Source organism: Ambystoma mexicanum, chromosome 11 (genome assembly GCF_040938575.1).
Source record: "Ambystoma mexicanum isolate Mex_15411 chromosome 11, UKY_AmexF1_1, whole genome shotgun sequence".
Taxonomy (NCBI): Eukaryota; Metazoa; Chordata; class Amphibia; order Caudata; family Ambystomatidae; genus Ambystoma; species Ambystoma mexicanum.
The window spans coordinates 260930878-261219235 of NC_090934.1; the positions used below are offsets into that span (position 1 = coordinate 260930878).

Below are 288358 nucleotides of genomic sequence, written 5' to 3' on the forward strand. Positions count from 1 at the left end.
GTATTTCCCGAAGGGCAATGGGTACGGAGGCAGATCACCTCTGGTCCCTTCTCCTCTAGTAGCTACTTCGGCTACTTGTTGTTTTAATGCAGCATTTTCAGAGCAGAGAGTCTGCATTTCAGTCGTTAAACCTTGAATGGCGGTAACCAACTCATGGTATTGTTCAAAGGAAGCCATGGTACCTGTATGGCGTTGCACTCTGTCAAGACCTGCTGTTTCCTCCCTCCCTTCCTCCTCCCCTGAGACCTCCAGTGACTCCTCTTCCGGAGTCTTCTTCTTCTTCTTGGAGCTCTTCTGAAGAGGGTTTCCTTTCTTTTCCTTCCTTTGAAGAAGATAGGGTCTCTCTCTCCAGGATGCCACCCTGTCGGTCAGGTGCTCCCCAACAGGCTGGTCTCCCCGGGAGCTAGCCCAAAATTACAGGGAAAAGCCTCCAGGCATAAAAACCCTGTGAGTCTTAGCCGGAAGATCCTTAGGGCCTCATTACACGGTAGGCGGTAAGGGTTTACTGGTACCCGTAAGGGCACCTGTACTGGTAAACCCTTACCGCCTTCCTATGAGGTCCCTTTGCGGAACCCGACCTTAACGGCTGGTTCTTAACGGTGAAGGCCCCAGCCCCGGCGTGGGAGCTCAACGTGGTGCTAACTAGGCTCATGGGGGCCCCATTCGAGCCTATGCATTCAGTGTCGTGGAAGTTTCTGTCGTGGAAAACAGCATTCCTCGTGGCCATCACCTCTGCACGATGAGTGGGAGAGATCCAGGCCCTGTCTTGCAAGCCTCCATACTTGACTTTTCATGACACGAGGGTGGTGCTGAGGACGCACCCCTCCTTCATGCCCAAGGTGCCATCGGACTTCCACCTCAACGAGCCCTTGGTGTTGCCAGTTTTCTTCCCGTCGCCTTTGTCGCCGGCTGAGAGGACTTTGCACTCGCTGGATGTAGCTAGAGCGCTGAAGTTCTACGTGGACCACACAAAGAGTTTTCGGAAGACATCACAGCTGTTTGTGAACTTTGGACCTGTGAATCAAGGGAAGGCTCTCTCGAAGACTTCCATTTCCAGATGGCTCTCCGGCTGCATCATGCACTGTCACCGGTTGGCAAACCGAGCGTTGCCAGGCCGTTCGAGGGCCCATTCGACCAGAGCGATCGCTGCTACTACGGCGTACCTGTCTGGTGTGCCCCTGCTCGACATCTGCAGGGCTGCTACACGGAGGTCGACGCACACCTTCACGAGATTCTACTGCGTCGACCGGGATTCCAGGGAGGAGTCCAGAGTCGGCCAGGCAGTGCTGCGCAACCTGTTTGCCTAAGGTGAGCCTGGTGAGGAGGTAAGAGTTGCTTAATGTTGAGTTGTTGTATTGCTTGATATTGAGCCTTTTGCCACCTCCCGTGGTTGTGCATGTGTATACTGCTATGTATTCTTATATTCATGAGCATGTGAATCCATGCCAGACCCCATGCTGGAGAAGGAACAAGTTACTTACCTGTAACTGTTGTTCTCCAGCATGGGTCTGGCATGGATTCACATGCAAACCCTCCCGCCTACCCCTCTGCGGCTCTTCACTTGGTCATACTGCCACTTCACGTGCTACCAAATCTGAGGATGGCTGCCGGGGGCGGGGCTTAGGGAGAGGGCAGTCATTGGCTGGGGGCAGTATGATCCAGATACCAGTGATTGGTTGCTACTGGGAAAGACAGATCAGAAACGAAACTGATACTGATTTTTTTCTATAACGAGGATTCCCGGCCTGACGAAGGGGAATATTCATGAGCATGTGAATCCATGCCAGACCCATGCTGGAGAACAACAGTTACAGGTAAGTAACTTGTTCCTTGCCGCCGGTATTTTACCATGTCCGCCTTGGTGGATGGCGGAATTATCGCCCTACTCCAAGGTGAGTGGGGGAGGTAATTCCCCATTCACCAAGGCACTTCCCCATTCCCATTTCTGCCCCCATAGGGCTCAATGGGAATGGGGAAGGCGCTAATTACGGTACCGCAAATTGCGGTACCGTAATTTGCACCAAGGTCCCTTTGCGGGCCCGTTCCTTAACGGCTGGTAAAACCAGCCGTTAAGGTCGGGTTCCGCAAAGGGACCTCATAGGAAGGCGGTAAGGGTTTACCAGTACAGGTGCCCTTACGGGTACCAGTAAACCCTTACCGCCTACCGTGTAATGAGGCCCTAAGGATCTTCCGGCTAAGACTCACAGGGTTTTTATGCCTGGAGGCTTTTCCCTGTAATTTTGGGCTAGCTCCCGGGGAGACCAGCCTGTTGGGGAGCACCTGACCGACAGGGTGGCATCCTGGAGAGAGAGACCCTATCTTCTTCAAAGGAAGGAAAAGAAAGGAAACCCTCTTCAGAAGAGCTCCAAGAAGAAGAAGAAGACTCCGGAAGAGGAGTCACTGGAGGTCTCAGGGGAGGAGGAAGGGAGGGAGGAAACAGCAGGTCTTGACAGAGTGCAACGCCATACAGGTACCATGGCTTCCTTTGAACAATACCATGAGTTGGTTACCGCCATTCAAGGTTTAACGACTGAAATGCAGACTCTCTGCTCTGAAAATGCTGCATTAAAACAACAAGTAGCCGAAGTAGCTACTAGAGGAGAAGGGACCAGAGGTGATCTGCCTCCGTACCCATTGCCCTTCGGGAAATACGACGGCAACCCAAAATCTTTGAAAGAATTCCTGGATGCCTGCCTTATGTACTTCACTTTCCGGCCCCGAACCTTCGAGACTGATAAGGCGAAGGTGGGGTTCCTGGTATCTAACTTAGTGGGCAATGCCCTGGCTTGGGCAACCCCTTTGGTCACCCGATCAGACCCGGTGTCACGACCCTCGCCCAAAACCCCCTCTGGCAAACCCATTGGCCAGGTGGAGTCAGGACTCGGCCTCTAGAGCCTGGCATCCTCTTCAAAAGCCCTCATGGGGCCAGTCCTGGTGCCTATGGCACCTGGCTCATACACCATGAAAAACAATGTGCTTGGGAACTACTTTATTGTATTGTCAGCCGACATGGAGGCATCCACATAGCTTTGTTCCTAAGAACCAAGCTATGCGGTCTAGTGTTTTGGGTGTGGTAGCCTAGGGACTACTTTACCTGGACTATTTTGTTGGGACTATTTAAACCACACCCGAGCAAGACAACACGCTTCGCGTTACTTTGCAGCTCGCAACGTGACGCTCAATGTGTCCAGCTTTCCCCCCTAAACCTCGGAGAAGCAGAACCTGCAAGGAGACAAAAGGAACATCATTAGCAGCAGCACCTTACCTGCAGTCTTCATCTTTTAATACTTGCAGCTACTGAGAACAGCTTCCTCGAATCGCACGCCTCCCGGACAGAACGACCTGAAAGAGGAAGATAGAGGCAACATTAAAGAAAGCAGTAGAGACATTTACAAATTACGAACTGCTCAAAAGGCTTACCAGGCTGGTCGCCTCTCGGCTGGCACCACTCCGGACATTCCACTCGCGCTGAAGAACACCGCGACCTACAAGGAAGGAAAACACAGGTTAGCAAAGGAAAGAATTTGCAGCGCTGCGCATAGCGCTTACTTACTGCATCATAGCGCTCTTAATACGCCATCATTTACCAGCGGGGCTCAACCAAGCCAGTTCGCCGCATTTTAAACAAAGAAAGGCATGCAGGATAGTAACATAACTAAAGAACAGCAATAAGACCTACCTGAACAATATCAAATGGGCCGGCGTCAGTGAAGTAACTGGACCGCACTCGCCCATGAAAGACAACGCGCCCCTGCAAAGAAGGCAGGACGGAGAGCACGCCTAATTCTACCACAAGGTGAGGAGAGGGCTCCAGAGGGACTGAAATCATATGGGGGTGGAGGGAGGATACTTACCCCAGTCAGTCAGTCCTGAACACAGTCCTCCTGTATTTTCAGGCAGAACCTTCCTCGCAAACCACATCAGGGCAAAGCTGAGAAGCATGCCAGCGAATAACCCGGCTGGGTGGCGTCCCTGTGGATACCAGGTGAGCGTAACACCCGGTCACTAATGACTATGCGATGTTTACCCAATAGTTCAAGACTCGTTTTGAAAGACCAGAAGTCCGATACTCCACTTATGAAGCCTTGGTCAACTTACGGCAGGGGTCTCAAGATGTACAGACCTACGCCGCAGGATTTCAGCGCCTGGCAGCAGAGGCTGGCTGGCCCGGACTCTGCACAACAAACTCTGTTCTGCAGAGGACTCCAAGAGGATTTGAAAGATGAGCTTGAAAGAACTACTCGCCCCCAGACCTTTCAAGAGTTGGTCACCGTCGCCTTGCAGATGGAGTACCGTCTACCTGAGCGCAAGAATGAAAAAAGACGAAGTTGTACTTCTCCAGCATGGGGTCTGGCATGGATTCACATGCTCATGAATATTCCCCGTCGTCAGGCTGGGAATCCTCGGTAAAGAAAAAACCAGTATCAGTTTCGTTTCTGATCTGTCTTTCGTAGTAATAACCAATCACTGGTCTCTGCGTCATACTGACCACAGCCAATGACTGCCCTCTACCTAAGCACCGCCTCTGGCAGCCATCTTCAGATTTTTACCGCACGTTCATGTGTTGGGATCCTCGTGCTATTGCTCTCGAGCGTTAGTGCTATTTTTCGCGCTTTTTTCACAAAAACTTCGATTCTTTCGGTCAAAAGAGCCTCAAGCTCCACCGATCCTACATCCGATCAACGGGGACCCGTGTCGGATTCGTCTGCGCCCCTCAAGGGTGAAGATTTCGTCGAGCTACACTTCGGAGGACTCCAGAAGCTTCTCAGGCCCGGTCTCGGAGATGGCCCAGGAGAAGGGAAGCTCGACGCCCGGAAAGCTGTTCAGGGTCTGCCCTGGATGCCAGCTGCAGAACGTCTTTAAGGAGGACGAACACTCTTTCTGCCTTTACTGCCTTCATGAGGACAAGACGCACGTGGAGAAGGACTGTGCGTTTTGCGGCAACATGTCGGAACGGACCATGAAGGACTGCCATCAACGTCTCGCCAACTGGCTGGAGGGTAAGAGCCCGTCTGGCGAGAAGAAGAAGAAATCCGAGCGGTCTTCTAAGACCTTTGAGGGCGCCCCGGCGACGGGGGCCCAACATAAGGCTAAGCACCGCGAGTCCGCTGGCACCGGGAGCGCCGAACGGTCGGGCTCTACGGGCGCCAGGCAGGGCGCACCCTCCCCGGCACCATCAACCACGAGCCAACGCTCTGGGTCGGGTAAGAGGAAGGCCGAGCACCCGGCGAAACTCCTGGAGAGGCCCCGGTCGAGCTCTAAGACAGAGGAGGAGCGTGGCAGTGCCCCCTCCCTCAAGGATAAGGCGGTGAGCGCACCTAAGGTGGTGAAGGCCTTGATCCATCCGACCAAGCCCTCTATCGAAACGGTCGCGGCGGCCCTGGCTCAGCCTGTGGAGGCTGCGCCAGTGGTGGCGACCTCGGGGCCCAGAATCTCCCTGCCTCCTCGGAGGGAGTCTTCTTTTGTGCCCATCGATAGGACCCCCGTGAAACCCTCCGTGGGGAAGAAGAAGGGGGGGCAGGGCGTCGTCGTAGATTCGGCCTCAACCTCAGAAGAGGAGCTGATCGAGGTCTTAAGCCACGGCCTAGGCGTGGAAGAAGGCCAGCCCGTCGGAATGGACCCCGACGCAGGTGACGACGACGACGACATCGTCGAGGATACCGACGGGGCCCCTGCTCGCCCGTCGGATTCCCCTCTGCCAGCGCCGCAAGACAACTCGGCGGCCATTTTGTTGGCCATACAGTCCTTATGCTCCGAGATAAGGACGAGACTACCGTTACCGACGGAGGAACCTCTCCCGTCGGGGGATCCAGAACCGGGACCTTCTGGTGTTCCCCCTACCAAGAAAAGAAGGATCCATCCACCACCTCCTTTTCAACCGTCGCGCCCCGTCCAGCCCTCCTCCCCGTCCACCCGAGGGGATGATACGGGGACTGACACGGCAGCGACGGGTACGGACGACGAGGCATACGACGAGGATATTCCGTCGTCGCCTCCCGCCAGGGCTTCTCCGCCCGACGAGATCGGATCTTTCCACTCCATGATCTCCAGGGCTTCCGAGCTTTTCCAACTCTGCCCTGAGGAGAAGAAAAAGGAAGGCTTCCTTTATCAGCGGCGCGAGGCCAAGAGGAAGACGGTCCTCGCAGTGCCTCTGTTGGACGACATTTGGGATGAGGGCCTTTCCCTCCTCAAGAACCCTTCCACGACGCCAGCTAGAAGAGACCGGTACGAGAAAAAGTACCGGGTCCCGGACACGGCCCCCCTGTGCCTCCGGGCGCAGCCTACCCCGGATTCCGTCGTCTCCGCGGCAGCCAGGAAGAAAGCGGGGGGGTGCGGCCTCCACAGCGACTTCCCCGCCGGACGGCGAGGGAAAGAAATTGGATGCTATGGGACGTAGAGTCATCTCGTTGGCAGCGACGACGATTAAAGCGGCCAACGCCTTGGCTATCGTGGCTCGCTACGACAGGGAGCTCTGGTACAAGATAGCTCCCCTGCTGGATTTTCTGCCGGACGACAAGAGGGCGGAGGCCCTGGAGATCCTGCAGGAAGGTGAGGTGGCCTCGGACCACGCCATCACCGTGGCGACGGACATCGCCGACACTGGGTTCCGCCAGCTGGGCAACGGCGTTTGCCTTCGACGTCGTGGATGGCTCAAAGCTACGGACTTCCGGCAGGACGTCCAGACCAGAGTCCTGGACATGCCCTTCGACGGGAACAACCTGTTTGGGAAGACAGTGGACGATTCCCTTCAGGCCATCAAGGCGGATACTGAGACGGCCCGGGCCCTCGGAGTTCTGCAGCAACGTCGGACGCCCTTTCGGAGCAGCGGAGGCAAGGGCGCCTCCAGAGGTTCCGGCGGCGGTTCCGCTTCCTACCGTCAAGCGGCCCGCTCGTCGTCGCAAGAGGCCTACAGAGGACGAGGCAAGTCTAGCGGACCCCGCCGTCGTCGCCCAGGAGGTCAAGGCGGCAAGGCCGCGTCCAAGCAGGATTGAACCGGCTGTGGGGTCGGGCCCCCACCGGAGCACCCCGGTGGGAGGCCGGCTGGCGGGCTTCGTCAGCGTGTGGGAGTCCATCTCCACCGACCGTTGGGTGCTGGACGCCCTGGCCCGGGGCCACGCGCTCGAGTTTCAAAGAAGGTGCCCGCGCGTCCCCCCCGTGGCCAGGAAAGAACTTCACGTCCCTCAACTTCTCCTGGAGGTAAAGGCGATGCTCAGGAAGGGCGCCATCGAAATCGTCCCAAAGAGGCTTCGGGGCTCCGGAGTTTACTCGAGATACTCCAAGTCCAACGACGACAGGAAATCGCCCTCCTCCAGCTGTCCCAGCACGTGCTGGAGGGTGACCATCCAGAACTTCTGTGCCTTGATGTATTTGTTTAGTCGTCGCAGGTCCAGGATGGGACGCCATCCTCCTATCTTCTTCTTCACGAGGAAGTATCTTGAGTAAACTCCGGAGCCCTGAAGCCTCTTCGGGACGAGCTCGATGGCACCTTTCCTGAGCATCGCCCTTACTTCCAACAGCAGTTGAGGGACGTGATTTTCCTTCCTTGCCACGGGAGGAATGCGGGGGCACCTCTTCTGGAACTCGAGGGCGTGCCCCAGGGCCAGGGTGTCCAGCACCCAACGGTCGGTGGAGATGGACTCCCACCTTGGTCTGAACGTCCTAGCGGAAATCCGTCGCCTTGAGCCATCCTCGTCGTCTCAGGCAAACGCTGTTGCCCAACTGACGGAAACCGGTGTCGGCGATGTCCGTAGCCACCGTAATGGCGTGGTTCGAGGCAATCTCACCTTCCTGCAAGATTTCCAGGGCCCCAACAGAGGGGCGATCTTGAACCACAACTCCCTGTCGTAGCGGGCTACGATGGCCAGGGCGTTGGCCGCCTTGATGGTCGTCACTGCAGATGAGATGACCCGTTGTCCCATCGCATCCAGCTTCCTACCCTCGCCGTCCGGAGGGGAGGTTGAAGTGGAGGCCGATGCCCCCCCCGCTTTCTTCTTGGCCGCCGCCGAAACGACCGAGTCCGGGGTAGGTTGCGCCCTAAGGCAGAAGGGGGCAGCTTCGGGGACCCGGTACTTCTTCTCGTACCGGTCCCTCTCCGCAGGAGCCGTGGCAGGGTTCTTGAGGAGGGCGAGCCCCTCATCCCAGATGTCATCAAGAAGCGGTACGGCGAGGACCGTCTTCCTTTTAGCCTCGCGCCGTTGGTAAAGGAACCCCTCCTTCTTTTCCTCGGGGTAGAGCTGGAAGAGCTCGAATGCCCTGGAAATCATTGCATGGAAGGATCCAATCTCGTCGGGCGGGGACGCCCGGGCAGGGGGCGACGGGGGACACGTCCCGTCGTCGCCTCCGTCGTCATCCATACCCGTCGTAGTCGTGTCCATGCCTGTATCATCCCCGTGGGTAGTGGACCGGGGGGAAGGCAGAGAAAGCCGCAGAGGCGGGAGAGGAGGCCTAGGATGCGTCCTCCTCCTCTTAAGTGGTGGGCTCTTCCGAAGGTCCTGGCTCCGGTTCCTCCGTCGGGTCTGGCTCAGGCACCTCCGTCGGGGGAAGGGGCAACCTAGTCCTTATCTCCGAGCATAAGGACTGGATGGCTGACAAAATGGCGCCGAGGTGTCCTGCGGCACCGGAAACGACGGGAGCGAGGGCTCTTGAGGAGCCTCGTCTGCGTCACCGTCGCCCTCATTGTCGCCCTCGTCGAGATCCCTCCCGATGGGCTGGGCCTCCTCCTCGACTTGGATGAGCTCCTCTTCAGAGGTCGTGTCCGTATCCACGACGGCCACCAACCCTTCCCCCTCCTTTCCAAAGAGGACTTCGTGGGGGTCTTCTCGATGGGCCTGAAAGATGACTCCCTCCGCGGTGAGAGGGAGACTCTGGTACCTGAGGGCGCCTCCACTGGTGTAGCCTCCACAGGCTGAGCCAGGGCCACGGCGACCTCCTCAATCGAGGTCTTAGCAGGGTGAATTAAGACCAATGTCACCTTCTGTACACCTGGGGCCTTCACCTTGGGGGAAGGGTCCGAGCCTCGCTCCCCCTCTGCCAGAATCTTCGGAATCGACCGGGGCCTCTCCAGAAGCTTCGCCAGGTTCTCGGACTTCCTCTTACCCGAGCCAGAGCGTTGGCTCGTGGTCGATGGCGCCGGGGAGGATGCGCCCTGCCTGGCAGTTAAGGAGGCCGACCGTTCGGCGCTCCCGGTGCCCGCAGACTCGCGGTGCTTAGCCTTTTGTTGGGCCCCCGTCGCCGGAGCACCCTCACAGGACTTAGAAGACCGCTCAGACTTCTTTTTCTTCTTCTCGCCTGGCGGGCTCTTACCTTCCAGCCAGTTGGCGAGACGGAGGTGGCGATCCTTCATGGTCCGCTCTGACATGTTCCCACAAAACGCGCAGTCCTTTTCCTTGTGCGTCTTGTCCTCATGGAGACAGCAGAGGCATAACGAAAGCTCGTCCTCCTTGAAAACGTTCTGAAGCTGGCATCCAGGGCAGGTCCTGAATAGCTTCCCGGGCGTCGAGCTCCCTTTCTCCTGGGCCATGTCCGGGGTAGGCCTCGGAACTTCTGGAATCCTCCAAAAGCGTAACTCGACGAAATCTTCACCCTTGAGTGGCGTAGAAACTCCGAAACGGATCCCCGTTGATCGTAAGTAGAAACGGTGGAGCTTGAGGCTCTATTTAACCGAAAAAATGAGAAAATCTCCTGAAAAAAGCGCAAAATCGCAGCAAAAGCTTGAGAGCTAAGCACGAGGACTCCCAACACTTGAACGTGCGGTAAAAATCTGAGGATGGCTGCCGGGGGTGGGGCTTAGGGAGAGGGCAGTCATTGGCTGGGGGCAGTATGACCCAGAGACCAGTGATTGGTTGCTACTGGGAAAGACAGATCAGAAACGAAACTGATACTGATTTTTTTCTATACCGAGGATTCCCAGCCTGACGACGGGGAATATTCATGAGCATGTGAATCCATGCCAGACCCCATGCTGGAGATCCATGGCGCTAACAGCGCCATGGTTACCGCCTGCCATGTAATGAGGCCCTTAGTTTTAAGGAGACTGCTGATTTTGTCAATGAAGACGAGAGTCCGTTCCTTAATGAAACCTTCAACAAGTAGGTCCCAAGGCACTTGGAAATCTGACTGCTGGCTTCCACCCTGGCAGGGCGGAAGGAATCCAGAACGAAAGTTGGAAGGCACACAGTACCGAATGCAGGGGACAAAAGGAGCAGCCGATGGCAAACAAGCAGAGAAGCGAAGAAAGAAAGAAAGCAACAGCGGAAGCTAGGAAAAAGGCAGGGGATCAAAGGTAAGCAAAGAAGCAACAGAGAGCTCGAAACGAAAGAGGAAAGAGGTAAAAAATGGAAGGAGCCGGATGGCCAACGGGAAGGAAAACAGAGAGAGCGGAAACAAAGGCAATGAGAGATTCAGAAGCGTATCCCGACCACAAAGAGGAGCGAAAAAGAGAAAGAGCAGAGGGGGAACAGGACAAGATCAACGGGCAGAAGCAGGAGCGGAGAAAACAGCTACAGCAAGGCAAAAGGAGAGAGAGCGTGTAGCACAGAGAATCCGAGGTGCAACGCGCATAGGCGAAGCTGTGTTGTGTGTTTCTTCGCAGGCGGTGGCCATCTTGGAAATAACTTGACCGCTGCCAAAGAACGTGCTAAGAACGTGATGGAACTAATAATGGCACCGCCAACTTCCCCGTAGTTTCCAGGACGGCATGACAATTATCATTCACACTAAATGATGGCAAGAACATATGTCCATTTGTATATGGTGATTCAGGCTCTGAAGAAAATTGGACTCACTGCCAATCCAAAGAAATGACATATGCAGTGAAATATCTAGGCTTCTTTGTAGGGAATGGATTGGTGCAGCCTCAAACTGAACAAGTTAGAGCCGTTGAAGAAATTCAGGCTCCTAAAACCAAGAATGAACTAAGGGCCTTTTTAGGTTCAATTGGTTATTACAGGCATTTAATGCCTAACTTTGCATCTAGTACTTCCCCTTTAACGGATAACCTTAGAAATGCAGAACCCCAAAAACTCAAATGGCGCCCGGAAACCAAGTATGTTTTGATAAATTAAAACATATTCTGTGTAGTTAACCTGTTTTGAAGGTGGCAGACTTCAACAGAGAGAGTTTGTTCTACAGACTGAAGCATCCCATTCTGGTTTAGGTGTGGTACTCTCACAATAGGACATCCCATCCTATATATTAGTTGGAAACTATTTCCTCGAGAAAAAAACTATCCAACTCTTGAACTTGAAGCACTAGTTTTTGGATTTACAGCCCTATTGTTTTTCTGTCGAACATAGGAAAGGAAAAGAACAAGGCAATGTAGATTTTCTTTCTTGATTTCCAATAGAGGCTGTGAAAACCAGCACCATTAGGGGAAGGGTATGTGATGAATCTAGGGAGATCATGATATGATATGATATGATATGGGATTTGTAACGCGCCTATACACAAGTGTTTCAAGGCGCGACGAGGCAGGGGGGGGAACAAGGGGAGACAGACACAGATCCAACTAGGCCAGGTGTCATTCAGATCGCGCAAGTGCAAGGGTAGAGGAGAAGGGAAAAGTGCAAGGGGAAAGGGAGAGGGGAAAGTGCAGGGTTAGTAGAATACAAGATAAATAATAAGGGCCAGCTGGTGGCAAGTGCAGGCTAAGTGCAGGGAGGAGGTGCTGTCGGGATACAGAGACAGTCCCGCAGTGCAGGGGTTGCCAGGGAGGCAGTGCAGGTAAGAGTGACTAGGCCAAGGACCGACATCGGTGAGTGGCCCAGTTGCAGATTCAGTGCAGGTTCAGTGATTTTAGCAGGGGAGAGGGGGAGAGAAAGCGGAGGCAAAGAGGAAGGTTTTGAGGTTTTTCCGGAACCGGAGATGGTTCTCCTCAAGTTTCAGGGAGGCAGGAAGGCGGTTCCAGAGGGAGGCCCCTGCTGCGGAGAGAGATCTACCCCCAACTTGTTGCTTGGAGAAGTGGCTGATCTTGAGGGTGTTGGAGGCGGATGAGCGAAGAGCTCGAGAAGGAAGATATTTAGGAGGAGAGAGTTGAAGGTATTTTGGCCCAAGGCCCCAGAAGTCCTTGTGGTCAATGCAGAGAGTTTTGAACTTAATCCTCGCAGCCACTGGGAGCCAGTGTAGTGATTTCAGTCCTGGAGAGATACAGTCCCTGGGCTTGAGGCCAAGGACAAGTCTCGCAGTCCTGTTCTGGATGAGTTGCAAAGGGCAAAGAGTAGAGGCAGGCAGATTTGGATAGAGGCTGTTACAGTAGTCCAGCTTCGAGAGAACCAGGGCTCTAGAGACAGTGAGCTTCTGGGGGAAGGAGAGGACAGGAAGGATACCTCTGAGGAGGTGTAGCTGGTAGTGTGACTTCTTAGAGACGTCAGAGATGTGAGGATAGAAGGAGAGTGTGGAGTCGAAGATGACCCTGAGATTTTTTGCCTTGCAGGTAGGAGCAGGAAGAGGGCCAAGAGAGGCCGGCCAGAGAGCTGCATGACAAGGAACCCGGTATGGGCCTCCTCCCATGTGGCCAGGGAAAGGCATAACGCACCATTAAATCTCTGGGAGCATGTCTCCTCTTCCGCTGGGCTTCTTCTTAGTACACCATTTCCCACCGATGCATACTCTGCAATTCTGCTCACTTTCACCCCTTGTGGTGACGTCTGCTGGCGGGCTTCTTTCCGTGGTTGCTCCTGCACCTCGGATGGCTTCGGCTTCCTCACCTGCGCCTCCCGCACAGCTTTCAAATTCTCCTTGGCCTTCTTCCTCTGCTTCACCTTCATTCCACAGCTGTGCCTCATCTTGGGATTTAAAAATCCCGCTCAGGTGCCTTAAGTGGCAGCACCTAGACTGCACCTTCAATACACAGAGTCCTCACTACCTCTGAGCTCTTCTATCTCGTTCCAATACTTTTAGCATTATGGGAATTGACGTCCATAGAAGAATGGGTGACATTAAGTTAGTCCATTTTAATGTAAGCCATCAGCAGTTCAGGAATTATAGGATCATTATGAGATAAGGAGGTCCCCACTGTCCCCCGGCATGAATCATCTTCCATGTGATCCTCCCACATGATACCAATTCCAGGGTTAGGAATAGGTAGTGGCTGCCTTTCCCTGGTCACACGAGAGGAGGCCCATACCGGGTTCCCAGTGATGATCTCACTAGATTCATCACACATCCTCTTGGAGTTTTCCTCGTGAGTTCTTGTTGCTCCTCCTGTCATCGCTTTTGCGCTCTCTGTATTGTTATGCTTACATCGACTTTACTTGTGCTATTGTCTCACTGTCTTTGCTTTGGCTTTGGGTTTCTCTCATCCTTGAGATCCAACCTTTCTTAGGTTTTGTATGACTTGATCGGTATTAGGAATCCGCCTCTCCTGGTTTCTCTCTACTGGGTTTCTTGTCTTATTATTCATTTCACTTGGCAGTCTCAATTTACATCCCTCATTACACTTTTGGATGGGATGTTTTCCCCACCCGTCAACCCTGAGTTCATGTTGCTGTTTCCCTCCTTCCTAGTGTATTTGTTTCCAACTTTCGTCAGTTGCCTACTCTGCTTTGTTTGTTACGTTCTTTACTCGTTCCTCGTACAACCGGTCACTCTGGTTTACTGCTCTAATGTTGCCCTCATGGCTTCCACATCTTAGTGCTGTCACAATAAGGTCCCCTAGAGACCTCCCGCTTCTCATGATCACCCCCATACCTGCATCTGTCCATGGTGACGTTGCAGGGCACAGCGCTTGCACAAGTAACCTGCTTTGCTTGGCTGCTTCTTGATCTCAACCTTCTTCCACTTCCCGTTCCTGGTCTCTCCGTGGGCTGCTCTGTTTGAAGGACACGCTCAGGTGGAAGCTGTCAGAGCTTCCTGCTCCAATGGTCATGGCATTGTTCGATGGGCACCACAGTATGGTCGTGGTCACGCCACCATGTCGGACAGGTTTTCAATCCCCATCCTCAACATGATTCTCTTTCCTCTGCATCGCCCCTCCTCCGGTTTTCTGAGCTGGTGTTTTCAGTTTTTGATTCACTGCGAGTTCCACAGCATCCCTTGGTTCTGCCTCTCCAAGGCATGATTACGTCAGGGAGCTTCCCCTGCACACCGTATTCTATCTCCTCCTGTGATCCACTTGCCCCAGTTATAAACACATCTCTTTTTAAAGAGATATTCTCCTTCCCTTGAAATGACTTGTTTAACTCAACGTTGTCTGAAGCCAAATATAAGAGGACATAGTATTCTTCATCGAAGGCAGTCCCAAATATGAAGATGTGATGGTTGGTCTAGACTCTAGGGAGTTCCTTGTAGGAATGAGAGTCCTTGTCCGCACTGGGGAAGTCACTCGCAATGAGGTTACCCTTGCCCAACTCCTAGGCAGCTGAGCAGGCTCACCTCCCCAGGCTCAAAGGGGGTGGCTCTCAACTGGGGAGAAAGGACAAATACCTTTGATTCGTCACAGAACTCGGTTATGGTTTTGTCAGGTTGCTGTGATTTTGAGGAGATTTTGATTTGCTTTTGGTCTCCTAAATGCTCATATCTTTCACTGACTTTAACTTGGTGGCCCTCTCGATTGGAAATATGTTTCTTTAATAAATGTGACCTTTCCTGCCTGCCGATTTCCATTCCACAGTTCTTGCTTGGGGTGCATTGGTGCTTCTCTATATTTCAGAACTGGCAGCATCTGCTACTCCTCCCATTCCCTGTACAGTCTGCCCACCTCCATCCATTCCGCTCTGTTTCTATCATTGCCTGCGGACTCCCTTGCCTGTGCTTATTGCCTGTTTAAAAGTCTAACATCAGTGTTAGGAGTAGTCTAGTCTCCTAAAGGTCTTTCCAATTTACACTTCCCAGTCCTTGAAGCTCCCGAGAAAATACTGGGGCATTCCTGTATTCCAGTTACCTTTCATAAGTGTCATATATCTGAATTGAGGATCCTGATAATTATCAAGGTATTCTATATTTCTGAATCCTCTTCAGTGGAAAAATATTAGTTACTTTGAATTGTTGTTTCAGCTCCCCCAGGTTTGATTTGTTTACCAACACGATCCCAGACGGCTACAGGTTCAAGCCCGGCCACAGGTAGATGAGGTGATTTTTTATGAATTTTCAACACTAGAATAGGATAAAATAAAAACATTGAGGCACTGAATTTCCCTCATATGGGTTACAGAGAGTAGGAAGGACATGTTCTTCTCCTCTGCGTGACCCGAGTGTGCCTTCACCCCTTGTTGAGAGCAGGGCCTCTAACAGTCCCTGGGCCTCATTACACGGTAGGCACTAAGGGATTACCGGCACCGGTAAGGTCACTGGTGCCGGTAATCCCTTAGCGCCCTAGGTCTGACCAGGCGTTGAGGACGGGACCCGCTGAGGGACTTCAGAGCTAATAACGGTACCGCAAATTGCGGTACTGTTATTAGCTCCTTCCCCATTCCCATTAATGGGAATGGGGAATGGTATTTGGAATGGGGAATTACCGGGTCCTCCAGGGTTGGAATGACCCGGTAAATCCCCATACCGCCTACCTGGACCCGGAATGCGGTAAGGGAGTAGCCATGCCGCTAATAGCGGCATAGTTACGTCCAACATGTAATGAGGCCCCGTCTCTGGTTATTGGAGTAAGGGTAATGGTGCCAGTTCCTTGAAGTCCAATTTCTTCGGAGTGATTGTCCATCTGAGATGAATGTGGAGAAACACAGTATTGGAAGGAATGTCTGTGAACAGGGTGGTTTTGGGTGTCTAAAGAATTACAGCGTTGTTGGGGATGGTGTAGAACTTGATGGTGATGTGGACTTGGAATTCAAACCACTATCATATGTGTGCTCTCTTCCTTGTTTGGACGATGAATCTGACTTGCTTTTCTGCAGGTCGGTGATAAAACCCTTTGCTTGACTGGTCAGCTGAATTTCGCACTAGTTGCATTTTCTTCCCAATAGACCCTAGTCCTGGTTGACCAATTGAATTTAAACAGTGTGGATGTATCTTAGGAGTTTGGGATAGTAGTGGATGAAATTAATTTGTTGTTGACAGTGGGTTGCATTGCGATTGTGGGGTAGATTACTTTGAAGGTTGTTGCTTTGTTAGTTATGGGTGTACTGAAGTGCCTTTAACAGCACTGAGATCATTGCAGAGTTGGGATTCATTCTGTCCTGGCCATGAGCATGTGATGATCTTGCGATCTCAAGGGCTAGAATAATGACTTCTGAGAGTGAAGAGAAGTGGATGTTACACAGTTGATGGTCGTGCAGAGTATGGGCTATCCCTCTGTCCCCAAATATCAAACTGACATCCACAGTAATACCTGTCAGAATGAATGTTAGGGCCAAAGATGGTAGTCCGTGGAGTCAGGACGCAGGAACAACCGGAAGAACCCCTGGAGCGCTGTAAGGGAAGGTATAGGGTTATGTAACGTTACAGAATGCAGTATCTGAGTATAAACACCCGAACCACTGAAATACCTGTGAGTGTTGGAGCGTGGACCCAGGGAGGTTCTAAGGACAACAGGTCCGGGTGAAGCTTGATAAAGTCCTGGCAGGCAACCACCTAAGGCAGGACCGAGGTCCAAAACAAATAAGGGTTAGACACAAGGCAGTCCGTAGAGCAGCGTGGAGGTCGGCAACAGATGATCAAAGTTCCAAGGCAAGTTAGGGCAAGACACGAGGCAGTCCGTTATGGAAAAACAGTTCGGCAGCCAAATATATCCAAAGTTCCAAAGTTGACAGGGTTTAGACGAAGAATAATCCGTAGTACAAAAGCCGTGGTCCAAAGTGAAAAAAGTCCTGAACGAAGCGCGAGCGACACGTGATCCCAAAAGAACAGCTGTGAAGCAAGGCTGTCAGTAACTGGACTCCTTTTATCCGACGTAGGGAAACACGTGACAACGGTCACGTGACGCAAGTTACCAAAGCGTTGCAGTATTGCTAGGCAACTAGTCATGTGATCCGCGCCGTGTTGTGTCGGACAGTCCTCCGTGAACAGTGTGTTTGTTTGTGATGAAGGGGCCTCCAATTAACTTGCCACAAACGTGAAGGGCGATAAACTCCTGTTTTGTCAAGCGTGCCATGTCGTGCCCTACAGTGTGGAACCTGTTGAGGCAGTAAGGTACCTCTGTTGGGATGTGTGGATTTGAGTGCTGCTTGAGAGGAGGACATAGAGGGGCGTGTCTTTTGTGCGGGGGGCGGTGTGACAGAATCCCCCCTCAAAGGCCCACGACCACGTGGGCCAGCCGGGTTATCCCTATGAAACTGCGACACCAAAAGCGGCGCCTGGACATCACGGGAATGAACCCAAGAGCGGTCCTCGGGGCCATACCCCAGCCAGTCCACTAGGTACTGGAGGCGACCCCTATGGAAACGTGATCCAAGGATGGCATTGACCTCAAACACGTCCTGGGAGGACACAGAGACAGGGGCGGGAGGAACAAGGACACGAGTGGAAGCAAGGTAAGGCTTGAGGAGGGACACATGGAAGACCGGATGGATCCGCCAAGCGGCTGGAACAGACAATCGCAGGGCCACGGGATTCAGGATTTTAATGATCCGATAGGGACCCACAAAGCGAGGCAACAATTTGCGACAACCAGGGATTCGCAGGTGCCTGGTCGACAACCACACCCGATCGCCCACCTGATACACCGGTGCCTCAGCCCACCTACGGTCCGCCTTAACCTTCATCACGGACTGCGCTTCACGGAGATGGACCAGGGTTTGTGCATGAACACCAGCTAGATCACGTACGCAGGCGTTGGCGGCAGGAGTGGCAGAAGAGAAATCAGGGAGAGGAAGGACGCGTGGATGTTGCCCATACATAGAATAAAAGGGGGAAAACCCAGTGGCTGAATGACGAGAGTTGTTGTATGCAAACTCAGCAAGGTAGAGCAATTTGGGCCAGGAGTCCTGGAACTGAAGGGACAGACAACGCAGGTATTGCTCTAGGGCTTGGTTAACCCTCTCGGTTTGCCCGTCACTCTCGGGATGGTACGCCGAAGAGAAGCGAGCATCAATACCCAAGAGTTTGGTAAGAGCACGCCAAAAGCAGGACGTAAACTGGGATCCCCGGTCCGATACAACGACTTGTGGCAAACCAAACAGACAAAAAACCGTCTTAAAAAACAGGCGAGCCAGTGCTGGGGCCGACGGTATGCCCGTGCAGGGAACGAAACGGGCCATTTTCGTATATGAATCGACAATAACCCATATGGTATTGTAACCTTGCCTACGGGGTAAATCAGTGATAAGATCCATAGAGATGGTGTGCCATGGCCTGGGAGGTATGGGTAATGGCAGAAGTAACCCTAATGGTCGTCCTCTGCGTGTTTTGCATTGTGCACATATAGAACATGTGTTTACGTAGTTTTCTACGTCTCTTCTCATGGATGGCCACCAGCACCAGCGATGTAATAATTCAAGGGTGCGTTGTTGCCCGGGATGGCCGTTTATGGCAGCATCATGCGACCAGGCAAGCGCCTGATTGCGTACCTCGCAGGTAGGAAGAAACAGCTTGTCCTGGACAAACGGCAGCCCGTCCCGGAGTATAATGTCCCATTCAGTGAGTGCATGAGGATGTTGAGCAACCCATTGTCTGATAGCAGTGAGCATGGTTGGCGAGGGTGTACACATACAAACAACGTGGCTTTTCCCTAATAACGTGTCTGGAAATGAAACTAGTGAATCCCCACCGGGAGACCGGGACAAAGCGTCAGCCTTGCCGTGGATGGAGCCTGGTCGGTGTTTTACAACAAAGTCGAAGGCAGCAAAGAACAAGTGCCAACGTACTTGCCGGCTGTTGCTGCATTTCAAGGAAGCCAGGTCTTGTAGATTCTTGTGGTCAGTATAGACCACTGTTTGATGTTTGGCCCCCAAAAGATGGTGTCGCCAGGTCTGGAGGGCGTCCTTGATGGCCAGCAGCTCTTTCTCGGTTACCGTGTAATGAGTTTCGGCTGCCGAGAATTTCCGAGAATGATAGGCCACTGGATGCAAACTACCCGTGGTTGGACACGGCTGGGACAATACAGCGCCTAGAGCAAATGATGAGGCATCTGCCTCCAGAACGTAGGGTAGTTCGGAGTCGGGGTGTTGCAGGACAGGGGCAGAAGCAAACCTGGACTTAAGAGCCTCGAATGCCTTTTGATGTGTAGGGTTCCATATGTAAGGAACCTGAGGACTGGTCAAAGCGGTCAGAGGAGAAACAATGGAAGAAAAGCCTGCGATGAACCGTCGGTAAAAATTAGCGAAACCTAGAAAAGACTGGAGTTGTTTGATGTTAACCGGTGTCGGCCATTCCATAACAGCACGAACCTTAGACTGATTCATGGACAAACCCCCGGGGGAGATGAAAAAACCTAGGAACTCCACTTCTTTTGAATGGAAAGTACATTTCTCAGGCTTGGCGAAAAGAGCGTTCGCCTTGAGGCGAGAAAGAACCTCTCTGACATGACAGACGTGTTCCTCCAACGAGGATGAAAAAACCAAGATATCGTCCAGATATACCACCACGAACGTATCCAGAATGTCAGACAATACGTCGTTGATAAATCGTTGGAAAGTAGCGGGAGCGTTACAAAGCCCAAAGGGCATTACGGTATACTCATAAAGTCCCTGCTTGGAGCAGAAGGCCGTCTTCCACTCGTCCCCAGGCCTCATACGGATCAGGTTGTATGCCCCTCTTAGGTCCAGTTTGGTAAAAACCGTAGCCCTTGTCAGCCTGTCCAGTAGGGTGGAGATGAGCGGTAGAGGGTACCTGTTTTTAATAGTAATGGCATTCAACCTCCTATAGTCTACACATGGCCGCAAGTCGCCTTCCTTTTTTGGCACGAAGAATATCGGGCTGGCAGCCGGGGAACATGATGGACGGATGTGCCCTAATTGTAAAGCCTGACGGATGTATACTTTGAGGGCCTGTTCCTCTGGGTGTGACAACGAGTAGATCTTACCCCTGGATATAGGAGCGTCTGGGACCAGATCAATCGGACAATCGTATGGTCTGTGTGGGGGTAGACCTTCCGCAGTGGCTTTATCAAAAACCATGTGGAAATCATGATATTCGGCGGGAATGTTCGCCAGGATGGCCCCCACGGTATGCGAATGCCTAGTGTCTGGTGTAATGTCATCAATGTGAGTAGTTGCCAGGGCACCAAGGATTGTGGCAGGAGAGGAGAGCGACTCATTTTCCACAAGACAGAATTGCTGACACACTTCAGATTCGAACATGACTTGTCCCGTTCCCCAATTAATCAACGGGTTGTGTTGCCGTAACCAAGGTATACCCACTATAATGCCGAATTGGGGTGTAGTGATAAGGTCAAATGACATGACTTCCCTATGGGTACTCTGGATCAATACTTCCAAGGGAGCGGTCTGGAACTGGATGGGACCGGAGGACAAAGATGTGCCATCAACCGCATGTACGGGTTCTGGATGTTCTTTTCTGACCAGGGGTAGGTTGAGACGATGGGCCAAGTCTATATCGATATAACATCCGGTAGCCCCAGAATCAATTACAATATGAACCACATGTGTGACCTCCCTAGTGGGTTTCATAAGGGCATGGACTACTACAGGTCTGACGGGGCCAAAGGCGGGTTCAGAGGGATTTGTGGATAGGCTCGCCGGTGCCCCCTGAATCATGGGCGAGCCCTCTGAAAACCCGGGGTTTTGTTCTTAGGACGTCGGGGGCATTCCCTTACATAGTGTCCGTTCAACCCACAATAGAAACAGGCATTATCCGTTCTCCGGCGTTCTCGTTCGGTTTATGTTATCGGGCTTCGGATACCACCTATCTGCATGGGTTCGGAAGAGGTAGAGGAGGCAGGACCGGACTGGCTAGTGAACGTTGTTTCTGTCCTTCTCTCGGATCTCCTTGCGTCGATCTGTAAAGCAAGATCCACTAGATCCGAGAACCCCGAGGGAAGAGCAGGAACCACTGAAAGCGCATCCTTCATGGTGTTGCACAAGCCACGGTAGAACACAATTGCCTTTTTCTGCTCAGGCCAAGAAGTCTCAGCGGCAAGTTGGTTATACCGAGCGATGTATTCTATCAGTGATAGTTTACCCTGTGTTAGGTCTAGGAGTTCCAGATCCCTTGATTGAGCCTTATGGCGTGTATCGAAGACTTTGGCCATTTCCGCTGTGAGAAGATCAAAATCATACAAGGCAGGATGATTGTTTTCCAACATCGGATTTGCCCATGTAGCCGCCACCCCAGATAAATGTGAGAGAAGAAATGCGGCCTTTGTGACTGAATCGGGAAAAGCCAAGGGTCTGCACAAAAAATGAAGCTTACATTGGTTAATGAAAGTACGGTATTTCCGAGGATCCCCGTGGAAACGTTCTGGAGCGGCAAGAGGAACAGGGTTTGGGAGTAACACAGGAGTGGGTGTAGGGGCTGGAACAGGGGCTGGCTGATTCGGGGGGACAGTATCCCCGAATTCGGCATCTGGGGGCAATGGGTAACGTGTGCTTTGTAGGGCATCAAGCCGGTTATGTATGGCGGTCGTGGCGGCGGCCATGTCCGTCCTGAGGGACGCCACTGCCTGTATCAAAGCGGTCACTGGGTCCCCGATGGAGGGATTCATGCTCTGGACGACCAAAAATGGGCTTCACAGTCTGTTACACAGTTGATGGTCATGCAGAGTATGGGCTATCCCTCTGTCCCCAAATATCAAACTGACATCCACAGTAATACCTGTCAGAATGAATGTTAGGGCCAAAGATGGTAGTCCGTGGAGTCAGGACGCAGGAACAACCGGAAGAACCCCTGGAGCGCTGTAAGGGAAGGTATAGGGTTATGTAACGTTACAGAATGCAGTATCTGAGTATAAACACCCGAACCACTGAAATACCTGTGAGTGTTGGAGCGTGGACCCAGGGAGGTTCTAAGGACAACAGGTCCGGGTGAAGCTTGATAAAGTCCTGGCAGGCAACCACCTAAGGCAGGACCGAGGTCCAAAACAAATAAGGGTTAGAAACAAGGCAGTCCGTAGAGCAGCGTGGAGGTCGGCAACAGATGATCAAAGTTCCAAGGCAAGTTAGGGCAAGACACGAGGCAGTCCGTTATGGAAAAACAGTTCGGCAGCCAAATATATCCAAAGTTCCAAAGTTGACAGGGTTTAGACGAAGAATAATCCGTAGTACAAAAGCCGTGGTCCAAAGTGAAAAAAGTCCTGAACGAAGCGCGAGCGACACGTGATCCCAAAAGAACAGCTGTGAAGCAAGGCTGTCAGTAACTGGACTCCTTTTATCCGACGTAGGGAAACACGTGACAACGGTCACGTGACGCAAGTTACCAAAGCGTTGCAGTATTGCTAGGCAACTAGTCATGTGATCCGCGCTGTGTTGTGTCGGACAGTCCTCCGTGAACAGTGTGTTTGTTTGTGATGAAGGAGCCTCCAATTAACTTGCCACAAACGTGAAGGGCGATAAACTCCTGTTTTGTCAAGCGTGCCATGTCGTGCCCTACAGTGTGGAACCTGTTGAGGCAGTAAGGTACCTCTGTTGGGATGTGTGGATTTGAGTGCTGCTTGAGAGGAGGACATAGAGGGGCGTGTCTTTTGTGCGGGGGGCGGTGTGACAGTGGATGATGGGAAGAAAGTCGGAGAAGTTCGAGAGGCATGACGAGATTAAGAAAAAGCTGTCCTGCCACCTGTCATGACCGCAGCCTCCAAGGAGTCAGGTTTAGCCCAACTGCCTCGGAAGCTGGGTCACAACTTCATTTCCAGGCACCCATCGGCTCCCATAGGGGCCTTATGGACCTTGTCCTGGCGCCAGTGGCGCCAGGCTCATAAGGGGACCCAGTCCCGGCACAGGACGTGCCGGGCTCATGATGTAAGGAATGGTGCTTGGGTGGACCTACCTGCTGCAGACCATGCTGCTCACTCACCTGCAGGATGAAATCCTCATCCATCCATGGCTGGAACTACTTTACCTTCTGGGTGTGGCCAGCACCACTCCCTGGGACTGGATACTGGAACTATTCTGGAAGCTGGGACTTCTTACCTGGGCGAGGCTGCTGTGGAAGGAGACACCTAAGTACTCCAGTAAGCTATTTAAACCACGCCCGATCAGAGCAACGTGCTTCGCGTTATTCTGCAATAGCAGCAGGACGCTCACCGTGTCAGCTCCAGAGAATCTTCAACTTCTGCATCTGGGGAAGAGAAATCCGCAATCTTACCTTCCGAAATACCATCTTCGTCTTCAGCAGCATCTGAAAAGGGAAAAGAACACCAGGTTAGCACGAGATAAAAACCAGCGCAGCACTTACCCAATCCATCGGTGCATCTCAAGCCACGGGCTACAGCTTTCCATTTTTTCGGCACCCTATGGAAGTAAAGACATTGGTTAGTAAACCTCCGTGAAACTTTCCTTACCTGCGCTGCATTCATCTCGCCTCCGCCGACGCTGCTACTCGTATCTGCAAAACAAAAGGACATCATTAAGAAATACAAAACTCCATCTATACGCACGTGTTTTGGGCAGCGCTCATCTTTCTCACTCCTCGGTGCATTCCTCGACATCCATTTTTCTACCCAGCTGCTTCTGCGACCTGAAAAAGGAAAAGGGACATTAAGAAGTGCTTTTAACTTCGAATTGACATTTTCTACTTACTTGCCTGCAATACCTTCGCCATTCCATCGCTCTCCGGACCTCCATATTCAAGCAACCGCCGTTCGTGCTGCTAACAACGGCCTAGCTCCAAATCTTCATCCTCTGCAACCAAGAGGCTGGACAATTAACCAGTGAAGTAACTGGCTTCGGCGCCCCTGCACAGACGCAGGATGGAGAGCTCCGCTTTCACCTACATAAGGTGAGCACATTTAGCCTACAAACTACTTGGGAATACCAGGAAGGGGAGGCAGCTTACCCAGTCAGGCTTATATATCCATATTAACCCCTTGCTCTCATAATTGCAGACACCTCACCCTTCAGATCAAGATCTCAGTGAGGAAAGGCCCTTTCCAGGGTGGCATTCGAGGCCTGCGCGTGACCCTAGAAGACTCCGAGAACCCCCAGCCCAGACCTGCGCCTCCGAGGGATTCAGGTGAGCGTTACACCACCCTTGGGAAGTAATCAGTGTAAAGACAAACCAAGTAGCCTGACAGAAGGAAAAGCTCTGCATATCTAAAACTGAACCCATTCAGTAGTGTGGATGATACACAAGGCTACCATGCCAAAGAGGAGATTGCACTGCTGCAGAAGAAAAGTTGAATGCATGATGGTACCACTAAGATAAACAACTTAGATTCATCCAAGAGAAGATCCTTATTCTCTTGGGTTGTTGATTTCTTCTATAGTCTATGGATGAAATGTTTCTGTTTCACCTGTTTACTCTCTTTATAATCTTATAATCTTCAATAAACCTTGGATGTCTCCTCCAGGAGCTCTTTTAATTTTGAACAACTCTCCTGGGTTGTTTGCTTTCTTTAAAGATATGCTGTATGCAAGTCTTCACATTCTGTGATGAATCTGATGGTATCATCACTTCTTTCCCTGAGATAGCCTCTCCCTATGTGGCCAGGGGAGGGCAGCCGCTACCTGATCCTGACCCTGGGGGCGGCTATATGAGGGTGGACCACATGGGGAGAAGCGAACCTCGGGGGAGAGATGTGATATCTTCGAGAAAAGACACATATCCCCCATTCCCCTTTAGGGATGTTTCCTCCATTCATCAGTTCTTAGTGGCATATTGCACCACTCATCTTCATCCATATACTGAGTCCAGTTTTAATATTCCACTATATGATAACCAGAGTAATGCATTTATTACTCAGACAAGGAAGAAGCAGGGAGCAGTACTGATTACTCCTGAAAGAATCCCATACCAGCTTCCTCAACAACACATAAAGAATCATCCATAAATTACTGAGACAAGGAAGAGACAGAGAGCAGTAATGATTACTCCTGAAAACATACCATACCAGCTTCCTCAACAACACATAAAGAATCATCCATCAACTTCTGAGATGAGGAACAGAAAAAGAACCGTAAAGATCACTAAGACTGGCAAGCATACGCTGCGGTCTAGTCTTTTGAAACTCTTTAATCAGACCAGGAGATTTCAAACCCACACAGCCAGCAGCAATGAGAGAGAGCTTCAGACGCTGAGCTACCTGGTTACCTGCACAAGCACCGGCTGGAGCGCTGGAGAAGAAGATGCCGCGGGAAGGGCTGCCGAATGTTAATTCACCCAAAAGAAGAAGGTACCAGAGTGCAGAGGATGTGCTGTCCGAGAGGGGAAGGCAGCAGAAACCGAAGACTGGCACGACATAGGAGCAGCAGATGACAGGTCGCATGCCAAGCCCACTGTGAGAAACTTGAAGGTGTCTCACCCGCTAGTTCCTGGAGATCTGCCATCCAGGTGGCCAGGACAAAGCTATCACTATTGGTTCCAGTTCCTGGGGGTGGACCAGTGGGGGAGGATCATCTGCATGGGGGGGGTCTTCGGGGAGTGGAAGTGGGACACCGATGGGCGAGACGCAGTAACCCCTTCCCTGTAACACCTTTTCCCCATCCTACCTCATAGGATATTTAGCAGCTGTAACCCCCTCCCCTTTCCTAACATGAAAACTTTCATACAAAGAGAAAGACAACTGACTAACACCATAGCCGTTTACCTGACATGTCCCAATACAAGGAACAGGCAGAGGCTGGCAATTGCCAGTAACCACGCACACCTGACGGCAGTTTACGTTCTCCACAGGGATAAAAGGCGGAGCATGAGAGCACAATACGAGCAAGGCCGAACACACAAGGAAACAGCTACACCGGACCGGCAGTTCAAACGGAGGAGAAAGGTGGCGAGAACTGGAGGGACGATGAAGGGGGAACTGCCCTTACCCTTTTCAACTTGGACCCATGAAGCCTCTGAAAGGGAAATCATAAGACCGGGATTTACAGCTGGTGTGTGGAGTAACAGATTTCAGCGGTGCATGGGGGCCTCCCTCTTGATAGCGCAGGCAGGGAGGCATGCTGGGTACCGTGGTACCGTCTTTGACTCCGGAAGCAAGACAAGCCAATGGGTTCAGCAGTCTGAGTCTGAGGAAGCTGATAGCAAACTAAACTGTGTTGAGCCCAAGGTTACAAGTGGCAACATTATATGAACGCAAGGAACTTGGAAACAAAGAACTTGTGTGTGTTTGAACTTTTGAACTGCAGGGTGGTCAGGCCCCGCAGGAGTGCTCATTGGAAGGACTCTCGATGGCCCCTTTTGTATTGTGTTGAAACTGCAAGTACCAGAAGGCCCTAGAAAAGGGTGGCATGAGGTGTCAGAGTGGTCCTACATGGGTCACGACAAATCCCTTGTACAATCAACACTCTCTGACCCATTACCAAGAGAAAGCTAGGAGAAAGGAAACCATGCTTTCTGATGAGATGAAGCAAATCATGAACTGTGTTAGAAATTCATGAACTGTGTTAAAGATGGCTATGTGAACCCAACGGACGGTTGCCAAGGGAAAAGCTAAGAGGTGTAAATCCAGCATCGTGATAGTATTGATATTCAGAGTGAAAGGCCGCAGTGAACCCAGCAGAGGGAGGCCCACATTGTAAGGAGGAGCCGAGCCCGGCGGAGGGAGATCCTAGGGGCGAAGAGCAATCGCCCAAGGTGCAAGACCACCAACGGCCCTTTTGTTGGTTTGTTGTTTTTGTTCCAGCAGGCCTTCTAAGGAAAGAGACTTTATAGAAAAGAGACTTGGCCCGTGAAGGTTCTAGTATCGTTGAATGGAATTGTGAACCTCGTGCTTGAGAGGCCCAGTAGTGTGCTGTGCTCAGAGATCCCGCCGTGTCCCATGCTTAAAACAAGGGGAAGGGAGACCCAGCCCTACCATTTGTGAACACTTCTTTCTTTTCTGGTGAACATTATTCCACACTCTTTTGTAACTTAGTGGTAAGGATTGGCAATAGGTCTTTTTAGTATAGCGCTTTTTATTTGACAAGACGCTACCAGGACTGCCTTATTATTATTTGAAAGTTGTAGCTTGCTCCCATTTTAGCTTTAGGTTTAGATTAGGTGTTTTTCTCACTCATGCATACATTTTAATGAACACCCTTGAACTGTGATCACTAGTGTCTGTCTTTACTGTTGCCACCATGAGTTTCTTACATATGGTGTTAGAGTGGGATGTGACTAAATTGAAGCAAATTGGGGAACCCTACAATTTCAAAAACATAGTCATGGAGCTTCTAACCCTTCTGTTGCCACAAAAGCATTGATAGATTTCGATATTTGTAGCAGTAGGGAAGCATCATTCCCCCTGGGAAAAGAAGAATGATTCCTACCAATTTAGTTTTGATACCGCCTCCGGGGTGTTACATCAGGTTAGTCCCAAAATCTGGCCTAGCATGGAAGTTCAGTATAGACGTTTTAGAAGGCGTCATCAACCCCGACTTCCAAGGGGACATAAAAGGTTCTCTTACAGAATCATGTGGAAGTCCCATTTGAAGTACATCCTGGGGATCAAATTGCTCAAGGGATTTTGGAAAGGGCACTATTCCCTCAGTTTAAAGAAAGCAAACCAGACCAAACAGAAAGAGGAGCATTGGACTTTGGGGAAGCTGATAAACCTTCGAACATTGAAGAGACAAAGGGAGCGGAGCCCACCAACTATCCCGATCTAGCCTTCGCGCAGCGAAACAACCCCGCTCTCGCTGAAGCCTTGCTACAGGCTATTTCTGCAAGGAGAAGATATAGGAAAAGGGAGCCCCTTATTCTTCTTAAAGCAGGGATTGCTGTATAGGAGAGACACATCGACCAAAGGGTTAATGAAAACACAGTTGGTGATCCTCAGGACCCACCAAAAGGTTGTACTGCAGATTGCACATTCCAACCTTAGCAAGTGCCACCTAGGACAATCCAAAACCCAAGCACACATCAGTTGGATGTTTTACTGGCCAGGTATCCACGCCAATATAAAGACCTTTATCCAGATGTGTGAAATATGCAAAAGAAAACTAGCACACACATTGCTTGCCCCTTTGAATCCTTTACCAATCATAGAAGTCCCTTTTTCAAGAATCGGAATGGCAATTATTGGAGCTCTACAAACATCCAGATTAGGCAACAAATACGTCCTTGTGATTGTTGATTATGCCACTTGATATCCCCAAGCATTCCCAATGTGAAATAATACCACAAAGCAAATCCTTAAACACCTCCTACCGTATTTGTCCAGGGTTTGCTTTCCCAAGGAAATATTGACGGAACAGGGTTCATATTTTATGAGCAAGCTCATGGCAGAGGTCAAACAGCTACTCCATATTACCACCTTACCTAAGTGTACCATCTCCAAACCAATGGCTTGGTAGAAAGATTCAATAAGACCCTAAAATGAATCCTGCGAAAACTGATAGTGTGAGAAACCTGAAGGTGTCTCACTTGCTAGTTCTCAGGGATCTGTCATCCAGGTGGCCAGGACACGGCCATCGCTATTGGATCCAGTTCCTGGGTGTGGACCAGTGAGGGCGGATCACCTGGAGGGGGGTCCTCTGGGAGTGGAAGTGGGGAACTGACAGGTGAGACATGGTATCCCCCTTCTTATAACACCCTTTTCCCATCCTACCCCGTAGGATACTCAAACACTCTATCCCCCCCCCTTTTCTGATACGAACACTTTTGCACACCACGAAAGATGACAGAAAACACCAGAGCCGTTTACCTGACATGGGCTAACATAAGGGTTAGGCAAAGTCAGGCAATTGACCAGAATCACACACACCTGACAGCCATTTCCCTTCCCCACAAGGATAAAAGGTGGAGCACGTGAGCACAATATGAGCAAGGCATACTGCATGACGAGAGAGCTAACCCAGCACGGCAGTTCAAGAGGAGGAGAAAGGCAGCCACAACCGAAAGGGTGACAAGGAGAGACGCGATCTTGCCCTTTCCAACACAGGCCCGCGCAACCTCTGTGGAAGGAATCGTAAGACCACGAACAATAGCCGACGTGTTTTGCAGCAGATGTCAATGGTACACAGGGCCCTTCTCCACTAATAATCAAGTCGGGAAGAGACGCTTGCCTCTGTGGTACCGTCTATGACTCCAGAGACAAGAAAAGCCAAGGGATTCATCACAGCCGATGAGTCGAGGGGAGAGCCGATAAGAAACCGAACTGTGTTGAACAAAAGTAGCAACACGCTAATTGAAGAAAGTACAAAGAACTGTTGATACCAGAAGGGGGAAAACCTTGAACAGAGGAGTCAGGCACCACATGGGTGCTCATTCCGGAAACTCTGGGGGATTACCCTATTGTTGAAACTACTGTTACCAGAAGGCCTTGCAAAAGGCGCGAGAAAGGGGTCAAAGTGATCATACAGGGGTCTAGTAAAATCCTCTGTACAGTCTAAAGTCTTTGGCCGGCAGATGATTGCAAAGCTAAAGGAAGTGAATCCTGCATAATAAGAAAGTAGAAGGAATTGTGTGATTGGCAAAAGTTGGCAAGAGTGAACCCGACGGAGGGATGCCGATGAAAAGGGGGCAAAGTCTGAAGTCCCAATGAACAGTGTGTTGACAAGAGTGAACCCGGCAGAGGGATGTCCACAGTGAACTGTTTAAAAAGACATTAAGATTTGTGAATGTCACCGATGACATTGTATTGAGAAGCTGTAGTGAACCCGACGGAGGGAGGCAAACAGTCGAGAAGGATTTGAGCCCGGAAGAGGGGGATTCAGAGGTGAAAAGCCATCATCCAACAACACGTGAACCACAGCCAATTAAATCTTTTTGAATAAGCCAGAGTGAAGTCGACGGAGGGAAGCTGAGATTCGAGAGGGGTCTGAGCCCAGAAGAGGGGGGCCCAGGGGTGAAGAATTATCACCCCAAGTGCAATCCGAATGTTTATTATTTTGAGTCTATCAGGCCCTCGGAAGCAAGACACGTAACTAGCGAAGGTCCTGATATTGCGAAGAACTTTTTGTGGATCTGAGCCCGGAAAAGGGGGACCCAGGGGTGAAAGTCATTCCCCAACGTGCATGTGGAAAATAACTTTTTGTTTATTAGTTTGAATACATCAGGTCCTCGAAGGCTAGAGACTTTTTGTAGAAAAGATACTTAACCACAGAAGTCCCTGATAACTGAAATGGGACTGTCGTCTCAAGTTGGGAAAGCTAGAGCGTGTGCTGTGCTCCGGAGGCCCGCCTTGTCGGGTGCTCAAAACGTGGGGAAGGGAGACCCCCTGCTGCCACTTCCAGACTTTATATTTGTGAACACTTCTTTCTTTCTTGTGAACATTATCTCACATTCTTTTTGTATTTAGCGTTAGGATTGGCAATAGGTTTTTCTTAGTATAGGCCCTTTTATTTAAACAGATGCCACTAGGTCTGACATTATTATTTGATGGTCGTAGCTTGCTCCCATCTTAGATTTAGGTTTAGATTAGGCATTTTTCCAACCTTCCTATACAGTTTAATAAACACCCTTGAACTGTGATCACTTGTGTCTGTCTTTACTGTTGCCACCATGAGTTCCTTACATATGGTGTCAGAGTGGGATATTATTCAACTGATAAAAATTGAAACCCATGCTAATAATTCTGGTACCACTGGAAGGGGAAAATAAAATAGTTGATCTAGATTCTGACCACATATCCTCAATGAAAGAGGTGTTGTTCTCTCAGTTGCTTATTCCACCTAGTCAACAGGATCTATTCTTTAAAACACAAGTGTTGCTAGACACCCTTTCTCTCTCACATTATGACATACAGCCTAGGGATTGAATAATCCTCAATGTTCGACCTGTGTTTTCTTTTATCAGACCTAGTGTGCTTAATCCCCCTCCCTCCAAACCTTTTTTTTTCTCCATGGTGCCCAGTTGTCATGCGTTGCTGGACCCTCAGGGTTAAAAACAGATTTTTCCCAGCCTACTCTTTCGACAGACTCAGAATCAGAAGATTCCGAGGATTTTGAAATCTCTATCCGAAGGAATCAAGAGCTGTTTTCTTTCTGATTCAAATACCACAGAAAGAACCCTTACGCCTCCTTAAGAAATGGTCATTTTAGCCAACGTCATCGCCAAATTAGCAGCCCATCAGATACCGGTAGAAAATAGGCTCAAGAAAATTTAACAAAGTTAATTGAATTACAAACAAGGCCATTACTACCACACGGGGTACTTCAACCATATCTTGAAGGCAAAGATTTAGGAAATTTCTTTCTAAATTTTGAATGGCTGGATGACCAAATGGGATGGGAAGAGAACCTGCAAAGATGCTACTTGGATCCATTATTGAAACTCGAACTCCAAACGTCATATCAGCTACTTAACCTTGCACAGGGAGCCACCTTTCTATCCATCAAAGAAGGGTTACTAAAAAGAGTGTGACAGACCTGTAATTTTTAAAGACAGAAATTACGGGCCATTAAGTTAAACCCTGTAGAAACCCCTTTAGAACTGGGTCAACGCATAAAAACACGGTGGACCTATGGATTAATAACAATTCCTTAGAAGAACTAACGGAAATGATTACTTTAGAACAGTTTACAAATTCTCTACCCCCTTTTCTGAAAAAAATCTGTCCTTCACTTGAATCGCCTACTCTAGCCACAGCCATTGAGACTGCACAAAACCATTCGGATGCAGCTTAACATTTCCATTTAACCCATTGATGGGAAGAATGGAAGGACAGTGAGTGGGGTGTTTTTTTTTTTTTACTTACCTGCAATGCTACTACCAAAGGTTCGAACCTTTGGTGTTCGAACCTTTGGTGGTAGCATTTTTCGGTCGTTTTGTACGGTCGGACCTTTTTTTTCAGTCCGATCGTACAAAACCCCATAAGTGCATCCATCAAACTCAACTTCAAGGAGTAGATAAACAAGTGGAGGGTACACAAGATCAAAGAAGGAACACCCTGAGAGAGTAGAAATCCGGAAGAGACCACCATGGGTGCGGAAGAAGATGGCCACGTGAGACAGGAGCTCCGCGCTTGGCCTTGAAACTTAGTATTATTGAGGATCCAACGTGACTAGGGGGGACACCAAGAAGGTTCCCGGAGTGTTGAGGTGTCGAGCCCCCACCCCTGGATCACCGACTGCGGTACTAACGCTGAGGGACAGATCGGGTCCAGGACCGCTGCAAGGACGCAGTCTTGTGAGTGCAGACCGATAAGAAGAGGGACCCGCAGGCCTGCCCATGACAAATGGAAAAGCCAACTGCAGTGACGCAGGGAGGACTGGAGCTGGGGGGATAGCTGTATACCCCTCACCCCCGTAGGCCGAGCAGATAAAAAGCACAGGCACCGTTGAGTATGCAGAGAGGGCGATGGGGAGAGGACCGGTGGAGAAGGTGCCCCTCCCCCAAATACAACACTGCAGAAGGTGGGTGGTGGTCCCGATACGCCCCAGGCCCGGAGGTGGCCCACAGTGGCCTCTGGAGTAGGAGCTGGGAGTGCAGCCCGGACGAACTGGAGGGGGGTCTTGGCATCTGGCAATGCTGCACCAAGATGTGCGACCCCGGGGTGAACCGGGAGGAGCACACAGGCCCGGCAGAGGTCTGTGAGAGGTGAGACGGCAGGAGAGTGCAGCAGTGGCACGGACAGAACCCGAGCCCCGTGGGGCCCCAGACCCACTCCGCTCTGTGGCGGAGGGGAGGGAGGAGTGGCCTGGTCCCACCGGAATAGTCCCCTGGCCCAGAGCAAAGTTACAGCGAAGGCGGCCATATATTGGTAAAGCCTTGGGAGAGCACACCGATCTGCAGAGGACGTATAAGAGGTGAGGAGTGGACCACACAGTGGGGACACCAGAAAAGACTTGAAGTGGCCTTGCCACCCAGAGAAGTGAGGATGTGAAAACAAAATCAAAATATCGAGGCTAAGTACCCCAAAAGGAAATACACCGAACACGGGTTACAAAGGAACCTACAATGTACTTTATTTTAAACTGAATCCAGTTACAAAAACAGAGCAAAATCAGACAGCTATCGGCCCTCAGTACAACACAACGAACTCCAGCGTGGTTCAATGTGTTCAGTGAGAGACGCTGTACATTAGAATGCATTGGGTTTTTATACATTTTGTGAGTACGATGTCCAGCCCCACTTCGGGTTAGTATTCCATTAATACATCACCGATCTAGGGTTCATGCCGAGTCTCGAACATCTGCATATAACTGGTTTGCTTTTAATACATATATCAACAAGCCTATACGGCAACTGTGTATTCTGGGATTTTCCATGTAAGTCTTCTTAAACATTAATACAATGTGGTTTATACAAGTGTTCTATGTTCAGTATTTGAATACATTGTCTTTATAGTATACTCGTGGATTAGTTTCATTGCACGAGTAATCCCTTACACACAGGTCAACGAAGGACAAGGCCTCAGTTCACGACCTCAACAGGTGGCCTGCAGGCAAGTTACATATTAGCTATATACAGAGGTCAAGACGGCCATGTTGTATCTTTGGAATGACATCGTCCACCATTTTAACTCCTAGGGAGACTTTACAAAGCAAACCTAAAATGGCGGCTTGACCTAAAATGGCAGCTTACATTGATCTAAAGGTCAGGACTTTGCGACACGGATTCTTTCGCAAGCGACTTTCAAGCAGCTTGGCGTAGGCCAATATACATATATTTATTGCAATAGGAGGAACAATGTAATTTCTCTTTTGACAAGGAGGCCACGCATAACTGACAAAGCAGAGTAAGAGGGAGGCAAGGGCCTAAAGACAAACCCCAACGGAGAGGTCACCATGGCAGGGGCTGCTGGGGCACATGAGATTTGGGCCCTGGGTTGCACACACCAGGATATCCATGCTGTCCTCACGGAGTTACAAGCATTTTGGGCAGAGGTCCAGGGTTCACTGGGGGCTCTCACGGAAAGAGTGGTAAAAGTGGAGGACTGGGTGGAGGCGCTGGAACACACACAGTGCGCAGCAGAAACGGTGGCAGGTGGTTGATGTTCAAAATAGGGAAAGGAGTAACAACCTGCGCATTTGGGGGCTCCCCGGCAGCGACACGGAAACACCACAAGATCTGGAAAAAGTCCTTGCAGTGAATTCTGCACAAGCTACAGGGGGGCCGTAGCACAGAGAGACATCAAATTCTATAGGGTCCATCGAAGAGAAGGGTCTGGCGAAGGACTGCGCTCAGTGGTAGCAAATTGCCACTATTACAGCGATAAGGAAGAAATATTGCAAACGGCACTTGAGATGGGCGCAATAGAATGGGAAGGAGCCCAGGTAAACATGTATCAAGACCTATCGGTTTATACCCTGGACCAACGTCAAAAATGTAGAGCCTTGACAAGATGGCTCCAGGAAAAGGGGGTGAGATATCACTGGCACTTCCCCTTTGCTCCGGCCTTTGAGCTTAAGGGGGATAATTACATCCTACACCAGGGAGAAGAAGCAGATAACCTCCTTAAGGAATTGCAGAGTGAAGAAGCGCAGCCAGAAAGAGAAAGTCAACGCCAGCAGAGGTAAAGTTTCAGGAGTGCATTCGCCCAGCTTAAGCAACACAGGAAGGAGGGGAGCTCAAGACGAACAAGAAAGTTCAGGGTGCGGCAGTCACTGCCTCCGAGATGAACTGGGACGATGAAAACATCACCCAATGGAGGGGTCATAAACAAGTCTGTAGTCCCCTGCCCCGACTAGAAGGAGTAGACGAGGAGAGGCCCACTGCTAGCCTCCACATACCCTGGTGATCTGGAGATATCCAGGTGTCTCTTCCTAATGGGGCTATATGCCCTGAGGTTTTATGGTTTGATTGTGGGAGTTCTGTCATGGGATAGGGAGGGTTGGGTGGGGTCCAGCACACAAAGGGGGGGGGGCAGCGGGTGCCCCAAGTGGGGCAGAGGCATCTGGTATAGAATGATTACAGAGAAAAGGAAATGGTTGAGCTAAAAGTGGCAACCCTTAATCTTAAGGGTCTTAACTCCCCAAACTAACGGTCACTGACATATAATATGTTTCTGAGCCTACAACTGTCTGTCTTGTTTCTACAGGAAACCCACTTTAAACAAGGGATGGAGCAGCCATTGAGGAGAGGGGTTGTGGGTCAAATGTTTTGGGCTTCTAGTAAAGACCATAAAATGGAAGGGGTGGGAATTGTGTTGGCAAGATCATTCCAGAAGAAAGGGTTCCAGGTTAAGAGGGGATTTGGGGGAAGATTCCTCGCCCTCAAGGGGCAGGTAGATGAAGTAATGTTCACCCTGGCCACGGTATGTGCACCGAATGTAGGCCGGCTCGCCGTTTTAAGAAGTATCCTGGTAGCATTAGAAGAATGGGAGAGAGGCACATGCTAGTAGGGGGGATTTTAACCTGGTGCCCGACTCGAACTTGGATTGGTGGTCATTGAGAGAAGGTGTGACCAAGCAAGTGGGAAAAGAGAATAGGGGCTTTGCTAGCCTCCTCGAAGACCACTTCTCGGTTGATGTATGGAGGGCTTCTCACCCTCAGGCACATGGCTACACTTTCTTTTCGCCCCCCACATGACCTATGCTAGGATTGACCTCCTGCTCATCCCGAAAGAGCAGATGTGGGACACTGCCTCCCCTAAGGTCGAAACAGTCACAGGGTCAGACCACAAGTTGGTCATTGCTTCATGGCAGATCGACACTAAAAGAAGGACCACCCCAGGATGGCGCAGTAACAACGTCCTGCTTAGAGACCCAGTTTTCAGGGAGTTTCTGGGGAAGGACATCCGCTTATTCTTCGAGACCAATAATACAGTGGAAGTCCACCCCAATCTGGTGTGGCACACTGCCAAGGAAACAATAAGGGGTCTGCCAATAGCAGAGGGGGCAAGGAAAAAGCGGGAAAGGGGGCTCATTGAAAACAGACTACGAGAGGCAATCCGGGGGCTTAGGGCAAGACTGAATGGGAGGTCCGGTGACAGGACAGCACTATTGCAAGATATTTGAGACAAGAGACAGTCATTGCACTCCACATTAATGGGGGAGGTAGTCAAGAAAATGAGATATGCCTAACAACTGTACTATGAAAAAGGGGACATGGGGCAGTCATTGCTGGCCAACAGGGTCGGGGTAGTAGAGGGGACAGGCAGGTGGAAAAGATCAGGGACAAAGATGCAGGGGCTGGTGGGACCACAGGAAGGAATCCCCGGATGCTTTGCGGATTACTATGAGGCACTATACAGAAAAGCCCTAGATCCAGGGAAGATGCGATTAGGTCGTACCTGGAAAGCCTGCTAATCCCGAAGCTCTCCACGGAAGCTATTGCATTTTTGGAAGCCAAGATTACAGCAACGTAGGGACAGCAATAGGGAAATTGAAGGCCGGAAAAGCCTCAGGAGAGGATGGGTATAGTGCAGATTTTTATAAGCAATTTCAAGAATTACTGGCATGACAGCTGGCAAAGGTCTTCAATGCTATTAATGATAGCGGGGCAGTTACCCCCTCCTTTCTAGAAGCAAGAATAGTAGTAATACCAAAACTGGGGAAAGGCCTGACGTATTGTCAGGCATATAGGCCCATCTCACTCCTCAATGTCGATGTCAAACTCTTTGTGCGGGTATTGGCAACAAGGTTGAAAAGATACCTCCCGAAGCTGATCCACCCCAATCAGACAGGTTTTATCGGGAACAGGCAGGGAGCACATAACCTCAGAAAAACCCTCCACATGCTGCACTCGCCTGGGGTCAAGGAACAAGGAGCACTGATACTATCGCTCGACGCCGAAAAGGCCTTTGACTGCGTTAGCTGGTCTTTCCTGCGGGAGGTTTTGATGTCGGTAAGAATTGGAGAGAAATGGCCCAGGGCCAAAATGGTAGTAAATGGGACAGAATCATGTCTGTTAGGGCTGGGAAGAGGCACTCGACAGGGCTGCCCCATGTCTCCTCTCCAATATGCGCTGGTAATGGAACCAGGGGCGATAGATGTTAGGGCGGATAGCCACTTCCATGGGGCCCGGGTGGGTGAGAAGGAATATAAACTTAATCTCTTCGTGGATGACGCCCACCTGTACATAAAACATCCCAGGTGTCCCATCCGAGACTATTAGACAGGCTGGAGTCTATGTGCAACTATCCGGGTTCAAAGTGAATCTCAATAAATCAGTGGCATAACCGGAGGGACCAGAGAGGGACCAGACTGGAGAGTATATGGAGGGACTGGGGTTTAATGTTAGATACGATGGGTTTCGGTACCTAGGAGTGGAAATCCAGAGGGACTTGGGCAATCTGTTCAGTAAAAAGTCCCCCTACCCCTTTGGGATAAAGTTAAGCTTGACCTCGACCGATGGTCCAAGCGTAACCTATCCTGGATGGCTAGACTTAATTGTATGAAGATGGTATTCCTCCCCAAATTTCTCTTCCTGTTCCAAATGCTCCCGGTAATAGTTCCCCTGGCCTTCTTAGAGATAGTCAAATGTCAACTTTTGCAGTTCTTGTGGGCAGGGAAAAGGCCAAGGATAGCGTATAAGACACTTACACTCACGAAGGAGGGGTCGGGCTTCCGGACTTGGAAACCTACTACAAGGCAGCCCAGCTACAGATACTTGTCGACCATTTAGAGCCGCAATATGAGAAGCAATGGGTGGCCATGGACTATTCGATTTTCCGCCTGGGTTCCGTGGGTGAATGACTGTGGGTGTCCCAGAAAGAGATTCTGAATAGCGTGTTGCAGGATCCCCTGCTAGAGGTGATGTGGTCGATTTGGAAGGAGGGAAGTAGTATGAGGTGGATCACAACGTGGCCTTCCACGCTGAGATGCATTTGGCCCCCCACTAAGGAATCTGATAGCAGAACCCCTGCAATTTCAGAAATGGTACGAGGCAGGCCTCAGTGAAGTGGGTCAGATGTGGGAGAAGGGGGAGGTCCTATCTATGGGGGCACTGGAGAACTGTCTCCAGATAGGTCGTCTCTCCCCATTTCGCTATTTACAGCTGAAGGGTGTTCTTCACGACATGAGATGGGGGTACAATTTGCTGAGGGACCTCACAACCTTTGAATTATTACTTTTGCAGGGCAGAGACACGTAGGGTCATATAGCTAGCCTCTATAAGGCATTGCTAATGGCTGACCCCACACAGGGCCCAACGGCCAGGGGACGATGGGACAGGGATTTCCAGCAGGAGATACTTGATGAGTTATGGTACACTATGTGCAAAAGTGTCACACACTCCACGGCCTCCCTCCAATATAGAATGCAGGTGATCAAAAATCTTCATTGGTGGCACCACCCACCCGCCCTCCTGGCTAAAATGTACCCAGGTGCAGACTCATGGTGCTGGAGATGCCAACACCCTAGCACAGTATACTATCCCATGTGGTGGGGTTGTTCCCATATACAGATCTTTTGGGGGTAAGTCCTCTCATGGATTAAGGGGAATGATAGGATTTCCCGATAGCTGTCCCCATGGGGGCTCTTGTTTGGGGTATGGGATGAAAATTAAGGGGAAGACCAAGGAAATCACAAGACCTGCACAATGATGGTGGCCTCTAGGTGCTGTGTGACACAATTTTGGAAACGGAATAGAACCCCCACGGAAAAGGAATGGTTGCGGAAAGTAAGGGGGATCTATGAAATTGAATATTTGACGCATACCGCCAATGAGTCCAGGGTAAAGATTGGAGAGTTGTGGTTACCATTCTTTGCTAAATACGGCAGCTAACTGGATGGACAGACCGAACTGGGGAGGGAAAGCAAGGGAAATGAAGCTGCCTCTAACCGCTGATAGTTTCATGTTGTTCTAGGGACTTGTTGCTGTAGGGGAGGTGGGATGAGGGACTGGAGGGAGAAGGCATACAGGGGGCGCGATTAGCGATCTGTTGTTAATGTTACAAAATGCTAATAAAACTTGATTTAAAAAAAATGAAATCTGGAAAATTGACCCAAAGGCTAAGGATGAAAGTAGAAAGTAGGAATTAAAAGGAAGCAGACCACCTTCTCTGATCTGTTTCTCATGTAGAGAAACAGGACATCTAGCTAGAATTTGTCCAAAGAATATAAAGGATGAACCCATGGAAATAGGCTGTTTGAAGGGTGAAGAATGGGAAGAACCTGAGAAAGAGCTAGAGACCTTTAGCATTTGCTTGTGTCAAACTCCTGTCGAGTTAACATATGAAAATGCATCAGTAAATGGGAGGCAAGTGAGGGTCCTGATCGACTCAGGTAATAAGCAAACCGCTATACGGGCCGATTTAGTTACAACAAAAGATCTGGACAATGTGGCCCTAGTTAGAGTGACATGTGTACATGGGGACAATGAAGTATACCCTAAAATACCAGTACACATTGAGATCCGAGGCGAGTCCTGCGAAATATCATCAGCTATAATTCCGGGACTCCCCAAAGAGGTTATTCTGGGGCAGGACTTCCCCATCTTCTCTTACAGGAATCTCCACCCACCTTCTGAGATTGTATACCCTAAAGATCATGGCAAACGAACTGCTACTCCCAAAACTCCCCAATATGGGACTGTGAAAACACTGAACTCGAAACAGTCCTTAAAACCCAATTCATGTGTTATTGCAAAAGACAGATGAACCCACTCCACCTACTCCTACAACTAATCAGTTGAATATGCGAGAGTTCCTAAATATCTCTCGTCCCTGTTCCCTTCCAGTTCTTAACAACAAGAAACCTGGACAAAGTACAGGCATAGCCACCTCGCCTAGGGAAGGGGTATGTGAGAAACCTGAAGGTGTCTCACTTGTTAGTCCCCGGGGATCTGTCATCCAGGTGGCCAGCACACTGTCATCGCTATTGGATCCAGATCCTGAGGGTGGACCAGTGAGGGAGGATAACCTGGAGGGGGGGCTCCTCGGGGAGTGGAAGCGGGGCACCGACGGGTGAGACGCTGAGACGCTGTATCCCCCTTCTTATAACACCTTTTTCCCATCCTACCCCTTAGGATACTCAAATACTCTATCCTCCCCTTTTCCGATACAAACACTTCCGCACACCATGAACGACGACGTACAAACACCAGAGCCATTTACCTGACCTGTCCCAAAACAAGGGTCAGGGAAGTCAGGCAATTTACCAGAATCACACACACCTGATGGCCCTTTCCCTTGCCTACAAGGATAAAAGGTGGAGCACGAGAGCACAATATGAGCAAGGCAGACTGCACGACGAGAGAGTTAACCCAGCAAGGCAGTTCAAGAGGAGGAGAAAGGCAGCCACAACCGAAAGGGTGACAAGGAGAGGCAACCTTGCCCTTTCCAACACAGGCCCGTGCAACCTCAGTGGAAGTAATCGTAAGATCGTGAACCATAGCTGAGGTGTGTTGCAGCAGATGTCAACGGTACATAGGCCCTCCTCCGCTGATAACCAAGCCGGGGAGAGACGCTTGCCACTGTGGTACCGTCCTTGACTCCAGAGACAAGAAAAGCCAAGCGATATATCGCAGCCGGTGAGTCGAGGAGTGAGCCGATAAGAAACTGAACTGTGTTGAACAAAAGTAGCAGATGGCTAATTGAAGAAAGTACAAAGAACTGTTAATACGAGAGGTAAACAAAGGCTACAGAGGAGTCAGCCACCAGTTGGGTGCTCACCCGGGAAACTCTGGGCGATTACCCTATTGTTGAAACTACCATTACCAGAAGGCCTTGGGAAAGGCACGAGAAAGGGGTCAAAGTGGTCATACAGGGGTCTATTAAAATCCTCTGTACAGATGATTGTAAAGTTAGGGGAAGTGAATCCTACATCGTAAGAAAGTAGAAGGAATTGTGTGATTGGCAAAAGTTGGCAAGAGTGAACCCGACGGAGGTATGCCGATGAAAACAGGGCGAAGTCTGAAGTCCCAATTAACAGTGTGTTGACAAGAGTGAATGGGATATCCACAGTGAACTGTTTAAAAAGACATTAAGGTCCATGAATGTCACTGATGAGATTGTGTTGAGAAGCCGTAGTGAACCCGACGGAGGGAGGCAAACAGTCGAGAAGGTTATGAGCCGGGAAGAGGGAGACCCAGAGGTGAAAAGCCATCATCCAACAACATGTGAGCCACAGCCAATGAAATGGAACAAGTTACTTACCTGTAACTGTTGTTCTCCAGCATGGGTCTGGCATGGATTCACATGCTCATGAATATTCCCCGTCGTCAGGCCGGGAATCCTCGGTATAGAAAAAAATCAGTATCAGTTTTGTTTCTGATCTGTCTTTCCCAGTAGTAACCAATCACTGGTCTCTGGGTCATACTGCCCCCAGCCAATGACTGCCCTCTCCCTAAGCCCCGCCCCTGGCAGCCATCCTCAGATTTGGTAGCACGTGAAATGGCAGTATGACCAAGTGAAGAGCCGCAGAGGGGTAGGTGGGAGGGTTCGCATGTGAATCCATGCCAGACCCATGCTGGCAAACAACAGTTACAGGTAAGTAACTTGTTCCTTCTCCAGCATGGGGTCTGGCATGGATTCACATGCTCATGAATATAAGAATACATAGCAGTATACACGTGCACAACCACAGGAGGTGGCAAAAGGCTCAATATCAAGCAATACAACAACTCAACATTAAGCAACTCTTACCTCCTCACCAGGCTCCCCTTAGGCGAACAGGTTGCGCAGCACTGCCTGGCCGACTCTGGACTCCTCCCTGGAATCCCGGTCGACGCAGTAGAATCTCGTGAAGGTGTGCGTTGACCTCCACGTAGCAGCCCTGCAGATGTCGAGCAGGGGCACACCAGACAGGAACGCCGTAGTAGCAGCGAGTAGTAGTAGCGATCGCTCTGGTCGAATGGGCCCTCGGACGGCCTGGCAACGGTCGGTTTGCCAACCGGTGACAGTGCATGATGCAGCCGGAGAGCCATCTGGAAATGGAAGTCTTCGAGAGAGCCTTCCCTTGATTCACAGGTCCAAAGTTCACAAACAGCTGTGATGTATTCCGAAAACTCTTCGTGCGGTCCACGTAGAACTTCAGCGCTCTAGCTACATCCACCGAGTGCAAAGTCCTCTCAGCCGGCGATGAAGGCGACGGGAAGAAAACTGGCAACACCAAGGGCTCGTTGAGGTGGAAGTCTGACGGCACCTTGGGCATGAAGGAGGGGGGCGTTCTCAGCACCACCCTCGTGTCGTGAAAAGTCAAGTATGGAGGCTTGCAAGACAGGGCCTGGATCTCTCCCACTCGTCGTGCAGAGGTGATGGCCATGAGGAATGCTGTCTTCCACGACAGAAACTTCAACGGCACTGAATGAGTAGGCTGGAATGGGGCCCCCATGAGCCTAGTTAGCACCACGTGGAGCTCCCACGCCGGGGCAGGGGCCTTCACCGGCGGGAATGATCGGAACAGTCCTTTACATAAATTCCTTCACCAGACGATGAGACCACAAGGACGCCCGTCCTGTAGTTCTGGTGTAACGTGAGACGGCAGCCTGATGTACCTTGATGGAAGCGTGAGATAGGCCAGCCTTGGCCAAAGACAGTAGGTACGGCAATACTTGAGGGGCCGTAATCCGCATAGGGTTAATCTTCTGTGCACGGCACCAGACAGAGAACCTCTTCCATTTATGTCCGTAACACTTGAGAGTTGAGGATGCCCTGGCCTTTGCAAGAACCTCTCTGCAGTCGGCCGGGATGTTGTATCCTCCAAACTCTAGTGCTGCAGAAGCCAGGCCTGCAAGTTCAGCGACTCTGGTTCGTGATGAAGAATGGCGCCTCCTTCTCTGGAGAGAAGATCCGCGTCCGTCGGCAGCTTGACTGGTGTGGACGCTGACAAGTCCAGAAGGTCCGGGAACCAGATCTGCCTCGGCCACACCGGTGCGACGAGGATCATCCTGCACGGGACCTCTTGAGCTGGTTGACGAGCCGGAGTAGCAAGGGCAACAGCGGGAATGCATAAAGGAACAGGCCGTCCCAGGGGAATGAGAAAGCATCGCCCATGCTCCTCGGTTGGGGAAACCTGCTGGCGAACCTCCGGCACTTGGAGTTCGCCGCCGTCGCGAAGAGATCGATCTGGGGTTTGCCCCATCGTCGGAAGAGTTGGTCCACTTGATCCTGGCGCAGTTCCCACTCGTGGCACGAGCGCAGCTCTCTGCTGAGTGAGTCGGCGATGGTGTTTTTTTATCCCTGCCAGATGAAAGGGTACCAGAAACATCACTTGGGCGACGGCCCAATGCCACAGATCCTGGGCTTCCTTGGACAGGGCAGGGGATCTGGTTCTGCCCTGCTTCCGAATGTAAAACATTGTGGTGGTGTTGTCGGTGAAGATCCTCACCACCTTGCCCTTGAGGGACGGAAGGAAGGACCTGAGGTCCCAGGACACTGCGCGGAGCTCCAAGATGTTGATGTGGAGAGTCTTCTCCTCCGAGCACCAAAGGCTTCTTGCGTGGAGACCCCCGGTGTGCGCTCCCCAACCTTCCAGGGAGGCATCCGTCGTCACCGTCACCTGGTGGGCCGGGGCTAGGAAACCTGTTCCCGCTGTCAGATGAGCGTGGACACCCCACCATCGTATCGCCTGACGGAACGCTTCGTCGAGCGGGATCCTGTCCTCGAAGCTGCCCGTCGTCTGGATCCAGTGGGCGTCGAGGAATTCTTGCAAGGGCCGCATCCGAAGTCTGCAGTGGGGCACCAGATAAATGCAGGAGGACATCATTCCGAGGAGGGACTTGATAGACCTCACTCTGGCCACGTCCGTGACCAGCAGACGCTGCACCTTTCCTAGGATGGTCCTTATCCTTTCCTCCGACGGTGAGGCCCGCCGCACTACTGTGTTGAGCTGTGCTCCCAGAAACAGGGCGACCTGCGACGGGACCAGGTGGGATTATGGAAAGTTGATGGAGAACCCCAGGTTCGTGAGCAGCTGGACCGTCTTCGCAGTGTGTTCCATGGCGAGCTCCATTGTCCTTGCCCGTATGAGCCAGTCGTCCAGGTAGGGGTAGACGTGGATCCCCTGCAGGCGCAGCCGCGCCGCCACCGGTGCTAGGCACTTGGTGAACACCCTGGGCGCCGATTTTAATCCGAACGGGAGGGCCTTGAACTGGTAGTGCCGCCATTTGACCACGAACCTGAGGAACTTTCGGTATCTCTTTAGAATAGGGATGTGGAAGTAAGCATCCTCCAAGTCCAACGACGACAGGAAATCGCCCTCCTCCAGATGTCCCAGCACGTGCTGGAGGGTGACCATCCGGAACTTCTGTGCCTTGATGTATTTGTTTAGTCATCGCAGGTCCAGGATGGGACGCCATCCTCCTGTCTTCTTCTTCACGAGGAAGTATCTTGAGTAAACTCCAGAGCCCCGAAGCCTCTTCGGGACGAGCTCGATGGCACCTTTCCTGAGCATCGCCCTTACTTCCAACAGCAGTTGAGGGACGTGATTTTCCTTCCTGGCCATGGGAGGAATGCGGGGGCACCTCTTCTGGAACTCGAGGGTGTGCCCCAGGGCCGGGGCGTCCAGCCCCCAACGGTCGGTGGAGATGGACTCCCACACGCCGACAAACTTCGTCACCCGGCCTCCCACCGGGGTGCTTCGGCGGGGGCCCGACGCGACGGTCGGTTCAATCTTGCTTGGAGGCCGCTTTGCCTCCTTGACCACCTTGGGGACGACGGCGGGATCCACCTGACTTGCCGCGTCCCCTGTAGGCCTCCTGCGCTGAAGACCTTGCCGCTTGACGGTACGTAGAGGAGCTGCTGCCGGCTCCCTTGGAGGCACCCTGTCTGCCTCCAGAGCTCCGAAAGGACGGCCGTCGCTGTTGGAGCACACCCAGTGCACGGGCCGTCTCCGTGTCCGTCTTGATCGCCTGAAGGGATTCATCAACCGCCTTTCCAAAAAGGTTGTTCCCATCGAAAGGCATGTCCAAAACCTTAGTCTGAACGTCCTGGCGGAAATCCGTCGCCTTGAGCCATCCACGTCGTCTCAGGCAAACGCTGTTGCCCAACTGACGGAAACCGGTGTCGGCGATGTCCGTAGCCAACGTAATGGCATGTTCCAAGGCAATCTCACCTTCCTGCAAGATTTCCAGGGCCTCAGCCCTCTTGGCATCCGGAAGGAAGTCCAGCAGAGGGGCGATCTTGAACCACAACTCCCTGTCGTAGCGGGCTACGATGGCCAGGGCATTGGCCGCCTTGATGGTCGTCGCTGCAGATGAGATAACCCGTCGTCCCATCGCATCCAGCTTCCTACCCTCGCCGTCCGGAGGGGAGGTTGAAGTCGAAGCCGATGCCCCCCCGCTTTCTTCTTGGCTGCCGCCGAAACGACCGAATGCGGGGTAGGTTGCGCCCTAAGGCACAAGGGGGCAGCGTCGGGGACCCGGTACTTCTTCTCGTACCGGTCCCTCTTCGCAGGAGCCGTGGCAGGGTTCTTCAGGAGGGCGAGCCCCTCATCCCAGATGTCATCAAGAAGCGGTACGGCGAGGACCGTCTTCCTTTTAGCCTTGCGCCGTTGGTACAGGAACCCCTCCTTCTTCTTTTCCTCGGGGCAGAGCTGGAAGAGCTCGGATGCCCTGGAAATCATTGCATGGAAGGATCCAATCTCGTCGGGCGGGGACGCCCGGGCAGGGGGCGACGGGGGACACGTCCCGTCGTCATCAGTACCCGTCGTAGTCGTGTCCATGCCTGTATCATCTCCGTGGATAGTGGACCGGGGGGAAGGCAGAGAAGGCCGCAGAGGCGGGAGAGGAGGCCTAGGATGCGTCCTCCTCCTCTTAAGTGGTGGGCTCTCCGAAGGTCCTGACTCCGGTTCCTCCATCGGGTCTGGCTCAGGCACCTCCATCGGGGGAAGGGGCAACCTAGTCCTTATCTCCGAGCATAAGGACTGTATGGCTGACAAAATGGCCGCCGAAGTGTCCTGCGTCGCCGGAAACGACGGGAGCGAGGGCTCTTGAGCAGCCTTGTCTGCGTCACCGTCGCCCTCGTCGTTGCCCTCGTCGGGATCCCTCCCGATGGGCTGGGCCTCCTCCACGACTTGGATGAGCTCCTCTTCCGAGGTCGTGTCCGTATCCACGATGGCCTCCAACCCCTCCCCCCCTTTCCAACGAGGACTTGGGGTGGGGGTCTTCTCAATGGGCCTGAAAGACGACTCCCTCCGCGGTGGCAGGGAGACTCTGGTACCTGAGGGCGCCTCCACTGGTGTAGCCTCCACAGGCTGAGCCAGGGCCACGGCAACATCCTCAATCGAGGTCTTAGCAGGGTGAATTAAGGCCAACGTCACCTTCTGTACGCCTGGGGCCTTCACCTTGGGAGGAGGGTCCGAGCCTCGCTCCCCCTCTGCTGGAATCTTTGAGATCGACCGGGGCCTCTCCAGAGGTTTTGCTGGGTTCTCGGACTTCCTCTTACCCGAGCCAGAGTGTTGGCTCGTAGTCGATGGCCCCGGGGAGGATGCGCCCTGCCTGGCAGCCAAGGAGCCCGACCGTTCGGCGCTCCCGGTACCCGCGGACTCGCGGTGCTTAGCCTTTTGTTGGGCCCCGTCGCCGGAGCACCCTCACAGGACTTAGAAGACCGCTCGGACTTCTTTTTCTTCTTCTCGCCTGGCAGGCTCTTACCTTCCAGCCAGTTGGCGAGACGGAGGTGGCGATCCTTCATGGTCTGCTCCGACATGTTCCCACAAAACGCGCAGTCCTTTTCCTTGTGCGTCTTGTCCTCATGGAGACAGTAGAGGCATAACGAATGCTCGTCCTCCTTGAAAACGTTCTGAAGCTGGCATCCACATCCAGGGCAGGTCCTGAATCGCTTCCCGGGCGTCGAGCTCCCTTTCTCCTGGGCCATGTCCGGGGTAGGCCTCGGAACTTCTGGAATCCTCCAAAAGCGTAACTCGACGAAATCTTCACCCTTGAGGGGCGTAGAAACTCCGAAACGGATCCCCGTTGATCGGAAGTAGAAACGGTGGAGCTTGAGGCTCTATTTAACTGAAAAAATGAGAAAATCTCCTGAAAAAAGCGCGAAAAAATGCAGCAAAAGCTCGAGAGCTAAGCACGAGGACTCCCAACACTTGAACGTGCGGTAAACATCTGAGGATGGCTGCCAGGGGCGGGGCTTAGGGAGAGGGCAGTCATTGGCTGGGGGCAGTATGACCCAGAGACCACTGATTGGTTACTACTGGGAAAGACAGATCAGAAACGAAACTGATACTGATTTTTTTCTATACCGAGGATTCCCGGCCTGACGAAGGGGAATATTCATGAGCATGTGAATCCATGCCAGACCCCATGCTGGAGCACTTTTTGAATAAGCCAGAGTGAACCTGACGGAGGGAGGCTGAGATTCGAGAGGGGTCTGAGCCCGTAAAGAGGGGGGCCCAGGAGTGAAGAATTATAACCCCAAGTGCAATCAGAAAGGAACTTTCGTTTATTATTTTGAGTCCATCAGGCCCTCGGAAGCAAGAAACTTACTACCGAAGGTTCTGATATTGCTAATACCTTTTTTGGGATCTGAGCCCAGAAGAGGGGGATTCAGGGGTGAAAGTCATTCCCCAATGTACATGTGGAAAGTAACTTTTTGTTTATTAGTTTGGATACATCAGGTCCTCGGAGGCAAGAGACTTTTTTGTAGACAAGAGACTTAAACAGTGAAGGCCCTGATAGCTGAAAGGGGACTGTTGTCTCGTGCTGGGAAAGCTTGAGCGTGTGCTGTGTTCCGGAGTCCCGCCTTGTCTTGTGCGCAAACGTGGGAAAGGGAGACCCCCGCCTACCACATCCTGAATTATTTTTATTATTTAATATGCATACAGCCAACAGGTTTTACATATAAGCACAATTTACATATAAATGTTATACAATTGATCCTAATAAAAAAATGAAATGCCACAATCTTAACAAAGAAGATTCAAATCTACAATCTTGTAAAATTTAAAACAGCGTGCAATCTGACAATTCCGTTAATATTGATAAAAAAACATTCATAAAATGTCATCATGTGATACATCACTATAAAATCATTCCATAACAATAACATGTTCCATATGATATGCATATTAGCAACGTCATAGCTATTATGTTATGCCTTCAAATACTTCGCTCTTACAAGATACAAACTTTCACAGTGGCATATTAAGTGCTGAGCAGTCTCTATTAATAGAGTTCCACATAGTCTGCAAAATCTCTCAGGCTTTGGGATGCACAATTTCACACTTCCAATGTATCTTGCATATTGAATTTAAATACTAAATATTTTCTTACAGTTATACAATTTGGATCTGCTAATTGGTGCACTGGTTTGGTCACGTTAGATGACCAAAACTCCAAAAATAGAACACCATTAGATTTCGTTGCCAAATTTATTGCGTCACGTTCTTGGGCAAAGTTAAGTATAGTTAATTTAAGTAATCGTTTGGTTTTTGCATGAGTGTTTTGAAGCCATGAGTATTCATTTTCTTTAGCCCATCTAAACACACCTTACGTAACAATACCAATGTACCAGTATCCATAGTAATAGCTTTCAATGCACTACCATTCATTATTTCCACTATGAAAGTATAATTAGTTAGGGTAGATAGTTTCCTATACAACATTGCTTTTTTATATTCTAAAATGTCTGAGGCACTCGTAAAATTACATTCTAATAACAAATATTCTCTAGCTAAGGATTTAGGCATTCTAAATAAAATCTTTGAAAGTTTTGCTTCGAAACAATTTATTTCATTACTATATCTCATTCCCCATATTTCCGCGGCATACAGAAGTCACAATACTACCTTAGATGAGTATAACAGCATAATAGTGTTCACTGAAAAACGACCTCGCTTACCAACAAAGTGACTTAGTGTGAATACTATTTTTAGACATTTCATTTTTATGTCCTCCCAGTGTGGCTTACAGCTCAGTTTATGATCTATTGTTACACCTAGGTATTTATAACATTCCACCGTCTCTATTGTTTGGCCCATAATTGTCCATCTAAAATTCTTGTAACTGGAACTGGAATATGTAGTCCTATTAAGAAAAGGTAAGATCTTAGTTTTACTGATGTTAATGCTAAGACCATTTAGTTTTGCAAAACTTTCTAGGGCTAACAGTTTATTTTGTAGGCCTTTAGATGAGTAGTCTAAAAGAAGTAGGTTGTCTGCGTAACCTAGCCAGCCAACCTCAGGGTGCCTAATTTAATATCATCCGTTAAAGTGAGCTGTACATTTCTCATACAGTCTGCTAAATACAGATTAAATAATGTAACCGCAAGATTGCAGCCTTGCTTGACTCCACGTGTAGTTTTTATGGACATAGATAGCTTTCCTTCATTGTCGAGACGCATTCTTACAGTAGTGTCTCTGTATAACAATTGTATTATACCTAATAGACCAGCTGGTATACCCCATGCCTTCAATTTCATCCGTAGTCGCTCCTGTATTATAGTATCAAAAGCCGCAGTAAAATCTATGAATGCGGCGTATACAGGGAGAGTTCGAATTTTCCATGAGAATTCTATCGCTGTAACTAAATTGACTATGTTATGAGTGGTAGATGAGTGCTTTCTGAAACCAGATTGGTTCGGGGGTAGTATCTTGCATTCATCTATCCACTGATTTAATTCAATCAACTGTACTTTGGCAAAAGATTTTGCAGGAATATCTAGCAGGATCTTTCCATGAGCCTTTTTTATGAACTGGGAGAATTATACTCTCACGCCAGGACGGTGGAATTAGCCCATGTACACTGATCCATTAAAACAGAATATTCAAAGCCATAGCCCATTTCTCTGTGGACAACTTTTCAGAGCATTGCACGTACTATCAGGTCCTACTGCTCTAGAACTACGCAGATTCTTAATCAATGCAATCAAATCATTTAAGGTATATTTACCTTTCCAGGGGACAAAGTCACATAATGTAATGGTTTAAGCAGTCACAGAGGCTCCTAATGTGCTTTCTATGTGTGTAATCCAGTCATTCTCAGGCACACTATTTAAGGGGCGTATCCTTTGCTTCGTCCCATTGATCACTGACCAAATCCCTTCATTATTGTTGTTACTAGAACACAACACAGCACAGCACAGCACAGCGTTAGCACATAGCTAACATTTGCTTGAGAGGAGCGATGAGAGCGAAGCCATAACCGATAGCTTTTTTAACTAAACGGATTTGCATAGACGCTTCCTTAATAGTGGCCCTAAGTGGTTTTTTTGCCTTATGGATCGCTATGTCAAATTGATTATTCGTATCATGTCTTAGATTCCATCTCTCATGAATACTTTTATATAGGCGTTTTTTTACCATTACAGTTTTTATAGCTAGAACTATTTCTTCAAATACGTGTAACATTTGCATGGGTCTCATATTGCATGTTATTTTCATCAAGTCAACAAATTTCCCCAACTCCCGGTCTGCAATCACTTTTCCTTTTTCCAGTTTAACTGGATTCCATACAATCCGATTACCTTTATTATTTACAGTTATGTGCCCATTCAGTTGATGCTCACTGCAGGTACCATGTGGGGGTAACAGAATGAATAGCGGTAGGTGATCGCTTTCTTCCCGGCATCCTACCGCCATGTCTAGTGCTACAGTACGTGCTCTTTCATTAATAAAAACATAATCAATGGTAGACATAGACTGACCACTGAGCCACATTATATTGCGATAAGGGTAACTTTTTGTAGTTCCATTTAGTATCTTAAACTCATACTTCAAAAATAACTTGGTCCAAGGTTTTCCCTGGCTGTTAGATGTGGGTTCCATAGGTCCAGATCTCTGTGTATCTATGTGCCCTTCATTCAGCATGTGGATTTGAGCATTAAAGTCACCTAATATAATAATGGGTAAAGAAGAATTACATTAATCTAAAATACTGGTTATTGTGGCTATATTTTCTTTATTACATATGCCATTAGGCGGATTATAGACATTTACTATCATGACACTAGAGGTAACAATGGGATCACACTTCACTGATACTACAAGAACCATAGATGTTGACCACCTAGTTTTTGAGACTCCCCAAGGGTGTTGGATCGAGGTTAATATACCACCCTTGGGTCGACCTCTAGGCCCCTTCTGTGCTAAGCTTTGAATGGTAGTTCTACCATCAATATCAAATTCTGTATAAAACCAAGTTTCTTGTAAAGCCACTATGCTGAACTATGGAATGAATTCTAATAGGCCATTCTCTACAGTGGAATGTGAATTACTGCATGTATTCCAGGACATGATAAAATCAATGTCATTGGGACTGAGTCTCCAAATAACTTTTGAATTCTATCGGTAACCACTGCCAGTAGCCATTTGTGTGTGGTATGCATACATCAGTTGGCTTAGGTGTATTATGCTGACTATTATTACCTTCTAGTAGTGCCATTTTCGCCATAGGCGTCGGTGTACTATCAGATAGTTTTTCCACTAAGGCCTGTTTTGATGGTGTAATTCTTGGATTTTTAGTTCTCAATAAGTTGTTTTGATATTTGCTTTGAGGTATCAGTGTTTCTTTGCATGTGTACCCTGACTTTTCAAATAATCTACTATGATTTAGGATATATTCATGTGTCGAGCTATCAGCACACCATACATTAGTTATAACCCTCAAGGGGATGACAGACTGATCAACAATTTCTAAATCTTTAGATGTTATCATCCGTAAAGGTACTATAGATCTGCATAGCTGTGAAATTGCTTGACGATGAAGTATTGTCAAGTTTTTAGTAGAGTGAATGGCTTCAAATTGCAAAGCGTTAATCATTCGAGCACTATCACTTATGAGCTCAATTGGACAGTTAGGCACCTGTCGAATCACAACATCTGAAAATCTTACACTTTTGATCACACTCTTGGAACTATCAGATGGTAGCTGTATAGATTCAATAGTCTGATCTTCATCTTGATTTGAATGCAGCATAGGTATCTGCACATTAAATATCGTCTTCAGATTGTGCAATACAGCATCGGCTATACCATTATCTTTCTTAGCTTTCTTTTTTCTCTTAGTGCAGATCTTCTTGGTACCAGACCACAATTCTGCTGACTGTGTTATCCCTCCTAAATCAGGAGGTATTAGGAAGGAACGAATATCAGGAGTGGTACCAAGTGTCTTATTGGATTTAATATTCTCGATCACCAACTTAGGTTTCTCTTTGCTATCACTTATGGCACATTTTTTTGTCAAATTCTCTAGATTTGGGTGGAGCATAACAGTATGCGGACCAACGAAATGTGGCTTCTTACATAGAGGCAAAGGCCTCAATACAACTATCTTAGAGGTTGTTTTGTGTTCTGCATTATCTGAAACTGCCCTTTCAATTTTTTGGAGTTATCTTTTATTAACAATGCATCCATTTGTATTACTATACATAGTCCTATTACCATACATTATAGCTTGAAATCACTTTTTCTGATTTTTTTTCAATTTGAGTTTTTAGCTATATTCTTCCTATGTTGTCTAACTGACGTACTTGTACCGTCATGAAATACATTTTTTGTAAGATCTATGGTAGTAGATCTACTAGTACTAACATTATTCAAATCAGCCTGTGCTTTGTGCTCCAGAGTAGTTTCCAAGGAAAAGAACTGAGAGGGCACTGTGTTGGTCATTCATAACCTTCCTACATCTGTTGATGCTTTTAGGTAGGAGCAATGAGTGGATATTTAATTTCCGCTCGATATTCTCACACTTATCAACCAGTGTGGTCAGCACATTTTCCAAGGCATCAAAAAGTTCTGAAGTACTCTTGCTAACGAAACTTTCATTCACAGAAATCTCATTTAACTGCGCTGAGGGTATTCCACTTAGAGCAGGAGTAGATGACAACCCTGCAGATGGCGGTATATGTTGCAGCATCAAATGCCCTGATGTGGCATTGACGACCACTCTGTCCCCTCCTCTGTGAGTCCATTCTTCCCTGGGTACAAAAGGAGGAGTCAGAACGCCAGATAACACTGAGTCATCACAGGTGGTTACAGAGGGTTCGAGCTGCCTATTACAATCTTTATATGTATTACCCTTCATGGCTAAATCACAAAGCACAGATAATTCATGCTCTCTGTTCAACAGAGTATTAAGGCCTGGGTAGTTAGTGTCAGATCAGAGTAACGTCATTTTTAAATAAACATTTACCATTTCACTCAATGTAGGGACCCTCCTTTTTAAGGTCTCGCTACTTAAATCAGCACTCGTTCCGTCATGTGATATGCTATGGTTCTGCTTAAACTTGTTAGGCATCATACTTGCATTCGATTTCCATTCATACATCAGGGGAGCATTTTCTGTGTTAGTCATATCAACTTCTAATAGATTATCATCTGCAGTGCAACTGGCAGCTTCCTGTGCAGATTGAAAAACTTCCGAAATCAGTTTAGTTCATATGCAAGGTAAGCCCAAGCACATGTCTGCTACAATTTCATTACGTGCTGCCTCTACAACGTTCATCATTTTATTAATTGGTTTCTCTTCATACTTCTGTTCTATTGTAGAAAAGAAGTTGGTCATTTTTACTAGTTTTACATCCGGCAATAGTCCTGGATGGCTAAGGATTTTGCGGGCACAGGTTTTAGTGGAGAGTATTGTACACACTGATGACTTACTCTACAGAGGTTGCACCGAGGTGCCTACAGCCTTCTCTGTAACTCTTAATGCAGAGTCAACAGAATCGGATCTAAGTTCCATACTCCTCAATAGGCTAATATATGCAGAAAAGACAACAGAGCGGCAGAAAGCAATATTGAACTAACTCCCAGCATTGGAGCATGGCTCACAGTGGTACGAACTACGTAGTATCACTATTAGCGCAAGTCCCAATATTTGTACTCGCACTTGGTTAAAAAAACAAGAGCGGCAGTTCTGTAAGTACTTTGTTCCTTTTTGAAGTTGCCGAACATCAATATACCACACTTTCTACTCACAGGCACAGGATTTAAAGGGCTATCAATCTGTACCTCCAACTCAGTAACCTTTGTGCACATTAGTGCCTATCTTCCAAGCCGCCGAATACCAACAACATGAGGCAGCGATAAAAGCGAGCAGTTCAGACCTATAACAGCGGGCATCTGTAACTAAAGTACTGGCCACAACACAAGTATATATAAATGGCTAGCAATCACCTTACAGTTAACTGAGCAACTTAACAGGAGCTCATGCATAGAGACAGACTTCATACATTTCAGCTCTGCTCAATTGTTACAATACAGCTTACGTTTGCTCATGGCTAGAGGAACCCTCCCACCGTCCTGTGAACTGCTAACAGACAACAAACTTAGCCGGGACTTTGCTGTGTGAGCGCGGCTGTCTGTTTTGGAATGCTGGGAAAAGGGGGAGGAGTCAAACCTAAAAAAGTAAATTAAAACGCTATTTAGGCACTGTATTAGTGTTCTTAGACACTAAAAATACGTATTCAATAGTCTTGAGTAGCACAGATTTGCTACATACACGCTGCGCATGTAAATTAAGTCCAAACGCAGTCTGCTGTATCTTCTCCTCAGGGACCAGGGTCTGGAGCAAACACAGACAACAGACTTTGCTGTGCGCGATCCTGATTTATTATTTGTGAACACTTCTTTCTTTCTTGTGAACATTTTCCCACACTCTTTTTGTATTTAGTGTAAGGATTCGCATTTGATTTTCTTAGTATAGGCCCTTTTATATGATCAGATGCCACTAGGACTGCCTTATTATTATTTGATGGTCGTAGGTTGCTCCCATCTTAGATTTAGGTTTAGATTAGACCTTTTTCCAACCTTCCTATTCAGTTTAATAAACACCCTTGGACTGTGATCACTTGTGTCTTTCTTTACTGTTGCCACCATGAGTTCCTTACAGTAGACAAGAACGTCAAATACTGGGACCGAATGATCCCGTGGGCACTATTTGCAGTGAAGAAAACCCCACAGGCCTCTACAGCATTCTCACCTTTTGAACTACTTTACGGCAGAGAACACAGAGATGTCCTGGACATGCTCTGGGAAACCTGGGAAGAATGAGAAGAGGCACCCATTCCCATCTCGCAAACTGCTACCCGAATGCAAGAACATATGAGACTTGTTCGAGATCTAGTCGGCACTCATAGGGAAAAGGCCCAGAGCCAACAAAAATCTAACTATGACAAGAAAGTAAGCTTCCAATCATTTTCTATAGGACAAAATGTTTTGGTCCTATTATCCACCTTAGAAAACAAGCTTGTGTTCTAAGTGGCATGGGCCCTATGAAATATTAGAACGAACAGGAACCTGCCCTTATAAACTAGCCCAACTGGACAGAAAACAGAAGGTCCATTTATATCACGTAAATCTCTGTAAGGATTGGAAAGAGAACCCGTCAGCCACCCATGCCAAATACTATCTTGTTTGGTTGCAGAACATATAGACAACTTTGAACTAATTCCTCCCGAGTTGTCTACTCAACAACAAGAATATCTAAAAGATGTAATTACATAATTCCCGATGTATTTTCAAACAAACCAGGAAGAATCAAAGGCACTTACCACTATATTAGAACACCCAAGAGAAAAGTGGTCAACTTAAAACTGCATAGAGTCCCAGAGGCCCATAAACAGATAGTGGTCGAGGAAGTAAACAAAATCATACAAGCAAATATTATCGAGCCTTCTTCGAGCCCATGATCCTCCCCTATCGTGTTGGACAGTAAACCTGACCATTCTTGGAAGTTCTGTAGAGACGTCCGTCAAGTTAATGCGATTATCGACTTCGATGCCTATCCCATGCCACTCATCGATGACCTGATTGATAAACTCGGAGCAGCCACCTTTCTATCCACCGTAGACTTAACAAAAGGGTGCTGGCAGGTACCGGTATATGGGCCAGATAAAGAAAAGACACCGTTTTCAACACCCTTAGGACTGTTTCAATTCAAAGTCCTCCCTTTTGGCTTACACGGCGCACCAGCCACTTCCCAACGCCTAATGGATAAAATCTTACTTCCCTATTCCGATTTCTGTGGAGCTTATATTGATGATATCATCATTTATAGTAAAACCCAGGAAGACCACGTTTTCCATCTTCATACTATTATGGGAGTCCTCAGACAGGCCGGCCTAATTGCTAATCAATCTAAATGCAGACTGGCACATTCAGCCGTAAAATATCTCTGTTTTTTGTAGGAAACGGGACCGTACTGCTCCAACATGAGAAAGTGAAAGCCGTCCTATATGCAGCAACACCTAAAACTAAAAGGGATCTTAGAGCCTTTCTAGGGTTAATGGGATATTACAGTCGGTTTATCCCAAATTATTTGTACAAAACAGCTATGCTGACAGATAAACTCAAGTACGCCGAACCCCAGAAACTCCATTGGTCTGAAGAGAATGATATATGTTATAACACCTTAAAGGAAACTCTGTGCCAGAACCCAGTCCTGAAGGTAGTAGACTTCTCCAAAGACTTTATATTGCAGAAAGACGCCTCCCTTATCGGGTTAGGAGCAGTCCTATCTCAAGTTTGCGATGGATTAGAACATCCCATCTTGTTTACAAGTCGCAAGCTCTTCCCATGTTAAAACAATTACTCTGTGCTGGAATTAGAGGCCTTGGCCATGAAGTGCGCCATTATACACCTTAGATACTACCTCTTAAGCAGAAAGTTTACATCAGTCACTGACCATTCTCCCCTAGTTTGGATTAGCTAACGCAAAGGCTCAAACCCACATGGCATGCAATGGTTTCTAGGCCTGCAGCCCTACTGCTTCACAGTGGAAAACCGGAAAGGTAAAGACTTGGGGAATGTAGATTTCCTGTCCCAGTTCCCCTGTGAAACAGATGCGCCTACTTCGCACGGAGGAAGGGTATGTGAGAAACCTGAAGGTGTCTCACCCGCTAGTCCCCGGAGATCTGTCATCCAGGTGGCCAGGACACAGCCATCACTATTGGATCCAGTTCCTGGGGGTGGACCAGTGGGGGAGGATCACCTGGATGAGGGATCTTCGGGGAGTGGAAGTGGGACACTGACGGGCGAGACGCTGTACCCCCTTCCCTGTAACACCTTTTACCCATCCTACCCCATAGAATTTTAGTATCTGTAACCCCATTTTCCCGACACAAACACTTTCTTACACAGAGAAAGACGACAGACTAACACCAGAGCCGTTTACCTGACATGTCCCAAGACAAGGATCAGGCAGAGTCAGGCAATTGACAGTAACCACGCTCACCTGACAGCCCTTTACCTTCCCCACAGGGATAAAAGGCAGAGCACAAGAGCACACTGCGAGCAAGGCCGAACACACAAGGAAACACCTACACCAGACCGGCAGTTCTAACAGAGGAGAAAGGCCGCGAGACAAGGACGGATGACGAAGGGGGAACTGCAAACTCAGAACCGCAAAGCCGCCAAAAAGGAAACCATAAGACTGGGATTTACAGCTGGCGTGCGGAGTAACAGATGTCAACGGTGCACTGGGGGCTCCCGCATAGGTAGCGCAGGCGGGGAGGCACGCTGGCTACTGTGGTACCATCCTTGACTCCAGAAGCAAGACACGCTAATGGGTTCAGCACAGCCGGTGTGTCGGGGGAAGCTGATAGCAAACCAAACTGTGTTGAGCCCAAAGTTACAAGTGGCAACATTATATGAACTGAAGGAACTTGGGAACAAAGAACTTGTGTGTGTTTGAACTTTTGGGAACACCCAGAGAAGGACCAGCTGCGGAGAGGTCAGGCGCTGCAGAAGTGCTCACTCGAAAAAAGGGCGGCGTGAGGTGTCAGAGTGGTCCTACAAGGGTCACGTCAAATCCCTTGTACAATCGAAAGTCTCTGACCCATTGTCAAGAGAAAGCTAGGAGAAGGGAAACCACGCTTTCAGATGAGATAAAGCAAATCATGGACTGTGTCTATGTGAACAGGACAGAGGGATGCCAAGGGAAAAGCTAAAAGGAGTAAAACCCGCATTGTGATAGTATTGATATTCAGAGTGAAAGGCCGAAGTGAACCCGGCAGAGGGAGGCCCACCTTGCAAGAAGGATCCGAGCCCGGCAGAGGGAGATCCTAGGGGCGAAGAGCCATCGCCCAAGGTGCAAGACCACCGAAGGAACTATTGTTTGTTTGTTGTTTTTGATCCAGCAGGCCTTCTAAGGCAAGAGACTTTGTAGAAAAGAGACTTGGCCCCTTAAGGTTCTGGTATCATTGAATGGAATTGTGAGCCTTGTGCTGGAGAGGCCCAGGAGTGTGCTGTGTTCATAAATCCCGCCTTGTCTCGTGCTTAAAACGTGGGAAAGGGAGACCCGCTCTACCATCCTGACTTATCATTTTTTAACACTTCTTTCTTTTCTGGTGAACATTATCCCACACTCTTTTATAATGTAGTGGTAAGGATTGGCAATATGTTTTTTAAGTATAGTCCCTTTTTATTTGACAACACGCTACTAGGACTGTCTTATTATTATTTGATGGTTGTAGCTTGCTTCCATCTTAGTTTTAGGTTTAGATTATTATTATTGTTATTTGACATTTATTTAGCACCCTACATCTCATTGGTATGATTTCGAAGCGCTTGTGGGTTGAACACCCTTGGGAACCGTAGTCCAGGTCAGTCGAGACAGTAGGGTAGGATAGGGTGCTTGGGTGCACTCAATATGTGTGCAGCTAGTGTGACTTGCCTGATGGTAGGTGCATCTTCACATTGGGTGCAGTGGTATTGACAGATCAGTCGAGATCAGTCGAATGTGTGCAGTCAGGTGGTTGGTCTCCGAGACTGCATTCTGGCAGCATTGAGGTGTTCATGGAGTATTGTTTGTATGTGTGCAGCTAGACTGAAATTGATCAAGGCGTATAGCTGTGCTCTATTGTGTGTTGGTGAGCATAGCGATAGGAGAGGTGATTGTCTGGAGTGGATGATTTACTCTTAGGAGCCCACTGTTCCTGGATAACATTCTGGATCTGAATGAGCTGGTAGTGGTTGTCCTCATGTTTCGCAGTAGCCGCACTCTGAGGTATATTCACAGGTGGGACCGGAGTAAGTTATGTTTTGCTCGGTCAGTGGGACTCTATTCTTAGGCTCAGCACTATGTGTCTCAGGAGCCCATTTTCGGGGTCACACAGAGGGAGTGATGCTAAAGGACAGGCCGGGCATTTGTCAGCTGGCTGTAACATTTGTCGGCAGGTTGTAATTACTTTCCAAAGTAATGTCATTGAAGGTATGGTTCCTGATGTTGGTGGGTTTCAGTGGGCTTAGATGGTCCTAATCATGGATTACGGAAAGAGCCAGGTTTTTAGAGCTTTGCGGAAGGCCATGTAGTCTTGGCTGTGTCGAATATGTGGAGGGAGTGAGTTCCACAGAGTTGGAGCCAAGACTGAGAAGGCAGACCCTCCAATCCTGGCTGAATTGGAGGCTGGAATCACTAATAAGAGGGCATTGCTTGACCTTAGGGTGCGTGATGGGCGGTAGGGTGTAATCTTCTCTTGTAGGTATGCTGGGCCGGTCATGTGCACTGCTCGGTGGGTAATGCATAGGATTGTGCATTGGCCCTTTGTCCAACAGGGAGCAAGTGAAGGGTGCGGAGAGCGGGGGAGATGTAATCCCTGTGTCCCAGAGCAAGAATGAGTCTGGTGGCAGCATTTTGGGCTCTTTGGAGTTTGTTAAGTTGGTATGCCGGTGCACCCAAGTATAAGGAGTTGGCATAGTCCAGTCTTGACATAACAATGGACATAATGGCGGCAAGTCTGCTGGGGTAGGTGAGGTAAGGGAAAATGCGTCTTAGGAGTTTCAGGTGGTAGAGACAGGATTTTGATACATTATTGATCTGATGGTGGAGGGTTAAGCCCGAGTCCATAGAGCAGCCAAGGCTTTTGACTATATTGGAGGTAGGAGGATGGGGGTGGCATGGGAGGGGGGCCATGGGAGTGGTTGCGGCAGAAGGGCAGTGGTGCCGCACACCATGACATGATCTCAGTTTTATCTGGGTTCAGGAGTAGGTGGTTTCTTGTCATCCATCAGTAATTATCTCTGGGGCATGCTTCAAGGTCGGGACGTGGGTTGGAGCATGTTTTGGGAATTCTCAGGATAATGTGGGTATCGTCAGCGTAGTTGTAGTAGATGAGGTTGTGCGCACAGATGATCCCTGGTAGAGTGGTCAGATAGAGGTTGAAAAGGAAAGCAGAGAGGCAAGCGCCTTGGGGTACTCCATTGTCCATGGTGCGAGCAGTTGAGACAAAAGGGGAGAGGAAAGAAGGAAATAGTTTCTAACCTCTAACTCCATTTCTCCAGCATTGGTATCTTTCATGGATTCACATGCTTAGAATATTCCCCGTCGCCAGGCTGGGAACCCTCGGTACATTTATAAAGCCGTTTTCCATAGGAAAAATCTCGACACTTCTGTGTCCTATCTACGTCATTTTGGGCTGCGTACGCGTGCCCCAATAGGACGTATCAGTATAAAGTCCCCGCCCCCGCGGCTCCCTTCAGATTTTAACCCCTCCAAAGTAGAATGGGTGATATATATATATATATTTTGCATACAGGGGAGGCCGGCGGGCGCATGTGAATCCATGGAAGATACCGATGCTGGAGAAATGGAGTTACACGTTACACGTAAGAAACTATTCCCTTCTCCAGCATTGGATCTTTCATGGATTCACATGCTTAGAATAGATTGTATAGCAGTATTCCTGATTTGGTGGTGTGAATGCAAACCAATACCATCCTAAGCACACATTTTCTCTTTTTTTTTCAGTGGTTACACGTTGGTTTAAAAAACAACAACAACAACAACAACAACCACAATATACATTAAGATATATATATATTGATTAAAGGACATTCCCCTGAATAGGGCTTACCTCACTGAAACAGATAACGTAGGACTGCTCGTCCCATCTGTACATCGTCTGCATGCTGCCGTTCGAGGCTATAATGGCAGGTAAATGTATGTGGCACCAACCAGGATGCCGCCTGACAAATGTCTCCCAGCGGAATTCCGGCCCACAACGCCGCCGAAGACGAAGTTGATCTCATGGAATGAGCTCTCGGACGTCTTTCCAGCGGTTTCCCCGCTTTTGAGTGACAAAAGGCAATCGTCGACGAGACCCATCGAGCTAGTCCTTGTTTTGAGATTGCCTTTCCTTTTGTCGATGGACCATAAGCCACAAACAGTTGTTTCAAATTGCTGAGTCTGATGAAGATAAAACTTTAGAGCTCTTTTCACTTCTAAAGTATGGAGAGCTTTTTCCGCAACCGATGAAGGAGTCGTGAAAAAAGTAGGTAGTACAATTGACGAATGTTTATGAAAGAGAGTAGGAACTTTTGGAATAAAATGAGGGTTGGTTGCTAGCACCAAATTGCTGAGTCTGATGAAGATAAAACTTTAGAGCTCTTTTCACGTCTAAAGTATGGAGAGCTTTTTCCGCAACCGATGAAGGAGTCGTGAAAAAAGTAGGTAGTACAATTGACGAATGTTTATGAAAGAGAGTAGGAACTTTTGGAATAAAATGAGGGTTGGTTGCTAGCACCATCTTGTCCTTAAAGAATCTCAAGTAGGGAGGATCTATGACCAATGCTTGTATCTCCGAGAGTCGTCGTGCTGAAGTGATAGCTACCAAAAAAGCCAACTTCCACGATAAGAACTTCATGGACGAGGAAGCCATAGGTTCAAAGGGAGCTTTCATTAGTTCCGCCAACACTAGGTTAAGACTCCAGATCGGAGGAAAGCGTTTAATCGGTGGAAATGTACGAAATAAACCTTTCATGAAGTGCTTTATCAGCCTATCACTAAACAATGGTGACGACTGCCTTCTCCGCGTGAACCTTGAAATGGCTGCCAGGTGTACTTTAATCGATGAAAAAGATAACCCACTCTCCGCTAAATGTAGCAAATATGGCAGACGCTGTTCCGGAGTTATGTTCAGGGGCTGCAAACCCGGCTGATTTTGACACCACACGCAGAATCTCCTCCACTTGCATGCATACGAAGTGTTCGTGGACGGAGCTCGCGTGGCCTGCAGAATTCGACGACAATCCGATGAAATAGTCAGGGTACCAAACTCTGAGAAGTCAGGGGCCATGCTGTCAGGTTGAGACTGTCCGGATCGTGGTGCCACACTGTTCCCTTGTCCCGGGTCAGGAGGTTCGGGACTTTCTAAAACATTACCGGCCGCGCTATTGACAGCTGTAGCAGGTCGGAGAACCACGCATGTCTCGGCCAATAAGGAGCCACCAAGATCACTCAACATCAGTATCTGTGAATCCACTGCAGGGTCCGTCGTATGAGTGGAAACGGGGGAAAGGCGTACAGAAACTTGTCCGTCCACGGGAAGGAGAACGCTTCCCCCAGCGAATCGATCTGAGGCCATCTGCTGGCGTACTGTTCGCACTTATTGTTCTCCCTTGTCGCAAAGAGATCCAGAGAAGGCTGTCCCCTCTTTCTGAAAATCTTCGACAACTGAAGCTCGTCCAGTTCCCATTCGTGTATCTGGTCCATTTCCCTGCTGAGGGAATCCGCTTGCACGTTCTTTACTCCTGGAAGATGGTGGGCTGAGATGGTTATATTTTGTTGTAGAGCCCACTGCCATACCTCCTGACGCTCAGTGGAAAGAGTTCTGGAGCGAGTACCTCCTTGTTTTCTCAAGTAAAACATTGTTGTCGTATTGTCTGTCAATATTCTCACCACTGACTCTTTTATGTGCGGTAGAAAAGCTTTCAGGGCCCAACGCACTGCCCTCAACTCCAGCACATTGATATGAAGGAGCGACTCCTCCAACGGCCACTGGCCTTGCGTTTGGAGAGCGCCTAGATTTGCTCCCCATCCGGTCAGTGACACGTCCGTCACTATGGTCATGTGAAACTCCGGGTCTTGCAGGGGAACCCCTCTGGATAGGTTTTAGAAGACTTGCCAGCATCGAAGTGCTCACAGGAGCTCATCGTCAACGGTCAGTTTGTCCGACCAAAGTCCCTGGCTCTGGGTCCATCGGTCTGCCAGGAATTCTTGAATTGGCCTCATGAAAAGGCGGCAGTTGTTCACCAAAGAGATGCACGAAGCTATGGCGCCCAGTATCGACATATATTTTCTTACCAACACTTTGGTGTTGACTCTCCACTGCCTTGCCAGCTGATTGAGTCTGTGGATCCTCTCCACGGATGGTCTCACCAATCCTGACTGAGTTTCGAACTGTGCACCCAAGAACACCAAGCTTCTTGATGGAGTCAATGAGGACTTTTCGAAGTTTACCGCAAATCCTAGTCGTCGCAGAAGCTGCATGGTGGCCTCTAGACTTGCTTGAGTTGCCCTAGTGGAAGATCCCCTCACTAACCAGTCGTCCAGATACGGGTAAACATGATGCCCCTGTTTTCTCAACCATGCTGCAACTGGGTCTAGGCATTTCGTGAACGTCCTGGGAGACGATTTTTGTCCAAAAGGGAGCACTGTGAACTGGTAGTGGGTCCGCCCCCCTACAAACCTTAGGAACATCCTGTGTCGTCGACGCATTGGTATGTGAAAGTACGCGTCCTGGAGATCCAATGACGCCAGAAAATCCTCTTGTTGAATCGACCGGATAACTTCCTGGAGTGTGAGCATTTTGAATCTTAGATTTTTAAACGTTTTGTTGAGGTCTCGAAGGTCGAGAATGGGACGCCATTTTCCGTTGGGCTTTTTCATCACAAAGTATCGGGAATAGACTCCTTGACCCCTCTGCGACACAGGTACCAATTCTATAGCCCCTTTTTGTAGCATACGTACAACCTCTTGTTTTAAAACATTCAGGTGGGGTTGAGCCGAAAACACTGGTGGAATGTGCGACGGCTTGCTTTTGAATTGTAAGGAATGACTGAACTTTACAGTGTCCAATACCCACCAGTCCGAGGTTATCTTTTCCCATTCGTCGACACAGTGAGACACCCTGCCTCCCAGGACGTTCTGAAACCCGTCATTGCTGGTGTTTAGATTGTTTGTCTTTCCACGACGAGGAGTAACCTCACCTCTTCCTAGAGGCCTGATAGTCCCGACGTCTTTTTGCGGTCTGAGAAGCCCACCTGTAGCCCTGCGAGGAGTACGACGGTCTATTGAAAGTACAGTCCCTTGATGACGAGAACCTTGAGTTTCCTGACGCTCCTCTAAAGGGGCGAAATGAACGAAAACTTCTACTCTCCCAGAGAACGTGTCGTGTCAGAGTCCTCCTTTATGCCTTTCAAGGCTTCATCCACCTTTTCACCAAAAAGAAGGTCTCCCTCAAAAGGCATATCCAACACCTTATATTGCACTTCAGGTCGAAAGTTGGTGCATTTGAGCCATGCTTGTCTCCTCAGAACTACCCCGTTGTTAACCTGCTTAAAGCCTGATTCTGCCAGGTCAACAGTGATATTTATAAACTGATTAGAGGCCTCTTTCCCCTCTCGGACGAGTAACATCGCCGCCTTTCTGTGTTCGTCTGGGAGATGTTCTAGTATGGGTGCTAACCGATGCCACATCTCTCTGTCATACCTGGCCATAATAGCCAGAGAATTGGCCGCCTTCACTGTTGTTGCACCCACCGACAACACCTTCTTGCCAAAGGCATCTTGTCTCCTGGCCTCTTTCTCCGGAGGAGTCATGCATTTGTGCTGAGACCTTGCCTTTCTCGCTGCAGCTGCTGATACCACCGACTCTGGGGTTGGTTGAGAGGACAAACATTTGGGAGTGGACTCGGGAGCCTTACATTTCTTTTCCAGTCTACCTTTTATTGCCGGCTCCGAGAAAGGATGACGCATCGTTTGTAGTCCTTCTTGCCATACATGATCTAAGATGGGGACTGAGAACACCGACTTCCTTCTCTTCCCCATATGGTCGAACAAAAAACAGTCTTTTTTCTCCTCATCTTGGGCCAATCCAAATTCGGTAAAAGCCTTACTCATCATTGCATGGAAAGAACCAATGTCATCCGAAGGTGACGGCTGGGCTGGGCTTCTTGGAGCTTCTATCTCTGCTTCCGACTCCCAGGTTGGGTCCCTAGAGGGAGATAACGATACATCCGATATGGACCCTCTCTCTGATTCGAATTCCGGCAGCTCTCCTTCCTCCGGGCGTGCACATGGAAGGCCTTCACGGGCCGGCACCGCCGTCGACACCATCGGAGTTGGTCGATGGGAAGGACCTGGCTCATCGACGCCGGTCTCGCCGGAGCTGCCACCTGAGGTAACTTCTCATCCAATTTCTTTAACAAGTTCTGCAATGTAGATAGAACTTCCATAGACAAAACAGTTTGAGGGTTAAGCAACGGGGTTGTAACCGGCATACTTGTCCCACTCGAAAGAGTCAGCCAGGTAACCCCTTGCAACCCAAGTTTTGCAGGTCCAGCCACCTGCTCACGCTCGTCGTCCACAGAGGATATGGACAAGGCCGCTTCCTGCTGCAACAAAGTTTCCAGCAAAACCGGGTCATATACCTCCGGTCGCCAGGCCTCCTGTGGAGTCTCCGTCGATGAGGTTAAATTCTGCAGTGCTGTCGTCGTTGTCGCCGTCACCTGCGGCGGAACACCTGAAGAGACGATCTGCGTCACTGGCAGTGAGGGCGTCGACGATCGTCCTCCCGTCGACAACGCTGGTAGCTGCGCAGACCCTTGAGGCGTTCCCGCCTTTTTTGAACTTGATCTGTGTTTTGCAGAGTCTCGACTCGAGGATGATCTATGATGATCACCTGAGGATGATCTTGACTGTTCTTTCCTCTCCTTCTTAGACGATGAGGACGACAACGAGGTTTTCGCTTTCAGCGAAGATTCTCTCGTGGAATGTTTTTCCGAAGAGTCTTTCTCCATCGGACGCGCTTTCCTCACTGGAGGTTCATCCGATGCTGAACAGCGGGGAGCCCCTAAAGATTTAGTTGTCGAGGCCAAGCTATGCGTGGAGCCTACCTCTGAAGGGGGATAAGCACCCACTCCGTCGTTCAACCAAGCCACCAACCGCCAACTCCGGTCTTTGAGAGTCTTCTGGGAGAATCCCTTACAGATGTCACAATTGTCTGCCGAATGGTGAGGGTGGAGACAATATATACAGTCCATATGGCCATCTCCTTCATACACTTTCTTTAACCCGCAAGTAGCACACGGGCGAAAAAGAGCTTTTCCCGACATTAGTAAAAACGACGAAACAACCTAGCAAAAATAGTAGATGAGGCGAGGTGATACCACTACTCTGGCAGACGGTTGAAATCTAAAGGGAGCCGCGGGGGCGGGGCATTTATACCGCTACGTCCTATTGGGGCACGCATACGCAGCCCAAAACAACGTAGATAGGACACACAAGTGTCAACATTTTTCCTATGGAAAACGGCTTTATAAATGTACCGAGGGTTCCCAGCCTGGCGACAGGGAATATTCTAAGCATGTGAATCCATGAAAGATCCAATGCTGGAGAAATGTGTTTTCTGTTGTTGAGGATGGAGGCAATACATTTTATTGCCGAGCCTCGGATCCTAGGGAGTGGTATCGGTCGAGGAGGATAGAATGGTTAACGGTATCATAGGCTGCTGAAAAGGTAAAGGAGAACCAGCGTTGCACAGCCCTCCGAGTCTACAGCGACCTTGAGGTAATCCCAGATTGAGATCAGAGTGGTTTCTGTTCTGCGGCCTGAAGCCTGATTGAGCAGGGTCGAGTAGTTTGTTGGATTCTACGAAGCAGTTGAGCTGGGAGTATGCAGCGCACTCAATGCTTTTCGCCTGGAATTGGGTGTTGGAGATCGGTCTGTAATTCTTAGGATCAAGGGGGTTGAGAGATGTCTTTTTAGAAGCGGTTGGACATGCGCTATTTTAAAGGCCTCAGGAAAGATGCCACAGGTGAGGGAGTCATTTAGTATGGACCTTTCTTTTTCTCCTGCACAAGTGGAGGAGAATATTTCTTTCAGAAGAGAGACAGGACAGGGGTCAAGTTTGGATCCGGAGGCTCTGCTGCCAGATAGTAGATCAAGGAACTCTTCTCTCGAGATGGGGATGAAAGAGTCAAAAGATGGCAATGCGGTAGTCGGAGCAATGTGATCGGGAGGCGCAGGTGTGGGGCAAGGGGTGAGGGTGGAAAGTTTGGTATTAAGGGTGGCCATCCTATCTAGTGATGTCTTGTAGAAATGTAGCGAGAGGAAGTCACAGAGCATTTTGCGTGGTCTGGGCAGTGGTGCAGGTGGGTTTCACGAATTCGGAGATGATCCTATGGAGCTCTTTGCTACTGCTCCAACAGTTCAGAATTTGTTTAGTGTAATAGTCCTTTTTGGCCTTTCTGATCTCGTATTTGTAATTACGGCGGTGGCGGGCGAACAAAGATCTGCTGAGAGTGGTTTTGGATGTTCGCCATTTGTGCTCAAGAGAGTTATTTTGGCTTTTGAAAGTCTTCAGGTGGGGCATGAACCATTTGGGAGACGGCCCTTTGCGAGATGCTGCAGGGTTTGAGGGGGTGAGAGGAAGTAGTGATTCTTTAAGCCAGGAGTCAAAAGTTTTGATGTTTAAGTGTATATCTGAGTTCCACAGTGCTCGGATACTGTGTAGCAGGGCTTCAGCTAGGTCAGGGTGTACCTTGACTTTGTTCCAGCATTTGTGATCATGTGTGAGGGCAGGAAGAGCCATGGGTGGAGGGAGGGTGTGTGTGCAGAGAAAGGGATGGCAAAGTTATCTGTCCAGATGAGCGGTTAGGGACTAAATACAGAGACAAGGTTATAGGAGCTGAAGATTGCATCCAGAGTGTGGCTACCGGAGTGCGTTGGGCCTGTGGTATGTCGGCAGAGGTTGACTGTCGACCAAGGGTTGGGTCATGGGATTGTTGGGCACATCGAACAAGATATTGAAGTCCCACAGTAATGTGAGTGTTGGGTGGTTTACCTGAATGGTAGCTAGGAAGTCACAGAGATTGTTGGCAACATGTCTGTCATATTCAGGGGGTCTGTATATGAGTAGGAAGCTGTAAGTGAGTGTTGATGGTAGAGAGAGTTTTACTAGAAGGGATTCACAGTTAGCATTGCATGGCTGGGTTTCGGTGAGTGAGATGGAGAAATGAGGTTTGTACAGGATCGCTACGCCGCCACCACTGGAAAGTCTGTTGTGGGGGATAAGCGAGTGGCCAGGGGGGAAGGCTTTGTGCGCGACTTGTGCAAAATCGTCTGAGAATCAAGTTTCAGTGATGAAAATGAGCTCAGGATTGTCAGAGGATAGGAGGTCAAAGATGCTGTGTCTGTTTCTCACCACGGAGAAGGCATTGAAAAGGAGGCAGGTGATTTCATGAGGCATGGTGGTTTTTTTGACGCTCGTGGCTGAGAGGCATCGATTGGATTGAGAGGTAGGGGTTAAGGAGTCCGTCGGTGTGATAGAAAGTGTGGTTGGATCAGTCTGGGTGGCTGAGAGTGACCGAGGGGTGGTGGTTGAGGTTCGGGACGCAAGTGCTCTTAGAGAGGGAGGTGAGTGGGTGTGGTTGATGGGGAGCGGGAAGAGTAGGGGGGCGGTGGTAGGTATGCGAGAGATGTGGTGGGGAGGATCAGGGGAGGGAGGGCGGTGAGTGGTGCATGTGTGGGGTCAGGCAAGTTGTTGATTGTGGTTCAAGTCTGGAGGGTGGTAGGAATTTAGGTGCACTGGGTGAGAGGTTGAGTTGAAAGAGGTCGATACAGTGAGAGATAGGAGGGGAGAGCCTGATGGCAGGGCTATAAAAGGATGCAAAGTTGGACCGATGAAGAAGTGGTGAGGTATGGAGAGTCGACATAGAAGGCCGGTCACACTTTCTGCGTTTTGTGCGTTTGGCTGCAAGAGGGGTATGAGTGAGGGTGAGAGGCTCAGAGGGGAAATGGGATGAAGCGACGGTTTCAGAAAGGGCAAGACGTGCTAAAATGAGAGAAGGGAAAGGGTTTGAAGGTGGAGGCCTGGGGATGGGGGTTGAGCAGGAGCTGAGGGTGGGGGGAAAGAGGTGTGAGTGGTAGGGTGAGAGGGTTTCACAGCTGCAGGGGTCGGGGATGGCGAGACGAAGTGCATGGGGGGTTTGTGAATGAAGGCGCTAGTCCGGAGGACATGAGCCGGGTGGGGTGCATTATGGTTTAGCGGGGGGTGGGTGTGGTGCAGAAGAGGCCGGGTTGTGGGGGCGGGGAGGCGGTCTTTGTTGTCTTGGTATCCCCATCAGGAAGGGGAAGTCAGTCATGGTTGTGGGATGAAGTAGTGCAGCAGGTGGGCGGTGAGGGGGTTAGAGAGTAGCTGCACGTACAGAGGGCAAGTTTCCGGGTTGACACACCTAAGACTATGATAGCAGGAATCCAGGGGCCGATAATGCAATAGCAGCACCTAGATTTGGGACACCTGGATAGAGGGCCTACCACGGGGGCCACAACAGTATATGCAATAACACTAAATGCAATAGTAGTACCTAGAATTGGGGCACATGGATAGAGGGCCTACCACGGGGGCCACAACAGTATATGCAATAACACTAAATGCAATAGTAGTACCTAGAATTGGGGCACATTGATAGAGGGGAAAAGGGTCTAACACGGGGGCACAACAGTAAATGCAAGGATAGTAAATGCAATGACAGTAAGTGCAATAGCAGCACCTAGATTTGGGACACCTGGGTAGAGGAGGATGGGCCTACCACGGGGGCACAAGAGTAAATGGAATAACCCTAAATCCATTAGTGCCACCTAGATTTGGGACACCTGGATAGAGTGAGAAAGGGGCTACCATGGGGCACAGCATTAAATTCAATAACAGTAAATTCAATAGCAGAACCTAGATTTGGGACACCTGGATAGAGGGAGAAAGGGCCTACAACAGGGGTACAACAGTAAATGTAATGACAGTAAATGCTATAACAGTAAATGCAATAGCAGCACCTATATTTGGGACACCTGGATAGACAGAGAAAGGGCCTAACACGGGGGCACAACAGTAAATTCAATAACAGTAATTGCAATAGTAGCACCTAGATTTGGAACACCTGGATAGAGGGAGAAAGGTTCTACCACGGGGGCACACAGTAAAAGCAATGACAGTAAATGCTATAATAGTAAATGCAATAGCAGAACCTAGATTTGGGACACCTGGATAGAGGGAGAAAGGGCATTCCACAGGGGCACAAGAAGTAAATTCAATAACAGTAAATGCAGTAGTAGCACCTAGATTTGGGACACCTGGATAGAGGGAGAAAGGACCTACCACGGGGGCACAGCAGTAGATGCAATAACATTAGCGTCTAAGTTTAAAATTCTTGAGTAGTGCTAACTGGCACAATCAGGCCAATTCTGATAAGCGGCTGCAGGCCCAATCAAGTTATCTGGAACAGTCAAGCTAGATGTGAAAGGCTGATATCTGGCACTATTAGGTTATCTGGCACAGTCAATCTAAATGAGAGAAGCTGCTATGTGGCCCATGTGGCTGGGGGCACAATCTACTGAAGGCAATGTTTGTCTTAGGGCAATCAGAGTGCAAATTATCGCTGGTTTAGACAGGCTATCTTAGAGCAATATATGGCTATTGGGCACAAACTACATAGCGGCAGTATATGGCTGCGGGCCGTATGTGATTGTGACAAGACTCAACACATGGGGTTAGAATGATTTTGGATGGGATTGGACAATTTACAGAAGAGCAGTAATTGCTGGTCTCCTATTGCTCGGATCCCCCTACCTTGTTAATCGATTCTGGTTGACGGCTGCAGGCACCACTGGCTAACTTGGGCAAACACGGTCTGGAACTGCTTCTTCGGGAGCTGTGGTCCTTTACCTTGGGTCCTTCACCACAGGGGCTGCCCGGGCAGGGGCTGCCCTGGGTGGGTGCTCTAAGTGGGTTTCTGACATCCAATCAGGGGAGGGGGTGGGTGGAGGGAGGGAAACAAGGAATTGATATGAGGGAGTGGGTCGGGGGTAGGATAGCATGATTGTGGGGGGAAATTAAAAATGTTTAAGAACAAATGCCAATAGAGCCCAGGGGAGGACTACGGTCTCTGGAGGGCTAGCACTCGCCTGCAGCCCCGTGGAAAAAGTGGCATGCAAGCAGTGAGCCTTCGAGTTAGGCCACACAGTGGATGTCCAATCAGGGGAGGGGTGCGGGATGGAAGGTGGGTGATAGGAGGTAAATCAAGGAAGTGATTCAAGGGAGTGGGTCGGGGGAACGAGAGCGCGATCAGTGGGGGGGGATTAAAAAAATGTTAAGAACAAATGCCAGCAGGGCCCAGGGGAGGACTGCCATCTCTGGAGGCCTAGCACTCACCTGCTGCGCCGTAGACAAAGTGGCGTGCAGGCAGTGAGCCTTGGATTTAGGCCAGGCAGTGGATGTCAAATCAGGGTATGGGGGCAGGATGGGGAACAAGAGCGTGATCGGTGGGGGGAAATAAAACATTTTTAAGAACAAATGCCAGCAGGGCCCAGGGGAGGACTACGGTCTCTGGAAGCCTAGCACTCACCTGCAGCGCTGTGGAAAAAGTGCCATGCAGGCAGTGAGACTTGGAGTTAGGCCAGGCGGTGGATGTGCAATCAGGGGAGGGGGGCAGGATGGGAGGTGGGCGGAAGGAGGTAACAAGGAAGTGATTCTAGGGAGTGGATCGGGGGAAGGAGAGCGCAATCGGTGGGGTGAGAGGGGGGATTAAAAAATGTTAAGAACAAATGCCAGCAGGGTCGAGGGGAGGACTACGGTCTCTGGAGGCATAGCACTCACCTGCAGCGCTGTGGAAAAAGTGGCGTGCAGGCAGTGAGCCTTGGAGTTAGGTCAGGCGGTGGATGTCCAATCAGGGGAGGGGGCGGGATGGGAGGCGGTGGAGGCAGGGAAACAAGGCAGTGATTCGAGGGAGTTGGTCAGGGGAACTAGAGCGCGATCGGTGGGGGGAAATTTAAAAATGTTAAGAACAAATGCCAGCCCAGCCCAGGAGAGGACTATGGTCTCTGGAGGGCTAGCACTCACCTGCAGCACCGTGGAAAAAGTGGCATGCAGGCAGTGAGCCTTGGAATTAGGCCAGGCGGTGGATGTCCAATCAGTGGAAGGGGCAGGATGGGAGCCAGGTGGAGCCAGGTGGAGGGAGGGAAACAAGGAAATTATTAGAGGGAGTGGGTCGGGGGAAGGAGAGTGCGATCAGTAGGTGGAATTAAAAAATGTTAAGAACAAATGCCATCTGGGCCCAGGGGAGGACTACGGTCTCTGGAGGGCTAGCACTCACCTGCAGCGCCATGGGACGGGGCCCCCAACAGGGTCCTTAAGGACCATAAGAGGGGTTTAGCATGCCACGTTCAGCGCAGAATCCTGAGGTGTGGCGGAGAAACGGAACATCTGTAAGATAACTCCTGACTTTATGTAAGTTTTTTTAACACTTTATTTATTGATGGTCATGACAGCCACATACAGCACGTTCCATTAAAACACAATACAAAATGCATTTTCAATAACTTTACATATTCGGACTTCGCATACTTATGATGTAGGAGAGGTTTCATTATCTGATATCATATCACATAGGTACATCCTGAGTGGGGCCCAAATGTCCTTGCGGCGACTTGTTTTGGTCAATGTCATTACATACTGTTCCTCACATTCTTTAACGAATGTCAGTTCCAGGAGGAAATGTTCCACCTGTGGTGCAGAGGGACTTTTCCAGCTTTGCAATATACATTTATTTGCTATTAATCAAGACACATTAAAAAGTCTTCTAGTGGTTTCCGCCAGTTATGACTTTATGTATGTTTAATAAAGTTTGATGTGGCAATTTCAACTTCCACTCAGCCAACTGGTCAAGCCTCTTATTTGTGTATCAGGGGTTGGGGGGAATCGCAAGGTGAAGAGGCGAGGCAGAGAATGGAATGTTGACAAGATGGGGTGAATGACTGTGGAGTATGTGGGGACGGGCCCCTGATAAGGGGTGTTGGCGCTATACCAGGCTCCTGTGCCCAGGAGAAGGGGCCTTGGGGGGAGTGGTAGCGTCATCAGGGGAGTGACGCTGGTCCGAGCCACGGCCAAGGAATCCCCATATAAGGGCAGCCAGCTCTTAGTGGCAGCCTCTTTGGGTCCTGCTCCTTGATTGAGACGTCTGCCCATCCTCCCCCTTTGCTTGGCTGGAACAGTGTAATATATATTTTTTCGTTCAGATTTGCCCAGCAGGTGTTACATGGTGCATCCCTACAGAAAGCACTGGCAGATACTGCAAGGAGACTGGCAGCCATCAGCTTAGAAAGAACGGCACCCAGGAGTATTAGACACAGGGGAGAGCCTGTGTAAAGGGGAGGGCAAGAGGGCTTCGAAGACCTTCCAAACCCAACACTCAGGTGTCGGGGGGCCTTTGGGAGTGTATCAGAAGGAGATTGAGAGAAAACAGGGAATCTGAAACAAGGGGATATGAACTAAGGGAGTTAGGGGAAAACGGGGCTCTGGCAAGTAATGGGGAATCTACGATTGGGGGTAGGGAGGGATTAGGGAATGGAACCTGGGAAAGAGGGACGGAAAGCGCTGGGGATAGGAAGGAATTGGGGAACGGAAGGGATCAGCGTAAGAAAAGAATTGGGAATGTAGAGGATGGGGACATTGGAACGCAGTGGGAATTGGCACTAAGAGGAGCAGGGATTGGGAAGAATAGGGGAGAACCGTTAGGAGCTGGGAAGGGGATGAAGATGGGGAAGGTGCTGGCTAACGGGAGCCTGGGGGATGGTAACAAACGGGGGTTGGCCACGGTAGGGGAAAGAATTGAAAAAAAGGGAAGGAGCTGAGCAATGCAAGGTTTGGGGGGGGAGAGTAGGCGGCAGGGGGCGTTTGGACAGCACTGGGTTTTGAGGAAGGGGAGGGAAAGGGGGTGGGATTCATGAAAAGAAAAAGGGAAGAACGCGATGGGGTTAGGAGAACCGTTGTTGGAAAGAAAGATTAACATATGGGACAGGGAAAGGGGGGAAAGGAGGAAATGAACGCCGTCTCACCCTTGCATACAGTTTAATAAACACCCTTGAACTGTGATCACTTGTGTCTGTCTTTATTGTTGCCACCATGAATTCCTTACACCACATCCTGAAAAAAACAGAGGCGGAGAGGCGTGAGAGTCACTTGCGGCACCTGGTAAACCCAGGGAAGTGGAGAGGGTTACCGGGTTGCCTGAAAGTGTGCGCTGCATCCGTAAGCAAGGCAAAGCCTGTGAATAAGTTCATAAATCTAAAAGCTATACCACAAGTGTGGAAAATTAATTATGTAAAGAAGATAAAAAATCCAGAAGCTATTTCAAGAATGGGTCGTTGAACCCGCATCTTAAAGGGACAGAGAGAGAAAACAGAGCAAAGGTGAATGAACGTGAGTGTGACAAATCAACTTCTGGGGCACCAGTGGCCCAGGTATGAATATCGGTTTCTAAACCATCAATCAGCCCCACACGTCTAGAACACCAGAAGGGATCCTAACAGATTGGAAACACAAGCAAATTATAAACCTCCTTTTTTGGTAATGTGGACGGAACAGCAAGCTTATATCCCATGGTCGTGATATCTTCTTTATTATTATCACAACAGACAGTTCTAGCACACTACAAAATACAACCCACCCTGCAAAGGAATGCAGAGGACAGACAGTTTCAAGAAAAGAAAAGGGATGCACTCCGGATACTGACAGGAGGGTAGTTGGTAAAGTAATTAATCACAATAATTGAAGGATACTTGGTTTCAACACAAAGGGAGCAATGGGTCGTAAAATGTACTTGGGTGCTTCGGAGAAGGACCACAGGGACAGAACCACAATGTACCTTGTGCTTGTAGAAGTTCTTCGTGCTTGACAGGGTCTAGTCTGTTTCAGGGCGCTTTGCAGCTCCTGCAACCGAGTTCAAGATGGGAGACAGCTGTGGGTAACAGGGGGCAGGCAGTTCGGCGGGCGAGGCTGGATGGACGGCTGCAGGCTGGCTTACACGGCAGCTCGGGGTCAGGATTCGTCTCAGTGCTGGTTGGCGGGTCTGAAGCACTAGTTGAGGCGCCTCGGACGATGTTAGTGACTGCGGTGTGACAACAGTCAGCGGTGCAGTCGGTTGCAGCTCGAGGGGCTTGAAAATGTCCTTTAAGGCAGGCACTGGTTGATGCTTTTCGATGCACTCCTCCTAGCGTCTTCACTGGGCTTATCTCATCCTTTAAGGCGGACGGCCCAAAGCTGAGGGGATTGTTGCATGGAACAGCCTTGTCCTTCGTTTGGTTCAGAGACTCTCTGGCACTTCCCACTTAGAAAGTTTGCTTAAGGAACCTAGTAGGGCACGCTGTGTGCTGGCTGGGTACTGGTTCTGGAGCTTCTGGGAGATGTTTAGGGCAGGGAACTTGCTTCCCTCTCTGGATATCAAGGTCTTCCTTCACTGGCGGAAGCTGTAAGGCAGACTATACCTTCAGCCTGGATCCAAATGAGTTCTTCTTGTTACTCCCTGCAAAGTCTTCAGATGATCTGCCCAAAAGAGGGGCTGAGCCCCCTTTAAAAGCCAAATAGGCCACAGTGATTGGTGTAGGCTAAGCCTACCTTAATGTACCAATTCTGGTTCCCGACCAACAATCACCTATATGCCTGAGGTCATAACCAGACTGTTTTGCAAAAGAAAAGGTAAAGGGGTGAAAACATTTAATCCTAAATCCCACCCATCTTCCTATCTGTTGTGAATCAAAGGGTCTCTCTGGTTAATTGAGCTCTCTGTGGTTCCTGATTAAAGCGGCATACTCGTACCTTCTGAATGGGATCCCATCCCCCTGTGGGAGTGATTACTGTAAATACATAGTCCCAAACATGACAGGTCACTGCGCTTGATACTGAGAGGTAGGAGATGGCTTCAGGTTGACACAGTGCATATCAAAGGTTATTGGGGTTTTCCTGTCCTTTGTTAGTCCTGCAACCAGGCTTCCCATGGGCCTGTTTAAATAAACTCTGATTAGTATGCGAGGCTGCCACCAGCAACTAAGAAAGGAAAGGATGGATCCATGGAGCCATTCTTTGTTAATTCGGCTGGCCATGGCAAGAGGAAGGTTTTGCCTTCCCCCTCCCGAGATGCCTTGATGTACTCTTGGCAGTCATATTCCAACTAAATATGACAGGGGTGGCGTCTGTAGGCTGTGTCCACCCAGAGTAACAGGTCTATGTGTATTTCATACGGCGAGCCTAGGAAAATGTGTGTGGATTAGCCCCACACATTTTCCGGCGGTTGAACCATCCTCATTCAATTTCATTTAAAATTTCAAAAAAGCCCAGGCAAGCACATACCCACCATGCAGATGGTTGAATTCCTCAGATTCCCCCCAGCCTCAAAATGTGAACCACCACCCTACTGAGAGTCTGGTTCATCATCAAGCCGAAAGTACCGGCTGAGGTCATCTGCATTTCCATGCTGGGAGCCTGGTTTGTGCTGGATGTCCATATCTAATCCCTGTAGGGATATGGCCCATTTTCATTTTAAAATGTTTTTATTGGCATTTATATGTGCGTTTGTACATTACATCTCACATCGCCATTTTTTGACTGCATAGGTATACAGTAACTGAATGTCAACAACTAATAACACATTAACAACAACAAACCGTCTTCACATTTAGAGCTACATAGTGTGACCAGCGTCACTTTGCTTGCATGGTTGTGGGGGCATAGCGTACACCAAGGGCTGTTTTGGTCCGGGGATTGCCTTCCAGGGCAACCTTGTCTTCAGAGCATAAATCATGGCTATTCAATAATGTCTTACGTGCACATTCAAGGGGGTTTATCATCGGATGGGTGAAACATGTCCCAAGTCAGCATTTTCCAGGCCTCATATGTGTTACCCACATCCTCTCCCACCGTGGACACTGTTTCGCCCCATATTTTGGTTTCTGCTTCTGCCCAGTATTCAAATTCCTTGTGCCATCTTACATATTGTGGGCCCTCCTTTGTTTTCCATGCCATTGCAATGGCGCTTTTGGCCAGTATGCACACCACGTCCATAAATGTAACCACATGTCTAAATTTGCTTATTCTGGGCTACGCACCACGCAGGCATTCTTTTTATGTCCAGTCGTATCGCACTATCCCAGTCTTTCTACATGCCTGTTCTATTCTATCCCAGAATTGCTGCTCTCGCGGGAATCCCCACAACATGTGTACCATCCTTGCTTCTTCCGCGCCACAGCAAGGGCATAGTAGACGTGTATTACTGCTAAATTTGGCTATTCTGCTTGGCGTCATGTAGGTGCGGTATAAGACGTTTAACAGGATCAGCCTGAATCAGGTGTTTCTGGACACTTCCCTGGGTACATCAGTACCCTCTCCCACTCCTTTTCAGTTATATCTATTCCTAGATCTGTTTCCCACTTCTTCTTTAGTATTTCACTTTTGGGGTTAGGTCTATCCATCAGTTGGCTGTAGATTCTGGACACTAGATTCCCACCCTCACCGAGATTGTGCATTAGGGTCAATAGAGGATCTGCCGTCGTTTCCTCTGCCCATATCTCCCAGTTCTCCTTAGCCACCCATCTAGCTCTCTGGTACCATAGGAACTGTCCATTGGGTAACTCCTCTTTCTCCCGCAGGGATCCAAGCTCCCTGAAAGTACCCTCCTCCTATACATCGCCCTAGGTATAAATACCCCACCTTTCCCAATACTTTACCACTGTTAAGTCTGCCTTAACTTTGCAGAAGTCTGCTGCAATTGGGGTCTCAGGTGAGTAAGGATGTCTGAGTAGCAGTAGTTTCTGGGCCCTGTTCCATACCCATCTCCCCAGTGATACAATCATAGGAACATTGCCCAATCATCCTAATGGTATCCACAGTATTTCTTTTAGGCGTGCCAGTGCTACTAGTTGTTTTATGAGCTCTGTTTCTGACGTGACCTCGACCAAGAGCCATCGAGTCACAAAACTAAGTTGCACTGCCAGGTAATATTTCTCCAGATCTGGTAGTTGTACCCCTCCCTCTTTGTATGGCAGAGTCAGTGTGGCAGGGGACAGTTTGTGCCCAGTGTGACCCCTCCCGCAACAGTTTTTCTAATAGGCGAAAGAATGAGGCCTTGATGTAGCAATGTACGTTGTGGAAGTAGTATATAAATCCTGGTAGGACAATCCTTTTAACAATAGCATTTCTACCCATCATTGATAACGGTAATTTAGACCAAAACTTCATGGATTTCCTTAGGCCTTTCACCACTATTGCAGTATTATTCTCGTGCATCAGCTCAGGTGTGTGCCATGCATTCACTCCTAAATATTTGAACAATACCAGCTGCTAACCGAGCCCAACATTCGGGAGGTCCAGCTCCTTTTTCCCCTTCAGGTCGGCCAGTGGAAATATGCAAGACTTTTGCCTGCTAAAACTGATCCCTGATATCCTTGCATAGTTGTCCAGCACCTCCAGTATTACTGGTACATTAAGATGTGGGTCTTTCAGGTACAATAGTACGTCGTCTGCATATAGGGAAATCCCATGGTTCACTCCTCCCACTTTGATTTCCACATCAAAGAATTGCTTTATGAGGTGTATTGCTATTGGTTCAAGTCCCAGTACATATAACATCAGTGACAGTGGCCAACCTTGCCTGGTGCCCCTTTGAATGTCCCAGATTGATGACACTACCCTCCCAGATTTCACCCTTGCTACTGGAGCCACGTATAGTATTCTTATCCATCTAATGAAGTGTTCACCAAACCCAAACTCTTTCAACACTGCAACTAACCACTCCAAGTATATTGAGTCAAACGCCTTTATAGCATCTAGTGAGACTATAGCACATTGTTCCTGGGAGTCTGCTGTGTGCACCATAACATGCTGCAGTCGTCGCAGGTTTACGGCTGTGTTCAGGCCTGGTATGAACCCATTTTGATCACTGTGCACTATGGACCTCATTAAAAGTGAGCCGGAACGGGTAAACGGGACCCGCTAAAGGAGGCGGACCCGTTAAACCCGTTCCGCCTCATTACAAGCTCCCCTTGTGGGACCCAGTAAGTAATCGGCTCGTTGTTTGCTCCCTCCCCCATTCCCATTTCAGCCCTATGGGGGCTGGGAATGGGGAAGGTCCAGGCCCGGGTTCCTGGAGGGAGGAATTACCTGGCCCTCCGTACTCGGAATGGCCCGGTAATTCCCATTCTGGGAACCCGGACCAGATTTTGGTGGCAGCCATGCGGCCAATAGCGGCATGGCTACCGCCAAAATCGTAATGAGGCCCTATATCTCCAATGACCTTGGACAGTTGCTTAGCCAATATGGTTGCCAATATTTTGACGTCATAGTTTAGCATTGTTAATGGTCGATACAAGTCACACTCATCTGTGGATTTTCCCGGCTTGGGTATCGGGATCACAAGTGTTTCCCTCATGCTCTCTGGTAGCACCCCTTTTTCATACGCCTCATTAAATCCGAGCCGTATGTCTTATCGAACTCTGGGGGGAGCCCGTCGCTCCCTGGGGTCTTACTGGTAGCTAACAATTTGATTGCCTCGATTATATCCTCTGCCGAAATGTCCCTCTCTAGTGTCTCGCATTGCGTTTTATCTAGTGTGGGCAAACCTATTTCTTCCAGTGTACCTCTGTATGTCATCTTGGGGCGCTAGAGTGTCGTGACCATATAATCAGGAATAACATTTTTTGAAAGTGTCATTGATGGACAGCTGTGATCTGTGCACCAGGCCGGTGTCATCTTTAATTTCCGTGGTCAGGTGCCTCGGGTTTTCCCTTTTACATATCCACGACAGCAGCCTGCTTGGCTTATCTCCTTCCCAGTGTGCCCTGGTAACTTTCGCAATGTAATCAAATTTCAATAGTCTTCCACAGGCTTCTTGGCAACTGTCTCTAGCTGCAGTTAGTTCTAATTCCTCCTCTCTGGTCCTCTGGTTGCTAGCCTCCATTTGCCTAAACTTTTCCTCCCATATCTCCAGATCTCTCCTCGGTGTCTTTCTGATACCCCCTGCACTGGCGATAACTTCCCCTCTCACCACCACTTTTAGTGCCTCCCACACTTTGCTCTAATCTTTCACACTCTCCACATTGTTTCTTATATATTTTGCTATTTTGTTTTGCAGCCCCTATCTAAAAGTGTGGTCCGTTAGTGCATCCACTGGCATGCGCCACCATGGTATTGGGGGCCTGGGACCTTGCGCCTTCCATTCCATGAGTAATGGTGACTGGTCCGAAATTGACCTGCCCAAGTATTGTGCTGATTCTACTTGCGATAGATGAGTTCTATCTATTAACAGGTAGTCGATTCTAGTGTACAAGGCATGTGGTGAAGAGAAATAGGAAAATTCTTTGCTCGTTGGGTGTAGCTCCCTCCATACCTCTGCCAAATCTAGGGTCCCCAACGCTTCGTTTAGTGCCATCGGTGCCGCCACTACCCTATGCATCGGTGGGCTAGATCTGTCTAGGTCCAGATCCTGCACGCAATTGAAATCCCCCCCCCCAGAGGAAGAAACAATCTCGGTATGGGGCTATTGTAGTGCATAACTTGTTCATGTAAACGGGGATACCATGGTTAGGGAAGTAGGAGTTGACTATACAAACTTCTATCTGCTCAATGCTGCCCCTGAGTATTAGGTACCTTCTGTCTGCGTCTCCCTCCATCTTCAGCAGACGGAAGGGCACGGTGTCACTTATCCACGTTGAGACGCCACATGCAAATTTAGAGTATGCAGCTCCACATCCCTATCCCCCCCCAGTGTTCCTTCACTTTGGTCATCGTGTCCACCGTGAGATGGGTTTCCTGCAGCAGTGCAATTGACACTCTCTTCCTCTTTAGGAAAGATTTAATTTGGTTTCTGCGCATATAGGTACCCATCCCCCTTACGTTCCATGTTAACACCTTTATGTTAGCTGCCATTCCTGCACAGTTTTAACCCCCTCTTCGCCTCTCCCCCTGCATGCAGACAGCCAATCCCTCATTCCAACTTCTTCTGCTTCATTCCTCTTTGTTTTCCATCCCCTATTGAACCCGTAATCCCACTTTGTCGAGTCATTTGATGAACATTTAACTTTCCAAACACCAAACCAAACTAAACGACTGCGCCCAGCTGTTACTCCTTTCCAGCAGCGCTCAGACACCCCCGCACCATCTTGACCCGTCCGGGTCGTCATGCACGTGTTGCGTTGTGTCAGCAACAGGCCAACATCAATCCTTTCGCGTGATGTACCTGTTAGCTCAGGCCAAGTGGCCCAGCAGGACTGCCGCCCAGCGTAAATTCCATAACTTAGCCGTGATGGACGTTCAAAATTCCCAAATCAATCCACACAAACCGTTCCATCAACTTGTTGCAATTCCCAGTCTCACTGATCTTCCTTTCAAGAGCGTAGTTCATGTTATGGCTTCCTCCCCTTCTGCCAGGTTGTTGTGTTCTAGCCACATGTTAGCCGCTGCCGACGTCTCCAGGAAAATAGGCCGGCCATTGTATATCACTTTGAGCCTAGATGGGTACATCAACATATATTTAAGGTTCAATTGGCGTAGCCTGGCTTTGAACGGGACAAAGGAGTTTCTTGCTCTTTGTACTGTGGGCGTATAGTATAGGATATATAGCAATTTTGGCATTGCCTCTTTTTATCTCTCCTCCTTCTCTCGAGTAACGTAGTATAATTTCTCTATCTTGGAAATTCAGAATTTTTGCTATAATCGGGCGAGGATTTGATGCTGCCGGTGGTCTTTTTGTAAGGTTCTGCGGGCCCTTTCCACCACGAATCCCTGTGAGAGCCGACCAGCGCCTATCTCTTGTTGTAATAGGGTTTGTACGAAACTCATGGGGTTGGAGCCTTCCATTCCTTCAGGTATTCCTAGCAAGTGCACGTTGTTGCATCTGGCCTGCCCTTTAGCGTCTTCCGACCTCGCCTCTAGTACTGCGTTTCTCTTCTCCAGCTCTTGTACTCTGGTTTGCAGATCTTTCAGTATTTCCGCTGTTTCTTGTTGCCCAGTCTCTGTGGCCGTTACTCGCTCTGCTAGGTTACTTACGTCCTGCCCCATTAGCTGCATATCTGTTTTGGCCTCCCCAAGTTTGGTGTCTATGATGGAGCACAACGCGGCTATGGCTTCCAACACCTGTTTATCTTTGCTGCTTTCTTCTGGAGCCTTCTGCTCAGCATGTGTTAGATTGTTGCTCTGTGTAGGTTCACGTGATTCGGCTGCAATGAAGGAGTCCATGATTGTGGTCTTGTTTTTCCCTTTAGATGGGGACATGCCCCTCCTTGTTTCCTCAGGGTGAGTTGCTGAGTGTAGCCTAGTGCTTTGTCCGCTTTGGCGCTGCGTGGGAACTCTTCTGTGTGTGTCTTAGCCATGCCTGGGCCTCTGCCTGCCCGAGGCCACCTTCATGACCTCTGTGCAGGGCTCGGGGGTGCTCAATTACGATGGGCCTCTCAAACTCCTTCTATTAGTGTGGGCGATAGGTACGCAGTCCTTAGTGCTTGCCTTCCTTTATGCCAGGATGACAATCCTTCCTTCTATGATGACTCGGCACCAGGTCCAGCTGTACTGGGAGGGCCTGCTCACTCCTACTCATCAGCGCTTCGCTCTGTCCCAACCTCAAGCAGGTAGAGTGCCTGCCTTAATTCAGTAATGCTCCCCAGTTACTACTTATTATGTGTCAACTCTGCCTGCAGGGCCTACAAGACCGGCGTGTAGCTATGAGTGGGCATAGAGCGCTTTAAACTACTTCACTGGTGCAGTATCAGGTGGAAAGCAGCCTCTTGCGCCTTGTACAATGGTTACTGTCCTCCAGGCTGATTATATTACGTGATACTTCCCGCTCTGGGTTGGAGTTTCCTCCTCTTTGTGCCCTCTGGTGTTCTATTGCATTTATAGGGCCTTCTGTAACCCATTCACTTCCACCTGTTCCATATCCCAGTGCCTCTTCACCCCGGGGCCTGCTGCACGTCCACGCCGCCATCTAGTTACCTTAGGGGGCAGCAGGTGTTGTCGGGTGTATAGGCTTACCTCTGCTCTGCCGTCACACAATGTCTCCAGCTCTATTCTGCGCCTCCTGTGTAAATTGCCCGGGTGCCTTGCACACCGCGTTGCTGGTGCCCTGCAGGATGTTTCTGCTGGGTCTGGCGCGCAGCTCAGTTGCTTGTCAGGGCCGTGGGGTTTCTGGGGGGTTGTCTTTACATCCAGCAGTGTCTCTCACCCCAGTATGTAATACAGCTCAATGCCCTTGGTTGGGACAGCAAGTGTGTTCACTCCCCAGTCCCCTTGTTTCTCTTGCAGTCCCGTGGTGCAGCTCCTTCTGACCCTCAGTCTAATGCAGCAGGAAATTCACCTCTTGTTCCAACGTTTCGGCGGCCGCGCACTGTGTTCGCCTCTCTCGCTCTCTGTTTCTCAGCCGCTCAGGTCAGTGTGTCCCTGCTTCCCAGTCTCTCACAGTGCCTGCTCCTGCTTCTCAACTTCGCGCTGCGTCATTAGGGCTTCAATTACACTGGAGGTACCCCCGTTCCCTGCCGCAGCTTCCTGCTCCGTACCTTTCTCGTGTCTGTATCTTCTTGCAGGCACGTCTCAGCCACTTGTTTCAATTATTTGTTGTCAGGCCGCAGTTAGTGCTACAGGATCTCGCCTCCAAGGTTTCTCGCCATCCTCGTCAGACTCATTGCAGGGTCCTTCTTTGCCTTGGCACTTCCTGAGGTTCCCAGGTAGTTGAGCAGTGTCCGTCTCCTCAGCCAGGCAGCAGGACCTCGTTCCGTGTTGTCCGCTCCCAGACGTGTGTTTGTTTGTTTGTTTATTTATTTGGTATTGCGCGCCAAACCCATTAGGTAGCCGGGCGCAGTAGAGGTCAAGACAACTTAAACTTGGTTAGATAATGTGTACAAAGAAGCATAAAATATACAAGACAGTTTGAAAATAGGCTGCCAGGATGGTTACAATGGCATACAGAAGGAAGCAAGTTAAGAGACATGCAGCAGAGACAGGAGTGCAAGGTACAGAGAAGGTAAACTAACAGTCATACGTTCGTAGCCATTTAATTACATTGAGTCTAAATTTAGGATATGGTTGTTCCTTTCTGAGGTCATACGGTAGTGCATTCCAGGTTTGTACTGCAATAACTGGGAAGCTAGATCCTCCAGCAGTAACACGTTTAAATCTAGGCGTTTCCAAGGTATGGGCATTGGCTGTTCTCGTTGGGCGTGTGGACGATCTTCTATTTATCCTTTCAGCAAGGTAGGGTGGGGCAAAGTGGTTTAAGCATTTGGAGGTAATGGAGGCTGTTTTTAGAAGTATCCTGTCAGATATGTTTAGCCAATGAACCTCTCTTCTGGCATCAGAGATGTGTTCTCTCCTAGGGATATTCAGGGCTGCTCTTAGGGAGTTGTTTTGCATTCTTTGTATTTTATCGATGATATTTTTGTTGGCACCTGAGTAGAGAGCATTTCAGTAGTCTAATCTCGACATTACAAGGGCATTGGCCAAGGTGATGCAACTCAAGGTAGAGAGGAATGGTCTGCAAGCTCAGATAAGCTTACAGGAATAAGCTGTGGAGGATGCGAGTGAGTTGACTTGTTTCTTAAGCGAGAGAGTGGCATCAAGATAGAAGCCTACTGTTTTGACCACTGGCATCACCTTGATGAGATTGTTGTCGATATTGAAGGCGGTATAGTTAGTGTGTGCAGTCCGCCTGATTCTGTACACGGGCAGCCAGCCACACTTCCCAGCGCAGCCGGCTCGGCTTGCCTTCTCGCTGGCCTCTGCTCCTCCCCCTCAGAGTGGAGTTGCGGCAGTGTCCACCATCTTGCCACGCATCGGGCACTCTGTTTGCCAGCTGATTACTTGGGCGGACTGCTCCGATTTCCACCGTCTTTGCGTGGCGGAGCTGGGGAATCGGTCCTAGCAACTGTAGGTATGTTTAGTGTCGCTGGATTTGCCGTCCATCACAGGGTTAAAGGATTAAATGCAGGATCACGGCTGGAGCTCCTGCTAGACACATCCTTACTCCATGAGCTCAGGTCACGCCCCCCTGTAGGGATATGGCCCAATGCAAAAGTGTAGGGTTCTCCCCTTGCATGGCCATTAACCATCGAAGAGGCTGGTGGTCTGTCTGGATCGTAAAGTGCGACACAAAGATGTAGGGTTTCAGCTTCTTTATGGCCCACATGACCGCATAAGCCTCTTTTTCAGTGACAGCCCAGTTCCTTCCCCTTTTTGTCAATCGCCTGCTAATCTAGGTGACATGTTGCTCTACCCCTTGAGAGTTCAGCTGCACTAACACTGCTCCAATCCCAAAATCACAGGCATCTGTCTGGATAATGAACTACTGACCATAGTCTGGCACTTTCAGAACTGGGGTCCTGCACAATCCATCCTTTAAATCCTGAAAGGAGGTTTGACAGGCAGGGTTCCAAGTTACCTTCTTCAGCATCTTATTGGAAAATACATCATTCAGGGGCATGGCAAAGGTCCCGTACTCCTTGATGAATGACCGATAGTACCCGTTGAGACCTAGAAAGGCTCTCACCTGCGTCTGTGTGGTGGGGATGTCCCAATCCTTTACAGCCTGTACCTTCGCTTTGAGCGGTTGTTTCTTACCTCCACTGACCAGATGGCCTAGGTAAGTCATGGTGCGCTGTGCTATCCGGCATTTCGGGGCCTTGATAGTCAGACCTGCATTCTGCAGCACCTGAAGCACTTGTTTTTGGTGGGATAAGTGATCCTCCCAGGTGTGGCTGAACACTGCAATGTCGTCTAAATAGGCGACACTGAAATTTTCCAGACCAGACAAATCCTGATTAACCATCCGCTGAAAAGTGGCAGGGGCATTCTTCAATCCAAAGGGCATCACAGTGAATTGATAATGTTCTTCCGGGGTTCAGAATGCTGACCTCTCTCTCGCTCCATCTGTCAAGCTGGCCTGCCAATACCCTGCTGTGAGGTCAAAGGTATTCATGCTCTTAGCAGCGCCAAGCTTGTCAATGAGCTCATATGCCCAAGGAATGGGGCGAGCATCTGTCTTCGTGACAGAATTGAGCACCCTGTAGTCCACACAAAAGTGAACTTCTGTCTTCCCACCACTGGTCTTTTTAGGGGCCAGTACCACTGGGCTAGCCCAGAGGCTTTGGGATATCTCTATCACTCCTAGGGACAGCATCTCGGAAACGTCCTCCTTGATGGTGTCCCTGACCTTATCAGACATCCAGTGAATCCTACTCTTCACCGTCTTGTCTCCGGTGTCCACATCATGGGTGCACCAATCTGCGCGACTTAGAGTCAGCAAAAACAGCCCGGCAAAGTGTCCCAGTAATTGGTGACAGTCTGTCAGTTGCTGTTGTGACAGTTCCGTTGAAAGGTTGACACCTTCAACTGATCCATCTGTGACTTCAGTGTGTAGCAGGTCTGGGAGGGGATTGGTCTCCTCCTCAGTCTCCCCATCAGTCACTAATGCCATGACCAAGTCATCCTGGCTATAATGGGGTTTTAGCCGGTTGACGTGAAAGACCCTGCACATCTGTTAAGGTTCTTTCATGTCAACGAGATTATTCACTTCGCTGACTTTTTCCAGCACACAATCAGGCCCAGTCCATTTGTACTGAAGGGCACTGGGTTTGACAGGCACCATAATGCACACCCACTGTGTAATTCGCCAACAATAGGCTGGTATTGGTTCATGGGTAAAAGAGAACTATAATAAAGTGATGTTATGAAAGTCCTGGTAGGAGAGTACACCAGGTGAAGAGAATTGTTTTAAAAAATTGTGACGTGAACGTCCTGCAGGAGAGTATACCAGGCGAAGAGAAGCATTGTAAATTACAAGAGAATCCATAGGAAGTCACATGTCCTGGGATCTTGAACTATTCTTTTGAACTTAACTGCAAAAAGGGAATCTGGGGAAGGGAACAATTCCCCCAAGAACTGTGTATATGCCAAGGGGGAGAAGCCATCCTCTTGGGCTATATGAAACTTGCAAATAGATAACAGGAATCTGGGTAAGGGAGCCAGTCCCTGGACCTGTGAACATTTACCACTTGGAACTTTTTTGGTTGAAGTTATGCCTTTTTGTTGAATAGGAACATTTGTGCACCTTGAGAACCAGGGAGAATTTCTTTTGCACCTTAGAGTTAATTTTTACAGTGCGAGGGCCAGAATAGGATTTCAGACACAGGATGTATTTTACTTTGGACATCTTAACAACCGACAGACCCCTTTGTTTTTGGTTGAGGTAGGGAAATACCTCCTAGGATAGGGATATTAAGGCATTTCTCCAACCCTTTTGATTTGAATAAAAGTTTATAGTCAAAACTATGAGTCCTCTGTTTCCACGTCTCATTCCTGGCTCCTTACAAATCATTCTCACACTCTTGTCTCTCGTTTTACTCTTGTCTCTCGTTTTATAGTCTCTCAATTCACCCTTGGTTATTTTACGTGCAACTCAATCTGCTCGGATAATGTCTCTCTCTTGAGATCTTTCTTTAGTGCTTTCTTTTCTATTCTCATACTCTGTTGGAACTAATATACCATATTTCTTAAGACATGGCTTTGTGTCATGCTTTCTCCAGTCTTCCTCTCTTGGTATTTGAGACTGTGTCCCTTCCTCCCAGGGTAGTTGCCTCCAGCCCCTCTCTATTACCTTTTTGGGGTTATTTTATAGATGATCTACTAGCTCTTCACATTGCCAGTTTAATAACTTTAATTGGTTCCATGAGGTGGCTGGATATAAGATTAACTGGTCTAAATCGGAGGTGCTGCCAGTGACTGCGCGTTGTGATAAGTCTTTGGTGGTGGGGTTTGGATTTCAATGGTGTGAGAAAAAACTGAGGTACTTGGGAGTTTGGTTGACACCAGATGTAAGTGATATGGTTGAAGAAACATGGGTATGGTTTGTAGGGAGCTTAAGTTGAGTGTCCAAAGATGGTCGGTTTTGCATCTATCTCTGTGGGGTAAGGTAAATGCGCTTAAGATAAATGCTACGCCAAAAATTAATTATATTCTGAGTATGCTTCCCCTGAAAATTGGTCAATATTATTGGAAGCTGATTGATACTACTCTACAGTCCTTTCTTTGGGATGAGAAACCACCAAGACTGAAGCTTTGGAAACTCCAGCTTCCAGTTGAGAAGGGAGGGTTAGGTGTACCGAATTTTAAGGCATATCATTTGGCCTTCTCTTGCCAATTTTTTCTTCCCTTTTTGGAGGAATCTCCTAGTGAGTGGGCGGTGGCTGAGGCAAGTGTGATGGGCCCACTCGCCCCTAGAGCAATATTCACAACTGTTGGCAAACACGGTAGGGCATGTCCCTTGACTGAGTTTCTTAGAGATGTCTGGAAGAATATCTATGAGATGTGTGGCTCGGTTGCTTTGAAGTCACCTGAGGCATCTATCTGGTTGAATAAAGCTATTACAGACAATGGCAAGGTGTTGTTTTGGCCGGAGTGTTTTCTCGTGGGATTCATTGGATTGGTGATGTTTTTAAAAATGGGAAATGGATTGACTTTGCTGAGTTAAATACTACTTTTACTGTTGAACATTTTTCTATCTCAGACTTCAGGAAATTGAAGAGATGTATTGGTGATGTGCAGTGTGATGGGGATGCGAATGTTGAACTTTTCACTACTGGTGTTGAGTCACTGGCGAGTAGGGTTTATCATCGAATTGTATCGAATTATAGAGAAAATAGTGAATTGCTTAATGAATGGGGCAGAAGAGTGGGCTATGAAATCACTTCTGACCTGTGGCTTGTGATGTGTGCGAACGTGAAGCTTTGCTCGATAAGTTTGACTGATCGTTCGAGGCAAATTAAAATTCTCAATCGAGTTTTGTCGAGGTGGCCTCCGAGGGAGCCAGGCCTTACTTGCATGACAGGAAGTCAAAGGAAAAACCATCTAAGGAACGTCCCAAGGTACTACGGAAGAAGTCATCCAGTGTCCCAGGATCTTCAGGTGAGGAGCAGGGGGCGGAAGGTGATCAGCGTGACAGAATACAACGCCTGAACGTAACCATGGCTTCTCTGGAACAGTACCAGGAGTTGGTTGCCGCCTTACAGAGTTTAACCCTAGAAGTTCAAGCCCTGAAGACTGAGAACGCCGCTTTACGCCAACAAGTGGTCTTCCGTAGAGATGACCAAGGGGATTTGCCGCCTATGCCTCTTACATTTGGAAAGTATGATGGTTATCCCGGCGGTCTAAAGGAATTCTTAGACGCCTGCCAAATTCACTTCGCCTTTCGACCTTATGCCTTTGAAACTGCGAGAGCTAGGGTCGGTTTCCTTATCACCAACCTAACAGGGAATGCCTTGGCCTGGGCCACCCCTTTGGTGACCAGAAACGATCCCGCTCTGTCCAACTATGACCAGTTTGTGGATCTCTTCAAGGGGAGATTCGATCGTCCTGAGGTCCTATACACCACTCTAGAGGCAATACTCGATGTGAAACAGGGGAACACAGACGTGCAGACCTACATATCCCGATTTCTGAGACTAGCGGCGAAGACAGACTGGCCTGATTCGGCTAAGCAAACGATATTTAGGAGAGGTCTCCAGGACGAACTAAAGGACGAGTTGGCTAGGGTAGCTCGCCCACCGTCGTTCCAAGATCTCATGACTCTGACCCTACAATTGGAATACCGGCTATCTGAACGCCGACAGGAAAGGAGGAGACCGCGGCTCAATCTACCATCACCTAGCCCTGCTCCACATCCCCCCAGAGACATGCCAACATCAGAAGAACCAATGCAGATAGGAACAGCCCGAGGTCCTTTGACGGCTGCCGAACGCAAGAGAAGGAGAGACTCCGGCCTCTGTTTATACTGCGGCTCCTCGAAGCATTTACTCAGGGACTGCCCGGAAGTACCTCCACGAAGAAAGGAAAACTCCAACCCTCGGTCCTTTGCAAGGGAGGTCTCGGGGGAACAAGAAGCAGCCCTTGCAACCTTACCCGACCCTCGGAACTAAGAGAAGACAACAGTCTAATGATCTTTCGAGTTCAACTATGGACTACAGAATCCACCCCCATAGAAGTTCTAGCCATGTTGGACTGCGGAGCCGCAGGAAACTTTATGGATATCGAATGGGCTAAGGCACAACGAATCGCCATTAAACGCAAGGAGAAACCTATCCCTGTAGAAGGGGTAGACGGTGAGCCCTTGTCCTCAGGCCCCATAGATTCCGAAACTTTACCCTTGCATTTGGTCTTAGGAGAACACCATGAATCTATGATATTTGACCTGATTCGAGCAGCACATTTTCCTTTGGTGATAGGTATTCCATGGCTCAGACGGCACAACCCTCAGATTAATTGGACCACCAATGTTGTGCGTTTTGACTCTACTTATTGTAAGGATCACTGTACCATCAATCCCCCTACCCAGGGAGAGAACAAGGAGCACCAAGCACCCCAGCATAAGGTAGTAGCTGCCATTCCCCTACGATACCAGGAATATGCTGAGGTGTTTCAGGACTCTGTACCCAAGCTCTTACCTCCCAATCGACCAGAAGACTGTGCCTTAGATCTCCTTCCAGGGTCTGTGGTTCCCTTTGGTAGAATGTATACTTTGTCTCCTTCCGAAAAACTAGCCTTACGGATCTACTTGGACGATAATCTTCAGAACGGACTCATTCAGGAATCCCGATCGTCCGGGGGAGCATCGTTATTCTTCATCCCCAAAAAAGATACCACCGAATTACGACCTTGTATTGATTACAGGGGTCTCAACCAAATCACTGTGCGTGACCGCTATCCTATGCCTTTAATCAGAGACATTCTGGAAGCGGTCAGAGGGGCCTCTTATTTCACGAAACTAGACCTCAGGGGAGCCTACCATCTTCTCAGGATAAGGACAGGCGACGAATGGAAGACCGCATTTCGAACCCCATTCGGGTTATACGAATACCGTGTCATGCCCTTTGGTCTCGTGAATGCCCCTGCTGTTTTCCAAAGATTTATAGATAAGATCTTTTCTGACATGTTGTTTGTGTCAGTTGTCATTTATTTGGATGACATCCTTATCTACTCAGAAAGCCTTCAAGAACACCAAGACCATGTGAGACAGGTGTTACACCGACTCCTGTCTAACTGTCTTCTGGTTAAACCCGAGAAATGCCAGTTCGAAGTAACATCTGTTTCTTATCTAGGTTATATCCTATCCAAGGAAGGAATCCAGATGGAACCCGAGAAGATTAGAGCCATCATCGAATGGAAAGAACCTAGAGGTGTAAAGGAGGTTCAAATATTCTTGGGTTTAGCCAATTTCTATCGCCAGTTCATCCCTAATTTTTCCGACCTGATGTTACCTATTACCAGTCTTCTCAAGAAAGGAGTTAAGTACGTTTTTGGTCCAGAACAGAAGAGGTCGTTTTTTCGTCTTAAGGAGTTATTTACTTCGGCTCCCATACTTGTACAACCTGATCAAACAAGACCCTTTATCTTGGAAACAGACGCGTCTGGAGGAGCACTGGGAGCCGTACTTCTACAAAGAACGGATGATGGCCTCAAACACCCAGTCGCGTACTACTCAAGGACTCTGACGAAAAGCGAACGTAATTACTCAGTTCTGGAAAGAGAATTACTTGCCATAAAATCAGCCTGTCAAGAGTGGAGGCACCTACTCTTGGGAGCAGCTTACCCGTTCCAAATACTTACAGATCATCGCAACCTCCGGGTATTGCAGCAGATGGAGTGCACCAATGCTCGACATGCCAGATGGGCCTATTACTTTTCCCAATTTGAGTTCACCATTTCATATGTACCGGGTACTGAAAACAAGATGGCAGACGCACTCTCCAGATGCCAAGGAGAGGAAGACAACCTACCACAAGAGCATGACCTCTTGTTCCCAAATCTGAAGATTATGGCTAGGGTCGTGCCATTTCTACAAGATCTGGTAACCCAATACAGTCGTCTACCGGCCAGACCCGCATCCATCACTCAGGCCAATGACGGTCTATTCTACCATGGTACTAAACTGTTTCTCCCTTCCAAAGAGCTTCAAGAACAGATACTTTCGTGGTGCCACGATACCCCCCTAGCGGGACACCCAGGGATCAAGAAAACACAGGAACTCATAAGCCGCAGATTCTGGTGGGCAGAACTACCCAAGGATGTAAAAAGATATGTAACCGCCTGTCCCGTATGCGCCGCCAACAAGTACCAAACAGGGAAACCTTTGGGCCAGTTGCAACAGCCTATCCTACCCACTAGACCCTGGGAACTGATTTCAATGGATTTTATTGTTGACCTGCCGGAATCCGAAAACAAGACAGCAATTATGGTCACTGTAGACACCTGCAGCAAGATGGCTCATTTTTCTGCTCTTTCAGGTCTTCCGTCAGCTCCAGAGACGGCTTCGATCTTTCTCAGAGATGTTATTCATCTCCATGGATTGCCTCGGACCATTATTTCGGACCGCGGAACCCAATTCACCTCCAAATTCTGGACATTACTATGTCACCAATTGGGTATCAGCCGAGCACTTTCCTCTGGTTTTCACCCCCAAACTAACGGACAAACCGAGAGACTCAATGCTGGCTTGGAACAATATTTAAGGTGTTTCTGTAGTCACAAACAAGAAAGATGGTCAGCCTTTCTCTCTCAGGCCGAATTCGCCTACAATAATAATTACCACACGTCCATTCTCATGAGTCCATTCTACTGCACTTACGGGTATCATCCACAACAATTACCCTGGACCGGAATGCAACCTACCCAATCTCCTGCCATAGACGACAGGTTGTCGGAACTCAAGGAGGTTCATAAAATGGCTAGAGAAGCACTGGAAGGCAGTCAGCTCACACAGAAAAGATGGGCGGATAGAAGGCGCCGATCCAACCCAGAATGGAAGCCAGGACAGAGAGTCTGGTTATCTACCAAACATCTTCCTAGATGGATACACACAGGCAAATTCGCACCTCGATACCTGGGTCCTTATCCCATCATCAGACAGATCAACCCCGTAGCTTATGAACTACGCTTACCTAAGGGTCTTCAAAGAGTACATCCAGTCTTCCACACCTCATTACTCAAGGAATACAAGGAGGATCCTTTTCACCGCAAGACTCAGAAGACTAAAACTCCGAAGGTAAAGGAATCCCAAGAATACGAGGTGGATTACTTAGTGGATTCACGTTACCACCGAGGGAGACTCCAATATCTGGTCCATTGGAAGGGATATTCCGAAGACGAAAGGACGTGGGAACCCAGATACCATCTTCACGCACCCAGACTCATAAAAAGGTTTCATCGGAGGTATCCAGGAAAACCAGGGGGTTTCCGGGGAGAGAGAGGCCATACTGTCATGATCCGCCCCTGGAAGCTATGGCACGATTGGAAAGCACTGCCATGAAGAACCTGACAGTAACGGCCTAGCCCTCAACCAATATGGCCGCCTTCGCTATTTAAACCAGCCCCGCCCACTTACCTGCGCGTTGTATCTGTGATTTCCATCGATACGCTCGCTCGGCTACTCCTCCGAGTAGCCTCCCCCCCAGCCTCCTTCCGTTTTCTACCTGCGCTTCACACCACTTGCCCAGCCTACGATTTGCCTTGCCTCCTTCTTTCTCCGGCGCCTGCCGCTCTTCATTCTACTCTGTTTACTTACCTTCGGCGCCTCGCCATTCCGACTCGCGGTCTCCTCCGCCACTCTCGCGCCTCCTTGCGTTCACCTCTATTAGCTTCGGGGTTCTGTCTATCCTTCGGGTTTGGGACTATCCATAGCTTCTAGTCTCTCCCTCTCTTTCTTTTCGTTCTGCTTACATCGCTCTCTTCTGAATCATTTACGGATCCTTCTGTGACATCTCGCATATGGTATATTATTCCTGCCAGTTTGCTTCCTATGGGATCCTGAGAAGTTAAAGTCACCCCAGACTTTACCGGTCAGCCTCTTGCAACTATACTCGACTCGAGTATCCTTCCTGGAACTGCCTGCAGGGTTTTTTGTGCCATCCATCGGCTTTTTCCCTGTCTTTTTGGGGCTTGGCTCCTCGGGGCCCCCCTCAAGACAGGTCCCATTCCCTGTCGAGGTGGCCTCCGAGGGAGCCAGGCCTTACTTGCATGACAGGAAGTCAAAGGAAAAACCATCTAAGGAACGTCCCAAGGTACTACGGAAGAAGTCATCCAGTGTCCCAGGATCTTCAGGTGAGGAGCAGGGGGCGGAAGGTGATCAGCGTGACAGCATGACTCTTAAAGTTCTATGTTAGTTTTGCTTCAGCATTGTCTGCAGCCACATATATGGATATTTCATTCTTCTTCCCAATAGGCAGTACCATATAGTCCCATATAGTCTGATAGTGTTGCTGATCCAGGGAGTTCCTCACAGGAATGGCAGTCCTTGTCCCCTACTTCCAGTCCCAGTGAGGACCCACTTACCCAGACCTCTGGGGAGGGTCTTGCGGAGCAAGCTCACCTCCCTAGTCTCAAAGGGGGTGGCTCTCTCTTGTGGAGAAGGGACAAATACAGTTGATTTGTAACATAACCTCCCCTTTATGGTCGTGGTTTCTCCATTTCCGTTGAGAGGGAACCGGCTCAGAAAGTCCACATTTCCTTATTCTTTTCCTTTTCAGTGTTCCACTGTGAAACAAAAAGGTTGTAAATCTAGGAAACATCTCATTACTCTGGGATTAGTGTATTTTCTTAGGCTCATCAATGCCAATGGTGAATGGTCGGTAACCAACCTGAATGTTCTTCCTTTTAAATAATACCTCAGATATACAGTGGCCCACTTGATGGCTAATGCTTCAAGCTCTGCTGTAGCACATGATTGCCATCGGGAAAAGAGTTTCCACCTAGTGTAAAACATTAGCTGTTGTGACGATTCACGGGATCTTGTCCTTTCTCCCCAGAGGGGAGCCCTTCCCTCTGAGGCTAGGGAGGTGAGCCCGCTATGCAACATTCCGCCTAGGGGTGACGGTAAGCGGGACCTTCCAGACAGAAACTCCCCTTTTGGGGACAAGGACTGATCCACTCTATCAAGAACTATTGAAACCATCAAGGCTTCAGGAGAAATATCCTCCACAAGTTAATGTTTGTTATTGTAATGTCACACCAACTTACCATCAGACAAACATACTGAGAAGGAGTGGATACCAGAAATAAAGATTACCCAGTGGTTGGCAGCAACCATACTGTCATTAAGAAGATTGAGCGAATGAGGAAGAGCGCTCGAGAGACAAGGGACTATGGTTGTTCACTGGGGAGGGACCAGTACTACCCCTTAGAAATAGAGGATGGACCAACGTATATGTTGTTGGTGGAACCCGGGATGTTCAAAGCTGGCGAGAGACCATAGAGCCACAGAAGGTCATACTTGTGCCAGTGGTTGTGAATACCTTAAAGAAAGTGAAGAATATAAAGGGACTCATCATACTCGTCCCAGTAGTTGGAAATACCTTCAAGAAAGTAAAGAGTACAAAGGGACTCATCATACTCATAACAGTGGTTGTAAATACCTTAAAAAAAGTGAAGAATATAAAAGGACTCATCATACTCGTACCAGTGGTTGTGAATACCGTAAAGAAAATGAAGAGTACAACGCTGAGGGTGTCCTTACTTCTTCCCCCTATATTCTCCCCCCAGGTGGCCTGGGAAAGGCCGTCACTATCGCATCCTGACCATGGGGAGGATATGCGAGGGAGGCTCACCTGGGTGTAGGAGATGGGGGAGCGGGGATGAGGCACCCTTAGGTGAGACATGGTACCTCCCCCATTCCCTTTTCACCAGGAGTCCAATGTCCCCCAAGACTTTATTGGCTATTATCAATCCCTTCCCTATTTTTCCCTTAAAACATTCCCCACAAAACACCAGTTTGGTACTGTACTGGGAGGAGGAAGAGACCAACTGGAGAAAAACATCCTCTCTTCATAACACACACATATACAAACATCAGTTAGGTACCGGGCTGAGGAGGAGGCCAGCAAGAACAGTGCAGACCTGCTGAGTGAGCAAGGAACAAGTTACTTACCTGTAACTGTTGTTCTCCAGCATGGGTCTGGCATGGATTCACATGCTCATGAATATTCCCCGTTGTCAGGCCAGGAATCCTTGGTAAAGAAAAAAATCAGTATCAGTTTCGTTTGTGATCTGTCTTTCTTAGTAGTAACCAATCACTGATCTCTGGGTCATACTGCCCCCAGCCAATGACTGCCCTCTACCTAAGCCCCTCCCCTGGCAGCCATCCTCAGATTTGGTAGTAAAGTGGCAGTATGACCAAGTGAAGAGCCGCAGAGGGGAAAGAGGGAGGGTTCGCATGTGAATCCATGCCAGACCCATGCTGGAGAACAACAGTTACAGGTAAGTAACTTGTTCCTTCTCCAGCATGGGGTCTGGCATGGATTCACATGCTCATGAATATAAGAATACATAGCACTATACACATGCACAACCACAGGAGGTGGCAACAGGCTCAACATTAAGCAATACAACTCAACATTAAGCATCTCTTACCTCCTCACCAGGCTCACCTTAAGCGAACAGGTTGCGTAGCACTGCTTGGCCGACCCTGGACTCCTCCCTGGAGTCCCGGTCGACGCGGTAGAATCTCATGAAGGTGTGCTTTGACCTCCATGTAGCAGCCCTGCAGATGTCCAGCAGGGGCACACCAGACAGGAACGCTGTGGTAGCAGCGATCGCTCTGGTCGAATGGGCTCTCGGACGGCCGGGCAGCTGTCAGTTTGCCAACCGGTGACAGTGCATGATGCAGCCGGAGAGCCATCTGGAAATTGAAGCCTTCGAGAGAGCCTTCCCTTGATTCACAGGTCCAAAGTTCACAAATAGCTGTGACGTCTTCCGAAAACTCTTCGTGCGGTCCACGTAGAACTTCAGCGCTCTAGCCACATCCAGCGAGTGCAAAGTCCTCTCGGCCGAAGACAAAGGCGACGGGAAGAATACTGGCAACACCAATGGCTCGTTGAGGTGGAAGTACAACGGCACCTTGGGCATAAAGGAGGGGTGCGCCCTCAGTACCACCCTCGTGTCGTGAAAGGTCAAGTATGGAGGCTTGCAAGATAGGGCCTGGATCTCTCCCACTCGTCGTGCGGAGGTGATGGCCACAAGAAATGCTGTCTTCCACGACAGGAACTTCAACTGCGCCGAATGCATAGGCTCGAATGGGGCCACCATGAGCCTAGTCAGCACCACGTTGAGCTCCCACGCCAGGGCTGGGGCCTTCAGTGGCGGGAACGATCGGAATAGTCCCTTCATAAATTCCATCACCAGGCGATGAGACCACAAGGACGCCCGTCCTGTAGTTCTGGTGTATCGGGAAATGGCAGCCAGATGTATTTTGATGGAGGTGTGAGCCAGTCCAGCTTTGGCCAGCGACATTAGGTACGGAAATACTTGAGGGGTCGTAATCCGCAGAGGGTTCATCTTCTGTGCACGGCACCAGACAGAGAACCTCTTCCACTTATGTCCATAGCATTTGAGAGTTGAGGACGCCCTGGCTTTTGCAAGAACCTCTCTGCAGCCAGCCGGGATATCGTATCCTCCAAACTCTAGTGCTGCAGGAGCCAAGCCTGCAAGTTCAGCGACTCCGGGTCGTGATGGAGAATGGTGCCTCCTTCTCTGGAGAGAAGATCGCGTCCGTCGCCAGCTTGATAGGTGGGGACTCTGACAAGCCAGAAGGTCCGGGAACCAGATCTGTCTCGGCCACGCCAGTGCGACGAGGATCATCCTGCACCTGGACCTCTTGAGCTGGTTGATGAGACAGAGCAGCAACGGCAACAGAGGGAACGTGTACAGGTGTTAGGAAAGATTTCATAATTGTAGGTAATTTTCCTTCCATGTGGCAACCCCTAAACTTTTTGCTGTTGTTTCTCACCTTGTTCTTGACTTTGCCAGAGAAGTGCAGCCTTCTGCCGCACTCCTCTGGGCTTTCGCTCCTTTCTTACAGGGAAACTGACATGCCCTTAAGACAGTCAGTACCGGGGAACGCTGTTTCCCGTAGTTTCTTTTATCATGTTGCGGCTTTCGTGCAACATGACACAAGAGGGCACTGTAAGCTAAGTTACAGCTCTCTTGGGTCTCTAGCCTTCTACAGGCCCTAGATACTCGTTTAGGATTGTATCTGATCGGTGCAAGTGATTCAGGGACGGGAATGGTGGCAGCGATCGTTTCTTGTGTTTTGAGCTCCTTTTGGTGTTCTAAGCGCGTTTTCCGCGCTTAACCCAAAATGGTGGCCTGGCTCCCAAAATGGCCAGACCACGAGGCTTCTTTGTCCTGTCCGCTGACCGTCTTGCTCCCTTCACCTTCCCCAGGTCGAGCCGACCCGGGGCCTTCCTTATTTGGGCATGTACTTTCCCACGAAACACGGATGCTTTCGCGGGCTTCTACATGTCTTTTGTGTGCCTCCAGGATGTGGGCTGGGATGTCTGGTCCCAATACACATCCTGGGTGCCAGAGAGTCTAGGGTGGTGTGAATGCCTGGGACCTCCGTGGTCCGTGATTGGTCCACGAATGGTGTGAGTGTTGATGAGCGGATCTCCCATTGGGTCCCCTCCGTTTTGGCGCGAAGGGAACCGTGGATAAGAGGGGGCTGGAAACACCACTACCATGTCGATCTACTGAGTTCTCACGAACGAAGGAATACAGGAGCCAAGTATCCTGCAACCAAGAGGCTGGACCGAGGAATCGCTGGTGACCCGCTGAAGGACTTCTCCTCTGCACTGCTGTCGCCTTGTGAAACCCTTTTCGCCTTTGATCGAACCAGAAGGCCTGTACTGGTTCTTCGACCTTTGGAATAGCGGGAACAGCTATTCTCGGCATCTTCACCATCTCCTGCCAGTAAGCCTTCGGAAGCGTCTCTGGGCCATCCAGCTGACTGACCAGCTTACACAGGAGTCTTGCTCTGTAACCGCCGCCAGGTTGTGTAGTATTTCGAGTCCTTGTCACTCTCACACGCTTCGTACACTTGGCGTTCCCAAGTCTGAAGTGAGTAGTGTACATTTGGCTCAGATACACAAGGCCACTCCGTTGCCCTGCTGTGGTAACAAACTGTGCAGGTTTCTTCGATTGGGACGTCTTTTTACTCAACACGACGACGAGGCGTTCCCTGCTCTTCTGAACCTGCCAGCTACTGAAAAGGACGCGGAGAAGCCTGGGTCTGCTTGCATCGGGGACCGGTGAGTAGCATAGCTAGGATCTGGTCGCCCTCCTGCAGGAGCCCATCGCTTTTCCCCGCTGTGTCAAACAGCACCCTTTTCCGTACTCGCGCTCTGCTTCTGCCCGCTGTGGAGGCTGCGCTTGAGTCACGGAACGTGTTCTTCTTCTTTTGTGCACTAAACTGAACTGCCTGATTTCCCTCGAAGAGCTTCTCCTTTTGCCCGTTGGCACCAGCGCGTGCAGGTACTTTTGAGCACAAGGCTCCACTCTTCGCAGGGCTCGGACTTCCATCTAGTTAGGTGCCTCTGAAGGCGAACTGGGTCTAAGCATTATTTCCCACTGCCTGTCTTCCTTCCCTTTTAGGTGGACTACCCATTTCGTGCATATAACGCTTGAGACTGTCGTATTTGTATATATATTGTGTTGATGTGGTATGTGTTGGTTTAATATAGTTCTATTGTGATTTTCTCGCTACGGTCATTGTTTTAAAGGCCTTGAAATAAATGTGTATATATTTTTAATATAACAACTGTTTGGAGTAGTTTGTAAGTGATCTTGCTTTGTGTGCTCATTGCGGGCTTTCAGTCACCCTCACCCCTTTTGAGACCTAGTCTTGACCGCCGCGATCGCTACCTTGATTGGTCTGGCTCGTCCAGAGGTTACCCTGTTCCAAGTAATTAGGTAGGCCTTCTGAACTTCTGCGCCACCAGGACAGAGTTCAGAAATCCGTCTTAACAACAGGAACAGGCCGTCCCAAGGGAACGAGAAAGCATCGCCCATGCTCCTCGGCTGGGCGAACCTGCTGGCGAACCTCTGGCACCTGGAGTTCGTCGCCGTCGCGAACAGGTCGATCTGTGGTTTTCCCCACCGTTGAAAGAGCCGATCCACCTGGTCCTGGCATAGTTCCCACTCGTGGCACGAGCGCAGCTCCCTGCTGAGTGAGTCGGCAATGGTGTTTTTCATTCCTGCCAGGTGGAAGGGAACCAGAAACATCCCCTGGGCGACGGCCCAGTGCCACAGATCCTGGGCCTCCTTGGATAGGGCTGGGGATCTGGTGCCTCCCTGCTTCCGGATGTAGAACATTGTGGTGGTGTTGTCGGTGAAGATCCTCACCACTTTGTGCTTGAGGGACAGAAGGAACGATTTGAGCACCCAGAACACGGCTCGTAGCTCCAGGATGTTGATCTGAAGAGACTTCTCCTCCGGGAGCCAGAGTCCTCTTGCGTGGAGATCTCCGGTGTGGGCCCCCCATCCCTCCAGGGAGGCGTCCGTCGTTACCGTCTCCTGATACGCTGGGGCCTGAAAGTCCATGCCTGCCGAGAGGTGCGCACGGGCACCCCACCATAGAATCGCCCGACGGAACTCCTCTTCGAGCGGGATCCTGTCTTCGAAGCAGCCCGCCGCTTGAATCCAGCGGGCGTCAATGAACTCATGTAGCGGACGCATCCGAAGTCTGCAAAGGGGCACGAGGTAGATGCACGAGGACATCATCCCGAGGAGGGACTTGATGGACCTCACTCTGGCCACATCCGTTGCTAACAGGCGCTGCACCTTGCCCAAAATGGCCTTCGTCCTTTCTTCCGACGGAGATGCCAATCCCTTCACTGTATCGAGCTTCGCTCCAAGAAACAGTGCCACCTGCGACGGGACCAGATGGGATTTGGGGTAGTTGATGGCGAATCCCAGCTCCGTGAGCAGGCGGACGGTCCTCGCTGTGTGTTCGACGGCGAGTTCTCTTGACCTTGCACGGATTAGCCAGTCGCCCAGGTAGGGATAGACGTGGATCCCTTGCAGGCGCAGCCGCTCTACCACAGGTGCGAGGCACTTGGTGAACAACCTGGGTGCCGACTTTAATCCGAACGGCAGGGCTCTGAATTGGTAGTGAGGCCCCTGGACTACGAATCTGAGGAACTTTCTGTGACCTTTTAAAATGGGGATGTGGAAGTAAGCATCCTCCAGGTCCAGTGCCAATAGGAAGTCACCCTCCTCCAGCTGTCCCAGCACGTGCTGGAGGGTGACCATACTGAATTTCTGTGCCTTGATGTACTTGTTCAACCGATGCAGGTCCAGGATGGGGTGCCAACCGCCTGTCTTCTTTCGGACGAGGAAGTATCTTGAGTATACTCCGGAGCCCCAGAGCCTCTTGGGGACGAGCTCAATGGCACCCTTCCTGAGCATCGCCCTTACCTCCAACAGCAGTTGAGGGACGTGATTCTCCTTCCTGGCCACGGGAGGAATGCAAGGACACTTCTTTTGAAATTCCAGCGAGTGTCCGCGGGCCAGGGTGTCCAGCACCCAACGGTCAGTGGAGATGGACTCCCACACGCTGATGAACTTCGTCAGCCGACCTCCCATCGGGGTGCTTCGTTGGGGGCCCGACGCTACGGCCGGTTCAGTCCTGCTTGGAAGAGGTCTTGCCGCCTTGGCCTCCTTGCCGACGGCAGCAAAACCCTCCTTGCTTGCCGCGGCCTCTGTAGGCCTCCTGGGACGAGGAGCGGGCCGCCTGGCGGTAAGTAGAAGAGCCGCTGCTGGATCCCTTGGAGGCTCCCTGTCCGCCTCCAGAGCTCCGAAAGGGCCGCCGTTGCTGAATGACTCCTAGGGCTCGGGCTGTTTCCGTGTCTGTCCTGATGGCCTGGAGGGACTCATCCACCGTCTGTCCAAACAGGTTGTTGCCGTCGAACGGCATTTCCAAAACTCTGGTCTGGACGTCCTGGCGAAAGTCCGTCGCCTTGAGCCATCCTCGTTGTCGGAGGCAAACCCCGTTGCCCAGTTGGCAAAATCCGGTATCGGCAATGTCCGTTGCCACCGTTATGGCGTGATCCGACGCCACCTCTCCTTCCTGCAGAATCTGTAGGGCCTCCGCCCTCTTGTCGTCCGGTAGGAAGTCTAGCAGAGGAGCTATCTTGAACCAAAGCTCCCTGTCGTAACGGGCCACAATCGCTAAGGCATTGGCCGCCTTAATCGTCGTTGCCACCGACGAGATGACTCGTCGTCCCATGGAGTCCAACTTCTTGCCCTCGCTGTACGGCCGGAAAGTGGAAGTTGAAGCCGCCGCACCCGCTGCTTTCTTCTTGGCCGCTGCCGAGACGACAGAGTCCGGCGTGGGCTGGGCCCAGAGGCACAAGGGGGCGGCATCGGGGACCCGGTACTTCTTCTCGTACCTGTCCCTCTTGGCGGGTGTCTTGGAAGGGTTCTTGAGGATAGCCAGCCCCTCGTCCCAGATGTCGTCGAGCAACGGCACCGAGAGGAACGTCTTTCTCTTGGCCTCTCGTCGTTGGTAAAGAAAACCTTCCTTTTTTCTGTTCCTCAGGGCAGAGCTGGAAGAGCTCGGATGCCCTAGCTATCATGGAGTGAAAAGAGCCAATTTCGTCGGACGGAGAAGTCCGAGGAGGGGTGATGACGGGATGTCCGTTGTGTCATCGCCACCGTCGTCGTCCGTCCCCGTCGCTGTATCCATCGCCGTATCCTCCCTAGGGTCCGGCGAGGGGGATGAGGGGTCCACAGGCCTCGCGGGTACGAAGGGCGGAGCGGGGTGGACTCTCCTCCGCTTGTTCGGAGGGCATCCCGACGGGCCTGGTTCTGGATCCTCCGTTGGGGTCCGTGGTAACCTCTTCCTTATCACAGTACATAAGGATTGGATCGCCAACAAAATGGCTGGCGAGCTATCCTGGGGCTCGGGTAATGGCTGCGACGGACGGGATGGCTGCTCCACTGGGCCCTCGTCGTCACCATTGTCGCTATCTTCGATCACATCAGGGGGAACCGTCCCCCTGGGATCGAACCTTCTCGAATCTCTCGTTGAGGCCTATGAACCTCTCGTTGAGGCCTTTCACGGTTTCCACCGGATCCTCCTCGGAGGCTGAATCCGAGTCCGTAATGGCCACCGCCCCCCCCCCCCTCTTTTTCTGCCGGGGTCTTCATGGGGGTCTTAACGATGGTCTGGAAAGAGGATTCCCACCGCGGCGGCAGGGAAACTCTGGGCCCCGAGGCCGCCTCCACTGGCGTAGCCTCTGCCGGCTTCGCCAGAGCTGCTGCGACAACCTCGATAGAGGCCTTTGCCGGGTGGATCAAGGTCCTCACCACCTTAGGTGCGTCCTGGGCCTTTGCCGCTTTGGGGGGAGGGTCATCGCCTTGCTCCCCCTCGGCTCCCTTTGAGATCGACCGGGGCCTCTCCAGAAGTTTACCCGGGTTCTCGGACTTCCTCTTCCCCGAACCAGAGCGCTGGCTCGTGGTTGATCGTGCCGGGGAAGTCGAGCCCTGCCTGGCAGCCGAGGAGCCCGACCTTTCGGCGATCCCGGTGCCTGCGGACTTGCAGTGCTTGGCCTTCTGTTGGGCCCCCGTCCTCGGGGCGCCCTCACAGGACTTAGAAGACCGCTCAGACTTTTTCTTCGCTTTCTCACCTGCTGTGCCCTTCTCCAGCCAGGCGGCGAGGCGGGAACGACGATCTTGCTTGGTCCGTTCCAACAGGTTCTTGCAGAACGCACAGTCCTTCTCCACGTGCGTCTTGTCCTCATGAAGGCAGAAGAAACATCTCGAATGCTCGTCCTCCTTGAACACATTTTGCAATCCGCATCGCCGGCAGCTCCTGAACAGCTTGGATCCGGGCGTCGAGCTTCCCTTTTCCTGGGCCATGTCCGTTGAGGTAGGCCACAGATGTTTTGGAATCCTCCAAGAAGCGTAACTCGATGAAAACTTCACCCTTGAGTGGCATAGAATCAGGGTGCCCTTTATCGGAAGTAGAAACGGTGGAGCTTGAGGCTCGATCAACCGAAAAAATGAGAAAAATATCCTGAAAAACGCAAAAACACAGTAAAAGCTCGAGAGCTAAACACGAGGACTCCCAACACTTGACTGTGCTGTAAAAATCTGAGGAAGGCTGCCAGGGGAGGGGCTTAGGTAGAGGGCAGTCATTGGCTGGGGGCAGTATGACCCAGAGATCAGTGATTGGTTACTACTAAGAGAGACAGATCAGAAACGAAACTGATACTGATTTTTTCTTTACCGAGGATTCCCGGCCTGACGACGGGGAATATTCATGAGCATGTGAATCCATGCCAGACCCCATGCTGGAGAATAAGTGGTCTAGTCCCTTTTGGACCAATCAGTCTGGCGGCAGATTTAAAAACAGGAAGTACAGCGAAAATTGAGTCAGCTGTGGGAGCCAAGACAGCTGTGGTAGCCGAGTCAGCAGTGGCAGCTGTGTCTGCTGTGGAAGCAGGTCTGCGGACAGTGGTGCGAGAGCAGACCTCCCCTGGAAGGTAGCATGGCCGACGGGGTGCTTGAGACCTCTTGGAAGATACAGAGTCCATGCAGCAGGAAGCAAGGCTAAAGGAAGCAGGATGCCGGAAGCAGATCATGGAAAGGAAACCAGCGTGACCAGAAGAAGGAGCAGTGTGAGGCCCAAGCTGCGAGAGAAGCAATGGAGGTGTGAGCAAAGCCACCTGGAGCTGTTGGAGAGATAGAGCGGGGAACCGAACGAGTAAGAGAGACCTTGTGGCAGATGGAAGCCTTGCTGGAAGGCTGTAAACTCCGACCGGTGAGTCAACCGATTTGAATGAAAGTAACTGCTTTTTGAATACCGAACCGAATGAAAATGAATGGAAGCACTTTTTTAACACTGATATGATTGAAAGCAAGTTTGCGGAACTTCCTGAAATAAGGAACTGTGTAATTTGAGAAAAAAAGCATTGGCAAACAATGTATTGGCAAATGCCATGCGAACATAAGGAACTGTGAATTTTGAGAAAATACGCATTGGCAAACAAACATTGGCAAGAGCCACAAGAATATAAGGAACTGTGTAATTTGAATGAACACGCATTGGCAAGAGCCAGGAGAGTATGTAAAAGTACAAGAGAATGGTGGCCAAACAAGTAAATATAACGTATCATGAGGATGTGAGATGAGAAAGAACCAACACTACTGTAAAGCTGAAGCAGTGTCAACGTGTATATGAAGAAGAAGGAAGCAAGGTGTGTCATTGTGTTTCCTGTTAGAGGTGGAGAATTTGATCCGATAACTCATCTACGGAAAAGCCACTGAAAGCACCCACAATGAAGCTTCTGTTTGAATAGAAAGGGAATCTTGCCTGATCTTAATTTAAAGAAGTGAACTATATGAAATTGGTGAAAGGTAACTCTACCAGAAGAGCTGGGAAGTGTCCTAAGGAATTGTGTTGTTTTGGAAAGGTGAAAGACTTGAAAGCTTGGGGAAGGAAAGCCCTATGCATTGAGAACTATTTTGAACTTGGGGAAGGGAAACACCTAACAAACCAAGAGCTGGAAGAAACTCTGAACTTTTATTTGAACACTACTTATTTTGAAGCTGACATCCCTACACATTGTATACAACTAGATACGAGGGCAAGTATAGGTTAAGGACACAGACAGACATTTGTTTCGGATTTCCTGACACAGACTATCCTTAGTTTTATTTAGGTTGGGAAATCCCACCTTAGCACAGGGCAAGTTAGGCCTTTTTCCAACCTTTCTTTTGATTTAATAAACATTTATAGCCCAGACTATATTTCTACTTCATGATGCCTTGGCAGTGGTTGTTGTGAATACCTTAAAGAGGGTGAAGGACGGTTTATTAACTCCACTGAGTGGTTGATGTGTGATCCAAAGATAGAGAGACACTGCAAGAATCCGAAAGGGATAAGGGTTAAACCCCTATTGTGGGAAACCAAGGAACTGTATTGAAAGCATTCAAGGGAAGAAGAAAAGGTGCAAAAATCCCCAAGAAGAATCAAATGATTTGATTCACATGGACCATTCAAGGACCATTTGAAAATAGAATATTAAGGCTGGAAGAAGCCTGTCCAGGGGAAGGGAGTCATTCTCCTGGACACTTTCATTTCCTTTGATATTTACCAAGTGGCAGGGTTAGAATGTCATAGATTTTGGACGGATCATACTGACGAGAAAGCCCATAGCTAGTTTTATGTAAGGTAGGGCAAAACTTTGTGATAGGAACAGATAGGCCCTTTTCTTATTATTTTAATAAAAGGAATGGTAAGAATGCCCCCATTTGGTGAACCTCCTTCTTCGGACCTACCACAATGTTCAATGCTGTATAGTTTGCAGGCCGTCGAAGTTAGTCTGGTTGGTCTTGTCTCAAGTTAGCTTCTGATGGTGTGAGTTCTTTAGTTTGCCAGTGAGGTTAGCCCCCAAGGTTGAGTACTTTGGAATAAACCTGTGATAATGTCCCATTAGTCCCAGGAAGGCTTGAAGAACGTGTTTCATTTTAGGGGTTGGTGTCTGTTGTACTGCCTTCACTTTCTCTGCCTGAGGTTGAATCAGGCCATTCCCCACAAGGTATCCCAGATATTTTACAGCCGACTGGACTAGGTGGCACTTTCACGGATTTGCTCTCAAGCCTGCTCTCCTTAGAGCACGGGCAAGTGAATATAAAGGATTTAGATGCTCTGGCCAGCTGCTGCTATAGATGACTATGTCATTGAGGTATGCTCCGCAAGAAAGCATTGTAGGGTTTAAATATTCTGTCCATTAGCCTTTGAAAGGTGGCAGGAGCTCAATGTAGACCAAAGGGTAAGACTTGAAATTTAAACAGGTCTTGAGGTGTTGAGAAGGTGGTCTTGAGTATAAATGTTCTTAGCTGGGGGCGCTGTTGTGCACATCAAGAATGGCTGCCTGAGAGGAGAGCTCCGGCCTGAGAAAAATCCTGAGCCAAACTGATCCTATCAGAGCCGATCCGGACGCACCAGAAATCAAAAATCCGGCGGAGGAAGGCTCGTAGAACAAGTCCTGGGAAAACCGGGCACGTACGTTGAGGGGCCGCAGAGAAATCCTGCCCGAAACTTGCAGCGACCAGGAGGCTGAGACGCGGCTGCCCGACGGCTCCACGAGACATCGTGGTGAGCTGAGGAGGCGGAGACCAGCAGCAGGCCGAGTTGGGGGAGGGACGCCATAGCTGCAATGAGGCGGTGCAGGACGGAGGAAGGACACTGAGTGGCTGCCCCCCTCCCCCGGTACGATATACCAGCAACTGGCGACTAACAATAGGAGCGGAGGCCGCCGGGAGCTGCTACAGCATAGGCCGCGCAACAATCCGGAAAAACAGCGTTGGAGAGGGGAGCCCCATGGAGCGGACGGGTGACTGCACACTGCTCCTGTTGGGTGCGTGACCGGAGGCGCTGCAGACGGCTCGCGGGACTGGCTCCCCCCCTCTACATGGCGGCACACGACACTGATCCATGAGGCCCTGAGCACCCAAACACAGCACGGCTATTACGCCACCGGAGCGGACCAGGTGCAGAGGCACGCGGGAGGAGCAGACATCACCCCCCCGCCAAGTAAGTGGAACACGACAAGGGGGGGGCTCCTGCTAGCATACGCATACCTGGAAATAATACTCTGCGTACGATCCTTAGAAGGGGTCGTTTGGGGGGCCCACGTGGTTGAGGTTAAAGACAAGGACTGGGCACGGTGATCTGAGGCCACATAGATGCTGGCAAGATAAGCAACAAGAAACTTTGTGATTGCCTCTGCATTAGCCTTAAAGATTGGGGCAACTGTCTGCAACTACAGTTTATCCAAATACAGTGAATATAATCAGACAGTCCACCCAGGCGACATTTCCACCGGTATTTCCGCGGGCCCAACCACACAACCTATAAGCATGCAGAAGTGTACTCTATTAAAGCCTCAACAAGGTAACAACACACACGGACCTGGGGGTGCGCCGGGGGAGATTCAGGTGGCAAAAAGAAGCAAGGCTAACCTCAAATAAACGTGCAATACATCATGAGCCAGGTGGGGATACAGGTAAAACACTACCCCCCACCCCTTTTGTTTTTTCTGGACAATATCACGTTTGACACGGATACGTGGGAGAACACAGTCCACCCTCAAACCGAAAGCTGCGACACATGGGCCGCAACGAGAAGAAGGGCACAGGAGGGAAAAAAATTGGCCCAATAGACTCCTTTGCCAGCTACCAGCCGCATGAAGCGGCCAGGGTGGCGCCACAAACGCCCAACAGACAGGAGAAAGATCCTTTAGACCCCAGAGAAGACCGCCTGGCAACACTAGCGCAAAACGGATTCTTGCCGGTTAATGTCAAGTTGGATGACATAGTAGCGACAATCGGATCTCTGAAGGCACGGGTAGAGAAGGAGAGCACGCACATCACTTAGGCAGAGAACAGGATAAGTACAAAGGAGGACACAATCTCACAACATGGCCGCGACATAGCCCAACTCAAAACAGAACTACATAAAACTCAGAACAAGTGCGAAGATCTCGAATCGAGATCACGGAGGAATAACATCCGGATTGTCGGGGTCTCAGAAACTTTCGGCAAAGGCACCATGGAGAGACAAGTGGAAAACCTTTTGAAAACTAGCCTGGGAGCGGATTCCTTTTCGGACCACTTCCTTGTTGAGAGGGCCCACCGCCCCCTCGCACCCTGTCCGAGGCCAGGTGCACCGCCCGCACCATAATAGCACACCTCCTTAACTATAGAGACAGAGATACAATACTCCGACTATCCACAGAAAAAGGAACTCTACATTATGAGGAAAACAGAATACACATATACCCAGATTTTTCAGCCAATATACAAACACAGAGAAGGTCCTATGAGTTGGTCAAGAAACAGCTACGGATGCGCAACGTACCCTATGCCCTCATCTTCCCGGCAAAAATGAGACTCCAACATGGGGGAAGAGCTCACTTCTTCGAGAATCCTGCGGAAGTCATGGCGTAGGTGGAAGCCTCCATTCCACTGCCTCCCAGAGATCGGGTGATCGATCAAAATGCTAGACCAAGACCGGGGGAGGAGAGACGAGACTCCGCAGACTGACAAAGGCACGCCATGTGCCCTCGATAACAATGGTAAAGAAATGCTAACAAAGATGGCCTGGACAAAAGATCATTGATAATCGAGCCGTGAGCCTCTGACAGGGTCAGCCAGATGGCTACAACGGACGACCCTCAGGAAAGTTCCACTAGTTCAAGGGAATGCCCAAGGGGAAGGTTTCGAGAGTTACTGGGCAGCATCGTCAAGTTGGGGGAGATGATGCGGGTTGGGGGTCAGAATACCAAAGAATGTTTAGCTATGTTGAGCTATGTGGGAATGGGGATGGGGGGAGTTCCGGGACCCAGTTCGAAGGGTCCTGCAGGCTAAAACCTGTGGTCGCGCTACTGCACATGACACATTCCTAAGAACTATGGAGATGAAAGACAGAATAATGGTACGCAGACATGGCACACGCCAGGGTGATGGTTAAGGGGCCGAGGCTAAAACTCCTTACATGGAATGTCCGAGGCCTCAACAATTGAACTAAGTCAAGTAAGGTGGGAGCCTATGTCACCAGACACCACCCCCAGGTGATTATGTTACAAGAATCGCATGCACTCTGGAAGGTGAACACTGAGCTCTTGAGGGGCTGGGGGCAACAAAGGTACTATAATGAGTACTCCTCACAGGCAAGGGGAGTCCTCACCCTGATTCATCCCCCCATTGGTTTCCGATTTGAAAAAAGCAAAATAGACCCTTAGGGTCGATATGTCATAGTGTGGGGTAGTATTGCTGGAAAAGAGATGGTGTTTGTAAAAACGTATGGACCAAATGTTGATGACCCTGACTTCTATATGAATGTGGTACACGAAATAGGCCCCATAGAGAACGAGCAGATAATGTGGGGGGTTGATTTTAACATAATTTTGGATATCACCTTAGACCGCTCCACCACCAAACATCGAACTCCGCCAAAAACATCCGCCATGATACAGCAAATCTTATCACAACTGACAATGGTGGACACCTGGAGAATGCTGCACCCACAAAAAAGGCAATACTCTTTCTACTCCTCAGTGCATGATACCGAGTCTTGCATAGATTACTGGCTGGTATCTGCGTCCCTCATGAACCAGATTAATAATTGTGAGATACTCCCCCGCACCCTCTCAGATCACTCCCCTATCATTATGGACATAACACTAGAGAATGTAAAACCCCCGGCCAGGAGATGGAGGATGCTACCTGAGATCCTTAAAGACCCAGCAGTAGCAGACGCATTACATATAGATGTGGAGCACTTCCTTGAAACCAATAGGGGGTTGGTTGATAAGAACGCAACCCTACGGGAAACCTTTAAGGTCTGGGTGAAGAGGGGGATCCTAATCTCCAAGTCCACAGGACTGTTGAAGTCAGTCAGGGCAGAACTGGCAGAGGTGCAGAAATGCCTGGGAGAACTAGAAACACGGTACACAGCCACACATGAGGATGAAACCCTGGCGGATATTAATAGTAATTTACAAGATTTCAATAAACTAGCAACCAGGGAACTACTATACATGGCAACCCCACTCAGAGCACGCCGCTATGGCAAAGGGAACAGAGCAGGCCGCTCCTTGGCTAACCTGATAAAGGTCGAGAGAACACATACGCCAATTTCCAGCATGTAAGCGGGAGACGGCACAGTGACCACCAGCGAGGAGGGCATCAACAGAGAATTTCCAAATTTTTATTTGGAACTATATTCTAACCATGACCTGAAATCAGCCACCGAAATAAGAGATTAGCTAAATAATACTACACTCCCGAAATTGTCCATAGAGAATAAACTAGCGCTCGACCAAGCCCTAACGATAGAAGAGATTACTGAAGCAATTAAATCACTGGCTAATGGAAAAGCACCAGGATCAGACGGACTGGGAGCAGAGCAGTACAAAGAGCTCAGCGCTGAGCTGGCCCCAGTAATAGAACTGGGAACCCTGCCAATATCGATGAGAGAGGCCATAATAACAGTGCTTCTGAAGTCCAGGCGACCGTCCAATGAGATGTCCTCATACCGGCCCCTGTCTTTAATAAATTGCGATGCAAAAATATTCGCTAAAATCTTAGCCACAAGACTCTTACCCAATATGCCCATGCTGGTACACCCGGACCAGTGCGGCTTTATTCCAACCAGGTCAACAGCATTGAATCTCCGCAGACTATTTGGAGTCATGGCCCAGATAAAACTGAAGCCCAAGCAGTGGCCGTATCCCTGGACGCTGAAAAGGCGTTTGATTCGGTGTCATGGGTGTACCTGTTTACAGTACTCGAGAAATTTGGAATAGGCCCATACTTTCTGAAATGCGTCAGGCTACTATATTCTAACCCAGGAGCTAGGGTACTAACTAACCGCAGCATGTCTGACTGGTTTGGGTTGGGCAGGGGTACGAGACAGGGATGCCCGTTCTCCCCCATACTGTTTGTCCTTACGATAGAACCAGTCGCAGCAGCCATAAGGGAACATCAAGGACAGAGGGGTATTCGGATGGCCAGCCTAACCCAGTCAATATGACTATACACGGAAGACACATTGCTGTATATCCGAGAACCCGACGTACACCTGGGGCCAGCAATGGAAACCATACAAGAATTTGCAGAATACTCAGGCTACAAAACCAACAGCTCTAAATCTGAAATTTTACTCCTAACCCCTGCCACTAGGTGTCCGAACAACACATATGGACTGCAGTGGTCACCTGCTAAAATAAGATACCTGGGAATTATTGTGTCTGGAGACACGACCTCCCTATATTCAGACAACCATGAACTATTACTAAACACAATCTTGACCAAACTCTGCTTATGAACTAAACTCCTTATCTCACTTATGGGCCAGGTTGCAATACTGAAAATGGCTATCCTGCCAAAGCTACTATATATATTCACTAACATCCCGATATGGCCAGGTAGGCAGTTCTTCGATACCCTCAGATCAATAGCCGTAGTGTTTGTCTGGTGTGGGGGGGCGGCCAGAATGAAATGGGAAAAAATTGTAGAGCCCTATGACAAAGGGGGTATAGCAGCACCTGACTTCGAACTATATTACCTGGTAGCACAGGCTCAGTTTGTCAGATACTGGTACGATACTCTAGACAACTCACCATATATCTGTATAGAGAAACACGCAGCACATCAAACCGGCATACGGTCCATCATCTTCAAAACAAAACATAATAATGTCTGTTCGACCCAGTTAGTACAACGATACCTGTGTGGTCCAAGATCTACCAGAGGCTTAAATTGGAGTCGCCATACTATTCAGAAGCCCCTCTCTGGAACTTTCCCAGCATAGCACCCTCATATGATTCCGATGTCCGGAAGACATGGGACCCAGATGGGGAATTTAAAATAAGGGACATATTTCCCAACAGCCAATTTATTACCCTGGAAGAATTCAAGTCTGGTCCTTTCCACACTTCAAACTTTGCTTGGCCACATGAACGCCAGACTTACTCTACCTCAGGCCCCAGCAATACAGCAGGTTGAAGTACCGCAAACCATGCCTCTACAAAAACAGGCATCTTACCCTGTTCAAGATCAGGGCTCTCGCCCTAGAAGGCATTCGCCTCCCAGACCTCCTCCACCTCCTCAGGCATTTAGTCCATGATGAAGAGAGCCAGAAGAGGGGGAGCTGATACACTGACCAGGACACTGGGCCTCATTACGACCCTGGCGGTAAGTAGCCGACATTACCGCCATGGCGTAATGAACGTTTACGCCGTGGACCGATGGCGGAAAGAGCGCCACATTCCGACCCATCGCGCACGAGCATTACGCCATGGCGGTAATGTAAATAACGCCATGGCGGAAAGGGCCCCTACCGGCATCGTAGGCCGCGCAAGGTGCACTACCGCCACCCATCTCAGCGGCCACCGTAATTAGCGGCCACCGTAATCAGCGGTGGCCCCAATTAGCGGTCACCGTAAAAAGCGGAACGGGAAACAGCACGGCGGCCATCTTTAAAAACACAATCCATTGCCATCCTTCCCAACAACACCAGATCCAACCCTGACACCTTTCCCAACCCATCACCCACCCACTTAACCACCCAAAAATGCCCAAAGTTGTCAAGAAGGCATGCGACCGCCAGCGCCAGGACAGATTCTCCCGGGAGGAACTGAGCATGCTCGCGGAGACCCTACAAGACAATGCAGCCATTGTTTTTTCGCCGCAAATGACCAGGCCGGCGATAGCCAAAAAGAAGGCCATATGGGCCCTGGTGGCAGAGCGCGTCAGCGCGGTAGGGACCGTACCCCGCACCCCACAGCAGTGCAGGAAGCGGTGGGATGACCTTAGGCTACGTGTAAGAAGCATCATCTCTGCCAACCGCAACCTTGCCCTGGCTACCGGTGGAGGTTCTGAATCCCCACTGAAACTCCAACCGTGGGAGGAAATATGTGCCAGCACGATTGGCATGGAAGGCATTGAAGGCGTCGGAGGGATGGAAAGAGGAGTACCGACATCAGGCGATGAAGGTAGGTGCCTCAAATCAAGACATGCCATAGTCACTGAAGTCCATTCATGTGTAGCACAATGTTGCCCTAGAGTGTAAATGCAACACATTAGCTGGACACTGCCCACAGCCACATGCGAGCTCCACCCTGTATACATGTAGCATGCACACCCTAACTGCCGGCACCCACATACCTCCATCCTCATTCCACACAAAAAGGAGACAACCTGCATGCCCCTGCCTCAAATGTGCCTCATCTACTGACCAAAATCATGTCAATCATTGTCATTCCAATGTCCGCAGACCCATCAATAACGCTCTCCCTCCTTTGCTCCACCACAGGCTCAGAATCACACCCCGAGGACGAGGACACCCCTGCGACAAAAAGAGCCAAGAAGGCCAAGACAACCATTCACGCACCCTCAACCTCAGCTGCAGTGAGCCAGACCCCACAGCAAGCACAATCCACTGCCAGCAAACAGGACGGCCCACCGGCAAGCACCCCAGTAGGCAGCAGGCCAGCAGCAGCAGCACCACCTGTTCCAACATTGCCTGCCACAGAAGGCACCGGTTCTGCGGCCAGCAGCACCATTGGAGAATCAGCTGCCATTGCAGCATGCTCAGACTCCGACATTGAGGAGCACGACGTCAGACACCCCACTGACCTTCCACATTCCCCCTGTTCGTCCCATGCCAGCCCCCTTGAGGATCCCACACAGGGGCACACAGAGGAAGAGGAGTGGCCATCTACCCCATGCCCAGTTCTAAGTCCACAGGAGGGGAGCAGCCCCTCCATCACACCACCAGCAATGAGCATGGCCCAGCAGGGGCAACAGTCCCTTGAGGACATCATTCAACGGCAGCAACAGCTGTCCACGCTACTCATCGAGCATGCTGCGGAATGTGTGGGGGCTACGGCAGCCATCAAACAGGCTACGGAGACCCTAAGGGCCGAAATTGCGCAGAACACTGACACCCTGAAGGATGCAATGCAGTCCATGTCAAGGGACATTTGTGGCGAACTTGCCGGGGTGCGCTGTGTGCTCTCTGAGCTCTCCCACACCCTACAGGACATGCATGCACGGGAGCAGGCAGGGACATCCTCCGCTGCCAGTTCTGCCCAGAGCAGCCCCGTCCGATGTTCAGGACGGAACCTGCGCTCCACAGGCAGGGGTGCCCCGGGGGCCGGGAGAGGGGGCTTGTAATAGCCTGTGCCCACTGTTACAGGCATCTGTAGACACTCACAGGGGGTGTGTTGGGGTGTGCAGGGGGGATGGGGAGGGGGGAGGGGGTGTGTTGGGGTGTGCAGGGGGGAGGGGGCAGGGGGAAGGAGGTCTGTTGGGGTGTGCAGGGGGGAGGGGGTGTGTTGGGGTGTGCAGGGGGGAGGGGGTGTGTTGGGGTATGCAGGGGAGAGGGGGGAGGGGGGAGGGGGTGTGTCACGACAATTTATGATTAAAATACACTTTTTCCTTTTTCCGAAATGAAATGTGTGGACATTTTCATTGCAAATATGTGCTTTATTGGTGTACAGTCCACAGTGTGCATGTCCCAGAGACACACAGTGCCCCAAGTGCCGTCTCCATGTGATACACACCAGCCGTGTGTGCTAGAAGCATTGGTCGATGATATTTTGACGCATTTCACGCCCCTCCTGTGCATCGCCTCCTCCATGAGATGCGGCCCCATCTGCACCCTCCTCATCCTCATCGTCAGGTGGTTGCAGTTCTGCGTCAGGGGTCAGGGGCACATTTCGTCTGACGCACATATTGTGTAGCATGACACATGCCATGACCATTTTTGCCACCTTCTCATGGCGGTACAGGAGTGCCCCACCAGACCTGCTGAGGCATCGGAACCGTGCCTTCAATAGGCCGAATGTCTGCTCAATGACCACACGGGTATGTGTATGTGTACGGTTGAAGTCCTCCTCGTGCTGGTTCTGCGGGTTCCGGACTGGTGTAAGGAGCCACCTCTTCAGGGGATAGCCTGCATCACCTGTATGTAGGCGAGAATGTATGTGTCAGTCATGAGGTCTGATCAAGAACATGATGTGCCACCATGGCTTGCATCCAACTGTTACTTTGGACCACTTCTAAATGCACTAATTGATTCACACAATGCAACCAGTATATGCTCATGGCTCTCATGGCCTGTTTTGCATGCCATCACCCAATGTATGCAGAGGGGTGGAGTGCATTGTGAGTGCCCATCCACTGTGTCCGTTCATGCCGTTTGTTTTGTTGGCCTGGCACGTGTCCTGTGATGTCAATGCGCACATCATTGCATCATTGCTGTGGGCCTCATCATGACCCCAGTGAGCAATGCTGATGTTGATAGGGACATTTTGGGGGCCCTGCTGTCTGTGTAATGGTGTGTTGATGTTTCTGTCCGTCATGTGCCTCCTTCGTGGGCAGTTATGGGGGACAGGCCTTTCGGTTGATGGTGTTTGGTGACGTGCATGTAGGTGCATTTCATTGTTGACAATGTGGTCTGAATTGGTAGAATGCACTTGCAGATGGTTGTGTCATGGTTGGGACACAACCTCATCACATGGTAGGGCTGCATACATTGGGTATTGGCTTTACTGGTGTTGGGTGGAGTTTGGGTTGCTTTAGGGTATCATCTGTCTCCGTTCTCTTTGCTACTCACAGCCAGGTGGAGTATGCATCATTTCCCACCCCCCTTTCAGCCAGGTGGAGTATGCATTGGTACGTCGTTCACCTACCCACTTCACATTTCCATGGTCATGACATTAGACTCACCGAGTAGCCAGGATCTTGGGCCTGCATGTCGCTCCATGTAGCGTGGTATTGTGGAGTTCCTCAGGACCATTGAATCATGGGTTGATCTGGGGAATCGGGCACAACAATGTGTGATGATCTTGTTGGAGTCACAGACCCTTTGCATGTTGATTGAGTGGAATTGTTTCTGGTTGCGGTACGGTACCTCCATGGCACGTGGAACCACCAATTCCACATGGGTGCAGTCGATGGCACCAATGCAACCAGGTATGCCGGCTAGTGCATGGAAACCACTTTGGTGTTTGCAATCTCCTGGGCAGTCCGTGGTAATGAGATGTGGTCGTCTGTGTGCTTGAGGAGGGCATCGAGCACTTGGATGAGTGTACGTGAGAATAATGGTTGTGAAATGCCATGAAAGTGCCCCACTGTGTGCTGGTAGGTGCCTGTGGCCAGGAAGTGTAGTACAGACACTACCTTCAGTAGGGGTGGGATGGCGGTTGGACTTTCTATCATGCTGACGATGTCGTTGTGTGTCATGTCTACGATGGCGTTGATGGTGTCCCCGTCCAAACGGTACAGGGTGTGGATCTGCTCAGCAGTGAGGTTGAATGGACTGGCTCTGATGCGTGGGATTGGGGGCTGCATGCGTGGTGGCACTGGCTGTGCTGGTGGGGCTTGCTGGCCCTGCCTTGCCCTCCTTCTCCTCCTGCGTCTCCTCTGTGCTGCCTGTTGTTGTTGTTGTTGTTGTAGTAGCACTTGCATTGCTATCAGGTCCTCCAGCCCCAACATTGCAAGTCGTATTGGTATCATTGTGGAGTGTGACTGGGTGTGGGAAGGGGTGGGGTGTGCTCTTTTTGTACTTCCTGAATCTGTATTGCCTCCACCTGTGCTGTTTCTGTGCACCTGTGGCAGCTGGATTCACTTTACATGGCCATTTACGGTTGGTTCGCGATGGCGTACTTAGCGCCATGGCGGTAAGGTACTTAACGGGCTGGGTGATGGCGTTAGGTGCATGTCCGCTTGGGTCGGCATTCGCGTACCTTTCCGCCATGGCGCTAAGTACGGTGTGGAAGGTCGCGTGCGTGCGTCCTTGGCGCAGATAGCGGCAGCGTTGACTACGATGCCGCTAATGGCATCGTAGTTAACGGTCAAGGGTCATAATCGGACCTAGCGGAAAACGATGGCGGTAATCATTTACCGCCATCGTTTTTCGCTTACCGCCAGGGTCGTAATGAGGCCCACTGACCCACAAGATACGCTTTCCAATATCTCCTCCTCACCGAAGATGACGGACACATGGGATACAGACCCGGATAAGGATGCACCAAGTAACCCGCCTCCGCTTACCCCCATTGCCAACATCTCGAGGTAAGCACTGTATTCGTAATTGCGCGCTGCTGAGGGTCTTTTCCCAGTGATCCTTGTGTTTAAAATGTGGGCTCCGTGCCCTTGTGAGACCCGCTGTCCCAGTCGCTGCAATCCCGCTCGCACTTCGTTATTGAGCCTGCCTCCCGCCTCCCGGCCCACCCACGCTCTCTGATTGGTCAATCTCACTCTGTGCCATAGCCTAGGGCGGAGCTTCTCCCAGCGCTCGTCACTTTTGCCAACATCTCGAGGTGAGCACTGTATTCGTAATTGCACGCTGCTGAGGGTCTTTTCCCAGTGACCCTTGTGTTTTAAATTTGGGCTCTGTGCCCTTGTGAGACCCGCTATCCCCATCGCTGCAATCCCGCTCGCACTTCCTTATTGAGCCTGCCTCCCGCCTCCCGGCCCGCCCACTGTGCCCAGATTGGTCCACTAACCGTGTTACCCAGGTCATTACCACCCTTCCCAGGGCAGCCCTCTGCCCGTGCAGCCCCGTCGGCTAAGGACCCCAAGGCAAAGGACAGCTCAAAAGAGACGGCTCCAGATCGTATCTGCAGGTATTTGCAGGAGAAGCAAGAAGCCAACAATAAGTAAGTGTGGCAAGGGCGGGGACAGAAGCAATTACTTCACGCCATACTACCCTACCACCCAACCCTATAAACTAAACTGGTGTAAAGTCTTCCATCTGTGGTGTAGTTGCATACTGAAGTCTACCCAACAGCATATCTGTGGTGTAGTTGGATTTAGAATCTTTGGTCTAGTTTGCATCTAGAAAGTCTGCCTAATAGCATAACTGTGGTCTAGTTTGCATTTAGAAAGTCTGCCTAATAGCATAACTGTGGTCTAGTTTGCATTTAGAAAGTCCTCCTAATAGCATATCTGTGGTATAATTGCATCTAGAAAGTCCGCCTTATAGCATATCTGTCGTGTAGTTGCACTTAGAAAGTGTTGCGAACAGCATATCTGTGGTATAATTGCATTTAGAAAGTCTGTATAACAGCATATCTCTGGTATAATACATTTAGAAATTCTTACTGTGGTGGCATTGCATCTAGAAAACCCGCCTAACAGTATTGCTGTGAAATTATTGCTTTGAGAAAGTGTGCCGAATAGCATATCTGTGTTATAGTTGTGCATAGAAGGGGGGAATTCACTGTGGAATTTAAAATTGTGCCTAATATCCTCTCTGTGCAAAATTGAATTTAGAAGTGTGCCCAATAGCGTGCCCTGGTTGAATTTAGAAGTGTGCCTAATACCCTCTCTGTGCAAAATTGAATTTAGAAGTGTGTCCAATAGCGTGCCCTGGTTGAACTTAGAAGTGTGCCTAATATCCTCTCTGTGCAAAGCTGAATTTAGACGTGTCCCCATAGCGTGCCCTGGTTGAATTTAGAAGTGTGCCCAATAGCGTGCCCTGGTTGAATTTAGAAGTGTGCCTAATATCCTCTCTGTGCAAAGTTGAATTTAGAAGTGTGTCCAATAGCGTGCCTTGCTTGCATTTAGAAGTGTGCCCAATAGCGGGCCTTCCTTGCATTTAGAAGTGTGCCCAATAGCGTGCCTTGCTTGCATTTAGAAGTGTGCCCAATAGCGTGCCCTGGTTTGAACTTACAAGTGTGCCTAATAGCGTGCCCTGGTTGAATTTAGAAGTGTGCCTAATATCCTCTCTGTACAAAATTGAATTTAGAAGTGTCCCCATAGCGTGTCCCGGTTGAATTTAGAAGTATGCCCAATATCCTCTCTGTGCAAAATTGAATTTAGAAGTGTGCCCAATAGCATGCCTTGCTTGCATTTAGAAGTGTGCCCAATAGCATGCCCTGGTTTGAACTTAGAAGTGTGCCCAATAGCGTGCCCTGGTCGAACTTAGAATTGTGCCTAATTCCATCTCTGTGCAAAGTTGAATTTAGAAGTGTGCCCAATAACGTGCCCTGGTTGAATTTAGAATTGTGCCTAATACCATCTCTGCGCAAAGTTGCATTTTAGAAGTGTGCCCAATAGCGTGCCTTGTTTGCATTCAGAAGTGTGCCCGATAGCGTGCCCTGGTTGAACTTGAATTGTGCCTAATTTTTCTGTCTTGATGGTCGTGTAGATTATTAGAACCTCTGTCCCCAAGTACCACACGGGTAGATAGTAAGACAACTGCCCGTGCAGTCTTTGAGGCCACAGGTGTTGAGTGCCGTCAGACTGGAACCAGGAACGCCGCAAGGACCCCTGACCACTACAAGGCAAACAATGAGTAAATATAAAACAATGGCAATGCAGTATGTAATCAGAGCACCAGAGAGGCACCACAATAAGGCTTACCTAAATGGAGGGGAAAGGATGCCTACCATACCCCGGGTGGGAGAAATGGGGGCAGGAGCCTGCGGATAACCGGCGGCAGCAGAAGGCAGGTAAGTCTCAGTAGCACTCTGTATGGAGAAATAACACCTGAGTCGGCAGCGAGGACTAATGATCAGTGTGACAAGTGGGTAGATCCGTAAGCACTCCTACAAACAATCCAAAGTCAGAAGCCAGCAGTTTGCGACAAGTCCAGGGGAATCCAGATCAAAAACCAGGTAACGAAGCCAAGAGTCGCAAGCTCCAGGAAAGACAAACAGTATGACAGTTCGAGGGAGAAACAAAGGAATCTGTGAAGCTGTCCATAGTCAAAGTAGCCGTAGGTATCAAAGGAACAAAGCGCCAAACAGTACTCGTAGGAAAGCAGCTGTGAAGCGTTGTTTGAGTGCTTACTTGGTCCTTTTAACTGCACTGATGAGTCATGTGACCCGAGTCACATGACGCATGCTCCGTGTCACGTGTTCAGTGTTGATATCAGGTACTCGCTTCGTCCTGATCACGTGACGCGGAGACCGACGCAAAACCAGGTAGTGCCGATGTCCACGGCACACCGTCCACGGCACACCGTTGAATAACGCCATGGTATTTGCCAGTGGAGGAACGGTCGCAAGGATCTCGGGTGACCGTTCAAGCCTCTCCTCTTTCGGGTGTGCCAGATCTGATCACCAACCTGCTGCCGTCGGGTATGTGGAGGTAAACGGGGTCTCGGGACAGGAGACATGACAGAGCCCCCCCAAAGGCCCACAACCCCGTGGGCTGGACGGATGATCCCTATGGAAACAGGCAACCAACTGAGGGGCATGTACATCCGGAGCTGGAACCCGAGAGAGACAATACGGGTAGGGTCAGGGCATGGCTTGAGTAGAGAGGTATGAAATACCGGGTGAATGCGGCAGTCAGAAGGGACCGCAATGCGATAGGCAACCGGGTTCAGGACCTTGGATACCCAGTAAGGACCAACAAATCGGGGAATAAGCTTACGGCACCCACCCAGGAATGTGTAAGTGGCGAGAGGATAACCAAACACGGTCACCCATGCGGTAGCTAGGAGCCTCCAACCGCTTCCTATCGGCAGCTGCCTTCATAGACAACTGGGCCTCCCGTAGGAGGGCGAGGGTCTGGGCATGGACCGTGACAAGATCGCAGGCACAGGCAATTGCAGCAGGAGTACTGGATGTTGTGAAATCAGGAAACGGAAGGGTGCAGGATGTTGGCCATTAAAGGGAGTAGAAAGGGGAAAACCCGGTGGAGGAGTGCAAGGTGTTGTTGTATGCGAACTCTGCGAGATGGAGCAGACCGAGCCAGGATTTCTGATACTGAAGGGACAGACAACGTAAGTACTGCTCCAAAGCCTGATTCACCCTCTCTGTCTGCCCATCGGTCTCTGGGTGGTAAGCGGAGGAGAACCGTGCATCGATACCAAGAAGTTTGGGAAGGGCCTGCCAAAAACGGGACGTGAACTGTGTTCCACGATCTGACACTAGACCCGTAGGTAGTCCGAATAGACAAAAGACTGACTTGAAGAACATCCTGGCCAAGGTGGGGGCGGAAGGGATACCTGTACAAGGAATAAAGCGAGCCATCTTAGTATACGAATCCACCACCACCCAAATTGTGTCATAACCTTGTGTTCTAGGCAAGTCAGTAATCAGATCCATCGTGACTGTATGCCAGGGCCTTGGGGGCACCGGTAGTGGTTGGAGCAGTCCTAATGAGCGACCCTTGCATGATTTACACTGAGCGCACATCGAACAACGGCCACCTGCACCAACGTTTCAGTAGATCTAGGGTACGTTGTTGCCCCAGGTGTCCATTGATAGCGGCGTCGTGAGACCATTCTAACGCCTGGTTAAGGGTGTCACTAGTGGGCAAGAAGAGTTTCCCATGTACGAAAGGCAGCCCGTCCTAGTAAACAGGATCCTACTCTGTTAGTGTGTGAGGGTGTTGCGAGACCCATTGACGTATAGCGGACAACATGGGTTGTGAGGGAGTACAGGCACAGACTACGTGACCTTGCTCTAACAACGTATCTGGAAAAGACAGGAGTGACACACCCCCTGGGGAACGGGATAAAGCATCCGCCTTCCCGTGGACCACCCCCACCCTATTGTTAATCAAGAAGTCGTAAGCCGCAAAAACAGATGCCAACGTACTTGCCGGCTGTTCACACATTTAAGTGAAGCAAGATCTTGTAGATTCCTGTGATCAGTATACACGATTGTTTGGTGTTTAGCCCCCAGAAGGTGGTATCTCCAAACTTGAAATGCGTCCTTGATGGCAAGGAGCTCTTTCTCAGTGACCGTGTAGTGAGATTCAGTGGACGTGAATTTACGTGAATGGTATGCCACCGGGTGTAGGTGGCCAGTCGTCGGGCATGGTTGGGAAAGGACAGCCCCAACACAAAGGATGATGCATCAGCCTCTACTACAAAAGGGAATTCTGGATCTTGGTGTTGGAGAACTGGGGCTGTAGTAAAGGATGTTTTAAGAGCCTGATGTACAGTACACCAATGGAAAGGGACAAGAGGGCTGGTCAAGGCTGTTAAAGGGGCAACAATGGAAGAAAAACCTGCAATAAAGCCGATAAAAATTAGCAAAACCTAGGAATGACTGTAGAGTCTTAAGTTTCACCGGAACAGGCCAATCCATGATTGCGCGGATCTTAGAGTGATTCATAGTCAGTCCTCCTGGTGATATATGGAACCCCAAGAACTCTACTTCTTTTGTATGAAATTGGCACTTTTCAGGTTTAGCAAACAGTGCGTTCTTGCTTAGTAGGGATAGCACTTCTCTCCTCTTCCGGGTGTGCCAGATCTGATCACCATCCTGCTGCCGTCGGGTATGTGGAGGTAAACGGGGTCTCGGGACAGGAGACATGACACTAATTCCATTTCTGTGCAAAGCTGAATATCTCTGTGCAAAGCTGAATTTAGAAGTGTGCCTAATAGAGTGCCCTGGGTGAATTTAGATGTGTACCTAAATATCCCTTCTGCGCAAATTTGAATTTAGAAGTGTGCCCAACAGCATGCCCTGGTTGAATTTAGAATTGTGCCTAATAACACCTCTGCGCAAAATTTAATTTAGAAGTGTGCATAATGGAGTGCACTGGTTGCATTTAGAAGTGTGCATAAATATCCCCTCTGTGCAAAGTTGAATTTAGAAGTGTGCCTAATAGAGTGCCCCAGTTGAACTGACAAGTGTGCCTAATATCCTCTCTGTGCAAAATTTTATTTAGAAGTGTGCCTTGCTTGCTATTAGAAGTATGCCCAATAGCGTGCCTTGCTTGCATTTATAAGTGTGCCCAATAACGTGCCCTGGTTGAACTTAGAATTGTGCCTAATTCCATCTCTGTGCAAAGTTGCATTTAGAAGTGTGCCTTATAGAGTGCCCTGATGGAATTTAGAAGTGTGCCTAATAGCCTCTCTGTGCAAAACTTGAATTTAGAAGTGTTCCTAAACATCTCCCCTGTGCAAAGTTGAATTTATAAGTGTGCCTAATATCATCTCTCTGCAAAGTCGAATTTAGAGGTGTGCCTAATAGCGTACCTTGCTTGCATTTAAAAGTGTGCCTAATAGAATACCTTGCTCGAAGTCTGCCTAATAGAGTGCCCTGGTTGAATTTAGAAGTGTACCTAAATATCCCCTCTCTGCAAAGTTGAATTTAGAAGTGTGCCTGATATCATCTCTGTGCAGAGTTGAATTTAGAGGTGTACCTAAATATCCCCTCTGTGCAGAGTTGAATTTAGAAGTGTGCCTAATATCTCTGTGCAAAGTCGAATTTAGAGATGTGCCTAAAAGTGTACCTTGCTTGCATTTAGAAGTGTGCCTAATAGCGTACCTTTCCCGAATTTAGAAGTCTGCCTAATAGAGTGCCCTGGTTGAATTTAGAAGTGTACCTAAATATCCCCTGTGTGCATCTGAAACTATACCTAATAGCAGGTACTGCCGTGGTACTGTTAATCACAGAAAGAGTCAACAATTAACATCCCCTGTTATAGCTAAAGTGAGATAGTGCGAACGATATCTTCGGACCTATCTATATCACAGTTACTAACCATGAGCGCACCCAATCCACCGAGTTCTGCAGGAAATGACCCCCGTGCGCCGCCTCTGCCCTCCGGCCAACCCTCCCTCCCGTCCCCCCTCCCAAATCATCCCACCCTCCACCACATTCCCTATGCATCCTCTTTCTAAACACCAAGCCAGAGGGGCACAATGGCGAGCCAATCACCCTAAAACCACTTCCCCCCTAAACCCCCCCACCGATCAGCCTACTTTGATCATACCCGCTTCCCTCACTAGCACACCGGGCACACCTTGCCCAGCAATTGCGCACCCCCGCTTTTCCCACTAACCCCCACCATCATCCCCCCCGACCACACCCCTTCCCCTCCCTAAATACTGCACGCCTAGCCCTAGCAAGAACAGAAGCCTCATCCCTCGCTCCCTCTGACCCCCCTACCCTCTCGCACACACCAATCGCAACAAAGACACTAAAGAAGAAACATACCTGGTCCCCCTGAATCTCACAGCACGCATCGCCTCCCCTGACTCGACACACCATCTCATCCCCCCAATCACCACCCTCCTCCCTAGCTTCTCCCTGGCTGAAACCCCTCTCCCTCGATTTCTCACCGACTGCAACTGAAACTCCTAACCCCCACACCCCACCTTCAAATTCCCTGTGCCAAACCCAATCACCCTAACACACGCACCCATCCACTCCCACCCAAAACCTGCCAACCTTTCTGCTCGTCCCCTTTTCCCATCGATCATCAACCACCCCTCTCGCTCTCCAATTTCCTCCCTAAACCCCCTAACCCCCATCGCTGCAGCTCCGACACCAACCTCACCTAACAAAGTGAATTGCATCCTATTTAATGCCTGACCCGTAGCAAAAAACAGACACAGCATCTTTGACCTCCTCGCCTCTGAAAAACCAAACCTGGTTTTCATCACCGAAACATGGTTCTCTGATGACTTCGCCCCTATCGCCAATGAAGCCTTCCCCCCAGGCTACTCCCTCATCCCACTGAACCGCCCCTCTAGAGGATGAGGAATAGCATTTGTCTTCAAGTCTCACTTCCACGCCTCAATCATCGACAACCAACCTTCCATTCCTTCCTGCGAATCACTCCTCGTTAAACTATCCCTTTCCCCTTCGTTCTCACACAGATTCCTAATAATCTACAGACCCCCTATCTACGATAGACAATTCTCAAACAACCTCTGCTACTCTATTACCACCCTTCAACTAAACCATCCCAACCCCACCCTGCTAGGAGATTTCAACATATGGCTCGACATCCCCATCAACCCTTTGACACACTCTCTGGTTGACGGCCTAGACGCAATTAACCTCCAACCCCACACAAACGGCCCGACTCACTATAAAGGACACACTCTCGATGCCATCTTCAGCTCCCACAACCGGATACATCTAAACCCCCCCCCACCACTATCATCTGGTCCGAGCACTTCATTGTTTCTTTCGCCATTCGCTCACCCGACCCGCTTTCCGTACTCGAACCTGAACCTCAGAATCTATGTACATGCTACAAAAAACTAATAATCCTTCCTGACCTAGCCAAAGCACTGCTCCAGTCCCCTCCACCTACCTGCCAACTCAACAATCAACTAACCCCGACGCCTTTGACTCATGGCTCAACACCTCACTAATGCGGCTTACACCCTCTTGCAAACCATCAGCTTGCCGTAGCCTGTTCGGTAGATAGTTCACACCTGAATTGAAGACCACCAAACAGCTATATGAATACCTAGAGCGCAAATGGCGGAAAGACAAAACCCAAGAGAGCAGATCCACCTTGGCCCGGCACCTTCATCAGTACAAGGCCGAAATCTGGAAAGCAAAAAAAAGCCCATTACAACTCCCAAATCCTAAACTGTAAAAACCCAAGCAAAGAACTTCACAAAATCATCACAGAATTCACCAAACCATCATGCTCCACCACCGTCCCGACCCCCTCACAATCGCTGTGCGACTCACTCTCTCTCCACTTTTACACCACAGCTCTCGAAAGAACAAACGCTCTAACCAACAAACTAGCTCTCATACACCCACCAGGAAACCATCCCCCCGTACCGGCCAAACCCACCACCTGCGACCATGGCGCAACCAACGTTTGACTCCTTTGGTTCAATATCACCCGACCAATTTCTCAAACTTCTCTCTGCTCGCAAACCATCCGGCTCTCCGCTAGACCCTTGCCCGGCCACAACCCTCAAAGAAATGTTCGCTTCTACCTGCGCAGGAGAACACACAAGATCAATCATAAATGACTCCCTTTCCTCTGGAATTTTTCCCAACGCATTCAAAACGGTTCATGTCAAACCTCTAATAAAAAAACCTTCCCTCGACCCCCTCGAGCCCAAAAAATACCGCCGCATCTCAAACACCAGGTTCCTTGCCAAATTCATTGACCGAACCGTCTACTCCCAACTAAATGCCTTTGTCGAAGCCAACAATCTCCAAACCCTGCGCAATCAGGTTTCAGAGCCCGACACGGAACTGAAACCACCCTAACCTCAATCTGGGATGACCTTAAAATCACAGCAGACTCTGCGGGATGCGCCGCGCTAATCCTTCTTGACCTATCTGCTGCCTTCGACACAATCAATCACTCAATCCTCCTTGACCGCCTCCACTCCCTAGGAATTCGTGGAACTGCTCTCAAATGGATAGCTTTGTTACTCAAAGATGGACATCAAATAATGCTACTCTCCACCTATTCCTCCCAAACCCGACCAGTCGACACAGGAGTTCCACAAGGAGCATGCCTATCAGCCCTCCTGTTCCCATGAATAATTCGTTCACACAACATCCTGTGTTACAACTACGCTGATGACACTCAACTAATTCTAAAACTCCTGAACTCAAAACCCAACGGCAGACCTAACCTCGCTGCCTGCCTCCTCGACATTGAGCTCTGGATGACCAGAAACCACCTCTTGCTAAACCCCTCGAAAACCAAAATCATGGTATGTGACAACTCCGAACTTCTTCCACACCCACTACCGTGGCCATCTGCCATGGGCAACTCACCAACCCCCTCTAATTCAGTAAAAAACCTTGGATGCACCCTTGACTCTGACCTAACACTCTCGCGCCAAGTCAACAACGTCTCAAAGTCCTGCCACTACCACCTTAAGACTCTTAGGCGCATCTTTCCATACCTCTTCTTTCCCAACAGACTCTCCGCGGTCCAATCAATTGTTATATCAAGACTGGACTACGCTAAACCCCTCTAACTCGGAGTGCACGCTTACCAACTAAATAAACTACAAAGAGCACAAAACGCTGCAGTCAAACTGCTACTAGAGCTCGGCCCGAGATACCACATCTCCCCAGCCCTCAAAACTCTGCACTGGCTTCTGGTTGCCCGAAGGGTAACCTTCAAAACCCTATGCATTTCTCACCGAGCACTGCATAAAACCGGATCTTAATATCTTCAAGACAAACTAAAACCCTATCACCCTACACGTACTCTAAGATCAAGCTCGGCTGGCTTCCTAGTCATACCTAAAACAAACTCAGTCAGGTTAGGCGGATCATCATTCTCAGCCTTGGCCCCCCGCTGTGGAACGCTCTCTCACCCCACATCCGCCTAACTGAAGACCTCTTGTCTTTCCGCAAATTACTGAAAACTTGGCTCTTCCCATAAAACCAACCCGTACTCAAACTAACTCAAACTGAATAACAGCATCTCAACGACAGCAACTCAACAAACTACTAGATCCTAAATAACAATATGACAAGTAACAATACAACTTCAAGATCCAAGCAAGAAATCGACAACTAATAACCGCTAATGTAAACAAAAAGGACAAACAGAATAGAATGAGTAAAGTAGATCAAAGCAGTGAAGTCGATAAAAAGAATAAATCGTAAGAAAGAAGTAATGCAGTTGAAACTAATGAAATAGATGTAAAGATTGCAATAGATGAAATGAACAAAATGGACGAAATGAATAAAGAGAAGAGGATGAAAAAATGAATACAGGAGACTGATGAGTACACAGACAGATGGCATGGAATGTATGAGTGCATGGTATAAATGGAAAGTACAGAATTGACGATTCAAGTACATGAGACGGGTGTAGTGCATGAGACAGATGGAGAGCAAGGAACGGATCAAGTGCGTATGACAAGTGACATGGGCTGAACCGATAACGCAGGATGAATGAACGAAGTGAGTGGAGCGGATGAAAGCGGCAGAGTGGATGAAGCGCGTGGAGCAGATGAGTGCGTTGAGCGGATAAATGCATTGAGCAGATGGGTGTGTAGTGCGGATGACTGCACTGAGCGGATGAGTGCGCAGAGCAGATGAGTGCGCAGAGTGGATGAGTGCGCAGAGCGGATGAGTGCGTAGAGCGGATGAGTGTGTAGAGCGGATGAGTGTATAGAGAGGATGAGTGTGTAGAGCGGATGAGTATGTAGAGCAGACGAGTGTGTAGAGTGGTTGGGACATGTGAAATGGGTGGAACCAGTGATGTGGATCGAACATGTGAAATTGATGTATGTGGATGGATGATGCGTGGAGAAATGATAACCTGGGTAGAACGAATGAAAGAAGCATTGCATAAAATGGTTGGAGCGCATAAAATGGTTGGAGCGCATAAAATTGCTTAGAATACACAGAACGGATTCGAGTGCATGGAACGGATTCGAGTGCATGGAACGGATTTGAGTGCATGGAACAGATTGGAGCGCATAGAATTGCGCAACTTACATGGAATGGCTTGGAGTGCATGTAACGTTTGAAAGAGCATGTAAACCATCATATCACATCTCCACGCTTACTCTCTTCTCTACACCACCACTCAACTAGAACACAGCAATACTATGACACCATTCGGTATAGCTGTTCTGATACCATCATCTGCCTCATACTCCCCATCACCCTAACTAATCACCGCTGGTCACACACCCTCCAGCCAGGCGTTCTCCTCAGGCCTAACGCAGCAAGAATCGGTCTGGATAAAACCTGCCAGAACAAACACATACTCCTGATCTCTCAACCACCACACGTACCGCTAAGAAGCAGCTATCACACGAATGCCACACCAGCTGCACACATATCCGGTGCTCACACGCACCTTTGACTCTCTCTATTCTCTCTACTGACTTGAACTTCGGTTCCCGAGGGCGTTCAACCTACCAGCGCCTTGAGACTATACTAATGGTACATAAGGCGCTATATAAATGCAAAGTAACATAACATAAAATAACTGGGATGGGGAGGGACCAGTTGAAGATACTACAGTATCATAGGATGCGAATGGCCTTCAAGGCTAGATGGCCACTGTTTCCGGACGAACCCCCACCACACGCATGCCTCATATCTCTATCCACCCGATCATGTACCAGTGTTTCTGGTCTCTATACGAATGTACAGGCGAACACGCCGACAATAAACATGATTAAAGCCTCCTGGGAGACCGACCTGGGAACAACTATAACAGATAAGTCCTGGGCGAGGTACTGTGAACTGACCAAGAAGGTAACCATCAACGCAGGCCTCCGGCTGATTCAATTTAAAGTATTGAACAAACTCCACTATAGACCAGAAAAAGTTGCTAAATTTACACAAAACTGCCCCATTAGTTGTCAGAAATGCGGGAGTGATCACGTCAATGACACATAACGTGACCAACACCTAGCCTACTCCTACCTTGGCCCATACCAGACCTTTTGCTTCCTGTATTTCTCCATACTAAAAATAGCCGAGCATGCATCCCTACCTACCTGCCTAGCCTATATATGATACCTAGATTTATAGCCTGCCCTATAAACCTGATCATATAGCTGCCTATCTAGATAGTCTTGCTAGAGTGCCTCGGACATCCTAAGATATGCCCTGTACTTGTACATATGTTTGTATATATTCCTGCATATATTTTCTTTTTGCCTATCTGTTTTTTATACTCATGCCAAATACTGTAATAAGCTTAAGATTTCTTGTACACTGTTGCGCCCGGCTACCCAAGGGTTTGGTGCACATTACCAAATGAATAAACAAACAAACAAACAAACATTCATTCCACATGTACCGGAGCTGCCCACACATCTATGGGTTCTGGGGGGAAGTGGCGAGAATTCTGTTAGAGATTACACAAGCCCCAATAGACCTTACACCCCAAAAATACCTGTTCAGGAAATAGGAAAGATGGCTGAAGTGACAAGAAGGCTCTTTAACGTTAAATGTGCAGTGGCCAAGAAGTGTATGCTACAGAACTGGAAAAGCATACATGCGCCATGCATAAATCACTTCCTTAAAGAACTGACGTATGTCAATGAGTGTGAGGAACATTATGTAATAATACTCCCTAAGACAAGCAAACCAAAGGACATCTGGGCCCCGTTAGAATGTATTTGTACGAATTGGGATCGGCCGGTAACAGCCCGACAGGGCCCAGAAGTGTGCCAGCTCTCTAATATTATAAGTTATGTTATAAGATTGAACTAGATATCTCAGACAAGGAAATATATGGAATGTTATGTTGTTGCAGTGACAATCAATCAATCAATAAATAAAGTTTTTTTAAAAAAAGAAATATTCTTAGCTGTACCTAGCTTTTCGAAAAATTATTTTGAACAAAGAGAGAAGGCTGGGAGATTGTTTGCTGTAAGGGAGGCATGGTATCACAGGTATGACCCTGACACAAAAACTACTAGTTTCAAAACCTTTATTAAATTATCGGTATTTGCAAGAACTCCTACTTTACCTTATAGCTATGATGGGAGTAGTCTCTACCATCAAATAATAAACAAAACACAGTCCTAGTCATTCTATGTCAAATCAAAATGGCCTACACTAACAAAACCTAATGTCTGCCCTATCTCTTATACAAAAATTGTGTAAAGGGGAAAGTGTGAACAAAGGAAAGGCAGTGTTATAACATAAAGGGTCAAGGTGGCTGAGTCAGCTCTCCTGCCCATGTTGGACAGCACTGAGTAAGGCGGCCCCCGTAGACAGGATGACACACACTGGCTCAGGTTATCAAAAAAAGGCAGTTCAAAAAGTGGGTCAAGGCCCACTTGGGCTTCCATGTTAAAGTCACTTATTTCCAGTTCTCCATGGTTCTTTCACAGTTAAGCATAAGTTCACGTTGGTCTCCGTCTGTGGGCTCGGACCTCTCAAGACCTCAAGACATCAACAGTTTACGTAGATCTCCCTAAGTCGGGCTCAGACCTCTCAACATAAAGTACCTGATTCAACATAGATCTCCCTCAGCTGGGCTCGGACCTCACAATCACAGCACTTGCGTGGGTTCCCTTCCCCAAGCTTCATTCACATTTGTTAGGGGTTCCCTTCCCCTAACTTATTTCCTGTACTCGGTCTCCCTCAGTCGGGCTCGGACCTTTCACTGATGTCAAAGACTTTCGAAGGTGCAAGGCCTTTTCCATAGACCTCTGCAGGACCACTTCGACTTTCACTTCAGCTCTCCCTTATGTTATTTGCTTCAGTGTTTCTTGGTCTTGGTAGTTTCATAACACAACCAGAAAAGTTCAAAGAAATCTTTCTCCTAAAGCAATCAACTTTTAACTTCCCCTTTCGTCGGGATTAATCTTGACCATTTTCCATTTCAGAGTTTGTTCACTTTGTCGCCTTATCCCAATACATCAAACATTTCGCGGATACTTTTGCGTGGGCTATTTCTTTTCGCCGGACTACCCCGCTAATCTGTATCACTGGCTTCACAGCTATCGGTAACAATAAAGTTCACTGCTCGTTTACTTCAGCACGTGCGCAACCTTCAATCGTGAGATACACTGTTGCAGCTTCAATCTTTTCTAGACTAGTCGTCCTGCTCCAGTGGGTTTGCCTTTGCCCCGGAAGATCTGCTCCTTCTCGTGTCTCACCTTGCTCAGAGTGTGTTTCCATGTTCTGCCTTTTATCCGTGTGGGGGGAGCAAGGGGTATCAGACGTGTGTGATTAAGGTCAAGTGCCTGACTTTACCTGACCTTATTAACTGGACTTGTCCAATGAGATATGCAAGTGTTCGCCTCTTTACTCTCAGTCCTCCTCTTCCTCAGCCCATTGTTTGTGAGTAAAGGGGTGGGGGAGTTGGAATGTTGGAGAATCCTATAAAATAGGAGGCAGTATGGGCACGGGAAAGGGGAGAATACCGCGTCTCACCATCAGCTGCCGCACTCCCCGAAGATCCCCCACCCACCCGCACTGGTCCACCCCCAAGGTCTGGATTCAAAGGCGGTGTCAATGCACTGGCCACCTGAGAGAGCGATCCCCGGGGACTAGCAAGTGAGACACCCTTTAGTTTCTCACATTGCCCACAGACTGAGGGTGGCGGAGAGTGAACAGACTATTACAGAGGTCAAGAACAACTCTGATAATGTGATGATGACTTCCAAAAGTATCAATAATGTGCTCCTGAACTTTTGGGAGAAGTTACATTGTTCGGAAATCTCATGTGAACAAAGCTGTATTACATCGACTTTAAATCGGATGAAGATCCCACGGTTATGATATGATATTATATGATATGGCATTTATAACACGCCTATACACAAGTGTTTCAAGGCGCGACAAGGCAAGGGAGGGGGAACAGAGGGAGGACAGACAACGATCCTACTAGGCCAGGTGTCATTCAGTGCATGGGAAGGGGAAAGAGGAGAAGTGCGAGGGAGAAAGGGGAGAGGACAGTGCAGTACATGGGGTAAGAAAAAAACACAATTAAACAGTAAGTAAAGGTACGGCCAGCATGGGGCAAGTGCAAGGATAAGTGCCGACACCAGGTGTCAAGTGCTGGTAGTGGGACTGTAGGGATACAGAAACAGTCCCCAAGTGCGGGGGTTGCCAGGAGGGCAGTGCAGGAGTGCGACTGGCAGGGAAGGGGACCTGGGCCCGAGATCAGAGGGTGACCAGGTAACCAGTGCAAATTCAGTGTCATTCAGGAAGTCAGCAAGGGAGAGGGGGAAAAAGCAGAAGCAAAGAGAAAGGTTTTGAGGTGCTTCCGGAACCGAAGATGATTCTCCTCAAGTTTCAGGGAGGCACAGAGGCTGTTCCTGAGGGAGGCCCCAGCCAAAGAAACTTGTGACTCACCTGGAAGCTCCAATCTCAATGGAAGAGATCGCTCTGCAATATTTGCTGTAAATGGGATCAAAACACCAGGTGCAAATGGGCTCTCGCAGAATTCTTCAGAATCTGATAGCGCAGTTTAGCTGCTTCGAGGTGTGTTCCTCGACTCGTTTGACAAAGGAACTTTAGCTGTCACCATTCGGTATGCCTTAATTACTGTGATATTGAAGAAGGACAAATCGCTGACTTGTTGTGCGAATTACAGACCAATTAGCCTGATTAACAGAGACTGCAAACTAATGGCTAAAGTATTGGCATAGAGATTAGAGAAAGTGATAACTATTTTGATCCATGAAAATCAGGTCGGCTTTGTCCAAGGAAGATCTGTGGCAGACAATATGAGAAGGCTGTTACTAACCATAGAATGTCGATGTAAACTTGAGGGCCCAGTGGAGGTGATCTCCTTTGATTATGAGAATGTTTTTGATGCGATTGAATGGGCTAATCTCTTTGAAACCCTGACGGTGATGGGGTTTGGACCGAGCTTCTTGTGTTGCATGGAGCTGTTCTATATGGGCCCTACTGCCAGCATACTCACCAATGGACTAGTCTCGGAGAACTTTCCACTGAAACGAGGAGCCAGGCAGGATTGTCCACTTTCGCCTTTGTTGTTCATTATTGCCATGGAGCCACTGGCCATTCTTCTACCATCAAATTTTTATTTATTTATTTAATTGTTTTTTTATAATGCGCCTAATACTGTACCTGAGTTTGGTTTCTAAGTGTGAATCCGGGATTCAAACCTCTGTTGCTCTGCATGGTCTTGGTTCCAAGACCAGCGCGTTGCCCCTGTGCTATCCTCCGTTTACAAATGTCGGTGTTCATGGTCTTGCATATGATGGATATTAGGGCAAGATCTAGCTGTATACAGACATTCTCCTGGTGGTCGTCCAAGAACCTGAACCAGTGGTTGAAGTGTGCGAAAAGAATTAGTGGAACTATGTTCCCTACTGGCCTGCACCGCTCCCCACAGACCCCATCGCCGCACCCCTTCCCATGCATAATAAAAAACCCAAAATACATGTGTCTGCTCCTTAAGAAAACGTCCTGTGCAGTGCACTAAAAGTGCAAGTTCCAACCTCCTTCTACACTTTTATTTTAAAACTAAACCGTTCCAGAACGGTTTCTTTGTAAAATAAAAGTATAGGAACGGTAAAACTTAATTAAAAGAAGTAGAGGAGCACCGCTCCCGACCACTCCCGCCCACTTCGCCCACTGACCTGACCTAAGTATTGCCTCTCTGATGCTCGAAATTGAGGCGTTCTCTGATAACTATGGATATTAGGAGCAAATCTGAGATTCTTCCACTTTCTGGACCCTGTATGAAGCATATGTTTGATCGTTTGAACTTTACATGGTGCTCTACAAAGATGAGATACTTAGGAATATGAGATACAGCAAAGAATGGGGGCTTTCCTGGGCCAGAGCTCTCATCTTTAGTTCAGGTTATCAAAAGAAATGCTCAAGGCTGCAAGGAGAGCGATTTACAGGAACTCGGGCCAATGTTCCAAAAAATTCAAGCAAGTGACATGTATTTCTCACTCCCCTTTTTCCTAATCCAGATCGATCCTACCTCCCCTCTACTGTCATATGATATGTTCACACATGTTATACCCTACCGCAAGAGCGTCTGTCGAACACTCACACTCGGAGGAAAGCAAGGGAATGTAAAAATCCTTTTTCTAACTATAACACAGACTTATCCTCCCGTATTTTAATATAATAAACTACTGTGAGCCCCAATATTTTTACTCCCTGTTAACCTCATTTACTGAGGGTACCAGAGTAAAAGAACTAAAACCACCTTCTTATCATAAGACACACAATCTTCTTTTCCCCAAGTATCACTCAAGTACTGTGACGAAGAAGAGGAAATCAAGAGGAGTACAGATGTCCTATGAGAAACACCACTATGGTACTGGAACGAAGAAGATACAGATAAAAGCACATCAACATCTTCATAGGCCATGTCCCACTAACAAGGCCTGGAAGGGTCAGGCAATTGAAATCAACCATGCCCACCTTCAGCCTATCAAGTCTTCAGGAGAGTATAGGCCTCATCACGACTTTGGCGGTAACCCTTAAATCCGGCGGTAGCGCTATTGCCGCTGGATTTAAGGGTCCGCCAAAGCAGGACTTCAGCGGATTTCTCCCCAGCTCTGAGCTGGGGGGAAATCCGCCGAAAATTTGCGCTATTACCGCCGGCAGGAAATCCGCCGGCGGTATTAGCGCGAAATTTCCCCATTGAGCCCAATGGGGCATTCCCGAATGGGCTCAATGGGGAATGAGGATTGACATTACCGCCAAACTCGTGATCCGGCACTATTACCACCCATATACTACGGGTAATGGGTGGTAGGGTAATACCGCCGGCGTTACCGCCCAAGTCGTGATGAGGCCCTATAAAAGGAACACTAGCAATCAGCAAAGAGAGTGAGTTGGGAGGAGAGCTGGGGAGCTGTGGCTGCCCAGGACCAGCTGGAAGAAACAGGGACACCAAGACGCTGAGGGTCTATGTGAGGAAGCATCTGGGAGAAGCGTGGCTAACAACCCCTGTTTCCAGCAAAGAAGAGAAATCCAAGGGGAGACCCTGACCTCAGATAACAAAGACGTTAACTCAAGAAGGAAGAAAACACCACCAGTGAGAGCCCTGTGTCAGGTGAAATTGACAAATGAAACTATAAGGATACATAGTGGCAGAGTGTTCACATGTATAATTTTTTCGAATTCTTTTTTAATTTATTGCCATTTTTGCATATCAACAATCAACAAAAACACATAACTTTCGTCCCCCTACTCCCTCCCACCCTGGGTCAAACGTTCGGAAGCAATATGTATCATAGTGAAGAGTTTGGCTGGTGTACTTAAATAGCGTAGCGTAGATCAGCGAGTCTCTGTGCTCAATACAGTGTGACGCATTTGTAGAGCTTGCAGATTATAGTACGAGGTCGTCCTGGGGCTCAGAAGAGTTAAAATTGCACTCCATGGGATCCATTCTGTGTGGGCGCTCAGTGTTTATGTTCATACCTTTCTCTGAGTAAGATGGTAGTGCATCAGTGACCACCCTCCCATTTCTAGGATTGCTGGGATGCGCCAGGTGGCGTGAGAAGTTCGGTGTCCTCGGTTCCAGGTTGCTTAAGCAAATAATGTGTATATGCATCCCACATTTGTCTGCTCCCCCATCGGTTACCCTGCATATAACCCCATCTAGTCTCCATGTCTTTGCAGTACAAGATGTCTGCGGACCATTGGGTGATCGTTGGGCATCGTTTCCCGCAACACCCCATTGTCATCCTCCGCTTAGCTAGAATTAGGAGGAGCCCTATACGTTTCCTAGTGCCTCTGGATATCGATTTAGTGTATCCCAACAGGGCCAGTACAGGGTCTGGTGTAATCTCCCGCACCGCGACATCCGTGATTACTTTGAAAACCTGTTCCCAGAATTGTTTAAAGCCGTCGGAATCCCATGCCACACGCAGAAACCCCGCTGCAGCCTGCCCACACCTAATTCAGTTCCCCGTGTACTGGGGGAAAAATCCTTCAGCTGGGCCGGAGTGTAATAGTATTGATGTAGGAACTTGAAGTGGAACAGTTTGAATCTTGTGCAGGTTGCCCCTTTCCTGATCATCTCACAGCAGTACCCCCACGTCGCTTCTGATATATCCCTCCCTAGCGTCTTACCCCAGACTTCCCATGGTGATGTTGTGGCTGCTGGTCTGTTTCTCAGGGCCATCGCATACAGGTTGGACATTATTCTGCGCCCTGGATACCCCTGTATCATTTTATCCAGCAGTGCTGTGACCTGTGGTTGTTCGGGGAAAGGACCGGAAGCAACCGCTGTTGTGTTACCTGCTGTCTGTAGTACTGAAACACGTCTAATGGTGACAGGGACCACTTCTCTCTCAATTGTTCAATCGAGATGAACTTTCCATTCTGGAATAGGTTTCCAAATGTTGTCACTTCCAGCCTCTTCATCAAAGTTACGAATCTCGTTTCACAGGATAAGGGGATGTCTGGGACGTGTATGACTGGGAGTTCTGGCGAGTAGAGTACATCCACCCTTTCTCCATGCCCTACACATCAGATATACCATGTTATTGGCTAAATATGACCAGTTCGGGGCGTTAAGGATAATCGACCATAGCAGAGCTGGGGCCGCGATCGATCTCTCCACCTCAACATGCCTTTGTTCGGTGTTCGCCCCGTACGAATATAGGAGGAAACCATCTTGTGCCACTGTGTAGTATAGTTCGAAATCCGGCAGGGCTAAACCCCTTCTCAAACAGGTGCAGTGAGTTTGTCCCAAGCGACCCTAGGTTGTTTGCCGGCCCAAATGAATTGCGTCATATTTGATCGTAGTTCTCGGAAATAATTCTTGGGTACCTTTATATGTACGTTTAGGAACACATAGAGGAGTCTGGGGAGAATAGTCATCCTAATTACCGAGATCCTGCCGTAGAGGTTTAGTGGGAGAGAGTTCCATATGGACATCACGGACTTGGCTATTTGTAGTGCTTTCACATAATTGTTTCGATATACTACCCCTTCATCTCTGGCTATAGTAATCCCCAAATAGCGGGTTTGGTGTAGGTCCCACTGGAATCCCCAATTATCTTGGTACTAGCCTGGCGCTTCTGTCAACGGGAATATGACCAATTTGCTCGCGTTCACTTTGAGCCCGATAGCTCACTGTACTATAAGACTTCTAGCAGGATCGGGTCCAGTTTGACTTCAGGGTGTCGCACGAATAGCACCATGTCATCCGCGTATAGCGATATCACCACACAGTGGGTATGTAACTGGATCCCACAATGTATGTGCGCATCCCTGACTCGTTCGGCCCACGGCTCTATCGCTAATGCAAACAACAGGGGGCACAGTGGGCACCCCTGGCGGGTTCCACGTTCAAGTGCTATCAGTTCAGTTGACTGCCCATTCACTCTCACTTTGGCCACTGGGTCATTGTATAACAGTGATATCAGGGAGATAAACAGTTCTCCCAGGCCCAGCCTTCTCAGGACCAAGAATAAGAACGGCCATTCAACAGAGTCAAACGCTTTGGTAGCGTCGAGCAGGGCGGCCACCGCAGGTTCATCCTTAGATACTGCAGCTAGGAGGCCGAACATTCTTCTCAACCTGTATGATGTTGATCGGCCGGGAATAAATCCCACCTGGTCAGCCCTGACTATAGTCAGCATCAGCAGGGCCAACCTGGTAGCTAGGATTTTGGCCAGTATTTTATTGTCACAGTTGATAAGCGATATCGGGCGGTAAAATGAGCAGTCATTGTTTCTCAGGTTTTAATAAAACCACTACCACCGCCTCTCTAAGGGAGTCAGGGAGTCAGCCCCCACATCTACTGCCTGCTGATATACTCGTAGCAAGTAGGGTGCCAGCTTGTCAGCATAACATTTATAACATTCGGCCGTGAACCCGTCTGGGCTAGGGGATTTCCCACATGATAATGATTTAATTGCCCCAGCAACCTCTTCCAACAATAGTGGTTGATTCAACCATTCCCCCTGTTCATCCATGCACCATTACAGCCCCACCTGGTCTAAGTACGCATCTAGGGGGGTCATTCTGAGTCGGGCGGTAGGGGATACCGGGCACCGGTAAGGAGACCGGTGCCGGTAATCCCCTACTGCCCGATTCTGAGGTCCCCTAACGGGAACCGCAAGGGACGTGTGGTCGGACCACACGTCCCTTACGGATCCCATTAGGGGACCAGGCTGCTAATTATGGGCCTGCCATTAGCAGGCCCGTAAATAGCGCCTTCCGCATTCCCATTGAGCCCTATGGGGGCTCAAATCGGAATGGGGAATGGTTGGTGCAATGGGGATTTACCGGTCCCGCCAGGGTCGGACTAGACCAGTAAGTCCCCATTGCACCAAGCCCGACACAGTCACGGTATGGGAGGCAGCAATGGAGCTAATTGCTCCATGGCTACCACTATACTCGTAATGTCCCCCTTTATCTGCCTGGGCTGCCCGTGTCTGGGTGGAATATAATTGTTTTTAGAAGTTATGAAATTCTTGGACTATTTTCATATCTTCAAATTGGTCTACCCCATTTGCAGCGGTTATCACCATTATTCTGCCCTCCTGCCTAATCATCCTGGTAGCTCTGGCGAGCGATCGTCCAGCGCCTGGCCCTCACCGTATTGTCGGGGAGCTACCTTGTCCCACAAATATTTTATCTCCCTTTGTGCCAGGGCATGAAACTCCTTGAGCTTCTGCAGTATTTCTGCTTGTTGGGCCTTGGTGGGAGTGGGGTTGGCCTCCTGTAGGGTTCGAATAGCAGCCTCCTTTTCTGCTAATTCTGTTCTTATCTGTTTTATGATCCCCGCTTCTTTAGCTATGCACTCCCCATGTATTACATATTTAAATCCCTCCCACAGAGTGCCCACCGAGTTCACCGATTCCCTCGTTGATCTCAAAAAATGTGTCTATGGTGGTAGTTAGCTCCTCTCTAAAGACCACGTCAGTGAGCCCCTCACTTTTGAATCTCCAAGGGGGTCACGCCCTCGCTCGACCCGTCAAGGTGATGGTTAATAGGACAGGGGCATGATCCAAAATCGTATGAGCCAATATGCCCACGCCAGCGGTTTGACCCAGGAGTGTTTGAGACGCCAGAAAGAAATCCAATCTCGCTGCAGAGCTATGTGGGGCAGAATGGTGTGTGTATTGACACGTCTCCAGATTCCTTACCCTCCATATATCTTCAATCCCCCACACCAGGAGCATGTCTCAGAGTTTATTGGATCCCTTACTACTCGGGCGTGGGATCCCCCCCCACTCGGTCACGGCCCAGGTCTAGCACCGCGTTGAAGTCTCCCGGCCAAAGCATTTCCCCCTCTGGGACATTCCCCAATTGCTTTTCGATCCACTCCAGGGATTCAGTTGTGTCTTGATTGGGGCCATAATAACTAACCTGTGTGTATAACTTCTCTTGGATAATCCCCTGTACCACCAGCGCTCTTCTCTCTAGGTCTTTCAGGTCCTTGGTTTGTCAGAATCCCACTCATCTATGTATCAGGATACCTACTCCTCTGGCATAGGAGAGTAGGAGGAAAAATACCTATGGCACCCCCAGCTCTTTCCGAATATGGACTCCGTATTTATCATCAGGTGAGTTTCCTGAATGAAGGCCACGCCCACCTGAGGACGACTCATGTATTGCAGAACTTTCTGGCTTTTGGAAGAGAAATTAAGCCCCCTCACATTCCAAGTTATAAACTTGAGCGTCGCCATGAGGGAGTGGGTTGACTGGGACCCAGCCATGAAGCAGGGATTCCCACATCCCTGCCACCGTTGCGTTCCGCTGTGTGTACCCGGGCCACCTCCCTTCGTACCAAATGTCTGCTCCGTCTGTACCAGTGTGTTTCTCCCCCCCCCTAGCAACAACAGCCCCAACTTGTCGGTGAACTGCCCTCCCCTTCTGTCCCCCGCCCCTCGTGTTACCCCTCAATGACCTCTCCACCTCACCACCAGGCTGAATACCCCAACTCTCTAGCTCACAGTTTACCCACAACATATGTGTGCTATGCTTTCGCTCGAGGGTCAGCTGCAAGCCCGACCCTCCATCGCACCATGGCTGGTGTGCTGGTCTCTGACTTGTGAGATTGAACTGAAATCTTACTTGATATTATGCCGCACACAGTTTAGGCATTCACTGGTGTCATATAAGGCATTATTCCCTCCTGGTCTGGGGGATGTGGGCAGTGTGTTGATAAAGGAGGTGGCTTCCTCCGGGGTCTGGAAGAAGAGAGACCGCCTGTCATGTTCGACCCATAGTTTGACCGGGAACATCATGGCATATTTTATATTCCTGTCTCGTAGCCTTTTCTTGACGTCAATGAATGTCCTCCTGGTCGCTTGCACCTTATCCGAGAAATCCGGAAAGAGCTTGATTGTATCTCCTTTATATGAAACTGTACCTTTCTCCCGAGCTTTCCGAAGTGCTGTGTCTCTGTCCCGGTAATTCAACAGGCGGGCTATTAGTGGTCTGGGTGGTGCCACGGGGACAGGTCTCTTTATGCTCGGTAATCTTTGTGCTCGTTCGACGATGCACAGCGGGGAGAACCCCTCGGATCCTAATGCCTCCAACAGTATTCCCTCCACCAAGATCTCCATATTCCTCTGATATGCTGTCTCCGATAGGCCCACAATCCTGATGTTGTTCCTTCTCGACCTAGATTCTAGGTCTTCCTGCTTCTCTTTGAGCTCTTTCAGGGCTTTCTTTACCCCGGTCATGTCTCTGGAGACCGAAGCCGAATCGTCCTCCACTCTTGACAGTCTCCCCTTCGCCTCGTCCAATCTGTCCCCATGCTTGTCCAAACGGACCTGCATATGGTCCACCTTGCAGGTTAATGTATCTAACTTGCCGTCCAGGGACTGTATACCGGTCTGCAACTGCGTGAACATAGCCTTTAAATCCTGGAATGCGGCTGCAGGGTCTGGGGCGAGCATAGCAGAGTGTGGTTCCAAGGACTCACTGATTGTATCAGTGTTTTTGGCCTGTGGGGCTGCGTCAAATTGCAGTTAACCTCCCTTGCCGTATTTGGACACAGTGATCGGGTTAGGTCAGCAACTGCTTAAATTCTCCTTATGATGTGGAATCAGGTCTCCGTTATTCCCGCTATTCCTGCTGCATCTTTTCCGTCTCTGCTCAGGAGCTTAGGGATTTTGGCCCCATCCACTGCGCTGCTCACTATACTCTGTCTCAGGTTTGTAGTTGCGGCTGGAAGGGTATCTCCAAGGTCCTGATATGACCCCCGTTATCCGCCGGTTGGTGAGCAGATCACTTGTCTCTGTAGGTCTTGCATCCTGAGCTGCACAATTCACCAGCCCCAGCACGCTGCGCCCAGGAGATCAGTGTGTATGAGTGTTCTTATTTGCCTGGGGTCTGTGTGTTTGCTCGTCAATCAAGTGTGTCCAGCAGGTTACTGTGAGAGGCGCTGCTTGGGGTGCTGCACCCCCACCAGGCGACTTCCCCTCTACGACTGATCTAGTACTCCTCAGTTAGTCCCAAATGTTGGTGCTGCTCGGGCGGCCCGTTCCCTATGGTGCTTTGTCTGCGGATCAGTGTTTGTGCACCTTCTGGGCGCTGCCACCTTCTGGTGCAGGCCCCCCAGGATATCTCCAGAGGGTCCCCTCTGTGTCCGGGTATATGGGTCGAGCTCCACACCTCACCTCAGGTCAGGGGTGGCTGTTCCCAGTATGGTGTTCCTAGGTTTACCTGGCCCACGCCATGGTCGTCGCTGGGAGCCCACTGCCCCCTTGGCACAGCCCGCGGTGGGGATCCAAACTTCCCTATGCATGTGCAGCCGCTATGTGTGTCACTCAGGGCTGCCCAGTGGTGTCAGTTCTATGGGCTAGATGGAACCGTTCTGTGGGGCCCCTAAATGCTCCTCCTCACCGTAACTCTGGACCAGGGATGTCCACCTTGTTGTCCACTTTCACTGCGCCAAGCAGCCTGGAAGTATGGCTGTTGCCGCGTAGCAGTCCCCTGGAGGATACTCGCAACGAGACATGGGGAGCCCGCAGACAGCAACACTAGTCCTTGTTTATGGGCTCTCTGGTGACTGCAGAGCGCCCTCTAGCTTTGGATGCCGCACCACGGGCACGTTTTCGTGAGTCGAGTCTGGTGGCGAGCCTTCAGGATATACCGGGTCGGTTTGGATGATAGGAAAGTTGTAATCCGCCGGCTCCGTGTTGATAGGGGCGGCTGAGGGTAATGTACCTGCGCCCCGCTGCTGAATGTGATGCCTGCTCCACACGGCATCCGGAAGATAGCCCACCACCCATGCTCGGGCGGTTCTCCTTCTAGGTGCAGGGTGCCCGCCCCATCGTGACCAGCTCTGATCGCCTGCAGTACAGGCCCGGCCCACGGCAGGAGAGGTGTCTGTCCTACAGATTTATTTCGCCAGAGCCAGGGACTCTCGATGGGGCTGCGCGGCGTCTCTGCCGTCAGTGCAACAGCCCCTCCCCCCTCACATTGTTCACCAGGCCTCGGGCGGATGCCTCAGCATTGCTGGAGATCAGAGTTCCCAGGCATCGATTTCTCCTGGGTTTGCTGCCACGGGGTTACGCCACTATAAGGTGTGAGTTCCTGCAGCGTGATAGTGACCTCCGAATTATGAGCTGGATATATGTGGGTGCTGGGGAGCTCTACGGGCCTGTGGACATCTTGGTCAGGCTCTCTAGAGCCACCCTCCCCCCCTCTTTCACGCTCTCAAATTACTCTGTATAACGAAAGTGTCTGCAAAGAGGGGAACTGCGCGCAGACACGAAAAGTGCAAAATAGAGATCCTAGAAAGGGGAAGCTGTGCGAGAAATGAAGCGGAAGCAAAATTCACAAAACTGATAAAAAAGCGTTGACAACAAAGTGTGTTGGAAAAGCATTGGAGTAGCCACCAGATGGGAGATTGATCCAGGTTGGCCGTAGAGACCCAGTATAAGGGAAAAAAGCATTGGGGTGGCCACCAGGCGGGAGATTGATCGAGGCTGGCCGCAGATACCCCAAAATAAGGAAATAAAAGCATTGGGGTGGCCACCAGATGAGAGATTGATCCAGGTTGGCCACAAAGACCCCACTATAAAGAAAAGAGAACTCTATTAGGGATAAGGCACCTGGTTGCACGAACTATACTGGGTGGACAGTACGGTCTGACAACTGTGCCAAGTCCAGGGGAGCCCAATTGAAAGCAAGGAGCTGCTTGATCTAATAAAGGATAAGGTAAAAGGACTTGGTTCAGAATGGGGAACTTACAAGCAAAGGTACAGTCCACTTAATTTGCCAAGTGAACTTTTTGCCAAGTGAACTTTGTGCCAAGCGAACATCTCTTTGCCGAGTCAAACCTGACAGACTTATGGAGCTTTATAATCCTCAGTGCCTTAAAATTGGGGACGGGAGCTGCAGAAATGCTCCATTGTCACATTAACTCTACTTTCAACACTATTGAGTTGGCCAAATCCAATTCACACTATTATTCTATAGAAGTGAGGTCAAGCATAGGTTTTGACACAGACAGTATTTTGTTTTGGACTGACAGACTTAAAGAGGCTGGTCGGGAAACAATGGTGCCAGTAAGCTTACCACGTTTGGGGTGTTTATGAAACCGTGTAATCCAAAGTAATAAGGATTGGAAAAGTTGATATTTTGTCGCCACTCATAGCAGTGGTTGAAAGATTGATCACCCTCAGTTTGGGACACTGAATCTAAGAAAAGGATTCCCCTGATGAATGTCAGACGCAAGTTGGTCTGTTTGACAGAAACATGTTGGGTCTAAATTGGAGAACACAACAGATTTTGTTTATAAATTATTGAATAAGTGGAATGTTGATGAGGTGGTGTCTATTTGTACATTTAGGGTAGTATATGTGTCCTTAATTCTGTTTCTATGACAAGAGTGCAACAAAAATAAACTTTTTTGTATACAATGCAACCATATTTTATGAAAAATATTTTTATGTGGACAACATGAAATGTTGTGTATTAAAAGTTTAATGATCAATTAAATAAAAAAAATATTTTTGATACTTAACACCATGGTGTGTACGTTTATAATAACCAGAGGTCACCAATAATGATTAGATAATGTATATGGTTGATTCCTTTTTTTGATGAATATGTAATAAGTCAGTCCCTAGACAGTGGAATCAACAGGTTTACAAAATTGAACATGTGTTGTTAGGGATTTTTCTGCTTTACCTATATTGAAATGCTGGTAAACGTAACGGCACTGTTGTTTCCGGACCGGAAAACTACGAGTATGCCTGTCGTAGCCGTTGTGCCCGACAGGTCTGTCCCTGCCGGGCACAGCGGCCACAGTAGGCAGACTGTCACGGAAGCACCGGCACCGCTATTGCTTCCGTGTTCCCCATTCCCATAGAGTCTGATTGGACTCTATAGGAATGGGGAATTACAATTTACTGGCGCCTGACTTTCCCGGGCCGCCGGTGGTTGTAATCCCGGTGTTACCAGTAAAACAGTAGCCGGTAAAATGTACAAGTCCGGCAGCAACCCACTGGTAGCATCGGCAGGGTTACCACCGGACTTGTAATGAGGCCCTTAGAATACTGTGAGAGAGGCATGGTATCAAGAGAGACAGAGGGCCTCATTACAAGTTTGCTGGTCCGGAAACAACCGTGCCGGTAAGCTTACCGGCACCGTTGTTTCCAGACCGGCAAACTACGAGTCTGTCGGTCAGAGCCGCTGTGCCGGACAGGTCTGACCCTGCCAGACACAACGCCCCCTGTAGGCAAACTGTCGCGGAAGAAACAGCACCGTTATTAATGGTGCTTGTGCTTCCGTGTTCCCCATTCCCATAGAGTCCTCTGGACCTATGGGAATGCGGAATTACAATTTACTGGCATGCCAGGCGCCAGTAAAATGTACAAGTCCGGCGGCAACCTTGTAATGAGGCCCACTGACTCAAAGGTAACAGTTTCAACATCTTTATGTATTTAATAAAGCTCCAGGGTTGGTGTAATACCTAACTGGCCCTTACTCTAAAGGGAATGTTTCCTCAACTGATGTTTCTAAGGGCCGTCAATAACTGAAAGTCCAAAACCAAAATCTGTCTGTGTCTAAACCTATGCTTGCCTCACTCTTTGACGAAATGTGATGGAATTTTTCTTAAAGAAAAATAGTGGTTCAAACGAAAGAAATGTAAACCACAGCAGGTTTCAGGTAGGCTTACCAATAAGTGTAGTTCTGCCAGTTCAAACTAATTAAACTCAAAAGGGTTGCCCTTGGAACCTTCCACGAAGGGGTCTTTCAGTAAGTCAATAGAGTTCAAAATACTTCTGGGACTCTTGGGTTTTCCTTCCCCAAGGTTCAATCTTTAAAGTTCCAAACAAAAAGACACAGTTCCTGTTAGGCCTCTCAGGGTTCCCTTCCACAAGTCTAGGCCTCTCTTCACAAAGTTCAACAATGTCTTAAGTGGGCCTCTTAGGGTTCCCTTCCCCAAGCCTAAGCCCCTCTGGTCTCAAACAAACAAAAAGTTCCTCTGGTCAGGATGTACCTTTTTCTGTACAATTCTTTCATGGGGGTAGTATCAGAGACTTCTGAGAACGCGGGTTCTTTGCCCCTCCCAGGAACGACCACTCTGACCTCTATCCCCTCTGCTTATTCTCTGGTACCTTTTCCTCTTCTGTGCCTTTTTCACTTTACTGTGCTTCCTGCACACCTTCTTTTCCTGTTGTGCACACTTGCACCTTCTTTTCACCTTCCTGTGCCTCTTGCACACTTCTCTTTGCTTTTCACTATGCTCTCTTGCACCTTCAGTTTCTCGCTGTGCTCTCTTGCACCTGCATGCTCTCTTTAACTTGCCTCTTGCACTACCTGTATTTCTCTTGGGTCGTTTGCACCCTCTTTATCACTTTCGGGTTACTTTCACCCTCTTTTGGCTGTCCATTTTCCTTCTCTCTATCTCTTTGCTGTCTCTCACGGGTTTGGGTCACTTGCACCCCTCTCCTTACTTTTGGGTTGCTGGCACCCACTCTTGGCTGTTTTCGCGCTGCCAGCACACTTGCTCTGTCTTTCTTTACTTCCGTGCCTCTAGAGCACCTTTTCTGTCATTCCGCTTTGATTTCTTTCACCGCTTTCCAGTTTTCCCTTGCCTCGTTTTGCTTCTACCTTTTTCTTGCTTTTCTTTGCATTCTTTCGCCACTTTCCAGTTTTCGCTTGCTTTTTTCCCACTTTCGCTCACCGAGCTGTTCACTGCTAGCAACGCTCCTGCTCCCACTCCAGCCACCCACACGCTACTGAGTTTCTTTCTGGCTCACGAAACTCACCAGTAGTAGGCAGCGCTGGCGAGCAGGTCAAATGGGTTTGGGTAGAGGTCAGGGTCTCACCACCTGCCCCTTGGGCACCCCTGGGAACCGCACATGTGCCAGGGGAATGAAAACTGGCCTAAACAAGGCTGATAGACTGCCTTCCGTCCAGCTCCAGCTTCATGGAGGCATGGCTCCCTTGCCACGCTGCAGCCCCTCACACACACCCGGCCAGCGTCTCAGCGTCCCACACTCCACAGGCACTTCTAGGCTCCTCTTCCTGCAGCCTTCTGTTCCTTGGCCTCTTGGTTCCATCCAGCAACCCTAGCCCGGTCAATGATTCTGGTAGCTCCACCCTTTTTATACTGCAGGTGAGTCAATTGGAGTCAGGTGTGCACAGTTGGGGAAAAGTGCCTGACCTTGCATGACTCTATTAGTGGAACAATTTAAAGATTTTATATGGTAATCCTCACTATATTGTTTCTATGGGTAATCCTCATTTCTCCCGATGGCCTCTTCCTCGTCCCGGTACTTATTGGAAATGGGGGAGGGGAGATGGGGTGTGTGAGAAACCAGATGGTGTCTCACCCGCTAGTCCCCGGGGATCTCTCTCTCGGGTGGCCAGTGCATGGCCATCGCCTTTGGATCCAGACCCTGGGGGCGGACCAGTGCGGGAGGATCCTCTGGGTGAGGGGTCTTCGGGGAGTGGGGGTGGGGCAGCCGATGGTGAGACGCGGTATTCCACCCTATTTTATTTATCGGACCCATCCTATTTTTTAGGATTCACAAAGTTTCAACCCCTCTGCCCCCCTTTTACACAAACACTGGGCCGAGGAAGAGGGTGACTGAGAGTAACAACATTAACTTTCACACATCGTACTGGACATGTCCCGCTAATCAAGTCAGGCACTTGACTCTAAGTGCATACACCTGATACCAATTAACTCTCCTCATATGAATAAAAGGCAGAACCCAACGACACACTCTGAGCAAGGCGGAACACGAGAACGAGCAAGGCTTCCGGGACAAAAGCAAACCTATTGGAGTAGAGGGACGGACCAAGAGAGCAGCGGGTTGGAAAACCCCTGAGTTACCGACTGGAGGTTGTTGCCTCCGACAGGCTGCGAGAGACACGTGGAAAAAGGCCAGTGTGTGTTAAAGTTTGAAATAGCAACATTTTTATCACAAGTGAAGGCTGCACACGTGTGAATGAGATGCAAGGAAAGGCAGACCTGTGAATTAACTTTGAAGTAAAAGGCAGCTGCAAGTTTAGCGATACTAAATAACAGAGTGGTCCGGCTAAAGGAAGTAGCCCACTCGAAAGTCTCAGTGAAAAGTAAATTGTTCGAAGCGAGAAAGCGAATATACAGCAAAAGTGATATGGAAAAGTTTAACTCCTAGAAAGGGGAAATTAAAAGTTGAACTATACATTTTGAGTCGAAGTGGCCCTGCAGTGGTGTGAAAAGTAAGCCACGCATGTTCGAAAGCCTTTTGAAGAGTCGAAAGTGGTACGGGCTCGACAGAGGGAGACCCTAAGTGAAGTAAGCTTGGGGAAGAGAGCCCCCCCCTGCAAGTTTGTTTTGAACTTTATCGTGAGAGGTCTAAGCCCGTCAGAGGGGGACCTACAAGAACTGTGTGTTGAAAGGTCTGAGCCAGACAGTGGGGGCCCCTTTTAAACTTTTTGGTTGAAACATTATTTTGGTAGTCGAGAAAAGAGACTTAAATGTGGAAGGCCAGACAGGCCTCAACCCACACTCTGGAACTATATTTGTGTTGGAAGCCGAGCCAGAGTGTATCTGGGACAGCCTTACTCTGTGAGGTCTAACGTGGGGAGGAGAGCTGGTTCAACCACATTTAATCATTTGAGCACTGATCTTTCCTTTTGCATACATTTCTCCTTTTACACTTTTTGTACAAGAGATAGGGCAGGCATTAGGTTTTGTTAGCATAGGCCATGTTGATTTGACAGACTCCACTAGGACTGCGTTATTTATTACTTTATGGCCGAGACTACTCCCATCTTAGTTATAGGGCAGACTAGGAGTTTCTCCAACCCAAACTATTTCAATAACGGTTTTACAAATTGTATCCATTGTGTCAGTGTCATACTTGTGATATCATGCCTCCCCTACATGTGTGATTGGAAATACCCTATTAAGGGAGAGGGAGAGTGGGTTGGTGTATAATTGGCAAAGGGGGTATACCATGTCTGAACCTTGGGTATTCGCCTCCCAATTCCCTGTGGCCCTCCACTCAGGTGATCCTCCTTCGCTTGTCTTCCCCCAGGGTCCAGATCCAAAAGCAATGGCCCTTCCATGGCCACCTAAATGGAAGATCCCGTGGGAGTAGGTGGGAGAATGCCCCTATGTGGTTTGGACTGAATTGCTTCACAGGGAAACCTTGAAAGAAAATCTATGTTGCCTTGTTTTCGTCCCTTTCGATGTTCCACTGAGAAGCATTAGGGTTGCAAGTCCAGGAAGCACTGCATAACCCTTGGGTTAGACTCTTTCCTTTGACTGATACATATTAAGGGGGAGTGGTCGGTGATCAATCTAAACTTTCGGCCTAATAAGTAATATTTGAGATGTATAATGGCACACTTGATCGCTAAAGCTTCTAATTCGATCACTGAATAGTTATATTCCCAGGGAAACAGCTTTCAACTAGCATATAGAATGGGATGTTCTAGCCCGTCATGATTCTGAGATAGTACTGCACCTAACACAGTCAAAGAAGTGTCAGTCTGTATAAAGTCTTTTGAAAAGTCTGCCACCTTGAGAATAGGGCTTTGACATAGGGCCTCATTACAACCCAGGCGTTAAGGGTTTAACGGCGCCGTCAGCACCGTTAACCCTTAACGCCTGATTACCATTTTAACGCCTGCTTTTAGCAGGCATTAAAATGCAAGGCGCTAACCCGCCTTGGTGCTAATTACGGCACCGTAATTTACGGTGCCGTAATTAGCGCCTTCCCCACTCCCATTATGCCCTATGGGGCAAAAATGGGAATGGGGAAGGGTAAATGGGGAATGGGGATTTACCGCCCCACTCACCTTGGAATGGGGCGGTAAATCCGCCATCCACCATGGTGTAAACAGAGTTTACACCATGGTGGTAAAGTAGGGAACTTACCGCCTGGGTTGTAATGAGGCCCATAGTGTTCATTTGAGGGCCTAATAGCATACTTCGTCCTCTTCATCCCAGTTAAGTTTCTGGGGTTCTGCGTTTCATAGTTTGTCCGTCAGTCTGGCAGTTTTACTGGAAAATGTAGGTATGAATCTCTGATAATACCCAATTAAGCCTAGGAAAGATTTAAAATAATTTTTAGTTTTGGGCGTAGGGGGATTCTAAGACAGCTCTAGCCTTTTCCTCTTGAGGTTGAACGCTGCCATTTCCGACAAAACCCCCTGGGTATTTAACGGCAGGTTGGGCCAACTTGCATTTTCTATGGTTGGCTGTTAATCCCGCTTTTCTTAAGGCACTTAGTACAGTGTATAGATGGTACAAATGGTCTTCCCAAGTTGGACTGTGAATTACAATGTCATTGATGTATGCCCCGCAAAACTCTGAATAAGGCTGGTGAATCTTATCCATCATCCTTTGGAAAGTTGCTGGGGCACCATGTAACCCCAAGGGTAAGACTTTAAACTGATATAGACCTATCAGGTTGACAAAGGTGGTCTTTTTTATCTGGTCCATGTTGTAGGACTTGCCAATAACCCTTGGTTAAGTCTAGGGTGGACAAATAGACGGCACTACCTAATTTATCGATAAGATCGTCAATGCGAGGCATTGGGTAGGCATCGAAAGCTGAGATGTTGTTCATCTTTCCCAAGTCTATACAGAACCTCCAACTTTTGTCTAGTTTTTCCACTAGCACAATGGGAGAGAACCAGGGACTGGTAGATGGTTCAATTATGTTGGCTTGGAGCATTTGCTCTATCTCTTTGATGACAATATTTCAACGGGCCTCAGGTAGTCGATATAACTTAAGATGTACTACCTTGCCTGCAAGGGTGCAGATATGATGGTATATTCATTTTACCCTGCCAGGCTCTTCACTGAAAACATATGGGAATTGTTCTAGCAAATTTCAGAAGATCTTGTTGTTGAGTGTTAGTGATATCAGAGGGAATTAGAATGTTATTATTCACCTCTTTCGGTATCAAACAAGATAACACTGTGACATTATACTCAGAGATGTTCTCCTTCCACTCGTTTAACAAGTTTACATGGCCGATCTGCGTCTTCTGGCTACAGTCTTGTTGGGCGATCTTTTAATTACATGGTCCTGTCTTGTTCAATACCTCATATGGTCCATGCCTTTTAGAAATATGCTTGTTGTACGTGTAAGAAACCTGAGGGTATTCTCCCAAGTAGACCTCAGGAATCCCCTATTCAGGTGTCCAGGGAAGGGCTGGCTCCCACAGATCCCAATCCTGGGGGTGGATGAGCGAGGGAGGATCACCTGGGTAGGGGAGCCCGGGGTTATGCTTTGGGAGACCCCAGGAGAGACGCAGTATAATACTGAAGTGAAAAGGGGGGGGACACAGTCTGTGGGGGCTTTCCTTGGTTATGTAACATCTACCTTCCTAAAAAGCTCCCTTACTCAAATCTGTCACCCCTACAAATCTGGCAAATCCCTTAGGAGGAAAAACCCTATTACTTTAAAAAAACACAACTCCCAGAATCCCTGTTTTTCTGTTTCCTATCCAAACACTCCCAGTCATTCTTCTCCACGTCCCTTTGATTGTGATTTGTCAGACTCCCAGTCTATTTGGACCAAACACTACCATTGCCAAAATTCCTTGTTTATTTTCTGACAGTAATCCTGGTAATTCCCGTTTGTTCCTCAAAGTTTAGTCCTCGGGAGAATAGCTAAGGGGCAACATGCTCACCTTGGAAGCAAGACAACACAGAGCAACACAGGTTCGATCCCCAAGTCCGTGCTTAGAAACCTCTGGGTAGTAAGAGTGTTATAAATAACCTATCATATCATATCAAACCCTATACATCTCGCCCTTCTGAACTTACCAAACCCCTTGTACGAAAGCTACAATTTCACGCCCTTTCCCCCTCCTATCCCGTCGGGTACCTGGAATCTCTACCACCCCCCTTTTCAAACCTGAAAACCTTGTTACACAGTGCTAAAAAACGGACTAATGGTAAAACTGTTCTCCTGACATGTCCCAACCCAAGGGTCAGTCAGAGTTAGGCAATGAACCCGAATCACACACGCCTGACAGCCCTTTCCTTTCACCACAGGGATAAAGGGTGGAGCACGACAGCACCAGATGAGCAAGGCAGACCGCACGATGTGAGAACTAACTCAGCACGGCAGTTCAAGAGAAGGCAAAAGACGGTGCAAGTCGAGTGGATACCAAGGGGTGAAGTGACCTTGCCCTTATCGACAGAAACCCGTGAAGCCTCGAGAGAAGGAATCCTAAAACAGTGGATGATAGCCAACGTGTGTTGCGGCAGATGTCAATGGTACCCAGGCGCCTGCTCCGCTGATAGCCAAGCCGAGGAGAGACGCATGGCCCAATGGTACCAGCCTTGACTCTACAGACAAGAAAGCAAAGCAGTTCATCACAGTCGGGAGACCCGATAAAAAAAACGCAGTGTGTTGGGCAAAAGTGGCAAGCGGCTAATTGAACCTTGAATGAACAAGGAACTATTGATATAGGGAAAGGGGAAAGCCAGCATAACGCAATCGAATACCACGTGGGTGTTCACTTGAGAACGCTAGGCGATTACCCTGCTGTTAGACTACAGTAACCAGAAGGCCTTAGGAAATGACGGAAAGGGGTCAATGTGGTCATAAGGGGGTCTTGTCAAATCATCTGTGCAGTCGAAAGTCTTTGATCGGCAGATGATTGGGAAACAAAAGGGGAACGAATCCTGAATGGTAAAAAGAGTGCACGAACAGTGTGTTGGGATGGTTGACAGGAGTGAACCCAGAGGGATGCTAACAAGAAGGGACGAAATCTAAAGGTCCATAAAAGTACCAATCAACATTACATGGTAAAAGTTGGCAATAGTGAACCGGGCAGAGGGAAGGCAACAAAAAGTCAAAGCCTAAAATAACTGTTAAAGGTTGGCAAGAGTGAACCCGGCAGAGCGATGCTAACCCGAAATCTGAAGTCCCATGAACATTTTGTTCACAGGAATAAACCCGAAGGAGGCGACGCTGGCAATTGAAAAGGGGTTTGATCCCGAAGGAGGGTGATCCAGGGGTGGAAAGTCATCACCTTAACTACCGTATGAAAAGAACTGGTTAATTTAGTTATCGAGTATTACTGTGAGGGGTCTGCGCGTGGAATAGGGGTATCCAGGGGTGAAGCCGTCACCCAAAGCCATACAAGGAACAGAACTTTGATAAAACTATCAGGCCCTTGAAGGCAAGAGACTTTTTATTGAAAAGAGACTTTAACCATCGAACAACCTGATAGCTGGGGCGGAACTGTCGGCTCATGTTGGGAAAGCTTGAGTGTGTGCTGTGCTCAGAAGACCCACCTTGTCCCATGCTGATAACATGAGGAAGGGAGACCCCTGCCAATCACATCCTGACTTATTATTTGAGAACACTTCCTTCTTTAGTGAAAACCCTATCCCACACTCTGTAATTAGTTGGAAGGAATTGGCAATAGTTTTATTTTAGTATAGGCCTTTTACTTTGACAAGAGCCCACAAGGACTGCATTGTTATTATTTGATGGTCGAAGCTTGCTCCCATCTTAGATTTAGGTTTAGGTTAGGCGTTGTTCTACCCTGCATTTAATGTTCAATAAACACCCTTGACTCGTGATCACTTGTGTCTGTCTTTGCTGTTGCCATCATGAGTTTCTTACATCTGAGGTAGGGAGAAGTACAAGGACCTGTTGCCTGATGGAGAATGACCTAAGGAAGATTTTCTTTTCATAAGATGCCTTTTGGCTCTACCGAGGTGGTCTTGTACCAGGGATCGAACAGCAGTCATATGTTCTTTTAACCAAGAGGCTGTCTCGGAGAGTGGTATTGGAGATCCTTTCCTCCCATGTTTCTCGAAGCATGTCTAAAACCTCTCTGGCTTCTCACCCATATTGTAATACGAAGGGTGAGAAACCAGTGGAGGCTTGAGGTATTTTTATTATGGCAAACAAGGCCACCTGATCCCAGTTGGTTCCGTCCTTGTCGACTAATTTAAGAAGAATGACCTTAAGGTACTTGTTAAACCATTCAACTAAGCTGTCCGTTTGTGGATGGTAAACAGACATCCTCAAGGTGGTTATATGAAGTAGCTCTTTTACCTCCCAAATGAGCTTCTCTTAAAGGTCGTACCATGGTCTCTTAGGATTTCTATAGGGAAGCCCACTCTAGCGAAGAAGGGAAGTCAATGTTTGAGTATCTGCTGGGTTGTAGTATTGCACAGGGGAAATGCTTCTGGGTATCGGCTGACATAGTCAAGTATTGCTAGCATGTATTTGTTGCCTAACTTAGATTTTTCAAGGGCGTCCAATAATATCCATCCCAATCCTCGAGAATGGTACTTTGATAATGGGTAATGAATTTAAAGGGGCTGGAGGTGGTAAGCGACTGCTGGTACGCTGACATATTTTACAACTCTGGATGAACTTTTTCGTATTGACATGTATCCCTGGCCAGTAGAATTTTCTGGCTAGGTGAGCCTGATTTTTGGCCTGGCCCAGATGTTCCCCTGTAAGATGTGAGTGTGCGATCTCAAGCACACTGTTTGTGATTTCGGAAAACCACTAGTTCTGTTTTAGGTATTCCTTCCGAAGTAACATCCCTTCTATGCAGGAGTCCTTTCTTTAAAAAGAAAAATGGTCCCCCTCCCTTCCGACCCTCAGACTCGCGTACAACTTGTAGGAGGGCTTTGCGAGTAAGGGATTATTTTGTGGAGCAAAGGCCAAATTGGGAAGTATGTCAGAACTTTCGTCACTGATAGGTGGAGGTTGGATAAAACTAGGTTGGGCATCAGCTGCCCGAAATCCTAAAGCACCTCTGTCAGTGCTATCTTTCTCATCCTCTTCTTTGAGAACAGGTAGCATCATCCTTTCAGGTTTCTGGGCTATTTGATCCTGTGCCTGGATCTTAAAGACCTCTTCCCCATGATTGTGAAGTAACACTTTCACGTCCCCTCTAAATTCAGGGTCGATCACCCCTGCAAGGACATGGATGCCAAATTTTCAAGTGAGTCCTGATATGGGTGCCAACTTGATGTAGGTTCTGGGAGGTGTAATAAGGACAAGATCATTAGTAATGAGATGACTTTTTTTGGCAGGGTGGTTTCTGACCAGTTACTACAAAGATCAAACCCAACAGAACCTTTAGTGGCCACTGAGGGGTTGGAGGATCTACTACCTAATTTCTCAAACCTCAGGTTGGGGAAAGTGCCTGACCTTGCCTGACTCTACCCTGACTTCTCCTAACAATCCCCTGTGACCCTCCACTCAGGTGATCCTCCCTCGCTTGTTCACCCCCAGGGTTGGGATACTAGTGGGACAATTTAAAGGTTTTAGATGGTAAGCCTCACTTTGTATCCCCATCCTGTTTCTATGGGGAATCCTCCTTGCTCCTGATCACCTCTTCCTCGTCCCCATACTTGTAGGAAATGGGGAGGAGGAGATGGGGTGTGATTGCAAATAACCCATTAAGGCTGAGGGAGAGTGGGTTGGTGTATAATTGGGAAAGGGGGAATACCATGTCTCACCCTTGGGTATTCTCCTACCAATCCCCTGTGACCCTCCACTCAGGTGATCCTCCCTCGCTTGTTCACCCCCAGGGTCGGGATCCAAAAGCAATGACGCTTCCCTGGCCACCTGAATGGAAGTTCCCGGAGGAGTAGGTGGGAGAATACCAGCAGGTTTCTCACACTTCCCATAATTTTCTTTCCGCTAGGGAACATTCCCATCTTAGAGTAAGGGCAAGGTAGCAATTACACCATCCTGACCATTGAGAATAAAAGTTTTAAAACTGTGTTTCTTTTGTCTGTGGTGTCTCTTGATAATATGCCTGTTTCACACAGCTGACACATGTTTCAGCCTACAAGGGTCTTATTCAGGGCATTCAATGAAATTCTGTTCTAGTTCTGGATAATATAGCAAATTGGTGTGCCAAATTGCTGTATGATGAAAAAAAGATATGTTGCAGGATACCATTTTTCGACAGATGCTGAATTACCTATATGGCAGCCTATTTGGGGTCTGCGACACAAGTGTGTTAGTCTGAAGCATTTGAACTATACCAATGAAAGCCTCACTGTTGATACTTAGTGATGTTCGTCTGGTGGTGGGTCAGTCGCATGAAAGTCCAACCTGGCTGCTCCGTGGTATATTGGCTAAGAAAATGGTTCTACGTGCATGGAAATCTTCTAACTTGTTCTGCATTGATGACTGGGTGGATGAGCTTTTGACCCTCTCAACCTATAAATGAGCCATCTTTAAACTCAGAGGTGATCTGGACAAATTTGATTAATGGGGAACATTCCTGGATATGTACAGTTAATGTGACTCATGGCTTCTGCAAAGCTTACCTCTGTTCAACACCCCTGTATTATGTTAAGGAAACCAATCGGGCATCACACACTGGACCAGGACGCTTGGTCTTATCCTGTGATGTGGCGCTCAATAGAAATGCTTTTTCTTTAATTTAAATGAATTCAAATTGAGTCGATACCCGACCCGTCTCACACCCCCTTTTACAAATACCCCAGGTCACAATGGACCAGGAACCAGGCTGGTTGGTGAAAAATACAATATTTATTTATTTTGAAAATTCACAAAAATCACACAAATTTTAATATTGGGCAGCAAACACCAATGGGGTGATAATTACAATGGGAATGGAAGCAATGCACTTGGTTAACCTTCTAGTAGAACATATCCAAAGCACAATTGAATAGGAGCACTTTTTGAATTAGGATAGATAGCCCCCAAGTTAAGGTTCCCCCCTGTAATGGTCTCTCAACCCACAAATAATCGAATTCTGAGTGGATAGAAAGAAGCAGCAAGCAGTCATGGATAAGACTCAGCAAACAGAATAAAAAATCCGACCTTCCCTCACAAAATAAGAGGGAAAACCCCTTGCAAAGGCCTAAAATGACACTCGGATTTGAATAAATAATGAATTATATGTGTTTTGAAATAATGCTGTGCATATGTTTTATCACAGTATCAGGGATGTTATATCACTAGCAACCATAAGGTAAGGTATCACAAAAGCATCCAGTTCACAAAACAGATTTGAAATTGAAAACCCAGTGCAGTCAAATCACACGTTGGAAAGTTGCATTTTTACACAAAAGCAGTTTTAAATGCAAAACGTTTTTTCAAAAAACGGGTGAAAACCCTGAATTGGAATGCGGTTGTTGGGCTGGTGGATAGATGTATATCACAGGGACAATATAGAGGTGAAAGGAGGGGTATAGGTGGTGAATTGAGAGAGATTTGGAAGATAGAATGAGGTTCGTTTTTAGGAAAATAGAGCAGTTAAAAATAAAAAATAAGTTTTAAAATGAAAGGCAAATTTTACTTAAACTAGATTATTAAGACTATATTGTTAAAGAGGGACACAGTAAGCTCCAAGGTTGATTCGGGAAGTCAACCTTGTCACCCCAGCACTCTACCTTAATTGGAAATGAGTTTGATTACTCAAAATATGACTAAGGGCTTATGATTTACACAAGACAGAAATGAAAAGAGAGATGGCGCTCGCACTTAGAAAGTCAAGGGCAGGGTGCACGGATAATTCTAGCATTTTATAAAAGTTATCAGGGTATGAATAGGACTGCTTACAGAGTGGAATAAAGACCAAAGGGTCAAGATGGGGAGACTATGGGCCTCATTACGAGTCCGGTGGTAGCCATGCCGGAAAAACCGGCAGGCTGCTGCCAGACCCGAAATACCATTCCGCCTCCGTGATTGCCAGAATCACTGGGGCATTACAATCCCGGTGACCCGGTAATTCCGGAGGCGGAATTCCATAAATCCCCATTCCCATGAAGTCACATAGAACTCCATGGGGACGGGGACAATGGAAACACTGGTTCCATCTATGACAGAGCCGGTGTTTCCATTTCTGCCTGCAGGCGGGGGGCGTTACTGAGTGACACCTCCCACCTGCACAACTTGGGATCAGCCGGTCCGGAAGCAACAGTGGCGGTGGATTTACCGCCACCATTGTTTTGGGACCGGTAGGGTCATAATGAGGCCCTATGTGTTTCTCTGGGATGAGGAGATACTCATATTCCATGCTTGGGTTCGGAATTTTGGAACAGCCAAATGGGTCTGGTCACCACACGGTGGGCGCGCCTTACAGCAAATAGCTGGGCAATTCTGGTCACCGAATGGCAAGTACAGTTGGGCAATTCGGGTCACTGGATGGCGGGGTGGTAGCGGGCATGCAGTTAGTGGGCAAAAGCCAGGCTGGTTTCAGGATGCTTCCCAAAAAAATAACACAGCTTCCCCCTTTGGGTATTGGGATTTTTAGTGGGCTTTCAGGATTGAGGGCTTGCTGGGATGGTCAGCAATGCTTTGGCCTTGCTGGGATAGGATCAGCTATGCTCTGGCTTTTCAGTGGGATCTGGAGTTTGGCAAGATGAATGTGGAAGATCAGGAACACCGGCGCAGGAAATTCAGGAAAAGTGTCTAGAGTTCTGTCAACCACCCCTTATATAGAGAGCCTGGTGACATCACATAATTATTGGTGGGCAGAACTGAGCTAGGCCTACGTCCAAGACTCGGGTAGGTCAGCCTAAGTTTATTGCCTCCTCGAGGAGGAGTCCCAGTTTATGAGGTTGTATTTTATGAGGCAAAAAGCCATCCCACAGCCCTTTTTGCCAAAATACAATTTTGCCATAAATGGCACATTTTTATAGTTGGGGCATCTTGACAAATTACATAACTAGGTTACATATTTTATGCAGAACATGCCAGTCCAACTCCACAGTTTGTAAGACTTTGTTTCGCCCTTCTAACAATTTTTAGTCATTTTTAATGCGAAACATTCAACCTCAAATTCTATAACTTTAGGTGTATGTACATACTATCATGGGGCCTATTTCTGTTAATTTTTTACATTCCATCATATGTCCTTTCTCCATGATTCACATTCTTCTGGTGTTCGTGTCCCATCTATGCGATTGACAGCCAAGATATCTTATTTGAAATCCACGAAAATCATATTTAAGTTGTATAACGTTTACATTTTTGCAAAGGTTTGTTGCAAAGATAAAAGTTTTACAAGTTTTATTTACAAAATAGTCTTTGAAACAAATGGGCATCCTTTGTCCTTCACTGGAACCATCTTTTATTCTCTTCAGCTACCCCCAAACTTTCAGTTCAGCCCATTGTGGAGGGGGGTTTCCCAGTTTGATTGAGGGTTTATGACTTCACAGGTTGGTGTCCCAGAAGTTCCATTGTAAAAGAGTGAGCACATACCAAAGTATGGAAAGGTAGCAATTATCACTTGTGTGTTAGGATCTACTGTGAATGGCCTTCTGTTGCTAGTATCCCCCCCAAGCAGAAACCTGTCTTAGGCTGGTTTCTCCCAGGTTGCCAATGCAGTTTAATTTATTTTTGCTCTGAATTAGAAGAAAACCTGCTGAATAAAACCATCTCATACGTGTATTTCACAGCACAATCCCCTTTCACATTGCTAGGCAAAGATACATTTTTGTTCAACATAGTTCTTTAAGAAAAACAGTCATGTTATTATCTGGTTTCCAAAAGCCCATTTTTGACACATGTGGTGACAGCTGCTAGCATTTTCCTTTCAAATTCAGTTTTTCCATTTGACTTCCCAATACTGTCCTGTAGCTGTAGCCAGCTTCTTTTACACAACAGTTTGTACAAGGCAAAGATCTCCATGAAATTGACATGTGCACAGAAAGCTAAATAAAATTTCTTTTCAAGCAGTGATTTTTGACATTTTTTAGAAAATGTTTAAGTGTTTTTCCATGCAGCTGAAGTAAAGCTTTTGTTGCTTTTCTCAGATTTGGCTGGCACAGAGCCTGTCATTCAGGGATCATGCTTTCTTCTGCTGAAGCACACACAATGTGGATATGGAAGGGCATGGCAAGGCCATATTAATAAAAGTAGTTTGATGAAACACTGATGAAAATAGCGTCAGAGCAGCCTCCTTTTCAATGTGAAATATTCCCTTTTTCAAATAGGAACGTTGGGCTTTGCAGCAAAGTAGCGCTGCTTTTTCACTCCCCTTCTTTGTACATGTGAGAACACACTGGCAAGCTTTTTCAGTGTGCCCCCTGGTTCCATCCTGCCCAATATGTGCTTGGCAAGGTGGTGCAGCCATCTTTTTGTCATTGCAAAACACAGTTTTGTGTGAGGCAATGGTGCTCACAAGAGCCAGCGCAGCCATTTTATTGGTTCTGCTGAAGTGAAGCTTGGTGATGTGGGGAAGTACTGCTGAGTGGGTAAATATATCCCACAATTGTCTTCACTGTACTTGTGGTTCTGATGTGCGTTTACTTCTTTCGCATCTGTACCTAATGTATGCTGACTGTTGTTGCTCTTGCATTTGTCCATCTGTATTTAGGCTCTTCACCGGTGCCATGCATATATGACTTCAACTGTTGTTAATGACTTACTGGCATGTTATTTGAAAAATATAAATTGTAAACCTAAGACCCTGACTGTACCAAGGAGTGCTGCATGCTAGTTCTTGATGTTCAAAGATGCCTGAGCCATAGAAAACAGAGATAAACAAGAAGTGCAACTTTCTGGAACATGATGTTGGAAGTTTCTAGAGCCCTTAAGAAATAGAGTTCAACAAGGTGTGTTGCATGCTGGAACTGCGTGACCAAAGTTCCTAGAGCCACTAATAAAGAGTGTAAAACAAAGTGCTGTACCCATTTTGGGAAACACAATCCATTTAGGATCCACCACTTCCTGTTGCCATCCAGTTCCCTAAACATCGACAACATGTCTGGAGGAGGGAAATCCAGGGTGACCCAAGTCGGCATGCGAAACCACGCTTCACTGAGTTCGAACTGAACATCCTTACTGACACCGAAGTCAACAATGGGGGCAGGGGCTGTTCTCTGCTGACTGCAGGCATGCCAGCCAGCAACACAAGACCGCCATATGGCGAGAGGTGGCAAAGAAGGTATCGGCTGTGGGTCCCATCCACCGCAGTGCACGTGACTGCCCCACAAGCAGTGGGACGAGCTCCGCCTGTGAGTGAGGCACCTGCTGGCTGCGCAAAGGAGGGTGTGCATGGGGACAGGTGGTGGAACGGCATCACCCATAAAACTCATGCCCTGGGAGGAAAGATGCAGCACCATGCTGCATCTAGAAGGAATAGAGGGAGTCGGGTCGTCGGAGGCTGGAGCCGGAGCAGAAGCAGAGGGTGGTGTGAAAAATGTGCAAGAACATAAATGTAACAAAGTGCATGCACATGTACCACACACCACACAACAAGTCCAACAGCACCTCCACAGGCCACTGTCAACCCTGTCGCACCAGCCAACCAGGTAGTCAAGTGTGCCATTGAGGGACTCATGGTGGCAACAAGTAAGACAGACACAAGTGATCACAGTTCAAGGGTGTTTATTGAACAATGAATGTTGTATGCAGGTTGGAAAAACACCTAATCTAAACCTAAATCTAAGATGGGAGCATTTGTCGACCATCAAATGAAAAATAAGGCAGTCCTAGTGGCGCTGTGTCAAAATAAAAGGCCTATACTAAGAAACCTATTGCCAAACCTCACAACTAATACAAAAAAGGGTGTGGGATAGTTCTCAAGAAAAGAAGAAGTGTTCTCAAATAATATGTCAGGATGCAGTAGCCTGCGCCTCCCTTGCCCACGTTTTGTGCACAGGGTAAGATGGGAGTTTGGAGCACAGTACAGTCTCGGGCTTCTCCAGCACTAGACAACAGTTCCAATGGACAGTCGATGGCCAAATCTCGTTTCCTTTGAACCTCTCTGGCCTTTGGGGCCTGACATGTTCAACTAACCAAAAACAAAAGTTCCTTTAAGAAATAAATGACGTTCCGTTTCCAATGTTCGCTTGGTGATGGGTTCAACCCTGGGTCCCCCTCTTCTGGGCGCTGACCCTTCTCAATTGTTTACCACAGTTTCATGCAGGGTGATGGTTTGACCCCTCCGTCCCCCTCTTCTGGGTGCTGACCCTTCTCTCCTCTCTTCAACAGGATTCACTTCCATTGGTTTTTCAATGTCTTTTTAAACAGTTCATAGTGGACATCCCTCTGTCAGGTTTTAAGTCTGTCAACACTCTGTTTCTTGGGACTTTAGAGTTTTGCCCCTCTTGGGATGTGCTTCCCTGGTTTCCTCTCACTGTGGGATTCACTTCCCTTGCTCTCACACAGTTTATAGATCAAAGTCTTTCGATTGTACAGGGATTTTGCTTGACCCTCAGTATGACCACTTTGACCTATCCCGCTCGCTCTCCTATAGCCTTCTGTTATATGTAGTTTCTCTCATATGGGGCTCGACCAGAGTCTCTCGAGTTGGTATGGGCTCGACCAGAGTCTCTCAAGTTAGCACCCATGTGGTGCCGGTTTCCCTCTGGAGCTGGTCTCCCCTTGAATACCTGTTACAGTTCTTTACTCAGTTCATTTAACTTGGTTCAAACTTGCCACTTTGCGATTCTCTCACTCAACACAGCCCGATTCTTATCGATTCTCCCCTCGACTCACCGGCTGTGATGAACCGCTTGGCTTTTGGCTTTTCTGGAGTCAAGGCCGGTACCACGGGCGTGGGAGCTTACCTCGCTACTGCTTATCGGTGTAGGATTGCCCCGTGTATCATTGACATATGCGTCAAGACACTCGTGGTATTGTTCCTCGGCCTTAAGCTTTCCTCCATGAAGGTTCCGCGGGTCTGGGAAGAAAAGAGCAAGGTCACTTCTCTCATCGCCACCCTCTCGATTCCTGCCGTCTTTCTCCTTCGTTTGAACTGCCATGCCTGATTAGCCGTCTCGCCATGCTGTCTGCCATGCTCTTACTGTTCTCTCTGGCTCCACCTTTTATCCCTGTGGGGAAGGGAAAGGGCTGTCAGGTGTGTGTGATTCTGATCAATTGCCTGACTTTGCCTGACCCGTGTATTGGGATATGTCAGGTAAATGGCTCTGGTGTTAGTCCGTTGGCCTTTGTGTTGTGCATAAGTGTTTGTGTTGGAAAAGGGTGGGGGGTAGAGGTTTGGAATGTCCCACATGAGAGGATGGGGAAAAGGTGACAAAGGAAGGGGTATAACGCGTCTCACCCATCAGTGTCCCACTCCCTGAGGACCTCGCATCCAGGTGATCCTCCCTCACTGGTCCACCCCCAGGAACTGGATCCAATAGCGGTGGCTGTGTCCTAGCCACCTGGATGACAGATCCCCGGGTACTAGCTAGGGAGACACCTTCAGGTTTTTCACAGCACAGACACATACCCCACCCCACACTGAAACACACCAGTCAGCACATGCACACTGGACCTGTGCTGGCAATGAACACAGGAGGGCCTACACATGTCCCATGCCCCCCAGGTATCACGCATGCACCACAGCTGATGACACACTGCCCACCCTCAGATCCACACCCAGACAGCCACCTCATCCCGCCACGCCAGTCTCCCTGACTGCACATCACGTGACATGGACGGCTGACCATCCCCTGCCCTGAACCATGCAAGACACGGAAGGTCCACATCCTGTTGTCAGTGTACGGCAAACAACAATTCCATGCCCACCCGCCACGTGCCACCACCCCAGAGGCACCTTCCTTCACCCCACCAACCACGCTAATACAAATGGCCGTGGAACACTGGTCTGCACTGGGGATTACGACTGCAACAGGCCACCCTCATCCATTCCTATGCCGCCCTTCCCCAAATGCACATCCTGATTAGTCATCCCATCATTCCTTATGGGATCTCCAGGCCCATCACAGCTCCCCTTCCCAGACTGAGAACCCAGCACCGGCACCCAGTGATGCCACAGACACACACCATGGACACTGGCTCCACACAACTGGACGTCTGTGTAATACTGTGATGGTGACATGGAGGCCCCATCCCCACCAGCACACCACACAGTCACATGCCCATGGACACCCTGCCCTGGACTAGGCACGGACTTGCCAACCCCATCACCTGCAGTGTACTCCCCGCCGCTCTGACCCCTTGCACCTGCCCCTGTTGAAGAAATCAAAAATGTAACAGCCTCTTGTGTGCCTCCCCTTTCACTATGCCCACTCTCATACTCGTATCCACAGCCTGCCGTCCTGAGCGCGGAAGCGTGCCCTGCACATACACGATGGGCATGTCCTAAATCCTAGTATGGCTGCATTGTTCCAAAACACTGCACATGCCCAACAACATTCTAATGGTGGTGACCTGTCACACTTGCAAATATGCCTCATACCACATATTTATGCGAGGACTGTATGCCTGAAGGCCAGGCATTGAATGTATCACCAACTAAACATGATGCATGTCCACATGGCGCCACATACTCCACTGACCGCATGCCCTTTCTCTTCCCCACAGGCACGTCCTTGGACAGTGAAGGAGGTCGCACCAGCACATCTGGGCGAAGCTCACAGAGGAGGCGCAGACAGAAATCATCGCCCCACCTCTGCCATGGATGCCACACTGGCAGCTGCCCCCATCCAGGCAACCACAACTGTGGCCCCCACCCAGGCTACCACCACTGCTGCCCCACCCAGGAAACTACCACTGCTGCGCCTACACAGGCAACCACCACTGCTGCGCCTGCAGCGGCAATGACCACTGCTGCGCTAACCTGGCCTACCGCCACTGCTACACCAATCCAGCCTACCACCACTGCTGCACCTACACAGGCGACCACAGCAGCAGCACATCCTAGGAGTCAATCATCGCCTTCATGCCAGGCACCTATGGACATGGGTTCCACCAGCAATGAGAATTCTGGCCTGGACGACAGTGACACCACAGACGGCACCTCAGAGGACCTGGGATATGAACATCCTACCTTCAGCCCTTACCACCTGCATAGCCCACACCAGCAGCCTTCCCCAGTGTCAGAGATACAGATGCAAGGCTCCGCTGTATGAAGGAACGACATGAGGAGATGGCCGGGATGATGCGCCAGCACCTCTAGCAGTCCAAACTCATGCTGGAGGAAATGCAACTCATGCGTGCGTCTGTCCAGGCCGGCACCCGGCAGAATTGCTGTGCCCAAGGGCTCACTGCCTCTGCTGTCATCTACCTGGCGCAGAGGGTCCAGGAAGGCAATGAGGCCATCTCAGCCATGGCGGAGAATCTTCCGATGGCCCTGCGTGCAGCACTTGAGAACCGACAGGCAGCCAGTACAGACCCACTGTCCACCACCTCCACACATGTGAGCTCCCAGCAGAGCAGCCCAAGGCGCCGGTCCATGCGCCATGTGGCAAGAAGCCACGTAAATGAACCCTGAACACACATGTGGTTTGTGACAATCGTGCACTAGGGTAACTACAATGGTCCACAAGTTGGGGAAGGGGAGTTCGGAGAGATAGTCGGGGAGGGGGTAATGTGGACGAATAGTTGGGGGTGTAAGTAACTCATGGTGGCAACAGTAAAGACAGACACAAGTTATCACAGTTCAAGGGTGTTTATTAAACTGTATAAATGGGTGAGAAAAACGCCTAATCTAAACCTAAATCTAAGATGGGAGCAAGCTACGACCATCAAATAATAATAAGGTAGTCCTAGTGGCGTCTTGTCAAATAAAAAGGGCCTATACTAAAAAACCTATTGCCAGTCCTTACCGCTAAGTTACAAAATAGTGTGGGATAATGTTCACCAGAAAAGAAAGAAGTGTGTGTTCACAAAATGATAAATCAGGGTGGTATAGCTGGGGTCTCCCTTCCCCACGTTTTTAGCATGGGACACTGGGCTTCTCCAGCACGAGATTACAGTTTGTTTCCAAAATATCAGGGCCTTCTGTGGCCAAGTCTCTTTTACACCAAGTCTCTTGCCTCAGAGGGCCTGATGTACTATAAACATCAAACTAAGTGCAGTAATCTTCCCGTTGGGTGATTTCCCTTCACCCGTGGATCCTCCTCAAGTGGGCTCCGATCCTTTTGCAACGTTGGCCTCCCTCAGTCGGGTTCAATACAGCCTTTCGTTCAAGATATCAGCAACTTGTAACATTCAAGAGTCTCAATGTCTTTTTAAACAACCGTTCATTGTGGACATCCCTCAGCTGGGTTCACACTTGTCGACACAATGTTTATGGGGTGTTACGTTTTGCTCTCATTCGCAGGCACCCCTCAGCCGGGTTCACATTTGCCAGTTTAACACAGTTCACTTATTTGTAACACCTTGCAGGGTTCACTTCCCTTAGCTTTTTCCAGCCCCCATTCAGGCTCTCTCTTAAGCCCCAGTCAGGCTTTCTCTTAGCCCCAGCCAGGCTTCACCTTAGCCCACACTCAGGCTTTACCATATCCCCCAGTCAGGCTTCACCTTTGCCCCCAGTCAGGCTTCACCTTAGCCCCCAGTTAGCCTTCACACATTCACGGTTCGCACAGCGTTTCCCTCAGCCAGGCGCATACATCTGCTTCGCAATGTCAAAACTTTGGTAATGGGTTAAGGACTTTCGATTGTACAAGGGATATTGGCTCGACCCTTTTAATACCACCGTAACTCTTTATTCCAGCCTTTCCTACGGCCTCTTGTTACTATAATGTTCACAAGAAACGGGGATCAGCCAGAGTCTTTCGAATGGACACCCACGTGGCGCTGGACCACTCTGCAGCTGGTCTTTCCCTGGGCTTTAAAAGTTCAGTAGCACACATGTTCCTTGTTCATAACAAGTTGCCGTTTGCAACTGTCGCTCAACACCATCCGGTTTACTATCGGTTCTTCCTCTGTCTCACCAGTTGTGCTGACCTCCTTGTCGTTTCTTGTCTCTGGAGTCAAAGACGGTACCACGGTTCCAAGCACGCCACCCCACCTCAGTTATCAGTACAGGAGGGTCCTGTGCACCGTTGGCATCTGTTACACCACACATCAGCTTTAGTTCTAGGTCTTATAATTCCTTTCACAGTGGCTTTGTGGGTCTGGTTCGAAAAGGGTAAGGGCACTTGCTTCCTTGTTGTCCTTTCCGACCTTGCTGCCTTTCTTCTCAGTTTAAACTGCCGTCCTGGAATAGCTGCTTCCTCTTGCGTTTGTCCTTGCTTCCAGTGTGCCCTCGTGCTCTGCCTTTTATCCCTGTGGGGAAGGGAAAGGGCCATCAGGTGTGTGTAGTTATTGCCAATTGCCCAACTATGCCTGACCCTTGTGTTGGGACACGTCAGGTAAACGGCTCTGGTGTTAGTCCGTTGTCTTTCGCGGTGTAAGAAAGTGTTTGTGTAGGAAGGGGGAGGTAGAGCTTCTAGGTATCCTAAGGGGTAGGATGGGGGTAAAGGTGTTATAAGGAAGGGGGTACCGCATCTCACTGGTCGATGTCCCACTTCCACTCCCCAAAGACTCCCCATCCAGGTGATGGACTAGCGGGTGGGACACCTTCAGGTTTCTCACAGGGGGAGTGGGGAGGGCTAGTTGGGGGGAGTGGGGAGGGATAATTGGTGGGTGGGGAGGGATATTTTACGGGGTTGTTCCACCAGTTCACTGTTACGTAAACATTTCACAACACACTGGGTGTTGCATTGCGATACATGACTGGACATTCATTTATTTGTGGTAGTGTGCTTTATTTCTTGTGCATTCTCACATGTGGTGTGTGGCCTAGGCCGCGTGCTTGTGCTCTGTGCCTAGAAATAATTCCTAATTAGTCCACAGCATGTTTCACGCCTGTCCCTGTCATCCCTGCGATGGGGCAATGGCATCTCAGCTTCAGTATGCCGTCATCTCCCTCCGCTGGAGGCATGTCCATGTCCGGGGGCTGAGGGATGTTATGCCTGACGCACAAGTTGTGTAACATTGCACAGGCTAGGGCGATCTTGCCCACTTTCACAGGACTGTACATCAATGCCCCCACCCACCGATTTAGGCAGTGGAACCTTGACTTCAGGAGTCTGAAGGTCTGCTCTATGCTGCTCCTCGTCCTGATGTGGGCACGGTTGTATGCATTCTCCTGGTGGGTTTGTGGATGCCTGACTGTTGTCATGAGCCATCACAGCAAGAGGTATCCGGAATCACCTGCAGGGGAAGGACACAAGGGGGGCACGGTCATTTGGGTGGTTGAGGTAAAGCAGCCATGTGTGGATGTGGGTCTGTGTCACATGAGATTACTGCAACATGGAACGAATGGCAGAAATTACCCTATGTGTTTTCTTTTCATTTATATTGGGGGATCCCCCGCAACCCCCACCCTACTGACCCCCACCCTGCCTATTACCCTTAAGCCACCACACACATCTCCTTTTTTGAAAAAGGGCACCATGTTCAATCATTAATCTCATTATGATTATTGGTCCTCTCTCCCATGTGTTATTCTGTAGTCCTTCATTTGTTCGGATTCCTGTAACATGCATATGGGTATGTGCGCTTGTCACAGGCAAATCACCTTGCTGCACGCTGTGACATGCACTGCTGCTTGGGAGGTTACTGTGATTAGGCTCACATGGTTGTGATGCAGGTGGGGGATGTGCACAGTGTGGACATGCTGAAGTAGGTGACATGGGTGTGATGCATTCTGATGCATGTCATGTCCCTGTCCATCTGTGCCCAAATTGTGATGGTGTGTCCTTCCATTTACACATTTGCAACATCCCAACCATGGCTTCCCGCTCATGCATGCAGTTTGTGTCCATACATTTACTTGTTACCTGCCACATATGCACTGGTGACACTGGATAACCCCCCCCCCACCCATTCCCCAGTGAACATGCCATGAGTTCTGTGTGTAGGTACTTTCACTCACCCAACAGCCAGGTTAGATCTCCACTGTGTCGCACCATGTACACTGTACGCAGCACCATGGAGTCATGGTTGGATCCAGGGAAACGTGCACAGCAGTGTGTAATGAAGAGGTCTGCATCACACACAAACTGGCCACCAGCTCAATGTGCGTGCAGTCCATTGCACCAAGTACATTGGGCATGCCTGCCAGTGCATGGAAAACGTACCTTGGTGGCATTCACCTAGCCCGGTGTTGTGGGGAGGGCAATGTGATCTGACACATGATGCAGGAGGGCATCCAGCACCAGCACCTGCACTAGCATCTTGGAGAAACTGGGCTTGGAAATCCTGTGCAGCTCCCCGGCAGTGTGCTGGTATGTGTCGGTGGCCAGAAAATGCAGCACAAATACCACCTTCAGCAAGAGGGGTATGGCACTCCAGATGCGGATTAGGCTCCGAATTCGTCCTGGATTAGATCAACTATGCTGCAGATGGTCTCCCTGTCCAGACGATACAGTGCATGTATCTGCCCGTCGGTCAGGGTCCAGGGTGTGGCCCTTATGCGGGGTATGGATGTGTAACGCTCACCTGATTCCCGCAGAGGGGCCGGTCTTGACTGGGTGACTGCCGTATCTTCAAAGGTGATGTGTAACACACGGTTGGCTCTTTGGGCTGGACCTCTGTGCACTGTATGTCTGACTCGAAGAGTAAGATGTCTGCAGATAGAAAATATGGGATTAATGAACTGGGGTTATTGGGTGCCTCTCTCCTCTTCCCTTTCTCTTCTCCTGTAGAACCCCAAAGGTTAACGCCCTCACCTTAGGTAAGTGAACACTGAGCTCTCCATCTGCCTCGGAGCAGGGTGCCGTAACCAGTTTCTTCACTGGATAAGGGTGCAGGCCTCTTGACCTCAGAGGACTGCTGTCCGTAGTTAACTGCACGAACGGTAAGTTCTGGGCACTTCAAATGTCTTAAAAGTCTTTTGTAATGATATCTCTTGTTTTGCAGGGTTCCGGCGATGGCGGATGGCGGGCTGATGAGAGTTGAGGATCGAACCCGCGTGAGGAATAGAAGCGCCTGGAAGCACGTAAGTAAGCACTTGTAGCCTGCTTCACGATGCGCACTAACTGTCCCTTTTATCTTGCAGGTACAAGTTCGGAGCTTTAGAGAAGCTGAAGGGTGCTGGAATACCCACTGGATTCGGCGTGGGAAGGAGTAATGGCACGTAAGTAATAAAGTTGCCCAATGTCTTTAAACGCACCTTCTTTTGTCTTTCAGATGCGGGATGCAGCGCCGAAGGCCTCCGGAGCGTGCGAAGAGCTGGTAAGCTTTTGTCTTTCAGATGCCGGAATGCAGTGCGAAGACCTCCGGAGCATGCGAAGAGTAGGTAAGCCTTTGTCTTTGAGATGCCGGAATGCAGCGCGAGGCGTTGGTGACAGCCGATGGACCAGGTAAGAGATGCGCTGCCACTGAAGACCGTAGTGCTAACCTGTTCTTTCTTTGTCTTTACAGGTGCTGCTGAAGACTGGATTCCAGGATGGTAAGCCTTTGTTCCCTTAGGCCCAGGATCAGAAGCAGAAGACACGATGAGCGTTCTGCTGCAGAGAATGCAGAATAACACAAAGCAAGATTCATCCATCGGGTGTGGTTTAAATAGCCTCCTGTAGTGCTTAGGTATCTCCTTCCACAGCCACGCCTAGGTAAGAAAAGAGTTCCTGCTTCCCAGAAGAGTTACAGTGTTCTGAACCTAGGGAGTGGCTCCTGCCCCACCCAACAGGAAAAGTAGTCCCAAACAGAAGAGGATCAGGGGTTCAACTGGCAGGTAAGTAAGCAGCATGGTCTGCTGCAGGTAAGTCCACCCAAGCATCATGAGCCCGGCGCTTCCAGCGCTGGGACTGGGCATCTTTATGAGCCTGGTGCCACTGGCGCCAGGACATGGTCCAAAAGGTCCCAATTGGGACTGGCTGGCACTCGGAACCGGGGTTATGGGTCTGCTTCCAAGGGAGTCGGGCAAGTCCTGATCTTTTGGAAGCAGAGATCATGACAGCACCCCCCCTCAAGGCCCCTCCCAAACCGGGCTTCTCCGGGGGTTTGGGCTTGTTAGGAAATGTTCGATGAAATCTTTTGATTAGACGAGGCGCGTGGACATATTCTGCAGGTTCCCAGGATCTTTCTTGGGGGCCGTAGCCTTTCCAGTCAATCAGGTAAAATAGTTTAGATTTGGAGAACTTGGAATCCAGGATGCTTTTGACTTCAAACTCGAGTTCTCCATCAACTAGAATAGGTTTTGGAGATGTAGTTAGTCGGGTTTGAGGTTGCACGGGTTTTAATAGAGAGACGTGGAAGACCGGATGTATCTTCATGTGAGGGGGCAAGTCCAACTTGACCGCTACTGGATTTACTATGGTAGTGATGGAATAGGGACCAAGGTATCTTGGGTTGAATGTGCGTGGTCCTTTTAGAGGTAGATATTTGGTGGATAACCAGACTTGATCTCCTACTTGATATTGGGGGGCTTCCTTCCGATGTTGGTCTGCTCCTTTCTTGTATTGTTCTTTAGCCCTTTGAAGGTGAGAAACGGCTTCCTTAAAGGCTTGGGTGATTGTAGAATGCAGGTGGTCTACTGCTGGTGTTCCAAGATCTTGGAGTGGATCCAACTCCGAGGTTCGAGGGTGACTACCGTATAAAAGAAAAAACTGGGTCTTCCCAGTTCCCGAGTGGACAGAGTTATTGTAGGCATATTCGGCTATCCAAAGGATATCTTTCCAAGTTTTTTCAGTTTGTTGTAGCATGCAGCGCAAATACTGTTCCAGAGTTTGATTGGTCCTCTCGGTTTGTCTGTCGGTTTGAGGGTGGTGGCTGGTCGAAAGTCTCACATCAATTTGAGCCGACCGACAGCAACTTCGCCAAAAATGAGAAATAAATTGACTACCTCGATCCGAAATTAGAACTGAAGGAAAACCGTGCAGTCGGACGATGTTTTCGAGAAATTCTCGGGCCAGAGTTGCTGCTGTTGGTAAGCCTTTGAGTGGAATGAAATGCGCCATCTTGGAGAATAGGTCCACGATTACTAGGATCGTATTGTATCCGGAGCATGGAGGTAGATCGGTGATGAAGTCCATAGAAAGCGTATGCCAAGGGCGAGGCGGGATGTCAATAGGGCGTAAGAGGCCGGCTGGTTTTTCCTTTTGACTCTTGTTTTGGGCGCATACTCCACAGGACATTATAAAGTCTCTGATATCTTTTTTCCAAGACGGCCACCAGAAGTAGCGCTTGATCTTTTCCGAGGTCTTGGTCATACCGGGATGTCCTTCCATTAAAGAATCGTGATAACAAGAGATTACCTTTTTCTGTAAATCTGTGTTGGGCAGGTATAACCGTTCTTGGAAATATAATAGGTTTTCCTTCACCGTAAAGTCCTTTCCCTGCAGATGCCAATTCTGTATGTCTGCTGGAGTTACCAGTAGCCTGGCTTTATCCTTAACTTCCTCTATGGATTGTGTGGCGATTACACCTAGAATTCTTTGTTCGGGAATGATAGGTACAGGTTTAGGATTGATAAAATGTTCTTCCACTCCCATCCGAGAAAGGGCATCAGCTTTACCGTTTTTTGTACCAGGTCGATAGGTAATTATGAAGTCAAACTCGGCAAAGAATAGTGCCCAACGGAGTTGCCTAGAGGATTGAGCTTTTGCGGTTTTCAAATATTGCAGGTTTCGGTGATCTGTAATCACAGTAACGGTGTGTCGGGCCCCCAGAAGATAATGCCGCCAAGCCTTAAAGGCGGACTTGATAGCTAGAAGTTCCTTATCAGTAATAGTGTAATTGATTTCAGGAGGCGAGAATTTGCGGGACCAAAATGCCACGGGATGCAACTGATTGGTTACTGGGTCCTTTTGTGATAGAACTGCCCCATGGCAAGGCTCGAAGCATCAGTTTCAATGATGTAGGGGAGTTCTGGGCGAGGATGTTTTAAGATCGGTGCAGAGATAAATCTAGTCTTCAAATTCTGGAAAGCTTGTTCCGCCTCGGTAGATCATTCAAAACGTTTGTTTTTCTTTAACAAGGCGGTGATGGGCTGGACTATTCGAGAGAATTCGGGATAAACCTGCGGTAAAAGTTAGCGAAGCCTAACATGCTTTGAACACCTTTTACGGAGGATGGCGATGGCCATTAGAGAATTGCATCGACCTTCTTTGAATCCATACGCACTCCGCTAGGTGATAATATTAATCCCAAGAATTCAACTTCAGTCACGTTGAAAACACATTTTTCCAATTTAGCGAAAAGTTTGTGTTGACGCAATATCTCGAGGACCATTTTCACGTGTTTCCGATGTTCAGTTTCCGATGAAGAATAAACGAGGATGTCGTCAATGTAAACAACAACACACACATCTAGGAGCTCTCTGAGGACATCGTTCATAAAATATTGAAAGGCGGCCGGGGCATTGCAAAGTCCGAAGGGCATGACCTGATATTCAAATAGCCCATACTTGGTGCGGAAGGCCGTCTTCCATTCATCGCCTTCTTTTACTCGTACCAAGTGGTAGGCTCCTCTAAGATCCAGCTTTGTATATATGCATGCTTTTCTGACTTGGTCCAGGAGTTCAGGGATCAAAGGTAACGGATATCTATTCTTAACAGTGATCTGGTTCAGGGCGCGATAATCTATACAAGTTCTAAGGTCCCCTTCTTTTTTTGGAACGAAGAACAAAGCTGAGGAAGCAGGGGACTTGGAAGGACGAATAAACCCATTCGCTAGGTATTGATCCAGGCATTGTCGGAGGTGAAGATTCTCAGGCTCGGTGAGGGCATAAATTCTACTACAAGGAGGAGTAGATCCAGGTATCAGGTCTATCTGGCAGTCATAAGACCTATGAGGAGGTAGAGAGTTAGCCTGATCCTTCCGGAAAACATCTTGGAATTCTAGGTATTCAGGAGGTAACTGGGGAGCCTCCGAAGAAATTGCTGCCAGTGCAACACCAGGTCGAGGGTGACAAGTAGAGACACATTCTGGAAACTGAACCGTTCTTGCTCGCCAATCGATCTGAGGATTGTGCTTCTCTAACCAAGGAATTCCTAGAATAATCTGGAACTGAGGGGCCTTGATCACATCGAACACGATCTTCTCATGGTGTCCATCTTGACTTACTAGCATCACTTCTTGGGTGGTATGCGTTACTGGTCCGGAGGCTATCTCCGTACCATCCACCGTAGTAATGACGTCCTTTACAGCCTTTGGACAAAGAGTCAGATTCATCCTCAAAACCATTTCATGATCCACATAATTGCCGATGGCACCGCTGTCGACGTAAGCTTCAATCGCATGCAATCGATCCGGATGTTCAGGGCTAATGAGGACCATAGGTATCACGAAATGCGAGGTCACGGAACTGGTTTTAACGCTCGGCAAGAGGACCTCTATTCTTGTCGGGCGAGGTCGTTTCCCTGCTCAGAGTTTGTGACCCTGGTAACTGCAGCTCCTACTGCCTTCTTGGCTGGTTTCACCGGACAGTCTCGAAGAAAGTGCCCCGAGTTTCCGCAATAGAGGCATAATTGCAGCTGTTTTCTCCTTTCCCACTCCTTTTGTGTTAGTGGTCCTTTCAGGCCCCCTATTTGCATGGGTTCCCCGGAGTCTACTCCTTTGGTAGGAGAAGGTGGTTTGGAAAATACTCGAGCATCAAACTTGGAACGATCGGCCTTCCTGTTCTGCAGTCTGTGGTCAATTTGAACGACTAAGTCAATATAGTCCGAACAGTCTTGCGGGGGATTCACTACTTGGGCTAACACATCTTTGAGCTCTCCACGTAGACCTCTATAAAACAGCGTAATCCTTTTGTCCTCAGGCCATCGAGTTTCCACTATCAGTCTGTTGAAAGACGCAATATAAGACAAAAGGTCTTGATTACCCTGTCGCAATGAAAGGAGCTCATTGTCCAAGGCCTTCCCCTGTGAATGTCTTGCAAACAGTCTTTCCATACTGAGCTGAAAAGCTTGAAAATCATGGAGAACCGGATCATCTTGATTAACTAGAGGGATCAACCAGTCTGCCGCATTGCCACTAAGGTACGAAAGCACGAAAGCTACCTTAGCTTGATCAGTTGGAAAGGCTGCTGGCCGGCATAAGAAGTGCAACCGGCACTGGTTAATAAATACTGCAAAACTCTTTGGGTCACCAGAAAATCGTTCGGGCGGAGCCAGAGGTACATTCCCAGGTAGGTTGATCTGCACTGGGTTCGTAGAGAATGTTGAAGGAAGATTTGCCCCTGATGCGGGTAACGGAGTTTGTCCGGCTTGTGACTGTAGCAATTGTCTAGCGAGATCGTCTGTTCGCTCCTTGGAAATAATCAGTTCCCTTCTTAGAGCATTAGTTTCCTGACGGGCTGCATGCACTTCTGCTCTTAGTTCCCCAAGTAACTGGGCTAGCTGGTCGGTATCCGAGGTTTCCATAGCGCCTGGGTGGGAGTTTTGCGGTAGGCTTTGTGTCCTGTAACGCTCACCTGATTCCCGCAGAGGCGCCGGTCTTGACTGGGTGACTGCCGTATCTTCAAAGGTGATGTGTAACACAAGGTTGGCTCTTTGGGCTGGACCTCTGTGCACTGTATGTCTGACTCGAAGAGTAAGATGTCTGCAGATAGAAAATATGGGATTAATGAACTGGGGTTATTGGGTGCCTCTCTCCTCTTCCCTTTCTCTTCTCCTGTAGAACCCCAAAGGTTAACGCCCTCACCTTAGGTAAGTGAACACCGAGCTCTCCATCTGCCTCGGGGCAGGGTGCCGTAACCAGTTTCTTCACTGGATAAGGGTGCAGGCCTCTTGACCTCAGAGGACTGCTGTCCGTCGTTAACTGCACGAACGGTAAGTTCTGGGCACTTCAAATGTCTTAAAAGTCTTTTGTAATGATATCTCTTGTTTTGCAGGGTTCCGGCGATGGCGGATGGCGGGCTGATGAGAGTTGAGGATCGAACCCGCGTGAGGAATAGAAGCGCCTGGAAGCACGTAAGTAAGCGCTTGTAGCCTGCTTCACGATGCGCACTAACTGTCCCTTTTATCTTGCAGGTACAAGTTCGGAGCTTTAGAGAAGCTGAAGGGTGCTGGAATACCCACTGGATTCGGCGTGGGAAGGAGTAATGGCACGTGAGTAATAAAGTTGCCCAATGTCTTTAAACGCACCTTCTTTTGTCTTTCAGATGCGGGATGCAGCGCCGAAGGCCTCCGGAGCGTGCGAAGAGCTGGTAAGCTTTTGTCTTTCAGATGCCGGAATGCAGTGCGAAGACCTCCGGAGCATGCGAAGAGTAGGTAAGCCTTTGTCTTTCAGATGCCGGAAAGCAGCGCGAGGCGTTGGTGACAGCCGATGGACCAGGTAAGAGATGCGCTGCCACTGAAGACCGTAGTGCTAACCTGTTCTTTCTTTGTCTTTACAGGTGCTGCTGAAGACTGGATTCCAGGATGGTAAGCCTTTGTTCCTTTAGGCCCAGGATCAGAAGCAGAAGACACGATGAGCGTTCTGCTGCAGAGAATGCAGAATAACACAAAGCAAGATTCATCCATCGGGTGTGGTTTAAATAGCCTCCTGTAGTGCTTAGGTGTCTCCTTCCACAGCCACGCCTAGGTAAGAAAAGAGTTCCTGCTTTCCAGAAGAGTTCCAGTGTTCTGAACCTAGGGAGTGGCTCCTGCCCCACCCAACAGGAAAAGTAGTCCCAAACAGGAGAGGATCGGGGGTTCAACTGGCAGGTAAGTAAGCAGCATGGTCTGCTGCAGGTAAGTCCACCCAAGCATTATGAGCCCGGCGCTTCCAGCGCTGGGACTGGGCATCTTTATGAGCCTGGTGCCACTGGCGCCAGGACATGGTCCAAAAGGTCCCAATTGGGACTGGCTGGCACTCGGAACCGGGGTTATGGGTCTGCTTCCAAGGGAGTCAGGCAAGTCCTGATCTTTTGGAAGCAGAGATCATGACAGGATGGTTGCCTGCAGGGTGCTACCTGCTGCCCATTTCCTCTGCATTGCCATCATCCTCCTCCTCCTTCTCCTTCTTTTCTGCCTGTCAGCCTCTTACAAATCCGGCTCATAGATGTGCATCCCTACATGCAGAGCCTCCAGCTCTATGGCTGCTACTGCAAGTGGCAGCATGGTTGTGTTGGAAAGTGTGGTCCTTTTCAATGTTCACAGTGCTCGTGATGTGTAGCTGAGCTGATTAGGGCCACTTGTGGGCTGTTGTTGCATACCTGAGCCTGCTTAACACCTGCTCCACACTGCCTTTGTTTCCGGTGCGGTTTTCCCTGTAACACCGGCATTGTTTTGCTGGTGTTTCTGTGTAGAGAGCAGTCGTAATGCTGCCTTGGTGCCATCGCGCCATTGTTTCTGGCACGGCCGTCAGGTTGCCAGAGTTACGGTGCTGTCGGCTACGGTGGACAGTCGCCCATGTTAGCGGCAACGTTGTTACCGGCATCGCGGGTCATAATGCGATGGTCCAGAAACCATGCCGGTAATCGGTGTTACCGGATGGTGTTTCCGGACTAGCAGACTTGTAATGACCCCCACTGTGAAGCTGAGTATACAGAGAGAAACATTGTCCAGTGTGACTTAGTCTTGAATCCCATAGAGATGGAGGGTAATAGGAGACACTGCAGCCTAAGGTCCCAAAAGTTATTGCAAATTTAATACACACTGTATACTAGGCACTGTAATCATATCAAAAACTCTAACTGACATTTTGGTTAAGAAACACTGTGACAAATTAAAGACAATCATTACTTTTTTTATTTATTAGGCAGTTGGCTTGAAAATCAAACCTTTCTCCTTCCATATAAAAAGAGTGTAATACATCATCATAATAGTTCAACGCATACAATATACATCATCATATAATTATTCTTCTGCGTAGGTCTGCAGGAATTCAATAACCTCTGAGGTCCAATTGGAGTTTGGTGTAATAGGACCAAATCATTGGCATATAGGATCCACGACAAGGGATAACCATTAAAGTGAGGAGGTAAACGATGTACGTTATCCAATTTTGAGTTCAAATCACTGATACACAAATTAAACAAAGCAGTGGCCAAAATACACTCCTGCTTCAAACCTCTCCAAGTTGGAATCTTGGCAGATAGGTACCCCTGCAGATCATCATCATTACAGTTCTGTATCACGTGACAATCTGCACAAACCACTATAAAATAGGATCTTATAACTCTTTCTAATAGGTCATGTAATCATTTATCGAAACTGTCACATAGAGGTTTGGGTTTTTCTGAGGAGCCATCTATCCCAACCTCGTCTGGTCATTTGTGTCAAAGGCTGTAAATTGGTGAAGTTGGACTGGTTGGTGCAGTTGATGATTTGGGGAGAGTTATCTTTGAGGTTAGTAAGGGAAGCATGGTTTAAAAAGCAAGACAGACACAAAAGATATGTTTGGAAAGCTTTTATTGTTCTTGAAAAAAGGGTTGGAAGAATGCCTACCTTGCCCTACGTCTAGGATGGGAGGACGCGCAACCATCGAATAATAAATAACACAGTCCTAGTGGAGTCTGTCAAAACAAGATGGCCTATGCTAACAAAACCTAGTGCCAGCCCTTACTCTAATGTAACAAAATGTGTATGCAAAAGGAATAATGTGCAAAACCATAAAGAATCAATGTGACTGAGTTAGCTATCCTTCCCACGTTGGACTGCACAGTGAAAGGCGGCCCCCATAGGCAGGATGACACACTCTGGCTCAGGTTCCTCAAAATTAAAGGCAGTTCATAACATGGATTGAGGCCCACCTGGCCTTCCACGCTAAAGTCTCCCTTTCCAGATTCAAAATATAGTTCAACAAAAGGTTCATACCAGTCACCCTCAGTCGGGCTCGGGCGTTTCAAAACACAAAGTTCAGGTAGCTCTCCTTCAGTTGTCCTTGGTACAGACTCTTCCCTTTTAAAACAGACTGTCCCCTTAGCAAGGACAGGCAAGGTCAGGCCTCCCTTGACAATCAGTTTCTTCCTTGTCCCTGCTGCCAGCCTGCCTCCGGATCCCACTTCAGTCTCTCCTACCTTACTCCTTGCCGGTTCCTGCCTCATCTGCCTCTGTTTCTCCCACCGGCATACTTCTCCTGCCTTACCTACGTTTCAACCTTTGCTCCTGCTGCCTTTGTTTGATTTCCATTCACCAGAGCCTCTTCCTGCTTCGCTTACCTTCTCACTGGATCTAGCTCTCTTTTCTTCTACTGCTCCTTTATTTACTGGAACTCTGCTCCTGTTTCATCCCTATGTTGTTTTGTGCTCTTGAGTCGATTTCTCAATTAATTCATACTTCCCTGCTTCCTATTGGATATACATCTTGGAATTGGACTTCAGTATTGCACCTCTTGGAATTTGTACATTAGAACATCCCATGGGATTTTCCCTGTTAAATTCTTACTCCTGGTGTCACACAGTCCGAATGTTACTCACTGGGCAGCGTGGCATGTGGAGAGAGATGTCCATTTCTTCAGGATTCTAATTTACGTCAAAAACATTGGCCGAAACATACGTCTTCATCCACTTCGTCTGCCTTAACTCAGGTAAGCAAAATACCTGACAGTGTGAGGCCACACTTCTCCTGAAAAGATGGAACCAATGCAGAATGTTATCCGTGCTATGCAGGAACTATCTGCAGAAGTCCAAACATTGAAAGCAGAAAATGTTGCTCTCAAACAAATGGCGCTGGCAAGAGATGTCTTGTCTATGGAAAATCCTACTTTAGGTATGGTTTTAGAGAAATACGATAGAAACCCGAAGAAATCCTTTCAGTTTTTGGATGCACCTACAGTGCATTTCACCTTTAAACCATTATTGTATAAATCTGATAACGCAAAGGTGGGCTTTGTTGTATCTCATCTAACAGGCAATGCCCTATCCTGGGCTACACCTCTGATAACATCAAATGATCCTGTGTTGGACAGTTATGCTGCTTTCCTTGCTGCCTTCAGAGCCATTTTTGATCCACCAGGTATGGCTTTTTCCTCCCAAGAGAACCTTTTGGACTGCAGACAAGGCTTGCAGAATGTTGTGACACACACTGCTAAATTCCATCAATTAGCCAAAGAATCTGAATGTTGGATGATTCCTGCAGTGTCCTGTATAGGAGAGGTTTGACTGAAGAACCCAAAGATGAGTTTGCTTGAGTGATAAGACTGGATAATCTGAACGCCCTAGTTTCCCTAGCCCTTCAGATTGACTTCAGACTCAAAGAAAGGTGACTGGAGCGACGCACAACATGCTCATATGCTAACAGGGACCAATTGCCTCAGCCTTCTCCTAGTTCTTCGGCTACCTCAGAACCAGAGCCTATGCAGCGGACGGAAGAAAAGGCATGAAGAATGTCTTTGGAACTTTGCATGTATTGTGCTTCCCGTTCCCATCTGGTGAAGGATTGCCCCGTTGCGCCCCCAAGATGTTTGGGAAACGCTGTCTCCCGTTCCTAGATTGAGCACGGAACAGGGAGAAGGGTGCCAGCTCTAAAATGTCAGCAATATCGACAGTAACCAAAAAGTCTTTAGTTGTCTTGGGGATTTCAATTGCTTCAATCTAACTCCGAAAACATATCAACAAATGCTTTAGTCGACTGTGGAGCAGTAGGGAACTGTATGAGCATTACACGGGCTCAAAAACATCACATCCCTACACAATGGAAATCATCGGTTCAGCCAGTAGTATGTATCAATGGTACTCCTTTATCATCTGGGCCCATAGTTGAAAACACTCTCCCCCTACGTGTGACAGTTGCACAACATTCAGAGAATTTATGTTTTGATCTCATCAAAGCCGCTAACTTTCCAGTGGTTCTGGGGATCCCGTAGCTCCAATTACCCAATCCTTTCATTAACTGGACAGCCAGGATTTTATTCCTTGGATCAGTATTCTGTGTTGAGCAGTGTTCTCAAGTCCCTTGTAATGATCCAGTAACGTGTCTCTCAGATGTTCCACCAGAACAACCTTCAACAGTGGCTCACATCCATCAAATACCAGAGAAATATATGGACTTCCAGGATGTTTTCTCCGAATATTTTGTGAAGTTTTTATCTCCTCTTCGTCAAGAGGACTGTGTAATTGACACCATACCGAATGCCATCATACCCTTCAGACGGATGTTCATTTTGTCTGCTCTGGAAAAATTAGCCTTAAAGGCCTACCTTGATATAAATCTGGAGATAGGTCTTATTTGGAAACCCAAGTCACCTGCTTGGGCTCCTTTATTTTTCGTACCTAAAAAGGAGACTTCCGAGCTCCGTCCTTGTTTGGAATATCGTGGCTTAAACCGTGTTGCTTTAAAAAAAGTATACCCCTTGCCTCTGATATCGATTATCTTAGAAGAGGAGTTCAAATCGTCACAAAATTAGACCTCAGTGTTTTCCCTATCTTTTGGATCCAGTTCATCACAAAGACGAATGGAAGACTGCCTTTAGAACACTTTTTGGGCATGTCGAGTACCTGTAATGCCGTTCGGTCTTATGAATGCCCCGGCCATCTTGCAAAGATTTATGGAGCAGGAATTTTGGACATGCTTTTTCATTTCACCATCGTCTACTTAGACAACCTTTTGTTCTACCCCTCGAATCAACGCACCCATCAAGACCAGGTACGGTAAGTTTTAGCCAGATTACATGAAAACCATCTTTCGGCTAAGCATGAAAAATGCCTTTTCAAACAACAGTCCATTTCTTATTTGGGTTACATCATCTCGTCTACTGGAATTGCTATGGATCCAAAGAAAATATCAGTGGTTGTAGATTGGCCTACACGCACCAGTGTAAAACATATCCAGCAATTTCTAGGTTTGGCAAACTTCTATCGAAAAATTCATACCCAATTTCTAAGAAGGGCGTTATGTTTCAATGGAATGACGAAACTGAAGCCGTATTCGATTCCTTGAAATATTTATTCACAAAAGAACCCATTCTGCGACAACCTGTTGTGACTAAACCCTTTATAGTCGAGACAGACGCTTCTGAAGCTGCTATAGGCGCAGTTCTAAAACAAATACAAGAAGGCACTAAGGAATACCCCATTGTGTATCTATCCAGGACATTGACTGATAGCGAGGGTCATTATTCTGTAATAAAAAAAAATAACCTTTACGCAACGCCTGTCTTGAATGGTGACATCTCCTATTAGGTTCAACATTTCCTGCTCAAATAAGAACAGACCATCAAAATCTACAAGCACTACAATCCCTTGAGTGCCGCAATAGTCGACAGGCTAGATGGGCTTTCTTTTTTCCACAATATTTCTTTACCTTGACCTATATTCCTGGAACAGAAAATTGCTTAGCAGATGCGCTTTCTCGACAACATCATCAACAATCACCCTCCGTTATGTCTTAGAGCACTGTTTTGCAGGGTAAAACCTGTATTTAGTTTATGGATTCATTTTTGTAGCAAATCAAACAAGACACCTTGAATCCTCCCGAATTTCTACATCTCTCACAATCTAATTCTTGGCAACTAAATGAAAAACAAGGATTGTTATTCAAAAAATATTTTTTATACATTCCTTCTGCTAGGACTAGGAGCCATATCCTACGCAACTGTCATGATTCTTTCACAGCAGGACATAGAGGTATTAATGATACCTATGATAATATCACTAACAAAAACATTGTTAAAGGGACATTATGGTTAAGTTGTTGGTTAAGTTAACAGCTATCATCTTTACAGAAAACACTATGCTAAAGAAACGTTCCGGATTGCATAGGTATTTACTAGTGCAAGTTAACCATAACATCCCTTTAACAACTTTTTTGTCAGGGAATTGCATAGGTTTTTAGTAGGGCACTGTAACCAGAACGTTCCTTTAGCATAGTTTTTTCAGTAAAGGTGATAGGTTTTTAATAGGGAAACTTAACCATAATGTCCCTTTAACAATGTTTCTTTAGTGAATTTCATAGGTTTTTAGTAGGGCACTGTACCTGGAACGTTTCTTTAGCATAGTGTTTTCTGTAAAGATGATAGCTGTTTGGTACTGCTAGGGAACGATAACGTCCCGTTAAGAACGGGTTGTCACTGATTACTTGCTCCCTCATGATGAACGTGTGGAAAAGCCAAATTCTCTGGTGTATGTATCTGTTTGCGCTACCTGTTCCTTTTCCTAATAGTGTTGGTGTATCTTAGCAATTACAGATGTACATGGTAAGTGTTGGTGAGTGTTTGAGTGCTTTTTCTTTTTGTGTTAACATTTCATGGTGAGTCTGTGCTGCACAGTACCGGCCGAGATGACTGCAGGTGAGCAATATGGACATTTCCTAGGGAGACTGCACCTGGCTGCCGGCGTACATGCAATCACACTGCAAGTATCCGAAGGACTCCATTAGTGGGTGCATGGCCGCATCTTCTAATGCACTTTTAAATAGTTGTAGGAGCGCACGTGTATCCGTTGACAGCTATACCCATGCGTAGGGCATCCTCTGTGTGCTGGTAACACTGCTCCTGTCGCCAGGCCTACGGATTCTTACGGTAGGCTACCGCATTTCAAGTACTCCTGCCGACTACGTGGGTGGCTCTGCAAACCTACCAATGTATGGCTGCAGCATGTCTCTCTGTATGTGGCCCACTGGTAAACAAGCAACAGCAACCTGCACTGTGACGTGGGCTTGTTAAATGTCGCATTAATTTGATTAATGTGCTGCTTGCCTTTCCATGACCGTGAAACAGACACACCGTTTCTGCAGTGAGCACTGTGATGGAAAGTGTCAAGAGGTCGCCTGCAGGTCGTAGAGTTGAAGAAAATATGTAACTGCAGGTGGGACAGTTTGTAGTGAGTCTGCAAAATGGCAAAGCTGGTGCAGCTTGGTCACGCACATACTAGTGCATGCAAAGGCAAGTAAACAAATAGCAGAATGTTCAGAGCGCAAACAATGTCAGTGGTAGTTAGAAAAGTACTATAGCTGCATGGGTCGCACTGAATAAAGGTCTTCCTGCTCCACCTAATGAAGCTGTGTTTTGCGTTGTTGTAAACATTCTTGTATTCCAGAATGTATGCATCTCCGTGAATGCTATTCCTAAGGCTAATGGCGTAGCATGACGTGTTTGTACTGAATGTGACGACAACTGAAATGGAAGCACAAGGGACCAGTGGGCAGTCTACCGCGCTTCCAACAATGAAGTAGGGTAATTTTATGTACAGCATTTTCCACATTGGCAGCGGCCAACAACAGGGGCACTGCTGTAGGGCAGCAGAGCTCTAAAACATCCTTGCAGAACATATGCCGCGCTGCAGACCCTTACCCAGCAAAGGGCATTGTATTGTGCATGTACTGCAACACGCTACTCTACAGAGGGAAGGTACGTGGAAGAGCGTGGGAAGGGTCAGTCTGGGAGCATGACAATGACTGGCGCCTATGTAGGTGAGGGTCACCCAATAATTCTGACTCTGTGCACATCCCCTATGGTATCCATACAGGTGCTACCACTTCCGTACCAGGCCTTTCCTGCCGTTCCTTCTGTTAGAAATTAAGTGGGAAAGGAAAAAGGGGAAATAAAGAAAGCACCTTGCAAAACCTTGGCACTGTGCAAAACACTGTAGTTGAATCAGTTGGAAAGGGGTTCGCTGCAGAAAGAGGTTTCTTTACGTGTTGCAGAGCGCTTTGAAGAGTTTCAGTGCGCAACATTCACTACAAAAATTCCTCCACTACTTTCAAGAAGGGCACCAAGGCAATCTGGATGGGATGTGCAGAAATCAGGATGGAGGCATAGTAAAATGAAGGTTATTGCTGAGGAAAACTGTTCGTGGTGTGAAACGTCATATTCCTATGTGAAGTACGCCATTGGCACATGTTGTAGAAAGGCATAAATACCCTTCTTCGCAATGCACTGCGTTCTCCATTTGCGGATCAAATGAAAAATGACGCAGCCACATCAGTGTCTGCACATGCAATAGAAAGTTATGCAGATCGGAAACAGATGTATGACCTCGGCAAGTGCCTCCTTCATCTCAAACAGCACTAAAACTCATGTAACATGATGTGCAATTTTTCCTCCACAATGAACAACAATAAAGTCGGCATGATTGAGCGTCACCACAGTGTCACACAGACAAACCAAAATCAGTCACTTCATTGTAGGTACGGAGGGCCTTGAACTGGTAGTGCCGCCCTTTGACCACGAATCTGAGGAACTTTCGGTGCCTCTTTAGAATAGGGATGTGGAAGTAAGCATCCTCCAAGTCCAACAACGACAGGAAATCGCCCTCCTCCAGCTGTCCCAGCACGTGCTGGAGGGTGACCATCCGGAACTTCTGTGCCTTGATGTATTTGTTTAGTCGTCGCAGGTCCAGGCAAGAGATGGCAATCTCACCTTCCTGCAAGAGTTTCAGGGCCTCAGCCCTCTTGGCATCCGGAAGGAAGTCCAACAGAGGGGCGATCTTGAACCACAACTCCCTGTCGTAGCGGGCTACGATGGCCAGGGCGTTGGCCGCCTTTATGGTCGTCGCTGCAGATGAGATGACCCGTCGTCCCATCGCATCCAGCTTCCTACCGTCGCCGTCCGGAGGGGAGGTTGAAGTCGAGGCCGACGCCCTCCCCGCTTTCTTCTTGGCCGCCGCCGATACGACTGAGTCCGGGGTAGGTTGCGCCCTAAGGCACAAGGGGGCAGCGTCGGGGACCCGGTACTTCTTCTCGTACCGGTCCCTCTTCGCAGGAGCCGTGGCAGGGTTCTTGAGGAGGACGAGCCCCTCATCCCAGATGTCATCAAGAAGCGGTACGGCGAGGACCGTCTTCCTTTTAGCCTTGCGCCGCTGGTAAAGGAACCCCTCCTTCTTTTCCTCGGGGCAGAGCTGGAAGAGCTTGGATGCCCTGGAGATGATTGCATGGAAGGATCCAATCTCGTCGGGCGGGGACGCCCGGGCAGGCGGCGACGGGGGACACGTCCCGTCGTCGCCTCCATCGTCATCCGTACCCGTCGTAGTCGTGTCCATGCCTGTATCATCATCGTGGGTAGTGGACCAGGGGGGAAGGCAGAGAAGGCCGCAGAGGCGGGAGAGGAGGCCTAGGACATCCTCAATCGAGGTCTTAGCAGGGTGAATTAAGGCCGTCACCTTCTGTACGCCTGGGGCCTTCACCTTGGGGGGAGGGTCCGAGCCTCGCTCCCCCTCTGCCGGAATCTTCGAGATCGACCGGGGCCTCTCCAGAAGCTTCGCCGGGTTCTCGGACTTCCTCTTACCCGAGCCAGAGCGTTGGCTCGTGGTCGATGGCGCCGGGGAGGGTGCGCCCTGCCTGGCAGCCAAGGAGCCCAACCGTTCGGCGCTCCCGGTGCCCGCGGACTCGCAGTGCTTAGCCTTTTGTTGGGCCCCCGTCGCCGGAGCACCCTCACAGGACTTCTCGCCTGGCGGGCTCTTACCTTCCAGCCAGTTGGCGAGACGGAGGTGGCGATCCTTCATGGTCCGCTCCGACATGTTCCCACAAAACGCGCAGTCCTTTTCCTTTTCCTTGTGCATCTTGTCCTCATGGAGACAGTAGAGGCATAACGAATGCTCGTCCTCCTTGAAAACGTTCTGAAGCTGGCATCCAGAGCAGGTCCTGAATAGCTTCCCGGACGTCGAGCTCCCTTTCTCCTGGGCCATGTCCGGGGTAGGCCTCGGAACTTCTGGAATCCTCCAAAAGCGTAACTCGATGAAATCTTCACCCTTGAGGGGTGTAGAAACTCCGAAATGGATCCCCGTTGATCGGAAGTAGAAACGGTGGAGCTTGAGGCTCTATTTAACCGAGAAAATGAGAAAATCTCCTGAAAAAAGCGCAGAAAGGCAGCAAAAGCTCGAGAGCTAAGCACGAGGACTCCCAACACTTGAACGTGCGGTAAAAATCTGAGGATGGCTGCCAGGGGCGGGGCTCAGGGAGAGGGCAGTCATTGGCTGGGGGCAGTATGACCCAGAGACCAGTGATTGGTTACTACTGGGAAAGACAGATCAGAAACGAAACTGATACTGATTTTTTTCTATACCGAGGATTCCCGGCCTGACGACGGGGAATATTCATGAGCATGTGAATCCATGCCAGACCCCATGCTGGAGAATTGACCGTATTCAGAAAAAGTATTTTGGAAGTGAGGGCCACTTACAAAATGCAACAGTTTCAGAACAAAGTAGCGACAATTCTGCACATAGCAACCTTCTATTACACACATACAGAAAAGAAATAGTAAAATTTAAAAGGTCATCGGCTGAAGTACCAAACCATGTGTGTGTGTTGCTGCAGAACATTTTACAAAAGGACCACAAAACATATGGACATAGCATACAAAATAGAAGACAATGGGCCTCATTACGACCCCGGCGCTAAACCATGGTGCTTTTAGCACCATGGTCCATGCCGGCGTCCGCCATGGTGAATGGCAGAATTATCGCCCCATTCCAAGGTTGGCGGGGCATTAGCCTAAAAGCAGGCATTAAAGTGCAACCCGCAAAGGGACCTCGTAATCAGGTGTTAAGGGTTTAACGGCGCCGACACCTTTTACGGCGCCGTTAACCCCTTAACGCCTGGGTTGAAATGAGGCCCAATGAAGACTCTAAATATTTTGAATTAGCTTTGTACCTTTCAGCTGAAAACAAATATGAAATAACTGAACGCCTAATATGTTGCAGTTACTGTACTGCAAAATTAGACAACAACCACACTCCTTCAAGTGCTATTACAAATAATTTGGAATTGTTTCCATTACCAAAAATCCTGCAACAGCTCAATTTGTATGAGAGCATAATAATTCAAACAGTTCACCCATTTCAAGTAATTATAGCCTTTCATCCAAAAACAGCAAAATTACCTTCCTCTGAATTGGTGAAAGGCATTCGTGGGTGGCAAAGTAGTGAATGTAAACGTCCCCAAAAACGCACCCTCACTTAGTGAGAGGCAATAAAGGACACACCCCATGAGGGGAATGAGACCAGGACCAAGTGCGGGTGAGATCAAAAGGGATTTATATAAATCAATATAGGGCATGCAAAGGACTCTGCAAACTCTGAGAGCGCTATGTCTGACAATAGCAAAGACAGGCCTACTTATTTCCAGAACACGTCATGGGTGACACAAGCTATAGGGGGCACATAATCGTGGTCATTGGGTGGTGATGTCTGGGGGGTACACACAGTAGAGAGTTGCTCCTCCAGGATTGGCGGATGTTGGTGCTGCGCCACGTGGGGTTGGAAGGTCAGCTGGGCTCATCGGGGTGGAGTACCGGGCCGGACATGCCTTGTAGCGATGATTGGTAACTAAACTGACATTTGCCCTTTTGGCCACATATTCATACCCATTCGTCACACTTCATGCTTCCGTTGGCTTGTAACTCTTGTAAGCACTGACCTTAGATCAATACGCAGACAGGAACATTGATATGCAATTTGAAGTGACCCAGTACATCAGTTGTGAGGATACCTTAGGTTCAAACAATCTGGTCCCATGTGCATAGTCAGGGGCATGGGACGGGTCACTTGAACACCCTGGCCCTCATTACGACCCCGGCGGTAAGTGAAAAACGATGCTTACCGCTAGGTCTGATCATGACCCGTGAAAGTGCAATTAGTGACATCGTAGTTAACGGTGCCGCTAACAGCACCAAGCTCGCGCGCACGCGACCTTCCACGCCGTAAGTACCGGCATCGCGCAAAGGTAGGCAAATCACGAACAAAGCGGACATGCTCTTAACGCCATTGTGAAGGCCGTAAAGTACCTTACCACCATGGTGCTAATTCCGCCATCGCGAACCAACCGTAAATGGCCATGTGAGGGTTCCCAGCGGCCACAGGTGCATAGAATCAGCACAGGTGGAGGCAATACAGACTCACCAAGTACAAAAAGAGCACACCCCACCCCTTCCCACACCCAGTCACACTCCACAATGATTCCAATACGACTAGCAATGTTGGGGCTGGAGGACCTGATTGCAATGCAAGTGCTACAACTACAACAACAACAACAACAACAACAACAGGCAGCACAGAGGAGACGCAGGAGGAGAAGGAGGGCAAGGCAGGGCCAGCAAGCCCCACCAGCACAGCCAGTGCCACCACGCAGGCAGCCCCCAATCCCACGCATCCGAGCCAGTCCATTCAACCTCACCGCTGAGCAGATCCATACCTTGTACCGTTTGGACCGGGACACCATCACCACCATCGTTGACATGATACACACCGACATCGTCAGCATGATAGAAACACCCACCGCCATCCCTCCCCTACTGAAGGTAGTGTCTGTGCTCCACTTCCTGGCCACAGGCACCTACCAGCACACAGTGGGGCACTTGCATGGCATTTCACAACCATTATTCTCACGTACACTGATCCAAGTGCTCGATGCCCTCCTCAAGCACACAGACGACCACATTTCCTTACCACGGTCTGCCCAGGAGATTGCAAACACCAAAGTGGGTTTCCATGCACTAGCCGGCATACCTGGTTGCATTGGTGCCATCGACTGCACCCATGTGGAATTGGTGGTCCCACATGCCATGGAGGTAGCGTACTGCAACCGTAAACTATTTCACTCAATCAACGTGCAAATGGTATGTGACTCCAACAGGATCATCACACATTGTTGTGCCCGATTCCTCGGATCAACCCATGATTCAATGGTCCTGCGTAACTCCACAATACCACGCTACATGGAGCGACATGCAGGGCCAAGATCCTGGCTACTCGGTGAGTCTCATGTCATGGCCATGGAAATGTGAAGTGGGTAGGTGATTGACGTACCAATGCATACTTTACCTGGCTGAAAGTGGGGGGGGAATGATGCATACTTTACCTGGCTGCGAGTACCAGAGGCAACGGAGCCAGCTCATACCCTAAAGCAGCCCAAGCGTCAACTGACATCTGTACACATAATGCCCGATGTAAGCAGCCCTACCATGTGAATGAAGGTGTGTCCCAACCATGACACAACCATCTGCAAGTGCATTGTACCGATTCGGAGCACATTGAACTCAACGAAATGCACCTACATGCAATGACTTCAGCCAATACATGGCACCAAACACCATCAACTGAAAGGCCAGTCCCCCATAACTGCGCACAAAGGAGGCACATGACGGACAAAAACATCAATATACCACTACACAGATACCGAGGCCCAAAATATTTGCCTATCAACGTTAGTAGTGCTCAGTGGGGTCATCATGAGGCTGACAGCAATGTTGCCATGATGAGAGCGTTGAGATCACAGGACACCTGCCAGGTGACCAAAACAAATGCCATGAACGAACACAGTGGATGGGCACTCACAAGGTACTGGACCCCCTTGCATACATTGGTTGATGGCATGCAAAACAGTCCATGAGAGGAACACACATATACCGGTCACATAGTGTGAATCCATTTGTGCATGTAAAAGTGGTACAAAGTAACAGTTGAATGCATGCCATGGTGGCACGTCATGATTTGAGATTTGATGTCATGACTGACACATACATTGTTGCCCACATACAGGTGATGCAGGCTATCCCCTGAAGAGGTGGCTCCTTACACCAGTCCGGAACCCACAGAACCAGCACGAGGAGGACTTCAATCATGCACATACACGAACCCGTGTGGTGATTGAGCAGGCATTTGGCTTATTGAAGGCACAGTTTCGCTGCCTCAGCAGGTCTGGTGGGGCACTCCTGTACCGCCATGAGAAGGTGGGAAAGATCGTCATGGCATGTGTCATGCTACACAATATGTGCATCAGACGGAATGTGCCCCTGCCCCCTGACGCTGAACTGCAACCACCTGACGATGAGGATGAGGAGGGTGGGGATGGGGCAGCACCTCAGGGAGGCAGCGATGCACAGGAGGGACGTGACATGCGTCAGACTCTGATCAACCAATGTTTCTAGCACACACGGATGGGGGGTGTCACATGGAGATGGCAATTGAGGCACTGTGTGTGTCTGGGATATGCACACTGTGGACTGTTCACCAATAAAGCACACATACGCAATGAGCAATGTCCACACATGTGATTTGTGATCAAGCAAAAATTGTATTGTAAATGTGAATTCAATTAACACACCCACTCCCCCCTCCCCCCTCAACTCCCCAACACACCCACTCCCCCCTACCCCTCAACTCCCCAACACACCCACTCCCCCCCTCAACTCCCCAACACACCCACTCCCCCCTCCCCCCTCAACTCCCCAACACACCACACCCCCTCCCCCTCAACTCGCCGCAAAAGTGCGTGGATGCCTGTGTTGAAGTGCCTAATGTGGAATTGTTCCACTGGGCGGCCTCTATTGGCAGCCCCCTCTGCCGGCCCCCGGGGCACCCCTGCCTGTACTCCGCATGTTCCTGGCCGACCTGCGGATGGGGCTGCTTGGGGCAGAACTGGCAGCGGAGGAGGTACTCGGCTGCTCACTAGGACGCATGTCCCTCATTGTCTGTACAAGCTCCGAGAGCACGTGCCGCACCGCGGCACGTTCGGCACAGATGTCCTTGGTGGAGGATTGTATGGCTGCCTTCACAGTCTCGGCACATTTTTGCATGTCAGCACTTGCACCTCCACATTCGGCCACATGCTGAGTGAAGAGTGAGGACAGTTGGTGTTGCCTTGTTAATATTTGGTCCAGCGACTGTTGGTATTTTTGGGCATTGGATGATGCCATTAGCAGTTCATTGGGCTACTCCCCTCCTCCACACCTTCCACTGGGCATGGAGTGGCTGGACAGGAGTCATCAGGGGATAGCCCCTGTGTGTTATCAGCATGCAGGCTACATGGGGACAGGTAGGGGGAATAAGGGTGGGCAGTGGGGGGACATTCTATGACATCATCATCATTCCCCACATCACTATCAGAGCAAGCTGCAATGGCAGCAGTCTCCCCAATCGTACTGCTTCCTGCAGACACAGTCCCTTCAGTGGCCACCAGTTGTTGGATGTCTGTTGCTGGTGGTACCATGCTGCTTGCCTTGGTGCTTATCGTTGCCCTGGCCTGTGTTGTGGCTGTCGATTTTGGCTGCTGTGTTTTTTTTTTGGTGCAGCAGACGTGGAGGGTTGGTGTGGTGTTGCCTCCGGCCTGGCCTTCTTGGCAGGTGTGGTGCTAGTCTCATCCTCGCCTGGGTCCGAATGAGAGCCTGTGGTGGAACAAAGGAGGGAAAGTGTTATTGATGGGTCTGCGGACATTGAGCAGGCATTGTGATGACTGCCATGATTTTGATGACTAGATGGTGCACTTTGGAGGCAGTGACATACAGGTTGTCTCCCTTTTGGGTGGGAGAAGCATGCAGGAATGTGGGTGCCTACATTGAGAGTGTGCATACTGCATGTGTACAGGGTGTAGGTCAATGATGCCTGTTGGCAGTCTTCTGCTAATGTGTTGCGTTAACCCTATTATGCAACATTGTGCTTCCCATGAAACTGGACTTCAGGAAGTTTAGCATGGCTTAATTTGAGGCACCTACCTGCGTCACCTGATGTCGGGGCTCCTCTCTCCATTTCACCGACCCCCTCGATGCTCTCAATGCCAATGGTTGTGGCACATATCTCCTCCCACGGCTCCATTTTAATCGGTGAGTCTGCTCCTCCACCAGTTGCCATGCCCAGGTTTCTGTTGGCAGACAGTATGCTCCTTACACGGAGCCGGAGGTCGTCCCACCTTTTCCGGCACTGTTTTGTGAAGCGGGGTGCTGTTCCTACTGCACTGACCCGCTGTGCGACTAGGTCCCATATGGCCTTCTTCCGTGCTATTGCCGGTCTGGTCATTTTAGTGGAGAATACGATGTCCGCGTTTTCCTGTAGGGTTTCCGCCAACATGGTGAGCTCTTCCCTACTGAAGCGCTCCTGCCGCAGCCGATCGCAAGATTTTTTGCCAACGTTCGGCATTCTGACGATGGGTGGATGTGGGTGAAGGTTTGTGGCGGGTCTCGGGGTCAGATGTGCACTGGTTGTGGAGGATTGCAATGGATTGTGTTTTTAAAGATGGCCGCTGTGCTCTTTCCCGTTCCGGTGCGATGGCGTAACTTCCGGATCCACTTCTTTACGGTCACCGCTAATAGCGGTCACCGCTATTTGCAGTGATCGCTAATATAGGTGGGTAGGGTGGCGGTGGTGCAGCTTGCACGGCATACGATGCCGGGAGGTGACGTTTTTGGGACGTTAACGGCATGGCGCAGATTACATTACCGGCATGGCACAATGCTCTTTCCTGAGAGGTCGTAATTTACTGCTTTTAACGGTTTCAGGCCAGCACGGACACGTTAGTTGCGCCACACCGGTATTGTCCATTACTTACCGCCGGGGTCGTAATGAGGGCCCCTGTCTTGGTAGATTTGGTGAGGGATGGTATTACAATCTGTTGGTACAAGGGTGGGTGCCCCCCTTTTGAGGGCCATTAACTTGGGGTCGGCGGAGATACCACTGGCCCGTGGGGGGCATGTGACTAGTGCCTGAGAGACTGTGGGATTTAGGACCAGGTGGCTCGTAAGTCATGGTGTCCGGCTGTGGCGGCCTCTGACATGGGGGAGGCGGATGTATGAAATGGGTCCGGCCGGGTCGGGAGGGGAGGCGAGGCTGTGCTGTTTGAACACCAGCTATATCTGGAGGGCCTGGGCAGGAGGAGGGGGAGATGGCCTTGCAGCTCCGTGCGTGGCATCCTGCACAAGGCGGTGTACTGTCCTGTGGGTGAGGGGCGAATAACAACACGTGGAGTCTCTAAGTTGACTCGTATGCATTTGCATTAGAGGGGATACTAACTGGGGGCCATACCTTTTTGTACAACAATTCACATCTATAGTTGACATACAAACATGAGGTAGTGTTAGGCAGGTGTATGTTTAAAGAGAACAACACATATTATTGCATATTGTCATCAGTTATCCAGTCTTCGTACATCTTCACATTATAAACAATATCTGTTGCATATTATTCTTCACCCATTCTTCTTCACGTTAGCAGTAAACGTTAGTCAACATGACATATATTACGTAAATGGTTTCTACACATTACAAGAGTCCTCGGGTGTTACACTTCAGACTTCCCCGTCGGCATCCTTGCAGAATACATCTTCTTTACAGGCTCCTCTATGGTCCAGGTACAAGCTACCATGGTGTCTGTACAAACGTCGACGTACTCCAGGTCACCTGACACGCCTTGTACGTGGAAGACGTACAGCAAGCCACGCCCCTCTTACGACTATAAAACCACCGTCTTCCAAGGGGCTCGTTGCTGCTAATTAGCGTTACCAGCTACACGTGGTTTCATCCGTTTCTTCTTCGTGTATCCCTACACGAATCCTTATCTGAACTCCTGGTTTTGACCTTTTTGCCTGAAATTGGATTGCTTTGTCTCCTCCCTTGTTCTTGTTGTGATCGTCTGGCTGTTGGACTCGGAACGCTTCTGGATACGGCTCTCTTCTGTGTCTTGCGGTTCTTTCCTGGTTGCCGCTCTGCACATCAATTTTGGCTGTTTTCATCCGGATCATCTCAACAACTACTCAACCATATTCGTGTACTCAGGTACATATCTATTGTCTTCCATGGACATTGTTTTCTGTTGGATTCTGGGACATTGAGTGACTTTCCTGTGAGATTACTCTTCAGTGCATATGAACGCTTTCCTGATCTGCACCAACCCGACCCTAGTGCGTCCCTCGTGCCGTCCGGGGTAACTTACCTATACTAACTTCCCTGTTTGTTATTTTCTCCTGTCGTTGTCTTCAGAATTCTGAACTCCTGTTTCAATCCTGGACTCCTCCTACTCCATTTATCTTTACTCAGGTCAATTGTTCAATTCTATGCCTAAAGTGGGAAACAATACTGATTTCGATTTATTCTACTCATTCGTGTTATTCTTTGTAGATTATCCCGGGGAAACGCAATTCCGCTCCAATATCAATATAGGTAGTTGTCCAATCATTTACTGTTCTAATCATTTGTTTAACATCAACACATCAACACTGTCTAATATCTTGGTATTCTTTTGCAGCATTGGTATTGGCGGTGTGTGTTCTCCCCGCTCTTTTATTCAATTGACATCTCTGTCTGTTCTACTGAAACAGCAGAGAGGTACATTGTGGAAAAGAGCCCCTCTTTGAGGAAGCCTGAGTCTTGTACTCAGGGGAGCTGGGATGGAAGGCTGAATTTGGAATTCTATGCTACCAACATCTCCAAGGTCGTGTTCTCCGCATCTTTGACCTATTCGGAGTGGTGAGTAACAGAATTAGCAGCCTTAAAAATGTCCACAGAGGCCAGTGATGCTTTGAATCAAATCGTGCAAATGGTCACGGATCTACGTACCGACTTGACCAATGCACAAGAAGCACTGCGCCAACGCATGGACGCCATTCAGTCTTTGGTTACCACAGCAGCGTCACAGATGGCTGGTGCCGGAGCTACAGCATCCGGTTCAGGGTTTCCACCTCCACAGCAGGAATCAAATCCGATCATGCTTACAACCCAGTTCCCACTAGCTCCTCCTGAACGCTTCCTAGGCGATCCTAAACAATACAGAACGTTCATCAATCAATGCAAATTACATTTTCTGTGTCGCCCCACCTCATTTCCCACATCTACAACCAAAGCGGCTTTTATTTTGTCTCATTTGGGAGGCACTGCAGCCGCATGGGCTAACCCGTTGTTGGAATCTAATAGTCATGTTTTGTACAATTGTGATGCCCTTCTTGCTATGATGAGTAAAGTATTTGATACACGTTATACCACTCAAGCTACTGATCTGGAACTCTTAAAACATCGACAAGCAAACAATTCTTTATTGGTTTATTTGGCTCAATTCAATCAGTTGGCAGCAGAGACTGACTGGCCTGAAGAAAAGAAGACAGCTGTCTTCTATCAAGGCCTCTCAGATGAACTAAAGGACATTCTCTCCACTGTTCCTGTGGTTCCCGCAGCATTCGGGGAACTACTAGATTTAGTCCTTCAGATTGATGCTCGTAAGTCTGAAAGACGCGGCGAAAAGAAAACAGCATTGTTCAGCTCGGTTGCAGCAGAGGCCTCATCTTCATCATCTCCTGCACCTGAGCCTATGCAGATTGGGGTGATTAGGGGACCGCTTACCCTTGCTCAACGAGAATATATCGTCGGTCACACAATCTCTGCATGTATTGTGGGGCCTCTGATCACTTGTTACCTGAGTGTACCAAAAAACCTAAAAGAAGGCGGGAAATGCCAAATCCTGACAGTAGACAGAGTCCCTATGTCGGGAAATTCACCCTTGGACTCTACAGTACAGAATCCGAGTCATTTAGTTCGCCTATCTGTTACATTTTCTTTAGATCATGGTGTTTCATTCCAGACTACAGCTGTGATCGATTCAGGTGCAACAGATAATTATGTTGATCAATGTTTTGCCACCATGTCAAAAATACCATTAGTTCGCAAAACTATCCCTGAAACAGTTAACGCAGTGGATGGTTCACTTCTTGTCTCTGGAATGGTAACTCACCAAACAGTTCCACTCCATATGAGTACTGACGAAGGCCATACTGAAGACATATCATTTGATATCATTAAAGCACTAGCTTACAAAGTAATTCTGGGCATTCCATGGTTGAAACTTCATAATCCTGCCATCGACTGGTTGACATCTCAGATTCAGTTCCCTTCCAATATGTGCAATACTCGATGTACTACATTACTCGGTATTACCCATGATAGTCCAGTCAGGGCACTAGTTTCACCTACTATGCATATCGGAGCTGTCTCTAAAAACGTATCCTCTGTGATACCTTCGCAATATACAGATTATTCAGATGTTTTTGACAAAGGGATGGCGGAGACTCTACCTCCACATAGAGCTTATGATTGTCCAATAGACCTAATTCCGGGAGTAAAAATACCATCTGGCAGAGTGTACTCTCTCACTCTCAAAGAAGACGAAGTTCTTAAAGATTACATAGACAAGGCTTTGTCCATGGGATTTATTCGTTCTTCCAAATCACCTATTTCATCACCACTTTTCTTTGTCCCCAAGAAGGAAGGGGATCTACGTCCTTGTATAGATTATTGTGCCTTGAATGCAGCAACCATTAAAAACCAGTATCCTCTTCCTCTGATTTCTGTCCTTCTTGATCAGTTGGGTTCTTCCAAAATATTCAATAAGCTCGATCTTAGAGGAGCTTACAATCTCGTCCGCATGAGAGAGGGGGACGAATGGAAGACCGCTTTTAAAACACGTTATGGCCTATTTGAATATCTTGTCATGCCTTTTGGCTTATGTAATGCCCCGGCCACCTTTCAAGCTTTCATGAACGATCTGTTTTACGACATTCTTGATCAATTTGTTGTTGTCTACCTGGATGACATATTGATTTATTCTCAGAACCAGGAAGACCACGAAAAACACGTGAAGATAGTACTCCAACGTTTGAGAGAACATGGATTGTTCTTTAAAGCCAAAAAGTGCATATTTCATGCCTCAGAGGTGGAATTTCTGGGATATGATCTTACTAACAATGGTGTGCGCATGAGTCAATCCAAAATTAGTACGATCTTGGAATGGCCTGTGCCTAATTCAGTCAAATCATTACAATCATTCCTGGGATTTGCAAACTTCTATAGACGCTTCATCAATGGGTTTTCTGAAATATCTGCACCACTTACCTCTCTGACAAGTGTCAAAGTACCATTTGTATGGTCTTCAGGAGCTCAGGGAGCCTTTGATCAATTAAAATCAGCCTTCACTTCCGCTCCTGTCCTCAAACATCCTGATCCCGAGCTTCCTTTTTTTGTGGAAGCTGATGCTTCAGGTTATGCCATTGGGGCGGTATTGTCTCAAACCTGTCCGCATTCGGGAGAGATTCATCCTGTTGCCTATTTTTCTTGTAAATTGACAGCTTACGAAAAGAATTATTCCATCACAGAACGCAAACTTTTAGCCATCAGAGACGCGTTCTTGGAATGGAGGCATCATCTTTTGGGGGCTAAACACCTTGTAACTGTATACTCTGATCACCGCAGTCTCTTAGCCTTCAAGTCTATGAAATGTCTTACAGCTAGACAGGCCCGGTGGCATTTATTCTTTTCACAATACCAATTTGTTATTACATACCGTCCTGCTAAAGCTCAAGTTATGGCTGATACTCTCTCGCGTTTACATGCGGATGGCCAGTCTCAACAGATCGAAGCTCTTCCTCTTATACCAAACAAGGTTTTTGTGGTTGTTCGGTTCAGCCCTCTTTGCGTTCAATTATCCTTGACTGGGTTTCAAAACATCCAAAAGAGATCAGTGACCTCAATCTGGAAATCATTCAGGGTATGCCATTCATTCAAGGGCGCGTCTATATACCATCAGGTCAAGCTAGAGACTTAGCTCTTCAGTGGTCTCACGATTCCTTGATTGCTGCACATCCAGGAAGTCAAAAAACTCTTGAAGCCTTACGGCGTTGGGCCTGGCGGCCTTCTATGGTTCGTGATGTAAAGAATTACATTTTGACTTGTTCCATATGCACTCAGTGTAAAACTTCTAGAGCCAAACCAGTTGGATTGTTACAACCTCTTCCTGTGCCGTACTAACCTTGGCAGATGCTGTCTATGGATTTCATTGTGGAACTTCCTGACGTTCAGGGCTATGACACTATTTGGGTAATCGTTGATTACTTCACTAAATACGCATTGTTCATACCTTGTTCTGGTTTACCTGCAGCTCCTGAATTGGCAAAACTGTTCTTGACGAATGTGTTTCGTTTCTTTGGGTTACCCTCGGTCATTGTTTCCGATCGTGGCACCCAATTTACGTCACGATTCTGGAAGGCTCTTACAGCTTCTTTGGGTATTGAAGACAGGTATTCCTCAGCTTACCATCCTCAAACGGATGGGCAAACTGAGAGAACTAATGCTACCATCGAACAGTATCTACGCTGTTTATGCCTTCAGTACCAACAGTCTTGGTTTACTTCTTTGCCTTATGCAGAATTTGCATATAACAACTCTATGCATACATCAACGCAATTCCGCTCCAATATCCATATAGGTAGTTGTCCAATCATTTACTGTTCTAATCATTTGTTTAACATCAACACATCAACACTGTCTAATATCTTGGTATTCTTTTGCAGCATTGGTATTGGCGGTGTGTGTTCTCCCCGCTCTTTTATTCAATTGACATCTCTGTCTGTTCTACTGAAACAGCAGAGAGGTACATTGTGGAAAAGAGCCCTCTTTGAGGAAACCTGAGTCTTGTACTCAGGGGAGCTGGGATGGAAGGCTGAATTTGGAATTCTATGCTACCAACATCTCCAAAGTCGTGTTCTCCGCATCTTTGACCTATTCGGAGTGGTGATTAACATCGGGGTAGGCAGGGGTGTAGGGCGCATGCAGGTTTTGGGCTGGTTTCAGTTACTTCCTAAAGTTCCCATTCATGGCTGGGGCAATGATGTACTGCGCAAGGTTAACAGCTACAGTGTTTTATTTTGTTGTTTGTTCGTGTCTGGTGGCTCGTGAGAACGAGTCCTCAGCAAATCTGCATGCGGCGGGGGCTGAGAGAAGTGTGGGCCTCTGTGAGCGCAGCCGAGTGTGGGTCAAGCTGCAGCTTTCTGTGTGCACGTTGGCTCTGCCTGGGTTATGTCTAAACGTTTCTAACGAAATGGAGTTAGCTTAGTACAAGATGGCGTCTGTGCTCTGCCACATAACGTGGTGGTGCAGCCTCACATGTCGGTCTGCAGCCTCCTGCCGCCTGGGCCCGGGGGCCGGTGGGCTGCCGACGAGTCATGAGTCTTCACCAGGGTAGGAGATGTAGTGGAGAGGGGGGTCCTATTGACCTGTCCTCCCCTACATTTCCCCCCTTTCGTTACTTAAGTAACCAATACTTTAGCTCCCCCAACCGCTCGTGCTCCTTCTCAGCTAACACTGCTTCCTCCCAGGCCTGTGTTCCCTTTATTGGCATCCAAGCCCTGCAAACCCCTCGGAGGCTTTCCCCCCTTCTAGCATACTCATCTGGTGTGCAGGTCATGTATATACATCCCCCGTCTCCTTCCAGGTCCACCCATACCTCTGTATGCCATTCTAGTTCCAGGGGCTCTTTTATTGTGGTATGAAATAACCCATCCACTATATCCCCGTCAAAATATTTAGGTACCATTCTAAATTTGGGCTCTGAATTCTCACCAGTTTGTACGTGTGCTTCCTGTTACATTCGTGCACCTCCTCTTGCATTGCCCATCGTCACCATCATCATCGCTCCATTTGGGACTGCGTTTGCGCAGCACCGAAGACCCAGCTGACACACACAAAAAATCACAAGCAAAAACACGATGAGGGGCATTAGTAGTTTCACTGCGAGCCCCATCCAGGATGGTACCCATGAAAAAATGTTGTCGAACCATGTGATTGATTCTGCACCACCTTCTTTCTTCATGCGTTCCCCTAGGTTGTGCACTGCAGCGATGACGTGTGATAAAGTCCCATTATCAGTATCTTCAGAAGTTACGAAAGTGCAACAGGCACTTCCGATTTTTCGGCAAACACCTCCATCCATCGCCGTCAACAGGTCTAAGACATACCTGTTTTGCATTGTCATTAGCTTCACCTTGATCACGTTGAACCCTTCTCCAGTGTCGTTGACCAATTGGATCAGCTCCTACCGCGTAATCTGTAGCCACTCTGCATTTGCCCGGGCCTGAATGCTTGGGATGAGTCAGGCGAAGAAGGTTTCGGCTGAGCTGAATAGCCTGTACCTGTCTGGGATCTGTGCCAAAAGTTCTGAGGAGGCCTTTGATATGTAGTTTGATGACCTCTGTATTCTGGATACGATTCCTTCGGCGTTCCCTTCTGACAGGGCGTACAGTGGTGGCTCTTCAGTGGGTGGGGCGTTGGCTGCTGCTTGGCTCATCGTCCTGCCCCCTTCTCCGATGTGGCTTTCCGGTATTACCATTAGAGCTGAGTGCAGTGTCGCCAGGGAACACGTGCCCCTCCATGATGGTGGGAGGTGCATGTACGCCCGTTTGCCACAGACCCAGTAAGTGTCCATTAAGGCTGCTGTTCCTTTCTTCATATCTGGGATCATCAGGCTTTTACGGCAGTTCGTGTTTCTTCCCATGTCGATTTTCCCTTCTCCCAAGAAGCAAAGTTCATTCGAGATTTCTTACTGTAGTTTCAATGCTTTTTCTATAGCGCTCACCCAGGTCAATTTTGCTATATGTTCTGACCAGACTGTGGTACATGTTTTTGCAACCCATTGTAGTTTTTCGGTCGGTAGCCCTCGCAGTGCTTCAGCCTTGCACGTTACCACATCATCTTTCCATTTGTTTTCCGAAAATAGTGTTCCTTCTATTACGAAGAACGGTTCTTTTAAACACACCACTCCTTTGGCTCTTGAGTAGCACGTTTTCTCGTTCTGCAACATTTCAAAAGATACCGTGTGTGCCTGGAAGGTGTTCTTAATTCTGCACAGGGTGAGATGGAGGATACACTGGGCATCTGCGAGAGGCAATTCTTGTGGCATTAAAACTTTAGGTGTGCCTGAGGCATGGGGGGATCAGTGAGCACACGTAGCAACTTTCATTAGTCGTTCGTTTAGCTGTGGAGCTCATGTCTGCATACCATTTATTCGACTGGTGTGGGTGCCTGGGATCTTCTATTGTATCTAGTCCCAAGCCATAGTATTCGTCATATCTCTTCCTACCCACCTCCCTCCTCCTTCTCCTGCTTTTAAGAAATGTATTTGCGTTTCTGGCTGCATGCAATAGGGACTCCCTTTCCCCGGCCCCCCCTTCTCCCACTCCTCGTACATAAATTTGTCAGCCATTTCAATATTTTCTTTCATTCTCTCTGTGGTGTAGTCATTTTCTCTAGGAGGATCGGTTGTCGTTGTGGGCAGTGTAGCAGTGGTGTCATATAGCCATGATATAACAGAGGGATGTAGGTCATTTAATTCATGTACACTAAAATTTATAGCATTGTGTTGGGGCTTCGTAGGGGTGGTTGACTTGTTGTTAGTATCGTTCTGATGTTTTGCCTGGTCTGGGTGGGGGCCGTACCCCCATACCAGCTGGAAACCATCCCATATTAAATAGTTACCCTCCTTAAATGTTTTGCTTGCATTTTCCATGTTGGTCCCATTACCTCCCCCCTCATTTATCTCAATGCAGATAAATGCTATTATCCAATAGAGTATCAGGCCGAACATGAGTGTGAAGAATATAATTGCACAGACAGTCAAACCGCATTCATATGAGTATGTTCGTAAATCAAAAGTAACATTTCTACTCCTAGCGTCCCTATTTCTAGTTGTTGCAGGCTGCATGTTCGTTGCCATGGTTTCTCCTACATGTTAAAACATAAAAGGCACATTAAGCATTTAGTTGCAATTATTTTTGCATTTCCAACTTTGGAATGATGATCGAGAGAGAGAGAGAGAGAGAGAGAGAGAAAGAGGAAAAGAAAGAGAGAGGAAAAGAAAGAGAGAAAGAGAAAGAGAGAAAGAAAGGAAGAGTGAAAGATAGAAAGAAAGAAAAAGAGAGAGAGAGAGAAAGAAAGACAGGCCATTTTCAGTCAATACTGTTTTACTTCTTGCTGTAAACATGGTCATAATACAGTTGTTATTCAGTAAACCTTGCATGCTCATGTACGTACATTTTTTTTTTACAGTTACTGTTTTATCCTTGCATATTTTCCCTGTCAGGGCTCTCTGCACTTTCTACTGGTCCCGCATTGTCATAGGCTTTTCGGACGTCTGTCAAATGTATCCAATATCTGAAGCCCTTCACTTTCACCGCTGTGGGCGTGCAAACACTACTTGGTATGGGCCATGAAATCATGGAGCATTCCACCTACGAACGAAACTCCTAACATAGACCATCTCACTTGGTTCTCGCTGACCCGTTGTGTTTTCTTGTTCTGGAGTACGTGTTTCACTTTCCCCGTCACTTATGAATGGTGGGGCGAGTTGTTTTGCTATCATGCGTGCTGCCTTAATGAGCTTTGTCAGGTAATCGTTGAATTCCTCTCCTAGTACAGTATCGCTTCTGTGTGCATCTGAATGTCTACGGAGAGGTGAATGTGCTGTGTGAATTCGTCTCCCTGTCACAATCTCATGTGGTGACAAATGGTGGTCTTTGCTGGGCCGATTCCTCAGCTCAAACAAGGCCATGGAAGACAATGCACCCAGTTTTTCTTAAGGGTGAAACACAATTTTGAGAGTCTTCCTTTTAGTAGTCCGTTTATCTTTTCTACGACACCGTTACTTTGCGGGTGATAAATTGAGCATAATTTCCTAGCATTGATGTTACTTCTTTGAAGAGATTGTTCACAAAATGTGTGCCGTTGTCAGAGCGAATTACGTTGCAAATTTCCCAGTGGGGAACACTTCCCGCACTAGAAACTTTGCAGCGCACTTAGCATCTGGGCGGGCACAGGGACCTGCCTCTACCCATCGTGAAAAGGGGAAAACTACCACTATCATGTACCTTGCTCCGTTGCACCTTTCACCCATGTCTGCATAATCTATATGCAGCTCTCTGAACGGTCCTACCGGCTTGGGTATCGTTCCCCTCAGTGTCCTTAAAGTCATGCCGGAGTTGTATATCTGGCACGTTGTGCATTCCATTGTTAGCTTGGAGAGTTGTTCCTGCAACCCTGGAATGAACCAGTGTTCCTGTATCTCGGCAGCAAATTGTTGTCTTGCATTGTGTGCTGGAAAGTGTAGCTGCTGGAATGCTATTTCTAATAACTCAGTTGGCATAACTACTTTACCTGTGTTGTTTTGCCGCCATAATAAATCAGTGGCTGACTGGCTGCACCCTCTTTTTGTCCACAATTCCTTTTTGTCCTCAGTTGCCCCTTCCTGTAACTCCAATATTTGAAATACTGGCATGGTATTGTACCCGTCTGGAAAATCGTCCTCCGATTCTTTCCGCACTAAGTACTCACCTGTTCTTTCTTTTCTTAGATATGACGCTTCTTTGGCAGCTGCGTCTGCTGCTGCGTTTCCCAAAGAGACAAAGTCGGTATTATTGGTGTGGGCCTGGCATTTTACTATTGCTACCATAGTGGGTTCTTTCAACGCTTCTATGAGTTCCTTTAGCAGTTCTGCATGCTGTACGGGCGAGCCTGCCCTGTTGAACCCCCTACTTCCCCATCTGGCAAGCCCTCTGTGTACTGTTGTGGCCATGTATGCTGAATCTGTGTAAATTGTCACGGCGCACCCTTTTGCCGCATGTAGTGCTTCAATTAATGCTACCAGTTCTGCTGCCTGTGCTGAGAAATGGGCGAGCAGTCGCTGTTGTATTAGGACCTCGTACTCACCTTCTTCCATTCGCACGACCGCCACCCCCACATGCTTTTCTCCAGTTTCTGAATTTATAGAAGCTGACCCGTCTATAAAAAATACCTCACCTTCAGCCAGTACGTTTTCACTCACTACAGTTCCATTTTCCTTGCCCTGATATGTTGCACAGTCATGTGCCTGTACATCTTCCACAGTGCATGGTTCTGAGATGACTCTTGCGGGGTTGACTACCTTGCACCTTACTTCATGTATATTGGCGCTTGACAGTATTACCTCATATACAGTGGCTCTCTGTGTGGTTAACATGCTTTTTGATCGCTCTAGTAGGGCGAACAATGAATGTTCTACATATAGTGTCAGAGAGCACCCCATTACTATGGTGGCACTTTTTTCAATGGCGAACACGGCGACTGCGAGGGCCTGTTCGCACGCGAAGTGTCCCTGCATTACTGCGTCTAATGTCCCGCTGTAGTATGCCAGAGGCTTGTGACCTAGTGATGTTTTCTGTCTTTGACTGCTGTCATGAGTGTTCCCTTGCAGTGCGAGAACAGGTAGAACTTGCGTTCATAATCTGGGTTCGCGAGCACTGGTGCGCTTGAAATGAGTTCTTTGAGTGATGTGAATGCATCACTCGATTCTGAGTCCCACTGTATCTCTATATTTTCCTTCTGGGCTTCTTTAAGTGCCTGGAGCAATGGGCGTGTGTATGCAGCATAGTCTAATATCCATGCACGACAATAGTTGCACATCCCTAGGAATTTTTGCATGTCTTTCACTGTCTTTGGTCTCCCTACAGCCGAGATGGCTGCCACTCTGTCTGGGATTATTTTCTTACCATCTTTTGAGATCAATTGTCCTAGGTATAGCACTTCACGTTGACAGTATTGCAACTTTTCTTTGTCCACCTTGTACCCCTTTTAGGCTAGTAATGTCAAAAGGGCAATGGAGTCTTTTCTACATTCGTCCTCGTTTTTGCTGCAAATCAACAAATCATCCACGTAACGTATTATCGTGCTGTCGGCCGTCATGTTCCCAAGATCTTTGTGCAATATTCTGTTGAATATGGCGGGACTTTCGCAATAACCCTGAGGCAATCTACAGTGTTCATACCTCCTCCCCCCTAGGGTGAATGCTGTCAGGTATCTGCATTCTTCTGCAAGGGGTACTGAAAAGAATGCGTTTTTCAAATCCACCACGGTGAAGTGGGATGCTGCTTTTGGGATGCTACACAGAATAGATCCTGGTTTTGGGACCAAAGGGAACTCTTTCTGAATGACGTCATTTAGTGGGCGTAGGTCCTGGATCATCCTCCAGGCCCCTCCTTTTGCTTTTTTGATTGGGTAAATACATGTGTTACATGGGGAGTTTGAGGGTACTATTATCCCCTGTGTGAGTAGGGCATTTATTGGGCCTCATTACAACCTTGGTGCTAAGTGCACCAACTTTACCACCATGGTGTAAACTCTGTTTACACCATGGTGGATGGCGGATTTACCGCCCCATTCCAAGGTGAGTGGGGCGGTAAATCCCCATTTCCCATTTTCCCTTCCCCATTCCCATTTTTGCCCCATAGGGCATAATGGGAGTGGGGAAGGCGCTAATTACGCCGCCGTAAATTACGGCGGCGTAATTAGCACCATGGCAGGTTAGCGCCATGGATTTTAACGCCTGCTAAAAGCAGGCGTTAAAATCAGAATCAGGCGTTAAGGGTTAACGGTGGCGTTAACCCTTAACGCCTGAGTTGTAATGAGGCTCATTGTTTCTTTTATTCCTTCTTCTGCTTCCCGGGACAGGGGGTATTGTTTGACCCGGGGCAGAAGTGCTCCAGGCTTAAGGTTGATCTTCACTGGTGTGACTCTACATAGCAGTCCTACGTCATGTGGACCTGTTGTCCTCAACTGCCAGGGCACCGACTGAATGTCATCATTAAGGAACGAAGGTGGGCCCCCACTACCGCCATTAACTGTACTGGCACCTGCCTCTGCTGTATCATTATTTCACAAGGGATGGCTATTTCCATAATAATTTTTTCCATCACTCATTGAATCTGTGAAAAGTTCCTCGTTTGACAAATCTTGGAGTGCAATGTCGGCATTTATGCATAATACTGTACGCCACTCACAGCCATGTATGTCCATTGCAATTACAGCTATTCTTTTGGCTGTGATTTGTACTGGATGTATGTCCAGTGACATCACTGTCCCTGGCATTATCTCAGGGCGGGCTATTGGGCGGAAAACAAATTCTGCTGGTACTCTCCACTCCAGTTTTTTCAACTCTGGGACCACCAGTGCCAATGTTTTTAACCCATGGATGAACATATCTGGGTCCACGGGTATGCCGCTCACCTCTGGGCATGTTGCTCTCGAATATATCACTAGCATCACACGCATAGAACACATCCCTGGGGTTGAGCAAACAATCCCTCCTCTCTTGGTAAAAGAAATAGTCATGTTGAGCTTACTGAGGAGATCCCTTCCCAGCAGGTTGACAGGGGATTACTCATAATACAATAGGGGTGCTCTTACTGTTTTTCCCCCCACTGTCACGTCCAAATCTTCTGTGTAAGGAACTTCGACCACCGCCCCAGAGAACCCCTGCGTCTCCAATTTACAATTAGATAGCAGAAACCGGCCTTCACGTATACATGATTTTTCGGCTCCCGAATCTACCATAAAGATGAATTGTTTATTTCCTATCTCTGCCCCTATCAATGGTTCCTCGCTTGCATTGAAGGTTGTCGATAGGATTGGACATGCAAGTGTTCTCTGTGGGCTGTCCTATGCTGGATGCCTGGTTGTACCCCCCTCGCTGAAAACATTACCTGAAACTACCGCTACTCCTCCATATGGGGCAGGCGCGCCGTTTGATGTTGTAGTGAAGGGGTTGTTTTGAGTGTAGGGAAGGTGCTCACTGCTTTGTGGATGTTGTTGGACGTTGTGTGGTCATTCCCTATATTGCTCTTGCCCCCTTTGGTCTTACTGTTCTCTTCCCCCGTCCCGGGGCAATCCGTATGGGCTCCCCGGATGGGGGTGCCCGTAATATTGGTCATCTTGGTAACCTGGGTTAGGCCTGCTTCTGCACTCGCACAAGAAATGTCCCCACCTCCCACAATTCCAACAGTTTCCTTGTCCCCCTCTGGGTCCCGCCCCCCCATTTCCGCCATTACCTCTGTATCCCTGTCCACCATCTCGTCGCCCTCTGTACCAACTCCCTGTTGCTGGGGTGCCACACTTGCCACTGCTGCCCTCCGCATTCCTCCTGTCCATTCCACTGTCTTTGCCCGTTGTCTGCCCAATTTGCAGCCATCCTCCTCTGTATCGCTACCAGTCCCTCCTCCTCCTCGGAATCTCTATCGTGTGGGAGTGCTGGTACAGCTGTGGCGACCTTCACCAGTTTTGTTTGTACTAACTTGGCCTCGTCTGCCAGCCTTTTTGTGCCACCTCCTTCTCCCTTTCTTTGATTCTTTTGCAATGGTGCACTATTATGCTCTTTATCTATGGCCATCCTTTTGCTTCAATCCCTGCTATTTTGTCAAGCGTTTTTTGCACTTCTTTTGGGAGCCCCCTCTTTATTATGAAGTAAAAAAACGATGTTGACTGGTCATATGGTGTGCCCATTTCAGCTCTCCACGTCTCCTGTACTCGGAAAATGTAATCCTTAACCTCTTCCCCATCGTTCATAGTGCATTGCATTACTGACTGTAAATCTGGCGTGTCTGGGAATGTTTCCCTTAATGCGTCCCAAACGCGTGCGCGCACTGTATTGAAGGCAGCGCCATCATGTCTGTCAATATCCAGTGTTATTCCTGGGAAACCTGCTTTTGCCCACACCCGGTCTGATTGGTCACCTACTGCTGACACGAGTAAACTTTTAACATCTCCTATGGCCAGGGGCACTCCTGCGGTGTGCTTCTCGAAGGCATATATCCACTTGCTAGCTCCGCCTGATAGCGGGGGCAGTGATTTTAGTAAGTTTGCCTTATCCATCTGTGCCCAGGGTATATAATTTGGTCTTCCCGCCCCCGATGTATTAGTGGGAGTTGTAATCGTCCCTTACTTCCTTGCCCAATACTCACCTTTGTTCCTTTCTTCCCCAACATAGCTATCCTTCCCATCCTATTTCTCAATCTCCCTGTCCACTCCTGTTCCATTGCCCTCCCCAGCGGTGTTTCCCCGAATTCCACTAAACTTCCTCCTGCAGCCATCCCCAATCTCACAGCTTCCTGCTCATCTTCTTCTATGTCACACCATAGCTCTTCTCTCCCATCACCTTCCACTTCTCCTCCCTCCACATTTCCTCCGGTATTGTTTGCTCCCAGTTCTACTATCTGGGTGGGCTCCTCTTGTATCCTGAATAGTATCTCCCCTTTTTTCCACCCTTCCTCATTTGGCTTATCTAAGGTGTGTGACCGGGACAGTCGCTCTGACCTTGTCGTACCGGGCTCACCTCGTTCACATATGCTTTGTATCCTCGACAACTCTTATCTGGCTATCGAGAGCCTGGCATCTAAGTCTTCTGTTAATTTACATATGTTTACTGAAGGGGTACTCACCTGTTCATTTGATCGGGGGCACTCATATGGTGGTGGTGCTGTTGGCCGTGTTGTGGGGGCAGGGGTACTAGTGGGCACGTATGTGGGATCACTATATCCTTCAGCAGGTGGGGGCTTATTCAGGAGCGGGTACAATCGGGTCACCTCTATCACTCCCTCTTTCCCCCCGTCCTCCTTGCCACCCTCTGCTCTTGCTGATGGGGTAGCCTTGAGGGCAGGTTGATCGAGTGTGGTGTCTATTTTCTTAGGTGGAGGTATCTCCTCGAATAATCGCCACAAATCTAGTATCTCTATCCTGTTATGAAAATGTTTTCCTTTGTATTTTAAGAATATGCAGGTGGCTACCATGTCCAGAAAGTGTTTATCAAAGGACCCTCCTTGTGGCCAAACCTGGGGGAGACCCTCCCACTTCAGTTCTGTGACCAACTGGTCATGGTACTTAGTTATTCTTTCCGCGTGTCCCGGTAAACTTTTACAAATGTGCGCTAAGGGTGTCTCCGCCCCCATGCTTAGGCCTGTGTTACTCTATTCTCTGGAGTCAATCTCTTCTATCACTATGCATGTGTAACTGTGTGCATGGGGCTTTAATCACTTTTAGGTTCTAATAATCAATCTATGCCTTTACTCAACAAAAGGCATTGCTTTGTCAATTCTTACCAGGTCACACTTACATTGACCGCACCACCTGGAAAAACACTTAAATCAGTATTATTATATAGAGACAATTGATTGCAAAAAACCATAAACACACGATGTGCACAACACACAACAGACATTCATCATACCTTAGCATACACACATAGCATTTACCCTCCGTGCCTTGCCCTTCGCCTTCTACGGCAACCCCCTCTAGCCCTCACACAGCTTCATTTATTTATATATATATAATTTTTTTTTTTACAGACCTTATTTTACCCCAGATAAGAGGAATTTGAGAAGAATAAGAGAAAGAAAAGCTAGTTGTAACGTATTTTCCGTGTCTCTTCACTCAGACACCCTTAATTTATTCTTTCACTGTTTTAACTTATTCCCAGCACTAGTCGAGATAGCACTACGCGGCGCCGCCTTCTACCCCTTTGCAGAGTTAGGTTCCCGTCCTCTTTTCCCTTTTTCACTCTTGTATCCTAATGGCCATATGAAAAGAAAGAGAAAGTATTAGAAGTTAAGAGTCCCCTCTATGACCCCGACTTGTTTCCCCTTGTCCTCTAGATTTTTTCCCCTTTTAGTATCGCTCGCACTTAATACTCACGTGCCCGTCTTGATCCGAGACTCTCCGGACTTGGTCCGTCCAAGCGGCGCGGCCTCACACTCAATGGCCCCACCCGGCTGCGACGAGCGGTACTAAGGATTTTTCAAATGGGACCGTACCCTCTCGCCCTAACTGCCTGCGCACGTCTCTGCATACCAGTTGCCGTAGGTGGGCGGCTCTGTTGAGGGGGCGCGCTGTGCGTCTCCACTGCGACCGGGGCCGTCTCGTGCCAAGGGGACAGTTTAAAGTTAAGAAATATATCACGTCTATGGGGTCACCACTGAATGTACGCGTCCCCAAAAACGCACCCCCCTTAGTGAGAGCAATAAAGGACACACCCCAAGAGGGGAATGAGACCAGGACCAAGTGCGGGTGAGATCAAAAGGGCTTTATATAAATCAATATAGGGCATGCAAAGGACTCTGCAAACTCCGAGAGCGCTCTGTCTGACAATAGCAAAGACAGGCCTACTTATTTCCAGAACACGTCATGGGTGACACAAGCTATAGGGGGCACATAATCATGGGGATTGGGTGGTGATGTCTAGGGGGTATACACAGTACAGAGTTGCTCCTCCAGGATTGGCGGACGTTGGTGCTGCGCCATGTGGGGTTGGAAAGTCAGCTGGGCTCCATCGGGGTGGAGTGCCGGGCCGGACATGCCTTGTAGCGATGATTGGTAACTAAGCTGACATTTGCCCTTTTGGCCACACATTCATACCCATTTGTCACACTTCATGCTTCCGTTGGCTTGTAACTCTTGTAAGCACTGACCTTAGATCAATACGCAGACAGGAACATTGATATGCAATCTGAAGTGTCCCAATACATCAGTTGTGAGGATACCTTAGGTTCAAAAATCTGGTCCCATGTGCATAGTCAGGAGCATGGGAGGGGTCACTTGACCACCCTGTCTTGGTAGATTTGGTGAGGGATGGTATTACGATCTGTTGGTACAAGGGTGGGCCCCCCTTTTGAGGGCCATTAACTTGGGGTCGGCGGAGATACCACTGGCCCGTGGGGGGCATGTGACTAGTGACTGAGAGACGGTGGGATTTAGGACCAGGTGGCTCGTAAATCATGGTGTCAGGCTGTGGCGGCCTCTGACATGGGGGAGGCGGATGCATGAAATGGGTCCAGCCAGGTCGGGAGGGGAGGCTGTGCTGTGCTGTTTGAACACCGGCTATCTCTGGAGGGCCTGGGCGGGAGGAGGGGGAGATGGCCTTGCACCTCTGTGCGCGGCATCCTGCACAAGGCGGTGTACTGTCCCGTGGGTGAGGGGCGAACAACAACACGTGGAGTCTCTAAGATGACTCGTATGCATTTGCATTAGAGGGGATACTAACTGGGGCCATACCTTTTAGTACAACAATTCACATTTATAGTAGACATACGAACATGAGGTAGTGTTAGGCAGGTGTATGTGTAAAGAGAACAACACATATTATTGCATATCATCAGTTATCCAGTCTTCGTACATCTTCACATTATAAACAATATCTGTTGCATATTACTCTTTACCCATTCTTCTTCACATTAGCAGCGAACGTTAGTCAACACGACATATATTACATAAATGGTTTCTACACATTACAAGAGTCCTCGGGGTAGGCAGGGGTGTAGGCGCCATACAGTCTAACGCTCGGGACTTGGTACAGGGTCAGGGTATGCAGGTTTTGGGCTGGTTTCTGTTACTTCCTAATGTTCCCATTCATGGCTGGGGCAATGATGTACTGTGGAAGGTTAACAGCTACAGTGTTTTATTTTGTTGTTTGTTCATGTCTGGTGGCTCGTGAGAACGAGTCCTCAGCGGATCTGCCATGCGGGGGCTGGGGGAAGTGTGGGCCTCTGTGAGCGCAGCCGAGTGGGGGTCAAGCTGCAGCTTTCCGTGTGCACGTTGGCTCTGCCTGGGTTATGTCTAAACGTTTCTAACAAAATGGAGTTAGCTTAGTACAAGATGGCGTCTGTGCTCTGCCACATAACGTGGTGGTGCAGCCTCACGTGTCGGTCTGCAGCCGCCCTGCCGCCTGGGCCCGGGGGCCGGTGGGCTGCCGATGAGTCATGAGTCTTCACCAGGATAGGAGATGTAGTGTACAGTAGTTTATTTGCCATTAGATCTAACAGAAAATGTACAAACTCTAGAAGTGGAACGTTTAATAGAGCATTCTTTAATAGTCTTGGTAAATGGAGTACCCACAAAGGACAAATACATTTGGAAACAATTAGTGGACTTACACAAAGTTAGACAAGCATTGCAATATCTAAAAGACAATAATGAGTACTACAAGGAAATAAATATTGATGAAAGCTTACGGGAAACAACTGAAATAATTCAAGAGCCATCAGAAACTGGACAATTTGAACTTCTGGATCCAGCTACAGTATCCACTCTTTTGGACCATTACACAATTCATCCATTGTATTCCAATGAAAGCATAGATTATGCATTAGAAACTTACCAAATGCAACAAACCAAAGGGTCACCAATGAGTATTTGGGAAAAAAGTATAGAAGCACATGCTTTTCCACTGCTATTTCCAAAGGTGGAAGATACGATGATAGACCCACTCAAATTGGGGCATCAGAATACCGCTCATTACGAATGTATTCGCAAGATCCCAGATTTAGACAAAATGTGGAATACATATTCCACCTACTCTATGAAAGTGAATTAGCAACACTATGTTATGGAGTTGCACACATTCTTAAATCTAGAACCCACTTTCAAAATATGTCAGCTATGCAGTTAATACAAAAAATCAAGTATAACAAATTTGTTTGCAAACATGCATGGTAGAAAGGAATACTGGTTCAGACGGCACGGAGACGTGTGTTGCATGATCAGAAACCTTGGACCACCGACTTGGTTTGTTACGCTAAGATGTGCAGAATATGCATGGGAAGATTTACATGAGTTCCTACGCACAGCAAACAGCAACAAAAACAACATAGATATATTAACACCTTGGGAACTTTGCTCTCTAGATCCAGTTAATGTCTCAAGATATTTCCATCATCGTTTCATTGCAATGCTACACTTTATTTGCAATAAAACTGTTCCTCCCCTTAGAGAAGTGCAGCACTTCTTTTGGAGAAAAGAATATCAAGCGAGAAGAGCACCACATATTCGCATGCTGTTATGGATCAAAGGTGCATCGAAATTTGGGCACGACAGTGATAGCACTGTTTTGCAGTTTATCCAAAAATATGTCACATGTGAAATCCCTTCGCAACAGACACATAGTGAGCTGCATGGGCAGATTTTACAATTTCAAAGACACAAATGTGGCAAATATTGTCGCAGCAAATACAAAAACAAAGGTAAATACTATACCAAATGCTGCTTTGGTTTCCCTAGACCAGTTACAGAAACAGGTGAAGTAAACAACTTCATGTCTTCAGTTTGACATAGTGTTAAAGGTAAATCACCTAAAAACATGTATTACATAAAAGGAAGGGAAGAATCAAAATATATCAATGATTACAATGCAATCATTGCCCTGTTATGGAATGCAAACATAGATGTGCAGTACATTGCACACAATTCAACTGCTGTTGCACAATATGTTACAGTTTACTTAACAAAAGCAGAAAAAACAGAGCTTCAAGACCTCTGGGATGACCTGGCATCAGACAAAACATTATCACAGAAATTGTACAGCCTAGGCATAAAAATGCTCTCTCATAGAGAATGTGGCACCTATAAAGCAGCAGATCGTTTAACCGGCATTTCTTTGTATGGAAAATCAGACAACATAGTGTGGCTCAGTCTTGGTCCTGCAAAACCTAGAAAAAGAGTGCTAAAATCACATGAGGACATGGAAACAATTGCCAGAAATGATCCCAACAGCCAAGACATTCTAAAAAACAATTTACTGGACACATACATCCGAACAGGAGTACCACTCTGGAAAGCATGTGTCTATACCACATAGCTCAAAACTTTGCATACAAAAATAATGTAAAACCCGATGAAAACAAACGTAGATATAGAGTGACCGATTGTGAAGGGACTTAGTGAAACCTAACAAACAAAGCTTAATTAATCATGTAAAATTGTCATTACAAACTCCTCAACAGAAAGAACTATATTACATGTCTCTGTTACAACTTTTCAAACCATGGAGAAAAGAGGAAGACATACTAGATAATTATGAGTGCTATGAAGATGCTTTCAAAGGAAATGAAAGCACTATCACCGATGTGAACTTTACGCTGTACAAAACAATGTTACACAATGAGCAGCAACAGGAAGAAGAACTTCAGGCCCAACTAGATAAAGACTCTTCCGACAGTAGTCAACCTTCTGTAATAGGAAGTCAAGAACCATTAGGACAACCACTAATAGCAAATGAGGCTGAAGTAGCTATGGCAGAAGTAGAAAACACCATGTATCAGTATCAAGAAGGTACGGAAGACTTAACTGTACAACAAGCAAAACTTAACAACGATCAGCACATCATTTATGAAGACGTAACAAAACAAATTGTACATGGTGTACAACACAAAAATAAAGAATGTACCTGCCAAAAGTACAAACCTATACTGCTGTACGTCAGTGGTGAAGCTGGATCAGGGAAAACATTCTTAATCAAAATCATCAGCAAGTTCCTCCAATAATTGACAAACAACAAACTGTCAGCTGTTGTAACGGCCCCCACAGGTTTAGCTGCCTGCAACATAGGCGGTGTGACTTTACACCGATTACTACTGCTTCCAGTAGAGCATCAAAATAAATTAGACTACTACAAACTTTCTGCAGAAGCTGCAATGGAATTACGTAGAGTATTGAAACAAATGAAAATGCTACTAGTAGATGAAGTGAGCATGGTCTCCAACCTAATGTTGGCTTTGATTCATCTCAGATTGCAAGAAGTACTTAAAAATAATAATGAAGAACTCTTTGAAGGGAAACACATTAACGTTTTCGGAGATCTTCTACAATTGACACCAGTGAAAGGTGAACCGATTTTTAAAACCTTAGGCCACAAACTCTGCCGGATGTTGGTAGCATAGGTAATGTTAACCTTTGGCAACATTTCCAATAGAGAATTGACTGAGAACATGCAGCAATCTGCAGATCTCACTTATGCCAGCATCTTAAAAAGTATTAGAGTTGGTGTATTATCGCAAGAAGCACAAGTTGTATTGAAAAACCGGCATATACATGCACTTTATGGCCATAATGCATGTGCAACTCATGTTATGGAACAAATAGCGCACAAAAATGTCAATTGTATGGCCTTAATGCCAACTCTTGCAAGCTGTTTCAAATTCAATGAAACAATGTTAAAGAAAGAAATGCAACCAATAATTGAAATTAGCGCCACAGACAAACTAGACGTACATGGTATGACAGTACCCATGTGTGAGCAAGCCACAACAAGACTAAATAGTTTAGAAAATTCAATCTCCAACACAGTTGTAATTATCCTTAAATTGTAGAGTAATGCTTAAATGTAACCTTGACGTAGAGCAAGGGCTAGTTAATGGAGCACTGGGCACAGTTGTTGGCTTTCAATCATACCCACGTGATAGCAACATTCAGTTTGTAAATATTTGCTTTGATAAAGTTTCAGAAGTGAAAAGGATAGGGCGCTCATTTGCTCGATTCCTTCTCTTCAAAGACATGTATGTACGGAGAGAGAAATTTTCTCTAACTTTTGCATATGCAGTTACCATTCATAAATCCCACGGTCTTACCCTAGACAAAGCATTGATAGATATAGGAAACACAGTGTTTAAGGAAGGCATGTGCTACATAGCATTATCACGCTTACGTACACTTGGCGGTGTATTGCTAATAAACTTTGATTCAAGTAAAGTCAAAGCTGATATTCCTTGCATTCTAGAATACAATAGATTGCATTCACTGCACGCACCTCATCTGAAACAATACCCTGTTCCAGATAAAGTGAAACGTGGTAAAAGAAAAGTAAATGAAACAGAAATGCAACAGAATGCAACAGCAAATTCCGCAAAGAAAAGAAAAGAAGCTAAAATTTCATCAATTGCCGCAATCATAGAAGAACCTGTTAGGGAATGTAAACCAGGGACGTCGAAGCAACAGAAAAAGCGAAAAATGCACTCAGATACAGAACTTGCTGGCCCATTCAAATGAAAGTGGGGTAAATTGCTATGCAAATGTAGCAATGAATATTATATTTCAATTGCCACCAATTGTTAACAATATTTACCTGCACAGTACAGACCAATTGTGTTTGCAAATGTTAGTGCTGCATATAAATGCAACAAGCAATCCTGACAACACATACAGTGTTCATGGAGTAAGGCAACAATTGGACGACTGTGCTGGAATGGTGAGATTCACTATGAACTCATAAGAAGATCCACAAGAATTTCTAATGTACATACTATTAGTATTGGAAAACAAAAGCATACCTGTAAATGAAATCTTTCAAATTTCGTACATGTGGAAACATACATGCACTCTCTGTAGCAAAGTGATACAGGAAGAAATCCCAAATGAGCGATTTGTGTATGTTTCCATACCAAATAGTGAGAGCATTCCATTTCAGCAACTTGTACAAAATGCAAACCATGGCAGATTATGTAGTATTTGCAATTCAGACAATCGCTCCACCTTACTGATACAATCACATAGTGCCTACATAATACTTATGCGTCTACGTTATAATGCAGATGGCTCCAAAAACAACTGCAAACTGACTGGATTCACACACGGTCAAGTGTCACTTGGAAAGAAAACCTTTACAACAGTAGGAATAATCTACCATGCAGGAGCTACAACCAATGCAAGTCACTACAATGCATACATTAAAAAGAATTCTGGATGGTTTGAATGTAATGATAGCACCATTACTCTAAAGCAGAAGTTGCCAGCTAACCTAACAAATGCGTATTTAATGTTCTTGAAGCCAAAATGTACGAAATAATGTGTACTTCAAGATTGTCAACAAATTATGTGAAAGACTAAAAACAGTTAGAATACGCCCACAGGTATCTAACTACCCAACAGGATGGAAGAATGACACAAATAAATGATTATCACAGATCGTTGGAAACAAATGCACAGGTAAAATACGCCTATAGGTAACTAACAGTTGTTAAAAATCGGCAGGAAGGCAACAAACAAAACATTAATGGGAAAGATGAAGGAAACAGGATATAACAACGACACAAATGAATGAGTATGACAAATCTGTAGGAACAAATGCACAGTTAGAATACGCTTTCAGGTATCTAAATGTTGTTAAAATTGGGCAGGAAGGCAACAAACATAACATTGATCAGAACGATGAAGGAAACACTGAAAGGAAAAAAGGAAGTAGTACCATAGGAAATGAAGTTTTCTTTTAATCCGACAAGGATTTTTTTTCCCCAGACCCAAGGATTAGAAAAGCAAACACCGAAACTGAGTGCAATGCACAGTACACTGGTTTGTAAACTAAATATGAGGGTAAAAAAAAAAAAGGTTAACTGTCTATTATGCAATGTAGTACATTTAAAAAAAATGCAAACACTAACACACCTTTTTCTTTCATCACCAAAATGGAAATAGTGATACTTCCGCTAAGTATGATAGCCAATTAAAAAAATGTATGTGGATTCTGAACAAAGTAAGGAGTAAGTATATCGGCAGGCATTTTCTACACATGGGAATCTACACGTCTAATCTATGGTACTAATATGCTGCAGTGCCTGTAGGCTTCCCCTTCCATCTTCGGTGAGTAACCTACCACCTACGCCTTACAACCAAGGTACAAGGAGTATAGTTCCTATCCACAACCATCGCTGCTTATGAAAACCATGGTCCTTGTAAATTAGCTACTTATAAATTTACTTTTCGGACCATCGTCTGCAGCCATGAAGCTAAGACACTAGGGCATCAACACAACTAGCGCATTCCACCACATCCATATTGACTTGTAACTCCACTGCTTATGACTTCAGTCTTGCGTGCATGGGCTTTGGCCATGCACCCAAGAGTGCAGGGTCTCTCCGCAAACACCTCATTGAAGTGTGGCAGTGGCGGTTTTTCTATAGGTGTGATATCCTTCAGTGCTTCTGGCCAGAGGCTTCACTCCTAGCTGTATGTCCATAGATCTTACATGGAATGGGTGTGCAGTGGCTTGCACGTCTAGTACTTATAAGTTTGTTTTTGGGTGCATGGCCTTTGGTCATGCACCCAAGACTGAACGTACTTCCCACTACTTGCCATTCGAAACACAATACTATGGGTGTATGCATGGGTGGCACATGCTACGGTGGTTGTGCCAGGGCCATGCATCCAAGACTCTAGGCTCTGGCCACAACCACCGTAGCATGTGCCACCCATGGCGCCGTACTAATGAATATAATAATAGCCATCGGAAAAAATAATGCATTCACGGCATGTTGTCAATTTCAATGTTCCCTAACACCAAACGTGTCCTTACAAATGTAACAACTCCCCCGTCCACTGCACAGGCTGAAATACTGGCCTTATCCGACCCCTCATTTTCTGTGCATACAAGGAGGCCATACAACATACGCCATTAAGTAGGTTTAAGTGTATTATTGGGTGCATGGCCTTTGGCCATGCACCCCAGAGTGCAGGGTCTCCCCACAACCACCTCGGTGATGTGTGGTAGTGGGGGTTATTCTATAGGTGTGTTATCCTTCAGTGCTTCTGCCCAGAGGCTTCCCTCCTAGCTGTATGTCTGTAGATCTTACATGGGATTGGTGTGTAGTGTCCTCCACGTCTAGTACTTACCACTTTGTTTTTGGTTGCATGGCCGAACTGCACGCACTCCCCACAACTTGCCAATCAAAACGCAACACTACGTGTGTATGCATGGGTGGCACATGCGGCGGTGGTTGTGGCCAGGGCCTACAGACTTGGAAGTAAGGCCTTCGGCATTCGGCCGACGGCCATGCATCCAAGACTCTAGGCCCTGGCCACAATCACTGTAGCATTTGACACCCATGGCAGCGTACTAATGAATATAATAATAGCCATTGGAAAAAATAATGCATTCGCGGCATGTTGTCAATTTCAATGTTCCCTAACACCACACGTGTCCTTACAACTGTAACAACTCCCCCGTGAACTGGACGGTCTGAAATACTGGCCTTATTGGACCCCTCATTTTCTGTGCGTACAAGGAGGCCATAGAACATACGTCATTAAGTAGGTATAAGTGTATTATTGGGTGCATGGCCTTCAGCCCTGCACCCAAGAGTGCAGGGTCTCCCCACAACCACCTCAGTGATGTGTGGTAGTGGGGGTTATTCTATAGGTGTGTTATCCTTCAGTGCATCTGCCCAGAGGCTTCACTCCTAGCTGTATATCTGTAGATCTTACATGCGATGGGTGTGCAGTGTCTTCCACGTCTAGTACTTACCACTTTGTTCTTGGGTGCATGCCCTTTGGCCATGCACCCAAGACTGCACGCACTCACCACAACTTGCCAATGAAAACGCAACACTATGGGTGTATGCATGGGTGGCACCTGCGGCAGTGGTTGTGGCCAGGGCCTACAGTCTTGGAAGTAAGGCCTTCGGCCGACAGCCATGCATCCAGGACTCTAGGCCCTGGCCACAACCACTGTAGCATTTGACACCCATGGCGGCGTACTAATGAATATAATAATAGTCATCGGAAAAAATTATGCATTCACGCCATGTTGTCAATTTCAATGTTGCCTACCAATATGCGTGTGCTTTCAACAGTTACAAATTTCCTGTCCACTGCATGGACTGAAGTGCTATCGTTATTACACCCCACATTTACTGTGCGTACAAGGTGTCCATAGAAATTACATCATGAAGACTGACCGCCAGAACAAATGCATTGATCACCCATGTCTTACTGTCTGAACCTTTCCCAATGCTCTGTGACACAGCAAAAGAGTTTCATGAAAAGAGCATGTGTACGCTGGTTGTTGCTCCGCTTTCGGCGGATCCAAGATGTCGGGCGCATCCAAACAATCTGACGCAGAACACATCTCGCAGCAGCCAATGGGCAGAGACGGCACGTGTCCGCGGTCATGATGCCAGCCCCGCCTGTAGCCAAACGTTATCTTGTTCGTCGACCGAACAGGGAAGTGTGACCGCAGAGCGAACATAGATATCTCTAATTTTATCAGACCTACTTTTTGATAATATTAAAGAAAATACTGCATGGATGGTGACCATATTTACAAAAGCACGCTTTATGGACCAAGCCCCTGTACCTGCCGCAGATTTAGTCAAAATCCGTCCAGCGGTTTGACCTGTAGCCGTGCGCAAAATTTTTCCCCCATTCAGTCTATGGGAAAAAAGACATTTTGGGACCCCACCTATACCTTTTCCCCCCCTGTACCAAACATCTCCAAACTTTGCAAAAATTGTGACCCATATACTTTTTATGCAAAGTTTGGTGAGGATTTGTCCAGGGGGAGCGGAGTTATAAGCCACCCAAAAAGTGCTCTTCCTATGGAAACAGCAACTTAACCATAACTACATAACTACACGACCACTACCGTGGCCTATATATATATATATATATATATATATATAGGGCCTATAACAAGCCAATTGTTTTATAATCTTATATAATGTATGTGTGTTTTTTTCTGCTAGTCCAATTACTTGTTTTTTTGCTGAGGGGGCCAGGTAGAGTGTTAGTGTTGTCCCAACAGGGCCAAACAGACGCAAAACAGCAGGATAACCCAGGAGTTAAGATAGATGATGATGCACAACACGGGGCACCCTTTAATAACATCAGAGCACAGGTGTGGGATACCCTGCAATGAACATACCCTGATACACCGGACTTGGAGTCCATAATGCAGTACATCTTGGGGAATATACTCAGTACATTTTAAAAGTGCAGGAGATGTGGAAAGCAGAGATGGGAGACCAGTAGGCCTAATCAGTTTTTCTTTTCTATTTTGTTTTGCCCAAGTAAGTATAAAAAGCACTCGACTATAATTATACACCAATGTAAACAGATTAATGGGAGAGAAAAGGAAACGACACAAAGGGTGCAGGCAGAGGAAGCGACACTGGTACAGAAAAAGCTAGCAAAAAGAATAGCACTTGAAGGAGCGGTAGCAGCAGCTACCCAAACAGAATCGTCCGAACAGGTGGCAGCGTGGACAGATGTGAAAATAGCAGCATTTTGGCCCAGCGGAGGGCAAGGACAGTGGAAAGGTGGATCGCAACAGCAGTGTGCAGATTGTTATCAAGGAGACCAGCGAGGCAGGGGAGAGAATCCTAAGGGGGAAGAAGGGGCAGTGGTGGATTTGGCGTGATGGGGCCGAGAGGGGGAGCGGGACTCATTCAGTGTTGGGGATGCAGGAAATGGGGTCATTTTATAAGGGAAGGTATTAGCAGGATGGAAGCAGGTTACACCATGTTTACTCCCGCAGGCCCAGTACCACAGAAGCAACACTTACCTGCAACCCCTATGTCAACGTCCATACCGTATGTGATACACCAGGCATACACACAATTGCCCCTGCGGCCCCCACAGGCACGTCTGCAAGCCCCGACCAATGTCCAAATGCAAGCAGCCCCACAAAATCAATCATACGGAGGACCTGCACTTACAAATAATGCTGTCCCGAATGGGTCAGTGGCACCGTATCGGGGGTTAGTGGCGTGGGAGGGAATCCTTTTATGTTCACACAGAAGAGGTAGCAATCAAAATAGGAGGAAAAGTGGTGCGTGCACCCTTGCTATATTCAGAGACTTCCACAGTCAATTTGCTTGGGCGCAATCTCCGAGCAAATTGAACATGATCATCTCTTTTACAGATCGGGGGATAGTATGTACCATTGCAGGAATGCATGCAATAGAGCAATGCTGATCATTCGGGCCAGGGGAGGAGAGGTGGTGGTTCGCGGAATCCCTGTTGACCCTGATATGTAGTTTATGGGATCAAAATGTTACTGGACATAGTGCTCCAGATTGGCAAAGCATGTTGGCGGGTACAATCTGACTTTATTTTTAGGCCTGTTGTGACCTCAGAACTTGTGGCAGGGATGATACTTTCACTACATTTGCAAAGCCTATTAGTGTCCGTGAAAAGGATTGTGGTCATTGGGACAGACCCAGAGGGTGCAAGTGGTGCACTGTATTGTGTATCAACCCTACGGTGCCCCTAAAAGAAGTTACAGATGCAGAGTTGTTTGAGGATCGATTGAAGATGGAGAGATAGTGTTGGCCATTTCTATCCTTGTGAAATCATGGTTCAATATCGTAGGGTGCAATGCTCCTTCATGGCCCTTGTCGCCCCGCCCTCCTTCACTGACAAAGATTTAGAGCAGGTCCCTGAGCGATTATGGACAACCAACGCCCATGAAGTGGGGTGTTTGCAGGGAGTTACTCCTGTGAGAATAACACTCAAGCCAGGCACATTACTGCCTCGAGTAATGCAATATCCCTAGTCTAGGAAAGCAGAGGAAAGAATATGGGATACCATCAACACACTCCTTAACCAAGGGATTATTGTGTCCTCCACTTCCCCACTTACATTTTACAACTTAAGACAGATATTACTGTACGGAACCTAGGCCTCTCTCCAACTATACAGGTCTCTCAAAGCAAGGTGTACTTCTCTCTTGTACTCAAACTGCGTTGTGAAACCTAGGCCTCTCTCCCACTATACAGGTCTCTCAATTCTAGGCGTGTTTTTCTCCTGTACCTAAACTGCATTGTGACACCCAGGCCTCTCTCCCACTATACAGGTCTCTCAAAGCTAGGTGTACTTTCCTCTTGTACTCAAACTGCATTGTAACCCACCTAGGCCTCACTCCCACTAAACAAGTCTCTCAAATCTAGGTGCGTTTTTCTCCTGTACCTATACTGCATTGTGAAACCTAGGCCTCTCTCCCACTATACAGGTCTCTCTAAGATAGGTGTACTTTTCTCTTGTACTCAAACTGCATTGTGAAACCTAGGCCTCTCTCCCACTATACAGGTCTCTCAAATATAGATGTGTTTTTCTCCTGTACCTAAACCGCATTGTGAAACCTAGGCATCTCTCCCACTATACAGGATCTTCAAATTCGGGAAGTGTTCCACCGTAGGTATCTAAAACCCATACCCAAATTGTAACGCTCAGTGAAACCTACCCTCGCCTGTGAAACTCAGCCAATAAAGTGCCATGGGCCAGGCAGTTACCATGCCACACATTGGACTAAGCACAGCAGCACACTGGCGCACCAGTAGACCCAATGAGATCCACCACAGTCATTCCCTACCCCCTCCAACACATAGTCCACCTCTCTACTACTGTGCACCTTCAATGTGCAACTCTCACACCTCACCTATCCCTCGCCATTACCAGACCTACCCACCTCACTCCGTCCCACTCTCCCCCATCCGTAGATCCCGCTCTACACAATTAAGAACGGCAAGATGGAGAGAGGGAATAGAGAACCTCGCCCCAAAACACACTGGATGACGTAGCGAGGCACGTAAGATACCCACCACGCACCAGCCCTACCACCAACCAGCCACCAACACCTTTCAGTCACACTGTCTCCAATCGACTACACAGCACCTCCAACTCCCACTTCCCCAGCCTTAGCCTTAGCTCTGGCGGAAACCCCAAACTCCAGAGCCCCTACCTCTCTCACCCACACACTCAGGACTGACCAAAACGCAAGGAAATGCCGAGACCAAAGCCACCTTATGCCCCCCCTAGCATCACCCATCCTCCAACACAGCTCGCAATCACTGCCACCGCAGTATAGGAGCGAAACATCCCCACCCGCACCTAACCCAGCCCTAGCCCTATTTCCCTCCCCTCCCTTCCCCTCTTCCCCCACTCCAGTTATTCCTTCTTATCCACACTCCACCACTACCTCTTATCGCGTCACGCTCCCCGCCCTGCCCCCCCTTATATCGGCCCCCACTAGCGCCCACAACCCTACCCATCCAGCACCCACAAGGGCAACCCACCAAATATCCTGCAGCCTCATCAAAGCCAGGTCAGTCTCCAAAAATAAACTCCACATCCTTGACCTCATCACGGATGAGAACCCAGACATCCTTTTCATTACCGAGACCTAGTTCTTAGGCGACTACGAATGCATCGCGTACGAGACCTTCCTACCTGGCTACAACTTCACTGTCCGGAACAGGTCACGAAGGGCAGGAGGGCACGTAATATTACACAAACACCAATTCAAGCTAATAATCACGCACAACCCCATCAGCACCACAGACTACGAATCCCTCCTGGTAAAACTCAAACTCGCACCCTCCATCTCACACAGTTTCCTACTCATCTACAGACCCCCCGGCTACAACAAAAACTTTGCAGACACTCTTGGTGAAGCACTGTCCGCCAACCTTATCCTACACCCAACACTCACGATCTTAGGGAATTTCAACATATGGGTCAACACTCCGTCAAACCATATGACCGGGTTGCTCACAGATAACCTAGAATCTCTCAACCTGAAACATTACATCTCCACAACCACCCACACGAGAGGTTACACACTCATCGTGATCTTCACCACCACAAACATATCTACTCAGCCCCCCTGACCCCTTCCAAAGACTGATCACTCAGCATTGTTTTCTTCATACCTCTGAGCACAGCAGTGAGCATTCAAGACCACACACAACCCACACCTACTCCCCCCTTTTCATTTCCACTATGGAAGCTGTAATCACCCCAGATCTAGAGCACTCACTCCTCAATTCTCTTCATACACTTTGTCTCCAGGAAGGACCTCCAGCAATCGTATCCTTCGACCTCTGGCTTACAAATGCCCTAACACCTCTTACCCCAACAAAATTTGCTTGCGGAAATCAGGACCAACGCCTAGGTCATTCACTGCTAATCTCAACCAGAATATACAGACGAGAAATCAAAAAAAGCAAGAAAGCATTCTATGGGAACAGAATCCGAAATGCCTGCAACCCGAGTAAGGAACTACATAGAATCATAGCCGAATTCAAATCCCCCGCATGCTCGTGTCTGCCCCCTCCAAGCCCTATGCGACACCCTATCGCTCCACTTCCACAATGCTGCTAATGAAAGACACTCCGCCATCATCTGGAACGACCTAAAAAGAACAGCCGACGCAGAAGGCTGCGCTGTTCTCGTCCTGCTAGACCTCTCTGCAGCCTTTGATACCATTGATCACTCCATTCTACTAGACAGGCTACAATCACAAGGAATCGGAAACACAGCCCTCTCATAGATCTCCTCCTTTATCTCAAATCAATCACAAATCGTGCACCTCCATCAGTTCACATCCACATCCCGACCAGTTAGTAAAGGTGTTCCACAAGGAGCATCTCTATCACCCCTAATTTTCAACTTCTACCGAAAACCTCTTCCGGCGATCATCCGCTCGTACAATCTTATCTGCTACAATTACGCAGACAACACCCAGATCATCCTCAAAATCCTCAAAACTGAAGGCTCTGGAAGGCCGGACCTGTCTTCATGCCACTCGGATATTGACCACTGGATGACAACCAACCAGCTCATCCTCAACCCAGGGAAAACTAAAATCCTAGTTTGTGGGAAAACAGCCCTCCTCCCCCAACCAATCCTGTGGCCCAACCCACTAGGACAAGCACCAGGAATCTCTAACGTGGTAAGAAAACCTTGGATGCACATTGGACTCAGACTTATCCCTCACCCAACACATCACTATCGTATCCAAAACCTGCTTCTTCCATCTACGGATTCTCGGCGTATTTTCCCTTACCTCACCTATCCCCACCATTTCTCGGCTATAAACTCCATCATCCTGTCCCACCTAGACTATGCAAACTGCCTCTACCTAGGAGCCCTGGCATCTCTACTAAGGAAACTCTAAAGAGCCCAAAATGCGGCAGCACGACTGCTCCTTAACCTACCCGCCAGAGAACACATCAGCCCTACCCTAAGAGTGCTCCATTGGCTCCCGATTGGTTGACAGACTACCTTTAAAGCCATTTTCATCACCCACCGCACAGTCCACAACACCGGGCCGGGAATTCATCCGAGACAAAATCGTTCCCTACCGACCCTCTAGGAACTTCAGATCCCGCAAAGCATTTCGCCTAGTGATCCCATCACACAACTCCTCCATGCTGGGTGGTTCCTCCTTCTCTGTCCAATCGCCAATGTTTCGATCTCCCTACCACTACAAATTTGCAACATTGAAAACCACATAAAATAAAGCAAGGCCCTAAAATCCTGGCTTTTCCCATTACTTCCTTGAACCCTTATGCCTCCAGACTACACTGCTGAAACCAACGTCCCGTGCACCAATTACAACGCAGTGGCCGGCAGCTCTCGCAGCGGCTCACCTGACACATTTCACCCCATGCAAAACAACATTTCCACTTGACAAAGCCACCAGTGAAGCCAGCAGTTTTGGCTGAGGCAAACCGCAACAAACTCACCCGCGCCCACTGCCTTAGACCCTTGCTCAAGAGAGACCACAAATAATGAGACAAATAGACCAGGGACACCTGCAGCCCTAGCTGAGGCACACAGCAATAAACTCACCCATGCTTAGCGCATATGCAGTCCCTCGCACTAGAGAGACCACGAATAAGGAGACCACGCCATCTGCAATGGACAAAAATCGCTCCAACCGAACAACTCTGAAGACTACAGTACGTATAGCCTTGAAGGCTACAGTACGTATACCTTACACAACATCTGTGGACACAGGCCACAGGCACGGCCAAGCATCCATGCACCATAGAATGCAGCTACGGCTATTCTTACCGGTCTAGCAGCACATATAGCCTTAACACTGAAACACCTGACGTACCTCAACACCTCTGTCACTAGCATACAGCGAGTGCCTATGAAAGAAATTTGGTATAGCCGGCAACACATTGACTCTCTCAACAACACCACTGTATCACAACCTCCAACAGTGCCCACCCACGTGCCTGGCCTCTTTCTGGGCTGCTTAGTTGAGCCTAGCAAGCCACCCAAGTCCTAGACCTGCAAAAATGCACACATGCATCTCATAACCCAATCCTCTTAGAACTCTCCAGCACACTGACTACGGTCACTGAGGGCTTTCCATCCAACCGAAAAAAAAGTACATTGAGGCCACACAAGTCGGGAAAGTGCGCTATATAAACAACCAAATACAATACAATACAATGTAACAAAGCAATATACCCGATAAAGAAGTCTGAGAAACCTGACGGTATTCTCCCACCTACTCCTCTGGAACCTTCCATTCAGGTGGCCAGGGAAGGGCCATCGCTTTTGGATCTCGACTCTGGGGGTGGACAAGAGAGGGAGGATCACCTGAGTGGAGGGTCACGGGGGATTGGCAGGAGAATACCCAAGGGCGAGACATGTTATTCCCCCTTTCCCAATTATACACCAACCCACTTTCCCTCATTCTTAATGGGGTATTTGAAATCACACCCCGTCTCCTCCTTCCCAATAAATACTGGGACAAGGAAGAGGCGATCGGGAGCAATGAGGAGTACCCATAGACACAAAATAAGGATACAAAGTAGGGTTTACCATCTAACACCTTTGAATTGTCCAACTAATAGAGTCAGGCAAGGTCAGGAACTTTTCCCCCACTGTGCACACCTGACTCCAATTGACTCACCTGCCGTGTAAAAAGGGTGGTTCTGCCAGCATCATTGAGCGAGCTGGGGTTGCTGGATGGAACCAGGATGCTAAGGAACAGAAGGCTGCAAGATGAGGAGCAAGCCCAGAATGACCAGTGGAGTGCGGGATGCCGAGACGCTGGCCCGGTGTGTGTGAGGGGCAGCAGCGTGGCAAGGGAGCCATGCTTCCAGGAAGCCAGAGAAGGACGGAAGGCAGTCTATCAGCCTTGTTTAGGCCACTGCTCGTTCCCCTGGGACGGGTGCGGGCCCAGGAGTGTATGAGGGGCAGGTGGTGAGACCCCGACCTCGACCCAAACCCATTTGACCTGCTCGCCAGCGGTGCGCTACTATTGGTGAATTTCGTGAGCCAGAAAGAAACTCAGTAGCGTGCGGGTGGCTGGAGCGGGAGAGTTGTTGAAAGTGAACAGCCCGGTGAGTAAAAGCGGGAAGAAAGCAAGCGAAAGAGGGAAGAAACAAGCGAAAGCTGCAAACCGGTGAAAAAAAGCAAAGCAAAGCAGGGAAAAGGTATAAGCAAAGCGAGGCAAGCGAAAGCTGGAAAGCGGTGAAAGAAAGCAAAGCGGAATGACAGAAAAGGTGCGCTTGAGGAGCGGAAGTAAAGAAAGACAGACCAAGTGCACTGGCGTCACAGAAACAGCCAAGAGTAGGTGCGAGCGACCCGAAAGTAGGAAGAGGGGTGAAAGTGACCCGAACCTGAGAGACAGAAAAAAGAAAGAGAGCAGGAAAATGGACAGTCAAGAGAGGGTGAAAGTTACCCGAAAGTGATAAAGAGGGTGCAAGAGAGCACAATGAGAATATGAAGGTGCAAGAGAGCATGGTGAAAAGCAAAGAGAAGTGTGAAAGAGGCATAGGAATGTAAAAAGAAGGTGCAAGTGTGCACAACAGGAAAAGAAGGTGTGCAGGAAGCACAGTAAAGTGAAAAAGGCCATAGTGAAAGAGGCACAGAAGAGGAAAAGGTGCCAGAGAATAAGGAGGGCATAGCGGCCAGAGTGGTTGATCCTGGGAGAAGCAAAGAGCCCAGCGTTCCCTAAAGTCTCAGATACTACCCATGTGAAAGAACTGTACAGTGAAATGTACTGCCTGAAGGGCCTAGGCTTGGGGAAGGGAGCCCTAAGAGGCCCACTTAAGACATTGTTGAACTTTGTGAAGAGAGGCCCAGACTTGGGGAAGGGAACCCTGAGAGGCCTAACAGAAATTGTGTCTTTTTTTGTTTGGAACTAGAAGGATCGAAGCTTGGGGAAGGGAACCCAGGAGACCCACAGAAATGTTTAACTTGATTGACTTACTGTAAGAGCCCTACGTGGAAGGTTCCATGGGCAACCCTTTTGAGTTGAACTATTTTGAACTGACAGAACTACCCCTATTGGTAAGAATACCTGAAACCAACTGTGGTTTACATTTATTACTTTCGAACCACTATTTCTCTTTTTGTTGTATTTACATTTTATTCAGCATTTATAGGTCAACAATTTAAAATTACATCACATTTTATGTATTACATAACACATATTAACTCCACCCTTCTACCCATTGTGGTATAAACAATAGCACACTAGTTACTAACTACATTTATATCATTGCGCTGTACAGAATAAGGTAATCATGACATAAGCTACGAATCCAAGAATCTTTCCCAAATGTGTTAATATAGATCCCTTTTCTTATTCCTATACAAAATCACCCTCTCTAATGTTGACATTTGCTATAAATCTATCAACCATGCTGAAACCAATGGCATTTGCTCACTCTTCCAGTTCTGAGGAATGATTTTGTTTTGCTGAAGGCGAGACTCTTAAGAACCAACACCTTTGCGGAAATGACAAATCCTCTATCAGTTCCTCTTCCCCCAGAATAATGCTTATAAAATCATATTCTACATCGATCATCAATACTTTATTCATTCTCAATGTCACTTCCTTCAAAAATTCCCTCAAATTGCCACACTCCCACATCATATGCTTAAAAGAACCCACTCTGTGTTTGCATCTCCAACAAGCTTCTGATTGCAATAGGCCCCTTTCATACAGTTTCTGTGGTGTCCAGTACACCCTGTTCAAGATCTTGATCCATCTTGTTCTTTCTCCTAGATTTAATGATGTCAATTTCACATTCCTGCATATGTTGTTCCATCTGCCCACACTCATTTCTGAGTCTATCACCCCTGACCATTTGTCCAGCAATTTCCCATTAGCTACTTTATATTGCACCAGGTGTTTATATACCTTTGAGGCGATGTGACCATTGATCTTGAAATCTCTCAACCAGTCCATCCAGTCTTTGCTTTCTTCATGAATTCTATCCGCCACAGCTGTCTTCAGTCTTCGATATTCCCCAAATGTGCAATCCTTTTGCTCCCTTTCTGTAGTCAATCTGCCAAAAGGGATCAATTCTTCCCCTCAAAAATATCGCCCCGCCAATGAAAACCACTCAAACACCAGTTCGACCAAAACAATGTATCCCTTCCAAATTAAACTCTGGGTTTAGCCACAATGATGAGTTTTTGGCGCAGGAGACTTCTATCTTGCTTTGCTTCAAAAGGCCTTTCCAGCATACCCACAGGAATTTTGTTGGCGCATATGATTTGCAACCATGTGCATCTTCCGATGTCAGTATCGCCCTCGCGGCCAGTGGAGTACACCTGCACGTTTCTGCTTGTGTCCAAACGTCCGATGAATTCTCAATGAAAGGAAGCAAATGTCTTGCTCCGAATGCCAAATGATAGTCTCAGAATCCGTGACTGCCAATCCACTGTTTTACGTTGAAATTTGTAATTTCCAAAGCTTCAGGCATGGTTATTTCCCATTCCACAAGAATGACTGTATCAAGCTCTCCAACTTCATCATGACCTTCTTTTTTGCCATCATCGGAATCATGCTCAGGATATAATTAATAGGAGGTGCTGAAGTCATCTTGATTGCGTTCACTCTCCCCCATAGGCTCATCTTCAGTTGAGCCAACCTGCGCAGATCGTTTTTCTGGTTTTCAGTAGCATGATGCATATTAACATCCATCATACGATCCACTTCCATATTGAGCCAAATGCCCAGTAATTGCATTTTTTCTGGGCACCACTTGAAACCATAGTTACTAAGCCATTGACTATTACAAGCCTTTGAAGCCGGCATTGCTTCAGATTTTGACCAGTTTATCTTCTATCCGGAGTACTCATGGAAAACGTCAATTTGAGCTATAGTAGCCTTGACCGATGTGTCTATATCTTGCAAAACCAGAAGCATTGTCTACGTACAGCCAAAGATTTTGTAAGGCCACCAAAAATTAAACACCCTGAATTAACGGGTCTCCTCTGATCTTTGCCGCTAATGGCTCCATTTCAAGGGCAAATAGCAGTGGTGAAAGCGGACATCCCTGTCTTGTTCCTCTGCCCAGTTCAAAACTTTCCGAGGTAAAACCATTTGTATTTATACTTGCCGTTGGTTTTGAGTAAAGCAGTTTAATCCATCCAAGTATATTTTCTCCCAATCCAACACCTTCTAGAGTGGCCATGAGGTATTCCCATTCAATGCGATCAAATGCTTTTTCAGCATCCAGTGATTGCACTGCCACTTCTGTTGGTAACTTCTTGCTTTCATATAGGGTTAGAATCGATCTGTGTATATTTTTGGATGCGTGGCTCCCTTTAACAAAGCCGGCTTGTTCCTGACCTTTTATCTCAGGCTATACGTTTTCAAGTCACGTTGCTATGGCCTTAGCAAGTAACTTATTATCTGTATTAATCAGACTAATCTGCCTATAACTACTCAAATTCACAGTTGGTTTCCCTTGTTTCAAAAATAATGAGATGGTGTTGTGTTGAGTGGTTGGTGGAAGCAAGCCTTTCCTCTGTGAAAAATGCAACATAGCCCACATCAGGGCATATACCTGATCCAGCATAATCTTGTAGAATTCTGCAGGTAGGCCATACAGTTCCAGACATTTTCCTGAATTTAGATGGCACGCAGCTCTCTTAAGATCATCTATATTTAGATCCTTCTTTTTTTTTTTTAAACTTTGGTTTTTATTAGCATTTTGCAAAACACAGAAACAGAAAACGGGGCCTAACTAAAGCCCCCATCCCCCCCACTTCATAACCCTCCACCTCCCGCCCCCCCTCCGAGACCAATCCAAACATAACAACAGTAAAGAGACCAAACTTTCACATCTTTTTCTAGGTTTTTGAAGCGCCACAACATGTGACCCATTCAGTTACTGGCTTGAAGCCGACGTCGCCCCAGGTCGAGGGGACCCCTCATTTGGGTATTGTCCTTCAAAGCGATGGTCACGCCCTGACCATCCGGGGGCACGATTTCGGAGCTAGTGAACATTCCATCCCCATGTCTGCTGGACCCCATACCATTCCGCGAGGAATGAGCATGAGTCATTGTTCACCAAGGCAGTCAGTTTGTCCATCAGGAACATGTTATTAAGTTTTTTTGTCCAGTCTTCTTTGGAAGGTGTTTCCGGGCTCTTCCACCTCTGGGCTAGGGCCACTCTGCCTGCTCTCAACATAGTTTCCCACATCCTTGGGTACCAGTGTATTTCCGCTTCCTCCGGGGGGAGGCCCAGCAACATGGTCAGCGGGTTGAGGGGTAGAGGGTCCCCCGTGACCTCCGCTATCCAATCTCTCACCGATTCCCAATAGGTCTGTACCTTCGGGCATAGCCACCACATGTGACCTCTAGTCCCTCTCTCACCACAGCCCCTCGGGCAATCGGGTGATACCCCTGTGAACATTTTCGAGAGTTTTGCCGGGTCCCTGTGCCACCCCTGCAGGATTTTAAAGTTGTGTTCCATATTCAAGGTGAAAAGATTGCCATGAAACGATATCCTGAAAATGCGAGCCCAGGCGTCCTCCGATATCTCCTTTCCCACCAGATCGTTCCAAAAATCACGGAAACCTCGCCTAGCCTGGAGGTCATGGGTGTTTAGGAAAGTGTACATACAGGAGACTGCTCCCTTTCTAGAGGTTGCTGAGTCGAGGAGTTTCTCGAAGGGAGTTAGTTGTCTCCGCAGGTTAGGGCCTCAAGCAGGGTCATTGAGGATGCCCTTGAGACGGAGGAATTCGATAATGGAGAGGGGCCCACCTCCCAGTCCCTCCCGCAGGTACTCATAACTCAAGAATTCTCCCTCCCTGAACAGCTGGCCCGCCCATTCCAGACCCGCATCAAACCAACTCTGGGAATGTCTAGACCCTCTGCTGCCCATTTTCAGGGGGGGCCCCCACAAGGAGGACATGGGGGACGGCCACGAAGAAAGATGTGCTGTCCGGGGGCATTCCTTCCAAATGTCCCAGAGGACACCCAGGGTCGGGTGGGACAGTACTTGTTTCGGGATAGACTTGCGAGGGGCCCACAGGAGGTCACAGACTTTTAGGGGGTGGACGTCCATGTCCTCTAGGTATGACCAATATGTCCGTAAGCCTTCCTTCATGTGTTCTAGAAGGACCCGCAGTTGTGCTGCGTGGTAGTACATTTGAAAATCTGGGAAACCGAAACCCCCCTCCTCTCTCGGGAGTGTCAAAGTGGCCCTACCAATCCGCGGGGTTTTCCCCTGCCAAATGAAGTCCCGGACCCCCTTGTGTAAGTCTATAAATGTTTGAGCGGGTACCCGGGTAGGGAGGGCTGTGAAGAGGTATAAGAGCCGAGGCAGTATGTTCATTTTGACTGCCGTCATCCGACCATACCATGAGAGGATCATTCCTCCCCATCTCCTCAGGTCAGAGGAGATCTCAGTTAGCATGGGCTCATAGTTGGAAGACCCTAGTTTTGTTAAGTCCCTAGTGAGGAGAACCCCCAGGTACTTTATGGTGTTCTTGCCCACCGCTATCCCATAAAACCTAGTCAGGGGGTCTAGTACCGGGTCCACCAGGTGCATCGGAAGGAGGACAGACTTGGCTGTGTTTATTTTCAGGCCTGAGAACCTCCCGAAGGAGCTGACCAGGGACAAGAGGGGAGGGATCGAAGAGCCCAGGTCCACTAGGTATGCTAGGACATCATCCGCAAACAGGGACAGCTTGAATTCCACCTCTCCCCTTCTAATACCCCTGATATCTGGGTGGGACCTAACCGCTATGGCCAAAGCCTCCATCATGAGGATATACAGAAGGGGGGAAAGAGGGCAGCCCTGTCTACTCCCTCGGGTAAGAGGGAAGGATTCCGACAGCACTCCGTTCACCTGGACCCTAGCGGTAGGGGCTCTATAGAGGGCGGCAACCCAGCTCAGGATGTGCGTCCCAAAGCCCATTCGCTGGAGGAGGAGGGTCATGTATCTCCATTCTACTCTGTCGAAAGCTTTTTCCGAGTCCAGGGACAGGATGCATGCCTCGAGATTTGAGTTTTGGGGGAAATTAATCAAGTCTATCGTTTTGCGGATATTATCCGATCCCTGTCTGCCCCTAATGAAACCCACCTGGTCCCCGTGGACTAGCTTCTGCATTATCCCCTCCATCCGCCTACCCACCACCTTAGCCAAGATTTTGACATCGATGTTAAGCAATGATATGGGTTGGTAGGACGAACACTCCCTCGGGTCTTTACCTTCCTTGGGAAGGACCACTATAATGGCTCCCATCATGGTGTCGGGGAGAGTGCCCACTTCCAATACCGAGTTGAAAACTTTCACCAGGTATGGAGACAGGGTGGATCGGAACCTCTTATAGAAATACACCGAGAAGCCATCTTCCCCTGGGGAAGTCCCCACCTTCATCCCGCTGATCACCTTCTCCACCTCCTCCTCGGTCACCCGGCCCTCCAGCCTCTCTGCCTGATCCCGTGAGAGGGAGGGTATCTGTATGGAGTCGAGGAACTCCTCAATATGGGCATCGCCGCCGTCATATTCGGAAGCATATAGTGTCTCATAGTATTTACGGAAGGCTTCGCTCATATGGGGGGTGTCATGGCCAAATGTACCCCCGCTGTCCCTCACTCCCTTCACCATTCTGCTCCTCTGGACCTCCCTCAATTTCCAGGCCAGTATCCTATCCGCTCTGTCCCCCTTCTCATAGTATTTCTGTTTGACCATTTGGAGGCTTTTCTCCGTTTTATGGAGGAGTAGGTCTTTCAATTGGAGCCCGTAGTCCTCCAGGGAGGCCACGCGGTCTCGCTCTAGGGTCTGTGCCGGGGAGCCCCCCGGTTGGAGGCGCGCTATTTTTTCCCTCAGTATCCTCTCCTGGGTCTCCCTTTCAGTCTTCTGTCAGGAACCAATTTTTATGAGCACTCCTCTTAGTGTCGCCTTGAAGGCGTCCCAGAGAGTGTGTGTGCCCACCTCCCTGTTGTCGTTGAGCTCGAAGAACTCTGTGATGGCCTCCAGTACAGTCTGGGCATGGACCTCGTCTCTCAAAATGGCGTTGTTACATCTCCAGCGTCCCCTCCTTTCTCTGCACCAGTCCCCTGCCAGTGTGACCCTAACCAAGTCGTGGTCCGACCAGGGGACGGGGTCTATCCTGTAACCTGCTATGTGTGGTCGGAGTACCTCGTCCACAAGGATATAATCTATTCTGGAGAAGGCTTTGTGGGTGGAGGAGTAGTATGAGAAAGCGGGGATTCCCACTCGGGGGGTGGTTAACGTGTCCAACAAGTTCAGGTCGTCATTCACCCTTTGGAAGCAGCGTGACGTGGCGTCACCAGCCGGTCTGGGATTTAGTGCACCTACCCGTTGTCTATCTCTGGATGGGTCTAGGACCATATTGAAGTCGCCTCCCACCACCAGTGGGCCTTGGACAAACGTTTTCAGCTTTTCCCCCACTCCCTCCCACAATTGGGCCTGGCCTTCATTCGGGGCATATACGACCGCCAGGGTTATGGGCGATCCCTGTAGGGAGCCTTGTACGAAGAGGTAGCGGCCTTCAGGGTCACTTAGGATGGAGTCTTTCTCGAAACCCGTCCCCCTAGCGATCAGAATTGCAACCCCTCTTTTCTTTCCCTTGTGGGATGCATAGAATATCTCCTCAATTACGCCACCCCGCAGCCTGGGCTCCCTCCCCCTCGCCCAGTGTGTTTCCTGCACAAAGAGTAGGTCCAGCCTAGCCCTCCTAAACTCCCTACTGATTAGGGATCTTTTGGTGGGGGTGTTCAAGCCCCGCATATTCAGGGTTCCCACCCCTAGGGCCGGTCAGCCGTCAGCCATAGTCACTGTCGCCTTTCCCCTTGGTCACCGGTGTCGCATGGACGCTCCCTCCCTGCTTACTGTGTTGTCTTGTTTGGACCTCTTTGAAACGCTTCCCCAACATTCCCCCCCACGCATCCCCCGCCCTAAAGCCCCCAACTTGTAAACAAACCCCCATCCCCCTCCCCGGCGTCCAGCCATGTAGTTCTTCCATTTCTGGATTGTTGGCTGGACCACCAGCCGGTTCCTCTTGGCCAGGTGTCATATACCAAGCTCACTACCGTGAGCCCCCCCCTTCCTCCATCTCGTCGCTCCCCCGACCCTCTCAGTTTGGTTACTCTCCCGGGCCTTGGTTGATGGATCTCTCGGTACCCAAAATAGTGATCCCCCCTATTCCCCGTTATACTTGCAGTTCAAGGGGGTGCAGCAAATCAGGCATCTCCAATGTCTTTCTGTTTTCTAGACCCAATGATCTCCGTGGGGTTGCTGGTGTCACCCCTCCGAGTCGGCCCGGTCTTCCTCCATTGGTGTTGGTGGCGTGTTCAATTTCTTGAACTTCCTCACGCCGGTTTTTCTCCTCCTGGGGTTGGGCTGCCCAGGGGTGCTTCCCCTGAGCGCCTCCGGACCCACTGGTTCCCTCCGGGGGGCGGGTTCACCCACGTAATCTTGATAAGCGCCCTTAATGTCTTCTTCAGTTACCAGCGTTGTGCGTTGGCCTGAATATTCAAAGGACAGGGAGAAGGGATATCCCCATCTGTACCGGACACCCTTCTCTTTCAGCTGTTGAGTCAGAGGGCGGCACATCCTCCATTTGGCTAGGGTGTAGGCTGAAAGATCTTGAAAAATGGCGATCTGTGCGCCGTTATAGGTTATCTCCCCCGCCTTCCTCGCAGCCTCCTGAACTTTGGCTTTCTCCGTGTAATAGTGGAAGCGAGCCAGAACCGTTCTGGGGCCCCCTGCTCTTCCCCCGGCCCTGTGCACCCGGTCAAACTTGAGTTCCGTCGTCATTTCTTCGGCAAACAAGAGGGTGATGATGTCTCTCACCGCTAGGGTCAGCTCTCTCTCCGTCTCACCCTCCGTCTCCGGGATCCCAAAGAACCTTAGATTGTTCCGCCTTTCCATGTTTTCGTAGTCGTCCATAATCCTGGCTCTCTCTTCATCCCTCTTCTCCAAAGCCGCAAGTCGCATGCCAAATTGGATTTCCTGAGATGTAGAGGACGATTGATAGTTTTTCACTTGTAGGACTCTATCCTCAATTTTGTCTACCCTTTGGTCCAATTTCTCGAACTTCTGGGCAATGTCGGATCTCATTTCTCTGATCTCCTGAAGGATGGAGGCAAAGCCCTTTTCCATCGTCATTGCGGGTTGGCCTGCGGGTTCCGTGTGGGCCATGGCTCCGTAGACAGTGGGGACCTCGGTCGTATTTGCTGTTTCTTGGAAGCGAAACGATTTTAGGGCCTTCTTCCAGCTCATGGGGTGTCGTTGATCCCTTGCCGCGGGTTCCGCTGCAGTCCGGGGGGTTGGGAGGGGGGGCTCCGCGCCACCCCAGGACCAGTCCGTAGTGCGTCGCACCAGTGGGGTTTGTAGTTATTGGATTGTCCCCTGCCGGGGGGCGGGGCCGGCCCTCCAGGCGGGCACTTGCCCCGCCAACTGAGGACGGGGCCTCTCACCTGGGTCGCGGGCAGTCTGTGAGTTCAGGGTGGGCCGGGGGTGCGATGGTGCGAAGGGCGCCGGAGGTGTGTGCTAGTCTCTTGGGCGGCGTGATCTTAGGATCTCCCTTCGGGGCTAGGATGCCTATTGCCCCCCAGCTGCTTGGTGGATCGTGGCCCAGCGGGCCCCTGAGGTTATGCTGCACTGACCAGGGGTCGAGTTGTTGTGGGTCTCCGTGGCGTGGGTTCTGGTTCTGATTGAAGTTGGGGCAGCCCCCCAGTCGGGCCCGATGAGCGGGAGGAGGCCTCCGGGCAGGCACACGGTTAGGTCCTGGCAGACTGCAGACGGGCACATGCCCCACGGGTTAGCACAGGGGCCTCCTCCTGCTGGAAGAAGCAATGGGTAAGACCCCACTCTCCCTCCTATTCCTCTGCCCAGCTGCGCGGTATGTCCAGATTTAGGTGGTCTATATAGGTGTGTTCCGCTTTCCCGGGGACGTTCCGATGCGTGTTGCTCAGGTGGGGCTTACAGGATCAGGCTGTAACTCCCAATGGGGGTGGGGTAGGCCCCCCAGGCGGGCACACGCCCCACCGACTGCCGGCAGGGGCCTCTCACCTGGGCCGTTGAGTTGCTGTCGTCTCCCAGGGGGTGTCCCACCGGGGTCCTCCGCTGCGTAGCTGGGCATAGCCCTGCCTTGTCCTCGGAGCACTGTGTGGAATCGAGATGGGATCCTGGTCGGACCCGTGCACTCCCTGTGTGCTTCAGGGGTAGTCCTGTGCGCTGGGTAGGCCTGTGCTACGTCGATGTCCTCCGCCCCCGTGGCGGGAGGGTCGGTCCACCGCTCATCCGAGGCGCTGCGGTGTCGCAAGGCCCCTTTCCTGGGCCTCCGTGCAGCGGGAGGGACTCGGGGGCCGGGTTGGGGGAAGGCAGATCCTTCTGTTTGTGGTCGGGTCGGGTGGGGTGGGGGGGGCCGTCTCCGCTTCTGACCCCCGGAACCGGGGAGGCACGGGCCGTCCTCGCTGCCCTCCCAGTGCGGGGGCCTCCTCTGTGGTGTCGTGGTCCTCCGCCCCCTGGGCTCCGATCCTAGTGCGTGCCTCTCCTTCGGCGGGGACCGGGGGACTCGGGGCCGGGCCAGAGGGAGAGCCTATCCCCCTCCAGGGAGCGTCCCTCCACCAGCACTCGCCTCGCATCCCTGGGGACAGCGGGGGCGCGATCCGTCGCCGCAGCCTTCTCGCTGCGGAGGCCTTCTCCGCTTCTGTAGCCGCCGAGCGCGGCGTCTGTGGAGTCGTGCTCCTGCGGCTCCCGAACTCCGGTTCCTCGTGGAGTTGGGAGCCCATTCCTTTGCGCGGGGGCGTCACGGGGGGGTCAGATGCACCTGCCTGCGGTGTGCTCGTTCGGAAGGGGATCGGGGGGGCTCAATCCCCAGAAAAAGGCCCGGCCTCGGCAGGAACTCCACAATCAGGCGGCCATTGCCTGTGCGCCCCCTGGTGGCCTCATTTAGATCCTTCTTCAAATTCAAACTCTCCTCTGGTTTCAGTCTTTTCAGGTGCAGCTTTCTATATATACTTTCATGGGCTCCGGGTTCATTTGTACATCTGATGAGTATCATTTTGTATAGTATTCTCTGAGTTCCCCGTTGAACTGACTCGGCTCAAGGAGACAATGGGCCTCATTACGAGCTTGCCTGTCAGGATACAACGGTACCAGTCAGCTTGCCGGCACCGTTGTATCCGGACCGGCAAACTCTGAGTTGTGCTTGCGGGTGCCTTTCATTCCACCAGGTCTGACCTGGCGGAATGAAAGGCACCCGCGAGCAAGACCGTAATGACCCGGTAATTGACCATACATACATAGAAACATTTTCATTTTCAGGCTATTGAGATCGACATGACCTCAATATGTCATTAACCTTGCCTCAACCTAAATCACCCTTTGATGCCATGCGTATGCTAAAATTGTAGCTTTCTAGACCCCTCATTTTCTCACCATACATGGTAACCTATTTCATGATATGTGAACAGCCTGGTTCACCTACAGCATATACATGGTCTGTCGCATTTAATGTGGTCAAATCCCTCACATGTTTCCCCTTCATCACATAATCTCATGTCATAAAGCTTGCCAGCATTTTAAAATCCCAGTAACCCCAAATACATAAATGTGATATGGAACATTTTGTAGTAGATGAAGAAAAAGTGCAGCACCACATCTATCTCCCACAATGCATATAAATTGTCCAGCATACCCCCTAATCATTCTCGATATACATTCCGTTCTGAAAAACACAAGCTGCACCTTTCTCCACAAGGATTATAATGTAAATTCTTGTAAATCATCAGCGAGATACCAGCAGCAATGGCCACTTCATAATACTCTATGTGGTAGCCGTGCACCTGAATTAACTAGCACCTAGCTCCTATGTCTGCTTGCTGAGTGTGCCCTAGCACTTATTGCGTCGTGAGCCTCATCTTCATATCCCTCTCATCAGACTTGTCCCCCCCCAAGATCTTCCCCTATACCAGCCCCCACCCAAATGCTCCAGAATCCCATATCATTTGTCACGTGCAAATTGAATTATACACTTAATATGTAGTACCAAATGTCCATTGACAAAGGCCTTGCACTGGACATGTTAAGGCATCAAAATGACCCTTTGTGCTCTCCCATTTCAGCCAGTTCAGATATAAGTGCAGTCACTATAGCACCTATTATATCATTTTACTACGGCAGCACTAAAAGAGAAGGTATTACACACTAAGCAGATAACCAAACACTTTTGTATGTCTAAAAGCGAAGGGGCCGGCAAAAACACAAAGCGCCTTAATGATCAGACAAAGGAATACTGCTAAAACGTATGCCTTTTCATTTGTGAGAGGGTGTTTGTTGGACCTCAAAGCAGAAACACTGAGGAAACCATGAAATACAAGGTGCTGCTAAGCTATAAGGCACAGATTTCCAGATTATGCAGGATAAGGCTACTGCCCCGCAGGCCAACCCATTCTTGTGAGGTCTCCCTACTCCTGCCACACAACCAATCAAACCAGAAATCAAAGCGACCTCCGCGCCATACCTTAAACTATCAATAGCCGTGCAGGTTCACAATCTGCTTGGCTCTTTAATGATGTGCCTTTCACAATGCGGGGCTCCTCCCCCCATGTTGCGTGCAGCAGAGAAGCGGCATTGCCATCAACCATAAAGAGAGGGGTGGGAGGGACGCCGGATGGGACAAGAAATGATGAGCAACAGCAGACCATAGACAGAACCGTGCAAAAGCGATCAAAAGTACCCCTAACCCGGAAGCGTAAACGCACACATAGCGTGTGTTCGGATAAGCCCAGTGTGGTCGTTCCTGACTGGTTACTATTTCACGCTTTGCACCAAAGAAGAGCAGAATCTTTTTATCCCCCGCCTTGCACCGATTCTAACTTCATAAAGCATCTGAAGACACACAATGAGGCTGAGGCACGGGGCGCTGAAGATCTGTTGGGCGGCAGCTGCCTCGACACGTCAAACTTAATGACCCCACTGCAAGACCAATTTTTAGCGTACAAACGCGAGGGCACTGACTTTAGAGTCCCTCTGTTCCTTTTCTTTAGGCCACTTCTGAGGTCAGAGCTGAGTTACCTGATTCAACTTTTGAAACTCTGATCTCTAAATGGTTCACTTTTGAGGTCAATTCATTTAATGAGCCCTTTATCTCTTCCTCGTTCTGGGAAACCTTAGGCAAAAGGGCATAAATTTCACTTCTGCTGGGTGTCTCTTCCATCTGGCCTCCTTGTTTAGATTTTTTGGGGGTAGGGTTTTCAGGGACTTCAGACCTCCTCTTATTCCCGGTACTCATTCCTATGGGTTGGTATCCACAGACAGGGGAGAGAGCAGGAGCAGCTGGCTTACGCTGCTGCTAGATCAGCTGACATTTCAGAATACTTACTATCACATTTTGTCAAAGAGTGAAGGCAAGCATAGGTTTAGACACAGACGGAGTTTGGCTTTGGACTTTCAGACATCGACGGCCCTTAGAAACCTCAGTTAAGGGAACAATCCCTTTAGAATTAGGGCCAGTTAGGAATAACACCAACCCCAGAACATTATTAAATAAAGGTGTTGAAACTGTTATCTTTGCGTCTGTGTCTCTCTTGATACTATGCCTGTCTCACATAAGGCAAAAGGGAGGAGTTGGACAATGATTCAGGTATCACAAGGTTAAGAAATGTCCTCTTCCTCTGAGGAAAACTCTGTCTCCACTTCTTCCCCTTACTCCTCACCTTTAATCTGTGGCTTGGGGTCTCTCTTCTTCTTTCCTCTCAGGGTTGGTTTCTCCTTTTTTTTAAGAAGGTAAGGACAGCTACGGAAGGATGCCACAGTGCCACTAGAATAGTGGGCTGTGGTTGATTCCCCGTGACTGTCAGGAATGGGGAAAAAGCCTGAGGCATAAAAAATCCCAACCACAAGGATGGAAGACAGCTGTTGATCGACTCCACAGGAGGCAGAATGGTATGAAGAATCCAATGGTGGGAAGCACTCAGAACGGGAGGTAACAGCAAATGATGGAACTATAAGTGCACCAGCAGACAGACGGGAAGAAGCACGGAAAGAAGACAAGCGAACAGAAACAGGTAGGTAAAGAGAAGGGCAGGGAAGAAAACAAGAAGTCTGGAGGACCGAAGAAGAAGGAGGAACCAGGCGGCAGACAAGAGCAGGAGTACCAGAGGTAAGCAGGGAAGAATCCACACGAAAGCAGCTGAAGACAGAAAGCAGGCGTGTATCGCAAGGGAAAACTCACGGAGTGTAACAACAAAGGGAAACCAAAAGTTGCAAGGCGTCTAAAACCCGGAAGAGATGGGCTAAATACTTCCGGCAGGAGGCGAAGACGAACAACTAGACTGGCAAAGCACGTAAGGAAAACATGTGCTGGGTGGCCCCTTTTCCAGCGATCCCAGATCCGCCAGGGCGTGACATCAGCATCCCCGCCCCCTAAATGACATTGTCCAGGCCAAATTTCCTGTGGCTCCTAACCCTTCGTAAATTTTGTGCAGCATCCCCAAGCAGGCAACACATTTCTCTGTGGTGGATCTGAAGAATGCCTTCTTTTCCATACCCCTGCATCCAGATCATAATATCTCACTGCGTTTAAACATAGCGGAATGCGGTTTCGAACACACAAGACTGCCTCAAGGGTACTGTGAATCCCTTAGCATCTTTAATAGGATATTACACGCCAATCTAGGAAACATTCAAGTGCCCAGTACTATCATTCAATATGTGGATGATCTGCTAGTGGGCAGCCACAGTGAAGAGCAGTGTTGGAGTGATTCTGTCACTCTCTTGCAGCTGCTAGCGTACAAGGGGTACAAAGTAAACAAAGCACAGCTGCAGTACTGCCTCCAGGAGGTACTCTATCTGGGACAATTAATATCTGCCCATGGGAAGAAAATCATATCTGAGCATGCTGCATCAGTGTGCAGTGCCCCCCAGCCACAGATGGTTAAAGAAATGCAGAAATGCATAGTCATTGGCCTATGTGAGAAACCAGAAGGTGTATCACCTGCTAGTGCCCAGGGATCTGTCATCCAGGTGGCCAGAACACGGCCATCGCTTCTGAATCCAGTTCCTGTGGGTGAACCAGTGTGGTAGGATCACCTGGATGACAGATCTTCGGGGATTGGGACGCTGGATGGTGAGACGTGGTATCCCCTTCCCTGTAACTCCTTTTCTCCATCCTACCAGGTAGGATACCTAGGAACTCAACCCCCCCACCCCGTTACCGACACAAACACTTTCACAGCTCACAGTGAGAGAAAACGCAGTGAGAGAAAACGCTCTCACTGGGCCTTATACCTGACATGTCCCAACACAAAGGTCGGGCAGAGTCAGGCAATTACTGATAATTACAGCAGTTCCAAGATGGCAGTTTAATACAAGGAGAAAGACGGCGAGACCAGAGAGGGTTACAAGGAGGGAAGTGCCCTTGACCTTTTCGGAGAAGAACCGCTACTTTCACGAGCCCTCGAGAATAAGAAACAAAAGACCAGGAATTAAAGCTGAGGAAAGGTGCATTGTGTGTTGAAGGTACCCAGGGCCCTCCTGCATCGATAGCAAAGGCGGGGAGGAGCGATTGCCACTGCAGTGCTGTCATTGGCTCCCACAGCAAAGCAGCACCAGTAAAGTTAGCACAGCCGGTGAGTCAGAGAGACTGATCGCAGGGTGGTCTGTGTTAGACCAAGGTTGCAAGTGGCACAATTGTATGAATAAATCTGCAAATAACAGAGTGTGAGGCGGATGTGATGAGCGACGCAAATATAATTGAATATCCAAGAAGTGACTGAACTTTTGAAGCCAAGATAGATACCATATACACAGTGGTCCGGCATCACATGGGTGCTCATTTGAAGGTCTCTGTTAGGTATCCAACTGAGGGTGTAAAATTGTGAAGTCGAAGTGGTCCTGTAATTGGTAAAGCAAAACCCTGTGCACATTCAAAAGTCTTCAACAGCTAATACAAATTGTAATTGGTCCACGCTCAGCTGCGGGAGACTAATTGAGAAAAGGAAGGATCTGAGCCTGGCTGGAGGGATCCGGGATGAACTGTGAGTCGCGCGAGAAAAGATATTCTATAAACATTGGACAAGAGGATCTGAGCCCGGAAGAGGGTGATCCAAAGTAAAGATTGTGATATAAAAGGGATCAGAGCCCGGCTGAGGGGGATCCAGGGTGAAGGGTGAATCACCTGACTTGGATACTTGTAAAGGAAATTTTCGTTTGTCTAAGTACATCAGGCCCTCTGAATCAAGAGACTTTTATCATTTAAGAGACTTGGGACAGAAGTCCCTGATGTTGGTAATGGAACTGTGTCCACATGCCGAAGAAGCCGAGAGTGTGCTATGCTCGAGTAAACCGCCTTGTCCCATGCTGAAAACGTGGAGAAAGGAGGCCAATGGCCTGACATCCTGACTTATCATTTTGTGAACACTCCTTTATTTTTTCATGAACATTACCCACACCTATTTGTATTTAGCGGTAAGGATTGGCAATAGGTTTTTTAGTATAGGCCCTTTTATTTTGACGAGACTCCACTATGACTGCATTATTATTGTTTGATGGTTGTAGCTTGCTCCCATCCATAGATTTAGGATTAGATAGGCATTTATCACACCCTTGTCAAAGTTCAATAAACACCCTTGAACTGTGGTCACTTGCGTCTGTCCTACCTTGATACAATGCCTTCCTTACATATGGTGTCAGGGGTGGGATGTGATTCATTTGATAAAAATTGAGACTCCATGCTGATCATTGTTGTACCACCAAAGTGAAAAATAGAATTGTTGAACTCCTTGACTCTGATTGTGTAAAGAGGTTTTGCTCTCTCAACTACATATCCCAACTAGTCAACAAGACCTGTTTTTCAAATTTCAAGTACTATTAGATACCCTCGCACTCTCTAACTATCATATCCAACAGTGGGATTGAATACTATTGACCAGCCTTTACCTTCATTAGACCTAGTGCCCTAAACCCCCCCGCTCCCGAACCTTTTTGTTTCGTTGGTACCCAATTACCATCAGTTGTAGGGCCATCAGGGTTAGAGACCGAACTACCTAAATCACTCCCTTCGGCTGATTCAGACTCAGAATGATCAGACGACTTGGAGACTTTATCTGAAGGAGTCGAAACCTGTTTTATTTCTGATTCAGAAAAAAACACCAAAGGAACCCTTACCCCAGCAGAATAAATGGCTGACCTAGCAGATGTCATAGCCAAGTTGGCGGCCCATAAAATGCAGGCTGCAGCTAGTCTTCACGAAAACTTGACGAAACTGGTTGAGTTGCAAGCTAGACCCCTACTACCACAGGGGGTACTTCACCCATACCCAGAAGGCGAAAATCTAGGGAACTAATAACAACCACATGTAAAATATGTTATTTTACACATACGTGACTGCTGCAGTCTGGCACCCCTTTTCAGTACCTTTGGTGGCGCTGGTGGTGGAAAAGGGTTCTGTCCCTGATGACATTAGGTATTGTATTCCATCCAGTCTGCTCTGCTGAGGTGGCCGACCACCACATGGGGCCAACCGAGCTTCCCACACATGAGGCCCAGAATGGCCGTCTCTTGGTTCTTTGCCCTGGGCTACACTGCGCACTTGGCCCAGGGTCTTTAATGATGGGTCTGTCCGCCTGGCCCCCAGGCTGGGCAACACTCACCATGGCCCTGTGCTGCTCCAGTCACAGGCCTATGCTAATTATCAGGCCCTGGGGGCGCAGCTCAAGGCCACAGCCCTCAAAGAGCCCACAGTTTATCTTCTCTCCATCTATCCTCTCTTCTCTCTTCTTTTATTCTCAACCAATCTCTGTTTATTTATCTTTAGAATTTGTTCTCCCCTGCCCAACCCATTCTTGCGCAGGGGAGTCTTGTTTTTGTTTTGCCTTTTCTTTTTTTTCCCACCATTCCATCTAGCCCCATGGTGGACTGGATGGATCAATCGAAACACAACAAACATAAACACTAATAAACGTATCAACCTATAGCATTGTATTTATGCAGCCTGGTGTTTATGTCTTTATTTCTATATTTCCTTAGGGTACAAGTATGTAGCCCCCTCTAGCCAGTTCTCATTAGGGCCACGGGCTACAAAAGTATCACAGAAAGAGATTTTTTATTAAAGGAATTCATAAAGTTTATCACAGTTTTGATTAAATGCTGAAGTTGCTGCCGGAATTCTGCTCTTTGCTGGGTCAAGCAGCAGCCATTCTGACATCACAAATGAAGTGTAATATTTGTATCTGTATTTGTTTGAAGAACATGAATGTCAATTTCGAACAGTAATGACTTACAATAACACATTTAAAGATGGCAGAGGCATTCCCATGAAAATTGCCTGTACAATAGCACAAAGATGAGAACAAGTGATGAGCCTGTTTATGAGGGTGTCAAAAAGTGGGACATAGATCAGGGAAAAAACAAACAGAAAAAAGTATATAAAAAAACAGGTGGCTTACAAAAGTAACATTAACCTAAGCGGGCTAGTGCTTCAAACTAAAGAGGAGTACTATTTACATATACAAAATAACATTATTAAGCGTCACACTGGAGGCAGTGGTGGGGGTCAGGTAGGGAGAATGTCATTGTCTTATTACAGGTCAGTAGTGATGTCACAACTAGCCTGTAACACAGACATTTTTACATGCTTTAGAAGAAGAGAAATTATTCAGATTCACCAGATGTTCATGTCAAATATTATCATTAGTAATATATTTCCATGTACTCTTTCAATTATATGTTATTTGCCATATAATGATAATCAGTTTTAATAAATTATATATACACATATTCCTACATTTCTTTAAAATAACGTGTAATAAACACTATAGTGATGACCATAATAATAACAATGACAGTATTAATTTTTGATCGCAAGTATCGTATCGCGTGATGGTTCGTCTAATAACAATTGCAATACTAACATAGATCACAACTGATTACAAGTTTCAGTTCCAGTTGTCCAGATACAAACAGCAATGTGTTGTTTGCTTTGTGCTTCGTAGGTTTCCTTCAATAATAACTTCTTGATTCGCGCGTGTAACTTTCATGGACTCCGCCACCTGTCTCAGGCTAACGGGGGGTAAATACCACAAGTGAAGATGTTCTTTTCCAATAGCCTATTCGAAAAAGAGCATTAACCACCCGTCCTCTTTCTTATTCGGCCAGGGTGCTGTCCGCCAGCGCCTGGTGCTCGTCCTCTGCTGCTGCAGGTGGAGGTGGCCACTTTGCAGCCAGAAAGTGTGTGTTTGGTATATGTGACTGATGGCAGGCACTGCCCACTGGTATGATATGAGGAGGAAGCGGGGCGTGGTGTGGCATTGACCAATGGAAGCTCAGAGGGCATTGCCTTTGCACGCTCGTGCCTGCCCTATCTCTCCTGCCAACGGGTCTGAGGCGTGACGTGAACCGGGAAGGCTTTTGCAGCTCAGTGCAGGTGAGGACAGGAGGGGCACCCGGGGGAGGGGGGCAGGCGAGAGCAGAAGCCGACTAAAGACACAGGTGACCGGTTCCTGGAGAATGGGGTAGGTAGGACTGGAAGGCCAGATGAGCAGAAGGGTGAAGAGCAAATAGAAAGCACCACGTAGCCGGCATCATACTGCAGAGAGACCCCCAAGGACACCGGTTCAGGGGCAAAAGAGGGCACAGCAGGGGTGCGTGGCCAGCCGAGGACCGAGGAACATGATCTCTCGGTGAGCTCCGGCACCCGCGTCCTTCTCGAGGCCCTTTACCCCCTTCACAAGTGCTTAACTGACAACACAAAAGAAGAAATGGCAGTCAGAATGAACGGAGAACATTTCCCTGCAAAGGCAATATTGTAAATCAGATGCTTGATGGATCGACCCGGGGAAAAGAATGTTGGAGCTCTGGCGATCCAAGATGGCGGATGGTACACTGTGGAAGCCCTGAGAACTCCAGAAACATGACTGAGCTGCCGGAAGAGGGGAAGCAGCTGCAGCTGGCTCCGCAACTCCGGTAAGATAGTCTCAGTCTGAGCAACATAACGGGAGGAGCAGTGAGGGTCTGCGGAGAGAAGCGAGATAAGCGACCGCTCCATTAATACAGACAGCAGACAAACTCAGTCGCATGACAGCCGTGAGGGAGAGTAAAGCGCGTGTGGGATTGTACCGAGCGTAACTAACCAGAGCACGTCGGCCACAACAGCTGTAACGAACGGTCTGCGGGGTGAAATTAAAGGGGAACAGCAACGCAGCGGCTGAGGGGAGCAGACAATCACTGGCACTCAAAGGAGGGAGGAAAGAACGTGCGCATATGATGCAGCATCGAAACCATACGAAGGAGAAAAGTATGCACGCTGACACCGCAGCATGGAGCAAGTGAGAACCCATTGAAACGTTTGAGCAGAACGTTTGAAAGGCTCATTTGGCAGGTAGCAAATACAAGCACTGGCCAGTCCCTGCAAGATAACAAAGTTGGCGGCACGCACAAGAATGCCACTGGGGAACAGATAAAACAGGCAATAAGAGTAAATCAAGAAACACTGGGCCCCCAGGCAATAGTGAGCTAAATAACTGGAAGAAGCACAGTAACCGCAAAGGAAGCGACCCAACCTGCTACTCAACCACATAGAATTAGCCCCAAGAAATAGGGCAGGTGCAGCTTTCCCACACGGGCAACAAACCGAGAGGCCACCACACAGCCCGTGGGCATGAACTAAACATTCCCTGCAGATACCGCAAAGCAGGTAACAGAGGCAAATCCTGAATCAAGCGTAAGAGACTCCCCCCATATCATCTGGGGATCTGTGGTGGAATAGGCAGCGGGAAGCCGGGAGCAATGGTAGAACCGCAAGAAGGGAAGAAGGAAGGCAACCAAAGCAACAGATACTGAAAGAGGCCAAAAGTGGAAGCAAAGCTCCTAGGACAAAATGGCAAAGAATGCATGCAAAATGAAAGGCCGCGTCTCAGGAGATATAAAAGCTATGATGCAGAGCCAAGACCCGGCTAAGAAACAAACTCAAACTTCAGCACAAATCCACTCTCCGGTGAGCTCAGACTGGACCACAGAAACCGAGGACCCGCCCACGAGAAGATCGGACTTCCAGGACATGCTGGCAGAGATAAAAAAGGAAATCAAAGACTGCAGCATTGGCCTCACCAGGTCTATTGCAGAACTGACCAAACAAGTATCTACAATTGAACATAGGGTTGAAGAAACAGAAACAACACTCTGTGAACAAGGATATGAACAAGGAAAGCTAGCCAAATGCATGGAAGCAGTAGAACAACAAATTGACTGGGTAGTGGCCAGATAAGAGGATAGCAAAAATAGGTAACAGAGAAATAACGTTAGACTTAGGGGCATACCAACGGCGATCTTGGAATCTGAGTTACAGGAGCATGTTCAAGCAATATTTCAACAGGGTCTGGGCGAATTGGAAGGTGAGCCGATCATCCTAGACAGGACACATAGGATATATAATGCCTACCAAAAGAATAACAACCTGACCCCGGATGTAATCACAAGGATGCACTTCTTCCAAGTGAAAGAGCGAATAATGAAAGCGGTCAGAGGAATAGAATCGATCAAATTTAAGGACGCTCACATTACTTTCTATCAGGATATGGCACAAGCGACATTGTTGAAACAAACGGAAGAGGCATGTTGACTAGCTGGTTACAAGAGAAAGGAGTCAGATATGGATGGACCTTCCCCTGTGGGATACGATTCAATTATCTAGACAAGGCGTATCATATCACAAAAGAGGAGGAAGTGACGGGCCTGATGAATATGGAGGAAGCTACTGGTTCAACAGACTCGCTACCTCAGAAGGATCTGGACCACTGGTCAGGCCACATAAACAAGAAGGAGGGGTGGAGACAGGGGCGCCCTTACACAAGAGGGAGGGAAAGGGGTGCGAAATACAGAGAGGACACTTGAATGAACGCCTATTGTGGGGTGGTGAACAAACACAAGTAAGATACGCAAATCCTTTGCGGGCAGGAGGAACTGAATTATGTTGAAATTGTCTGAAATCCATGATATAGAAATTGAGGAATGCGTTGAGGGAATGGGGGAGGGCCCGGGGTCGGATAAAGGCCCCATTGTTCTAGTTACACGGACCAAATAACCGAAAGTTCAAAAGTGCACATGAAGCATGAGTTGAGAAAGTTGGGGGAGATTAAGTTAAGTTCCGTAAAAGGAACACAGGGTAGGGACATGACTCAACACACACCACTAAGAAAAGGGAATAATACTAGACAGACACGAACTAGAGACGGACACTTGATCAAACATGGCTGACATGAACATTGTAACGTTAAACACCCAGGGCATAAACTCACCAATGAAACGTCGCTCCATATTAAAACGGCTGAGGGACCTACAAGCATCAGTGGCATTTTTGCAAGAGACCCATCTATTACCCACTGATGAGAAAAGAATGGCACCGAGCATACCCCAAGCAATACTTTGCATCGTGTGGGACCAAAACTAGGGGGTTGGCGATCTTCCTGGGAGCCTCACTCCTATTTAAGAAACATTTCTGTTATAATGATTCAGAAGGGAGGTATTTGGTCTTCAAACCCCCACCCCACTAACAATGACCACATGAACCGACAAGCCCTGGGGAAATTCTTCCGCGGCCTTGACCTAATTGAAACCTGGAGATTTTTTCTTAACAGTGATAGAGCATACACACACTATTCAGCAGTGCATAAGGGCTTCTCATGTATAGACATAGTTCTAGTCTCGGCTACTCTAATACCCCAAGTAATAGTCATTAACATCGGAAACAAAATATCTATCAGACCCCGCCCAGTGATAGTACAAATCGAAACACAATCAGATAGCAGAACGGGCAAAAAGCAATGGAGGCTCAACGAGTTCATCCTAAAGGACATTGCACTAAGAGCCCATATGGAGAAACAATAACCAATTACATTGCTGAGAACGCTACCGGAGAGGTAGACTAGCGGGTGGTATAAGATGCTGGAAAGGCACTAATGAAGGGGGAATTCATCTCGCAAGCGGCCGCATACGCCAAAGGTAGAGAGATAACCCGAATAGAAAGCAATCGTAGAGCTCAATACGAAACCTGCGAAAACTGAGGGCCCAAATGGAGGCATACAATGCAGAACACTCAGCATAAACCCTGCTGAATACCAAACAGATCTATTATACCCAGGGAGGCAAGACTAACCGATTACTAGCCGCAAAACTAAGGAAGAACAAGATCTGTAATCACATCACATATCTACAAGATGAATGGGGTAATATACAGATGGGGGAGGATGATAAAATGAGGAATATGGAAAGGTTTCACACAACTCTGTTAAAAAGAGAGAAATTAAATCTGATACTCCAAACAACCTACATTAGAAAGGTAAATCTGCCATAGCTGACTGAAAAAGAAAAGGAAGCCTTGGAGAGGCCTATCACAGAAGAGGAGGTCAATGAGGCTATAACCTTGTTACCCGCTAACAAAACACCAGGGCCAAATGGGTTTGGTAAAGGCTACTATAAAACCTTCAGAACACAACAAATCCCACCCATGATGCGCCTATTTAATAGAATCAGAGAGGAAGGGACAGTAACAGAGGATATGGGAAGGTGCATCACTTTGCTACTTCCCAAGCCAGGGACGGATAAAACTGAATGCGCCAATTACCGTCCGATTTCCTTACTAAATAACGACGCTAAAATATATGCAAAGATCCTGGCAAGGAGGTTGCTGTTAGTATTACCTAGGATTATACACGAAGACCAGGCGGGATTTATACTGGGCAGGCACGCAAAGGATAACATCAGAAGGGCTATAGACTTGATAGACCTAGGCACATGAACAGAACAGAAATTCTCGATAGCGGCGCTAGATGCAAGACAAGCATTTGATAGCCTGGATTGGGGGTTCCTAGAACGGGTACTTGGAAAATGTGGATGTGGACCGGCATTTAGACGAATGGTACTGGCTAATTTCCAACTGCCATCCACTAGATTTATGTTGAATGGAAAGCTCACATAACAGATTGACATCCAAAGGGGGACTCAACAGAGCTGCCCATTATCGCCCCTAATTTTCGCCATGGCAATCGAACCATTTGCAGCTACAATTCGACAGGATCCCGAAATTCTGGGGTTAGAAACTAAAGTGGGGACGCATAAATAAGCCCTTTACGTGGATGATATCCTGCTATTCCTGAGAGATACAAAACAGACCGTTCGAGAGCGATGAGTAGGTTACAGAAATTCGCTGAGGTCTCAGGGTTCAAGATCAACTTTAACAAATTTAAAGCTCTCAATATAACGGTTAATAGGAATGAAATCAACGAACTAAGTATGGATCACCCGCTGTCCTAGGAAGATCAAGAAGTAGAGTATTTTGGGATAAGGCTAACAAGAAGTCATGATGCACTATTTGGGGAAAATATTCCCCCTTTCTGGAGAGCACTCAGAGAGGACCTACATAGATGGGATGCACAAGAGATCTCGTAGTTCGCCAGGATAGCCACAGTCAAAATGACAATTATACCCCGACTACTATATGTCACTAGCTCCGTTCCAGTAAACACACCGGCCAAGATGATAAAAACCCTACAAGAAGAGATCATTGCCTTTATCTGGCATAAAAAGAAACCCTGGATTCAGAGATCGGTTCTCCTCCGACCACTGTGGATTGGAGGATTGTGAGACCATGAAGTGAAGAGGTACGTTTTAGAAGCCCAAATCAAATCTATGCTACGATGGTCAAAAAAAGACTTGCATAAAGGATGGAGTAAGATAGAACAAGAAGTAACCTCTATCCCTTTGGGTGCGTAACAATCTTTACGCACCTGGAACAGAGCAGCGGGGGTGTGGGGAGCAGTTATTGAAGGCAACAAGGGATTTGTTGCAAAAATAGGGTTTAGCATTGAAATGGGGAAAATCACTGTGGGACTGGGTCCGCACAGCCCGATGTGCCATACTGCAGACTTCTCCCTGGAATAAATGAAGCCTATTGGGAAACATGGGAGGGACGTGACGCTCTGAAACTAGAAGACTTCTACCAAGATGGCAATCCACTCCTCTTCAAGGAATGCAAGCGTAAACTCCACATAGGGGAGGGAGAGAGATCCATATCAGGCACTGGATCTCAGAGGGAAATGAAGAAAGCGGGTACACGAACACTGATAGGACTAGAACTGAATACGCGCGAAGGGGTAACCACAAAAGGGATCTCAAGCATATATAGGCTACTAGATAAAACGCAATACAGATGACCTACCATACATGACCAGATGGGGTAAATATTTGGGTGTTGACATCACGGAAGAAGAATGGGGGCAGATCTGGAGGAGGGCTCAAAAACCTATGCAATCTACCACAGATGGTACCTAACACCCCAAAGGCTGCATGAGATGAATAAAGACCACTTACCCTTGTGTTGGAGGCAATGTGGGGATATAGGAACCTTGGGCCACATGTGGTGGGCATGCCACAAAGCCAACATATTTTGGAAAGAAATCCTAGCCCATACCAAAAAGATTACAGGGGCACAGTTACATGATTCATCAGTAGTATTACTCCTGGGGGCAGAGGTGGAAGGGGTATATGAAGCGACAGGAGGAAATGCAGCACTCATCACTCATCTACTGAAGGCAGCTTGCATGACCCTAACCCAAATCTGGAAAATATCAGAAGGCCCTATAGTTGCTTGCTGGTGGGTCAAGATCTGGGGGGTGGTACTGGCAATGTAGAAAGTGTGCGCCCTTAAGGCTGGGACATATCAGAAATTCCTAAAGACCTGGCTTCCTTTCCATGAATATGTCAGGGATAGAGAACATCACTTTCACAAACCACAAATGCTTAGAAACATAAATTTAATTTGAATTTATGGTGAAATGTCCTAAATAACATGGACAAAGGGACTTGAGACCGTCACACAAGAAAAGAGACTTGAGTTATGCTCACTAGTTAGTCATGTACAAAGGGGGAGGGGGGTCGAAGGAGGCTTAGGGGTTATTCCATATTTTTATTATGTTCGTAATTGGTGAGCCATTGTTGGACTCACGGTTTGTTTGTACTGATAAGACACAAATTCAATGCACCAACTATATTAGTTGATATGAATGTCATATCAACTAATATAGGAGCAAACTTGTGTATTGGTATAATAATTGTTGATGCATTGATTATATAAATAAAGATCTTTAAAAAAAAAGAGGGCACAGCAGTGGGCGTGCAGACAGCGGAAGGAAGGGAGCAGGAATCCAAGTAAATAACCAGACATTGTTTCCTGTGTCTATTGGGGCTGGGGCAAAGCAGCCCATGTGGGTACCCGTCATCCGGTGACTCCATCCTAGAGTCATCCATGGCTAGTTCAGGGTGATCATCCGAAACCATCCTAAAGTATGTGTATAGGCCCAAATATTTAAATGAGATGACTGTAGAGTTATCACAGAGACTACTCCAGGATGAGTTCTGATTACTTCCAGTGATGATCTTGTATTACTCTAGGATGACCCCATGACAACTTCAGGATGGGTGGGGGGGGGAGATTTACTCCAGAATGACCCCGTGACAACTTCCGGATGGGTGGGGGATTACTCCAGGATGACCCTCTGACAACTTTAGGATGGGTTTGAAATTGTTATGTTATGTTATTTTGCATTTATATAGCGCCTTATGTACCATTGGTATGGTCTCAAGGCGCTGGTAGGTTGAACGCCCTCGGGAACCGAAGTTCAAGTCAGTGGAGAGAATAGAGAGAGTCAAACGGTGTGTGTTAGCACCGGATATGTGTGCAGCTGGTGTGGCATCCGTGTGATAGCTGCTTTCTAGCGGTAGATGTGGTGATTGAGAGATCAAGAGTGTGTGTTCATTCTGGCAGGTTTTTATCTAGACGATTCTGGCTGCGTTAGGCCTGAGGAGAATGCCTAGGCTGGAGGGTGTATAACCAGCAGTGTTTAATTAGGGTGATGGGGAGTATGAGGCAGATGATGGTATGAGAACAGCTATATCGAATGGTGTCATAGTATCGCTGGTTCTAGTTGAGTGTTGGTGTAAAGAAGAGAGTAAGCGCGGAGATGTGATATGGTGGTTTACCTTAGGTGTTTGAGATTTGGCCCACTCTCAGAGTACCATGTACTCCATCCGTTCCATGTACTCTGGCTGTTCCATGCATTACGACCGTTTCAAGCACTCAAAAAAAACGTTCACTGCCATGCTCTTTCAAACGTTCCATGCACTCAAATCCTTCCATCCCGCACATATATCACCCGTTTGCTCGACACTCGATATCTGCTCCGCGCTCTACACCCGCTCCGAACTCTACACCCGCTCCGCACTCTACCCCGCTCCGCACTCTACACCTGTTCCGCACACTACACCTGCTCCGCACTCTACACCCGCTCTGCACTCCACACCCGCTCCGCACTCCACACCCGCTCCGCACTCCACACCCGCTCCGCACCTGCACCATAATCTACATCTGTTCAGCACCTTACATTGGCTCAATACCATCACACCCTACATCCGCTCAACATCCCCATCACGCCCTATATCGTTTCAACACCCTAAATCAGCACAACACTCTACATCCGCTCCAATCTATTATCCACTCACAAAACCTACATCCGCACCACAACCTGCATCTACTCTACACTCTTATCTGTTCCATGCTCTTATCTGCTCCATGCCTCATTCATTTTGCGCTCTCGTCTGCTCTACGCTCTCATCGGCTCCACATGCTCATCCGCTCCACGCGCTCATCCGCTCCATGTGCTCATCCGCTCCACGCACTCATCCGCTCCACGCACTCATCTGTTTCACATACTCATCCGCTCTACCCCCTCGCCTGCTCTAGGCACTCATCTGCTCTACGCACTCATCCGCTCTATGCACTCATCCGCTCTATGCACTCATCCGCTCTACGCACCCATCCGCTCTACGCACTCATCGTCTCTATGTACTTATCACCTCTACGCACTCATCACCTCTACGCACTCATCACCTCTACGCACTCATCATCTCTACGCACTCATCCGCTCAATGCACTCAACCGCTCTACGCACTCATCCGCTCTACGCACTCATCCGCTCTACACACTCATCCACTCTATGCACTCATCACCTCTACACACTCATCACCTCAATGCACTCATCCGTTCAGCGGACTCATCCGCTCTGCACACTCATTCGCTCAAACGGACTCATCCGCTCTATGCACCCATCCCCTCTACGGAACCATCCGCTCTACGCACCCATCCGCTCTACGCACCCATCCGCTCTACGCACCCATCCATTTTGCGCACTCATCCGCTCTACGCGCTTCATCCACTCGAACGACTTCGTCCGCTCCACTCTCTTCATTCATTCATCCTACATTATCGGTTCAACTCATCTCACTTGTTGTGCGCACTCGATCCGTTACGTGTTCTCCATCTGTCCCATGCACTACACCCGTATCATGTACTCGTATCGTCTATTCTGTACTTTCCGTTTATACTATGCACTCATACATTCATTGTCATCTGTCTGTGTATTCATCCGTATCCTGTATTCATTTTCCCTCCTCTTCACTTTATTAATTTCGTCTATTTTGTTTCTTTCATTCATTGCAGTCATTACATCCATTTCATTAATTTCAACCGCTTTACTGCTTTCGTACAATTTATTCTTTTTCACTTCACTCCTTTGATCTACTTTACTCATTTTATTCTTATTGTCCTTTTAGTTTACACAAGAGGTTATTAGTTGTCGAAATTCTCGCTTGGATCTTGATGTTGTTTTGTTTTTTTTTATTGTTATTTAAGATCTAGTATTTTTGTTTAGTCGAATTGTTGTTGTCCATTTTATCCTTACGTCCACATTGATCCTCTTGTCTATTACATTTATTTTGACAATTACCTTAATTTCTGCCACTTTGCTGTTCTCGTACAACATATTCATTTTATCTACTTCGCAGGTTCGATTCTTTTTACTCATTCTATTTTGTTTGTTTATTTTAGCTGACCAATAGATTTCTCCTTTGGATCAAGATGCTGCGTTGCTATTTATGATCTAGTATTTGGTAAAGTCATTGAGATGCTGTTATCCAGATTAAGTAAGTTTCAGTTCGGGGTCGGTTTTAGGGGAAGTTTTCAGTAGTTTGCAGAAAGACATGAGGTCTTCTGTGAGTTGGATGTGGGGCGGGAGTGGGTTCCACAGCGTGGGGGCCATGGTTGATAAAGATGATCCACCTAACCTGACTGAGTTTGTTTTAGGTATGACTAGGAGGCTGGCTGAGCTTGATCTTAGTGTACGTGGAGGGTGATAGGGTTTTAATCTGTCTTGCAGATATTAAGGTCCGGATTTATGAAGTGCTCGGTGGGAAATGAATAATGTTTTGAAGGTCACCCTTCGGGCAACGGTAAGCCAATGCAGAGGTTTGAGGGCTGAGGAGATGTGGTCTCTCGGGCCGAGCGCTAGTAGCAGTTTGGCTGCAGCGTTTTGTGCTCTTTATAGTTTAGTCAGTTGGTAAGCGTGGACTCCGAGGTAGAGGGGGTTAGCGTAGTCCAGTCTTGATATAACAATTAATTGGACCGCAGAAAGTCTGTTGGGAAAGGAGAGGTATGGAAAAATGCGCCTAAGTGTTTTAAGGTGGTAGTGGCAGGACTTTGAGACGTTGTTGACTTGGCGCGAGAGTGTTAGGTCAGAGTCTAGGGTGCATCCAAGTTGTTTTACTGAATTAGAGGGGGTCGGTGAGTTGCCCATGGCAGATGGCCAGGGTAGTGGTGTGGCAGAAGTTTTGAGTTGCCACATACCATGATTTCGGTTTTGGAAGGATTTAGCAAGAGGTGGTTTGTGGTCATCCAGAGCTCTACGTCGAGGAGGCAGGAGGCGAGGTCAGGTCGGCAGTTGGGTTTTTGAGTTCAGGAGTTTTAGAATTAGTTGAGTGTCATCAGCGTAGTTGTAACACAGGATGTTGTGTGAACAAATTATTTGTGGGAGGGTGGCCATGTAGAGATTGAAAAGGAGGGCTGATAGGCGTGCTCCTTGTGGGACTCCCGTGTCGACTGGTTGGGCTTGGGAGGAATAGGTGGAGAGTAGGGTTATTTGGTTCCTATTTTTGAGGAAGGATGCTATCCATTTGAGAGCGGTTCCACGAATTCCTAGGGAATGGAGGTGGTCAAGGAGGATTGCGTGATTGATTGTGTCGAAGGCGGCGGATAGGTCAAGCAGAATTAATGCGGCGCATTCCGCGGAGTCTGCCATGTTTTTAAGGTCATCCCAGATTGAGGTTAGGTTGTTTTCAGTTCCGTGTCGGGCTCTGAAACCTGATTGCGCGGGGTCTAGGAGATTGTTGGCCTCGACAAAGGCATTCAGCTGGGAGTAGGCGGTCCGGTCGATGAGTTTGGCAAGGAACCTGGTGTTTGAGATGGGGCATTAGTTTTTGGGCTCAGAGGGTCGAGGGAGTTTTTTTTTATTAGAGGTTTGACATGAACCGTTTTGAATGTGTCAGGAAAAATTCACGAGGAAAGGGAGTCATTTATGAGGAATCTTGCATGTTCTCCTGCGCAGGTAGAAGCGAACGATTATTACAGACAACTTCAGGAGTTATTTCATGTTGCTTCCAAACGATTTAGGGAAAGAGTTTTGATTCCTTGTGTGTAAGACAGGTGGTATTACTATAGGGTGAGTCTAGTTAAACTTATGGCTAGTGTACTGGAAAACCTCAAAGTAGTTTGCAGCCGTTACTTTCCATCTTTGCTAGAGCACTCAAATGTCATTAACTAAGGTTTGCTGATTTGGTATACAAAACTACAAATCCAACCCACAATGTCACGAACTAACCTGTAAACTCCCTCATTTCAGTTCTCACCTCTAGCTAACATGGCATCACACACAATAAACTCCAACAATTACAAATCACTGCACTGAAATACACACTTTCAGTGACCTAAACAGAATTCGTTAAAGGTCTACCTGCATGACAGACTGCCGATCACTTCACCCAATATCACTATGAGCAGCTAGCAATTAGTTCGACCATTCACCACACCCAAGAAAACACTAGCTGACCCCCAACAGAAATCAATAGCACAAAAACATGTACCATTTACAAGTTGGCACCAGCCTACAAATTCACCATATCAACTATATAGTTTTAAAAAAAAATAATTTGTATTGATTTTATTACAACAAACAATACAAACCAAACTTGCGGTGCACATAATAACATCTTAAACATACTTTTCCTACATCATGTCCACCGCTCCTCCCTTTCCCTCCCCCCTTTCGAGCCTACTCCTTATCGTGTTCTGTTTCCGCACCCTGTGATTGGGATTCCTCACCCGTGATTTCCGTTGGGTTGCGCGTTGACCCAAATAATTCTGCTATTAGTAGTTTCCAAGCCATCAGGGTCTCTGTTTCCTCCTCCCGCCCAACAGTGCTTGTTTCTTGCCACACCATGGTTTCTGCTTCGGCCCATTTCTGTAAATCCTTCCACCATGTCCTGGTCTATGGCTTGCCTTCCACCCCATAGCAATTCTCCTCTTTGCGAGTACATACGCTAAGTCTTTCAATTTGCTCACATGCTTAAGTTTACGCGGTCTAGGGAACCCTCCTATCAAGCAGGCCCACAGTGTCCACCACAAACTTAATGCCTTTTTCCACTAGCTTGTCCGCCACTTCACCCCAAAAACGCTCAATGACTGGGCATGACCAGAACATATGCACCATTCCGGCATTTTCTTCATCACATTTGGGACATGCTTGTCGTCTTGCGTCTTTGAATTGAGCTATTATCTGGGGTGTCATATACGCCGTATGTGTGATATATAATTGCATCTGTTGTAGTCTTGCGTTCCTTGACACCTTTTTGTGATACCCTTGGGCCGGTCCCACATCTCATCACTCATTTGGGCTCACACTTCCTCCTCCCAATCCTGTCTCAGTTGTATCACTTCCTTCCCCACTCTGGACATCATCATCTCATATATTCTGGATGTCTCATGTCCCCCCTCTGCTATGTCGTATATTGTATCAATGGTGGCGTCTGGTTCTTCTCCCAGTACTACCTCAGACCATGTCTCCTTGATTCTCCGCACCATTCTATGATATGTGATATACTGGCCTGTGTGTAACCCGGTCTCCTCCCCCAACACTTCAAAGTCTATTATGGTTGCCTCTTGCCAAATGTCACCCATTTTTGCTATCCCTACCGGCTCCCAGTGTTTCCTGATCATCATCCCTAGTTGCTTTTCTCTACCCGCCAGCGCCACTAACCGTACCTGCGGGAAACACGGAAATGGGTTCTCCATCAACTGGCAGGCCCTGCTCCACATCTTCCATCCAAGTATCATCATCTCTGGGCGCCCTTCCATCTCTGCCCTGGGCAGCCACACCACTTCCTTTAAGTGGTTTGGAGCACAGTCCTGTCGAAACAGCCTGGACTCAGAGGACTTCTCATCCGAGAGCCATTTAGCTACATGTTGTAGCTGGCTTGCTATGTAATAAATTTCATAATTTGGCAGTTTAATACCCCCTTTCTCATGTGAGTTTTGTAACTTCCAAAGGGCCACGCTATTTCTTGTTACGTGCCACAGGAAATCCCTGCATATGCTTTCTAACCTAGTAAAGAACCTCTTTGCTATCAGGTATGGTATGTTCCCAAAGTAATGCAAGAGTCAAGGTAGGACCACCATCTTCAACATTGCCCCGCGCCCCATCATTGCCAAAGGTAACTTCACCCAGAACTTCATGCTGCTTTCAATTTTTTTAATCACTACCTCTGTATTATTCTGATGTTCCTCATCCACCGTTGGATATATGTCTATCCCAAGATATCTAAATGAGCTAACCTCCCATGGTATCTGTAGCACCGGCAGCTGTTTTACCAGAATCTCTTTATTCCTCCCCAATGGGAATATGCTAGATCTTTGGGGGTTTACAGCTATACCAGACAGCTTTGCGTATCTATCCATCACCTCCAGGATGTACTGGAGGTTTTCCTCCGGGTGTCGTAAATACAGCAACATGTCATCCGCATACAAGGAGATTAAGTGTGGTTCCCCTCTCACGGTGATGCCTATCATGTCGTAATGTTGCCTCAGGTATATTGCCAGGGGTTCCAGGGCAAGAATATACAACATAGGAGACCACGGACATCCCTGTCTGGTGCCCCTGTGCAGCTGCCACCTCTCTGATATCACTGCTCCTGTTTTAACTCTTGTCAACGGCTCAATATACAGCATTTTTGCCCACCGCAGATATCCAGCCCCCATTCCATAGCCAGCCAGGGTCGCCATCAGCCATGGCCATTTAACCGAATCAAAGGCCTTTATTGCGTCCAGCGATACAATTGCCAGTTCCCCCTCGTCTTCACTTACATGCTCAATGACTCGATGTAGACGCCAAAGATTATTGGATATGTTCCTGTTTGGGACATAGCCAGTCTGGTCTGGGTGTATTCGTTTACCAATTACACTCCTTAGTCTGTTTGCCAAGACAGCTGTTAGTATTTTACTGTCTTGATTCAGCATTGATAAAGGCCTATATGAGCCACAGTTGTGACCGGGCTTATTAGGCTTGGGAAGCGGTATAATTATCGCTTCTCTGAGGGACTCAGGCAACCTACCTACTTCATACGCCACATTTAGCATCTCTAAGAGTGGGGGGAGCACCTCCTCCTTATATGTTTTATAGAATTCGCTAGGGAATCCATCAGACCCTGGTGTCTTGCTGGTGGGCAGCTGCCTCACTACTACTTCTAATTCCTCTAAGGTGATCGGGGCGTCCAACTCCTCTCGTTCTTCAACACTGATCTGTGGCAGTCCTATGTCCTCCAGTGTTTCTGTTATTTCTGTGCGATTGCTCTCCCCGTTATCTCTGTATAGGAATCTGTAATGTTCTACAAATTCCTGGTTAACTCCTTCTTGGGTATCCACCATGTTCCCATCTTCGCCCGTTATTGTTCTGATTATGGGCCTGGGGTTCTCGCTTTTGTATAACCATGCCAAGACCCTCCCTGGTTTGTCCCCTCCTGCGTGCTGTCTCTCTATGTACTTTTTATAGTTAAGGTTACACAGTCTCTCCCAATACCCTGCACATTTCTCCTGCAGTCTAAGTATTTTCCCATTGTCTTCCTCTGAATTACCTCCTCCTCGTAACGCACTTTCCAACTCCTTCTCCGTATCCCGTAGGTCAGCCAACACCCCTCCTTGTAGCCCTTTGGATTTTGCAATAGCTACCCCTCTCATCACCACTTTAAAGGCCTCCCAGAGCGTACCCGCTGAATCCACACTGCCAGTATTAGTCTCAAAGTAGTTTATAATCTCTTCCCTCATATCCTCCCTAAAAATTGTGTCTTTTAGCGCCTCTGCTCTGAGGCGCCATGTCGGAATCTTTGCTCTCGGGGGTCGGTACTGCCACTTCAGGATTAATGGCGAGTGGTCCGAGAGGACTCTCGCCTTGTATTCCGTTTGAGTAATCTCTATCATAAGCTTCCGTGTGGCGAACATGTAATCCAGCCTAGTATGTACATTTTGTGGGGCTGAATAGTGCGAATATTGTCTCTCTTGGGGGTGGTGTGCCCTCCATATGTCATCAAACCTGAAGTCCTCCAGCAGCTTCTGCAGCGTCCTAGCAGCTGGAACAGGTCTATCAATTTTACCATCTGATCTATCTACCTTAGGGTTTAACATGCAATTGAAGTCCCCTCCCCAGATCACCGCCCCTCCCACACACGTGCTAAGCTTGCCACACAAGGTCCTAAAATATGCCGCTGTGTTTTGGTTCGGGGCATACGTGTTTATGATGTTTATCTCCCTGTTTTCCACCAATCCTCTTATTATGACCATCCTGCCCTCTGGCTCCACTATCGTAACAGCTGGAACGGGACATGCGACACCACCCAGATGATCACTCCCCTAGCATAATCTGAATATGATGCACCCACCACAGTCCCCCTCCATTTCTTCCAGATCATCTCCATCTTATCCTGCGTCAGGTGAGTCTCCTGCAGCAGGGCTATATCTATTTTCTGCCTGTGCAGGTACAGCATGACCTTGTTCCTCTTTGCATAGCTATTAAGCCCCCTGACATTCCAAGTGATTATCTTACGATGCCCCATGGCTTTTAAGGGTCCTACTCTTCCCACCACACGTGCAGTCCAAGACCAAGTGTATTCCCCTTCTGTGTAGGCTTTTTTCCCGTCTTAAACTCCCCTTAACTAAAAACACTTCAAACCCCCAAACTTCCCTCCCTCCCACCTTCCTTTCCTGCCCCCACTCACTCCCCTGTGTCCCCTCCCCCTCAACACCCTCCCCAACTGTTGCCCAGCTCCATCCCTGGATCTCAGGCACCCCCGCATCTAGCCCCTTTCTGGCAATAGCCTGTAGTCGCGGCTCAGCAGGGTGCAGTCGCCCTAAGGACTGTCCTACTACTACTACTTCCGGGGGGTAGGTCGCTCCCATCCTGCTGCTCCTGTTTGCTTATAATTCAGCGCGCTTAATGATACACAATTTACTTGTACATCTTATATTCTAGTCAAATAAGTCCAACAAAATCAAAAGTCCCTTGTTACAATTTTCAATATTATCTGTCTTCGCCCCTCCTCTGTCATCCATACCACTGTCTTTTCCAGGCCTCCCCAACCCCTCCTGGTATTATATATGACGTATCCCCATCACTTATCGTGATCCTCACGATCTTGCCCTTCTTCTTGTTCTGGGCAGCCCTGCGTGTCCAGCCATGTCGCTGCTTCCTCCGGGGTATCAAAAGAAAACGCCCTACTTTTGTGCAAGACTCTGAGTTTCACAGGGTACAAAAACATGTACTTGGTACTTGATTCCAGCTGTGCGCAGTCTCCTCTTGACCGCCACATAGCTATATCGCTGCCTCTTCTCCAGCATGGTGTAATCAGGATATGCTGTGATGTTTGCAGATGCCCTCTTTATCGTTCCACCTTTGCGAAAATACTCCAAGATCTTTTCTCTGTCTTTGTAATTCAGGATCTTAGCTATTATTGCCCGCGGGGGGCACCAGGTCGTGGTTTTCTCATAAGGGCCCTAGGCGCTCGTTCAACAGTAAATCCTTGCAAATTTTTTTTGGCTCCTATCTCCTGCAGGATCATGTTCTCCACATAGTCCGTGGGGTCCTGGCCTTCCTCTCCCACCGGCAGGCCGACCACTCGTATGTTGTTACGTCTCGTCCTTGCCTCAGCCTCCTCCGCACGGCTCTCGAGGTTAGCCACCTGTTGCTTCAGTTTGTGGACCTCCTTTGCATTGCTTGCGCTGGTTTCCGTGTTGATTTTCACCGTGCTCTCTAGGCCAGCGCTCCCACATCTTGCCGCAGCAAGGTCACCTCTATTCCCACTGCATCTATTTTGTTTTCCAGAGCAGTCCTTAGGTCCGCCATTGCTGTCCCACATGAGACTTTGTTAGGAGCAGATGGTCCACTTTTGCCGGGGAACCCTCTGCGGACGCGGACACCGTACCTTGTGCCAGGCCAGTGGGAGTCTGTTGCGTTTTAGCAAAGACGCCCATTGTGGGCTGCTTGCTCTTTGCTTTGGCTCCTCTCATTGACATTGCGCAGCCCTGTCTATGTATCTGAGTCCAGCTCTCCTATGGCGTATGAATCCTGCTACCCCGTTCTTCTGTAGCTCCCCAGGGATAGCTGATGCTTGAGAGTGTTCTCCTCCGTGGGCTGCAGTAAGTGTTGGTATGCACTCTTTGTGCTATGCACCGAGTGGATTGTGTCCCCCCATGTCTTTGTACAGTGCTATTTCTGCAGTTGGGCACCCTCTGTCTCTTGGCAGGACCTCTTATTGCCTGCGCGTTCTGTGGTCGATGAGCCCGTATCAGTGGCCATGCAGGTCCTGCTGGCGTGTTTCTATGGCTAAGGCTTCATGGCATGGGTCCTGGGTGAGTTAGCAGGTCCTCATTAATCCGCTCAATTGAAGTGCCAGCATCCTAGTCCGCGAGACACCGATATGATGTTTCAATCGTGTGGGATATTACTTCCTCTCAGCAGAGTGGCAGGGAAGAGTCACCGGCACCCGCACCCTCTGCGTGTGGGAATGTTTGATGTGAGCCTCGCCGGCCCTCTTGCTCACTCAGCCCAGCTCTCTCACCGTTGTTCATTCGGCGTGACAGCTCTTTGTGTATTGCTACCTATGCAGCTCCACATCTTGTGCTCTTCATTTCCCAAGCCCCGCCACTGCAACCCATGCTATTTACATGACATTGCCCCGTATCTTCCCTGCGGGTCCCTACGTTGCTGCAGCTCTGTGGCTGGCCATGCTATTATGACACGCAATTTTCACCACCAGCAAAAAGCCCACAATGTTTACCAGCAAACAGGGGTGAAGTCTAAGCGCCGTGTGTGCACCGGACGCCAGTCCTGCATTCAAGTTTCCACAACACGGGGGGTTATTCATTTACATCAGAGTGCCTGCTCATGACATTGCGTGCGGAGTACTGTCGGTGTACTTGATGTGCAACATTGTTGTAACTGTATCCACTGCACAAGCTTCTTTCCGTGGGGCATGCCAGTCTTAAACTTCTTATCTATTGTTCCGGCTGGGCTCCGCGGTCCGCCAGAAGCCACTTGCCTCCCTGCTACAGCTCGCCTCACGGAGCCTTCAAGCAGTCATTAATTCGGGCTTGCTACTCTGCCTATGCCGCTCACATTGTGTTGCCCCAGGCCGCTCTTTCCAGCACTTCAGTCCACACCAGTTATCACTCGCGGTGTCCCCGTCGCTGGGGAACACAGCCGCAGCTGCCCGTTTGGCACACTCCTTCGCCACAGTTTGTTCTTCGTAACTCTGCTACGCCAGGGGGGCCGATGCCGCTTGATGGTGCCGATGTTCCCCTTCCACAATCTCTTCGCCTTGTCCGCACCCACAGGGCTATTTCACTCCAACTGCTGCGGACAGCGCGTCGGGGAAGGCTTTAATGTCACGCAGTCATTATTTTCCGAATCGCCCTCCAAGTCTCCTTTGTTCATGGGACGACAGCCATTTTAATTTTAGATCCTCTGTTGTCATCCGGAGCTTCTGACATCCACAACTTCAATTATACGTGCCCCAGCCGCATTAAACCACTCTCATCCAGACGCGCTTAGTATCATGCAGCATCTTGCATCTTTTCTCATCGGTACACAGGGTTTAAAGGATTGCGCTTCAATCGGATCATTTGCCGGATGCTGGAGCTCAGGATTCGTGCAGCCTACTCCATGGCTCCCAAGCCACGCCCGCCAACTATATAGTTCTACACACAAGAGCACTTGCACCTTCAGTTTCACAGAGCAGTGTGTGAGCTACAATTACGTTGTCGATAAGTAGCAGGGGCTGATGTAGCACCTAAACTCGGTTGTGAGGATGTTCTAATTCCATCGTTTTTTTAAGACCGTAATCTGAATGATTGTGCAGGTGTGTGGGAACGTGTAGGTGTCACTTCACTGTCCAAACAGGCATGACCATAATACTGTAACAAGGACACACTGTTGAGAAGACGTGGTGATAGAGTGGTCAAATTAGATCTGTCCGACAAAACATTTGTAGCAGACAATTGACTGTTACTTTAAAGTCCAATATTTTGTAGTGGTTGCACAGCTTCATCTTTGGGAACTGCAACATTACACAGAGACATCTGTTGATTTAATGCTGTGTCTTTCAATTGTCCAGGTGAAGTAAGAGGTTGAGTTCTGAGGAAGGAATGTAGGAGGAATGAAGAACACTAGACATCCCTGCCAAAAGACTTAGGTTTTCCAGCTTTTGTGAACAGCCATTAATACGTTTTGGAATAGTCAGTTTCCACCCATCAGCTTTTACAATATCATTCTCTTGTTTTTTCACTCCAACTCCTTCTTGTAGTTCACTCCAGATTCCACCAGTAACTTTTTCTCCTCTACCTTTCTTTTTAAAGCCTCAATGAGTCCCTCTGTAGCACAATAGGTTTTCATTATTTCGTCAAATGTTTTCTGTGTCTTAATACAGTTTCTTGGCTGCGGGTATGAAAAAGGCAAGTTGATACTTCATAAGGTGACTACAAATCTAACAAACATTTTGCTTGAGCTTTACACTAGTGACTCCCCTTAAGCGCGATCCTATCCGTCCTCATCCATCCCCTTGGATTTTTGCGTATTCTTGCTCTCCTTGGTACTTCCCCTCCCCAACCCTCCCCACTAAAGAGGAGTACTATTTACATGTACATTTACATATACAAAATTACATTATTATTATTCTTTTTTTTAAACTCTTTTTATTGAATTTTACAAGATAACAAACAGAACATTCCCTCCACTCCTCCTCCCTCCCCCACCCCCATATCCCCAGCAACAAGCTTAAACCTTTTAGCCGCCCTCCTACCGGGCTGACACTCCGCATTCACTATCTGTAAGTCCAACTATCTCAAGCGCTGCGGGCACCACATCACCCTAAAGTTATCTTTGAGAACGTTCAATAATTCACCCCAGTCTGCCGCGAAGCTCTGTACTTAATCGTTCATGGCGTAAATCGCCCATTCCAAAGCCACAATTTCCCACATCTTCCAAAGCCAGTCTTGACCCATAGGGACCTCAGGGCCCTTCCATCTCTGAGCTATTAACAGCATAGCCACAAGTGTCATTATCGCCTTAGCTTTCTCGCTTCCTCTAGGTTCCCCTGCCCCCAAGCCGTCCCGAAAGCCTAAGAGGATTTGTGCTGGAGTTCTTTCATCTCTCCAGGCCAAATGCTTGCTCCTGTGCCTTCCGTATTTCTCCCCAAAACGGTTCAATTTTTGGGCATTTCATAAGGCAAAAACCATTGTATCTCAATTTGTACCCACCACTGCACCTTGTTTAGAATTTCACCAGTGTAATCAGACACTTTCTTTAACAAAAAACCACTACCATAATTTTTCAACACCGGGTACCCAAAACCCCCATCTTTAACTTCCCGGACCATAATATACCTGGGAATCTTGGCCCTCTTCCCAAATCCCCACAAAAAATCCTGAAATAATCTGTCTATACGTGCAAACGCTCCCTTTGTGAAATGCACAGGCAAAGATTGAACAACATACAGAACCTTTGGCAGCAACATCATTTTAATAGCATTAATTTTACCCCAAAGAGTTAGATTGACACGTCCCCATCTCATAATATCCCGCCTAAGAACCTCAATAATTTTATCCACATTCTTATTTACCAGCTTTCTAAAATCTTGAGTAATATAGATACCCAAATATTTCACACTAGAATATTCCCATTTACAATGCCACCCCAGCAGATGCTCACATCCATGCGAAGCCCTCACCGGAAATACCACAGTTTTATCCCAATTGATCCGATACCCAGATAGTTTACCCACTTCCTCAAAGACCTCCTTCAATACATGACCCCCTACAACAGGATCATCCAAGATGACCACAACATCATCCGCATAAGCCAAAGCTTTGATTTCCACATCTCCAACAGCAAACCCACGGATACACCTCATCTGACGTATATATGCCAACAAGGGCTCCAATACCAAATTAAATAACAGTGGCGACAAAGGGCAACCCTGGCGTGTGCCTCTAAACAATGGAAATGACATAGAAAACCCCTCATTCACCCACACCTTTGCCGATATGCCATTCTGAAGTGCTTGAATAGCTTTATTAAAGAAAGGACCAAAACCTAATTTCAACAGTGTATAATTCAGGAAGCCCCAATTCACCCTATCAAAGGCCTTCTCTGCGTCTAAAAAGATCAACAAAATATCCTTTATCTCTGAGTCTGGCAAACTCAAAATGTATAACAGTGTTCGAATATTATCATATCCATATCTTCTCTCCATGAATCCTGTCTGAGATTGCTCTACTAACTCACCCATATATTTTTTGATCCTCACCGTCAATATTTTGGTAAAGATTTTTAGGTCTACATTAAGCAAGGAGATAGGTCGATAATTACTGCTCCTAGTTGCATCTTTTCCAAGTTTCGGGATCACCGTGATGATGTTTTCTTTTGGAAAGTTGCCTAAGAAGGTGCAGTGTTTGAAGGCGGTTTTGGCTACTAAAGAAGCTTTATCGTCATGGACAGTGGGAACTGGACAAGGTCTTTATCTTTATAAAGAGGCTTCCCTTTGGCATAATCCTGGTCTGCAGTTTAATAATAAGGTACTGAATTGGAAAAGTTGGGTTCAGAGGGGTGTTTTGACTATTGGTGATGTGTGGAGTGCTGCAGGGGTAGTACCTTTTGCAAGTTTAGTTGAGAAATTTGGGTTAAGGAACAGGGAATTGAGAAGGTATGATATTTTGGTAACTCTACTATCAGAACGGAGAGACATGTTGGGCGCTCCATTTTTGAAGAAACCAGAGAATTTTAATATTTTGGAAATTTGACTCCAAAAAGTGTCTACTTTTATGCAGATTATGCAACCTGATGGACAATGGTTAGATTCATGGGACAAGCTGAGGTTGTCATGGACAGAGGAGTTGGGCAGAGAACTTACGCCAAGACAATGGGAAAAGATTTGGAGAGTGCCGACAACTGCCAAAGTGGATTTGCAATTACGCTATATACATCAAAGGATATTGGGCAGAATATGTTGGACCCCAGTTCGTATGTGTAAATTGGGATTAGTTGGTGATAATCGGTGTTGGGCTTGTGGGAAAGAACAAGGTACTTTGATACATATGTTATGGTATTGGGAAAGAGTGGTGAGTTTTTGGACGGAGGTTATTGATAGGGTCGATCAAATTTGGGACATTGTTTATCCACGCACTCCCTTAGCGGTCATCTTATTATTGTGTGGTGGTGGACGGGATGTGAGCTGGGTGATATCGTGTGGGGTAATCAAAGTTTTGTTGGTGGCGGCTAAACAGGTGTTGAGGGTCTGGAAGACACGGAAGAGGCCGATGGTGGAGGACTGGATTTTAGATGTTAGAATTGTATCCAGACTTGAGAAAACGATGTATTGTAAACAAAACAAGGAAACCCTTTATGATGAAATGTGGGGGAGCTTTATTGACCTTTATGGATGATGCTAGATTAGGTTCTGGAGTGGAGTGCATTGGTCTATTAGCATTAATATATGGGGAGGGGGTTTGTGTTGTCTATGTGTTTGTTTTCTGTGGTCTTACTTGTTTGTTGTCATTTGTTTGATACATCTGGCTTTGTTTTAGGTTAGTCCTAAGTTTCATATGTTGGAATACAGAGTTATGGTTTGGAATTGTGTTTTATTTTGTTTTCCACTGTTATGTATTTTTCAATTCAATGACCTAGGATGTTAATTCTGTTGTTTATTGTAACTTTTTGAAAATGAGAAATAAAGAGTTTAAAAAATATATATATATATTTTTTGGGCATTTCCACCAAATATGCTCGGCAGAGCCTGCTATTCCACAACCCCTCCAACATTTCCCTGACACTGATGGGTAAATCCTATGGCGCCGGACAGGAGTAAAGTGCGACCCGAATAGTATCTTATACCATGCCTCTTGTAAGTCGGACGCCTTGACCAATTTCGGAATTCTCTTCCTCAACCTCTCCCAATCCATCCTGCTAATCTCACGCCCTAGGACACATTCCCATTCCTGCATATAAGCCCATTGAACACCTGCCTTTGCGCTGTCCAGAATCTTATAGATGTTAGAAATGAGGCCCTTTGTTCCGTCATTAGTGAGTAGGAATTTTTCAAAAAGCGTAGGTTCCCTTGTGGCCGCCGTTCTAACCCCTGGGTGTAGTACACAATGGCGTATCTGCGCGTACCTCAGCCTTTCACCCTCCTGTATTGCGAAGTTCTTCTTGCAATCGTTGAACGATAACAATTCCCCCCCCACAAAACATGTCGCACAGTTTCCTACAGCCTCCCTCTCGCCACTTCGTGAAAGTGCCTCTCTCCGGACCTGGAGAAAAGTCTCCATTGCCAAAGATAGGGGAGAAGGGGGACGGAACCGTGGTGATCCCCTTGGGGCCCGCCAGCTTGGCCCAAATATCACCCATAAGTCTGGTAAAGATGTCGAGGTCTATGCAGTTTCGGGAGCCACAACACTTCAGCTAGGTCTCGGTGCGCCACCGCCCTGTCCATCCTCACCCATAGCTTGTCTTAAGTTCCTTCCTCTCCCTTCAGCCATTCCCTGATAATGCAGAGTTTTGTTGCTTTGTAATATTGCTGAAAATTTGGCATTGCAAGACCTCCCTCGCCCTTCGATCCCATCAGAAGCCTAGCTTCCACTCTGGTTCTTTTCCCTTCCCAGATAAATTCCTTGGTCAGCGTTCCCAACTCCTTGAAGAAGCTCACCGGGACCAGCTGCGGTACAGCTTGGAATAAATACAATAGCCGTGGGAGTGTAACCATTTTAACCGCGGCTATCCGCCCCACCCATGACACCCTTAGATCTCTCCATCTTTGGAAGTCCTTCTTGACTGCCTTAAGAAGCGGGGGGAAATTTGCCGTGTACCATCCTACCAAAGTTGCCGTAATCCTCACCCCCAGGTAACGGATCCCTCCCGGGCTCCACAGAAAGCGAGTGCTCGCCTTCAGGCTATCCCTTTCCGCCGCTCCTAGCGTCAAGTTCAGAACCTCTGACTTGTTGGCATTGATTTTTAGCCGTGATGCTTCCCCAAAAGTCTCCAGGAGGGTCACACTAGCCTGCAATGATTCCTGTGGTGCCGTGAGCATGAGCAGCATATCATCAGCAAAGGCTGCTACCTTATGTTGCTCTCCTCCGAAGGGGATGCCCTGAATCTCCGTAGCCTCCCAGAAAGCCTTTAATAGCGGTTCTAAATAAATTGCATAGAGTATTGATGAAAGCAGGCAGCCTTGCTTGGTTCCTCTCTGCAAGAGTATCCTTCTGGAGGCAGCCCCGTTCACCATCACTCTAATAGAGGGCACCTGATAATTGGCCCTAACCATCGACATAAATTCCCCCCCAAAACCCATCTTTTCCATTACACGGAACAGGAAAGACCACTCCACGCGGTCGAAAGCCTTTTCTGCGTCTAGCGCCACCAAGACCGCGGGAGTGTTCGTTTTCTGCACTTTTTCAATTATATGGGCCACTCGTCTAATATTGTCAGCTGTCTGTCTACCCCTAATAAACCCGGCCTGGTCGGGGTGTATCAATTGCGGGAGGATAGAATCAAGCCTGTTCGCCAGGATCTTAGTATAAATCTTAGCGTCGATATTAATCAAAGGGGCGGTAAGAAGCTCTCTCTTCTGGATTCTTATTCGGTTTGAGGATACGGGTAACCTTAGCCTCTTCCATAGAAGGAGCAATTCTACCTGATTGACGAAATGAATTAAATAGTGAAGTTAATTGTGGGGTCAACTGAGAGATGAACAACTTATAAAAAGCAGCAGTATAGCGTCCGGGCCAGGAGCCTTGCATGTTGGTAGAGCCTTATCACCCCACGCACCTCCTCTTCCGAGATTTCACGGTTCAGGGCTTCACTCATCTCCCTGCTGATTTCCCCCAGCCATACTTTTTGCAGGAAGTCATCCTGCATGCCGCTTCGAGGATGCTGGGAGGCATAAAGGGAATTGTAATACTCTGCCAGGGCCTCCTGTACCTCTTCTTGCTTCGTGACCCGTTCCCCTGTGCCTCACTTCAATGCTGTTATCGCGTTTCTCACCCTTTTACTCCTTAATAAGCGCGCCAAGAGAGCGTCAGCTTTATTAGCCTTTGCATGATATATTTGCCGCACAGATAATAAGGCTCCCTCTGCCCTTTTGGTACGCAAAAGTTCCAGCTGCCCCACCGCTTTCCTATATTCCTGCATTGCTCTCCAGGAAGGGGTGTTACCCGCAACCTGCTTAGCCGCCTCCACCTCTGCTTCTAATTGGGATTCCAGTGATTGCAATTGTTTCACTCGGTGGGCCGACACTGCTATTAGTTCTGCCCTAAGGGTGGCCTTGAATGCATCCCACCTCATACCCTCCCCAGTATCTTCCTTCTTATTGGTATCGAAAAAGAGCTTGATCTTCTCTTCAATGTCCCCCCTAATTACCGGGTCCCTCAGAATGGCCCCTGGGAATTTCCAGCCCCAAACTCCCTTCCCCTTCCGACCCATATCCATCACCAGGGAGACTGTTTTGTGGTCCGCTATCCCTATCGGTCCTGTATATACTTCCAGAATGCCATCCACCAGACCTACCGAGACCCATATATAATCGATTCTGGATTGTGATACATGGACTCCTGACAAAAAAGTGTGGCCCTCCTCGTCCCCCTTTATTTCCCTCCAAACATCACATAACCCCAACCTACCAATCTTTTCCTTCAGTTCTGCGGACATTACTGCTCCCCCCTGCCCCTGTCCCTCCAGCTCTGTCCCTCTCCCTGTCCCATGCTTTGTTAAGGTCCCCAAGAAGACCAATCTGACCCCAGGAGCGCTCTTCTAACACTTTCAGAACCCGTTGCAGAAATTGCTCCTGGCCGGTGTTAGGAGCATACATTACAGCTATTGTATACGGGGCCCCTTGGTACTTCCCCCTGACCACAATATACCTCCCTTCCTTATCCCTGATCACTTCACAGGGTCTGAAATCCACTGTGTTCCTAATAGCCAGGGCGACCCCCCTTTCTTTACAATGACCTGAGGCATGTAAGATCTAGTCAAAACCGCACAATTTCAATCTGCCCTGGTCTTCATACAGGAAGTGTGTTTCCTGAAGCCCCATAATATCTAGCCTCTCTTTCTGCGTAAAATGCTCCAGCTTTTTCCTTTTAAGAGGGGTGTTCAACCCCCTTACATTAAGCGTTAGCCACTTGAGGAGATACCCATCAGGAAATAGTCACTGCTATGCGGAAGTGCCTCTCTGCCCAATCCTCCCACCATCTGCTCGTCGCCACCCCCCCTCTTGTTCCCCCCTTTCCCCTCCCTCCCTCCCTCCTCCCCCCCTGAAGGCTAACACCTTCCCGCCCACTCACCACTCCTAGCTCGGGCGTCTACGCCCTTTCCATTTCCAACATGGCTGCACCACCTGCAACCCCTAAGCTTCTATGCTCCTTTTAGAGGCCCACCACCCCTATCTGCACCGGGTCAGGGCTGTGCCAAAGTGTCACTTCTTGCTTCACTGGGTTTTCCATCACTCCGCTGGTCGCCTTCTCTGGGTCCCCTTCTTCTTTTCTCTCGAACTGTTGTCCACTCCCAGGGCCTTGATCTAGGTCGACTACTCGAGCCTGTTCGACCTGCACCCGAGGAGGTTTCCTCTAAGTCTATGCGCAGAAGATCAGCCCCTTCCTGAAGTGAGGTGATTCACCTCTTGGACCCCTCCCATTAAAAAATCAAACCAAACGGGAAGGTCCATTTATATTGGATTGCTCGCTCATTAAGGTCCTTTAACAGTGGGCCCATTTGCCACCTCTTCAGAAGTGTACAGCTCGCAAAGTCTTGAAATAAAGCGATCTGCTGGTCCTCAAACATGATAGGTTCCCGTAGTCTTGCTGTAGTACCGCTTCCTTCTGGGCATATCTAGTGAATGCTGCCAAAACGTCTCTCGGCCTCGATGTCTGGCCTTTGGTCAATACCCGGTTCTGTGCACTCAATCTAACTCTACCACCTCAGGGCTGCCCTCACCCAAGATGTCGGCAAAAATGCCCTGGAGTACCGCCTTCAAATTCTTATCGGGCACTGATTCCGGCAGCATATTTACCCTTATATGAATCCTACAGGACCTGTTTTCCAAGTCCTCCACCTGGATTTCGAGATTTCAGGTGGTATTGTCCAGCCTCTCTGTAGCTTCGCTATTAGCTGAGTTATCTTTATCCACTTCTTGGAGGCCTTTCTCCAGGATGTCGGTCCACTCCCCAAGTTGTCGCATCTCTTGTTTCAACTCCCCTATAGATCCGAGCGCATCAACTGAAATTGTTCTTGACAAGTCTTTGCCAAATTTGCTTGCAAAGCGTGCAGCTCTCCTAGAAATTCCTGTCTGGGCATATCTGCCAATTCCTCTGCTCTGCCTTGTGCGGGATCTTCTCCTGGCTTACCCCTGGAGGCCTCGGGCTCTTCTTTCAGGTTCTGCACTGGCCACATTGCATGGGGGGTACCCGGATTGTCTCCAGGAGCTTGAGGCATTTTCCCGCCTGTCCCCTTGGTTTTAGTAGCCATGCTGTTTGCCTCTCTCCTACAGGGCTGACCCCGGGCTAGCTGCGCCTCGCTGAAATTCTCCTGGGTCCGGGGTTTCAGGTAAAACGTGGCTATAAATAGCCCTTTCTGGGCGATAGGGTCTGTCTTCTGCTTCCTCAGTGATCTTCACGGGGGTTCCGAGATAAAATCCCGCCCGCCTCCTCTCGAGCTTCTCGGTATGGAGGTTTTGCCCGGCACTGTCCGTAACTCGGACGGTACTTTCGTCGTGATTGTAGCTGCTCGAGGTATATCTATGGTCACTCCCAGGTTTGGGCTTGACCTGCCGTGCAATCCTCCCCGGGCGTCGCCCCTCCAAATGTTTTCCTGCCCCTCGGGTCACCGGCGTGATCCAGGATGCCCTCCAGGGGGGTGCAGCTCCCGAGCTCCTCAACAGCGTGGAGCTGAGCTAATGTCTGAATGCACCTCTCGGTATTCAGGGGCCCCCCGCCTCCCATTGTGTCCGTGTACCTGTGTTCTCACCGCTGGTCGCGCTGCGGGTCGCAGCTCGCAGAACGGGAGGCACCCGTAGGGGCCGACTCTTCTCTCCTGCTGCCCCCGGGCTGCCCGCTCTAGGCTGCCGGCCTCCTTCTTACCGCCCTAATTCCGGCCGTAGCACACCCGCTTCTTCAGGGCCGCCACTGCAGACCGTCTGGTCCTTTCAAAGGGGGAACCGGCTCCCCAGGCCTCCCGGTCGCACAAGGGTATGCCAGTGGGAGGGGCCGCCCTCGGCGCCGCTTCCGCCGGCACGTCCCTTACAACGCCAGGCGGGCAGCACTCCTCCCGAGCCCTTTCTCCGCAATGCGCCTCCCGGCCAGGCAAACCTTTGGTGGATCCTGCTGGGGTGATGTTCTGTTTCACCTCTTTCAGGGCACGCTCCTCTCTCCGTGCCACACGCCAGCCCCGATCAGGCCCAGGACTCTTTCCTCAGCAGCGTCTCCACTCCCTGCCGATCCTGGAGCTTCGCTCGTAGAACAGCTCCTCCGGGCCAGCCCGCTCTCCTGGCTCTCGCCTTCCTCCGTGAAACCCGCGGGGGACCACCAGATGACTGTGACGGGTCTGTTAATGGGGTGGTGGGCACCTTTACAACGGACGGGTCCGGGGAGCGCCATCGGCATGTCTACTCAGTGCCGGTGGCCATCTTGGAATCCCAACATTACATTATTAAGCATCACTGGAGGAGGTGATGGGGGTCAGGTGGGAAGGATGGGGGAGACGGCAGGGGGAGCTCCCTTTTTAGCAAGTAAGTGATGTTCAAGCTGAGCTTTAAAGAGATACACAGTTGGGCTGCGTTTGATTGGGCAGTGGGTTCCAGTGGCGCATAAATAACGGATTACAGAGCAGTAGTGATGTGACTGTCTTATTGTCCCACAACTCAGTCTGGCTGCACACATACTCTGACCTGGACTACGGTCCCCTAGAGCGTTCAACCCATATCGCTTTGCCAATAACATAAGAGACATCAATAGACCATCTATACTTTAGAGAGTTACTCTAGAGGAAAGAGATGCTGTAAAAGGGTGGTGGACTTTGTACAGCACTCATCTGTATGTGTGGAAAAAAAAGGGAATGCCTCCGCGTAGGGACATCAGATTTACCCTCCTCCCCAAACATCAAATAGATGAACAAAAAAAAAATACATTGCTTACCTGACTAGAAAAACGCGACTGCCTTGAAATCCTTTCCCTCACGTATTTCTCTTCTACTTTCATCAAGACCCTCCATCAGCCATTTACAATGAACTTCACCAGGAATTGCCAAAGGCTCAAATTCCCCATCCTTTCAAATAAACAGAGAATTGTCGGAATCAAAGAATATCACATTAAAGAGTGCCATGATTTGAGTTTTTGCCTAAAAGAAGAAGTAAAAAAAAGTAAATTTAGTATGCTCCAAGTATTTGTGAATGAGGTCTGTACCCTAAACCATTAATGTATACTGGGCATGCTATGGATGTTCCTGCCTAATGTGTCCCGATTTGTGAGTGAAGTGTCTCTTGGTGCTTGGTAACCTCCTCCAAAACGTTCACCCATTGTGGCTTTAACTATTTGCATCTGCTCGCTAATAAAATTAGAGGTGGGTGTTCTGGAGAGGCAATACGTTCTTAATTGCACAGCTCTTGTACCTGAAATGCTGCAGTCATTTTGTGTGTGTCCTTCAAAAGACAAGCACCCGTTTCAGTTTCTTAAATGTAAATTTCAACCATAGAGAGTCCCAGCTTGCAGACAGCAACATGTACAGGAAATGATAGGGACCAGAAATAGGAGTGTATGCAGGGACAGAACCCATGACCAAAGTGATCCTTACTGGGGGGAACAAAAAGTAAATATTACACCTTGGCAGGAAGGCCTTTGCGAATATGAGCCAGGCACTATCCTCCAGAAGGGCCAGAAGTCTCCCTCTGCCCCCATAAGCATTGCTACTGTGCCATAAATTATGCACTACAGCTGAACTAGTGCAGTGCTCATAGCAGTGGAAAATTCATGCAAAAAGTAAACCAAGCCATGGGTAAATTTTGCAGAGGCATGGTTTCTCACTCATGCGCCACGGCCTGATATATGTAGATTACATATTACTTAGAGGGTCGGGTGCACCTATCTGAGGAAGGCATGGACCCATTTGTGTGGGGGGCATTGGAGCAGCAACAGCATTAAAGCCAGAGAGGGGCAGCCAGCAGGAGTATTTATCCCCTACTTGGCGACGGTTTGAAAGAGATCAACCTGATCAGTAGAACTGTCATTGTGTGGAACTGGGAAGGAGTCGCCCCACCCACGAAAAGGTGGCCTCTGCATGCTGAACAGCTAGGGTGCCTTAAGGCAGTGACCTTGAAACTGGGGGCCCCGAAGGATGCCCAGTGGTGGGAGCTTGAAGGATTATGGTGACTGTTTTTAATAGAAAATATAAGCATTTGTGGCGGGGGGAGCAGAAACTATATTTTACTCAAGGGGGGCTCAGCATAAAAAGGCTTGAAGACCACTGCCTTAATGGAATAAAGTGACCTCCCACTTTCAAACAGAAAAGCAATTAACAGCACTTCTTTCACACTCAGGCCAGAAAACTCCTGCTACCGCGCCAGCCCTCTGATACACAAGGCTGCTGAAAAATCCGGAAAAGCAAGAAAATAGCTCCAAGCTCCACAACATCCAGCGAGAATGTACAGGTCCCATCAATACACACAAAAAACCAAAAAAAAACAACCATCACCATAAAAAGCATTCACGCCAGATCATCATAAACACTGATCGTAAAAGATATTTTCAAAATTACTGACAGGGATCACTAGCCCTAGCAAGCATTCAATAAAGTTTATAAGCAAACTAACTGCTGAGGTCAAGTGGTTGGAAAAAACAAACCGCATTGAAGGGGCAATAAAATCCCTCTGGGAACCTCATCATTCTATATAGAGAATGTGACATAAGTGTAACTAGAACATGCAGTAATCCTGAGTCCCTGAAACTTACATTTGTATATATTAAATCATGTAGCGATTTCCCCAAAGTGTTGAACAAACTAAACGTAGATGGAGTAGAGCACGAATCATGGGGGGAATTAGAACACTGTCCCCCCCGCGCATAATGTCTGACACAACAAACCCTACTGTGAACTGAAAAGGCAATGGAAAACAGGTGTAAACAAGCCCTCTATGTGTTCTTCAAAATAAATGGTGTAAAAACCTCTGCCTCACAGGTATAGCATCTGTAACTACCTGCAGTGAAGAAAATATATTCAAAAGCATTACAATACAAAATGACAGGCTTTTTATGGGGGGCAGCTTTACAGAACCTCTTTAGGGGTGCTTTGACCTTGAACTTAACAACAGAGTACCTGTCATGTACACTTTTCACATTACACAAATCTCAAACTGATGCACATACTGTAAACAATCTTCCCCAGCTTGAACGAGGTGGAACGGCGGGGGTGACGGATGGGAAGGGGGACAGGGAGTCGAGACTCTCCTTTAATGCAAATTCAGTTGCTGGACAACTAATGGATGCCACTCTTTTTTAGTTGGCTGGTGTTCAATGGCTTAAGTGAAAGCAATGATCAGGTTGCAAGCACTGTTAAGAGAAATAAATAGATGGGGGCATCTGTCCAGTGTTGGTTAGAGGAGCACTTTTCTCTCCCTTCTTAATGAGAGCTTGGATGGCCAATATGCAACCATTCTCTGTGCGCAGCATCACAACAGGAATCAATTAACGCATTGATCAGGGCATTTCAACCATCCCCAGCCTGAGACTACACCTGGCGGTGTGTGCAGCACACAAGGGCCCAAACAGTCTGCCACACATTTAAAAACTTAGCCAGCCTTCATGCCAGCCAAACAAAACTTTGCCACTTGGCACCCTGCTTCTGAATTAAGCAATATTAAAGATGCTGCGAAAGCCACACACGCTTCCCATGAGCCACACATCAACAATCCCCACAAAAGGGAAATCTATGCCAGCGGGCATCTGTGCACCGGCATGAAGCTGCCTGGGCAACTTATTGAAAATTACAACCACTGTGCCCTTTATTTACAATAGACACATTCTCACAGGGGCAATGCGACACTGCAATGTTCTTAAGCAGACGAGTGAGTCAGATCTTGAGTATCGCTGGGCCCGTGCAACTCTTTCCTTTACAGAAAAGCACTGGAATAATGACGCTCATACCCACTGAAGGTGCGGTCATGTGTACGAGTTGTATATGCACCGTACCGTACACATAGCAACGTTGCACACACAGGCACAGCATGCACGTGGATAATGGACCACTTTAAAAAGCAACCAGGGATTTTGAAAAGGTTTGTTTAGTACATTAATCTTCCGCCGTTCAAGCCCACACGTGCGCTGTCCCCTAGGGACCGGGGAGGGTCTAGTGCTCTTCCAAACTAGCAAGCAAAATATATGTTAACATAGAGCAGTGCCAGCAAGATAGCAATTCGCTTTTTTGCCTTTTAAAAAAAAATATTTTAAAAACATTTTCTTGATAACAAGATAGTCACTTTACAGAGGTGGTCTTCAAGCTTTTTTGCCCCTGAGCCCCCCTAAGAAAAAGGTACCTGGCTTGGGCCCCCCTATACACATGGACTCCAAAATGTTTATCGGTTGTGAACGGTTATCGCCCGCTGGTGAAGAATGGTGCCCCAAATGAAGGTGTGGGTGCCAAAGACCAAATTCTTTCAAAATCATTGCTTGAAATAACTCAAATTATATTAGAGGGCAAATATTTGTAACCATAGCATTCAGAAATGCGTTTGCTACAGTGGACTTGACTAAAGGTAGTGTTGGATATTTAGTTCCTACAGTAACGCTTGACATGTAACAATTTGTTTCTTAAGTACAACAACTTGATTACTATCAATGCAGTCACTTGCAAGTTGGACAGTGGTATGCTGGAGAACTAGTGTGAAGGGTGGGCCTGTCTTTCAGCAACGAGTCTATCACTATTGGGTTAAATATTTGCAATAGCCAACCACAGGTTTTCTTCCAGCTTTGACCGATAGTCTTTAGGGCTGCACGTGCTGAGAATTCAATCTCGCAAAGGTACGAGGTGCTGAAAGGTAACAGTACATTTGGATAAAGTATGAAACTCTGCATTTTGCCAAAATCCACCCAAAGACAATTTTTTGAATCGGCTCTCCAGTAGGCAGTCACTTTGGAGCTCCATTAGTTCCTCCTGGAGGTGTATTGGGAGGTGGGCCCCTACATCTGCTAGGAGAGGTTGACCCACTCAGTCATTGATGCTAAATATTGTCCCCTGGAAAGTACTTTGAGACTGGTTCTCAGATGGTTTCCTATTAGTTCAGCGACACATGAAAGATCATACTCCGTCTCCTCAAGAGCATCTGCTAATAATGGTAACGCATCAGAATCCTCCTCCAAAGCTCCAACTTCTTCTTGAATGCTGATATTTCAGCGTTCATAGCCAATGATGTGGATTCTTTTCTGTGCCTTGCAGGGAGAGGTTTAGAAAATGTAGCTTTTCAAAGAGGTTGCCATAGTAAGCTAACAGTACATGTCAGTGTGAATCCCACAGAGGCTCCTCTTTCGCCTGGTCTAAACCCAGGAGAAAGTGTCTCACTTTGTTCCCGAGTTCCTAAACGCGATTTAAAACATTTCCCGCTGGAGAACCACCTGACCTCCGTGTGAAACAATAAAGCATCATGTTCAGCTCCCATTTCTGCACATAATGTGGCAAACAGACGGGCTCTTGAGCAGTGCATCTTAATAAAATGTACAATCTTTATAACAGAAATCAGCACCCCTGAGAGTCCATTTCCCATATTGCGCACAGACAAAGCGTCCAGGAGAATCACGCAGTTATGTCCACAATATATGTGGAGCTACTGCCAACACTTTTACTTTTAACCCAGCTCTAGCACCACACATTGAATGAGCACCATCCATGCAAATACCAACACACGCCTCCAACTTTAGGGAGTGGGAATTTAGGAAGTAGTTAAAAATGTCAAAGACTACAGATGCAGTTCTGCCCTGAATTGGTTTACAAAATAGTTTTCCAATATTTCTTTTCAACGGCAGTACCTCACTAAAGCAATCAAATTTGCTTCTTTTGAAATGTCAGTGGCCTCATCCAACTGTAGGGCAAACAGTTTCAAGCGTGACATCAATTCTGTACTGATATCAGAGGACAGACCAGTGATGTGGTGGAAAATTGTGGTGTCAGACATAGGGATACTTTTGCAATTCTCTGCTGCAACATCACTAGGCATTACCCGTTGACAGCGAGAACTGTTGGCAGAATTACTTTCTCTGCATCTGTAAAGGGCTTTTTGTTTTTGCCCATAAACTGTGGTAAGAATCTTCCAAAACATGTGCAGGTACTGAGGCCACATTTTTAACAGCATCTTTTTGCTTTTGTATGCCTTGCAGCTGCCGTACAAACAAATCCCTGGTCATTTTTGCTAAATCAGCATGTTTTGTTTCCAAATGCCGCCTTAATTGTGTTGGCTTCAGGCTTGCTAATGTAGCGCCACAAACCACACACTGCAGCTTAACTTGTCCAGCAACTGCGATCCAAGTGAACCCAAAGTCCAAATAAGAAACATCATAATTCCGTATTTTTGCATTTCTTTTGTCTGTTTCCACTTTTCCTTCTGCTTTTCGTTTGAGATTCCTACCATTTTTGGGCACTAAGAAACAATCCAGTTCTATGTGGTATTTCTGCATTTTAAAGCCCGAACACAAAAAAGACTGATTTCATTCAGCCGTTTTTTAATTGGCTTTAAAATGCACAAATATCACATACTGCCCTTGATTTCATTCAGCCGTTTTTTAATTGGCTTTAAAATGCGGAAATATGACATACTGCCCCCCTCCTTCCCCACCTGCTCATTAACTCGTTAATCAGGAGTGGGGTTTTAATCTCCCGAACCCCCAATTTCCCCACCCACCACCCCATCAACACACGCATCCTACCCACATACACTCACAAACATACAGTCACACATATACAGTCAAAAACTCACCTCGGCCTCCTGCGACGACTCCGCTGGGGTTCACAGCACCTGTCAGCCCCTGCACGCACTCGTGTGTGGCAGGGGTTTGACAAGTATGATAGTTTGATTTAGAAAGACCGCTCTGTGCGGTCATGGAGCGGTGTCTCAATTGACCTTTTTCCCCCCTCATTACAGTGAAAATAATCTTTTCACTTAGTACCAACGATTCATCTTAAAAAGGAGCCTGAATTTGTGAAAAAATTGCAAACCCCCACTTTAATTCATGTCATGTTAGTTTTTTAAAAACCATTTCAGGTTTTCAAAAATGTTAAATGCTTCAAAAGATTTAAAATGGCAAAAACCACATGCAAAGATTTAAAACGAATCACGTGAAAAGACTGGGGAAAACATATTTTTTAAAAAGGCACCAAAAGAAACCATGTGAACAGCTTGGGTGGGGTGAACTAAGCAAAAATGGGTTCGAAATACTGGTTGGATAAAAAAAAAACACCACATTGATACAAGTCTCAGAAAACTCCCCGTTCACATTGTGAAGTTCTAACTTGAATTATTTTTCAAGTGTGGTCCTGGACTAGGCCTCAGATTGGCAGCAAAAACCACACCCGGATGCACATTGCACAGGGCCGATATAAAACTTCAGCACTTCTACTCAACCAATGGTACATAGGGAAAAGAAATCCTTACCTGCCTGCGTGACTGGGTCAAGTGCTTCACTGGATTTTTCTTGCTGGGACTCACCTCTCCCAACACGATTTTTCTTGCTGGGACGCCACCTCTCCCAACACGTTCGCCTTCGTGGGTCCAAAGCGGAGAGGGAAGCAGAGGGACCGGCAAAGGCCTGAAACACTTGCTTCCCGGCACCCCCTCCAACTGTGGTGTTGGGGGCTGAGCCAAGAATTGGCATCCCTTACCATGCAAGAAGACGCTGGTGGCACCAGCAGGAAGCAACAACGCAGCGTGGACGCGCAATCCAAATGCAGGAAAGCACACGTCCAGGCTGTGTTTATTTCCTGTTTTGTGGCCACGTCGCACTGACTGGGCATGTGCTTTGGGAGCCAGTGGCTCGCCATGCACAGTTAAGTGAGACAAAAAAAGTATTTTCTCTTTTCCCAGCGTCCTGGATCACACACCCCACAGACTGAAGACCTCTGCCTACAGTATGGCTATTTTAAGGCGAAATACTCAATTGTTATCTTTCTGGTAAGACTACATAGGAGTCTGCATTTTCACTGTATAATAGCAAAGTATACATGAACATGCAGGCACCTAGTCAGTAAGACAACGTGGGGAAATGAAGGAACTCTGTCCTATACAGACAGACAGCGGAAGAAATGCCCAGGGGGGGAATCAAGAAAGACATCTTGTGGTACAAACAGACTCTGGCCAGTACAGCTCAAAGCACTGCCTGGCAGCACTGAGCGGTAAAGTTAGGCACATCTCCCTGCAATGTTCAAATCAGAAACCCTCACCTCGTAAAGGCAGTAGAGTTACAGAAATCATGCCAAGGGAACTTCAGCCCTACGGCCGCTGCTCTTCATCCAGAGCCCCGGGCTGCCGCCGGACTCGTCCCCCGCTTCAGTGGCGGCACATATATCATCCCCAGCACAGGAGGGCTCAGCAGCCCCCGAGGCATCCAAGCTTGTGTGCGCTTGTGCAGCAGTGCAGAAAAACAAACAAGCACACGGCTGTGGTAAAAATGGGATCGACATGGGGCTTAATGTCCAACTGGGTGAGTTCATTGCTGCTTTAACAGTGAAAGCTGCATTGCGCGGATCAGGGGGAAGAAAGATGGCGTATAATCAGACTTGCTGCAGGCAGCCGAATTTGAAGAAAACATCTGCCCTGAAATTCCCACGGCGTGCACGGCACAGCCACAAATCACTTCTGTTTGGGGGCAGAGGGAGCCGGGATGGGGATAATACCAGCCAAGAAGACACACAAAGATCTGCTGTTGCTGCAACCAAAATCAAAATAGGAAAAATAACACACTGGCACCTAAATATACCTGGCGCTTCTAAGCTCTCACAAGAGGTATACATAACTCTCAACCTTTCATGGCCACTGGGTGGGTGAAAACAACTGATTTTGTATTTGGTGGGTGAAAGCCCATTGATTCCTATGGGCGTGGAGGGAGCTTGGCAGGTGAAAGAGCTGCCTAAGTCACCCCCAAAAGTGTGTGAGTTGAGAGGTATGGGTATAAGCGCCTCATAAACACAAAATAAACATCTGACGTTCCAGGCATGGAGTGCTCCTTCCTCTGTGATTCTCTTCCTAAGCGTGTATAAGACGTCCTACGTGAAACGTCACGACGACTTAACAGAAATATGTGAAATACATCATGACGCAGTAAAAGCATTTTAGAAAGTAGCAGCAAACTTTTAAACAAACACACAAAGCTATCGGGTCTCATAGGGACTTTAAATGTGTGATTGATAATGAAAGCAATAAAAGGCCTCCCTTTAGCCTTCTCTGCCACACATTGCAAAGGGGCAAATGAACAACCCCCTCCCCGGGGAATGCCAAATCGCCCCCCATGCAGGAGAAAAAAAGAACGGAACTGTTATGCTGGAAATTCATACCCAAATGCGTCTGTCTGCATAAAACACATATCCCCATCTGCTGCCCATACATATCCCCATCTGCCGCACATAAAAAATCCTCCAAGCCCCCCCCAGTGGGGAGGATAACTAACTATATTCACTGTACTGTTCACTAGTACAGTGGAAGTCCCATTGGGAAGGGAGGAACACGCTGTGCCCAGCCCCACTCTATAAAACACATCTCACCCAGGCAAATGGCCCATCTGCATGAGAAAACCCCCAAAAGAACGTAATAGCCTGTACTTTAAGTAAATCTCACCCCTGATGCGCATTACAAATCCCCAAAATACACTGAAATACCCCCTCCCCAATATTGCCTCACCCCTGTGATGCACATTACATATCCCCAAAATACACTGAAATAACGACAAAAACAATACTGAATCGCCTGTACTTTAAGTAAATCTCACCTCTGAAGCCCATTACAACCCCCTAAAATACACAGAAATACCCCCTACCCAATATTGCCGCTCTGCATTAAAGTGACAATCACCATGAAATAACTTTAAGACTTACCATAAACCAAATTCAAGCACCAAATAACAAGCAACTATACAAAATGTGCTTTGCAATGGAGGAATCTCTCCGGCTCGTGCAACGTCTTGCCTTCCCGCTCCTGCGAAAAAGATGACGAAGTGAACGTTGAAACCCACGTGATGCAAAGCAACCCACGTGATGAAGTGGAGGCGGAGCGTTGCTAGGGTCCGTTTCTCGGGTGGGAACTAGACACTACCCCTCGCTAAGCGCTCATGTCCTGATTCCAGGCAGCGTCAGGTGAGTGCATATGATCCAGCTCTTGTAGTGAATTTTATATGCATTTAGCATCCATTAACTTAGACGTCCTTGCCCCTTTGTTATATTGTTAAGAGGAGTCCTTTTGCAACCTCTGGAAATGCACGTTGAAGCTGTAATTCGTTGTATTGTATTTGTCACATGTTGAAATTAAATGTAAGTACGTGACTTTCTAAACATCTGGTTTTGAAATTAATTACACAGGGCAGCCTGTTGTTGTTGGCATCGTAGACACGGTAGCTGCTCCTAAGCTCATTTACGGTACGGTTCAGGCTCTGGAATGCTCGCAGACACAGTAACTGCAGCCCATACACAGACCCTGCTCTGGTGTAAGTGACTAAATACAGGGCAGTTTCTAGCCAACTTGGTGCCCAGGGCGAAACATCAGAATGCCCCCTCCACCCCCTTTTACTGGCACACATAATTCCCAAACTACACCTCTGTGTCATGCGACAAAACCCCTCCTCAATATGAATAAATAATTGCTGTATACATTAAGCTGGTTTGATTACATTGTAATTCAAGTACTTTACAGAAGAATTCCATAGCTCTCAACTCACCCGCTTTTGGCGGGTGTCACCCGCCCTGTAAAGGGCTGACTCACCCGCCAAGCCTCCTGCACGCCCATTCATTCTAATGGGCGTCTCACCCGCCAAAAACAAAATCCGGTGATTTCACCCGCCTTTGCAACACAAATGGTTGAGAGCTATGGAATTCTAATGTGAAAACACAGCTGTTGCTGCCCAGGTAAACGTTTTTTTTTCTGTCACCTGCTCTTAGGGACAGGACAGCCTTGCCTGAATGCAATTTCAAACTGTCTGTACTGGCGCACTGCAGTGTGATCAGCCTACCAGGGTCTGATGGCCCACTGACCACTAGCCCTGTGTTGCAGGTGTCCTGTTCGTACTACCTCACTTGTATTTCGCAAGGGGTAATACTAGACTAACCATATGAATTATTTTCTGATAGAAGGTTATCATTCCAAGATGGACAGTCTGGTACACTCTTATTGTACTCTTTCAAAATGCCTCTATGAGAGTGGGAAATGGGACAAATAGCACCAATGAGGATTCCTGTATGCTTTGGATTAAATCACAGAGCATTTCAGGACTATAACAGTGATCAGAGATCTCAATGTTTGATCAAAACAAGTGTGTGATAAAAGGATTGTATGTGTGAATCTCTAAATTCATAACCGATGCATGGCTTGATGCTCGCATTACGGTTCACAATACTCACCCTAACATTAAAATGTTGGTAGCCATGAACCAAACATGCTCATTTGGACAGCTTAAGTTTTTGGATGCGAGTATAAAATGGCTGCAACATCAGTACACTCAAATGGGGTACAGGGGCTCTTTTGCTTCTTGTTTCTGAAGAATTTTAGATGCTGGAAGGGTTGGGGTCAGCGTGAGCATCCCCAACCCCAATACAGAAACATCTTTAGGGAATTATATCTACAGATGGGACAGGATACCGCACAAGAGAGAACCAATAATCAATGCACAGAAAGGTGTAGGAATGGGCCTTTTGATCACTGTAACCAAAAGCAGGCCCACCAAGGTGCACCAAATGTAGGAATGGGCCTTTTGATTATCATAACCAAAAGCAGGCCCACCCTTAAAGAGTACGTACATGCTTTGTCCGTAAAGCACGTTCATTGTACAAATGACCGGGAGGGGTTAGATGACATCAAAGAGTGAAACTAACCGGTCTCACCGAACCACACAAAAAACACACATTATATACAATTTGCAACAGTTAAAACACTCCCAAAGGTTTTGTTATAGAGTCAACCCCCACACATGATTGGTTAACCCTATACAATGTAACCATATTCCCTTTAGTTCCCTCACTTCTTATTGTATACATTCATCTAAGCCCCATCCTCTTTAACTTACAATTGCATGTTTCATATTTACACTGCACTCCTCTCTGGGGCCTTTCCATTTTGGGTCATAGCCCCTTCTACTAGTTACACACTTTGGCCCAACATAGTCTGAAGCTTTACCCATGCCACATTAGGGACTGTGAGGGTGCTGGGGGCTTGCTTTTGACTGGGATGGCAAAGGATTCTCACCCACGGGGTGCATGCTATGTTTAGGCTTCTGGCTTCCACTTTGGCCCAACATAGCATAGTCTCAGGCTTTACCCTTGCCACAGTGGAAGGGGTCATACAGCATAAGTGCAACTAAGCAAAAGAGGAATGACAATCTGTATTGGTCTGCATATCATCCTACAAACGCTGTTGTTCTGAAGTAATCAGTAAGTCATCCCCAAATCATCAAGAACAAACATGTTTCATGGCAATGGTCTTGAAGTAATCAGCAGGTCATCCCAGAATCATCCCAAATCATCAGTGACAAACGTGTAATCTCTTGAAGTGATCAGCAAGTCATCCTTAAAGCATCAGGAACAAAGAGTTTTATAAAATAAGGATGATGTTAGCATATTCCTTAAGTCATCCTAAGGTCATCCCCAAATCACCCACCATTCTGAGATATTTGCTGATGACTTTAACAGCGTGATGACGTCTGATGTGGGAATGACTTGTAGTGTAGTTCGATGATCATTAGATGACCCCAGGATGGTCTCTAAAGTCATCCTTTTAGACCAGGGAAGACGATGGGTGGGGTTATCTATATGTCCAGAATAGGCTCTTGGAAATCGAAGCATATTGTGATGTCAGGAGTAGTTAGGGAAAAGTGAAAACAAAGGGCATCTGGGGCAAGTGGTAGAGGGGACAGGTGCACCTGGGGCAAAATTAGGAGCATGGGCACTTGAGGCGCAGGGGAGTGAACAGCACATCTGGACAGTTGGGGCTGGAAAAAGACCAGAGGAGAGAGGAGTAACTAGAACAAGTGGAGGGACAGGGATATGTGGTGCTAGTGAATCGAATGGTCTCTAGGGCGGGTAGAGGGAAATGGGTTTCTGGGTCAAGCTCTGTTACAACCGTTATGGGGTTGGGAGGGGTGGGCTGGTGGCATGTTCCTCGTCCATTGAAGGGACATGGATATCTGAGGTGAGTAGAGAGCCATGTTTTTGGGGCAAAAACCGTTTTTGCCATTATCTGGCATGTTGATGTAAAGTCTACTTCAAATATGATACCACAGCATGATTTATGTGTCACTCTAGGAGGAATAAGTCTCTCCATTGCTCAGGAGTGACAGGAAGAAGACCATATACCTGTGCTTGGCTTTCGCTTCGCCAGCAATTGCTTGTTTTGAGTTGTAGTGTCTGAGGTTATTTTAAGGTACAAGCTAATCCCGGGAGTGGAGTAGGTTGTAATCTCATGACAGGGAGTCATCTGGCAACCCGGCCCTTGCTGGCCAGAGCTATTCAAACTATTTACAACTTTGTAGTAGATGGCGGGGTATGCAGGGGAAAGCAATGCCATTTCCGGTGACTACAGCGGTGTGGCAGGGGTGCGTTGTTGTGCCCCTCTTTTTCTCGCCGATCATTAATGATATTGACATAAGTATACCTAAACTGGGTTGGATGCACAATTTCTGCACAGATAGTGTAGGTATCCTCCACTTTACAGGTGATGGATGTTCTTCTTTAAAAAAACACTGCAAAATCTGCAGCGTCAAATTATTTGTCTGATAAGATATGCATCCAGAAAAGAATATTGCTCAACCTTGATAAAACAAAATGTATGCCGTGTAAATAGAGGCTTCAACTTGCCCCTTTTATTTACAT

At 48.3% G+C, this 288358-nt stretch overlaps 1 protein-coding gene across 1 annotated transcript in view; it reads left to right on the forward strand.

Annotated features, from left to right (window-relative positions):
- The first annotated feature begins 284550 nt into the window (after positions 1-284550).
- EPB41 (erythrocyte membrane protein band 4.1) overlaps positions 284551-288358 on the forward strand; it is a 2030480-nt gene continuing 2026672 nt past the window's right edge. The window contains exon 1 of the mRNA XM_069622988.1: positions 284551-284638. The gene's annotated coding sequence lies outside the window, so the exon portion shown is untranslated. The remainder of the gene's footprint in view (positions 284639-288358) is intronic.